Here is a 257,770-nt window from a genome sequence, read left to right as displayed (position 1 = left end):
GACCAGTGACCACCAGTATTATACGTTATCTGCCTGAAAAACGCTCCATATCTGTGCTCAGTGTGCTGCATATATCTGTGCTCACACTGCTTTATTGTGGGGACTGGGGACCAGCAGTATTATATAGGAGGAGTACAGTGCAGAGTTTTGCTGACCAGTGACCACCAGTATTATACGTTCTCTGCCTGAAAAACGCTCCATATCTGTGCTGCACTGTAGTATATAGTAGGAGTACAGTGCATAATTTTGCTGACCACCAGTATATAATATATAGGAGTACAGTACAGAAGGCCACTGCTCTACCTACCTCTGTGTCGTCAAGTATACTATCCATCCATACCTGTGGTGCATTTCAGTTTTGCACAGTTTGATGACCACCAGTATATAATATATAGCAGTACGGTACAGTAGGCTACTGCTCTACCTACCTCTGTGTCGTCAAGTATACTATCCATCCATACCTGTGGTGCATTTAAGTTTTGCACAGTTTGCTGACCACCAGTATATAATATATAGCATTACGGTACAGTAGGCCACTGCTCTACCTACCTCTGTGTCGTCAAGTATACTATCCATCCATACCTTTGGTGCATTTCAGTTTTGCACAGTTTGCTGACCACCAGTATATAATATATAGCAGTACGGTACAGTAGGCCACTGCTCTACCTACCTCTGTGTCGTCAAGTATACTATCCATCCATACCTGTGGGGCATTTCAGTTGTGCGCAGTATATATAGTAGTAGGCCATTGCTATTGATACTGGCATATAATTCCACACATTAAAAAATGGAGAACAAAAATGTGGAGGGTAAAATAGGGAACGATCAAGACCCACTTCCACCTCGTGCTGAAGCTGCTGCCACTAGTCATGGCCGAGACGATGAAATGCCATCAACGTCGTCTGCCAAGGCCGATGCCCAATGTCATAGTAGAGAGCATGTAAAATCCAAAACACAAAAGTTCAGTAAAATGACCCAAAAATCAAAATTAAAAGCATCTGAGGAGAAGCGTAAACTTGCCAATATGCCATTTACGACACGGAGTGGCAAGGAACGGCTGAGGCCCTGGCCTATGTTCATGGCTAGTGGTTCAGCTTCACATTAGGATGGAAGCACTCATCCTCCTGCTAGAAAAATGAAAAGACTTAAGCTGGCAAAAGCACAGCAAAGAACTTTGCGTTCTTCTAAATCACAAATCCCCAAGGAGAGTCCAATTGTGTCGGCTGCGATGCCTGACCATCCCAACACTGGACGGGAAGAGGTGGCACCTTCCACCATTTGCACGCCCCCTGCAAATGCTGGAAGGAGCACCCGCAGTCCAGTTCCTGATAGTCAAATTGAAGATGTCACTGTTGAAGTACACCAGGATGAGGATATGGGTGTTGCTGGCGCTGAGGAGGAAATTGACAAGGAGGATTCTGATGGTAAAGGTGGTTTGTTTAAGTCAGGCACCCGGGGCAGCCTGGGCGGTGAGAAACGTGTTTCCGTTATCCACCATTAATTCAGAGGCAACTACAGACTTGATTGAGATACTGTGTCCCCAGTACCAAATACCATCTATGTTCCATTTCTCTAGGCAGGCGATACCGAAAATGAACACAGACCTCAGAAAAAGAGTCACCAGTGTCCTAAAAAATGCAGTTGTACCCAATGTGCACTTAACCACGGACATGTGGACAAGTGGAGCAGGGCAGACTCAGGACTATATGACTGTGACAGCCCACTGGGTAGATGTATTGCCTCCCGCAGCAAGAACAGCAGCGGCGGCACCAGTAGCAGCATCACGCAAACGCCAACTCGTTCCTAGGCAGGCTACGCTTTGTATCACCGCTTTCCAGAAGAGGCACACAGCTGACAACCTCTAACGGAAACTGAGGAACATCATCGCAGAATGGCTTACCCCAAATGGACTCTCCTGGGGATTTGTGACATCGGACAACACCAGCAATATTGTGCGTGCATTACATCTGGGCAAATTCCAGCACGTCCCATGTTTTGCACATACATTGAATTTGGTGGTGCAGAATTATTTAAAAAACGACAGGGGCGTGCAAGAGATGCTGTCGGTGGCCCGAAGAATTGCGGGCCACTTTCGGCATTCAGCCACCGCGTGCCGAAGACTGGAGCACCAGCAAACAGTCCTGAACCTGCCCTGTCATCATCTGAAGCAAGAGGTGGTAACGAGGTGGAATTCAACCCTCTATATGCTTCAGAGGATGGAGGAGCACCAAAAGGCCATTCAAGCCTATACATCTGCCTACGATATATGCAAAGGAGGGGGAATGCACCTGACTCAAGCGCAGTTTGCACATTTTGGCCACCGTGCTCGATCCTAGATTTAAAACCTACGTTGTATCTCTCTTTCCGGCAGACACAAGTCTGCAGAGGTTCAAAGACCTGCTGGTAAGAAAATTGTCAAGCGGAAACGTGACCCGTCAACAGCTCCTCCTTCACATTCTCCCGCAACTGGGGGTGCGAGGAAAAGGCTAAGAATTCCAAGCCCACCCGCTGGCGGTGATGCAGGGCAGTCTGGAGCGAGTGCTGACATCTGGTCCGGACTGAAGGACCTGCCAACGATTACTGACATGTCGTCTACTGTCACTGCATATGATTCTCTCACCATTGAAAGAATGGTGGAGAATTATATGAGTGACCGCATCCAAGTAGGCACATCAGACAGTCCGTACGTATACTGGCAGGAAAAAGAGGCAATTTGGAGGCCCTTGCAGAAACTGGCTTTATTTTACCTAAGTTGCCCACCCTCCAGTGTGTACTCCGAAAGAGTGTTTAGTGCAGCCGCTCACCTTGTCAGCAATCGGCGTACGAGGTTACTTCCAGAAAATGTGGAGAAGATGATGTTCATCAAAATGAATTATAATCAATTCCTCCGTGGAGACATTCACCAGCAGCAATTGCCTCCAGAAAGTACACAGGGACCTGAGATGGTGGATTCCAGTGGGGACGAATTAATAATCTGTGAGGAGGGGGATGTACACAGTGAAAGGGGTGAGGAATCGGACAATGAGGAGGAGGTGGACATCTTGCCTCTGTAGAGCCAGTTTGTGCAAGGAGAGATTGATTGCTTCTTTTTTGGTGGGGGCCCAAACCAACCAGTCATTTCAGTCACAGTTGTGTGGCAGACCCTGTCGCTGAAATGATGGGTTCGTTAAAGTGTGCATGTCCTGTTTATACAACATAAGTGTGGGTGGGAGGGCCCAAGGACAATTCCATCTTGCACCTCTTTTTTCTTTCATTTTTCTTTGCATCATGTGCTGTTTGGGGACTATTTTTTTGAAGTGCCATCCTGCCTGACACTGCAGTGCCACTCCTAGATGGGCCAGGTGTTTGTGTCGGCCACTTGTGTCGCTTAGCTTAGCCATCCAGCGACCTTGGTGCACCTCTTTTTTTCTTTGCATTATGTGCTGTTTAGGGACTATTTTTTTGAAGTGCCATCCTGTCTGACACTGCAGTGCCACTCCTAGATGGGCCAGGTGTTTGTGTCGGCCACTTGTGTCGCTTAGCTTAGCCATCCAGCGACCTTGGTGCACCTCTTTTTTTTCTTTGCATCATGTGCTGTTTGGGGACTATTTTTTTGAAGTGCCATCCTGTCTGACACTGCAGTGCCACTCCTAGATGGGCCAGGTGTTTGTGTCGGCCACTTGGGTCGCTTAGCTTAGTCATCCAGCGACCTCGGTGCAAATTTTAGGACTAAAAATAATATTGTGAGGTGTGAGGTGTTCAGAATAGACTGAAAATGAGTGGAAATTATGGTTATTTAGGTTAATAATACTATGGGATCAAAATGACCCCCAAATTCTATGATTTAAGCTGTTTTTGAGGGGTTTTTGTAAAAAAACACCCGAATCCAAAACACACCCGAATCCGACAAAAAATTTTCAGGGACGTTTTGCCAAAACGCGTCCGAATCCAAAACACGGCCGCGGAACCGAATCCAAAACCAAAACCCGAAAAATTTCTGGTGCACATCACTAGTCCATTCACACGTCACGGCCCTGGCACGGCTGCCGGGTTTCAGCCGGAACTATCCACTGGAAGGTCCGGCTGCTGGCCCGGGGCCGTGCCGTCTTTGGAGGCAGCGAACCGTGTGTGTGAAGGGGAGCTCTCACACACAACGGGTTTTTTAGCCGCCGCCGCTGCTGCTGCGCATGCGCACAGCATTACACACGGCTCAAAGCCGTTGTGTGTGAAAGACCCTCCCGGAAGGCAAAAAGCCGGACAAAGTTTTTCTGGCTTTTTGCCATCCAGGGAAAACCGGAGCATGTGTTACAGCCCTTAGGGGACCTCAAGGACCTGGTTGCCCATTACTGGTATACTGTAGATAGCGTAAGAAGCCTTTGAATTATCTGATTCCTCTTGATTGATAACTGAAATGTGAACTCTTTGCATTAAACACTGGACCACTTGGGCTTCTGATATATACTCATAAACAGAGCCGGACGTCACATGCAGCAGCTCCAAGAGAAAAAAATAGTGCCGAACTGCCTGCCAGTGCAGGCGGGCTGAACAGGCAGGGGTGGACCTAAAATTGATGCGTTTGCAATTAAATCACAAACACATCGCACTGCAGCACCACACACATTCTGGGTGACCTTGCCATGTGCTGGGCAGCCCTCAGCATGTGAGTAGATGGACGCAGATCTTGCTGCTGATGCAAGATTTGCGTCCATCTCTGTATAACCCCCTCTATTCATCGAGTTACCTGCCCTTGCATAGAAAGCGAGAGAACTATTTGAAGCTTACCTTGTACTTTTTGAAAAAATGGTTCAGCATTGCAGCTGAGCAGATCTATGTAGAGTGTGTCTGTAAGGAATTGGATGTGTGGCTGCACACTACATAGATCTGCTCAATTGCAATGCTGACTATAGTTTTTACAAAGTACAAATCTCAAAGTATTTATGTAGGATCAAATAGCTAAATGAGTAGGGTGTTTGACTGGAATGCAACAGGTTATGGGGTTGAATCCTGGGTATGGCAGTATTTTGGAATGTGTTATTTAATAAAGGGTATTATAACTGAACAACAACAAGTTCTCAAGTTAAGAGGAGGTATTCATGTGATCGCCGGTCAGCTGACCGACAGTCACATGATCTCCTCCACCAGCCCGACGGGTCACTGTCCCGATGGTCGGCATGCCGACCAACAGGGACTATTTCCACTCGTGGGTGTCCACGACACCCATAGAGTGGGAATAGAACCCGTGGCGACCGCAGGTCACCACCGAGTCCAGAGCGTGGCGAGCGCAGCGAGCCCGCAAGGGGCTTGCTGCACTCGCCCCTCCCCGGCGGGATCCCGGCGTCGGTATGCTGCCGGGATCCCGGCGTCGGTAAGCTGACCGGCGGTCAGGAGACCGCCGGTCAGCCGTACTACACCCCAAGTTAAGTGCATGAATGTGGTATAAAGAGGATTTGTGTCCAAATCCATTTTCTCTACCATCCATTAGGGATACTGGGGACAGATTAGTATGATGGGGTATAGACGGGTCCAAAGGAGCCAGTGCACTTTACATTTCTTCATCTGGTTGTGCTGGCTCCTCCCCTCTATGCCTCCTCCTACAGGTTAGTTTAGAAAAAAGTGCCCTCAGGAGAGGATGCACACTCTGCAAGCTCCAGAGTGTTTTCTTCAATTTCTTTTAAACTTTTATTTCTTTCGGTATGCTGTTTGGGCAACAGCATACATGCACCATGGGAGTTAGTGTGGGGACGGTCACCGACATCTTGAGGTGCAGAGCCACTTCCCCGCTGCAGGACCACTGTCCTGAGGGGCTGATTATTCAGCGGGGCATGGCGACTTGGCTGTCACAGCATGCCGCACACCCCTAACGCTGCCTGAAGGTGATCATCGGTGGGGAGTACACACCAGGGACCCCACTAGGGGGGTCCCCCGGTTCACTGTAAAGCAGAAGCACGGCTGAGGCGTACGGGTCCCTCCTGGCTAAATATAAGGTGATGGTGGAAATGATGTTTTTAGCTCAGGGTCCAGGGGGTCAACGTAATTCCATACCTGGACGATCTCCTTATAAAAGCGAGTTCCAGGGAGCTTCTATTGTTCCATATAGATTGCACGATCCAACTTCTGTCTCACCACGGGTGGATCCTCAATTTGCAGAAGTCCCACCTGGAACCGTCTCAGCGGCTCCTGTTTCTGGGCATGCTCCTGGATACGGTAGCACAGAAAGTGTTCCTTCCAGAGGAAAAAGTGAGAACACTTCAAGAAATAGTTTGCATGGTGCTCCGACCTGCTCGAGTATCCATTCATCTTTGCATAAAATTGTTGGGAAAGATGGTGGCCTCATACGTGGTGATACAGTTCAGAAGGTTTCATGCCAGACCGTTCCAATTGGATATCCTGAACAAAGGGTCCGGCTCCCATCTTCAGATGCACCGCATGATTCAGCTGTCACCCCAGGCCAGGATTTCACTCCTGTGGTGGCTACAGTCTTTCAACCTGCAGGAAGGTCGAAGCTTTGGGATTCAGGATTGGATCCTCCTCACGACGGATGCGAGTCTGAGAGGATGGGGAGCTGTCATCCAGGGGACCAGTTCCAGGGCAGGTGGTCTGCCCAAGAGGCCCGCCTTCCGATCAACATCCTGGAACTTCAGGCCACCTACAATGCTCTGATTCAGGCCTCCCCTCTACTCAGGGATCAGGCGATCCAGATTCAGTCGGACAATGCCACGGCTGTGGCGTACATCAATCGACAAGGAGGGACAAAAAGCAGAACCTGCATGCAAGAAGTGTCAAGAATACTCTTCTGGGCCGAAAGAATGCAAGAGCACTGTCCGCAATCTTCAACACGGGGGTGGACAACTGGTAAGCGGACTTCCTCAGTCGCCACGATCTCCACCCAGGGGATTGGGGACTACATCCTCAGGTGTTTCAACAGATCATTGACAAGTGGGGCTGCCCACAGATCGACATGATGGCCTCTCGCCTCAACAAGAAGCTTCGTTGCTGTACCTCGTGAACCAGAGATCCTCTGGCGAGCGCAGTGGATGCGCTGACAATGCCTTGGCCTTACCAGCTGGTCAATAGAATCAGGCATCAAGGAGTGCAGACAATCTTGATTGGCCGGGATTGGCCCCGAGAAGCGTGGTTCACGGCTCTTCTGGACATGACCGTAGAATACCCTTGGCCTCTGCCGCTAAGAAGAGATCTTCTTCAGCAAGGACCGTTCATCTACCCGGACTTAAGCCGGCTTCGTTTGACGGCATGGAAGTTGAGCGGGACATCCTAGCTCACAAAGGGCTTTCTAAAAATGTCATTGCCACTATGGTGCAAACCAGAAAACCTGTAACGTCAAAACACTAGCATCATATCTGGCAGAGATATGTCTCTTGGTGTGAGGAATGCACATATCCGTCTGCGGAATTCCACTTGGGGAGATTCCTTCATTTCCTGCAGACAGGAGTGGATAAATATTTACGTCTTGGATCCATTAAGGTCAGCTCTTTCCATCTTCTTCCAGAAGACGTTGGCTCTTCTTTCAGAAGTTCAGACTTTCTTGCAAGGGGTGCTTCACATACAACCTCTGGTTGTGCCGCCTACGGCACCTTGGGATTTGGATGTGGTGTTACGCTTTCTACCGTCCTCCTGCTTTGAACCTGTGATGACGGTAGAAGACAAGTACCTCACATGGAGGACGGTGATGTTACTGGCCCTGGCTTCTGCTAGACGTGTCTCAGAATTAGGGGCCTTATCGTGTTAAAGTTCCTACTTGGTATTCTCCGCGTTTCACTTGAATCAACCTATTGTGATTCCGTCCAGTTCTGGCACTTCTGCCCCTCTGGAGGCATTTGATGCAGTGCGAGCCTTAAAAATCTATGTCAAGAGGATGGCTCGGATCAGAAAGACGAATTCCTTGTTCTTGCTGTATACCTATGTGTCGGCAGCCTTACCTGTTCCACAGTCTCTGAAGGCCCACTCTACAAGATCGTGGGGTCTTCCTGGGCAGCTGCCCGTGGAGTCTTGGCTCTTCAACTGTGCTGAGTGGCTACCTGGTCAGGGAAGACCACCTTTGTGGAGTTCTAAAAATTTGATACCCTGGCCAAAGAGTATACTCAGTTTGGACAGGCGGTACTGCAGACGTCTCCGCACATTCCCACCCATTCTGGAAGCTTTGGGACATCCCCATTGTACTAATCTGTCCCCCAGTACCCCTTATGGATGCTAGAGAAAATAGGATTTTAAATACCTACTGCTAAAATCCTTTCCTCATAGTCTATAAGGGATATTGGGCGCCCTCCTCTGTGCGGTGACTTTCTGCAGGTTCTCTGTTAGGTGTTACCTTTTCAGCTGTTGCTGTTGATGTTGCCAGCCATTGCTGGCCCAGTTATGTTTTGGTGTGCTGGTGTGTAAATCTCACCACACTTATTGCTGTTATGTTCCTTCTCTCAAGTATGTTATTGTCCTTCGGGCACTGTTTTACAAATAACTGACCTGTAGTAGGAGGCATAGAGGGGAGGAGCCAGCACACCCAGTTGAAGAAATTTAAAGTGCACTGGCTCTTTTGGACCCATCTATACCCCATCGTACTAATCTGTCCCCAATATCCCTTATGGACTACGAGAAAAGGATTTACCGGTAGGTATTTAAAATCTTATTTTCTTGCGATGTTCTATAATCATATATGTATTATATATATACTAGGTGATTCATCGCGCCCTACGGGCGCTCTTCACACCGTCGTTAGGGGCTACGCCCCGTTAACCTCTGCATGCCTTTGAACATACGCAGGGCGGTAGATAACAGAACCAGAAACGCAGGGCAGTATAGAGGGCATACAGAAATGGTGTCCAGTTGAGATAAGATAGAGATGCGTAAGGGGGGAGAAAGGGAATGTACAGAAACGCTGTGTGATGGGTAAAGGATAGGGAGAGTCAGGGTGGTAAGGAGAGGATAAAGAGAGGCAAGGTGTTAGAGAGAAAATACCGTTGCAAGAGGCTACGATCCATTATCCCCTGCAAGGGCTTCAGCTGTGCTATAATTGTTATTAGATGGAGTATTACCTGATTTTTTTTTTATGGCAGTGGGTAAATATTGTAAGGGGGCGTAGGCCTTTGTGAGGGCGTGCAGAGTGGCCGCAGGGCACAATGAATAACATAGTGTAGAGCGTAGTATATATTGCTAGTGTCTGCATTATGAAGTACCAGATGAGTAACAGCAATGCACTGTAGATAAGATACCAAGGTGCTGTGGCCACAGCTAGCAGAGCTGCTTATACACACAATGGCCACAGGTAGCAGAGCCGCTTATACACTCAATACCCACAGGTAGCAGAACCGCTTATACACACAATACCCACAGGTAGCAGCGCAGCTTATACACACAGCGCCCACAGGTAGCAGCGCAGCTTATACACACAGTGGCCACAGGTATCAGAGCCACGTATCCACACAGTGGCCAGAGGTAGCAGGGCAGCTTATACACACAATACCCAATGGTAGCAGAGCCGCTTATACACACAATACCCACAGGTAGCAGAGCCGCTTATACACACATTACCCACAGATAGCAGAGCCGCTTATACACACATTACCCACAGGTAGCAAAACCGCTTATACACACAATACCCACAGGGGGCAGAGGCGCTTATACACACAGTGCCCACATGTAGCAGAGGGGCTTATACACACAATGGGCACAGGTAGCAGAGCCACATGTACACACATTACCCACAGGTAGCAGAACCGCTTATACACACAATACCCACAGGGGGCAGAGACGCTTATACACACAGTGCCCACAGCTAGCAGAGCCGCTTATACACACAATACCCCCAGGTAGCAGAGGCGCTTATACACAGTGCCCACAGGTAGCAGAGGTGCTTATACACACAATGGGCACAGGTAGCAGAGCCACGTGTACACACAATACCCACAGGTAGCAGAGCGGCGTAAACACACAATACCCACAGGTAGCAAAGCCGCTTATACACACAGTGCCCACAGGTAGCAGAGCCGCTTATACACACAGTGTGCACAGATAGCAGCGCCACTTATACACAATGGGCACAGGTAGCAGTGTTGCTTATACACATAATGGCCACAGTATTAGTGTTTCTAATTAATCCAATGTCCATTGGTAGCAACTATACTCACAAAAGTTTGGGGGGTTTGGAAAGGGGGTGGGTTCAGTGAGGTTCCTATCCGTGCGGCTGATCAGCCCGATTCAGGGAATCACTTGTAGCGGCTGTGGATGGTGTCCGAGGTGCTACGTGTGGTGGAGGGGTGGGTGTGGGAGGGGGTCCAGAGGTGTTGTGGGTGGCGGAGGGGTGGGTGCAGGGGCACGGATGGCGTAAAGGGTGCAGAGGTGCTGTGGGTGGGGGAGGGGTAGGTGTAGAGGGGGCTCGGATGGGGAGTGTAGTTGCTGTTGGTGGGGGAGGGGTGGGTGCGGGGGACTGTGGATGAAGGAGGAGGTATGGAGGTGATGTGTGTGTGGGAGGGGCGATGTAGGGGTGTGCGTTTGGAGGTGCAGGGGGGGTGAGCTTAGGTGATGGGTTTCAGAAGTGCTGTGGGTGGGGGAGGTGTGGGATGGCACGGATGGGGGATGTAGATGTTGTGGATGGGGGAGGGGTGGATGCGGGGGAGCTGTGGATGGGGGAGGGAGTCCGGAGGTGGTTCGGGTGGTGGTCCAGAGGTGTTGCGGGTGGGGGAGGGGCAGGTGTGGGAGGTCCACAGATGTGGAGGGTGTCTGTAGATAATGCGGGCGGGTAGGTGCTGTGGTTGTGGGAGTGGCGGGGGTGTTGCGGGTGGGGTACGTGATCTGGATGGGGTAGGTGATGTGGATGTGCGGTAGCCAGGGGAGGGGCGGGTGCGGGGATGGCACGGATGGGGGAGGGGGTCCGTGGGCGCTGTGGATGAGTGAGGGGCGGGTGCGGGGTTACGGCGGTTGTGGTGGGCCAGGTGTGCTGCTGCGGTGGTTGGGGGAGGGTGCTGGTGCAGGGATACCGCAGTTGGGGTAGGGCGGTTGGTGCAGCTGCGGCGGGTAGGGGAGGGGCAGGGGCGGGGGTGCGGCGGTGGGGAAGGGGCGGGTGTGAGGATGCTGCGGGTGGGGGGGGGCATGAGGGGGTGTGGATGGGGTCTGTAGATGCTGCTGGTGGTGGAGGGGCAGGTGCAGGAGGCTGTGGATGAAGGAGGGGGTCTGGAGGTGCTGTGTGTGGGAAGGGGCGATGTAGGGGAAGGTGGGGTTGCAGAGGGGGAGGTTGGGTGATGGTTTGTAGAAGTGCTGGGGGTGGGGGAGGTGTCTGTAGATGATGGGGGTGGGGGAGGGGCCGGAGGTGCTGTGGGTGGGGGAGTGGTGGCTGTGGGGGTGTGGTGGTGGTCCGGATGTGCCGAGGGCAGGGGAGAGGCGGGGATGGGGGAGGGGATCAGAGGGCGCTGTGGGTGGGTGAGGGGCTGGTGCGGGGTTAACGCAGTTGGGGAGGGCCGGCTGTGGTGGTGGAGGGGGCCATTTGGCGGGGTGGTGCGGTTGGGTGGGAGGTGGGTGTGAGGGTGCCACGGTTGCGGGGGCGGGTGGTGCTGCAGGAAGGGGAGGGGTGGGTGTGCGGGAGCAGGGGTCCTGTGCTTAGGGGAGGGGCGGGGTGCCATGGGTGGAGGGTTGGGAGCAGGGGTGATATGGGTGTGGGAGGGGTTGTGGGAGAAGCTGGTGTGGGAGTGCTGTGGGTGGGAGTGTGGTGCCATGGGTGTGGGGACAGGTGCGGGGGGCAGGGACGGGTGCAGTAGTGCTGCGGTTGGGGTGTGGGAAGCGGCGCGGGTGGGGGAGGGGGTGCGGGAGCTGGGGTGTTGCGGATGGGGGAGGGGCGGGTGCAGGAGGGGCAGATGCGGTGGTGGTGTGGGTGGAGTGGAGGGGTGTAGCGGGGGAGAGGTGGGTATGGGGGTGGAGTGGGGGAGGGGCGGGGGTGGGGGAGGGGGTAGTTTGCCGGGCTGGTGCGGTTGGGGGTGGGTGGGTGTGAGGGTGCTGTGGTTGCAGGGGCGGGTGGGTGGTGCTGCAGGTAGGGGAGGGGTGGGGGTGCGGGAGCAGGGGTGCTGTGCGTAGTGGAGGGTCGGAGTGCCATGGGTGGGGAGTTGGGAGCAGGGATGATGTGGGTTTGGGAGGGTTGGGGGGACTGTGGGAGTAGCTGGTGTGGGAGTGCCGTGGGTAGGGGAGGGGGTGGGTTCTGGGCGTGGGGGCGTTGTGCCATGGGTTGGGGACAGGTGTGGGGGGGGCAGTGGCGGGTGCAGTGGTGGTGCGGATGGGGGGTGTAAGGCGGCTGCGGAGGTTCCGAGGGTTGGGGGTGTGGCGTGGGTGGGGGAGGGGGTGCAGGAGCAGGGGTGTTGCGGATGGGGGAGGGGTGGGTGCAGGAGGGGCAGATGCGGTGGTGGTGCGGGTGGAGTGGAGGATGCAGGGGTGTAGCGGGGGAGAGGTGGGTATGGTGGTGGAGTGGGGGGGTGCCACGGGCGGGGGAGGGGGCGGTTTGCCGGTGTGGTGCATTTGGGGGGGGGGGGGTTTGAGGGTGCCACGGTTGCAGGGGCGGGTGCTACAGGTAGGGGAGGGGTGGGGGTGCGGGAGCAGGGGTGCTGTGCGTAGGAGAGGGGCGGGGGTGCCATCGGTGGGGGGTTGGGAGCAGGGGTGATGTGGGTGTGGGAGGGCTGTGGGAGAAGCTGGTGTGGGAGTGCCGTGGATGGGGGAGGGGGTGTGCTGGGGGTGTGGTGCCATGGGTGGGGGGACAGGTGCGGAGGGGGGGCAGGGGCTGGAGCAGTGGTGGTGCAGTTGGGTGGTGGGAGGCAGCTGCTGGGGTTCCGAGGGTTGGGGCGGTGTTGCGGGTGGGGGAGGGGTGGGTGCAGGAGGGGCAGATGCGGTGGTGGTGCGGGTTGGGTGAAGAGTGCAGCGGGGGGAGAGGTGGGTATGGGGGAGGGTTGCAGTGGGTGGGGGTGGGGCGGGGGGTGCTGCAGGTGTGGGAGCTACGGGTGGGGGCTTGAGTGCCGCGGGTGGGAGCGGATGTGGGGGATGCGTTGGGTGCCGCATGGGGGGGGGCAGCGGGTGTTGGTGCTGTGGGTGGGGGAGGGGGCAGAGTGCCACGGGTGGTGCGGGTGTTGGTGCTGCGGGTGGGAGAGGGGGTGGAGTGCCACGGGTGGTGGGTGGATGCGGTGGGTACCGCAGGTAGGTGGCGCGGGTGTTGGTGCTGCGGGTGGGGGAGAGGGTGGGAGTGCCGCGGGTGGGGGGCGAATGCGGTTGGTTTCCGTGGGTGTTGGTGCTACGGGTGGGGGCGGGAGTTCCGCGGGTGGGTGGCGCGGGTGTTTGTGCTCTGGGTGGGGGAGGGGACGGGAGTGCCGCGGGTGGTGGGTGGATGCGGCGGGTGTTTGTGCTATGGGTGGGGGAGGGGGCGGGAGCAGTGGCGCCACAACGTGGGTGCGGGCCGCACCCGGGTGTTACCCTCTGAGGGGTGACACCAAAGTGCCGGCTGCTGTCACAGTGCAGAAGCCAGCACTGCAGATTCAGCAGTGTCCGGGTGAAGGCCGTATCCCCCGACCCACAATGTGCCGAAAACGGGGGGTCGGGACGCAAAGCCACGCCCCTTCCACGAAGTCACGCCCCCTTTTCACCCGCGACCGCAACGGGTCTTATAAAAGTAAGTGACGGGTGGATGCCGCGGATGTTGGTGCTGCGGGAGGGGGAGAGGGCGGGAGTGCCGCGGGTGGGGGGGGGGCAGATGCGGGTGGTTGCCGCGGGTGGGAGGGGGGGGCGAGCGCGGCTGTGAGTGCTCAGCATGTCCCCCTGACTCAGCGGCAGCCGCAAGACTGTGAGGCGGGTAGTGTGAGTTCCGCTGATCCGCTCACAGTCAGCGGCTGCGATGTCACCAGGGGCAGGGAGTGTACGGGGAGATGGGGAGGGGACTGGGCGGAGATGGGGAGGGGACTGGGCGGAGAGAGGGAGGGGACTGCTCCTGCCCAGATCTGTGCCTGTGACTCCGCCCAGCGTTACGGCCAGGTACAGAATCACAGACTTGGGCTAATATATAGGAGATATATATATATATATTTTTATTTTTTTTCTCCTTCATCCACTAGGGGACACTGGAGAGCAGTTACAGTGGGGATATAGTAGGCAGGTACTGGGAGCTGGCACTTTACATTTTAACAATGTGACTAGCTCCTCCCCTACTATGTCCCCCATCCAAGCGAGTCTTTAATTTGTGCCCAAGGGAGCTGGTCACTCTTGGGGTTTCTTCTGAAGATTTTTATTTTTTTTATATTCTTTACTAACGCAGACTGGCAGCTCTGCCTCTGCCAGTCTGCATTGCGGGTGCTGCCGGCAGGGTCTCCATCGCAGCTGCATGTGGCTTGGGCTGGATCCCCGGCTGAAGAGACACCTCTCTGGAGACTTGCCGGACACTGCTGCTTGCGCCGCGTGTCGGGGGCACTCCATCAGCACACACTGACTGGCAGCGCAGCAGCGGTAAGTATTACCCCCGACCGCTGCGAACATTGCAATCGGGGTACTCAGGGCTCCCTCCGCTAACGTACCGCTATGTTTTAAATTGGGTGCCATAACGGGGGGTGGGGGGTGGAGCTTACTCCCGGCTTGGGCTCACAGCTCACAGCAGCCCCGGTGTCTCAGCGCGCGCTGTCGCCCATTTTCCAACACTGCTCGGAGATTGAGCAACATCATCTCAGGCACTATGAGAAGTTTCAGTGGGGTGTTTTGTTAGACAGTTTGGGGATTGTGTGTGGCACCTGTAGTTTACAGTGAGAACGTGCCTGTCACTACACAATAGAGTGCAGGGCTTACAGGGCAGGTGTGGCTACACTCCTTTACTATCCCTCCTTCTGTCTGTTTTTTCTAACTGTTACTTGTTGCTAACACTGTGTGTGTGTGTGTGTGTGTGTGTGTGTGTGTGTGTGTGTGTGTGTGTGTGTGTGTGTGTGTGTGTGTGTGTGTGGGTCTGTGTGAAAGGTGCTGGCATGGCTGGAAAAGGTTCCAAAGCTGCACAAAAGGTTTTCACATGCCAGAAATGTTCTGCAAAGTTCACTCAGGGACAATCAGAGAATTCCCTGTTAAAGTGAGGATTTCGGGTCTGAGCCATCTGCTCAGCTCTCAATGCAGCTGCAGGACGCTCCTGTTTGGACAGCTCAGCTTACGGAGGTAATGTCGCTGTTAACTAGGGAACTGGAGGCTTCTCGTCAAGATAGAGAAGCTGCCCAGTTCCAACAGCTTGTCCCGATGCCTGAGTCAGCCTGGGCTCGGTCCGTGGCAAGATCAGTTGAGGGGCTCTCTAAGGCAATGATCCCTTCTCAAACCCCATCCGTAATTTCTCCTCCCCAGGTTTCAAAAAAGAGGTTGCTAGCCTCAGTGTTGCACGACTCTGACGATGATATGCCTCTATTGGAGGAGGCGGTAGATGTCCAGCTGAACCAGTAGCTCAGGGTATCAAGGCGCTTATTGCAGCCGTTCGTTTGGTGTTGAAGGTTGAAGAGCCGTAACAGGACACTTCACGTCCCTCAAGGTTCGGCACCAATCAAAAACTGACAGCGACCTTTCCAGTTTCTGACGAGCTGGATGCACTCCTGATGGCGGCCTGGAAACATCCGGATGCAAAATTTCAGGTATTGAAAAAAAATTGTCATCCTATCCTTTTCCCACAGACAGCAGAAAGTGATATGAGACCCCTCCAATTGTAGACCCTTCGGTGTCTCACATGTCCAAGAAGACGGTTCTGCCGGTTCCTGGAGCAACCTCGCTGAAGGAGCCGTCTGATAGAAAGTTGGAGACTACCTTATCATGATTTACTCGGCAGCGGGGGTTTTACTTCGCCCGGCACAGGAAGGTTGTTGGGTCAACAAGGCTATAGTAGCCTGGGCGGAACAATTGTCCTCAGGTCTGCAAGACGGTTTGCATCGGGATCAACTGATACCTTTGGCCGAACATATTCACAAATCTGATTTATATCTTTGTGAGGCCTCCAAGGATGTCTGTATCCTCTGAGCCAGAATTTCCAGTTTGGCTATCTCGGCCAGAAGAGCTCACTGGCTAAGACAGTGGCAAGCGGATACTGAATCCAAGATGGCAACAGAGGCGTTGACCTTTACGGGAGAGGTCCTGTTTGGGAAGGATCTTGATGCCTGGATTTCTCAAGCCACTGGGGGTAAGTCGACTTATCTTCCCACTGCTGCTCCAGCTCGACGGACCTATACGGGTCCTTCCTTTTGGTCCTTTCATGTTCCTTCCAGGTTTTGAGGCCATGCCAGGGAAGGAGCTTCCGTCTACACAATAATTATAATTATATTACACTGCGCTTACCATATAGCTATAAAAATAGCAAAATAGAAGATATGAAAATCAAAAAAGGAAACACTTGGCAGTATTAAAGTATTTATTTTATATAAAAAAGGGGGGGTTTGTATAAAAAGAATAGCCTAATACCGGTATACTGTACAAATAAACAATACACACATAAAACACTTAGAGATAATGTAGCGCGGGGTAGATACACAGATTTGCGTTTTACTCGTCCCCACAAAGATATATGTATATAAGTCCAGTATCATTAGCTGTGAAGCATAAATTGAATTTCTTGATGCCTGATATAGGCTCTCTGTAAGGCATACTGTGTCTGGCTGTATCTTCACTGTGGTATCCAAAGTGCAGAATCAGTGGTGCAAATAAGAGTCTTTTACTCACAGTTACAGCAAGTGTCCCATATCAGCAAAGAAAGTACACAAGTTCAGCAAATATCCGTAGTGAGCAGGAAAATTCTCCTTAGCAGATGCAAAAGGGGAAAAGTCCAAGAGTCTGCCAGCAGACTAAATCACCTGTGCTGTAATCGACCGGTTTCGCCTGAACCCAGGCTTCATCAGGATAACAGATCTCTGTGATGTTCCTGGATTTTATCCCTGCAACTCGTTACATCATATCCGCCCACACTATGGTGGCAGCGGAGCGTCACTTCTGCCCTACTCTCGTAACTTAGTGATGTGCACCGGACATTTTTCGGGTTTTGTGTTTTGGTTTTGGATTCGGTTCCGCGGCCGTGTTTTGGATTCGGACGCGTTTTGGCAAAACCTCCCTGAAAATTTTTTGTCAGATTCGGTTGTGTTTTGGATTCGGGTTTTTTTTTTACAAAAAACCCTCAAAAACAGCTTAAATCATAGAATTTGGGGGTCATTTTGATCCCATAGTATTATTAACCTCAGTAACCATAATTTCCACTCATTTCCAGTCTATTCTGAACACCTCATACCTCACAATATTATTTTTAGTCCTAAAATTTGCACCGAGGGTCGCTGGATGACTAAGCTAAGCGACCCAAGTGGCCGACACAAACACCTGGCCCATCTAGGAGTGGCACTGCAGTGTCAGAAAGGATGGCAGATTTAAAAAATAGTCCCCAAACAGCACATGATGCAAAGAAAAAAAGAGGTGCACCAAGGTCGCTGGATGGCTAAGCTAAGCGACCCAAGAGGCCGACACAAACACCTGGCCCATCTAGGAGTGGCACTGCAGTGTCAGGCAGGATGGCAATTCAAAAAAATAGTCCCCAAACAGCACATGATGCAAAGAAAAATGAAAGAAAAAAGAGGTGCAAGATGGAATTGTCCTTGGGCCCTCCCACCCACCCTTATGTTGTATAAACAGGACATGCACACTTTAACGAACCCATCATTTCAGCGACAGAGTCTGCCACACAACTGTGACTGAAATGACTGGTTGGTTTGGGCCCCCACCAAAAAAGAAGCAATCAATCTCTCCTTGCACAAACTGGCTCTACAGATGCAAGATGTCCACCTCCTCCTCATCGTCCGATTCCTCACCCCTTTCACTGTGTACATCCCCCTCCTCACAGATTATTAATTCGTCCCCACTGGAATCCACCATCTCAGGTCCCTGTGTACTTTCTGGAGGCAATTGCTGCTGGTGAATGTCTCCACGGAGGAATTGATTATAATTAATTTTGATGAACATCATCTTCTCCACATTTTCTGGAAGTAACCTCGTACGCCGATTGCTGACAAGGTGAGCAGCTGCACTAAACACTCTTTCGGAGTACACACTGGAGGGGGGGCAACTTAGGTAAAATAAAGCCAGTTTCTGCAAGGGCCTCCAAATTGCCTCTTTTTCCTGCCAGTATACGTACGGACTGTCTGACGTGCCTACTTGGATGCGGTCACTCATATAATCCTCCACCATTCTTTCAATGGTGAGAGAATCATATGCAGTGACAGTAGACGACATGTCAGTAATCGTTGGCAGGTCCTTCAGTCCGGACCAGATGTCAGCACTCGCTCCAGACTGCCCTGCATCACCGCCAGCGGGTGGGCTCGGAATTCTTAGCCTTTTCCTCGCAGCCCCAGTTGCGGGAGAATGTGAAGGAGGAGCTGTTGACGGGTCACGTTCCGCTTGACTTGACAATTTTCTCACCAGCAGGTCTTTGAACCTCTGCAGACTTGTGTCTGTCGGAAAGAGAGATACAACGTAGGTTTTAAATCTAGGATCGAGCACGGTGGTCAAAATGTAGTGCTCTGATTTCAACAGATTGACCACCCGTGAATCCTGGTTAAGCGAATTAAGGGCTCCATCCACAAGTCCCACATGCCTAGCGGAATCGCTCTGTTTTAGCTCCTCCTTCAATGTCTCCAGCTTCTTCTGCAAAAGCCTGATGAGGGGAATGACCTGACTCAAGCTGGGAGTGTCTGGACTGACTTCACGAGTGGCAAGTTCAAAGGGTTGCAGAACCTTGCACAACGTTGAAATAATTCTCCACTGCGCTTGAGTCAGGTGCATTCCCCCTCCTTTGCCTATATCGTAGGCAGATGTATAGGCTTGAATGGCCTTTTGCAGCTCCTCCATCCTCTGAAGCATATAGAGGGTTGAATTCCACCTCGTTACCACCTCTTGCTTCAGATGATGGCATGGCAGGTTCAGGACTGTTTGCTGGTGCTCCAGTCTTCGGCACGCGGTGGCTGAATGCCGAAAGTGGCCCGCAATTCTTCGGGCCACCGACAGCATCTCTTGCACGCCCCTGTCGTTTTTTAAATAATTCTGCACCACCAAATTCAATGTATGTGCAAAACATGGGACGTGCTGGAATTTGCCCAGATGTAATGCACGCACAATATTGGTGGCATTGTCCGATGTCACAAATCCCCAGGAGAGTCCAATTGGGGTAAGCCATTCTGCGATGATGTTCCTCAGTTTCCGTAAGAGGTTGTCAGCTGTGTGCCTCTTCTGGAAAGCGGTGATACAAAGCGTAGCCTGCCTAGGAACGAGTTGGCGTTTGCGAGATGCTGCTACTGGTGCCGCTGCTGCTGTTCTTGCTGCGGGAGGCAATACATCTACCCAGTGGGCTGTCACAGTCATATAATCCTGAGTCTGCCCTGCTCCACTTGTCCGTGGTTAAGTGGACATTGGGTACAACTGCATTTTTTAGGACACTGGTGACTCTTTTTCTGACGTCTGTGTACATTTTCGGTATCGCCTGCCTAGAGAAATGGAACCTAGATGGTATTTGGTACCGGGGACACAGTACCTCAATCAAGTCTGTAGTTGCCTGTGAATTAACGGTGGATACCGGACACACGTTTCTCACCGCCCAGGCTGCCAAGGCCTGAGTTATCCGCTTTGCAGCAGGATGACTGCTGTGATATTTCATCTTCCTCGCAAAGGACTGTTGGACAGTCAATTGCTTACTGGAAGTAGTACAAGTGGTCTTCCGACTTCCCCTCTGGGATGACGATCGACTCCCAGCAGCAACAACAGCAGCGCCAGCAGCAGTAGGCGTTACACTCAAGGATGCATCGGAGGAATCCCAGACAGGAGAGGACGCGTCAGACTTGACAGTGACATGGCCTGCAGGACTATTAGCTTTCCTGTGTAAGGAGGAAATTGACACTGAGGGATTTTGTGGTGTGGTTTGCAGGAGCTTGGTTACAAGAGGAAGGGATTTAGTGGTCAGTGGACTGCTTCCGTTGTCATCCAAAGTTTTTGAACTTGTCACTGACTTCTGATGAATGCGGTCCAGGTGACGAATAAGGGAGGATGTTCCTAGGTGGTTAACGTCCTTACCCCTACTTATTACAGCTTGACAAAGGCAACACACGGCTTGACACCAGTTGTCCGCATTTCTGTTGAAATAATTCCACACCGAAGAGGTGATTTTTTTTTGTATTTTGACCAGGCATGTCAATGACCATATTCGTCCCACGGACAACAGGTGTCTCCCCGGGTGCCTGACTTAAACAAACCACCTCACCATCAGAATCCTCCTTGTCAATTTCCTCCCCAGCGCCAGCAACACCCATATCCTCATCCTGGTGTACTTCAACAGTGACATCTTCAATTTGACTATCAGGAACTGGACTGCGGGTGCTCCTTCCAGCACTTGCAGGGGGTGTGCAAATGGTGGAAGGCGCAACCTCTACCCGTCCAGTGTTGGGAAGGTCAGGCATCGCAACCGACACAATTGGACTCTCCTTGGGGATTTGTGATTTAGAAGAACGCACAGTTCTTTGCTGTGCTTTTGCCATCTTAACTCTTTTAAGTTTTCTAGCAGGAGGATGAGTGCTTCCATCCTCAGGTGAAGCTGAACCACTAGCCTTGAACATAGGCCAGGGCCTCAGCCGTTCCTTGCCACTCCGTGTCGTAAATGGCACATTGGCAAGTTTACGCTTCTCCTCAGACGATTTTGTTTTAGATTTTTGGGTCATTTTACTGATCTTTATTTTTTTGGATTTTACATGCTCTCTACTATGACATTGTGCATCGGCCTTGGCAGACGACGTTGATGGCATTTCATCGTCTCGGCCATGACTAGTGGCAGCAGCTTCAGCACGTGGTGGAAGTGGATCTTGATCTTTCCCTATTTTACCCTCCACATCTTTGTTCTCCATTTTTTAATGTGTGGAATTATATGCCAGTAATAGATCAACGTATAATACTGGTGGTCACTGGTCAGCAAAACTCTGCACTGTACTCCTCCTTATCTGCTGGTCCCCAGTCCCCACAATAAAGCAGTGTGAGCACAGATTTATGCAGCACACTGAGCACAGATATGGAGCGTTTTTCAGGCAGACAACGTATAATACTGGTGGTCACTGGTCTTTAAAACTCTGCACTGTACTCCTCCTATATAATACTGCTGGTCCCCAGTCCCCACAATAAAGCAGTGTGAGCACAGATATATGCAGCACACTGAGCACAGATATGGAGCATTTTCCAGGCAGACAACGTATAATACTGGTGGTCACTGGTCAGCAAAACTCTGCACTGTACTCCTCCTATATAATACTGCTGGTCCCCAGTCCCCACAATAAAGCAGTGTGAGCACAGATATATGCAGCACACTGAGCACAGATATGGAGCGTTTTTCAGGCAGACAACGTATAATACTGGTGGTCACTGGTCAGAAAAACTCTGCACTGTACTCCTCCTTATCTGCTGGTCCCCAGTCCCCACAATAAAGCAGTGTGAGCACAGATATATGCAGCACACTGAGCACAGATATGGAGCGTTATTCAGGCAGACAACGTATAATACTGGTGGTCACTGGTCAGCAAAACTCTGCACTGTACTCCTATATAATACTGCTGGTCCCCAGTCCCCACAATAAAGCAGTGTGAGCACAGATATATGCAGCACACTGAGCACAGATATGAAGCGTTTTTCAGGCAGACAACGTATAATACTGGTGGTCACTGGTCAGCAAAACTCTGCACTGTACCTCTCCTATATAATACTGCTGGTCCCCAGTCCCCACAATAAAGCAGTGTGAGCACAGATATATGCAGCACACTGAGCACAGATATGGAGCGTTTTTCAGGCAGAGAACGTATAATACTGGTGGTCACTGGTCAGCAAAACTCTGCACTGTACTCCTCCTATATAATACTGCTGGTCCCCAGTCCCCACAATAAAGCAGTGTGAGCACAGATATATGCAGCACACTGAGCACAGATATGGAGCGTTTTTCAGGCAGACAACGTATAATACTGGTGGTCACTGGTCATCAAAACTCTGCACTGTACTCCTCCTATATAATACTGCTGGTCCCCAGTCCCCACAATAAAGCAGTGTGAGCACAGATATATGCAGCACACTGAGCACAGATATGGAGCGTTTTTCAGGCAGACAACGTATAATACTGGTGGTCACTGGTCAGCAAAACTCTGCACTGTACTCCTCCTATATAATACTGCTGGTCCCCAGTCCCCACAATAAAGCAGTGTGAGCACAGATATATGCAGCACACTGAGCACCGATATGGAGCGTTTTTCAGGCAGACAACGTATAATACTGGTGGTCACTGGTCATCAAAACTCTGCACTGTACTCCTCCTATAATACTGCTGGTCCCCAGTCCCCACAATAAAGCAGTGTGAGCACAGATATATGCAGCACACTGAGCACAGATATGGAGCGTTTTTCAGGCAGACAGCGTATAATACTGGTGGTCACTGGTCAGCAAAACTCTGCACTGTACTCCTCCTATATAATACTGCTGGTCCCCAGTCCCCACAATAAAGCAGTGTGAGCACAGATATATGCAGCACACTGAGCACAGATATGGAGCGTTTTTCAGGCAGACAACGTATACTGGTGGTCACTGGTCAGCAAAACTCTGCACTGTACTCCTCCTATATAATACTGCTGGTCCCCAGTCCCCACAATAAAGCAGTGTGAGCACAGATATATGCAGCACACTGAGCACAGATATGGAGCGTTTTTCAGGCAGACAACGTATAATACTGGTGGTCACTGGTCAGCAAAACTCTGCACTGTACTCCTCCTATAATACTGCTGGTCCCCAGAATAAAGATATTTGCACTGCAGCCCCCTGAAACAAAGTGAGAGGACGCCAGCCACGTCCTCTCACTATCATTTCCAATGCACGAGTGAAAAATGGCGGCGACGCGCGGCTTTATATAGAATCCGAATCTTGCGAGAATCCAACAGCGGGATGATGACGTTCGGGCGCGCTCGGGTTATCCGAGCAAGGCGGGAAGATTCGAATCTGCCTCGGACCCGTGTAAAAAGGGTGAAGTTCGGGGGGGTTCGGATTCCGATCATCACTACTCTCGTTATTGTGGGACGTCACTTCCGCCCAGAACTATGAAAGCAGTCACGTCCGCCCAGACTTGGGCGTCATCCTCGCTCCATCAGTGGGCGTGTCCGTCTTTGTTGTAATTAGTTTCAGTGTGAAGGCGGCGATGAGTCACTTCCGCCCCATTGATGCTGGTAGAGACGGGGGAGGTCACATCTGCCCTTACATTTGTAGCACCTATCATACTGGATCCATATACCCTTCTTAAAAAGGACTTCCCGTTTAATCCATGTATAAATGTATGGAGAAAAGGTACCAGACACAGATATTGAATGCCATGTTTTTTTATTTTTTTTATTGAAGCATATGCATCAGTACAAGTTACATAAGCATTGAGTAAATTGCGTATATGGCTGAGAAGAAATATAATAATCAGTTATACAACGTATGACCCAAGTTATTACACAAATTATAAAAGAAACCGTGTGCAAATTATAGTATCAAATACTTATGCAGGGAACACGAGAATGGAATTATTCAGCACAAATTAGTATACAGATACAATGCTTCTACCACTCCTAATTTTCTAGTTTTCCAAAACCATAACTGTAAGAACGGGAGCTGCAGCCACAGCCAGCGTTCGGAAAATAACTATGTACTACAAAGATAACAGAAAACAAATGTAAAAAATTACATAAGAGACAAGAACTTGCAATCACCCCTTAAAAGACCTAAAAATCAGAATTTTATAGTGGTATACATACCAGTAACTATAATCCCTAATTGTACTGTGCAAAGACTAATAATATACTGTAGGATAAGAGATGAGAGGTCTAAAATAAAAATTAGAAAAGGGCATTAGGAAATAAAACATCAGCTAAGTAACATTATCCGATGTGTCAAAACTCTAAAGGAGATCCAGTATAAATTGCAATAATCAGAATTATGAGGGTTGGTCCAGCAAAAAAGACCATGAGAGTAAAAGCAAGTAGCCACATAATTAAGTAACAGAACCTATGGTATCCCTAAATGGAGATACTATATACTCAATACGAGGGAATAATACATTCCTCCCATTGAATGAATGCAACATCCCATTAGGTGGGTGGAAAATTGGAACATATGGGCTGATACAGCCATGTTTGCATTCACTTTGTACAGTCCACTGAGGAGAATCATAGGCAGTAAACTGTGGGATTGATCCCAATTCACAATGCAAATTCTGATCATCTGAGTAGAAAAAAACAGAGTTCCCTCCAAAACTGAGCAATGCAGAACAGAGATAGGGCGTTGGGGCAGAATTAGTGGTGGCAGCTTCAACCAAAGTCACTGACCTAGACACAACAAACTCTGGTTGGAAATCAGGAGAGGTTAGGGTACTAAGCTCAACGTTATGCAGCAACTGAGTTGGGGCATCCAGACAAGGGTGCTGATCATTCAGAGGGACCTGTTCAGTGCCCAAACGAGACAATATATGATTAAACTTGCTATCTATGTAAGGTAACAAGATATTCAATAATTCCATTGCCAACTGGTTAACCAATGTTTCAACGTTAGACACTGCACACTGTACCTCCACTTGTGAAGCAGAAAGGAGTGTAGGAAAACACTCAGCCACTTGGGAAGACTCATATGGTAGCATATTGGAAAGTTAAAGAAACCACAGTGAATATTTTATAAAATGATACTGGACTTTAACACTAGAAATGAGGTGGTTTGAAACAGTGATCACCAAATGGCAGTCTGAACCAAAGGAGTGAGAAATACCCACAAAGAAAGATCTGTATCAGTACAAATAATAAACCATGTAATGTAAGTTACAGTACAACAATCCTAATTGTAAACACAATGCTGCTCTTATGTGAAATTAAACCAGATGGAAGGCATATCAATATTAAACTGTAAATGTGGTAATGTGGAATATTGACCACAAGGTGGCAGTATGACTTAAACAAAAGCATACACGATGTAAAGCCCGTGTAATGGCTAATCAAAGGCAAATGGAAATGGAAACGGATACAGATACAATAAAACCAGTGGCGTAACTACTGCCCCCGCAGTCCTCGCGGTGGCTTGGGGGCGAGGGGCGCCACTGATTACAGCAGACTGACATGCGGACGAACGTCCGCATGTCAGTCTGCTTTATTGGAGGGACACGGCGGGCGCAGCGTGTGCCTATCCTGTGTCCCTCCTGAGCCCTGCATCATCTCCGGCGGCCCGCGGGTCTAATAGGGGGAAGTGCCGTCCGTGAGCCAATTAGAGCTCACGGACGGCACTTCCCCCTATCAGACCCGCGGCCGCCGGAGATGATGCAGGACTCAGGAGGGACACAGGAGAGGCACACGCTGCGCCCGCCGTGTCCCTCCAAGTTCTCCAACAAGCGGCGGCTGCACTGCGGCATATCTGTCACGGGGGGGGAGAGAGGAGAGGGTGTCTGGCACCGGGGAATATATGGCCATTGGGGGGGGGATGTCAGGCACTAGGGGGGATATCCGGCACTGGGGCATATATGACACTGTGGGGGGGGGGGCGGGGGATATCTGGCACTAGGGCATATCTGGCACTGGGGAAGGGGGGGGGGGGGGGATATCTGGCACTGGGGCATATATGGCACTGGGGGGCACTGGGGGGGGGGGGGGATATCTGGCACTAGGGCATATCGCACTGGGGGGGGGGGGATGTCTGGCACTGGGGGGGATATCTGGCACTGGGGCATATATGGCACTGGGGGGGGGATATCTGGCACGGGGTGGATATGTGGCACTGGGGGGGGGGGGGATATCTGGCACTGGGAGGGAATATCTGGCCCTGGGGCTTATATGGCACTGGGGGAGAATATCTGGCACTGGGGGGGAATATCTGTCACTGGGGATATATGGCACTCGGGGGGAATATATGGCACTGGCGGCATATCTGGCACTGGGGGAATATCTGGCACTGGGGGCATATGTGGCACTGGGGGGGAATATATGGCACTGGCGGCATATCTGGCATGGGGGGAATATCTGGCACTGGGGGCATATGTGGCACTGGGGGGGAATATCTGGCACTGGGGGCATATCTGGCACTGGGGGGGTATATGTGTACCTGGCACATGGGGGGGGGGGGGCTATATTTGGCACCGGGGGCATGTGAGTACCTGGCACCGTGGGGAAATATCTGGCACTGGGGACATATGTGGCACTGGGAGCACAGCCCTAGCAACAAGGACTACCTCCTAGCAACGAGCATGACACCCAGTGCATGAAACACCTGACAACGAGCATGACACCCAGTGCATGAAACACCTGGCAACGAGCATGACACCCAGTGCATGAAACCCCTGACAACGAGAAGGTAATTGAAAAGTAATTAGAAGCCTTACTGTAGGACTTAATGTGTAATGGGCATTACGGTGTGTGGCATAATGTATCACGGACATTGTGGTGTGTGTCATAATGTGTCACAGGCATTACGGTGTATGGTATACTATATCGCGGGCATTGTGATATGTGGTATAATGTCTCAGGGTCATTGCAGTGTGTGGCATAATGTATCACGGACATTGCGGTGTGTGTCATAATGTGTCAGGCATTACGGTGTGTGGTATACTATATCACGGGCATTGTGGTATGTGGTATAATGTCTCAGGGTCATTGCAGTGTGGCATAATACATAACGGGCATTGCGGTGTGTGGCATAGGGTATAACGGGCAGGGCATTGCGGTATGTGTCACAGGCATTACGGTGTATGGTATACTATATCACGGGCATTGTGGTATAATGTCTCAAGGTCATTGCGGTGTGTGTCATAATGTGTCACAGGCATTGTATGTGCTATAATGTATCAGGGGCATTGCAGTGTGTAGCATAATGTATAACGGGCATTGCGATTCCTGTCATAATGTGTCGGGGGCATTACGGTGTGTGGCATAATGTGTCGGGGGCATTACAGTGTGTGCATATTGTGTCATGTGCATTGTTGTGTGCGGCATAATGTCTAAGGGCCATTGCAGTATGTGGCATAATGTATACTGGGCATTACTATAAGGAGGAAAAATGACAAATAATGTAAGGGGCATGAATCAGGATTATTTTTCTTTCCTGTGGTGGCTAACGTCTGGGCGTGCAGGTTGCAAAACTGGGGTATAAGGTAGTCTTTTCCTGCAATACCACGCCCCTTTACGAGAAACCACGCCCATTCCAACAAAACCACGCCCCTTTTTTTGCAGCGCGCGCCTTCGGCGCGCGCATATTTGTCCCTTTCTTGCTCCCAGTTATGCAGCGGGGGGGGGGGGGGGGGGGGCGCCAAAAATTTTTTGGCTTGGGGGAGAAAAATTTCTAGTTACGCCACTGAATAAAACAAAAAATGAAAGAAAATAAATGTGAATTCGACCAGAAGAACAAGCAAACAAAAACCTGTTATAGTCAGTAGGTAGACTCTAGTGTAGCAACTGTCTGTCCAGAAGTAGGGAGAATGGGCTGAACAAGACTAGAGTCCAAAAGATGTGTTGTACTGTATACGAAGTACCAAGCACAGAGAGGCAGGGGTCCTGAATGCGCAGGTCACTGCAGCCCGTGGTATATGGTCCTCAGTCAGACGCCACTGGAGGATCTCAGGTGTCACAGCAGACTCCAAAATCACAACAACCACTCAGCAGATCCGTAGCTCGAGCCAGGCTAGGCAGAGTTGCGGATTCAACAATCCTCTGCAGACATCGGTGGCCAAGGTGGTATCAGGCATGCCACAGGTGGAGATCTTGTAGACCGGAGTCCCTTCAGCTCAGGGAGCACAGCTACAGCAACCAACTCCCTCTTTAGCAGGAATCCTTTCTCAATATGCAGCCAGAACCCGCAGTCACAGGTTTAAAGAGATATGAAACATAAGTCTGCAGGCTTTGTAACTGCAGCAAGCACGGCAGGAGAGATTCCCAAATGCAACAGGCAGAAGTGAGCTGGCCAGGGCAGGGAAGATCAGCAGTGCAGATACTGTATGATAAATTGCTTTAGGAGAGCAGCAAATCAAGCACACTCTCTCAGCTTTCGCGCCCTAATATGGTTGAGGGCAGTCATAGACGCCTGAAGGGATACAGGCTCGACTCCGGTGACTAGAAAGTGACTCCAGACCTATCTGTATTCTCGTAAAAAAATTATATATCAAGTATATAATAAACAGGCGCTGAAATGAGTAGTTCCTCCTAGCTGCTGTAGGAAGGAGAAAGTCAATCTCCTTAATAAAAGTCACAAAAAGATGTAAAAATTACAGCGCTTAAACAACTGATGCTAATAATGTGTGAATTTATGCATTGGAACACTTGATGGGTAATAAACCACATTGGTTTTGGTTGAAATTAGACTTTGTGTCCGAATATTAACATATGGACCTTTGCCTTAATAAGGTTATTTCTGAGGAGCTTAGTATCTGTCCAGGAATTGGTCTATGAGCAATTTTATATTTTATCATCAATTTTATTTATATGCTTGATAAATCAGTATCTTGTAATTAATAAATTCACACATTATTAGCATCAGTTGTTTAAGCGCTGTAATTTTTATATCTTTTTGTGACTATCTGTATTCTCTCCAGAGTATGGATGCTACTCCAACAGCCTGGTAGGTGAAATTCTGAATAGAAAAACTTAGTTGCAGGATGATTTCAGAAGTCAAGGTCTGGAGCCCATGTAAAATGCAGCCACACTAGGTGTCCCGCCCACCGGAAGTCTCCTTGAATGCCATGTTTAAAAAACAAAGTTTTTAAATAGGAAAGTGTACGAGACAGACAACATAGAATGCAAGAGACAAACGACAAACATCACAAAATGCCATTGTAAACATCCTGAATTTTTTGGAATAAAAGTGATAATAAAAAAAGGGGTGTGTGTGTAAGGGTTATATACATAAAAATAACGAATTTCGATGGTATACTGTGTCTAAACAGCCTACGCAGCATATAACTAATTGTCAAAGTCGAAAAATATTGTAATGCATATACCCTGTACTAACCCCATGCACATGCCCGCTGCGCGTGCACTCAGTCTGCCGTGCGTGCACATATCCGCAATTTACGTAAAGTAGCTTCCCACGGCCATGCGCCTTAGCGCGTGGTATGCGCATTTACGGTGGAGTTTGTGAGCGCGTAGAGGGTTATTAGAACATTACATATTTAACCAAAATAGTGCATTTTGTACCCATAGCTCCCCTGCACCACATCAGCGAGTATTAATAGTTTAAACAGTTCCAGGACTAAGGGATTCGCCTTTGCATGATAGGAAGGGTCAGATAAAGGTTGGAAGGTGATGTCTAGTATCCAGCTGTAGGGTATTTTAAGAGTAACATTCCGGTGTTGGTTAGAGAAAGATCGCATGTTCCTGCGTATAGTTATGTGCAAAAGTAGAATATAGATATTAACTGTATTTACTGTATATTATGTATGCGGCGGGAATCCAGTGGATACCACCCACCAGAGCAGTTGGGGAAAGACATCGCCCACCTTTTCAAATCAACCTATGACCTCTCCTGTAATGAAAAGACACATCTCTGTGTCCAATGGACAATGCGATTACAGTGACCATTGTATTGTGTATGTAGGTTGTGTATAAAAAGCCCATTGTTGCCTGGCTGGTCAGAAGACTCTGAACGCTATCTATGTGACGAGCGGAGGACCGGCCGGGATGCGCTTGCGAACATTCTCACGTATGTACATTCTCTGTAGCCATTATTCTGTTTAGATTTATCTTGTTAGCCTGTAGTGTATGATTTGTACTGTTTTACCTTTTGGAATCATCCACGGTGGCCTTAGAACCCTGTGGTTTCAACTACAAATCGGTGTTGTGTCTTCACTTTCCTGCAAGGTGTTTAAAGTATATTTATCTGTATAAGGTGTATAAGTATTGATAAGGTGTACGCACTGCGGGTATTTTATACGGTCAGCGCTACTTAAGGTTTAAGGTATAACATCGTTGCAGTACTTTGCTGCTAAGGGTTTAAAGTGTAATCATATCATTGCATTGTATCACTATCAAGGTTTAAAGGTTATCAATTGTGTGTGCGCACGCTGTGTGTACTCTGTACACTCAGCGCGGCGTGGGTACGCCAAGTACGTACCACGTGCGGGACTCTACGCAAATAGCGTACAAAGTGCGTAGCACGTGTATTCAGTCTAGCGGCCATAGCAGCTCCACGGTAAAAGTGTATCTAGAGGTATAGCTTTAAGGTCTAAGATAATATCGACATTATCATAATATATGCATATCATGTACCTCAAAACAAAAATAAATAAAAAATAAAAATAGTATAGATTACTTATTTCCATTAGAGATATAGGACACATTGGGGTGTATTTACTAAGATTCGTAATTGTCGGGATTTGGAGGGAGATTAAATACGAATGACATCGAATGTGTGAATTTGCAACTTTTTGATTTTTTTACGCCTCATTTACTTTTACTATGCTGTCGTATTCTGCATTTTCGTGTTTTCCGATGTCGATGTCATTCGTCATTTCGGGCACTGTTTTCTGGGAATGATTAGTAAAGTGCTGCCAAACTTAACCCAATGAATCCCGTCCGGATCTGTGAGATCCATGCAGGGCTTCATTGTGTAGCTTAAAAGAAGTGTATAAAGTATTAAAAATCCTGAAAAAAATTGCGTGGGGTTCCCCCTCCTAATCATAACCAGCCTCGGGCTCTTTGAGCCGGTCCTGGTTGTAAGAATACAGGGAAAAAAATGACTGGGGTTCCCCTATATTTAAACAAGCAGCACCGGGCTCTGCGCCTGGTCCTGGTGCAAAAAATATGGGGGACAAAAGACGTAGGGGTCCCCCGTATTTTTACCACCAGCACCGGGCTCCACTAGTGAGAGAGGTAATGCCACAGCCAGGGGACACTTTTATATTGGTCCCGGCGGCCCTGACATTAAATCACCAACTAGTCACCCCTGGTCAGGGTACCCTGGAGGAGTAGAGACCCCTTAAATCAAGGTGTCCCCCCCTCCAGCCACCCAAGAGCCAGGAGTGAAGCCCGAGGCTGTCCCCCCCCATCCAAGGGCGGTGGATGGGAGGCTGATAGCCTTTTGTGTAAAAAAAAGAATATTGTTTTTTGTAGCAGAACTACAAGTCCCAGCAAGCCTCCCCCTCAAGCTGGTACTTGAAAAACCACAAGTACCAGCATGCGGGGGGGAAACGGGCCCACTGGTACCTGTAGTTCTACTACAAAAGAAATACCCAAATAAAAACAAAACACACACACCGTGATAGTACAATTTTATTAAACATACATGCACACTTACATACATTGCGGTAGATCGCAAGGTTAAGTGGGGTCACTCTTGTGGTTGGTATATAGTATATATTTATATATATTAGTTAGTATATATTTATATATATTAGTATATATTTACTGAAAACCCATTTTGTGACCAAATTGTCATGTTTAAATGCTACATCAACGATATTTTAGTAATATAGCAGGGTACTGAAACACAATTTCAGAGCTTGATACAATACTTAAATATTAATGATTTTTTTTTTTTTCATCATATGATTTTTATTTTATGTTAGAAAGATACAAATCAACCGTCGATATGCAAACGGTGAACAAGAGATTGCAACCACAGAGTGATCATTATAAAAACAAAACGTGTATATAAACTTCTGTAAGAGAACGGTAGAAAAGTGTGGTATGGTTGATAGAGAGAAGAACTGGAAGCCGAAGATTCCAGAGCTATGAGGGGAGGGAGGAGGCGAGGGAATAGAACAGCGTCTTTAATGGGGCGTGAGTTCAGAGGATAGGAGGGAGAAGAGAAAAAAGAAAGAAAAAAAAATGGGAGAGGAGAGGGAAGAGAAAGAAGCAAAGTAAAAAAAAAAACAAAAAAAACAACATTTATAGCGGGGGAGAGGATATAGGAGGAGGGGTTGTGGTTACTAGGCGGGGTCTTTCATTAGTTAAGTCCTGGGAGGGGGCGGTCGTGAAGCCTGTACCATAGGAGCCAGGTGGAGTGGAACTTTTTAACTGTGTTATGTCGAAGGCTAGTAATGTATTCCATGTTTGCCACAAACCAGATTCTGTTCGTGAGAGCTTGGTAGCTGGGGGTTTCGGGATTCTTCCAATTACTTGCAATTTGGTATTTTGCTGCGCAAGATATGAAGAGAACTAGGTTTTTAGATTCTTTGGAGATGTGATCGGGCGGAGAGCAGAGGAGGAGGTTCGCAGGCGATAAGGGCTCTGGCAAGTCGATTAGTCGTGATATAAGCTTGCGGACCTTTGTCCAGTATTGAACAATCACCGGGCAGGTCCACCAGATGTGATAGAATGTGCCTACTTGGCCGCAGCTTCTCCAGCAAAGGTTGGAGGTATCGGGGAATATTTTGTGTAGTCGGTCCGGTACTAAGTACCATCTAGTATATATTTTATAAGAGTTTTCCCGTATGGCTACGCTGATGGAGCACTGTGAAATTGCGGCGCGGATTGTATCCCAACCCTCGTCCTCTATGTGGCACCCCATGTCAGCCTCCCATGCTAGCTCATGTGGTTCGAGAGGTGGGGGTGTAGGGCTGAGGATAGTTTTGTAGAGGAGGGAGATGGTGCCTCTACTGGTGGGGTTGTAAATACAGAGTCTCTCAAGAGGTGTGGGGGTCGATAGAGGAAACTTTAACTGTAGTGAGGAAAGAAAGTGGCGAATTTGTAAGTATTGATAGAACAGTGAGTTCGGTAGGCTGTGCGCAGTTTGTAGGTCAGAAAATGATTTAATAGAGTGCGTCCCTGTGAAGTGGTGTATCCTGGTAACTCCCGCTGAGATCCAGGGGCGGGCCATTTCCCGAGAGAGTCCCGGGGGAAATGCTGGGTTGCTCCAGATGGGAGTCAGGGGGGAGGGGTGGTTTGTTAGTTTTAATTTTTTGTTCAAGTTTCGCCAGTGTGTAAGTGTCAATTCTATTGTGGGGGAGGTGCGGTGGGATGGGGTGCGTATTTTACTAGAGAGCCAGGGCGAGTAAGAAATGGATGGGAGTCCCGATAAATCGCTCTCTAGATCAACCCATCTTTTAGTGTGTTCTGGGACATGCCAGGCCACCATTTGGCTTAGTCTGGTCGAGTCATAATAGCGTTGGAGGATGGGAAGGCCCAGACCCCCGTTTTGAGAGTGTTTGGCTAAGATATCCCGCCGGATTCTAGGCTTTTTGTGATTCCAGATAAATTTGCAGAGGGAGGACTGGAGTTTGTTAAGAGTCTGGGAGGGCACGGAGATCGGGAGTGTTTGAAATAGATAGAGAAGTTTGGGAAGGACATTCATTTTTATAGCATTGATTCGTCCCACCCAGGAGAGAAAGTAAGACTCCCATTGTTGGATATCAGTGAGGATTGACGTGATGAGAGGGGGGTAGTTAGCTTTGTAGAGAGAATTGTAAGATTTGGTGATGGAGATTCCAAGATATTTGAGGGAGCGTCTTCGCCAGGAAAAGTTGAAGTTCTGTTGCAGTTGTATCTTAGTTAGTTTGGGGATGTGCAAGGAAAGGGCTTCGGATTTGGTCTGATTAATTTTATAACCCGAGAGATTGCCATATGTGGCTAGTTCCTGAAAAAGGTTTGGGAGAGAAATAGTTGGGTTTGTCAGGGTCAGGAGGATGTCGTCAGCAAAAAGGGAGATGGTGTACTGAGTATGGTTGACTTGGACTCCCGTGATATCAGGGTTAGTCCGGATATGGCTTGCAAGGGGTTCAATGATGAGTGCGAATATAAGGGGAGATAATGGGCATCCCTGTCGTGTTCCATTTGAAATTTTAAGGGGGTCCGAAAGTAGGCCATTGGAAAGAACCGAGGCCGAGGGGTTCTGGTATAGGGCGTGTATGGCTTGGAGAAAATTACCTTGAAGGCCAAAACGTTGTAAAGTCTGTTGCATGAAGGGCCAGGAAACTCTGTCGAAGGCCTTCTCTGCGTCTAGGGCAAGGGTCAGGGATGGAATCTTGTGGAGGTTTATGTGGTCGATGATATCCACGACTCGTCTAGTGTTGTCGAGTGCCTGTCTAGATTGAACAAAGCCCACTTGGTCGGGGTGTATGAGCGAGGGGAGAATAGGATTAAGTCTATTGGCTAGTACTTTGGCAAAGATTTTCAGGTCCGAGTTTAAAAGTGATATGGGTCTATAGTTAGAAATGAATTGGGGATCTTTATTGGGTTTTGGAATCACGGTAATGACGGCATTGGTGGTGTGGGGGTGAAAGGAGGATCCTTCTAAGATAAGGTTGAATAGTGACGTGAGGTGGGGGAGTAGTGCGGGTTGAAAAGTTTTATAATATGACATTGGGTAGCCATCCGGGCCCGGGGCCTTAGACGGTTTCTGACTACCGATGGCAAGGGTTAATTCCTCTGGGGTGATGGGTTTGTTCAGGGCTGCGGAGGTGGAGGCGTCGATACGAGGCAAATCTGTGGAGGCTAGGTAGTCTGCAACCGAGGGGTGGGTCGGGTCAATTGAGGAGGAAGTGTCTGGTAAGTTGTAGAGCTGCTCATAATACGTCCGAAAGAGAGAATTGATAGTCTTTGGGTTGTATTGGAGGGTGTTTTGTTCGTCTTTGATAGCCGGAATAGCAGTGTGCGCTTTCCGAGCCCTCAATCTGCCGGCCAATAGCGAATCTGCTTTATTACTTTTTTCGTAGAATTTTTGTTTCAGCCAGCGGAGTGAGTGCTCGGTTTTTTCGGCTAGCAGCGCGTTCAGAGTGGCCCTGGTGGAAGTGAGTTTTGAGTAGAGAGATTGCGAGGGTCGTTGCTTATGTAGTGCTTCTAAGTTGTGGACTTCTATTGTGAGGGATGATATTTTTTGTTTGCGATCTTTGTTCCTATGTGATGCGTAGTTAATGATGTGTCCCCTGATCACTGCTTTGTGGGCTTCCCAGATTAGTGGGGTGCAAATAGAGTCAGTCATGTTTAAGGAAAAATAGTCGGCTAAAGCTAGCTTGATCTTTTCCTGAAATTGAGGGATTTTTAAAAGCGTTTCGTTTAGTCTCCAATTGGGGCGAGTTGTCGGGGTGTCAAGGAAGTCGAAGGAGGCGGTGATAATGGAGTGGTCTGACCAAGGGTTAGTGAGGATAGATGAGTCTAGTACGTGTTGGGAGAGCAGTGTGCCGCAGTAAAATAGATCAATGCGTGAGTATGAGTGGTGCGGGGTTGAGAAGAAGGTATAGTCTCTGGCTGTTGGGTTGAGAGCTCGCCAAATGTCGAAGAGACCAGATTCGAGGATATGTTTATTTAAGGAGCGCGAGGGAGAGTCTCGATGGGGGCGGGACTGGCCAGGAGATTTATCCAGATCGGTGTCTGGGACAGTGTTGAAGTCTCCGCCTAGTATTAAGTAACCTTTTCTAAATTTGTTCAGGTCTGAGAAAAAGGTGTTAAAAAAAGAGGATTGCCCAGAGTTGGGGGCATAGACAGTGGCGATCGTGCATTCTAGATGTCCGAGCGTGCCCGTCAGAATGATGTACCGTCCATCCGAGTCTGTGTGGGTCGAATGGAGTGTGAATGGGATTTTGGAGTGGATCAAGACGGCCACCCCATTGTGTTTCGATTGACTTGAGGAGTAGAAGGCCGTTGGGTAGCGTTTTGTGGTTAGGGAAGGGTGCGAATGAGATTTGAAGTGGGTTTCTTGAATGAGCACAATTCCCGCTTTTAGGGTTTGAAGAGAGCGGAATAGGGATGAGCGTTTCTGGGGGGTATTGAGACCCTTGGTGTTCAAAGACGCCAGGAGCAGGGGCATTTTTTATTGCGTTGGGAGGGTGCGCAGAGGAGAAATGGGGGAGAAGGAGGGAGGCGTAGAAGGAGAGGAGGATGAGAAAGTGAAACAGCAGTGAGAAAGTAAGGGGAGATATAGGGAGAAAGAGGAAGAGAAAGAAAGAAAGAAGAGAAGAAGAGAAAAAAAAAAAAAAAAAAGGAGGGGGGGGGGGGGAGAGGTAGTGTGAGCCTGTGTAGGAGTTCCTTACGACCAGCGAGAAGGAACGGGCACAGAGAGTGGGATCGAAGGATCCAAAGTGGAGGAGCGTCGGGTAGCGATCGTGCTCCCTCCACGGAGGGGAAGAGGTGGGGAGGGGAGGGGCTAGATGCTTGAAAGCAACAGTGTGGGCCTGTGTGGGCTCGTGTGGTAAGTGCAGGGATTGAAGGAGCACGTCCCTCCAGTGGTGGTCTGTGTGATAGAGGCAATAGTAGTTGAGAGGCGTAGGAGCCTTTGTGTGGGTGATGTGTGGTTGAAAGACGACATGCAGTGTCAAACAACAAGTACAATAATAGTAATGCTACATCAATACCAACAAAACTGAAAAGTAGTTAGAATTTCGAACTGTACATCTTGGTTCCAATATGGGGATAGAAAGAGTATGGTAGTTATTAGTATGCTGTGTGAAGCATATATATGGGCGGGCCCAGGGGGGTAGCTTAAACCGCAGAGCTTCAAATAGCGAGGTTAGCAAGGTGGGCTGGAGAAAGGTAAGGGCAGACAATATATAGTCTGTTTAGGGAACAATCAAGATGTGGAACTAAAACAGGTAAGGTAGTCTATAGGGGTATTATAACAGTATGATGAACGAAGCGTCCTTATAGATATAGGTGCTGAGGTAATCAGGGTGGGTGAAGGTCAGGGCTGTGGTCTGCAGGTGGGTCAGAGTCCTCCAGGTGTGAAAGGAAGTCGTTTCCGTCTCTCGGGTCTTTACTGACGACTGTTTTTCCGTTATACTCGACCAGGAGTTTGAAGGGGAAACCCCAACGGTAGCGGATACCGCGTGTGCGGAGAGCTGATGTCAGATCTCTGAGTTCTCTCCTTTTGAGTATGGTGGAGAGGGCTAAGTCCTGAAAAAATTGCAATTTGACATCCTCAAACATTATATGTGGCTTGCCCCGGGTCGGGAGGAGGACCATCTCTTTGTCCTTGAAGTTGAGGAAGCGCATGATGACGTCTCTCGGGGGCTCGCCATCTCGGGGTCTAGGGCGGAGGGCTCTGTGAGCTCTTTCCAGAGGCAGCTCCCGAGAAGCTGTACTTGGCAAAAGAGTGGAGAACAGCCTTTGGAGGTATGTTTCGAGGGCTGTCGGGGGAATGGACTCTGGAATGTTGCGGATCCTGAGGTTGTTTCTCCTTTCGCGATTTTCCAGGTCCTCGTTCTTGGATCGGAGCTCTGTTATATCTCGGATGAGATGGTCTATATCCCTGACCGTTTCTATGTGGTCTTTTTGTAGGACGTCTTGTCTGGCTTCCAGTTTGGAGGTTCTGGAGAATAAGGATGAGATGTCTGACCTGATAGAGGTAACTGCTCTGTCGAGCTTGGTTTCTAGAGATTCTTTGAAGTCCATTATGAGTGACTTCAGAGCCATGATATCCTCTTTGGTCGATGGGGCAGGCGAGGGTAGTGGGTCGTCTCCACTTGGAAAAGATAGGCTGGGAGAGGGGGGGCCAGAGGGTAGGGAGGGTTTGTCGCCCTTGTCGGGTTTGGTGAAATGTTGGGAAATGTCTGTACCCGCACGTCTTCTTGTGTTCGGGTTGGGTTTGGACATATTTGCACCTTGGTGAATGAGTGTGGAGTAAAAAAAAAAAAAAAAAAAAGGGGGGGGGGGGACCACACAGAGCGTTAAGGTAGGAGGGTAGAGTAGGATTATTTAGTCGCCAGAGAGGGAACCACTGGAGGGCTGAGTTATGATGTGATCAGTGGAACATGAGGCTTGGTGGGCGTCTTAGAGAGTTGAGGTATACTCAGGCGGTGCCGTTTGTGAGTATGCTGATCACCGCGGTGGGAGAGGTCCGAGGGCTGCGGTTAGGACGTCACATTCGCGGCGGCGGGTGATCGTTGGTAGATCATAGGAAACGCTCCGATGTCGCGTTGTGCGGTTGCGTAGTGTAGATAAGTAGGTGCGGCAATGATGGAATTAGGTATAGTGCAGGAGAGCGCGGCGATTCCGGTCAAGTGGGGTGATACGCCTAGTGTCCGGATGCCACCTAGGGGTGGGGGACTGGATGCAGGGGCGTAGTGGCAGCCCGGTGCAGTGGACAACGGTCAGCGAGTCACCGTCAGTCTCTTCTATAAGCCTCTGGATTGATGGTGGGGAAGGGAGATTTGTGATCGTCGCGGGTGACGCTCCGTGTCACTGGTGGTGAATGCGGGGGAGAGACAGTTCGGAGGTCACCAGGTCGCAGGCAGGTCAGGTTGGACCATCGGGCCTCGACACCTAATCTTTGGGGTAGTGTAGGGAGGCCCTGTAGATTTCACGACTCTGCTGAAGTGGAAGCTGGGGAACTGGGCTTGAGGTGGCGCCAATCCCAATATGGCCGCCGGAGGTGTCGCGTCCTGCGGGTCTTTGCTGTGTCCGCGGCCACCGGAGCACAGGGTCAGCACAGGGAGGGGGGCCTTGGGGGTGTAGTGTCAGGCCCGGGGACCCCTGGAAATCGACCCAGCAACCGCAGCAGTGAGGGAGTATGCGGCGGCGCCAACCGCAAGATGGCCGCCGCCGCTCGCAGCAGCCCTCACCTCAGGTGGATTCGGCTCTCCACAGCTCCCGGGAGTGTCCGCAGGCAGCGCAGCGGTGGCCCCCTCAGCGGAGGGTATCAGGAGAGCAGGTGATCTGCGGCAGGAGGTGGGACGATTCGGGCCCAACGGACGGGTCGCTTCGGCGGTTCGCCACAGAAATCGAGGCCCGGCTCCGCCACCCGAGGTAGGCCGCAGTCTGCAGGGGACAAAGCAGGGCCCCCCCGACTCCGCAGCACTCGGCTCCTGGTGCCGGACGAGTCAGCAACTCTAGGTGTACAGGCAGGGGCTGTCCAGGCGTGTTTAGGTTGGGCCAGGATGCAGTAAATAGATGGTTTAGCCTGGAGCTCCACTGGGACACAGCTTTCCCTGTTGCCTGTTAGGCCACGCCCCTAAATATTAATGATTTTAATTTAAAGTTTACGTCTAATTATAGAAAACATGAAATTGAATTTCTGGATCTGGTTTTGAATGCTAGTGAACACACCAACACCTCCAATGGATCTATAGAATCTTTCACTTTCTTTAAAGTAGTAGATAGTAACAATTATTTAGACTTCAAAAGTTGTCATCACACGAAGTGGAAGACTAATTTGCCTTTTTCACAGCTAATAAGATTGAGACGTAACTGTACATCTATAGAAACATTTGAAGATCAGGTGGGAGTATATAGGAAGAAGTTCCTAGAGAAAGGTTATCCTGTGTCTCTAGTCGACACGGCTGTGGAAAAGGCAAGGAAGTTAGATAGAAAGAACCTGTTGCAATATAAAATTAAAGAGAAAGAAGAGAGAGATAAAGTCGTGTTTTGTCCATTTGCGACACAGTTTAATGCTTTTAGTAATGACATTCAAAATAGTTTGTCGTGTTATTGGTATATTATTAAGATGGATCCAGTTTTGTCAGAATATGTAGCAGAAAAACCTGATATTGTGTATAAAAGGGCAAGAACTTTAAAATCAAGTCTGGCACCCAGTTTACTCCCTGTGAGGCCGAGGATGGATACCATGCCTTTAAAAAGACCTGACGGGTTTTTTACTTGCAGCAAATGTAAGATGTGTGCTCATGGTATTAAGGGGACGAAAGTCATTGACGGCGCTAATAATACTGAACAGAAGTTTAAAATCAAAAGCTGTATTACTTGTAATACTACACATGTAGTTTACTTATTAATCTGTAGTTGTGGCAAAAGATACGTGGGTAAAATGAAGAGAGTGCTGAAATTGGGAATTTTAGAGCATTTTAGGAACATAAAAAAGAAAGTTGAACATCACAGTGTCCCGCAACATTTCAGTCAGTGTCAAGGAGGTGACCCCTCAAATATGAAATTCATTGGATTAGAGCATATAACTATTGACAAATGGGGTGGTGATAGGTTAAATAAATTAAATAGAAGAGAAGCCTATTGGATTTTTACATTAAATACACTATATCTGAAACGGTTAAATGAGGGATATGAACTCACCCCCTATTTAACTTAAGTTTAGGTAGTTCTTTCCTTGTTTTAGAGGAGCATGTGGGGTTCTGTTTAGGTGTTAGTTAATATTGTGCACCTGTAAAAAAGTTTCTGCTTTCCGTTTTTTAACATATGTTTGTAACAGTATTTTAAATATGTATCATTGTTTAACAATCACAGAGTGTATATGTTTAATTGTTGCAAAATGTTAATTGCACTTTGTTAATGGATTTTGGGGGTAATTCCAAGTTGATCGCAGCAGGAATTTTGTTAGCAATTGGGCAAAACCATGTGCACTGCAGGGGAGGCAGATATAACATTTGCAGAGAGAGTTAGATTTGGGTGTGGTGAGTTCAATCTGCAATCTAAATCGCAGTGTGAAAATAAAGCAGCCAGTATTTACCCTGCACAGAAACAAAATAACCCACCCAAATCTAACTCTCTCTGCAAATGTTATAACTGCCCCCCCTGCAGTGCACATGGTTTTGCCCAACTGCTAAAAAATTTCCTGCTGCGATCAACTTGGAATTACCCCCTTTAGTCATTGTGAAATCAATTGAGAGAATACAGGTGTGATTCTTTGTATAAAGGGTAGGTCTGGAAGTCATCAAGCCAGCCCTCTGACAAAGTCCTCGTGATGAAATGCATAGGGGCGTGGCTTGACTTGGATGGTTAGCCTGGTCTGAAGACTTGATGGCGAGTGTGCCCGCTTAGGATTCTTGTTATTTATGCTAGCGGTGGTTTCAACCGCCTCCTTTGGTATGCCTTTTTATCAATGTGCTCTGTGAATTAAGTCCTTTGTTAAAGTGTTACTCTTTTAATGCACTATTGGTGCCTCCACTCATCCTTGTAATAAATTTATATATATATATATATATATATATATACACACATACATACATACATACATACATACATACATATACAGTATATTTATATATACAGTATATATAAATATAATTATTGTTAGTGTATGTAAATATATACAGGTATAGGGGTAAATAAATTCAGGTATAGGTACAGTATATAAATTGTGTACTTTGTATACAAATGTATATATATATATATATATATATAGATAGATAGATAGATAGATTCATAAATAGTAAAATTCCTGTGCCTTCGGTGCTCATAAAGTGATCTGTGTATCATAAATCCTCATAGTGATTAGCATATGCATACCAGATACATGTGAATAGCAAGCTCTTATCAGGTTCTTTCAAAAGGGATGGTCCTTCCTCAGTCCTCAGTCCCGGTCTGGTATACTCATTCACAGATGATTTTTTTTTTTCACCCGGATGCCAGTATTCAAAATGTAGACTTCAGACTGGATTCGTGGCTGTACCTATGGTGACACTGTTGCAGAAATGGCTGGACTGCTTGCAAAAATATACGAGCCTGTTAGCTCCAGCCGCTGTCAGTGTGTAGCCGCCATATGAAAGAAGCTGTGAGGTGCAGGGAGCCGCTGGAGACCTAGACGCCGGATCGGGTGTATGTCCCACCCATCCGAGGAAAGTGTACATCCAGATTGATGACGTACGTTTCACTGTAGCTTGGTCACATCAGTCACAGCTACAGTACTGTGTGCTACAGCAAAACGTACGTCATCAACCTGGATGTACTGTGCAGTGTAATGTGAATTGGTACTATTCTGTAGCCATGTACCCCTTCCCCATGAGCCCATGCCCCTATTTTTGCTGCGCACTGACCCTTGTTTTTTCAATATACTTTTGCCATTCACATCAGTCCCTATCCCAGTGAAGTTTACAATCTATAGTCCCTACCACATGTACATGTACACATTCACACTAGGGTTAATTGTTGTTACGATCCAACTAACCTATCAGTATATTTTTTGATTGTGGGAGAAAACTGGAGTCCCCGGAGGAAACCCACGCAAGAATGGGGAGAATATACAAACTCCACAGTTAGGGCCATGGTGGGAATCGAACCCATGACCTCAATGCTGTGAGGCAGTAATGCTAACCATTACACCATCCGTACTGGCCAACATGTTTTAATATATTTATTGTGATAAAACTAACACAAACTAATGCGCATGCTGAAAGCAGTTTGTGGATTAAAATAATAATGTATCATTCCAACGGCACTCAACTTATAACAAAGTAACAAACCTCTAATTGATTTTAAACACACAGTACAAGCAGAGTGCTAGCAACATTGGAATGATACATTAGTATCCTAATCCACAAGCTGCTTAAAATACTAGCAGAGTGTTCAAACTGCACATCGCAGAGCAATGGAAGTGCGGGCAGACAAATCTTAGTGAATACTGGCGATGAGGAAGCCGGTAAGTTAGAACATTGCAGCGTTAATAATGCGAAAATATCGCAAGCAGCATGCGAAAATTAGTACATCCCGCCCTATGTATGAAAGTTTTAAGAGTGTTAAAAAATAGTTTGTTCATGGGGAGGCACTTTCTCCTGTGCTCACCAGACTTGTCTGCAGGAGAAATTAAGAACATTGCAGGAAACCTTTCAAAGCTGAAAACACCTGATATTAGAGAATTAGTTGAATCAAAGATCAATGTAAATAGTAAGTCTCATCTAACTTCTGTAATGATACGAGAACTTTTACACACACAGATATATATTAAAGTGTTACATTATGTATTTGTAATAGGTCTAATCCTTACAGAAGATTATATCTTTGGACACATTTAATTTAGAGTATTGTACATGACTTTTTGCATCTTTTATTAGATATGTTGCTGCATCTTTTTGACTTCTTTGTTTTTCACCAACGCTTTTTGTGTTTCAGGAATAGTTTATCCTGCCTTTGGATGTGACATTGGGCCTAATTCAGACCTGATCACTCGCTAGAGGCTTTTTGCACTGCTGCGAACAGATAGTCGCAGCCCATAGGGGAGTGTATGTTCGCTTTGCAAGTGTGCGAACGCATGTGTAGCAGAGCTGTACAAAAAGATCCTGTGCAGTCTCTGCACAGCCCAGGACTTACTCAGCAGCTGCAAACACCTCAGCCTGCCCAGAGACGTAATTGATGTCAGGAACCCTCCCTGCAAATGCATGGACACGCCTGCATTTTTCCAACCACTCCCTGAAAACGGTCAGTTGCCACTCACAAATGGCATCTTCTTGTCAATCTCCTTGCGATGGCCCGTGCGAATGGATTCTTCGCACAAACCTATTACTGAGCGACGATCTGCTTTGTACCTGTGCGATGCGCCTGAGCATTGCGGTGCATACGCAGTTCTGACGTAATCGCAGCGCTGCAAAAAGCGCTAGCAAGCGATCAGGTCTGAATTACCCCCATAGATCAGCTGTGCTGTATGCATTGGGTACATTTTTTATACATAAAGAAGATTTGTTTGTTCAAGTTTAATACAAAAACAAACAATTAAAGTGTCTTCATACCAAGGCATTAATCAAAAATGCAGATGTACAAACTTATCAATTAAGGTTGTGTGAAGGTGCAAAAGTCTCTTTACAGACCCCGATAGCTTGAGTACATGTAACCAGCGGCACTTTTGGGGGATAGAAATTCTCTGTTTGTGTAACATGGGAAGTAGGGCGTAGCACACTCTGCGGGGCCTTGTCCTGGTTGATTATTATCAGGATACATTGCCATTGTTGCGTTATATCTCTGCATCCACACTTGAAATAATCTGCAAAAGAAACATATATGGAAGATATATAATAATCTGTATATAGTAATTCTGATAATACTAAATGATCATCACTCTGTAATGTCCTTTTATTCTCTTTTATTCTCACAAGGCAATCCCCAACAACCAATTATATTATCTTTCATCAAGTATCATCACCCTGTTTCTGCATTTGGATGCAGAATTTTGCTTGTTTCAGCTTAACAGCCTGATTCAGAATTTGTCGCCATTTTATACTAATGCCGCGCTTGATAATCTCAATACTGACATGCCCACTTACTGTGTATTTCCATTTCAGAGTGTCCTTAGGTGCACCGTCTTTCACACCATCGCATACCAGCACCAACTCAATGTTAGGTGCAATTTCTCCATATGGGTATGGCCTCCTGTGTGGGCAACTGTGGGGCAGATTTATTAAGCCTGGTGAAGTGATTAATTGCACGGTGATAAAGTACCAGCCAATCAGCTCCTAACTTCCATGTCACAGGCTGGGTTTGAAAAATGACAGGAGCTGACTGGCTGGGGCGTTATCACCTTCCACTTTATCACTTCACCAGGCTTAATAAATCTGCCCTGTGTGTCTTTCTGCAACATGCACGTGACACCTCAAAGGTGCGCCCACTAAAACCCTCTTGTTGTTTTATTGCATTTCTTGACCAAAATTATGCTAAAAACCTCTTATCTACTGGATGTCTAATTACAAAATGTATTACAAATCTTATTAGTAATGTTTGGAAAGTGCACCTGCATTCTCCCTTTCTGTGTGTGGCACTAAAAGTCTCAGCAAGATAGCACCTCTCATTACATGTAGTTATGGTGCAGTCTAAGGCCCCCTCCTATATTGCCCACTAAAATCCACTGACTCTGCATCCCACTCTATACTGCGTGTCTGGACAGAAGTAATCAGTACGCGTGTGCTGTGTGGCTCAGATGCATGAGCTGACTTACAACACTACCTTCCGCTGCGATGTTACATGTAATAGGGTAATGATTTAAGTCGATTTTTCAATAGTAATATTCATTGCAAAATGTGTATTTTTTGGAAATTGAATTGAAGAAGAAGCATCAGTCGCTCATAATCTCATTTACATGACTCAATGGGGTATATTTACTGAGCTCCCGATTTTGACCGATTTGGTGTTTTTTGATCAAAGTGTCATCTCGGGAATTTACTAAACTAAAATCTCGGCAGTGATGAGGCCAGTCGTATTTTTTTGGTAGTCAAAGAAAAAAAATACGAATGAATATACATCATCGGTCAAACGCGGCTGTTTAGGTATAGAACTCAGTAATTTACTAAAAATTGTATTTCACAAACACTGCCGGCAATAGCCAAACACTGCCGTGAAAAAATACAATTCGTAAAAAAAAGCAGTTTTAAAACAGACCTGCTTTTTTTTTTACCGTGTTCTGATAGTCATGCACAGATCCATGAGATCCGTGCATGTTTATCAGTGGGAAGGGGTGGGAAACTGTTAAAAATTTAAAAAAAAATTGTGTGGGGTCCCCCCTCCTAAGCAAAACCAGCCTCGGGCTCTTTGAGCCGGTCCTGGTTGAAAAAATATGGGGGGAAAAATGACTGGGGTTCCCCCATATTTAAACAACCAGCACCGGGCTCTGCGTCTGGTCCTGGTGCAAAAAATACGGGGGACAAACAGCGTAGGGGTCCCCCGTATTTTTTGAACCAGCACCGGGCTCCACTAGTCAGAGATAATGCCACAGCCGGGGGACACTTTTATATCGGTCCCTGCAGCCCTGGCATTAAATCACTAACTAGTCACCCCTGGCCGGGGTACCCTGGAGGAGTGGGGACCCCTTAAACCAAGGGGTCCCCCCCCTCCAGCCACCCAGGGGCCAGGGGTGAAGCCCGAGGCTGTCCCCCCCATCCAAGGGCTGCGGATGGGGGGCTGATAGCCATGTGTAAAAATAAGAATATTGTTTTTTGTTGCAGTACTACAAGTCCCAGCAAGCCTCCCCCGCAAGCTGGTACTTGGAGAACCACAAGTACCAGCATGCAGTTGAAAAACGGGCCCGCTGGTACCTGTAGTACTACTACTAAAAAAATACCACAAATAAAAACAGAACTCACACACCTTGAAAGTAAAACTTTATTACATACATGCACACCTACATTCACACATACTTACCTATGCTAACACGAGGGTCGGTCCACTTCTCCAAGTAGAATCCATGGGGTACCTGAAAATAAAATTATACTCACAAAAATCCAGTATAGATCTGTCCTCTTCTGAGCTTGTAATCCACGTACTTGGCAAAAAAACAAACCGAAAAACCCGAACCACGCACTGAAAGGGTACCCATGTTTACACATGGGACCCCTTTTCCCGACTGCCGAGACCCCCTGTGACTCCTGTCACAGAGGGTCCCTTCAGCCAATCAGGGAGCGCCACGTTGTGGCACTCTTCTGATTGCCTGTGTGCTTCTGAGCTGACAGGCAGGCTGCGCACTGAAGATACAATGTAGCGCATAGGCGCTACATTGTATCCAATGGTGGGAACTTTGCGGTCAGCGGTGAGGTTACTTGCGGTCAACTCTTTAAACACTTTTTTAAGGTACACAATGAAGCCCTGCACGGATCTCACAGATCCGGCCAAGATTCATTGTGTTAATGTCGGCAGTGTTTTACTAATCACTCACGTAAAACACTGCCCGACATTACGAATGACATCGACATCGGAAAAAACTAAAATGCAGAATACGACAGCATAGTAAATGAGGCGTAAAAAAACCAAAAAGTTGCAAATTCACACATTCGATGTCATTCGTGTTTGAACTTTAACCTCATTCTGAAAAATACGATTTTTAGTAAATATACCCCAATGGGGTAAATTTACTGAGGTGGGAGTTTTTTTTAGAACTGGTGATGTTGCTCACAGTAACCAATCAGATTGTACTTAACATTTTTCTAGCTGTCTCTAGAAGATAATAGATAGAATCTGATAGGTTGCTATGGGCAACATCACCAGTTCTTTTATATATACAGTATATATATATATATATATATATATATATATATACACATATACACATGTGTAAATCAGCGGCACTCAAGCAAACTTAGTGAAGTTTAAATTGCAGCTTTAATGGTCCATTACTGTAAATCTGCAATTTAGACTTCACTTGAGTGCCGCTGATTTACACATGTCTATACTGGCCCACGCAGTTGGAGCTATGGATGGCACTACTGCATTGATTACTTGTATCCACTATTGAGTGCCGGGCTACCGATTGCTATATATATATATATAACAGGTAAGTATGGTGGAGTGTTGATGTAAGTGCAGGTGCAGATATCGGTCGACGTACCTGGATCCCATGCAGTGTCGGACTGGAGCATGAAGGGCCCACTGGGGAAATGCAGTAGTAGGGGCCCATGTTTAGAGGCAAACCATTAATGTATGGTCTGGGTCCCTTGATACATATATATAGTAAATACTGCCAGTGCATGCATGATAATGTACCAGATTAATAACAGCAATGTACTGTAGTGAATACACCATAGTCCTGTGCAGTATAATGTAACATATGTATAGTGTATAACTCAAGTGCTCAGTCTGGAACCTGATCCCTAAAGGAGGAGGAGGGCCTCCAGGCAGTGGGGCCCACCGGTGGTTTCCCCTGTACCCCTGTGGGCCAGTCCGACACTGATCCCATGCCCGGAATCACCTCTGGAACTCACTACTGGAACCCCAGGCAGAGGAACGAGGAGAACCCCAAGCAACAACCCCCAGAAATCACTGCACGTTAGGACGGTGATTTGAGGTTTTAACAGGAAAATGATGACTCACCGCTGGAAACTCAATTTTATTAAGCTTTCAGTTAAATTTAGATTTGACTGGTACAGGTTGAGTATCCCATATCCAAATATTCCGAAATACGGAATATTCCGAAATACGGACTTTTTTGGGTGAGAGTGAGATAGTGAAACCTTTGTTTTCTGATGGCTCAATGTACACAAACTTTGTTCAATACACAAAGTTATTAAAAATATTGTATTAAATGACCTTTAGGCTGTGTGTATAAGGGGGGTAATTCCAAGTTGATCGCAGCAGGAAATTTTTTAGCAGTTGGGCAAAACCATGTGCACTGCAGGGGGGGAGCAGCTATACCATTTGCAGAGAGAGTTAGATTTGGGTGGGTTATATTGTTTCTGTGCAGGGTAAATACTGGCTGCTTTATTTTACACTGCAATTTAGATTGCAGATTGAACTCACCACACCCAAATCTATCTTTCTCTGCACATGTTATATCTGCCCCCCCTGCAGTGCACATGGTTTTGCCCAACTGCTAAAAAATTTCCTGCTGCGATCAACTTGGAATTACCCCCAAGGTGTATATGAAACATAAATGCATTGTGTGAATGTAGACACACTTTGTTTAATGCACAAAGTTATAAAAAATATTGTCTAAAACTACCTTCAGGCTGTGTGTATAAGGTGTATATGTAACATAAATGCATTCTGTGCTTAGATTTAGGTCCCATCACCATGATATCTCATTATGGTATCTAATTATTCCAAAATACGGAAAAATCCGATATCCAAAATACCTCTGGTCCCAAGCATTTTGGATAAGGGATACTCAACCTGTATTAACAATTTGCAAGCAGATACTTTCATATGCAATAACAGGTACAGTCTTATAATCTCCAAACATGTACAGCCTTAGACATATGACAGCAGGAAAATGCAATTTAAATAAATCAGCATCAAATAGTAATCTACAATTTTGCTGTGAAGCTGGGTGTTAAGAACCTAGTAAACACTTTGGGTATCCACCAGATGGCAGCAGGTTGTTATATCTATAACTCAGTCTACTGTCTGGGACCTGATGCTGCCACAGTTTTGGTCTCAACTAGTATAAGACTCACAGTACAATTCTGTAAATACAATTGTTCTATAGAACTGGAATCCTCTGTCTTATAAAGTTACCCTGATGAGGCATAGCCAGGCAAAGTAGATAATGAAAGCTGCAGTAGGTTTTGTTAAACTTCTCATGCAGCCAGTGAAGCTAGGCAGTTAATAAGCATTTAGTAGCCAAAGATCACACTTTGTCATGTAAGCAAAGGATAGCATGCAAATTACTCCTCCTGTAAGTCTTTGGGAGTACAAACCACAATGAATATAATAATCCCTCAATGTAACTTCAGCTGGAGAGGTGACCCGAGTAGCAGTGCCGTAACTAGACATTTTAGTGCTGTGTGCATGAAACAGCATTGGCACCCCCCCCCCCCCTTACAAATTTAATATAGGGCCAGTGCACACTGTAGGGGTGTGGCTTCATGGGGGAGGGGCATGACCACACAATAATACCATTTCAGTCTCCATTATTCACAGTAGCACCACTTACACACACTACACCAGGTAGAGGCCCGTTTACACATTACGCCAGGTAGAGCCCTGTCACACATTATGTCAGGTAGAGCCCCTAACATACATTAGGCCAGGTAGAGCCCCCTATCACACATTACGGCAGGTAGAGCCCCCTTTTACACATTGCGGCAGGTACAGCCCCTATCACACATTATGGCAGATAGAGTCCCCATTTTACCCATTATGACAGGTAGAATCCCCTTTTACACATTAAGGCAGGTAGAGTCCCGTTTTACCCAAATACCACAGGTAGAACCCCCTTTTACACATTATGGAAGGTAGAGCTCCTATCACACATTACAGCAGGTAAAGTCCAACATTGACACAAATATGACAGGTAGAACCCCCTTTTACACATATCTCTCAAAAGCGGAGATATGGGAGAGAGGAAGTAGGGAGAGAGTGCATGTAGCGTGTAGTAGGTTGTCTCACTACTTCCACGTCCCAGCCACTGTGTTCAGGAACCGCACTTGACAGGTCAGAAGGCATCCCCGCTGCTAGTAACCGGGTGCCAATGATGCGCGTGACAGTTCAGGAGGCGGCAATACGTCCCCACTGCTGTGTTCAGGAGCCAGGTACGCTTGATGGTTGAGGAGACGACAAGGCACAGCATCGCAGTAAGTGTGTGTCTGTCTTCCGGGACATCGCAGGTGGATGCGGATGGTGCGTGTGAGCCCATAGCATACCTCCCAACTGTCCCGATTTTCGTGGCACAGTCCCGTTTTTTTGGTACTGTCCCACCCGCAAGCCGCAGTGTCCCACGGTGTGTGTGTGTGTGTGGGGGGCAGTTGGGAGGCTCCTGCACTCGCTGTCCTGCTTAGCAGAGCGGCGGTGAATAGACGGTGCGCACGCGCACAGTGTCTTTTCAGTGGAGACAGGAGGAGAAGGGGCATGCCAGCAGCTCACGGAGCGCTGGGCATGCCCCCAAAGTGATGAAAACAGGGCGTGGCTTGCAATCGTGGGCCCTCTGTGAAGCCACGCCCCCTTTTCATAGGTCACACCCTTTTTGTACGGGCGCGCAGAGATGTCCCTCCTTCCACTGAACAAAAGTACAACAGCACATCTCCTATCTCCCTCCCTCTCCCCACCCCCCTTAGACTGTTAGTTCCTCAGACAAAAGTAATCTATGCTCCTCTCACAGCGACGGGGAGCGGCCAGCAGCTGCCATCTGTACACACACTCCTCTTCCTGTCCACCTCTACACCCGCCGCCGCAGCAGCATCACCTTCATGTACCTGCCGGCAGCTGTCAAGTTTTTAGTGAGCCCAGCACAATCACGCTACAGCGCTGTCTGCAGTGGTGGCACCAAGCTGCCTGGAGAGGAGGAGGAAAGACAGCAGAGCTCGATCTGCAGCCGGTGGTGGAAGAGTGAGCCGGGAAGAGGCGGAGAATGAGGGCAGCGCTGCCCGCTGCAATGTATGTAGTGGTGTGCTGAGCGCACAGCTACATACCTAACAGCGGGCAGCACATTTTTTGATTATCACAGTGTGGCCCTGCGGGTGTTGCCGGCCGGTCCTGCGCCCACAGCGCATATGCGCTGTGTGCAAGGCACCGCCGGCACACACATAGTTACGGCACTGCCGAGTAGTCAGCCAAGTGAGAAGTTAGTTAAGCAGTTTTAAGAGTAGCATAAAGGGAAAAGGCACAGTCTCCCTCTCTGAGGTGAATTAAGCAAACTAAACCTCTCTCTTCCTTGTGGGCTCAGTTCCTCACCCCCTGTGGCTGAACTGGGTTCAGCCACAGGGGGTGCCCTAGTGCCCAGAGTCACAGCGCTATCGGCTAGAGAGGAGGGGGCCCTGACAGAGCATGCACACGGCCTCCTCCTCTCTAGATACGCCTCTGTGGTGGGAGCTTTATGCCTCAGTCCAACACTTGAAATCTTGAATTTTACGTAAATGGGTGATGCATGTACAAAACAGGCCAATTGGCCTATTTTATATACGTTCCTATCCTACTTGTAATTGGATGTTCCTCCAAGATGAGAACGTTAGGGCAAAGGTAAGCACTAGATATACTCAGCTGGAGAGATTATCTAGCAAATGAGTTCATTTGGTATGACTGCGTGCAGGAAAGGGTTTATATTGGCAAAATGGACTCTATGGGAATTATTCTCAATTGCACACAAAGGGTCTGTAGTTGTGGGCAGCATGATTTAGGGGGTGATTTAGTCCTGATTGTACATGTGCTAAATTTAGCACATCTACGATCAGTTTCTCTGACATGCTGGGAGACGGCCAGCACAGGGCTAGTCCACCCCTCATGTCAGGCCCTGCACCCCCACGCACAGGTGCAAAAGCATCGCACGGCGGCAATGCTTTTGTACCCATCCAAGTAGCTCTCTGCCTGCGTAGCCTAGCTGCGCTGGCAGGTGGCTACGCAGCACGTTCTGGGTCACAGCAGCTGCGTTTGATGTCACACAGCTGCCGTGGCCCCCACAACTGTCCGGATACGCCCACGTTGTCCAGACTGCGCCATCCCCAATGGCATTTCTAACGCCATTGACATGCCTCCTCCCACCCCGCGACCGCCTCTGCCTGTCCATCAGGCAGAGGCGATTGCACCAGTGAGATGCTTTCACACCTCACTGGCTGCAAATGCGCAGTGTGCCCGCTGTGCTTGAGCACTGTGTAAAGGGCTTCAGAGTGCGATCGCTGTTGTACCAATGAGGTCCTTATATACTTTATGCTAAGGAGAGAATTCATAGGGCTAAAGCAGGAAGCTGTGGCGCCCAGTGATGGCTCGCCAGCCGCCACAAACACCAGAATTAGTATCAGCAATTACTCCAGCCCATGCTTGGCACAAGAGACCTGTCAGACACAGGCTTTCCTTTCCCGTATGCACACTCAGAGTTGCACAGAGCTACAGAATAGATACAAATCCATGACATTCCCATGACACTCGCACACTCGAAGGCAAGTTCTGTGTGTTTGCATTGTTGCCACCCATTCTTCACCCCCAGAGGCATTTTAACAGAGGAGGCCTGTGTGCAGACTCTGGGTGCAGGGCTGCCATCAGTAATTGTGGGGCCCGGGACTGACAAAATAGGCAGTGCCCCTCCCCTTTAAAAATATAAAATAAAAAAATAAATATTTAAAAAATAAATAAATCCTGTGCATATATGGAGCAACACTATATTAATTCCCCTTGCACCATATCAATGCCCCATATTAACACACATACCCATACACACACACACACACACACACACACACACACACACACACACACACACACACACACACACATACAGTACATATACACACACAGATACACACATACCCATACATACATACATACACACAGTCCACACACACACTTTCTCTCTTACTCACTCTCCTTGTCGTAGCAGCCAGCCTGGTCCCGTGTAGCCCCTCCTCCTCCTTTCTGGTAGCTCCGACCCCTTGTCATGCATGAGTTTTGAAATTGTCACAGGAGGGGGTAGAGGACGCTGCAAGCTTCAATTGAAAATGACCCTCCAAAAATGTCTGCCGCCTCAAAGGAGACAGTTATTAAAGATACTAGAGGAGCCTCCTCTAGTATCTTTAATAACTGTCTCCTATGAGGCGGTGGCCATTTTGGGAGGGACGCTCAGGGACGGATCTAGACTTTTCTTTAGGGGGGGCGGTTTACTGTTTAATCTTGACTCCTCCCTCTACAGTCCCAAACTTCTCCCATCTGCAATCCTAACTCCTCCTCTCTCAATTCTGACTGAACTTTTTGAGTGAGACTAAGATAGAGCTTCGTGATTGTTCTATGTACAAGTGACTGTGCTATGGGGTAATTGTATTTATTAGCCCTAGTACCCACACACCAGCAAGTGAGGAGCAAATGCTCTGTAACCCTTGCTCTCCTGGCTCCTCTGAGCTGCTGTGGTATAAGCTGCAGCACATCGTTCTGCCTAAGGCTCTCCCAGGAGAGCTCTCTTCTGCTCAAAAGTGGGCATGGCTATGACTGTGTTAGGGGGGCGGTCGCACCCTTCGCCCCCCCCCCCCCCTAGATCCGGCCCTGGGGACGCTTACAATTGATGCTTCCAGCGTCCTCTCCCCCTCCTGTGACAGTCAGATCTCGGGCACGAAAAAGGGGGCGGAGCAAAGTGGCGTGCGGGGTGCGGCATGAGCGGCACGGGCCCTCTCCTCTCTGTTAGAGAGGCTGGGCCCGGGACTATTGGGCCCGCAGCACCCCCCTGATGGCAAGCCTGTCTGGGTGTGTCCCAGCTTTTCATGGTGCAGTAGACTCTGGCATTGTGCCAGAGCCTACTGCGCATGTCTCCGGAGATGAAATCACTACTGCATATGCACAGTGGCCATTTTGCAGGTAAATTTTTACTGCGGCTGCAGCTCAGATGTGGCCTTCTGTAAAAGTAAGGGATACAGTGTGCGCAGTGTGTACCCAGGGGCATGTGAGCCCTATTTTACAGAAAGTTCTGTCTAACTAAGAATAAGACAAAGGCAATAATGTGTAAATTCACTGAATGTACAGCATGCAAAAACCTTTTGTGCCCGTGCACAGAGATCCTCTTGACCCTTTATGTGTAGGTTAACTAGAACTAGACTATACAAATACTGTACATTGCCACTATACTACGTATAACATCAATAAAAGTATATAAGCATAAGTATAACGGGCCTAATTCAGCATGGATCACTATACAGAAAATTAGCAAAGTGAGCGATTATCGAATCACTGCGCATGCAGAATAGAGTAAGAAATTGCATACCAATCGTAATCGCAATGTAGCTGCTGTTTGACTGACAGGAAGCTCTCTGGGTGGAAACATACTGTTTTCTGGGTGTGTAAAAGAAAATGAAGGCGTAGACCACTTTCTGCCCGTCTCATTCACAGATTAGTTGCATCTTCAGACCTACTTACATTTGCTCAGATGGTAAAAAATCTTTGATGTTCCGGAAATTGCGTATGCATCTGCAAATGGATACGAAACTTGCACAGGGCGTTTTTTTCATCCTGTCGGGGCGGCGCCTTTCTGCTTGCAGACAACTGCAGTTTCTCAGAATAACAACCCATGCTGAATTAGGCACAATGTATTTACTGCTAAAACTTACTTGTCGATAAAAGCGTGGTGTAATATGAACACTGGGTCATTGGCAGAAATTGCAACTTGAGACATTGTCCCTCCCATGTAGTCGTGAACCAAGTTATGCATATTTTCTTCTAACGTTCTCCCATCCGATGGCCTCAGGAAACCTGTAAAAACATTCCACATATGTCAGTACTTTACAAAGTGTTATGCATAATTCATAATGCATATTAGACAATAATATGCATAGAAATGCGTTAAAAATAACTGAAAAAATTGATCATTTTCAGTTTCGATCGCAAGAAGAGTGACGGGCGGAAGGCGTTCTGGGGCGTCAACTGACCGTTTTCTGGGAGTGGAGCAGCGAACGCAGGTGTGTCCAGGCGTTTGGAGGGCGGATGTCTGGTGTCAATTCCAGGACCTTCATCGCTGGATCCATCGCACAGGGTAAGTAACTGCGGGGCTAGTCTTGTTTTGCACAAAACTTTTTTAGCATAACAGGGCTGCACAAGCGATCGCAGCCCTGCTATGCTAAAATACACTCCCCCATAGGCGGCATCTAGTTGATCGCACGAGCAGCAAAAAGTAGCTACGTGCGATGACCCCCATTGGGCTAGAGCAGGGTGGGCAATTATTTCAGCTGGGGGGCCATTTAACACTTTTCAATGAATATTCAAGGGACGCATACAAAATATCTTGTATATACAATGCCTATCACAAAAAATGTGCAGAGTGACGTGGCTGTCGTGGGGGATGCTGGGAGCACAGCACAGTGCAGAAAGAAGCGCATAGGCTTCTATAGGGTAACGCCAGCTACTCTCCGCACCGAAGCCCTGGGATGCTGGGCTTAGTGCATATGGAAGTGCAGGGGGGGGGGGGGGGGGGGGGGAACAAATTTATTTTTTAATGCATTTTTCTTTTAATGCATCCCACTCATTACCATAATATAGTAAGTGGGCTTCTGGTATATAAACATACACTCTCCTCCCCCATATGCATTATATATGTAATTATTTACAGGCAAAATAAAAAGTCTAAAACCCACTATAAGCCAGTAATTAAAAAAAAATAAAAAATGTTCCGAAAAGAAATAAATAGCATCCAGTAGAATGATGTAATCAATATCAGCAGCTCCTCTCTCTCCCTGGTAAAAGTTACCAGCTCCCCCCTCTAGGCAAAGTTACCAGTTGTTCTCCCTCCCCCATTACCAGATTCTCCCCATTCTCCATTGGCAGAGTTACCAGCTCCCCACCCGGGCGCTACTGCCTGGCAGTTCCCGCTACCACCCGCCAGCCAAGCATGTACCTTAAGTGCTGTTTCGCTGCTGTGCAACTACAATACACATATTCAAGCTTCTTGCTGCCCGCATCAAAGCTCTGCTTTTGGCTCCACCTCCAACACCGCCCAGCACCTGACGTCACAAGGTAAACCCAGCCGACAATGCAGCCAGGTTTTCCTCAGCGACACCTGCGACGTGCACCTGGCCACCTGCTAGCTATAGCACAATGACAAGCCGTAATGTGTAAATGGGGACTCTGCTCCTGTAATGTGTAAAAGGGGGCTCTGCCTGCCATAATGTGTAAAAGGGAACTCTGCCTGGTGTAATGTGTAAAAGGGGGCTCTGCCTGCCGTAATGTGTAAAAGGGGACTCTGCTGCCATAATGTGTAAAAGGGGGCTCTGCTGCCATAATGTGTAAAAGGGAACTCTGCCTGGTGTAATGTGTAAAAGGGGACTCAGCTGCCATAATGTGTAAAAGGGGACTCTATCTGCCATAGCATGGGAGAGGAGGGAATGGGGGAAGGTGGGCAGGCAAAGGGGCAATCACCGGATAATTCAGGGGGGGGGTTATATAATGTGGAAAAATGTGAAAAAGTGGGCTCTGCATGCTGTAATGTGCAAATGGGGACCCTGCTGCTGTAATGTGTAAAAGGTGGCTCTGCCTGCCGTAATGTGTAAAAGGGGGCTCTGCATGCCATTTTGTGCAAAAGGGGACACTACCTGCCATAATGTGCAAAAGGGTACTCTACCTGGCGTTATATGTAAAAGGGGTCTCTACCTGGCATACTTTGTGACAGGGGACTCTGCTGCCATTATGTGTAAAAGGGGACTCTGCCTGCCGTAATGTGTAAATGGTGACTCTGCCTGCTGTACTGTCTAAATGGTGACTCTACTTGTCGTAATGTATAAAATGGAGCTCTGCTTGCCATAATGTGTAAAAGGGGACTCTACCTGGAGTACAGTATGACAAGGGACTTTACTTGGCGTAATGTGCAAAAGGGAGTTTTGCCTGCCGTAATGTGTAAAAGGGGACTCTACCTGCCGTAATGTGTAAAAGGGAGCTCTGCCTACTGTAACTTGGAAAAGGGAACTCTACCTGTCATAATGTGTAAAAGGGAGCTCTGCCTACCATAATGTGGAAAAGGGAACTCTACCTGCCTTAAGGTGTAAAAGGGAGCCCTGCCTGCCATAATGTGTAAAAGGAGACTCTACTGTACCTGGCATAATGTGTAAAAGAGGCTTTACCTGGTGTAATGTGTGTAAGTGGTACTACTGTTTGGCGTAATTTGAATAATGGAGACTACTGTGCAGCGTAATATGAATTGTTATTATTTTATGACCACGCCCCTTCCCCATGAAGCCACACCCCTATTTTTTTCTCATGCACTGGCCCTATTTTAAATTTGGGGTCACCGATGCTGTTTCTTGCACACAGCATTAAAATGTCTAGTTACGGCACTGATTATCTTGCAGTATTATATACCCTTAGTCTTTTCTTAAGTATTAGTGAAGTACTAGCTGTTAGTATTAGTTCTGTTCCTCCCAGCCCAGAGGTTATCCCCAGTTAGGGGTGTCATTTGTGTTTATTCTACTTAGTATTAACCTCTCTCCCTGGCTTGACCGTCACTTATCCTCTCAGTACTTTAGTTCTAGCTACATAGCCATTGTATGCCTTCCCTTCTCCCTGTTCATCTCAGCTGCCCACTTAGTTATCTTAGGGTTTAGTTCCTGCTGGCTTTGATTCAGGTCACCCAGGGGTTGAGCTCATGCTACCACCAGTGGCGTAAGTCCTCGTGGGCATCCCAGTACCGGTAGACACATAAAGGGGGTAATTCAGACCTGATCATAGCAGCAAATTTGTTAGAAGTTGAACAAAACCTAGGGCCTAATTCAGACCTGATCGCTCGCAAGGTTTTTTTTTGCACTGCTAACAGATAGTCGCCACCCATAGCAGAGTGTATTTTCGCTTTGCAAGTGTGTGATCGCATGTGTAGCAGAACTGTACGAAAAGTTCTTGTGCAGTCGTTGTGAAGCTCAGGACTTACTCAGCCGCTGCGATTACATCAGCCTGTTCGGGGCCGGAATTGACGTCAGGAACCTTTGCTGCAAACACATGGACACTCCTGCGTTTTTCCAACCATTCCCTGAAAACGATCAGTTACCACCCACAAATGCCTTCCTGTCAATCTCCTTGCGAATGGCCGTGCGAATGGATTCTTCGCACAAACCCATCGCTGAGCGGCGATCAGCTGTGTACCCACACGACACGCCTGTGCATTGCGGTGCATACACATGCGCAGTTCTGACCTGATCGCTGCGCTGCAAAAAACGCTAGCGAGCGATCATGTCTGAATTACCCCCATGTGCACTGCAGGGGGGGGGGGGCAGATATAAAATGTGCAGAGAGAGTTAGATTTGGGTGGGGTGTGTTCAAACTGAAATCTAAATTGCAGTGTAGAAATAAAGCAGCCAGTATTTACCCTGCACAGAAACAAATAACCCACCCAAATCTAACTCTCTCTGCAAATGTTATACAGTATCTGCCCCCACCTGCAGTGCACATGATTTTGCCCAACTGCTAACAAATTTGCTGCTACGATCAGGTCGGAATTACCCCCAAAGTCTTATAGGAAAAGCGGCTCTTATAGGCAAGAAGACCTGCTGCGTGCATTCTATGAGTCTCAACCATTACCTGAAGACCTGGAAGCAACTTTGAATCCTGAATGAAGAACACCATTCCATCGTAACAAAATGTTGCAATTTTTATACTTTTATATAATTAGGGAGATGTTGGTGTTGGCCACACCCACACATTACTGGTCACACCCACATGGCACTGGCCACACCTACGCAGCACTGGTCAAACCCACATAGCCTCACCCACACAGCACTGGTCACACCCACACAGCACTGGTCACAGCTCCTCTGCTTCTCCTTCGTCATTTCTAGCTCCAGGTCCTTGTGGCCATTAATCCTGCCCTGACACCCATGATACTCCCATTACACTCCCACAACGCAGCCTCTCTTTGGTTTTGGTTTTTGGTTACATCTTAGTTTTCACCTATATTCACAAGTGCTTAGCAGTGGTCTTGTCATGTTATTGTGATTTAGGGCCTGATTCATAACTGTAAGGATTTGCACAGCTGCAAGAAAGTTGCTGTGCAATTTAGTGTCATTAAAATGACCCTGGACCCATCCTGCTTTCAAAACTGGTGTGAAAGGTCCCTTTTTTAACCACTTGCCTGGCATGGTTGCATCAGATGCGACCACACCAGGCTGGGCTTTCCCTGACATGGTCGCATCTGATGTGACCAGTCAGAAAGCTCACTGTGCAGCAGGAGGAAGCAAAGCTTCCTGCAATTGTTGCTCTCAGAGGGACCTCCGGTCCCTCAGCTTCCTGGTTCCCACCCCTCCTGTGCCTGCTGTGCTGCCTATCACTGCTGATCAGTCAGCCCAGCAGCACTCCCCATCCAGTGGCTGCAGACACTATCAGCCGCTGGGGAATGTAAAAAAACCACAGCTCCTCACCTACTTGAAGGGCTACGGGGTCTGCTGAGGGCTTGATGCCTAAAACGAGAAGTCGCAATGTTCGCAATGTCCCGATCAACGATGGTCGTGATGTTTCGATCATCAATGTTTTTCCATTTTTGTTTTTTTCTTGTTTTTTAAATGTTGTTTTTTTTGTTTGGGTTTTTCTCACAGAAAATCATTTTGGATAATTTAACTTAACTATTCTTTACCTAAATCTATCATAAAAAAATAACCCGACATTTTTGAAAAAGTTTTTGGAGACACAAATTAATCAGTTATGTGGTTAAAGAACAGTGCCACATACCACTCCATTCTGCTACCTACAGTAAATGCTGTAGCATGCCAATCATGCTGTGACTAACAGGGGTCTGTGAGCGATATGCCAAGACCTGGTATGTAGAGGAATTTTAGGAGATTTAAGGTTCTTCACTTAATCCGGTGGCTGCCTCTTAACTTCACTATTGGACCTATCCCAACTTGGTACAGAAAATACAATGGTTCGATTTGGAAAGTTTGAAGAAGAATACGCTACCATGTCTAGATAAGAAATATTAGTGCTCCCCCTGAAATAGTAAATATATTTTTCTAGAGTGGTGTATTGTTTGGTACTCTTTGCTCCAGACGTGAGTTCTCTTTCGTAGGATTGAATCGGATGCTCATGGGTGCATGGAAAATAAAATGCAAAAAAGCATAATGTGTTCACAGTGTTATGTGTTTCTTTTAAAATTATGCCTTTAAAACATTGGCTGATGTTGCTTCATGGTGTTCTACATGTCTTGATTAATTCATATAGTATAAATGATATTTCAATTCTCTTTATGAGGCGGAGGTAGTGTACCTCACTTACACAGTAAAATGCATATTGAAGGCATATAAAGGGATTTTTATCAGATGACATGTTCCAGTTATTGATATTCAACACTTATATGAATCATATAGGTAAGTAAAGAGGTGTTAAAGTCAGCGCACCTCACACTATAAACAAAAGGATTTCCACACATAAAGGTATCTGTGAAATGATGTATGTCAAGTGTGCACCATGACGATACTATCGGCGTGAATCCTCATATAAGGGTATCTTTCATTCCACGAGTTCCTCTCAGTGTTATGTTAAAATCATAGGTTTTATTACATATACACAGCAAGGTAAAAGATCAATAAAACTAGATTGAAATTAAAATGTGGCAGGGTGGGCTTGTTATGAGGGAGGCTTTGACCCAATGAATTTATAGGAGCAGAGGTCTGGTAGCTAAGCTCCAAATAACCAATTCTCCAGAATTTAAGTGCTGATACCCCCTGTCCAGTACCTCCTGAATTTCAAAGAAGATGAAATGGAGATGGTGGACGATAGCCTAGAAACAGCCATGGGTCGGCTTGGCAAATAGTTTTTGAAAGAAAATTGACTGTGATGGGAAATCACAACCTTAGAAAAGAATACCAAATAACAGATTATACCTAAAGGATTGAGTATGGCTAAATTTCCGACATTCCAAGATGGCTCAGAAGATTTCCAGAGAAGCGGGAACAACATTTTGGACATGTGCTCCTTCTCTCTTATGACCCTTATATTGAAAGAAAGGAAAGATAAACTGAAAGAAGTAAATGAGAGGATCGATATCCTCAAAACACTTATACAACCCTATAATAGGCTCCCTACCTTTTCTTCTTTAGAGAAGGACATCACCGAAAAAATCACTAGAAATACTGAGTTTTTTATCAAGAAGAAACAAGAGAAACTACAGAGAGACTACGACAAAACATTCCAAAAAGAAACAGAGGATATAACAGACATTACCAACAAGGTCACTCATACTATTACAAACAGAGAAGACTACAAACTGACCGGAACAGATATGAGTATGAAAACTTTAATAAATATGATTACCATAAAAAATATTATCAGGAGGAACAATATCTAGAACTGCGTCAAGACGCTATGAGGGCACACTACAGATGGAACAGACACAGAGAGCACCAATTAAGGAGAAGAAGGCTTCCTTCAGACAAGTACACACATGAATACAAAAGACAGAAATCTGAAGATAGAGAACAGTGGCATAAACAAACTCAAAGAGATAATCAACAAGTTTTGAACAGGCAACCTTTAATAACCTCGACTCACATGACAGAAGAAGACAACAATCAACAACCAGGATACCGAGGGAGTGTAGATCTCAGTGTCGAACTATGACAGAATACTCTAGAACTTCAAAAGAAGGAATCAACTAGCAAAACACTCACCCTTCTCCAGTTCGGTCACCTGTTCGAGAAGAAAGGACAACAAGAATGAAACAACAATGAGAGGCACTGAAAATTTAGATTGCCATCTAGAGAGAGACAAAAGAAAACACCAGACAAACGACTGAAATTGAAAACACAGAAAAAAATTACATATAACAAAAGGGGATACAGAGGAGGCACTAAAAGAAGAGGAAAGAAGACAAAGAAGTCTAGAGAGGTCCCACTGGCACCAGAGACTGCCCAGAGTTCCACTCAGATATTAAACTTGAGCAAATGCAAACACACAACAGGAATTAAGAATACTCAATAAAGGTCTCAAATACGCCCCCACCACTTACATGGACGACTTTGAGAAGTTTGTTGATATTCAAAAATTTGTCAGAATAATCACTCATAAAAAAATATTTGAAATTAAAGAAAGGGAAAACACGAATCCATCTTCATCAAGGAACACCAATGATCCAAGCCCTATAGAAACACCAAACAGCAGCAAAAAAAAAGAAAAGAAAAAAAGAAAAACTACATTTTACTCCACACATGTGAAAGGAACATTTACCAAAGTAGTTATAGAAGAAATAAGTAATTTGAATAATTGAGAGTCTGACATCAAATCTGTCATCATTGATAGAGTCCATCCTCCAACCACTAGTAATAGTAAACCCGTCATATTTAAAAGACACAGGGGACGCCTTTAGAAAATTGGATAATATCAAGTGGGAAGAAGGGAGGTGTATGGCCTCCACTGACGTAATGTCACTTTATACATGCATCCAACACAACCAAGGTTTAGAACCCATAATGTGGTTTTTAGACAAACCAGACCATACGCCTGAAAGAAAAGAGTTTGTACTAGAAGCCATCAAATTTATTTTGGCGAATAATGATTTTTTTTCATTAATAGTGACTTTTTCCTACAAAAAATCGGGACAAGAAAAAGGCATTTTGTTTCCCCCAGCACACTGAATGCTACCAGTAGCCAGATTTAAATCCTACAAAAAAAATAGAATTCAGAGATCTTGCTTACATATATTTGCGCAAATGTATAAATAAGCTCCCAAGCCTCATTAAGGCTATTGGGGGTCCCTATTGCTATCTCTAGGTGCAGGGTGCGGCACCTCAAAAATCAGTATAAGCCAGAAAGCCCATGGCAGCACACCAGTGAAAAAACTATAGTGTTAATAAATTAGTGTTAGGAAGCTGAAGTTACATATATACAGAAAGTGATACAAAAATAAGATGTAATTAAAATATAGAAGAAATAGTGTTAAAGATATTAGTAAGTGCTAAGTGTTAATAGAATGTAATGGTATGCCACACTAGAACCATCCAGCCTGGCCAATCCAGGGGCACTACACCCCACACCTCCGTTACCCCAATCTGGATCTATGATTAACCAGCCAAGAGCCACATGATAGTGGCTTGTTACTTATATATACAGTATCTAAACTAAGAGATATCTACCTTGGAGCAACCCCATATTGCTCCATATGGCATATCAGGACCTGCACCTCCTCCTAATGCAGGATCCTTTCTGCCTCTCACAACAGACATATATAGTGGCAGATGCTCAATTAGCTTAGTGATATCACTCAGGTGCTTGCAAGTGAGGGGTATTTCTAAGCAAGAAAAGAAAAGCATTTTGTTTCCCCCAGCACACTGAATGCTACCAGTAACCAGATTTAAAGCCTACAAAATAATAGAATTCTTGGTTACAAATATTTGCGCAAATGTACTGTATGACTAAGCCCCCAAGCCTTGTCAAGACAAAAAATCAGGACAGCAATGGGAACAAAGTTTGCCACAATTTACGCTAACCTTTGCACAAGCTTCTGGTAAGAGAATGCGATATATAATAGCATATCTTGGGGTAATGATCTACTAAATTGGTATCGATATATTGATGATGTCCTTCTTATTTAGTCCTCCACAGAAGAAAACCCACACACATTCTTCCAACACCTCAATGACAATACTATGAATATAAGTTTTTACCTAACAAGCAGCCAAAGAGAAATCAACTTCCTGGATTTAACCAAATATTCAGAAAATCAAAAACTCAATATGAAGAGCTATCAGAAACCGACTGACGTTAACACATACCTGTCCATATTCAACATCACTCCCTCTGCCTTAAGGGTGTACTAAAAAGTCAGTTCCTCAGAATTAGGAGAAACTGCAGTAATGACATAATTTTCAGATAACAGATGGATCAAATGAAGAACATTTTTTTGGAGAAGTGTTATAAAGAAGAATATCTGAGCAAAGTTATCACCAATATAGAAGAAGTGAAGAGACCTACTCTTCTCCAATCTAAACCGAAATGGGAACCTGGTAAAAAAAGATAAAAAAAAGAAAACCAGAAATGGGCCCTCATAATAAGATGCACAACATAGACAAGTGAAAAAAAAATCAATAAACACTGGCACTTATTGACTAGAGACCCAGTTCTATGTGAAATCATCCCCACCAAACAAAGCTATATACACGAAAGCTAGAAATTAAAAAATTTTTTTAGTTAAAAGCACACTCCCAATGCCCAGCAAAAACCTTGTATGGACAAAAAGCTTTCATCGATGCGGGCTATGTATGGGATGTAACAAGATCAAAGATGAATTAAATAAATACAATGAAATAACAGTTAATGAGGTAAACCTCAAAATCTGCGACTTTATCACTTGTCACACTTAAATGTTGTTTATCTTATGTACTTATGGCTTGTGTTACATAGGGAGAACAACGAGATCCCTAAAAATCAGAATTGCTGAACACAGAAGGAATGTGAAAAAAGGACTTGAGACGCACAATCTCTCCAACCACTTTAGGATGAAACACCAGTGCTCCTCACAACATATTAGAAGGTTTATGGGCATCGAACATATTAAAACAACGTTAATAGATAAGAACATTGAAAACAACCTGGCCAGAACAGAAATTAAAACTATCTTTTCACTCAAAACTCTTAATCAAGATTTTTAACTAAAATGGTTCATATAAGCATGATAATCATTTAGCTACAAATGATGATGTCAACTTTCCACCAAAATGGACTCCTATAATTGGATTTTAGTGGTCTATTTCTTATTTACTTTCTACATACTAACTTTCAATCATGTTCTGTATGTGTCCCCTATGCTCGCTATTCCCATTGTATCTCCACTAGCCTTTTGTTTTCATCTGCAGATGTAAAATGCACAGTTCTGATAATTCTTTATTTTTCTTTAGCAGATCATAAAGAAAGTACCTGTTATAAAAATGACAAAGAACTCCAGAAAAAAAATTTTTTTAATCACAAACTAATTCTTTACAAAAAAAAAATCCCTCTATGATAATCCAAGTATCCCAATTGATCAGAATGTGAGGACTACAATTTCAGACACATGGACCACATTACCCAGTACACCTTGCTGTATTATAATGACTTCCGGTCAGCGCACCTACAAATTTACGGATTTACCATCAGTGAACATGACAGTACTACATCTCCCTATACCCTTTGCGATATGATGACAACTTCCGGCCAAACATGCCCATGGACTTCCGGTCCCAATACCACAGATGTACTGTGGACTACTTCCCCCAATACACCATGAGGTCAGATGATCACTTCCGGTCACAGCGACTGCAGACCTCCGGGAATAACAATTGGTATCATACAGATTTTGATCATCTATAAACTTTATTGTTATCATCGCCAGCACAGGAATCTTAATGTGTAAGAATTTAACTATCTCCATGACTCCGGCTTCGGTCAGATGACCGGACCTGGAAGTAACTCCCTTTTGCAACAGTCCTGGGACTATAAATACCAGACGAGGCACATCATTCCCTTATGCCTTGAAAAAGAGTCCTGATGGACTCAAAACGCGCTGGCCACAGGAGGTACTGGACATGGGGTATAAGTGCTGAAATTCTGAAGAAAGGTAGGACCCTGATTAATATAGATTTTTTTTTCTTGATTGGCTATTTGGAGCTTAGCTACCGGAACTTTGCTCCTACAAATTCATTGGATCAAAGCCTCACCAAGAACAAAGCCCTCCATGCTGTGTAAATGTAATAAATCATATGGTTTTAACCTAACACAAAGAGGAACTCATGGAATGAAAGATACCCTTATATGAGTATACGCGCCAATACTATCATAAGTAATGGAACGCACCTGACATAAATCATTTCAAAGATACATTTATGTGTGGAAATCCTTTGTTTATAGTGTGAGTGAGGTGCGCTGACTTTAACACCTCTTTGCTTATCTATATCATTCATATAAGTGTTGAACATCTATACAGTAGCTGGAACATATCATCTGATAAAGATACCTTTATATGCTTTCAATATGCATTTTACTGTCTAACTGAGGTACGCTACCTCCGACTCATAAAGAGAATTGAAATATCATTTATACTATATGAATAAATCAAGACATGCAGAATACCATGACGCAACATCAGCCAATATTTTAAAGGCATAATTTTAAAAGAAACCCATAACACTCTGAACACATTATGCTTTTTTGCATTTTATTTTCCATGCACCCATGAGCATCCGATTCAATCTTACTAAAGAGAACTCACGTCTGGAGCAGAGAGTACCAAAAGATATGCCACTCTAGATAAGTATATTCACACTTTCGGGGGGGGAGCACCAATTTTTCTTACCTAGACACGGCAGCACCATCTTCTTCACACTTTTCAAATTGAACCACGATTTCACAAGTCCTGATCTGCACATGCGCAGAATGGGTCTTACGCCTGCACAGACCCTATATATTGCATTTGTATGCAAACTATCGGGTTTGCATACAAATATGAACCAGGTCCTTAGTACGCAACTGCATGCACTATCGCAAACACAGCTCATGCGTGCGCAGGAAGGGTTTCAATATTTGTGCATGCACAGTAGCAAAACATTGGACCTCTGTAAAGAAATCAGCATTGCGTCCTACTCTAGATCAGGCTGGGGTGGGATGTAATGGAGTCCGAGATCACTGGAAGTGCAGGATGCTGGCCGATCTCAGATGTTTTTTAAAAGGGGCAATCACTTACAAGGTATGGTTCCCGCATCTCCGGCGCTCTCAGACTCCATTATATCCTGCTGTAAGTGTGTGAACCTGCATCTTGAATTGTGTATATACTGTATAGTGTGATAAAAGCACCGGTAAAGTGATAAATGGGATATATGTTTATCCCAGGTTTTTGAGCTATGTCATTTAAACCCACCAGGAATATATATGTTCCTGAAAAACAGACTTTATTAGAGTTTGGGCCATTAGTAAAAGCCAATTACGGGATTCTGGGGGATATGGATGGAGAGAGAGGGAGGGCTCCAATCATGAGGCCAATTTCAGGTTTTTAGGCCTTCAGCCTGAGAGCAGGCTAATTAGTACATGCACCTATAAGAGGCTGATATTAGCTGTGTTAGGGCTCTGCTCATTGTCTCACTGCCTGGGGAAACAGGCAGCAGGCTTGTTATGAGACATTGTGATTTACTGACTGTAAGTAGTGTACTGTGCATATACCTTACCCTTATTAGGTCCTACCACTCTGAGAGGTAAATTTACTAAGAATTTACTAAAACGGGAGTTCTATTTAAGGTGGGATGTTGCCCATAGCAACCAATCAGATTCTACTTCTCATTTATCTAGCACCTTCTAGAAGATACCTGGAATCTGACTGGTTGCTACGGGCAACATCCTATCTTAAATATAACTCCCATCTTAGTAAATTTACCACTGAGAGAGGGAATCTATTATGTTTAGTTGGGCTCAGATGGGCTAGCATTTTATTTTATGTGTTGTGTTTTGTCCTGCACAATAAAACTAGCCCTGGCTAGATAGCATGAAAACCCTGGACTGGTGTGCGGTTTTCCTGGCTGTTGTGTGTTTAAGGTGTCCATCTACCCCAGGAGAGGGCATCCTTACCCTGATCTCACAATTGGTGGACGCGAATGTGAGCAACATACCGAAAATTGCAGCAATAGGAAAAGTTTATGTTTAAAATTTAAAGTGACAGACACCAGTCTGTTATTTTGGACATCAATTTATATAGCGTAAAATCCATGGTTGTGGTGTAGGCAGATGCGTAGAGAAGCCAGATCCTGCTCATTCCTACTTCAAAAGATAACACGGAGGACTTTGTTAAGGTCTTGCTGCAGGCTACCTCAGTTCAGCAGGAAGTTACCGAGGTGCAGGTTGCCACTATTGAGGAACACCACAGACAAAACAATTGAAGCTTGAAAAAACCCTAAAGCAACAGGAAGTTCTTACTAATGAATTTCGCTAGCACCAGCACCAAGTCCGCAAGGCATAAGGGAGCTGGTACAACAGCTAGCAGCCCGGTCTGAAGATGCTTCCACTGATGTCCCAACTAACATTCATTTCATACGGGCCAGTCACTTTCTGCAAAAGAAGACCCTGAGTGATGATGTTGAAGCAGGATGCAATCAATTTGCCAGCTGTCAGGATCCCGGCGGTCAGGATACTGATGCCGGAATCCCAACAGCCAACAATGCTGACAGTTGGAATCCCGACACAACACCCATAGAGTAAGAATAGAACCTGTGGCGAGTGCAGTGAGCCACTGAGTCCGCAAAGGGACTCTTAGCGCTCGCCCCGCTGCCGGCATTCTGGCAGACAGGATGCCGATGTCAGGATCTTGACAGCAAGCATCCCGCCCGTTGGTAAATAGTATGTATCCCATTGAAGCTTATCTTACTACTTTTGAAAGAATGGCTGGGTGAGATTGATGGCCTAAAGATCAGTGTGCAAGCTATAGTTCAATGAAACCAATATATGTTCATCATATCATTCCTGTTGTGATCAGCATATTATAGGAAATCCAATATAATGAGTGCACTATTTGTTTTTAGTCTGACCAAACGATATGTGGTCTCGCCGCTCTCCACGCTCTGTCTGCTGCAAATGATCCTCCCCAGCAGCTGGCGCTTTAACCTTTTATTACAGTCATCTCTGGGGGATCGCTGGTAGAAAGAATTCCAGTACTTGTGTGCTGCAGGTTGTAATGTAGAGCTGCCGGTCGAGTGGTTTAGGCTCCAATAAGATAAACACTTGACATGTTTCCCCGCCTCCTTCCAGAATCAATGTCTTCCTCAGAAGTGAACTCATGTCCTCTGTGTCCTCTATTTAAACACCGCGGCTCATGCTGCCGCGCCTGTGTACTCTTTGCATTCCACACTTCTCTACCGGTGTGTAATGCTTGCGCATGTGTATTAGATCCGCCGCAGCCCGTCTAGCTGCACCTGTACATATCTGTCGCTCCAGGCCTTATTTTAAGTTTGTAATGCGGATATCAGCGCATCGGACCCTATTCATTCAAACTACAATTATTGAACTTTCATAATAATAAATGTTCAAACTGTGACACATATAACAGTATTATTGTCACGATCCGGGTAATTTCTCATCTGTATTTGCCTTCCAAATACCTCCTGAGACTGTCCCAGCGTTCCAAGCCTGGATTCCATCTGCACTGTCTGTGTGCAGCACGCTGCATCTCATTGTCTCAAGTCTCTTCATTGTGATTCTGGCAGCTTCATGGTTAAAACTCACATGCAAGTTACAAACAGTCTTTCCCTCCAAATTCAAACATGGGCGCAGCCATGTTTGTTTTCATTACATGTTACTTTTCAGCCTATCAGCTGCACTCAGGTCTCTGCCTAATTATCCAGCAGCTGCACTCTAGACTCTGCTTAATCAGCCAGCCAATGCCTGCTTCCCAGCAGGTATAAATATACTGTTCCTGGGCTGGAAAGATGTCAGTGCTTCAGTTGTCAAACCCAGTGATACAAGTCTCTCCTGCCTGTGGTTGTTCTGCTATTGTTCCAGGTATTCCAGCTCCTGAGTTCAGCTCCACGAGAGACCCGCACCTGCTACCATCTTGCGGTGTAGCCTGACTCCGCAGTGCCCCAGCATTGCATCCTGTGACCGGCAGTTACCCGACACCGGCTTCCAGCGTCCAGCTTCCAGCGGTGCTCTGCCCTGCCAGTAACCATCAGTGTTCCGTCGTCGATCCCAAGTCATCATCGGTGTTCCGTCATCGATCCCAAATCACTATCCGTGTTCCGTCATCGATCCCAAATCACCATCGGTGTTCCATCATCGATCCCAAGTAATCATCGGTGTTCCGTCATCGATCCCAAATCACCATCTGTGTTCCATCATCGATCCCAAGTCATCATCAGTGTTCCGTCATCGATCATAAATCACCATCGGTGTTCTATCATCGATCTCAAGTCACCATCGGTGTTCTATCATTGATCTCAAGTCACCATCGGTGTTCCATCATCGATCTCAAATCACCATCGGTGTTCTAACATCGATCTCCAGTCACCATCGGTGCTCTGTCATTGTTCTCTAGTATCACCAGTGTTTCTGCATCTGACCTTCCATTACACTGGTATCTGACACCATTTCCCAGCTCACCATCTGTGTCGGTTCTATCCGGCATTTCCTGGCAGTTCACAAGTGCTCACCTCATTTAGCACTTCATCAGCATATCCAGCTTCCAGCATGTGATTTGCTGAACATTTCCCACGCATACCATCTATACAGCAGTTAGCTGTTTATCTGGACTTATCTCCAGGTCTTCCAAGACCATATAGTGCTAATATCATGTTTCAATTCCATATTACTGAGTACCACTGTCTTTCGTGAACTGTCAATGTACATAGGGAACTGTGTTTAATAAACTTTTCAAACTTTTACGAAGTTGTATTGGTCACGCCTTCGGGCATCTATGCTAAAGATTCACGTACACCTCAGCCCCTACAACTGAGGCTTCCCCAGGTCAGCACCAGCCCTCAGTTGTGACAATTATTGTTGGAACAAATGTCACATGCCTTCACTGAAATGTGATGCATAGTTTATTTTCATCTAACTTCACATATATATTTAAGTTTATGTCTATGTGACTCATATAGAACAGTACAAATAAAAACATGATTCATCATAAAATATGTGGTCTGCTCAATTGTTGTTTTTAACTATTGTTCTTAACTATTGTTTTTAATTAACAGGATGAGATCGGGAAAGAGTGAAGGAAAGAGTTCGTTTTCCTATTAGTTAATATTCTAAAGGATGAAGTAGGACAAATTTCTCCATCCACTTACAGTTACCTGAATTATTGATAAAAATGTCACTGTCTTTATTCCAACTTGACAATACCTATTATACACATGGTCCTCCATCACATGGTATATAATCAATAATTCAATATAGTGGAGTATATTAAACAAAGGGAGAAGAAAGAAGAATACACAACCAAAGAGGAAATAATAAAGGGGGAAATATATAGATGGGTCCGATATGTGATGGACAGTGGCACTCAAGAGAGACCTCTGGTAGTGGTTCCTCCTTCACAAATCAGACACAACCATTATTATTCCTTTAGCTAAATTGGTATAGGGATCCCATACAAGTTTATATATTTCCAAGAGGGTTTCTTCTAGATGTTGTTTAGCTCTACAAGGTCATTCAATCCATTCGGAAATAATGAACCTAGTTTGTATATCCAGAATGCCTCCCGCCTACACATGAAGTAAATAGAGTTAATAAGGGGATCCATAATTTGTCACCAAAACAACTAACACCTGATGAAAGTAAGCTATTGGAGAGAGGGTTAAACTTTGCCCCAGTCACGAAACCAAACATGTTCAATTTATTTGTTGACTTAAATCGATATGTTAGAAACCGGAGCAGGAAAAGGTATTTTGCTCTTAAAACAATTAAATCTATTAAAGATAATGGGACCCCAATAATTTTAGATATAGAAGAGAGAGAATCTTCAAGAAACGAATACCGCTTTCAGATCGCAAATGCCGGATCCCACCCGGTAGGAGAAACGTGTCCTTACCGGGTGGGATCCGGCATTTGCTCTGCTTTGCTGGATTTCCGACCCGGCAATATACAGGGTCGGTTGCCATAGCAGCGGGGTGGCACAGCAGCAGCAGGGGCGGGGGTGGAGGCGGCACTGGGAGATAAGCTCATCTCCTGCGCCGCCTCTCCCTATGCTGTGAATGGGAGCCGTGTCGCATCGGAACGGCTCCCATTCACACTGCACCTGACCCGGTATTCAACCCGGTAATAACCCTTCTTTTTTACCAGGTTGAATTACCGGGTCAGGCGACCCGCTAATTCGGCCAAAGTGATATCACATCGCACACTGACCCGTTTCGACACGGCAATATGCCGTGTCAATACCGGGTTATTTGTGCAATTTGAAAGGGGTATTAAGGTGTGTATGCACACAGAGGTGTAGCTATGTGCCATGGTGCCCGGAGCAAGGGTATGTTTTGGGGCCACCCTCCCCTGTACTAAATTGGGGGCCTGGCTAACATGTGGTGACATATTACATTTGAAATGAAAAAATATTTTAAAATCCAAAATTGGTGACAGGGCCGGTTCTAGACTTTGTTGAGCTCTGGGCGAAAATTTCCTTTGGGTGCCCCCATGTTTAAAGTATGGATAGTGCGCACCAAAAGCATGCAACTAAAATATAGGGACATGGCTTCATGGGGGAGGGTCGTGGCCACAGAATAGTACCAATTCACATTACACCACACAGTATTGTCCGTTATTGACATTACACCACACAGTAGTACCCCTTATACATGTAACACCACACAGTGGAGCTGCTTATACATGTTACGCCATACAGTAAAGCCAGTGGCGGAACTAGCAAGCGGTGGGCCCAGGTGCGACAAAATGCTTTGGGCCCCCCCCATCCCATCCAAGTCCACCCCCTCACCCCTTGAGAGGATCTGGTGAGGGGGACCTGCTCAGGGCCAGAGAAATGGATACCTAGCAACAGTGCCGTAACTAGACATTTTAGCACTGTGTGCAAGAAACGGCATCGGAGCCACACCCCTGCATGCAAAACAGGGGCAGTGCACGCCGTAGGCGCGCGCAAAAATACATAGTGGCGTGGCTTTGTGGGGAAGGGGTGTGGCCACAAAATAATACCAATTCATAAAACGGTGCACAGTAGTCTCCATTCTTCAAATTACGCCGCACAGTAGCACCACTACACCAGGTAGAGACCCTTTTACACCTTACAGTGAACAGATTCCTGTTTTTACACATTACTGCAGACAGCGTCCCCTTTTTACACATTACGGCAGACAGCGTCCCCCTTTTTACACATTACGGCAGACAGCATCCCCCTTTTTACACATTACGGCAGACAGCGTGCACTTTTTACACATAACGGTAGACAGCGTCCCCTTTTTACACATAGCAGCAGACAGCGTGCCCTTGTTACACATAGCGGCAGACAGCGTGCACCTTTTACACATTAGGGCAGACAGCGTACACTTTTTACACATAACGGCAGACAGCGTGCCCTTGTTAAACATAGCGGCAGACAGCGTACACTTTATACACATAACGGCAGACAGCGTCCCCCTTTTTACACATTACGGCAGACAGCGTCCCCCTTTTTACACATTACGGCAGACAGCGTACACTTTTTACACATTACGGCAGACAGCGTGCCCTTGTTACACATTACGGCAGACAGCGTGCCCTTGTTACACATTACGGCAGGCAGATTCCCCCTTTTTACACATTACGGCAGGCAGATTCCCCCTTTTTACACATTACGGCAGGTAGATTCCCCCTTTTTACACATTACGGCAGGCAGATTCCCCGTCTTTACACATAGCGGCAGGCAGTCCCCCCTTTTTACACATTGCGACAGGCAGTCCCAACAAATAAAGAAAGAAAGAGACAGAAAGAAAGAAAGAAAGAAAGAAAGAAAGAAAGAAAGAAAGAAAGAAAGAAAGAAACAGACAGACAGACATAATTATACTTACCCTCTCCGCTGGCTCAGGCTCCTCGGTGCAGCTTCTGATGATTCCCGGGCAGGAGAGAAGGAGGAGGAGGGAGGAGGAGGAGGGAGCCGCAGCAGCGCTGTGTCATTGGTGGAGGCGCTGCTGCTGCTGCCCCTCTGCTTCACTATAGGCTGTTCTCGGAAGACAGCCTATAGTGAAGCAGAGGGGCCGCAGCAGCAGCGCCTCCACCAGTAACACAGCACTGCTGCGGCTCCCCCCTCCACCACCCTCCTCCTCCTTCTCCCGTACCGCTGCTCCTCTCCTCTCCTCTCTGGGCGGCTGTGCGCTGCGGGCAGCGGTTGCCCGCAGCGCACAGCGGCATGTAATGAGTCAGTTTGACTCATTACATGCTTGGGCCCCTGGACAGAGGCGGGCCCCAGTGCAACGCACTGCTTGCACTGGCGGTAGTTCCGCCTCTGAGTAAAGCTGCTTATACATGTTACGATACAGTAGAGCTGCTTATACAGATTATACCACAGTAGAGCTGTTTATACACGTTACACCACAGTAGAGCCCCTTGTACACATTACAACACAGTAGAGCCGCTTATACACATTACGCCACAGTAGAGACACTTATACACATTATGCCACAGTAGGCCCCTTAAATATGTTACGCCACACACTAGAGCTGCTTATACATGTTACGCCACAGTAGAACTGCTTATACACATTATACCACAGTAGAGCCGCTTATACACTTTACGCCACAGTAGAGCCACTTATACACATTACACCACAGTAGAGCTGCTTATACACGTTACACCACAGTAAAGCCACTTATACACATTACCCCACAGTAGAGCCGCTTATACACAGTAGAGCTCCTTACACATTGTACATCATGGTAGAGCCCCTTATACATGTTGTGCCATGGTAGAGCCCCTTATACAAGTTACACCATGGTAGAGCCGCAGTGAAAGTAGCTGTATTTAACTATTTACTTGTTTAATTAAAATAAATCAAAAACACTATGTATGCCCAGTCTGACCTGACAACCCCCCCCCCCCCCACATACCTGAACCCTCCCTCAAAACTCTCAATGAAAATAATGCATTAAAACTGCCCCACCATCTCGATATTCCCCCAATGCCTCAATTAAAATAATTCCTTAGGACTGCCATTCCAGACCTGATAATTCCACTATGCCTCAATGAAGATGATGTTCGAGAATAACAGGGCAGAGAGGCAGATAGAGGTGCTTCAGCTGCCTGAAAGGTAGAGTGAGCTGCTGCAGCAGCAGCTGGGGCAGAGAGAGGTGCTGCAGGACAGAAGTAACCCTGCTGCATAGATACAAGAATACAGTGAGCCATATAAAGAGGACGGGCTGAGCTCCAGCATGTGCCAGCTTTCAGTATCTCCTGCTGTTGTTTCTGACCTACCCTGCAGCCTGCCTAGTCTCAGAGTCCAAGTCAGTGTGTGCACCCTCTGCTCCTTCTCCTGCTCTGCATCTTCCTATACAGCGATCCGCAGTACAGCTAGAGGCGGCAGTGCGCCTTCTAACTTTTCCAGCGCCTGGAGCTCGTTCTCCACTGGAGCCACCCTCGCTACACCCCTGTACGCACAGTGAGATCCTTGCTATGTTCGATTTTGACTATGCGATTTCCCTTGAACTCCCCCAGAGCCCAGATAGCACAGATAGGACAGATTTTGACTATCTGTGCTTGAGATTTTGTCTGTGTACGATTTTTGACTATACTTTGTACTAGATTGTACACTATAGTCAAGATTGACTTGCCTGCACAGTCTATCTAGCCTTACGATATCAACCCCACAGGAGCGCGCATTGGGATCGAATCTGTACCGCAAGCTGCCTAACACCGTGAGATATGCACTAACTTTTTATGAGATTTTGACAATATAGTCAAAATCTTACAGATTTATCTCACCATGTGTACACACCTTCAGAAGAATTAGAAATCCAACTATGAAGGTTTACGATAGAGAATGTCAAGGTTTATTTAAAAACAAATCAGAGCAATATACAATTTACAATATAAAGGACCATTTATAGAGTGCTTTTATAAGAGCACACTACAACAATTTCATGTGATGTGTGAACGCGCATATAAAAATTCCATGAAAGATAATTTAAGCTCTGGTGTGCGGAAAGCTATTAAAAAAAATCTTAACTATCAAGCCTGCAGATAGGAAGGGGGGGGGGGGGGGGATTGTAATCCTCATTACCATAGATTATGTATCCGAATCCATGAGACAGCTGGGAAATAGAGAATTTTATAATAAATTGGAGAGAGCTCCCACTGTCGTGTATCAGAGGGACTTGAAAACCCTATTAGATTGGGCCTTTTCTGAGGGTGTGATATCCAAAGAGATATTTTCTTTTTTATTTAGTAAATACCCCGTCATGCCCACCTTTTATTATTTACCTAAAATTCACAAGATACTTTACCATCCACCAGGGCATCCCATAATTGCAGGTGTTGGGTCCCTCACTAATACTTTGTCTGCATTTGTTGATTTTTATTTACAAAGTCACGTAAAGAAACTCAAGTCTTATATTAAGGACACTAAACACTTTTTGAATCAAATTGCTAAAGTTATTTGGAAGGAAAATGATTATTTATTGACACTTAATGTTGAATCACTTTATTCTCACACATATCACACTTTGTTTTGTCAATTTATATGTTTTTGGTTTTAATATTTCACAGCTACAGGTCTTTTTAACAAATATATTCTAATAAAAGTTATATTTTATGTATCAATTTAATGTTTAAGTGCGCCACTTCAAGTCCAATTCTTCTCTGTTTCTTTTTGTGCATTCTAATATACCTCATGATTTGGGACTAAAAGCAATATGGGGGGTAATTCCAAGTTGATCGCAGCAGGATTTTTGTTAGCAATTGGGCAAAACCATGGCCCTCATTCCGAGTTGTTCGCTAAGTTTTTCGTTCGCACAACTTATTAGTAAAGTTGCGTTAATGTAGTAAATTTGCGAACATCCGCCCCCAACGTATTTTTGCTCATTCGCACACATTATTACACAAAGTGGGCGTACGCCAAATGACATCGCAGCAATGCGAAATCGTCGCAGCAATGCGAACCCATCGCATTAACACATACTTCTTCGTAAAAATACTAAGTTGTAGTAGATTTACACATTTTTCAGTTAAAGTGCTCACTTTTGCAGAGAAACGCAGCTGAATTTGTTTTTTTACTATTTCGTGGACTAACACCTTCCAATTAAAAGTCCACAAGCCCTCATCAATAACAAATCCAATTAGTGAATGATTTGAAATGTTCATGATCAATTAAGTATTTGTTTAAATACCTGAAGAACACTTTGTAGCCATAAAAGAGCCTCCTTTTATTAACATGTTTAATATAAATATAGATGTTTGCAATGTGCTTGTTCTAATGTGTTTTCTGAATTTATTAAAGTTGAGTTTTTGTATGTGAATGAAGGTGTTTGCATGTTTATTTAGCCAATAACATGTTTTAGTTGGTCTTTTAAAATAACTTACGTTAGTTGTTTGAAATGTTTAAGGTAAGAAATGTTTGTTATGCAATCTGGTGTTCCTTTATTGCATTAATAAATAATAAGGAGTCGCAAAAGTATTTAAATGTAATAGTTTATTTTTTTTCTAAAGTTGAATAATGTTAATTTTTTTTAAAAACAAACAATTAACATATTTTTTCCATGTCGTCAACAAGTGCCAACAAGGCCTGGAGATGGTGCCTCATATTTGTAAAAATATACTGTAACGATGTGGGATCTCCAACGGCAACATCTGAAATTAAGAGATAACATAAACATTACTAACTTACTCACATTGCTTATTATCCAAGCAAGGCACAAAGCACACTTTAATGCATGCAGGTCCAAACTGCATTCCTCCTGCTTGTGTGAAACTACATATACCAGCATGCGTTGACTCAGTTTTGGGGCCAGGGAATGCCAAACCTGTGTAAGGGCATGCTGGGATGTGTAGTTTTTCCACAGTTGCAGTTGCGCAGTTTGGACAGGCCTGCTTAATGGCAAAGTTGATACATCATGACTGTTTTATGGTACAATCATTAGCATAAAAAAACGCAAGCCTGCTCAGTCTTTTTTTGTTACTTATTCCAATTTTAAAGACCATGGGCTACATTTACTACTATGTGAGTTCATTTTAAGATGTAGCGTTGCCCATAGCAAACAAGCCAAAATAAAATTATTATCTTGTAGAAGTGGTTCCCCAATTGTAAAGATTAATTGTATTGGTTGTTATGGGCGACATCCCATGTTAAAGTTATGTTCCATCTTCGTCACTGTTACACCATGTTGGCATTCATTACCATCTTTTTGTTTTTGGTTTATTTTAAAGGGGTTTGGTCCTGCCTCCTCACACTGCATATCAACATCTTCCGAAGGCCAACATATCATAGCATTCCCACACTCCCTGAAAGCTGCCCTTACTAAATAAGTGCAAACAGGTTTGACTAGAACAATTAGTCATTTTGTGAATGTAACTTTCACACAACAAATCAGTGTGTCATTAGGCTGCATAACAAAGTGAAGCATGTGATTTGTAAGTGCAAATATTCAGACTACACAGGCCCAAGTGTAAAAGGCCAACAACATACTAAACTCCACTCAGGTCTAACTGTTTACCATAAAAACTAACACATATAAACCCTGTTGTCCTGGCAACCCTGGCTACCTAATGAGTGTCAACCTAGAGTGGACACACAAAACATTGCACACATACACACTGTACATATAATGACACTCACAAATATGTAAAGGCAACATGTACACCATGATGAAAATAACAAATATTTGTCCAGGGTCCAAGAATTCAAACAGTACAACACTGCATGTTTTGGCATTGTAAGTGTAAGTGGGTAATGATTTTTAAAAATCAAAAAATAAACTTACTTTCCACGGCAACATCAAGACTCCCTGAACGGTCTTCAGGGGCTTCCTCTGCCCATTCACTGGGTGGGGATGTTGGCTGGATGGGGGAAGGCGGCTGGATGGGGGAAGGAGGAGGGATTGGGGAAGGAGGAGGGATTGGGGAAGGAGGAGGGATTGGGGCAGGAGGCTGGATGGGGGAAGGAGGCTGGATTTGGGCGCAAATTTCAGAGGGGGGGTCTGATTGAGAGGGCGAGGGGGGCGGAGAGAAAGTTAAGGCAATAGAGGGTGAGGGTGGTTCAGATGGGGATGTAGAAGTTGAAGGAGAAGGGGTATGGGAAGGAGGAGAAGGGGTCCCAGAAAGAGATGGAGAGGTGTGGTGAGAAGGGGAATGGAAAGTGGAGTGGGCCAGGGAAGCTGAGGGGGACTGGGAAGATGAGGGGGACTGGGAAGATGAGGGGGACTGGGAAGGGGAGGGGGACTGGGAAGATGAGGGGGACTGGGAAGGGGAGGGGGAGTGAGAAGGGGAGGGGGAGTGAGAAGGGGAGGGGGAAGGGGAAGGGGGCGGAGAGGTCTGCCGTTGTTGTTGTCCTATAATGATATTTTTGACAACATTTAGTTTACATGTGAAATTACATAGTAAACAATTTCAATATTCAATGTTCTGTTCCATGTAAAATACAGTGTTTTTTAGAAATGAAAATCAAACATGTATAAATCCTATTCATGTTGGCCACAGCAAACAAAATGAGTCATAACTTTTACTTTGAAGCTCATTCCGTAATCTAGTCCATTGAGTCATATTGATTGGTCTAGGCAACATCACCAGATCACTATTCAAGGCACCTTATTATATAGGCAGCAATGATCAAGTATTTGGGACCAGTTTCCTGGCTGGTTATTAATTCTTGAAAACATGCACTTGTTTGGTGTCAGTTTGCTACAGTCAGTACTGTTTGCCCTAACCACACACACTGTCCTATTTTGTAAAAAAACACACTCAGCGTTGCAATTAGCCTACCACTTAGTGTAAATTTGCACAATGTTTGCTAATATTCTTATGTAATGTAACTTACGTCGTGTATGCATAGAACGAATTTGCTGGCGGATCTCCGCCAACAGCTCGGGAGTCCTCCTGCGGAGATCACTCCATCTCCTCTCAAGTTGAATGATTGACCGCCTGCTGCGGACGCGAGTCCGCAGCAGGCGGCGGACCTCCGCGTAGGCCTCGCGCTTCACCCGATTTGGGATGAAGCGCCCAACGCGGCCTACGCGGCGGTCCATCACCGCAACCAGGACGCGGAGCTCACGCCTGGTGAACGGTGCAGCACGCATCTTGGCAATGGCGTTTTCCTTATTTGGGCATATATTTATAGCGTCTGTTAGCATGTGATTGGTCATAAATCTGTTGTCATTTCTAATAACTTTATTGATCTTTGCAATGCTGTGAAGAGCAGTGTTATTTCGCACGAGCGGAAAAACGCATCCGCAGAAGTAAATTTTTGCATAAAAAATAAAATAAAATAAAAAAACCATAACACAAACAGACACAGAGACACACAGTTTTGAATAAAATTCTAAACATATCTGTGTACTCACCACAGTTTGTGTGATCATTCAGCAGGACAGTCACAAAGTGGGCAAGATTCAATTTCATTTGTTTTTGTGTTTGTTTAAATAATCAAGGTTTTAGGATATAAAACAAATAAGGACACTATTTAGCCACATCACATTATATTTTGTACTAATCTAAAATTGTAAGCTTAACGTGTTAACGGATTTTTACTTTTTTAAAAATGACAAATAAACAAAAAATCCTAAACCATTACACAATGACCTTACAATCTCAAACAAAATGTCAACATTACAAACAAAACATAAGCATACTGTGCTTTGTTTTTTCAACATACAAATAAGATAAAAACACTATACCTGAAATATTCGGCAACAATCCTTGCCCTCACTTGGCTCCCCCTCCGTGTAACACTCCCACCACCGAAGTGTCGAACAACCCCTGGCTCCTCATCAGGCAATTCCTCTGCCTGAGGAAGCTCTACACTACTCCTTACCGCGATATTATGTAGTATTGCGCACAGGACCACTATTTTACTTGCCATCTCCGGCGAATACATGATGTCGCCACCAGTGCGGTGGAGCACACGAAACCGCCCTTTAAGGACACCAATTGTGCGCTCCACCAGCTGCCTAGTGGCAGTAAGCGCGGAGTTAAATGCCATCTGTGGTCCTGGCCTGGGATTACGGTAAGGAGTCATGAGCCAGGGGGTGCAAGGATATCCACGGTCTCCTGTTTGAGGAAAAACCTTAAATTAAAAAGAGTATATTCAAAAATTTCATTTATTTTTAAGATAAAAAATATCTACAAACTCACCCAATAACCACATGTCTGCTCGTTGACTTGCTCTTAATCTCTGCCATATCCCTGATTGTCTAATGACATATGCATCATGTGAACTTCCAGTAAACTTGGCATTCAGGGAAAGGATCTGGAGGGATGGCCCACAAACAACCATTACATTCAGAGAATGAAACAGTTTCCTGTTTCTATAAATTTCTTCATTATGTCTTGGTGGCTGAATAGCAACATGTGTGCCATCCACAACCCCAATAACATGTGGGAAGCGACTACCACCTTCCTCAAATTGCCGCTTCACCACATCTAGGGCACCAACATCCAAAGGCATATCAATGAATTGCTTCACCCGCTTTAGGAAAGCCTGGCAGACACGCCGCAGGACCTTACTGAACTGGCCCTGCGACATGCCAACCAGGTCTCCCACAACATGTTGATATGAGGCTGTAGCCAAAAAATGTAACACAGCAAGGAATTGTGTCAATGGTGGTATTGCTGTAGGATACCGAATTTCAGACTCCAGATCACTCTCTATTATGGAGAGAGTGTCTAGGATTAGATGTGGTGGCAGCCTGTATCTACGCACCACCACATCATCTGGCATCCCAAAAAGTAGGACACGGGTTCTGAAAATTGGTGGCCTAGCACGCCTCCGTTGCCTTGGTTGATGAGGAGCCGGTTGTGGTTGTGGGGCTGGCGGTTGGGGTGGGAGTGCTGGCGTGGGTTGGGGAGGTAGGGCTTCTGCCGCGATAAATATCGACATCACACACTTTTTTGATATAAAAACAAAAAAATGTTTAATACTCCAAAATTATTTTTTTAAAAATATACAAACAATAAATGTATAAAAAAAGGTGGAGTCAACTTACTGCAGGAGCGTACGACATTATTTCTGGGTTCAATTCAGGAACAAAATTTAAAAAATAAAAAATAAACATATGTTAATGTGAGAAAAACCAAAAATGTTAGTTTCTAGATTTCTGAGCATCAAACACATCACAAACACCATAAAACAAATATAAATAAAAATAAAAAAAAGGAAAAAATTCAATCAAGTAACAAAAAAAAACCATTTAGTAGCTAGGCAAGGCAAGAAAAAAACTACTTTGCAGATCAATCCAGGTAAGAAAAAATACTTGTCTTTACAAAATGGCAAAGAAACATAATAACAACACTTTGAACAAACACAAACAGGCACCAACACAGGCAAAGGGCACTTACCTGATCCAAAATCAATAAAGTTTTTGTGTTTTCTTGCACACCAAAAACTCCAAATAAACAAGGGTTTCCTCACCCAAAAAACAACTCCTACAAGAGAACAAAAATGACAGTCAAAAACAACATACAGACCATTCAAACAAACAAACAACAACACAGGCAAAGTGCACTTACCTGATCCAAAATCAATAAAGTTTTTGTGTTTTCTTGCACACCAAAAACTCCAAATAAACAAGGGTTTCCTCACCCAAAAAACAACTCCTACAAGAGAACAAAAATGACAGTCAAAAACAACATACAGACCATTCAAACAAACAAACAACAACACAGGCAAAGGGCACTTACCTGATCCAAAATCAATAAAGTTTTTGTGTTTTCTTGCACACCAAAAACTCCAAATAAACAAGGGTTTCCTCACCCAAAAAACAACTCCTACAAGAGAACAAAAATGACAGTCAAATCAAAGAAGCACAGTTTTATTTACAAAAATGGACTTGCTAAATATATATGTGTTTTTAAATAAAAATTAAAAAAAAAACAAAATAAAAAAACTTTGAATTCAAAAAATTACAAAGAAGATTTCCAGAATACTCACAAACGAAAAAACGCAACAAAAAAATGTCTATACTCAAAACGCAAACGAAAGGACAAATGTATGCTTGACAATTACTCACTCTGCAAATTCCTATAGCACCTTCACGCACAAGCCAACAAACTCAAGTGAAACTCCAAACTACCTACACTCACAGCGTGCAAAGTAGGCCCTTAAATAAGCAGTGCAATCATTAATCAGATTAACAGTGTACACCTGTGTGAATTAACGATACGCACGTAGGTATATAAGCACACACCTCGGCGTACACACGTCATCACAAACATGGCTTCTCGTGAGCAAATCGCAGCAGAGATGGACCGCATTGCAGAGCAGGAGATGGCATTGCGGAAAAGACGCATAGATTGCCAACGGCGCATGCTGGAATACGCCTCTGCGGATGTTGAAGAGGCAGGACCTAGTACTCTGCAAATGTCTGCTTCTGAACCACAACAATTGACTGGGGATACTCTGCCACACACACAAAGTGACCAAACTGAGGGAGAATTGGCTTTAGCCACACAAACACAACAGACAGAAGCTGCTAGTGAGGAGGAAGATGGTGATGAACAACAAGAAACCTCACAGGCTACCTCCAGACGGAAGAAAAGACAGCCTGCATTCACTAAGAGGGAGTTGCGTGTCTTGGTCACGCAGGCCATGTCCAAAATCCATAGAGGGCCAAAAAACATGGGGGCTGCTTCAAAAGAACGAATCTGGAGAGACATCACAAAATCTGTGAATGAAGTTGGCTCTGTCGTCAGAACATCACAGGAAGTGAGACGACGGTAAGTGCATATTGACAGTCCTTTTTCTGTGCTAAGTTGACTAAAAAATGTAGTTACATGTGATGTTATGTCTAGCAAACACAAGCAGAACACGTGTCCTATATATTAGCTTAGACAAATAATAAGACTCTACTTTGTCCCTCTTTCACAATACATATGTAGGTGGGCCGACTTCAAATCCCGCCTGAAGGCAAAGAGGGCTGCGGAGTGGAATGCCTCAAGGGCTACAGGTGGAGGAGCACCTGTCGCTGTGGAGTATACTGACTTGGAGGAGATGGCGATGCCCTGTGTCAGTTATGAGGAGGGCCAAGGGGTGTCTCATATGGACACGGACCTGCCTGAGATCCTGACGGGACATGACTTGGAAGGTAAGTTTACACATTTAGTTGTCTGTAATTTTGACAGTATTTATAATAATAAACTAATTTTGTATCCTACTTTTTTCCCACACATTCTTCTATTTGCTTGCCACAAAACACAGCACAGGGGGGTGATCCGTTTGAGTCACAGGACGGTTATGTGGTTGAGGCTGAGGTGGAGGGACCTAGTGAGTCTGGCAGTGTGGGCCAACAAATCCCACCTCTGCAGGTTCCTACTGGCCCCCCCACCCAACCCTCTGCTATCCCGGAGATCCTGCTTGAAATCGCTAGGTATGGTGAGAGCCTAAATCGGTTTCAAGACGGGGTCATCCGGGAGGTAAGCCAGATAGCTGTCCGGCTCACTGAGCACCGAACCTGTGTTGAGCAAGGTGTTGCTCAACTCTGCCAAGGTCTGGCAGAGATCAGGCAGGGCCAAGAACAACTTGCCTCCTCATTCCAAACCCTTGCAAATAACATCTTGCAAGGGCTCCAGGCCATCGCTGTCTCCCTTGCCCACAGTGGCAGAGAGCCACCCACATCGGCTCCCTCCCCTGCCCCTGCCCAGGAAGAACAGCCCACTGGGCAGGCCCAACGAAGGTCGCTCCGCAGACCTTCCAAAGAAGAACAGCCTCAGGCGGGGAGAAAAAGAAGAAAATGATGTCTCTCCAGATGGGCAGCACCCATGTTTTTGATGTTGCCTCTCTGTATTTTTGGAGTTGGCTTGTGTGACCAGAATGGATAACTCCCTCTTAGTGAAATGTATTCTTTCTGTTTGGATGTATTGTAGCCTGTGAGTTTATGTGTATAAACACCAGAGCCATCTTCCTCTTACTAGTGTGCTATGTATTGTTGTGTTTGTGTGGTGGATCCTAATTCTTTCTCATTTGGTTTAAAATGTGTGTGTGGCAGGGTGTGTCATGTTTTATTTATGCTTTAAAAATATACTTTTGTCAGAAGCAGACTTTTGCAGAGTACTGAGTTCTGCTATCTAATGATTGTCAGTGCCATCTGCTTGCTGCTTGGTCCATCTCTGCCTGTGCGACTCATGTGGAGCCATGTTTAAATGTTGTCAAAAAATTATATAGTAATAAAAAATATATTTCAAAAATTTGAGCAGTTTCTTCCAGGTAATGCAGTTCCAGAAAGATTAGGTCAGCATATAGACACTTGTAGACCAATCTGCTAATTCTCCTTAAAAATTGAAAAAAAAAAAAAAAAAGGTATGCTTTGCACCACACTTTAATGTCCATATTAAGTAAACAGACACGACGCTTTTTATAAATATCTAGGGTCAACAGGACATCATTTCAAACATTGTCAGATATTATAATCAAATATTATTGTGACTTTTAAGCCTAAATTAAAGTGTATGCTGCATTATGTTGGTGTTGGTTTATTTTTAAACAATTATGCAGATTTCAAACACTTTCACAAAAATTTTCATTTGCTTGTATTTGGGAGTCTTACACACATTAAAACAAGTTTTAAAAAGGCTTACACAACAATTTCAAAAAAAAACAAAAACCCTTATTTGGCAGTGTGTGAGATTTCTATGTGAGTAGACTAAACATGTAATGTGTGTTCAGACAATTGCTGGTTGGTAACTTTCATCTGCTCATTAATTAACAAGTAATTGGACATCAGATGAATGTGATATCCAATTAACTGCTAATTACTGCATACACACTTGTACCAGTACTTCGCAAATGTAGAGTAACTGCAGACCTACTCTGCTGCTGCGTGAATGTTGCTACGGTTTCCTATGTTAGTTTTAACAGCGACAATGTTTATTTGCTAAAAACACGCCCATTGCGAGTTGCATACTCCCACACTGTACGCCCACTTTCACGCCCATGTCGGAGCATTGCGAAGTCGCGCCTCCGCAACGCCCACGCCACTCCTCGTTTTCGGTTGCCAGTTACGGCTTTTTTTTTTCTAAGTAATTTTGCACAGTTGTCGTACGTATGTACTCGCGCATGCGTAATCACGCATTTGCGCATGCGCAGATACTTACATTTCGTACATTTGCGATGCGATGACTCTTAGCGAACAACTCGGAATGAGGGCCCATGTGCACTGCAGGGGAGGCAGATTTAACATGTGCAGAGAGAGTTAGATTTGGGTGGGGTGTGTTCATTCTGCAATCTAATTTGCAGTGTAAACATAAAGCAGCCAGTATTTACCCTGCACAGAAATAAAATAGCCCACCCAAATCTAACTCTCTCTGCACATGTTAAATCTGCCTCCCCTGCAGTGCACATGGTTTTGCCCAATTGCTAACTAAATTCCTGTTGTGATACACATGGTGCTATTTTTTTCTTTCGATTTTGACTATATAGTCAAAATCGCAAGAAAAGTTTGTGCAAATCGCAAGGTGTTATGCCGCTTGCGATCCCGATTCGATCCCTATGCGCGGTCCTGCGGGGTCGGCATCGCAAGAAAAGATAGACTGTGCAGGCAAGTCAATCCTTGCTAGATCGGTGTACTATCTAGTTCATATCGCAAGTGTTTCCAGTAGCTTGCAATGCCGATCTGCATCATCCCAGCCACTAGCAAATTTCTGAACAGTCTTTGTCAAGGAACACAAGTAGGTGCAGGAATCAGAGCGGTCTGGAGCCGGGACTGATGAGGTCTATAAGCCGACGCTGTGGTACTATGACCAATTGAGTTCATTATGGAGCAAGAGCCGTGGGTAAGGTCATGGGACGCTCTGGATCCAGAGTCTATAGTTCTTGTAGAAGAGGAGGCCCAGGAGAGTCTGGATCTGGTAAGTACACACACATTTGTTTGGTATGCCACCCACAAATTTTTACATAGACCTATTTTTTGTTTTTCTTATATTGCAGGAACCTACCCCGGAGCTGGAAGAGGAGCCTACCACAGGCCAAGGGGCAGAAGTGGAGGAGCCAGTAGTGGAGCCGGTGGCATACCCACAGCCGCGTCCACCAAGATCAAGGCGCATGGCGAGGAGGATCACTTCTGCCCCCTATAGCCCCCCTCTGGCTCCCAGCAGTTTTTTTCTACGCACCAAGGAGGTTCTGCATAGGCCCCCCGGATGTGGATCAACAATTCTGCAATTATATTGTAGCGGAGATGCGATTGATGACGGAGGATCAGAACATGATCCATAAATGTTTAGTCTTTGGGGCTACCTCATGCGCCAGACGCCAAACACTGGTGCCGGCGTGTGAGATAGTGCCAGCTGACCATTGGCATCTCCCAAATTTGCCCCCTCCCACCTTCCCATACCACCCCCCCATGGAGCATGCGCCGGTAAACCCTCCTCCGCAAATGACTTTTTTTCCAGCGGGAGCCACACAGCCCAGCCCCTCCCCCCAATCTAGCACCTCATCCAGTGGCATGTACTCGGACATGCCGAGTACACAGTCCTCTGTGCTGGGTGATCTATGCTATTTTAATTTATAATTAGATTTTTTGTACCCGGTTTTTTAGTTTTGTTGGAAAAATCTGGTGACCTTATCCTATGTTCTTGCTCCAAGTGAACTTTATTGAGGTCATTAGTACTGCAGCATTGGTTTTGTGACCTCACTGTCCCGGACTACTGATCGTTGTGATCACTGCACTTCTTGGGTTCCTTCAAGACTGTTTGGAAATTTGCTGTTGTTCTTCACCCAAGGCACTTACTCAGAAGCATGCACAGATAAGTAAGATCCGTGCATGCTTCTGTGTGAAAATAAAAACGATGTACAGGTCCCCCCCAAATATGCATAACCAGCCCCGGGCTCTTTGAGCCAGTCCTGGTTGCAAAAATATGGGGGGGGCGGGCGGGATTGCCTGGAGTTCCCGAGTATTAAGCAACCAGCACCAGGCTCTTGGACTGGTCTTAGTTATGAAAATACGGGGGGAAAAAGGAGTAGGAGTCCCCCATATTTTTTTAAACCAGCATCGGGCTCCATTAGCCAGGGAGGTGATGCTGCAGCTGGAGGACACTTTTATACAGGTCCCTGCGGCCGCAACATCACACACCACAACTAGTCACCCCTGGGGGGGTGGAAACCCCTTAAATAAAGGGGTCCCCCACTCCAGGCACCCAAGGGCCAGGGGTAAAGCCCGAGGCTGTCCCCAGCACCCCTGGGCAGAAGGTGCCAGGCTGATAGCCAAAATTGTGTAAAAAATAAAAAGAATATTGTCTTTTGCTGTGGAACTACAAGTCCCAGCAAGCCTCCCCCGCTTTCTGTTACTTGGAGAACCACAACTACCAGCATGCAGAGAATTAAAGGGCCCGCTGGTACCTGTAGTTCCCCAACAAAAGAAATACCCCAAGAAAGACAAAACACACACACCGTGAAGGTAAAATTTTATTAACACACACTTACACACTCACACATACTTACCTAGTGTCCCACGCAGCCCATCGGTCCTTTTGTCTATGTAGAATCCATGGGGTACCTGTGAAATTTAAAAAATATGACCACACGGTGTACAGAATGGATGGCAGTATTTATATGACAGAGAAGCATGCACAGATCAGTCAGATCCGTGCATGCTTCTTTGTGAAACTGTTAACAAAGTGTACAAAAGATAAAAAATTATGTACAGGTCCCCTCAAAAGCATAACCAGCCTCGGGCTCTTTGAGCCAGTCCTGGTTGCAAAAATATGAGGAAAAAATAGAGTAGGGGTCCCCCATATCTAAGCAACCAGCTCCGGGCTCTTGGACCAGTCCTGGTTCTGAAAATATGGGGGAAAGGAGTAGGGGTCCCCCATATTTTTGAAACCAGCACCGGGCTCCGTTAGCCAGGGAGGTGATGCCGCAGCCGGGGGACACTTTTATACAGGTCCCTGCAGCCGCAACATCACACACCCCAACTAGTCACCCCTGGCTGGGGTTCTATGGGGGGGTGGGGACCCCTTAAATTAAGGAGTCCTCCCCTTAAGCCGGAGGGTGTCCCCAGCACGCCTGGGCAGTGGGTGCTGGGCTAATAGCCAAAATTGTGCAAAAAAAAGAATATTGTCTTTTGCTGTGGAACTACAAGTCCCAGCAAGCCTCCCCCGCATGCTGGTACTTGGAGAAACACAAGTACCAGCATGCAGAGAATTAAAGGGTCCACTGGTACCTGTAGTTCCACAACAAAAGAAATACCCCAAAAAAGACAAAACACTGTTAAGGTAAAAGTTTATTAACACACACTTACACACTCATACATACTTACCTAGTGTCCCATGCAGTCCCTCGATCCTCTTGTCCATGTAGAATCCTTGGAGTACATGTAAAAAACATTTTTTTTAAATCAACCACACAGTGCACAGCCACAGAGCAAAAATGCACTGTTTTAATAATGGCTGGCAATCGAAAAAAAGAAACTCCTCCCAACCCTGTAATGTCATCCCACTATTATAATAAGAAAGTCAAAATCTCACATAAGCCAAAATCTCACATAAGCCAAAATCGTAAGCACACATAGTCCAAATCTCAGGAAAAGTTAGTCAAAATTGGTGGTGCTGGGCTCCAGGGAGTTCAGGGGAAATCGCAAAGTGAAAATCGAACATTGGGGGTCATTCCGAGTTGTTCGCTCGGTAAATTTCATCGCATTGCAGCGATTTTCCGCTTAGTGCGCATGCGCAATGTTCGCACTGCGACTGCGCCAAGTAAATTTGCTATGAAGTTAGGTATTTTACTCACGGCTTTTTCTTCGTTCAGGCAAGCGTAATGTGATTGACAGGAAGTGGGTGTTTCTGGGCGGAAACAGGCCGTTTTATGGGCGTGTGAGAAAAAACGCTACCGTTTCTGGGAAAAATGCGGGAGTGGCTGGAGAAACGGAGGAGTGGCTGGGCGAACGCTGGGTGTGTTTGTGACGTCAAACCAGGAACGACAAGCTCTGAACTGATCGCAGATGCCGAGTAAGTCTGGAGCTACTCAGAAACTGCACAGAGATGTCTTTTCGCAATATTGCGAATCTTTCGTTCGCAATTTTACTATGCTAAGATTCACTCCCAGTAGGCGTAGGCTTAGCGTGTGCAAAGCTGCTAAAAACGGCTTGCGAGCAAACAACTCGGAATGACCCCCATAGACAGAATCTCACCGTGTTTATGCACCAATAGAGTGTTGTTTATCTTAGGACAAGAATATGACTGACTATGTGACTTTGTACTTCAATCAATTAAATATACCTAAGGGCTAACTAATTTAGATGAAACGTAATTGCTCCTTAGAAAGCACATACCAAGAACAAGTTAGTAAATTAATTAATGTGTTTTCAGAACAGGGCTACCCGAGGGAAGTTGTAAATAATGCCTATGATGAAGTGAATGTAATTGATATACAATCTCTACTATGTCCAGGAGATTCAAAACATAAAAATAAAAAAGCGATAAAGGACTAACTAGTTTTGTCACCCAATTTAACAGCTATGCTAAAGAGATTAAAAGAATCATTAAGAATAATACATCTACTGTATATTACTACAAGACAAATTTCTAAGAAATTAAATTCAACCACAGGGGAACGATGTCTTTAGGAAATCTGAAAACCTAAAATCTAAACTTGTTCAGAGTCATTTTAAAGGCTCACAGAACCCTGTAGAAAGTACGGACTTTAATTGGTTACTAAAAAAACCACCGCGGTGCCACAGATGTCGTAATATCAAGTGCCTAATGTTTAATTTTTCACCTAGGAAAACAATAGAATTTACTTCATTTACATCAGGAAAGAAAAGAAGAGTTATGGTAGACTTACCATTGTTAACTCTCTTTCTGCGAGGTACATCGGGTTCCACAGGGCAACATTGGGTGTAGAATGGATCTTGATCCAGAGGCACCAACAGGCTAAAGCACGGGGTCTCAAACTCAGTCCTCAGGACCCCACACAGTGCATGTTTTGCAGGTCTCTTCAAAGAATTGCAAGTGAAATAATTAGCTCCACCTGTGGACCTTTTAAAATGTGTCAGTGAGTAATTAATACACCTGTGCACCTGCTGGGTTACCTACAAAACATGCACTGTGTGGCTGTCACAGGATGCATTTGGGGCCTCTTCTATAACCCTGCCACCAGGCATGTGAGCTCAGTTTCAATACAGGAGCAGGTAAGAGAGAAGGCAGATGTTAGTCACATAGAATCACACATTCTCACGACAGGAGAAGGGACCAGCGGCTAATGCCATACAAACCCATAGAAACTAGATGTGTCAGGGTGTGCACCCTGTGGAACCCAATGTACCTCGCAGAAAGAGAGTTACAATGGTAAGTCTACCATAACTCTCCTTTTCTGCAGCAGGTTACATTGGTTTCCACAGGTAAATATTGTGTGATGTCCTAAAGCAGTTCCTCAAGGGAGGGGACGCGCCTTAGCGGGTATGAGAACCCGGCGTCCCACGGAAGCATCCTGGGAGGTGGAATTACAAAAGGCATAGAACCTAATGAACGTGTGCCCAGAGGACCATGTAGCTGCCTTGCACAATTGTTCTGCGGATGCGCCATGGCGGGCCACCCAAGAAGGTCCAACAGACCAAGTACAATTGGCTTTAACAGTAGCAGGAGCTGGGAGTCCAGCCTGAGCATAAGCTTGTGCAATCACCATTCTAATCCATCTGGCCAAGGTTTGCTTATTCACAGGCCAGCCACAATTGTGAAAACCAAACAAGACAAAAAGGGAGTCTGACCTCCTGATAGAGGCAGTCCTCTCCACATATATACAGAGAGCCCATACTACATCCAAAGACCGCTCTTTGGAAGACAAATCAGAAGAGATAATGGCCAGAACCACAATATCTTGGTTAAGGTGAAAAGATGACACCACCTTAGGTAAATGACCTGGGCGAGTTCTAAGAATTGCCCGGTCACAATGAAATATCAGAAAGGGTGGACGACAGGACAATGTACCTAAGTCCAACACCATTTTAGCAGAGGCAATAGCCAGTAAAAACAAGACCTTGGCCATGAGCCATTTAAGGTTCACTGACTCAAGAGGTTCAAATGGAGACTCTTGCAGGGCATTCAGGACAACAGCCAGATCCCATGGAGCCACACAAGGGATATAGGGAGGCTGAATCCGTAACACACCCTGAGTGAATGTATGAACGTCAGGTACAGACACAATTTTTTCTGAAACCATACTAACAAGGCAGATATGTAAACCTTGAGGGAGGCCAGATGAAGTCCTAATTCCAGGCCTCTTTGCAGAAAAGCCAGAATTCTGAAAGTTCTGAATCTGTATGCATCATAATTCTTATCAGCACACCAGGTGAAGTATGAATTCAGTACCCTGTAATAAATCAGAGCTGAAGCCGGTTTACAGACTTTTTTAACATAGTTTGGATGACCGCTTCAGAGAATCCTTTGGCTCTCAGGAGTGATGCTTCAAGAGCCACGCCGTGAAAGCCAGCCTGGCCAGGTCAGGATAAAGACAAAGGCCCTGTACGAGGAGATTTTTGTGCTGAGAAAGTAGAAGAGGACGCTCTGTCGATAGACCCTGCGGGTCTGAGAACCAATGCCGTCTGTGCCACTCTGGAGTGACTAGAAGTAGAAATCCTCCTTCTTATTTCAACTTTTGCAGGACCCTGGGCAGGAGTGACACTGGAGGGAACACATAGGGTAGCCAAAAGTTCCATGGAACCACCAGTGCATCCACGAACGCTGCTTGAGGGTCCTTGATCCGAAGACGGGAGCCTTGTGATTGTGTCAAGACGCCATCAGGTCTACATCTGGTAGTCCCTACTTGTCTACTAAGAGCTAGAAGACTTCTGGATGAAGACTGCACTCTCCGGCGTGCATGTCCTAGCGAATGAGGAAATCCGCTTCCCATTTTAGGACACCCGGAATGAACACTGCCGATATTGCTGGCAGATGGCGCTCCGCCCAACGAAGGTTTTTTAACACTTCCATCAGAGCCATGCGGCTTCGAGTGCCGCCTTGATGGTTTATGTATGCTACCTTAGTGGCATTATCTGACCGTACTTGAACCGGCTTGTTCTGTACCAAAGGCAGGGCGAGAGTCAATGCATTGAACACTGATCTCAACTCAAGAATGTTTATTGGGAGGAGTGACTCCTCCTTGGTCCATTGACCCTGAAAAGAGTGTTGCTCCAACACCGCACCCCATCCCCTTAGACTGGCCTCTGTTGTCAGCAGGACCCAGTCGGGGATCCATTGCTTGTCCTGTAGCCACCAGGTCAGCAACAGACGAACCTCCAAAGTCCAAGTGATCATGTGAGATCTGATCGGATGAGGTAGGCCATCCCACTTGGAAAAGATTAACCTCTGCAGAGGGCAATAATGAAATTGAGCGTACTCTACCATGTTGAATGCTGACACCATCAGGCCAAGTACTTGCATCGCCGAGTTTATCGACACTCTGGGGAAACAAAGAAAGCATCTTATCCTGTCTTGAAGTCTCAGGACTTTTTCTGGAGACAGAAACAGTCGTTGACTGTGTGTGTCCAGGAGTGCCTCCAGGTGCACCATGCTCTGAGCTGGGACCAGCGATGATTTCTTCCAATTGATGAGCAACCCGTGGGCTTGTAGGAAGCTTACCGTCAGTTGCAGATGACTGAGTAGGACATCGTGGGAGTTTGCCAGAATCAGCAAGTCATTCAGATACAGCAGGATCCTGACTCCCTGGCAATGGAGATGGGCTTTCATTACGGCCACAACCTTGGTGAAGATCCGAGGAGCTACAGCCAGTCCAAAGGGTAGAGCCTGGAACTGATAGTGGAGATTGCCAATAGCAAACCGCAGATACTGCTGATGTGACATGGCAATAGGTATATGCAGGTACGTATCCTGTATATCCAGGGATACCATATACAGTAGTCTCCGGGTTCCATAGCCAGTACAATTGAGTGCAGTGTTTACATATGGAACTTGGACACTTTCACAAACTTGTTCAGTGATTTGAGTTTGAGTATAGGCCGGAAAGACCCATTGGGTTTCCGAACTAGAAACAGGATCGAGTAGTAACTTCTGCCTCTCTGAGCCAGAGGAACTGGCACTACCACTCCTGTATTCAGGAGGAAACACACAACCTTTTGTAGAGCTTGCGCTTTTAACGGATGCGAAGGGATAACCATGGTGCAAAACTGGCAAGGGGGACGTCTCTTGAAAGAGACTGCGTACCCGTGAGAGACAAAATGCATCTGAAGTGGTCTTTAACCAGACCTGGGTGAACTGCAGAAGTCGGCCTCTCACCCTGGGGTCCCCCAGGGGGAGGCCCGCCCCGTCATGTGGCAGGCTTGTCTTGTTTAGAAGCAGGCTGACGAGCTGCCCAGGACTGCTTTGCCTTGGGCTTAGTGGTTTTGGGAGCACGAGATTGTTTTGGTTATGCCTGACCTTTTGCTTTCACTTGAGGCTGAAAGGAACAAAAAGTGATACCTTTAGCCTTCTGTGCAGAAGGATTAGTATTTGAGAGAAAGGCAGTCTTAGCAGCCGCCAATTCAGAGACAATTTTATTTAGGTCTTCCCCAAACAAAATTTCCCCCTTAAAGGAGTATAGGTCCACCTTCCATGACCTCAACCACAGAATTAGGATGAGCAATAAAACTGCACTGGACTAGTATATGTACAGATAAATATATAACACAGCATGGTCCTAGACCGGAGGTATATATCAGTATACTCATACAATATATCCGGTAATAGGTACACTATTTTAACTAATGCTGTCTATATAAAGACATGTAGAATACTTAAGTGTTTTTAAAGTCACAGTGCTGTATGCAGGCAGCTTTACAAGGGAGACCTTGCCCTGCAGTTCCAGAGACCAGCCGCAACTATGCTTAGAAAATGGCACCCAGCGTCTCAGTCAGGTAGTGACTGAGAGTGTGAGGCAGCTGTAGGGCGGGAAAATCTGCAGTAGATGTCACCATGGGCTGGGGAGAGGCTACAGGTCAAGCGCCAGCTCCCCTATGCTTGACTTCCACCCCAGGTACTAATGAGCCTTATTAAATGGGGAGTTAGTACACCCGACATGTGCTTTATTACCCTGGTGGTCTAGTGGGGTCCCTGCCCGATGACAGTGTCCATGCCAGCACCACGACCCATCTCCCTAGGTCACGAACAGAACGCGATTTAATAGCAGGTCCCACCTGGGGGACCCTCTTACCTCCTCCCCGTAGCAGCCACGCAAACCAGGAGAGCAACTGCGACCATGTGCCTAAAGCCAGAGCATCTCCGCCGCAAGTATGCGAGTATGCGATGCCTGTTGGGAGGTGATGGAGCTGCAGCGTTGAAGTGTCACCATGACAGCGCTGACAGCCCAGTTTTGAAGAAATTTTCTGTCAGAAAAAGCTTTTTCAGGGCTGCCCAGTGCAGCCTTCCTGTTAGGTGACCTGCTGCTGCAGACACCAACTGAAACTGAGCTCACAGTTCCTGGAGATGGGGTTATAGAGGAGGTCCCAATGCATCCTGGGACAGCCTAAAGCTTTAGCCTGCTGGTGCCTCTGGATCAAGATCCACTCTACACCTTATGTTGCCCTGTGGAAACTAATGTAACCTGCGGCAGAAATTAGGTAGAGCAGAATGGGTGCTCAAAAAAGATAAATTTACAAGAGCTGCTGGTTTTGTAAATATACAATTTTAATCATAAGATTTCTGAACAAATATAATATCATTTAAATTTTCAACAACACCGCCCCCCTCAAAGGCGGAGAAATGAGTCAGGTGATCGCATCACGACTGTGGAACGCAGGTGGAACGCAGCCGGAAGCCCCGTAGCCGGAAGTCGCGGAACGCAGCTGAAACTCAGTATTCCCTGCAGCTCCGGACTTGATGCCCAGCAGCACTCATCCCCGTGGCCGTACGTGGTGCAAACCAGCCTATGGTACCGCCAACGAGCCTAAGGAATCGGCATCTGAGGAAGCCGTCGCAGAGCGGCAACTTCAAATTGGCAAGTGAGTGAGGACCATTCCTCTCCCCACACGGCAAACACACTTAATGTGGATACCATTCGTTGGTAGGACTCACATTGCTCACCATACAGCTGGACAGTCCACACTAGTAGCTTTCAATTGGTGAAATATACAAGTTACCTTCTAACAAGAACTGCTTGTACTAATATCCTATTGAGCTTAATTTGCTTCAGTTATTTGTGGCCATTAACAGTCGGCTTATGCATGCATACTAATTTATACCCAACCAGTATTGCAAACTAATACCAGCAAGTCCCGAGTTTACAGGACACGTGTCCATTACGATTATTTTAAAATGTTTTATGTCATGTTGTTAAAAATGTAAATGATACTGTATTATATTTATACAGAAATTTTATGATTAAAATTGTATATTTAAAAAACCAGCAGCTCTTGTAAATGTATCTTTTTTTGAGCGCCCATACTGCTCTAACTAGTTTGCTTGTTTCCATAAAGTTCGGGAAATATCCAGATCCTCCTTGTGTGGGCTGCCATAAGATCTAAGCAAAGCAATTAATTAATTAATTATCAATTAGCGCCCACTATTTGTAGTTTCTGCTGCAGAAATTCCAGGTAAAGATTTCCTAAATTGCCAATCTTCCTTTGTGATTTATATATTAAGTTGTAAATGTGGGAAACAATACATAGGCTGTACCATGCGTATGTTCCACATAAGGTATATGGAACATTGAAGAAATATACTAAGCGGAAACAAATCCCATACTTTATCTAGTCACATTGCATATGTCAAAATTGGAACATGAATAGAATATCCACTATGGCCATTGAACAAGATAAAGCCACTAGCTGAGGAGCTGGTCGTTTTGGTAGGCTGTGTAGGCGGGAGGCATTCTGGATATACAAACTAGGTTCATTATTTCTAAATAAACTAAATGATGTTGTAGAGCTAAACAACATTTAGAAGAAACCCTCTAGGAAATATATAAACTTTTATGGAATCCCTCTCCCAATTTAGGTAAAGGAATAATAATGGTTGCGATTGATTTGTAATGGAGGAACCACTTCCAGAGTTCCCTCTGGAGTGCCATTGCCCATCACATATTGGACCCATCTATATATTTCCCCCTTTATTTCTTTTTGTTTGTGTATTTCTCTTCTCTCTTTGTTGAATATACTCCACTATATTGTGTTGAATTATTGATTATAAACCGTGTGATGGAGGACTGTGTATATAATAGGTATTGTCATGTTGGAATAAAGACAGAAATTTTTATCAATAATTCGGGTAACTGTAAGTGGATGGAGAAATTTGTCCTACTCCATCGTTTAGAATATTAGCTAATAGGAAAACTAACTCTCTCCTTCACTATTTCCCAATCTCATCCTGCTAGTTAAAAACAATAGTTAAGAACAATAGTTAAAAACAATAATTGACTAGACCACATATTTGATGATGAATTATGTTTTTTATTTGTACTGTTCTATATGAGTCACATAGACATAAAACTTGAATATCTGTGTGAAATTAGATGGAAATAAACTATGCATCACATTTCAGTGAAATTTGTCCCAACAATAATACTGTTATATGTGTCACAGTTTGAAAATGTAATTTTTATGAAAGTTCAATAATTGTAGTTTGAATGAATAGTGTTCGATGCGCTGATATCCGCATTACAAACTTAAAATGAGGCCTGGAGTGCTGGAATTGTATAGGCGCGGCAAGACCGCGGTGGATCTAATACGCATGTGCATGCGTTACACACGGGGACCAAGGTGTGGAATGCAAAGAGAGTGCAGGCGCAGTAGTATGATCGGTGGTGTTTAAATAGAGGACACAGAGGGACATTAGTTCGCTTCTAAGGAAGCCGCTGATTCCGGAAGGAGGTGGGGAAACGTGTCAAGTGTTTATCTTATTGGAGTCTAAACCATTCGACCGCCAGCTCTACATTACAACCTGCAGCACACCAGTACTGGAATTCTTTTTACCAGTGATCCCCCAGAGATGACTGCAATAAAAGGTTAAAGCACCAGCAGCCGGAGAGAATCATTTGCAGCAGACAGAGCATGGAGAGCGGCGAGACCACATATTGTCTGGCCAGACTAAAAACAAATAGTGCACTTATTATATTGGATTTCCTATCATATGCTGATCACAACAGGAATGATATGATGAACATATATTGGTTTCATTTGAACTATAGCATCACACATTTTTTAGTCTTCTAAATAAATTGAGATTAATTGGACATTCCGCCCCTGTGAAGACAGTGCTGCTACAAACACCGGACCTGATGAATGTGAATTGTTTATATGATTGCATTATTAGCAAAGTTTTTTAAATAACCTGTATTAAAGGAGAGATATTAATTAAAGTGGTTTTCAAATGTATGATCTAGCTACAAAAGTAGATAACTGAAAGGAAAGTGGTGCTATAAAAGTTACATTTGTTGCCAGACATATAAGAATATTGTGTATGAGAGAGAAAACTGTCCGGTGGTTATTTATAATTGATTTTTTTATGCATATTTCAAATAAATGGAATAATTATCTCAATTCCTGTGCGCTGTAATACTGTTCTCTTTGTTCACCTTTTTAATATACATTTTTCAGGGTTGAGTAACCCCTGCATTACTAGCAGAACAGGACTTGATTTGGTCAAGAACTTGGAAAAGTGTTGTATTTTGACTTGTGCCCTACTGATGCCAAAGACTATGATAAATTAAAACAAGAAATCTTAACTCAATTGGGAGTCACAGTATTTGTTCAAGTTCACCACTGGGAATAACAAACGGAAAAGCCTCACAGTTCTCAAATGCATAACTTTTCATCCTGGGGAGGCTTTTCCATTTGGATACAGCCAGAGTCTCTAACAGGACCATAGATTGTGGAATGGGTCATTATGGATTGATATCCCTCCCTACAGTCCTACACAAGTGGATGAGCCCTGCAGACCATAAAATAGTAGACCAATTGGTTGAATTAGTGTTGAGGTATATGGCGGCTGAGGAACTATTAAGTGTATTCCACAAGGCCCTAGTCCCACAGTATGCCAGGAATTTTTGTATCAAGTGACTAAGAAAGGGGAAAATATTGTGGAACAATTGATAGTCCCCAAGATATATAGAAGAGACCTAGCTCATTGTCACATAACTGCAGGTCACCTAGAAGTACACAAAACCACTGAGAGAATTTTACAGAAGTTTTTATGTCTTGGTATCCTTAATGAGGTATCTGAATATTGTGCATCATGTCCTCAATGTCAGTATCATGCTCCAAGGCCACATTTTAAAAGTTTTCTTGTCCCATTACCCATTACTGAGGTTCCGGTTGAAAAAATAGCTATGGATTTGGTTGGATCTCTAATAAAATCTGAGCAATCAATATATTTTGGTGATAATGGATTGCGCTACTAGATACCCAGAAGTGATACTATTGCACAGTAAGTCAACAAAGACCATTGCTAGAGAACTAGTATATGTTTGTGGCAGGTTGGGAAAACTTAAGGAAACATGACTGACCAGGGTACCCCATTTATGCCAAAAATCATGAAAGAATTATGCCACCTGTTTAAAATTACTCAGTTAAGAACTTCTGTGTATCACCCCCAGACTGATGGGTTAGTGGAGAGGTTTAACAAACAGTGGATAAAGATGGAAGAGCTTGAGATTATTTACTACCTTATTTATTGCTGGCCATAAGAGAGGTTCCCCAGTCCTCCACAGGGTTTTCACCTTTTGATTTGTTGTACAGGAGACACTCAAGGGGATTACTTGACATTGCCAAAGAGACGCTGAAGGGGTACTCAACTCCATATTAAGCTGTTATTGAGCATGTTTCTCAGATGAAGAAAAGAATTGCTGCAGTGGTGTCAATACTGAGAGAGCATTTGGAACAGCAGCAGGTGCATAATCACAATGCCCAGTTTACTCCTGGGGACAGAGAGCTTTTTCTGGTTCCCACAGTAGAATAAACTTTTGGCTAAATGGCAAGCACCCTTTGAAATCACAGAAGTGGGGGAGGTTAATTATAAGTGTACCAGACTGGGAAAAGAAAGCCAGAACAGATCTAGCATGTAAATCTTATAAAACCTTGGAAGGATAGAGCAGCTATGTCAGTCATCTCAGTCCCTCCAGTAAACCCAGTGCCTTTCGTTCCCAAATTAACAATAGCTAAAACCCTCTCAACTGTTCAACAGCAGGAGGCTAAAGAGTTTCTCATATGAAATAGAGTTTTGTTTTCAGACCTCAGGCTAAACAGCAGTCATTAAACATGACATAATCACTGACCCATGGGTTAAGGTTAACTTAAAGCCCTATAGAATACAAGAAGCCCAATGGGAATCAGAGTCTAAAGAAATGTAAAAAATGTTTGAGTTGGGTGTAATTGAAGAGTCACATAATAAATGGTCAAGTCCCATTGTGCTTATTCTGAAGCCGGACAGGAGTTTATGCTTCTGCTATAACTTTTGTAAATGTAATATTGTGTCAAAGTTCAATGCCTACTCAATGCCTCAGGTGGATGAACTTATTGAAAGATTAGGAACAGCAAGGTACTTGATCACTCTAGACTTAACCAAAGGGTATTGGTAAGTGCCATTAATCAAGAATGCAAAAGAAAAGCCAGCTTTTCTGCACCAAAAGGGTTGTTCCAAAGCAAGATGTTGTCATTTGGGTGTAATGGGGCACCTTCCTTTCAAAGGATGATGGATAGAATTCAAAGGCCCCATAGACAGTGTGTTGCTGCTTATCTGGAAGATGTAATCACCTATAGTCCTGATTGGCACTCTCACTTACCCAGGGTACAAGCAGTGTTGGACTCCATCGGAAAAGCAGGATGAACAGCCAACTCCAAAAAATGTTGTCTAGGGATGGAGGAAGTATCTTGGATACTGCATAGGCAGAGGTTTGATAAAGCCGTAAGCTAATAAAATTGAGGCAACATAAAATTGATAACGACCTTTACAATGGAAAAAAGAAAGTTACTGTATGGTTAAATGAAGTCCTGAAGCAGAAAGAGCTTTTTATGAGTTGAAGGTAGCATTGTCTATCCATCCAGTTCTGATGACACCTGACTTTCAAAGTGAATTTGTGGTGCAAACTGATGCATCGGATGTAGGGATAGGTGTGGTCCTGTACCAGAACAAAGAGGGTGAAGAACATCTTTCTTATTTACTTAAGCAGAAAGTTCAATATACATGAGAGAAACTATGTCACTGTCTAGAAAGAAGCATTGGCAATAAAGTTGCCATTAGAAACTCTCAGGTACTACTTGCTGGGAAGAAAATTCATGCTGATCACTGCAGACACTTTGTTTCATGTGTTTTGTTTGGGGGTTACCAGTGGTAGATTACCATATAGGCAGAGTAGGCAACAGCCAGTGCCAGTGCCAGATTACCAAATAGGCAGAGTAGGCAACAGCCAGTGCCAGATTACCAAGTAGGCATAGTAGACAACACCCTTTCAGGGGCACCACGACAATGGATGAAAATAATTTTTATTTGATCTTGAAAGAAAATTACAATCAAGCTTTCTTAAATTGTTTCCAAAATTGTTTCCATAGAAACAATGAATCAACTGAAAGAAACAATAACTTTACATTAAAGACTCTATAGAGAAAATACTGTATTAGTGTAATATACCCATTAACAACTTAAAGTACATACTGTACCACATCAGATACACATTACAGTTTTCAGATCGTAAACTGTTGGTTAGTAAAATGACAAATGTATTAGGAGATAATTTGCGATGGGGACCCCGAGATTTTGACTGCCTTGGGGCCTCCACAAGGTATAATCTAGCACTGATGGCTGCAGTTGTTCCATGCAACAGGTCAAAACAAACGGGGTGGGGGATATGTAATTAATAGCACTGGTAAAGTGATAAATTGGAGATATGTTTGTCCCACGTGTTTGACCTGTGTGATTTAAACCCACCAGGAATATGTCTGTTTATAAAAAAATAGACTTTATTAGAGTTTGGGCGGTTAGTAAAAGCTGGTTAAGAGCTCTTGAGGGGTATGGGTGGAGAGAGATGGTGGGCTTCTTCTATGTGGTCCATTTCAGGTTTTACGCCTTCAGCCTGAGGTTAGTTAGTACCTGCACCTTTAAGAGGCTGATATTAGCTGGGTCAGGGCTTTGCTCAGTGTCTCAATACCTAAGTAGTGTACTGTGCATATGTCTATGTTTGTGGTAGGGGCATTAGGTCCTAATACTCTGAGAGAGGGAATTTATTATGTTTAGTTAGTGCCCAGATGGGCTAGGATTTTATTTTATGCTTTGTACTGCACAATAAAACTAGCCCCCGGTTAGATTGCATGAAAACGCTGGAGTGGTGTGCTGTTTTCCTGGCTGCTGTGTGTTTGGTGGTGGAGATATTTTATCAGTGCTTTACCAATAAACATAATTGTGTCCTTAGTTAAATATGTCCATTGTACATATTTTATTGATTACAGTCTAAAGAGCAGCATTTACAATACCAGTGCACATGTTTGGTTGCATGTATTATATGTAACATAGTATCTGAGGTTGAAAAAAGACAATTGTCCATCGAGTTCAACCTATTTGTGGTCTCCTATGCATGATGATTTGACTAAAATTTCTGACTGATGCTGCTGTCAGCCGTTGCATTTTATCCCTATTTATAGTAACTATAATGCATGACTATGCACCATACCCCTGGATATCCTTATCCATTAGGAATTTATCTAACCCATTCTTAAAGGTGTTGACAGATTCCGCCATTACAACTCCCTCGGGTAGGGCATTCCAAACACGTATTGTCCTTACCGTGAAAAAGCCTTTACGCCGTATTGTGCGGAATCTCCTCTCCTTTAACCTGAGCGAGTGTCCACGAGTCCTCTGTGTTGATCTAACCAAAAACAGGTCCCGCGCAAGCTCTGTGTATATTGTCCCCTTATATATTTGTAGATGTTGATCATATCCCCTCTTAGTCTCCGCTTTTCCAATGTAAACATGCCTAGTCTTTCAAGCCTTTCCTTGTATTCCATCGTCTCCATGCCCTTATTAGTTTGGTTGCCCTCCTCTGTACCTTTTCAAGCTCCAGGATATCCTTTTTGTAGTACGGTGCCCAGAATTGTACACAGTATTCAAGGTGTGGCCTCACTAGTGATTTATATAACGGGAGTATAATACTCTCGTCCCTAGCATCAATACCCCGTTTTATGCACGCTAATATCTTATTAGCCTTCTTTGCTGCAGTCCTACTTTGGGTACTACTGCTTAGCTTGCTATCTATGAGGACAAAGTAACGCAGACACTTTCCTGTAGATGATGCAACTACTTCCAGCTGTGGAAAAATGAGAATAAAGCACATTACGGGCTCAGTAAACCACGCTACACGCCCGGGATATTTAGAGGATTACCACCCTGTAAAACAGCCTCATGATGGGCAGGCAGTGACGAAGTACCTGTAGATTAATCAAACACTCAACATATATTGTGCCAAACTACAGCACACAGTTTGGTGGACACTGACATATAGGTAAGGTGTGTTTTTATTTAGTACTCACCAAAAAAAGTATAGATTTTTATTTAAAAGTAGAGGCCAAAGGAACTTTTTACCCTGAGCAATTTCATACATGCTATGGTACGCAAACTGAGATAGTCCTTACACTGCATCAGCCCTACTTTAAGGCCCTACTGTAAGGGGCTATATTAAACAATTGAGTGTGGATAATATCAATACAGAGGAAACACTTTGGGGGAGATCAGTTGCATGTGAGGGGCTTCCGGCATCACATATCGGTAGTGTAGTGCCAACACTGAAAGTTTTGATATCCCAGTGGACGTGATGTGCTATTCTGAAACAACACTTCATGTCAATGCAGACAAATTTCTCCCTCTCAGTGTTTTTTTTCAGTTAGAGTTATTATAGTAACAGCATATAAGAATAGCATGCCCACCTTCCAAGCAGTTCCGGAAGCTTCTCTGTGACATTCTGTTGTATGGAGGAGTATCAAAGTCTTTCCATTTGAGTGTGTTCTCCACATCTTTGAAGGAGGGAAGACGTGTGGCTTTAGGGTCTGCGCCTGGCTTTCTGTGCAATTTTTCCATCTGACAATAATCGCCAGCTGCGGGGCAATAGGCATCAATATAATTGTACCCACTGCAAATAGCCTGAGGAAGTAAACATACAGTATATTTAATACCATTTCCCAGTGGTACAGATAACAGGGTATTAGCAGCGTCACAGATATTCTCAGTCACTCTTCCAGATACTGCTTCACAGATGGATGGAAACACCAGCAGATACCAATCAGCAAGAGGGGAAAAAGTTGTGGGGTGTCCTGGATTGTATGTGATTGTCTCACATCCTACTTTGTACTACCTTCAGGCCAGGTCATGGAGGGCTGCATCTACACGGTCCAGTAACATGGTCGACATTTACCATGTCAATATTCATAATGTCGACACTGCCCTGTCAACATTAGTATGTCAACATGTTTTGACCAGGCACCATGTGAAATGTCAATATCTCCAGAGTACCGCCAGGAGCAATAGTAGCCACTGTGAGGGCTGGGGTTAGGCTGCAGGGCATTAGGGTAGGATAGAGATAAGTGCCCAATGGAAGATTCGGGGCAAGGATGTAGCCAGAACTTTGTGGTACATTATAATGCCTTCGTTCATATTATGTAACATTATTATGCCCTCCTTTTACATCACATTACAATGAGCAGGTCCAAGGTTTACCAAAACATATTGTAGAACCCTAGGCAAAAGTTTGTAAGGGCACTCATGTACCACCAAATGGTGTAAAATGTATATGACACAAGTAACTTTGGCAGGGAATGTAGCCCCCTCTCAGCTCTGGGCCCCGTAGCAGCTGCAGTCCCTGCACTTATGATAGCTACACTCTTGGTTAGGAGTAGAGATTAGGGATAAAAAATGTACTAACTACAAGGGTGTAACACCCTGTAGAAAATCAGGAGCGCTGTCTGCACTGATAAAGGAGACTACTTAGTACCATACAATTAGACTAGTGACAATGTCAAAATCATTAGCAGATTTTTATTAAAAAATGAATAAAATGTATTATTATACAGTAATACAACCTGAATGGCCTTCAATCAACCTAAATATTACGTAATTGATATCATCATACAACCAATATATAAACAACCATTATTATGGCTAAGCGATACTATGTTTATGAGGCTTGGAATTTAATGTGGCTACAGTTACTAATGTCCACTTGTTGGAAAATGAACAGGCTATGATTAGCATTCCAAACACTGAATGTGTTTGGGGATCCTCAGTTCTTTAAACGTTCCAATTCGAACATGTGTGCACACATATAGCGATGAATTAAATATTTACCATCCAGTAATGGCATAGGTTTACCTCCAGGCTAATGAATAAAGCTGTGACAGTCCCGAAAAGACTCCCTCTGCTGGTGCTTTACCGTCAGTTGCAGAATATCCGGAGAAGATGTAAATGGGTACTCGTCCACAGTATTCAGGCTCCCTCTGCTGGCAGTCAGCCGAAATTGCAGGTGCACTGATAAGTTATCAACCACACGACGGTGTTTCAGTCGGTGAAGGGAGGTAAATGTCCTGGATGGCGGTCACTCAAAAACGCGTTTCTCCGCCTTCTCGGTCCTCTCAGCGGCTTCCTCAGTTTGAAATGACCGAACTCGCCAGGCTATGTTTATATAGCCACCCTAATTTGTAATTCCCGCGGCCGTCCGCGCATGCGCACTCCGGCGTGCGTTCCAAGCCTCATTTTCGTTCTACTTCTTAAATAGACTCCGGTAGCCATATTGGATTTGCCTGTCAGGTCTCACTTTCGTATGTAATTAAAGGTCTCTACCATGTAATCCAAGCCTCGTTTTTGCGTTAAGAAGCTACATCAAGCCTCTCTTTCATGGACTGTTTAATCTTAATCATATTGTGTCTGAGCCTCGTTTCTAGCCAAATTAGGTTGACCTGCATCACATGATCAGTGCAGTTTATTATCAATCTCAATTCAATACATTTACATAATACTTTAAATAATAAAAAATATATAAATAAATAATAAAAAATAAAAAAAGTCATAACAGAACACGCTCATAAAAAGTGCATAAAATTTAATATGTACCCATATCACAGGTACAGGTACTATTTTCAAAAACCCTTTCCATTTGTAAAGTGCATCTACATAAATGCATAAAATACGAAGTCTCCATCTCCATCTTTCTGTATCACAAGGAACCGTGCAATCTCTGTATATATTTACACCACTTTTTTCTTGAATTTAATTAAAACCATTAAATGGCAGTCAAATTATTGTTTCATCACGTGTGATGTAGAATCACTTTATTCAAATATCGAACACCACTTGGGGATTGAAGCAGTAGAATTTTATTTGGCAAGAGATCCCAATATAGGGGAGGAATTGAGAGGGTTAATTTTGGAGAGTATTAGGTTCATATTACAACACAATTATTTCATTTTTGATAAACGGTATTATTTACAGTTGAGGGGGACGGCCATGGGGACCAGATTTGCTCCGAGTTTCGCCAACCTGTTCATGGGGCGGTTCGAGGAACAACATGTGTGGGGTGGCGGTCTCGGGGCGAGTCTGGTCCTCTATGGCCGTTTCATAGATGATTTGTTTTTTGTTTGGGAGGGGAGCACTGAATCAGCGGAGTCATTTATTATTAGTCTTAATCAAAATAAATTTGGTATAAAATTTACGGGGCACTGTCACCGTACACATGTGACTTTTCTGGATATAGCGCTAAAAATTGAAAATGAAAGTATAGTAACCAGCACGTTTGTTAAGGAAGTAGACCAGAATCGGTATTTGCACTATAAAAGTAGTCATTTACAGCGATGGAAAGACAATATACCCAAGGGCCAGTTCCTTCGGGTAAAAAGGAATTGCTCCTCGAATGAAGGGGCGAAAGAACAAATGGAATCTTTATATGGGGCATTCTTGAGTCAGGGCTATCCAAAGGATGTGCTGGATAAAGCCTTGAAGGAAGTGGAAGGGCTAAAGAGGGACACCTTATTGGATATTACTGGATCCGAAGTCAGGAAAAACCTGAATAAAAAGAAGATAGATAGGACAACAAGTTTTGTAACAAAATATAATACGAGCGCATATGAGATAAAAAAGATTATAAAAAAGAATTCTTCATTTCTTAAACTGGATGAAGTACTGAATGCCAACTTAGAGCTCAGCGAACAAGTCATCTTTCGAAAATCTGATAGCTTAAAATCTGTACTAGCACCCAGTTTTTTTGACAGACCTGGCGAGAAACCTGCATCATTAGGAGCACAAGGGGGACAAGTTGATACTTGGTTACCCAAACCTCCGAGTGGATTCCACAAGTGTGGGAGAACAAATTGTGTAACATGCAAACACACAGCTAAGAAAGTGACACAATTCTCCTCAAATATATCAGGTGAGAAATTTAATGTAAAAAGTTTTTTGAACTGTAGGTCAACATACGTTATTTATGTATTGCAGTGCGGCTGTGGAGCACAATACGTGGGGCGTACCACTCGGACGCTCCACGTCAGATTTATGGAGCACAAACGACAGATAAATAAAAAATTAGGGAATACTCACCTTTATCGTCACATATTGGATTGTAGTGAGGGGTCAAGTGAGAAATTAAATATCATGGCCATTGAACAGGTAGCAGTAACCAATAGAGGGGGGGATAGGTTTAGGAGGTTGTGTAAAAAGGAGGCATTTTGGATTTTTAATCTCAAAACTCTGATCCCCCAGGGTCTGAATGATTCGGTTGAGCTCAATAAAATTTAACCCTCCTCACCCAAACACCCCTCCCCGCCCTAAGACCATCCTCTCTTCCCCCCCCCACCCTCACTCCCTTCTCCCCCCTCTTCCCTCCCTCCCCTTCCCCTCCCCCCCATCCCCCTTCCCTACCCTCAACCCCTTTCTCCCCCTCCCACCCCCCCCACCCTTTTCCCCCCCCCCCCTTTTTTTTTCCTTTTTTTCTTTTCTTTCTTCTTTTTTTTTTTTTTTCTTTTCTTCCCCTTGTTTTTGTGGAAAAACGTACACCATGAGATCAGAAGATTATAAGTTATATTAATATATAAATTTGTAAATATATACAGAGATTGCACGGTTCCTTGTGATACAGAAAGATGGAGATGGAGACTTCGTATTTTATGCATTTATGTAGATGCACTTTACAAATGGAAAGGGTTTTTGAAAATAGTACCTGTACCTGTGATATGGGTACATATTAAATTTTATGCACTTTTTATGAGCGTGTTCTGTTATGACTTTTTTTATTTTTTATTATTTATTTATATATTTTTTATTATTTAAAGTATTATGTAAATGTATTGAATTGAGATTGATAATAAACTGCACTGATCATGTGATGCAGGTCAACCTAATTTGGCTAGAAACGAGGCTCAGACACAATATGATTAAGATTAAACAGTCCATGAAAGAGAGGCTTGATGTAGCTTCTTAACGCAAAAACGAGGCTTGGATTACATGGTAGAGACCTTTAATTACATACGAAAGTGAGACCTGACAGGCAAATCCAATATGGCTACCGGAGTCTATTTAAGAAGTAGAACGAAAATGAGGCTTGGAACGCACGCCGGAGTGCGCATGCGCGGACGGCCGCGGGAATTACAAATTAGGGTGGCTATATAAACATAGCCTGGCGAGTTCGGTCATTTCAAACTGAGGAAGCCGCTGAGAGGACCGAGAAGGCGGAGAAACGCGTTTTTGAGTGACCGCCATCCAGGACATTTACCTCCCTTCACCGACTGAAACACCGTCGTGTGGTTGATAACTTATCAGTGCACCTGCAATTTCGGCTGACTGCCAGCAGAGGGAGCCTGAATACTGTGGACGAGTACCCATTTACATCTTCTCCGGATATTCTGCAACTGACGGTAAAGCACCAGCAGAGGGAGTCTTTTCGGGACTGTCACAGCTTTATTCATTAGCCTGGAGGTAAACCTATGCCATTACTGGATGGTAAATATTTAATTCATCGCTATATGTGTGCACACATGTTCGAATTGGAACGTTTAAAGAACTGAGGATCCCCAAACACATTCAGTGTTTGGAATGCTAATCATAGCCTGTTCATTTTCCAACAAGTGGACATTAGTAACTGTAGCCACATTAAATTCCAAGCCTCATAAACATAGTATCGCTTAGCCATAATAATGGTTGTTTATATATTGGTTGTATGATGATATCAATTACGTAATATTTAGGTTGATTGAAGGCCATTCAGGTTGTATTACTGTATAATAATAAATTTTATTCATTTTTTAATAAAAATCTGCTAATGATTTTGACATTGTCACTAGTCTAATTGTATGGTACTAAGTAGTCTCCTTTATCAGTGCAGACAGCGCTCCTGATTTTCTACAGGGTGTTACACCCTTGTAGTTAGTACATTTTTTTGGTCTCTTTGAGGATTACAATTATCCTTTATTAGGAGCAGCAGTGAGCACTGATATTCGATCTCCATTTTTCTGTTAGGAACCAGCGCCCCAGAGTATACACACCAGTCCACACACGTTGGTGTGGGAGTGGTTGTGTATACAAAAAGGACGTAGATTAGGGATAAGGTTAAAATAGTAACTTAGGCCACTACTCTATCACAGGCTTGCATGAGATGTAACAGTCACATGGCCGCTAGGACCCGGATCCCGCGTTGGAGCAGCTGCAGCCATTAGGACCAGGTAAGTAGCTGCTGGGCCACAAGGGACATTAGGGTTACAATTTATGATGTGTACATGTCATCTGCTGTTATGCCTACATGTCCAAATTTCAACAATGTTAACATGATGTTGATCTCATACATGTCAAAAAGATAACTGTCAGCTTAACATACCACAGCCCTACCGATGGTGTCACTAGATATCACTCTGAAGGTAGAAAACAGCATAACACACCCATAAATAATGAAAATGAAATTTAAATTATGTTTATCTGCATATATAATTATATTTTTTAAATGTAGGCGCACCCATTCTGCTTTTGGCCCCAAATATCAAATTACTGTATGAGAAACATTTGTATCTTATTTGCATGGATTTGCATTTGAACTAATGACATAACACTGAAATTGCATTTCCTTTTGTAGGATTTTGAGAGGAGGGGGCCCACCTGTAATCGGCACACGTGCCCCCTCTTCTCTTACAACACCCCTGATACCCCCTAAATATGCAATGCACAGGGCAGAGCTGACTTGTGTAATACCCTGAAGTTATTTAAAATGGGGACCCCTTATTTTTTTTTTTAGAATAAGTCCCTTATCAGGTAAAAAGCACAGGGCTCATAGAATAACATGGGCTGTGCACTAGAAACTCTGGCAGCTTTGCTTAAGGAGAAGTTTGGCGCCACTGCATTCTATTTTTAGCCCCTCCGCTCAGTAACTGAATTCCCCAGGAAGACTGGCCCCACACTGATTGGCCCCCTGGGGTTGCAGGGTAGAAGATCCCCAGGACGGGCTGTTGCTGGGGTCCAAGGGCCAGTCAACCTGAAGGACGGGGGTGGCGCTGGGACCTGAAGTCCTTATCTAGAGCCCCTCAGGGCGGGAGAGTGGGCTGTCGCCGGGAGAGGGGAAAGAGAGTCCTGCCGGAGCTGGGAGCGCTGCCCTGCGGGGTGAAGGAGAGGCTGCCCTGGGAAGGAGAAGAGCGCGGCTTGCCTGAACGCTGGACCGGGAACTGGAGCCGCCAGGAAAGGAACGCGATGAGAGAGACCTCCGGTGCCTGCCCAGGACCCCTATTGGACGAAGTCGGCCGTGTCACCGCCTGACGAGGAGAGTGAGGAGCCGGGAGCCGTGCGGAGGGACATCCACGAGGACGGAGGCTGTTCGTCGCCGCCAGCCAGCCGGGACCCAGGAGGCCGTACCGCGGAGCATCGAGGACAGAGGAACGGGCAGTGCGCAGGACGACCCCAAGAAGAGGACCCCATCGAGGACCTTGGGGAGAGGACCTGAGTCTGCGGCTGAAGATCGGAGCGGAAGAGGGGTCCTGTGTCAGCGGCTGCTTCAAGGGTGCATCCCCGGCGCGGTGCTCTGCATCCCGGGTGGCGCCGAAGACCGAGGCGATCGGAGGTGGCAGAAGCGCCGCAGCTGGTGGTGAGACCCTGGTGCCCAAGTAACCCTTCCGCTGCCAGAAACTCTGCCTTTAGTTAACCCTTTCGCTGCAAAACTTTGCAGGTGCCAAACACTAAGTTAAATACAGGGGGTAGGCTCCCCTTAACTCCCCTGTGCCCCTGTTTAAACTTCTTCCGCTGCATGAACTCTGCATTTGGGGCATTATAGATTTGTTAAGGGGTAGGTTCCCCTGTCACCCGCAAGACTGAGTCATCAAGGGGTAGGCTCCCCTCAAGTTATTAGTTCCCCAGGTTATAAAAAAAGGGGAAGGGAGGTGTATTCCCTTATCAATGTGAATGTACTTTTCTGCTATTGAGATATGCTGGTACTTATAGTTCTCTCATGCAAGCTCCGCCCAGCAGTGTTAAAGTTAATGTGAATGTACTTCTCTGCTATTGAGATATGCTGGTACTTATAGTTCTCTTATGCAAGCTCCGCCCAGCAGTGTTAAAGTCAATGTGAATGTACTTTTCTGCTATTGAGATATGCTGGTACTTATAGTTCTCTCATGCAAGCTCCGCCCAGCAGTGTTAAAGTTAATGTGAATGTACTTCTCTGCTATTGAGATATGCTGGTACTTATAGTTCTCTTATGCAAGCTCCGCCCAGCAGTGTTAAAGTTAATGTGAATGCAGGGCCGAAACTAGGGTTGCTCTCACCCGGGGCAAGATAGTAAATTTGCGCCCCCCCCCGCAAAGTAAAAAAAAAAAAGTATCATTAAAATACAATTTTATATATATATATATATATATATATATATATATATAAAATCCCACACGTTACACCACAGAGGAGTCTCTGCCACACTACAGCCGCTTATGCACGTTACACCACAGAGGAGCTGCGTATACACATTAGATAGATTATATAGGGGGCACACTATCACACATATGGTGCAGGTCCCAGGGGAACTCTGACACCCACACACAGACCAGGGGCACCCTGACACAAAAACAGATTGTATATGACCACATTGACACACACACGGTATAGGGACCAGATGTACACTGACACACACACAAAATATATAGGGACCAGATGTACACACACACACACACACACACACACACACACACACACACACACTGTATAGGGACCAGATGCACACTGACACACTGTATAGGGACAAGATGCACACTGACACACACACACACACACACACACACTGTATAGGGACCAGACGCACACTGACACACACTGTATAGGGACAAGATGTACACTGACACACACAAAATGTGTAGGGACCAGATACACACTGACACAACACACACACACACACTGTATGGGGACCACAGGAACACTGACACACGCACACACACACACACACACACACACACACACACACACTGTATAGGGATCAGACGCACACTAACACACACACACTGTATAGGGACCACAGGAACACTGACACACACACACACACACACACACACACACACACACACACACACACTGTATAGGGACCAGAGGAACAATGACACACACACAAACACATACACATTGTAGAGGGGGAGCTGTCTGCCAGGTAGAGAAACATACCTCATAATAAATCTCTCTCTGTCACAGCTGCCCCTCGTTCACAGTCCACGCTGCTGCGTTGTGTGCCTCCCCCTGTTCCCAGTCATGGGGGAGGGCTGTGGGCTCAGGGCTGCTGGAGACATGCTGTCTCCGTGAAAGCTCCCCTGTCAGAGGAGCCTGCATAGTCCAGTGCGGAATGCTGCAGCGTCAGTGACAGTGACTCATTCACTGTCACTGACTGACTGCAGCCGCCAGCCAGTGTGCTCTCATCAGTCCCAGGCTCGGCTCTGCTCAACCGCGCCGGCCAGACTACTGTCTCCGTCCTCTCTCCCTCACCTCCGCGGCAACCAGAGATTTTGGCTGCAGAAACAGCCTCCCTAGCGCCCCCACATTCCAGCGCCCGGGGCGCGTGACCCCCTAGCCCCCCCTTAGTTACGGCCCTGGTGAATGTACTTTTCTGCTATTGAGATATGCTGGTACTTATAGTTCTCTCATGCAAGCTCCGCCCAGCAGTGTTAAAGTCAATGTGAATGTACTTATCTGCTATTGAGCTATGCTGGCAGTTATAGTTCTCTTATGCAAGCTCCGCCCAGCAGTGTTAAAGCTAATGTGAATGTACTTATCTGCTATTGAGATATGCTGGCAGTTATAGTTCTCTTATGCAAGCTACCGCTGGTTACCTGTGACTACAGTAAAGAAGCCATAGCCAGCCTGTTTAAGCGTGCACCTGTTTCCTGCTTACCTGCCATGCATTAAAGCTACCGCTGGTTACCTGTGACTATAGTAAAGAAGCCATAGCCAGCCTGTTTAACTGTGCACCTGTTTCCTGCTTACCTGCCACGCATTAAAGCTACCGCTGGTTACCTGTGACTATAGTAAAGAAGCCATAGCCAGCCTGTTTAACCGTGCACCTGTTTCCTGCTTACCTGCCACGCATTAAAGCTACCGCTGGTTACCTGTGACTATAGTAAAGAAGCCATAGCCAGCCTGTTTAACCGTGCACCTGTTTCCTGCTTACCTGCCACGCATTAAAGCTACCGCTGGTTACCTGTGACTATAGTAAAGAAGCCATAGCCAGCCTGTTTAACTGTGCACCTGTTTCCTGCTTACCTGCCACACATTAAAGCTACCGCTGGTTACCTGTGACTATAGTAAAGAAGCCATAGCCAGCCTGTTTAACTGTGCACCTGTTTCCTGCTTACCTGCCACGCATTAAAGCTACCGCTGGTTACCTGTGACTATAGTAAAGAAGCCATAGCCAGCCTGTTTAACTGTGCACCTGTTTCCTGCTTACCTGCCACGCATTAAAGCTACCGCTGGTTACCTGTGACTATAGTTAAGAAGCCATAGCCAGCCTGTTTAATCGTGCACCTGTTTCCTGCTTACCTGCCACGCATTAAAGCTACCGCTGGTTACCTGTGACTATAGTAAAGAAGCCATAGCCAGCCTGTTTAACCGTGCACCTGTTTCCTGCTTACCTGCCACGCATTAAAGCTACCGCTGGTTACCTGTGACTATAGTTAAGAAGCCATAGCCAGCCTGTTTAACCGTGCACCTGTTTCCTGCTTACCTGCCACGCATTAAAGCTACCGCTGGTTACCTGTGACTACAGTAAAGAAGCCATAGCCAGCCTGTTTAACCGTGCACCTGTTTCCTGCTTACCTGCCCCGCATTAAAGCTACCGCTGGTTAACTGTGACTATAGTAAAGAAGCCATAGCCAGCCTGTTTAACCGTGCACCTGTTTCCTGCTTACCTGCCACGCATTAAAGCTACCGCTGGTTACCTGTGACTATAGTAAAGAAGCCATAGCCAGCCTGTTTAACCGTGCACCTGTTTCCTGCTTACCTGCCACGCATTAAAGCTACTGCTGGTTACCTGTGACTATAGTAAAGAAGCCATAGCCAGCCTGTTTAACCGTGCACCTGTTTCCTGCTTACCTGCCACGCATTAAAGCTACCGCTGGTTACCTGTGACTATAGTAAAGAAGCCATAGCCAGCCTGTTTAACCGTGCACCTGTTTCCTGCTTACCTGTCTCTGTATCATACTCTGCAGAAGTGTTCACGCTGAGTGTACAGAACTGTTTATTTAAAATCTTGATAATTTTGCCATAGAAATAAAAATGGTGTTGTACATGTGACATGTCAGTCTGTGTCTGCATAATCAGGGAACTGTTTAATGCTTGCCTCTCTGTCACGGGGTGCTGGTAACAACGAGGTAACAGAGTACTGTCAGCTGGGAATCAAGATCATCTAGCACACCCGCGGACAAGGGGGTTACACATTTTTCTGGCGTCACGAACAGGATCAGAGACTTCTGGCAAGCAAGTTCCAACAGACACAATGGATAAAGAATCACCGGCTTCAAGCAGTAGCAGCGCCCAGGAAGGGGCGAACGTTTTGACCCCAATAACAATGCCTTATTATTTCGGTGCACCATGGCTTCCTAGTTACTCTGGGGAAGTGGAAAATAGAGGAACTGAAAATTTCAAAGACTTTAAAGCAAAATTGAGTTCGATGTTTAAACTATTCTCCCTCACCGAAAGCCAAAAGGTCGAAGTAATAAAAGGACAATTAAAGGGGTCCGCTTTAAGAGAAGTCATCTCATGGCCTGACCGGGTGAAAAAAACGGTGGAACAAGTATTTGAGAGATTGGCACGAATATTCGAGATTAAAACCCTCCCTGAATTAAAGACACGGTTTTACGCTAGGTCGCAACAACATGGGGAGTCGGTACGTGTTTTTGCACTTAGCCTGCAAGAAGCTTTGAAAGCTATCCAACAAATGGATTCCGAGGAAGTCCGAGATGTAGACAAAACTCTGATCGACCAGTTTATTGAGGGAATAAGAGAGGAGAGTGCTAAGTCCCAGCTTAAATTGTTACAGAATCAAGCACCAGACAAAACTTTTTTGGACTTTAAAGAGACCGCCATAAAGATCTTAGGAACCAGTGCTGGTAAACGTGAATGCTCACCCTGCCCACACGTGACTTCTACAGTACAACATGAACATCCAGCCACAAGTAGTACCGTTGACACACTAAGTAAACAAGTTGCGGAACTAGCTCGAGAAGTTAAGGCATGGAAAGATAAATCACAAGAAAACTCGGGAAATTGGAGAATAGAACAACAAAGAAATTGGAGACCTGCGCAAAGGCCCTTCGGAGATAATTGGAGATCTCCAACTAAGTTTGGGAGACGCTCAACAGACCAATTCGATCAACAGGGGCGACCCATTTGTCGCAGGTGTCAACAAAGCGGACACATAGAACGACAGTGCCGATCGGAGGCTTTAAACTCGGAAATCCCGCGGCAGCGGACCGACCCTCGGGAGACTTCCAACAATTAGGTCCACGAAGAAAAATGAACCGAATGAAGTATGTAGGACAATGCCCCAGTCTAGGGATATGTATTAACGGAATAGAGATTTCGGCTTTATTGGATACCGGGTCACAAGTAACAACAATTCAATGGAATAAGTTTTGTGAACATTGGCAAGGTGAGGATCTCATCCCACCACCTCCGAATTGGTTAAATCTATTGGCCAGTGATGGTCAGCTAATTCCCTGCCGTGGTTACTGGGAGTGTGACATTCAAATAGGTGACACATGTCTATGTCAACAAGGATGTATCATCACCGACGTAGATGAGAAGGGGGTACCCGCAGTGATATTAGGAATGAACGTATTGCAACACTGCCCCGATGAATTAGTAAATGCCCTACGAAGAGAGGCGGAGGTATGCTCAGCGCAGGACAGGAGGAGTTTCGAAAGAGTGATGAAAACATTACGAGCACAACAGAACTTCACCAGTGCTAGTGGACATGTAGGGAAAGTAAGAGTTGCCGAACACCATGCTGTCACATTGGAACCCAATACTGAGACCATATTATGGTGTAAAAGCAAAATCGGCCCTCGCGGACGAGATTATGAAGCCTTAGTCGAACCAGATTTCAGGAAAACATCCTCACAAGCTTTGGTCGCTAAGAGCATAGTGCATGTTAAACAAGGGAAGTTGTCCGTTCGGTTCCTCAACCCGTTTGACCACCCGATCTATCTTTACCGAAACCAGGTAGTTGCTACATTAACTAATGTGACTTTTCAGAACATCTATCCCGTACCCAGCTCAGGTATGCAGTTGAGCTCTCAGACAGCGGGGAATAAACGAGATATGAATGACTCGCCATGGTGGAAGAATATAGAGATAGGCACCCCGGACACTCCTGAAGAACACAGGAACAGAATATTGGAGGTAGTTAAAGAGAATCAGGCAACTTTCAGTCAAACCCCCGAGGACTTTGGCTGTGTAAAGACCATCCAGCATCGAATTCCTACCGGAAATAATCTGCCAATTAGGGAACGACACCGGCCATTAGCCCCAGCAATGTATCAGCCCGTCAAGAAAATGCTGGAAGATATGAAAAAGTCAGGAGTCATTAGAGAGAGTTATAGTCCATAGGCAGCCCCAATGATACTAGTACAAAAAAAGATGGTTCCCTACGGTTTTGCGTGGATTATCGCAAGTTGAATAACATTACTCATAAAGATGCATATCCTCTCCCCAGAATTGAAGAAACATTAACCGCACTTAATTCGGCAAAATATTTCTCCACCTTGGATCTTACTAGCGGATACTGGCAGATACTGGTGGCCCCTGAGGATCGGGAGAAAACCGCCTTCATTACACCCATGGGCCTGTATGAATTTGTAAGGATGCCATTTGGACTGTGTAACGCACCAGGAACTTTTCAACGGGTTATGGAACACTGCTTAGGATATAAGAATTTTTACATGGTCCTACTCTACTTAGACAACATCATCATCTTTTCTCGCTCATACGAGGAACATCTAAGACATCTTAATGACGTTTTCCAACAACTGGCGAAATACGGATTAAAAATGAAACCATCAAAATGTCATCTTTTAAAGACATCCGTACAGTACCTTGGGTATATTGTTAGTCCCGAGGGTATTTCCCCTGATCCGGAAAAGATTCGAGCAGTACAAGAATGGCCAATTCCCAAGACCCTGAAAGACGTTCGAGCATTCCTAGGTTTCGCGGGATATTATCGCAGGTTCATTCGAGACTTCTCCAAGATCGGCTCCCCTCTTTTTGGCCTACTTCGTGGGGTCTCAAAAACACGTTCAGCCCCGAGAGGACCAATTCCTTGGACAGAAACACAGCAACAATCCTTCGAAGCATTGAAATCGGCCCTGACAAGTGCTCCACTGCTGGCCTACCCAAATTATGAGCAGCCCTTCCACTTATATACCGATGCCAGCTATCAGGGGTTGGGGGCAGTCCTTTCTCAAGTTCAAGGATGTCAGGAAAGGGTGATTGCATATGCCAGTCGGGGACTAACCAAAACTGAATGTAACGATAGTAATTACAGTGCTTTCAAGTTGGAACTTCTCGCCGTTGTATGGGCTGTCACTGTAAAATTTAAAAATTATTTGGCAGCCTCTAAATTTACAGTTTTTTCGGATAACAACCCTCTCGCTCATTTGCAGACAGCACGGTTGGGAGCATTAGAACAGAGGTGGTGTTCCAGATTAGCGAATTTTAACTTTTCCATTAAATATCGCAAAGGGAGGCAGCATGACAATGCTGACGCTCTGTCTCGGCTACCGTTGCAGCTGGAACATAAAGAAGAAGATATCTGGGAGGAAGTCGAACTACCCCCTATCCCCGGGAAGGATAGCCAACAACAACTAATTGTGATGCCTAGGGACTCTACAAATAAACTAAAAAGAGGAAGATCGGAACGGCACCTGGAAGGCCGACATTGGCAAGTTGTTCAAGAAAAGAGTCCGATCATTCAAGAACTAATACAGTTACTTAATTCAGAGGAAGGACTCAGCAGAGACCGGCGACTGCAGGCTGACCCGGAGTTGGTGAAACTTTGGAGACAGAGAGAAAGGTTGCAAATTCAGGGGGGGCTCCTTCAGCGCCAATCCATCCACCCGAAGAGTCATATCTCTACCTTGCAAATTGTGATCCCACAAAACTATGCGCCTTGTATCCTAAAAAAATATCATGATGAATCAGGACATTTTGGTATCCAGAAAACGGAAAACACTATAAGGGCCCGCTTTTACTGGGTAGGTCTACGTGAGGATCTGTAAAAATGGTGTCGTTCATGTCAATACTGCAACTTGAAGAGGATTCCCAACAAAAAACAGAGAGCCGCTCTTCATCCCATTGTGAGTTCCCAACCTTTGGAGCTGGTGGCATTGGATCATGTCAAATTGGAAGCTAGTCGCAGTGGATATCAGTATGCCTTGACGATCATAGACCATTACACAAAATTTGTTGTCGCAGTCCCGGTAAGGGATTTGTCAGCAAAAACTACCGCCATCACCTTCTGGAAACATTTTGTTCAACCGTATGGCTACCCGTAGCAGATTTTAACTGATCAAGGGACAGCATTCGAATCTCAACTATTTGTAGAATTGTGCGAGCTCTATCAGTGTCATAAAATGAGGACAACGGCATACCACCCCCATTGCAATGGTCTATGTGAGAAGATAAACCAGACTCTGATAAACATGCTTCGGGCTATTCCGTTGCCGCGAAGGCTGGATTGGCCTAGTCTGTTACCAGAATTGACATTTCTGTACAATAATACCGAACACTGCTCCACTGGATACACTCCTTATTACTTAATGTTTGGGTGACAAGGAAGGCTTCCTGCTGATTTACAGTTGGATGTTCCCACCATGATCGATGACGCCTACCCATCCAGGGGAGATTGGGTAAAAAAACATCAGGAGCGAATCAAAGAAGCCAAAATGTTGGTTAAACAGCAGATGGAAGAAGTTCGCTATAAACAAGAAAGATGTTACAACAAGCAAGCATTTGCGGAACCTCTACAAATAGGAGATAGGGTGTGGCTTAGAAAGAATGCCCGACGCAGCAAATTGGACTCATGGTGGGAAGAGGTCCCCTACCTGGTGTCCGCCACCCCAAACCCGGAATTCCCAACATACGTGATTACAGACGGAGTTCAGCAGAAAACTGTTCATCGGAATCGCCTGCGGCTCTGCACCACCCCCATGGAGGATGCTCTGGACTCTGGTGCTCCCGTGACAGAGAGGTTAAGTTTCCCTGCAGACCATCAATATTGCAATCCATTGGATATGCTGTGGTTTATTGGGTTCCCTATGTCAGTTGAGTGTTCCCCACTTGAGAACGAGTCTGAGGAGATTGTAACAACCTCTGTACCAAGAATTGAGGATGGAGAACTTAGACGTTCTTCAAGAATCACTAGAGGAATTCCCCCTCTACGGTAAAGGGATTGAGATTGGCTGAATTAAGAAATGGAAAGAACAGAGTTATATTAACCAATAGTCATGTTAATCCAATGTATAAATGTATTGGTTATCTGGAATTCGGAGTTTGTATAAGTATACGTGAGGACACGTATATTTCTAGGGGGGAAGAATGTAATACCCTGAAGATATTTAAAATGGAGACCCCCTTATTTTTTTTTTAGAATAAGTCCCTTATCAGGTAAAAAGCACAGGGCTCATAGAATAACATGGGCTGTGCACTAGAAACTCTGGCAGCTTTGCTTAAGGAGAAGTTTGGCGCCACTGCATTCCATTTTTAGCCCCTCCGCTCAGTAACTGAATTCCCCGGGAAGACTGACCCCACACTGATTGGCCCCCTGGGGTTGCAGGGTAGAAGATCCCCAGGGCGGGCTGTTTCTGGGGTCCAAGGGCCAGTCAACCTGAAGGACGGGGGTGGCGCTGGGACCTGAAGTCCTTATCTAGGGCCCCTCAGGGCGGGAGAGTGGGCTGTCGCCGGGAGAGGGGAAAGAGAGTCCTGCCGGAGCTGGGAGCGCTGCCCTGCGGGGTGAAGGAGAGGCTGCCCTGGGAAGAAGAAGAGCGCGGCTTGCCTGAACGCTGGACCGGGAACTGGAGCCGCAAGGAAAGGAACGCGATGAGAGAGACCTCCGGTGCCTGCCCAGGACCCCTATTGGACGAAGTCGGCCGTGTCACCGCCTGACGGGGAGAGTGAGGATCCGGGTGCCGTGCGGAGGGACATCCACGAGGACGGAGGCTGTTCGTCGCCGCCGGCCAGCCGGGACCCAGGAGGCCGTACCGCGGAGCATCGAGGACAGAGGAACGGGCAGTGCGCAGGACGACCCCAAGAAGAGGACCCCATCGAGGACCTTGGGGAGAGGACCAGAGTCTGCGGCTGAAGATCGGAGCGGAAGAGGGGTCCTGTGTCAGCGGCTGCTTCAAGGGTGCATCCCCGGCGCGGTGCTCTGCATCCCGGGTGGCGCCGAAGACCGAGGCGATCGGAGGTGGCAGAAGCGCCGCAGCTGGTGGTGAGACCCTGGTGCCCAAGTAACCCTTCCGCTGCCAGAAACTCTGCCTTCAGTTAACCCTTTCGCTGCAAAACTTTGCAGGTGCCAAACACTAAGTTAAATACAGGGGGTAGGCTCCCCTTAACTCCCCTGTGCCCCTGTTTAAACTTCTTCCGCTGCATGAACTCTGCATTTGGGGCATTATAGATTTGTTAAGGGGTAGGTTCCCCTGTCACCCGCAAGACTGAGTCATCAAGGGGTAGGCTCCCCTCAAGTTATTAGTTCCCCAGGTTATAAAAAAAGGGGAAGGGAGGTGTATTCCCTTATCAATGTGAATGTACTTTTCTGCTATTGAGATATGCTGGTACTTATAGTTCTCTCATGCAAGCTCCGCCCAGCAGTGTTAAAGTCAATGTGAATGTACTTTTCTGCTATTGAGATATGCTGGTACTTATAGTTCTCTCATGCAAGCTCCGCCCAGCAGTGTTAAAGTTAATGTGAATGTACTTCTCTGCTATTGAGATATGCTGGTACTTATAGTTCTCTTATGCAAGCTCCGCCCAGCAGTGTTAAAGTCAATGTGAATGTACTTTTCTGCTATTGAGATATGTTGGTACTTATCAGTGGTGCAAGTGGGCGGGTACGGGTGGGTACGGCGTACCCGTAAGAATTTAGCCGTGGGTACGCCGTACCCACACCGACGGGCCGCCGCTCCTCTTCCTTCCCTCCCTCCCCCACGCCGCACCGCCGCACACGCCTCTGATGTGAGGGCAGGAGAGTGCAGCCTGCGCCTCTCGTTCCCCTCAGTCTCCGGTGGGTGTTTCAGTTTACTTCAGCGCCGATCCGTGAGCCAATCAGAGCTCGCACCCGCGAGCTCTGATTGGCTCACGGATCGGCGCTGAATTAAACTGAGACACCCGCCGAAGACTGAGGGGAACGAGAGGCGCAGGCTGCACTCTCCTTCCCTCACATGACAGACAGGAGGACAGCGACGGCAGCGGTGAGTAGGGGAGGGGGGCATGTTATACCTGGCACTGGGGGGGCATGTATACCTGGCACTGGGGGCATATCTGGCACAGGGGGGCATATATACCTGGCACTGGGGGCATATCTGGCACAGGGGGGCATATATACCTGGCACTGGGGGATATCTGGCACAGGGGGGCATGTATACCTGGCACTGGGGGCATATCTGGCACAGGGGGGCATATATACCTGGCACTGGGGGCATATCTGGCACAGGGGGGCATATATACCTGGCACTGGGGGATATCTGGCACAGGGGGGCATGTATACCTGGCACTGGGGGCATATCTGGCACAGGGAGGCATATATACCTGGCACTGGGGGATATCTGGCACAGGGGGGCATGTATACCTGGCACTGGGGGATATCTGGCACTGGGGGGGCATGTTATACCTGGCACTGGGGGATATCTGGCACTGGGGGGGCATGTTATACCTGGCACTGGGGGATATCTGGCACTGGGGGGGCATGTATACCTGGCACTGGGGGATATCTGGCACTGGGGGGGCATGTATACCTGGCACTGGGGGATATCTGGCACTGGGGGGGCATGTATACCTGGCACTGGGGGATATCTGGCACTGGGGGGGCATGTATACCTGGCACTGGGGGATATCTGGCACTGGGGGCATATCTAGCACAGGGGGGCATATATACCTGGCACTGGGGGATATCTGGCACAGGGGGGCATGTATACCTGGCACTGGAGGATATCTGGCACTGGGGGCATATCTGGCACTGTAGGGGCATTTCTGTATCTGGCACGGGGGGCAATGTATATCTGACACAGTGGGGGCATTTGTGTATCTAGCACTGTGGGGCAATGTGTATCTGACACTGTGAGGCAATGTATGGCACTCTGGGGGCATTTCTGTATCTGGCACTGTGGGGCAATGTGTATCTGGCACTGTGGGGCAATGTGCATCTGGCACTGTGGGGCAATGTGCATCTGGCACTGTGGGGCAATGTGCATCTGGCACTCTGGGGACATTTGTGTATCTGGCACTGTGGGGCAATGTGTATCTGGCACTGTGGGGCAATGTGTATCTGGCACTCTGGGGACATTTGTGTATCTGGCACTGTGGGGCAATGTGCTTCTGGCACTGTGGGGCAATGTGTATCTGGCACTGTGAGGCAATGTGTATCTGGCACTCTGGGGACATTTGTGTATCTGGCACTCTGGGGACATTTGTGTATCTGGCACTGTGGGGCAATGTGTATCTGGCACTGTGGGGTTATATGTATCTGGCACTGTGGGGCAATGTATATCTAGCACTGTGGTGCAACGTGTATCTGACACTATTGGGGTCATACGTGTATCTGCCCCTCCCCCATATGTGTATCACGCCCCCATTTTCATTGGCCACGCCCCATGTGGCATTTGGCCACACCCATTTTTTTGCGCGCGCGCCTTCGGCGCGCGCACACAGTACCCGTAAGACATTTTTTCTACTTGCACCACTGGTACTTATAGTTCTCTCATGCAAGCTCCGCCCAGCAGTGTTAAAGCTAATGTGAATGTACTTATCTGCTATTGAGATATGCTGGCAGTTATAGTTCTCTTATGCAAGCTCCGCCCAGCAGTGTTAAAGCTAATGTGAATGTACTTATCTGCTATTGAGATATGCTGGCAGTTATAGTTCTCTTATGCAAGCTCCGCCCAGCAGTGTTAAAGCTAATGTGAATGTACTTTTCTCTAACGTCCTAAGTGGATGCTGGGGACTCCGTAAGGACCATGGGGATTAGCGGCTCCGCAGGAGACTGGGCACAACTATAAAGAAAGCTTTTAGACTACTGGTGTGCACTGGCTCCTCCCACTAAGACCCTCCTCCAGACCTCAGTTAGATTCTTGTGCCCGGCCGAGCTGGATGCACACTAGGGCTCTCCTGAGCACCTAGAAAGAAAGTATATTTAGGTTTTTTATTTTCAGTGAGATCTGCTGGCAACAGACTCACTGCAGCGAGGGACTAAGGGGAGAAGAAGCGAACCTACCTAACAGGTGGTAGTTTAGGCTTCTTAGGCTACTGGACACCATTAGCTACAGAGGGATCGACCGCAGGACCCGACCTTGGTGTTCGTTCCCGGAGCCACGCCGCCGTCCCCCTTACAGAGCCAGAAGCACGAAGAAGGTCCGGAAAATCGGCGGCAGAAGACTTCAGTCTTCACCAAGGTAGCGCACAGCACTGCAGCTGTGCGCCATTGCTCCTCATGTACACCTCATACTTCGGTCACTGATGGGTGCAGGGCGCTGGGGGGGGGCGCCCTGAGGGCAATAAATAACACCTTGGCTGGCAAAATATACATCATATATAGTCCCAGAGGCTATATAGATGTAAAATCACCCCTGCCAGTATCACAGAAAAAGCGGGAGAAAGTCAGCCGAAAAGGGGGCGGGGCTTCTCCCTCAGCACACTGGCGCCATTTTTCCCTCACAGTTCCGCTGGAAGGAAGCTCCCTGGCTCTCCCCTGCAGTCTGAGAATACTACAGAAGGGTAAAAAAGAGAGGGGGGGCACTAAATTTAGGCGCAGTATAGATATATATATATATATGTAATATATATAAAAAAGCAGCTATAGGGAAATCACTCATTGATAGTGGGATCCCAGTGTTATATAGCACTCTGGTGTGTGCTGGCATACTCTCTCTCTGTCTCCCCAAAGGGCTTTGTGGGGTCCTGTCCTCTGTCAGAGCATTCCCTGTGTGTTTGCGGTGTGTCGGTACGGCTGTGTCGACATGTTTGATGAGGAGGCTTATGTGGAGGCGGAGCAGATGCCTGTAAATGTGATGTCACCCCCTGCGGGGTCGACACCTGAGTGGATGGTGCTGTGGAAGGAATTACGTGATAGTGTCGACTCCTTGCATAAAAGGTTTGACGACATACCTAATGTGGGACAGCCGGCTTCTCAGCCTGTGCCTGCCCAGGCGTCTCAAAAACCATCAGGGGCTCTAAAACGCCCGCTACCTCAGATGGTTGACACAGATGTCGACACGGATACTGACTCCAGTGTCGACGACGAAGAGACTAATGTAACTTCCAGTAGGGCCACACGTTACATGATTGAGGCAATGAAAAATGTGTTGCACATTTCTGATGTTAACCCCGGTACCACAAAAAAGGGTATAATGTTTGGAGAGAAAAAACTACCAGTAGCTTTTCCTCCATCTGAAGAGTTAAACGAAGTGTGTGAAGAAGCATGGGCTTCCCCTGATAAAAAGATGGTAATTTCTAAGAGGTTACTAATGGCGTACCCTTTCCCGCCAGAGGATAGGTCACGCTGGGAAACATCCCCTAGGGTGGATAAAGCGCTCACACGCTTGTCGAAAAAGGTGGCACTACCGTCTCCGGATACGGCCGCCCTGAAGGAATCTGCTGATAGAAAGCAGGAGGCTATCCTGAAATCTATATATACACACACAGGTGTGATACTGAGACCGGCTATAGCTTCAGCCTGGATGTGCAGCGCTGCTGCTGCGTGGTCAGATTCCCTGTCAGAAAATATAGATACCCTAGACAGGGACACTATTTTGCTGAACGTAGAGCATATAAAAGACGCACTTTTATACATGAGGGATGCACAGAGGGATATTTGCCGGCTGGCATCCAAAATTAGTGCTATATCCATTTCTGCCAGGAGAGGGTTATGGACTCGGCAGTGGACAGGTGATGCAGATTCCAAACGACACATGGAAGTTCTGCCTTATAAGGGTGAGGAATTGTTCGGGGATGGTCTCTCGGACCTCGTTTCCACAGCAACAGCTGGGAAGTCTACATTTTTGCCCCATGTTCCCTCACAACCAAAGAAAGCACCGTATTATCAGGTACAGTCCTTTCGGCCCAATAGGGGCAAGCGGGTTAAAGGCGCGTCCTTTCTGCCCAGAGGCAGAGGTAGAGGGAAAAAGCTGCAGCATACAGCCAGTTCCCCGGAGCAAAAGTCCTCCCCCGCTTCCTCTAAGTCCACAGCATGACGCTGGGGCTCCACAGGCAGAGCCAGGTACGGTGGGGGCCCGTCTCAAGCATTTCAGCAATCAGTGGGCTCGTTCACGGGTGGATCCCTGGATCCTTCAAATAGTATCTCAGGGGTACAAACTGGAATTCGAGACGTCTCCCCCCAGCCGTTTCCTCAAATCTGCCTTGCCAACCACTCCCTCAGGCAGGGAGGCAGTGTTACAGGCAATTCAAAAGCTGTATTCACAACAAGTGATAGTAAAGGTGCCCCTACTTCAACAAGCAAGGGGTTACTATTCCACAATGTTTGTGGTACCGAAACCGGACGGTTCGGTGAGACCCATTTTAAATTTGAAATCCTTGAACACATATATCAAAAAATGCAAGTTCAAGATGGAATCACTCAGGGCGGTTATTGCAAGCCTGGACGAGGGAGATTACATGGTATCGCTGGACATCAAGGATGCTTACCTACATGTCCCCATTTACCATCCTCACCAGGAGTACCTCAGGTTTGTGGTACAAGATTGTCATTACCAATTCCAGACGTTGCCGTTCGGTCTCTCCACGGCTCCGAGGGTCTTTACCAAGGTAATGGCGGAAATGATGATACTCCTTCGAAGCCAAGGAGCTGTCATCTCTAGTCAGAGGCCTCCTAAAACCAAAACAGGTGTCGGTGCATCACTGCACGCGGATCCTGGGAAAAATGGTAGCTTCCTACGAAGCGATTCCATTCGGCAGGTTTCATGCAGGAACCTTTCAGTGGGACCTGTTGGACAAGTGGTCCGGATCGCATCTTCAGATGCATCGTCTGATAACCCTGTCTCCAAGGACAAGGGTGTCTCTGCTGTGGTGGCTGCAGAGTGCTCATCTTCAAGAGGGCCGCAGATTCGGCATACAGGACTGGGTCCTGGTGACCACGGATGCCAGCCTTCGAGGCTGGGGAGCAGTCACACAGGGAAGAAACTTCCAAGGACTATGGTCAAGTCAGGAGACTTCCCTGCATATAAATATTCTGGAACTAAGGGCCATTTACAATGCCTAAGTCAGGCAAAACCCCTGCTTCAAAACCAGCCGGTACTGATCCAGTCAGACAACATCACGGCAGTCTCCCATGTAAATCGACAGGGCGGCACGAGAAGCAGGACGGCGATGGCAGAAGCCACAAGGATTCTCCGATGGGCGGAAATTCACGTGTTAGCCCTGTCAGCAGTGTTCATTCCGGGAGTGGACAACTGGGAAGCAGACTTCCTCAGCAGGCACGACCTCCACCCGGGAGAGTGGGGACTTCATCCAGAAGTCTTTCAAATGATTGTAAACCAGTGGGAAAAACCACAGGTGGACATGATGGCATCCCGCCTAAACAAAAAGCTAGAAAAATATTGCGCCAGGTCAAGAGACCCGCAGGCGATAGCTGTGGACGCTCTGGTAACACCGTGGGTGTACCGATCGGTTTATGTGTTCCCTCCTCTTCCTCTCATACCAAAGGTACTGAGGATAATAAGGAGAAGAGGAGTAAGAACTATACTCATTGTTCCGGATTGGCCAAGAAGAGCGTGGTATCCGGAACTTCAAGAAATGATGTCAGGGGACCCATGGCCTCTACCGCTCAGACAGGACCTGCTGCAGTAGGGGCCCTGTCTGTTCCAAGACTTACCGCGGCTGCGTTTGACGGCATGGCGGTTGAACACCGGATCCTGAAGGAAAAGGGCATTCCGGAGGAAGTCATGATAAAAGCTAGGAAAGAAGTAACCGCAAACCATTATCACCGCATATGGCGAAAATATGTTGCGTGGTGTGAGGCCAGGAAGGCCCCAACGGAAGAATTTCAGCTGGGCCGGTTCCTGCACTTCCTACAGTCAGGGGTGACTATGGGCCTTAAATTGGGTTCCATTAAGGTCCAGATTTCGGCTCTATCGATTTTCTTCCAGAGAGAATTGGCTTCACTACCTGAAGTTCAGACTTTTGTTAAGGGAGTGCTGCATATTCAGCCCCCTTTTGTGCCTCCAATGGCACCTTGGGATCTCAACGTGGTGTTGGATTTCCTAAAGTCACATTGGTTTGAGCCACTGAAAACCGTGGATTTAAAATATCTCACGTGGAAAGTGGTCATGTTGTTGGCCTTGGCTTCGGCCAGGCGTGTTTCAGAATTGGCGGCTTTGTCATGTAAAAGCCCTTATCTGATTTTCCATATGGATAGGGCAGAATTGAGGACTCGTCCCCAGTTTCTCCCCAAAGTGGTATCAGCTTTTCATCTGAACCAACCTATCGTGGTGCTTGCGGCTACGAATGACTTGGAGGCTTCCAAGTTGTTGGATGTAGTCAGGGCCCTAAAAATTTATGTTTCCAGGACAGCTGGAGTCAGGAAGACTGACTCGCTTTTTATCCTGTATGCGCCCAACAAGTTGGGTGCACCTGCTTCTAAGCAGACTATTGCTCGCTGGATCTGTAGTACGATTCAGCTTGCACATTCTGCGGCTGGACTGCCGCATCCTAAATCAGTAAAAGCCCATTCCACGAGGAAAGTGGGCTCTTCTTGGGCGGCTGCCCGAGGGGTCTCGGCTCTTCAACTTTGCAGAGCTGCTACTTGGTCAGGGGCAAACACGTTTGCTAAATTCTACAAATTTGATACCCTGGCTGAGGAGGACCTTGAGTTCTCTCATTCGGTGCTGCAGAGTCATCCGCACTCTCCCGCCCGTTTGGGAGCTTTGGTATAATCCCCATGGTCCTTACGGAGTCCCCAGCATCCACTTAGGACGTTAGAGAAAATAAGAATTTACTCACCGGTAATTCTATTTCTCATAGTCCGTAGTGGATGCTGGGCGCCCATCCCAAGTGCGGATTGTCTGCAATACTTGTATATAGTTATTGCTTAACTAAAGGGTTATTGTTGAGCTATCTGTTGAGAGGCTCAGTTGTTTTCATGCTGTTAACTGGGTATTGTATCACGAGTTATACGGTGTGATTGGTGTGGCTGGTATGAGTCTTACCCGGGATTCAAAATCCTTCCTAATTGTGTCAGCTCTTCTGGGCACAGTATCCTAACTGAGGTCTGGAGGAGGGTCTTAGTGGGAGGAGCCAGTGCACACCAGTAGTCTAAAAGCTTTCTTTATAGTTGTGCCCAGTCTCGTGCGGAGCCGCTAATCCCCATGGTCCTTACGGAGTCCCCAGCATCCACTACGGACTATGAGAAGTAGAATTACCGGTGAGTAAATTCTTATTATCTGCTAATGAGATATGCTGGCAGTTATAGTTCTCTTATGCAAGCTACCGCTGGTTACCTGTGACTACAGTAAAGAAGCCATAGCCAGCCTGTTTAACCGTGCACCTGTTTCCTGCTTACCTGCCACGCATTAAAGCTACCGCTGGTTACCTGTGACTATAGTAAAGAAGCCATAGCCAGCCTGTTTAACCGTGCACCTGTTTCCTGCTTACCTGCCACGCATTAAAGCTACCGCTGGTTACCTGTGACTATAGTAAAGAAGCCATAGCCAGCCTGTTTAACCGTGCACCTGTTTCCTGCTTACCTGCCACGCATTAAAGCTACCGCTGGTTACCTGTGACTATAGTAACGAAGCCATAGCCAGCCTGTTTAACTGTGCACCTGTTTCCTGCTTACCTGCCACGCATTAAAGCTACCGCTGGTTACCTGTGACTATAGTAAAGAAGCCATAGCCAGCCTGTTTAACCGTGCACCTGTTTCCTGCTTACCTGCCACGCATTAAAGCTACCGCTGGTTACCTGTGACTACAGTAAAGAAGCCATAGCCAGCCTGTTTAACCGTGCACCTGTTTCCTGCTTACCTGCCACGCATTAAAGCTACCACTGGTTACCTGTGACTATAGTAAAGAAGCCATAGCCAGCCTGTCTCACTGTGCACCTGTTTCCTGCTTACCTGTCTCTGTATCATACTCTTCAGAAGTGTTCACGCTGAGTGTACAGAACTGTTTATTTAAAATCTTGATAATTTTGCCATATAAATAAAAATGGCGTTGTACACGTGACCAGAGCCGGTCATAGGCATAGGCAAACTAGGCAATTGCCTAGGGCATTTGATATGCCTAGGGGCATCAGCAGCTTCTGCTGATTAAAATGATATGCCGCATGCCTATATTCTGTGTGTAGCATTTCATATGCAGATACAGCCACAGTCTCACATAGTATATAGGCATGCTGCATATCAGTTTAATCAGCAGAAGCTGCTTGTGCATCCTAGCCACATAGCAATGCAAATAAGCTGCATTTTCATAAAAAAAGGTGTGCCCGACGTTATCATTGAGGCAATATTTATGAGGACACATCTGTATCCAAGCAGAGGCAGAGGTCACAGTGTTAGTGGCAGTGTGAGTGCTGTGTGCATGTGAGTGTGTTGGTTGTGCAGTAGTGTTTGGAATATGTGTAAGGAGCACTATGTGTGTCATGTAAAAATGCATTAATAATGTGCTACATATGTGTAACAGGGTACTACTGTATGTGTGTCATTATGTGTATAGGGGCACTAATAATGTGCAGCAAATGTGTAGGGGGCACTGTGTGTGTCATTATGTGCATATGGGCATTAATAATGTGCGGCATATGTGTAAGGGACATTACTGTATGTGTAAAAGGGCATTAATAAAGGTTATCATAATGTGTAAGGCGTATTATGTTTATAAGGACATTAATAAGGTGTCTCATATGTGTAAGGGGCATTACTGTGTGGAATGTGTATAAATGCATTACTAATGTGTAGCATTATGTGTATAAGGTGCTCTACTATGTGGCATTGCGTATAGAAAGGGCACTACTGTGTAGTCTAATGTGAATAAAGAGCAATAGAGTGTGGTGTAATGTGAATAAGGAGCAATTCAGTGTGATGTAATGTGAATAAGGGGCTCTACTGTGAGGAGTAACGTTTATAAGGTTAAGTGATACTATTGTGGGATGTAATATGAATTATGGACACTATCGCATGATCATATGTGAATAAAGTTGCAGTACTGTGTGGTGTAATTGGAATTGGGGTTAGTGTGTGGCCATGCCCCTTGCCAGCAAAAACACACCCCTTTTTAGGGCTGTGCGCCAAATGTGCGAACTGTTCCTATTTAAAATATAGGGGGTACAAGGTCAGAGGCGGAACCAGCGGTGGTGCTAGGGGGCACCAGCCAAAATCTTGCCTAGGGCATCATATTGGTTAGGACCGGCTCTGCACGTGACATGTCAGTCTGTGTCTGCATAATCAGGGAACTGTTTAACGCTTGCCTCTCTGTCACGGGGTGCTGGTAACAACGAGGTAACAGAGTACAGTCAGCTGGGAATCAAGATCATCTAGCACTCCCGCGGACAAGGGGGTTACACTTGTGTCCAATCCAAGGGTAATAATGCAAAACAATGCTACCACTGAAGGAAGATAAAAAAAAACATAACACAATGTATTTAGTAAAAATTAGAGCAGGGCATATGGAAGCTGAAAATAAAAAAATAAAAAAATAATTATATCTCCACACTACTGATATTGGTGAATTACATTCACCTGCTATACCACAATTTTATTTGTTCATTCATTGAGTGGAATTCAAATGTTTGAAAAGTCGTTTGGGTATCTGTTTTTTCCTCTCTATTAGATAGGAAAAAACAGACTCCCAACTGACTTTTCAAACATTTGAATCTCCCCCACTGAGTTTAAATTGTAGAGGTGCAGCCCAAATCCAGCCAGGTTAACTTGAAACAACAGAGGAAAGAGTAAGGAATTGTTCCTGACAGGCCACATACTGTATAAGAGAGAGTATTTCTTTGAATTTTAAATTTCATTAAAGTTTAGCCTTTATTGAGCAAAATATAAAATAAGTCCCAAACTGTGGGTAGGATACAGTGAAATACAGAGGTTAAAATTAGACTAAGTGACAAACATATATAAAGTGTGTGAGAAAGTTAGAAAAGTGTAAGGATATAAGTATATAAAAAAAGTAGGCAGTCTTCAGTTTGCCGGCAGCCGGGCTCCCGACGACCAGCATACCGGTGCCGGAATCCCGACCGCCGGCATACCTACAGCTTTTTACCCTCTTGGGGGTCCTTGGAGGGAGAATAGATAGCATGGTGTGCATAGCACTCCACCGTGCCTGCAGCATGGCAAGCGAAGGGAGAACGCAAGGGGCTCATTTGCGCTCGCCCAGCTGTCGGTATGGCAGCGGTCGGGATTCCAGCGCCAGTATGCTGGCCGCTGGGAGCCCGACCGGCGGCATAACATACTACACCCAAAAAAAGTTAAGTCCACTATTGAAACCCTTGAATTATTTGTTGCTCTGTAAGCAGATGAAGTAAGGCTGAAAATTACAAAATAAGGTTAATATAATAATCGGTGCCAAAGTAATAACAGCTTCAATTCACGTTACAGTCTGCTCCCATATTAGGTTCTCAAATATCATTCACCTGATATTGGTCTGGAATTATTGTCTGTATGATATGTGGATCACCTTTTACTGATATTTAAATTGTCACTGTACAATAGTTAATAAAATGCAAATGTTACAAATAATTGTGTGTTCCCGTTTTCATTAATACCACCAATCCTGAATAATAAATGGGTTAATAATGTTATTTAATATGCCTGAATCTTTATGACAATGAAATTGTGGTTTTATACTTATGTCGTAGCTGTAACAAATGTAACAATATTCTTACTATGTGGCAATATGGAGTAACTGTTATAACTTGTTAGCAACAATTGTTGCCTCTAGTATTTCTACTGATGTAGATAATACTACTGATGTATAAACCTCCTATTGTAATCTAAGTATCCTCCCCTTTTCAATTCATAGAGCATATTTTATATGCAGGTATAAATTCCACGTATAGATCCAGATATTGACAGACACATATATTTTTTGATAATGTCACCCAATGTCAGGGGGTATTCAGTAAGTTTGAACTGGTTCAGCCTTGGTGAAGCTGTCTATACAGTGAAACGTGCATGTAGGCATTTCTACCAAGTCCACTATGTGCTCTAATTAATAATGTGCTCACAAGTGTCTGTATCAATATAGCATTTAGATTGAGGTTGTTTGCGGTGATTAAAGACGCTAACAATTTAATAAACTAAGAAATAACTATATTATATGGTTCAACTACCTCCAAACAGTATTTATTTAAGCAGTGTGAACTACCTGTCACATAAAAGGTTCAGTGTTTTATTGAGCCTGCCATGTGTTTTAGATAGTTACTACCTGCTCTTCACAGGGGGGGGGGTTCTGATTTTCACAGTTGCACACATAAATGAGTGTTAAAAATTTGGTAAATCTATAGAGACCTAAATTTGAGATGTCTTAATGTCCGTAATTATTAATCCATGGTTCTTGGCGTTACCCGAGGAGCACCCATTGCAGATACAGTAAAGAGTGATAAACCATTTTTGTAGTTTTTTTAAATTCTACACACTGGAGGTGCAATCCAAATTTTTATACGATTGTCTGTTTGGACGTTATCGTTCACGCAATGCAAGCTACGCATCGGTAATGACATCATTATATCAACCCCCTTTTCATCCCCTTAGGGGAGGTTTATTAAAATTCTAATTATGTAGTTTTCCTATTTCCTAATGAAGAATATCTATGGTAAATTTCAGCTTCCTAACATGCAACCCCCTTTAAACCTCTAATGGGACTTATCCCTTACTTTACTTAGGGTTACTAGCTTTCAGAAATGTCTTGGATATACCCACCCTTAACTGAGGGTACTGTACATCTAATGTCAGTGCCTCCACCCAAGTATGTTTGTGTACTTCCCCTTTACACCAATAGCGCCTACTTGGGGAAAACCAAATAAATTAATGTCTTTAATAACACTCCTGATACTACTCACACCTCACTCCTGGATGAATCAGCAGAAGGTAAGATTGTTTCTATCATCCATTCTTTAAAACTGATGTCACATTTGCATAAATTACAGCCAATGCAACACAAAATGTATTTAACAACTATTAGCAATTTGAATCTACCTCCGTCACTATGGCTAATCCAAGGACTCAGTGGCACCCTACATATAAGCTAGATGTACAGTGAATGAATGATAATTTGGAAAAAGTCCAGTAGTAACTTTAGATACCTATGAATCCAAGGGAGGGTCAATAGTTTCCAAACTTGTTAATACCCCCCAACACGAATGAGAAACCCTTTCCCTGTAAATATGTATATGGTATCACATTTACTGTATGAGCTCATATCTGTCTTCCAAAGAATAAAGTGGTCCTTTCCATAAGCACGGTTATATTAGTCCTCAATGACAGTAATATGTGTATATATATATATATATATATATATATATATATATAGATCCAGCTGTCTTGTATTATTTACAATACTATTACTCCAGTCAGTTGAAGCAAATAAACATCCACAGGTGCTATCATTAGAGGGAAGATATATGTAGCTAGTTCCATATAATTGTTAACCATGAATGAAATGTATAACCAGTAGGTAGCATTAATTTATCCTTAGTAGATACTGACTAACAATCTTGGATTAAACATAAAGCGTCTGCTTTCCAACTCTTTGGTAGCCTTCCTATGTACTGTACAGCTGTATGTATTGTTACAGTTTTCACAGGGAACGCACTGGGTCCCTTACTCTCTCTGATTTCCTTAACAGTTAGAGAACTATATTGGAGAACTTGTAGCTTAGATAGGCAACCACTATCAAACAATGGCCAATAAATGGCCAATAAATGGGGTTGGCTTGCTAAGAGTTAAGTCTGTTGTCAGCAGCTATAGAATGAATTTCTTCCACTCATGGAGGTTTATATGTGTATGCAGAATGGCTGACCTAGCTTGTGGTGTTAAGTACTGCCAGCCTTATGCCTAGACTCTGGTTACAAGTGAGGGGTGAGGTGTGCTTGCTTTGATCTCAACCTTACGCTTCCTTGCTCCCTCTCTGGCTTTCCTCCTCTGTGCCTGGCTGCATGTTTCCAGCTCAGATGTTTACAGCTACAGCAGCCAGGTCACAGGGAAGGTAAGTACTAGAGGAAGGGATCACCAGACTGGCTGTCAGCTGTAACTGACATATCTTTTACACCCTGCAGTGAAGTAAGGCCCATTGGCAATCACCCCATTTCAGTTTGGATGATAGACCCCACCCACTTGCACACACATGATCTCACTGTAACCCACTGGGTGATTGACAGTTAAGATTGACATGAGTTACAAGACTGTTTACTCAGTCACTGGCCACCAAGATGTATATACATACATTTCAATGAGTTGGGTATGGACTACAAGTGTCCAGGATCCCAGTGGTCAGAATAGGAATGCTGCTGTCCTGTGCTTTACAGGGGTACTGTCCTATGGTGTCCTGTGCTGTTAGGGGTGCTGCTGTCCTGTGCTGTATAGGGGTGCTGTTATGGTGTGCTGTCCTGTGGTGTGATGTGCTGTTAGGGGTGCTGCTGTCCTGTGCTGTACAGGGGTGCTGTCCTGTGGTGTCATGTGCTGTTAGGGGTGCTGCTGTCCTGTGCTGTACAGGGGAGATGGGCAGGGGTGCTGCAGTCCTGTACTGGACAGGGGTGCTGTCCCGTGTGCTGTAAAAATAAAGGGGCACTGTTCTGTGTGCTGAAAAAATAAAGGAATGCTGTAAAAATAAAGGGGTACTATAAAAAAGGGGCACTGTTCTGTGTGCTGTAAAAATAAAGGGGTGCTGTGGCCTTATTCTGTGTGCTGCAAAAATAAAGGGCTATTGTAAAAATAAAGGAGCCCTGTCCTGTGTGCTTTAAAAATAAAGGGGCACTGTTCTGTGTGCTGTAAAAATAAAGGGGTGCTGTGGCTATGTCCTGTATGCTGTAAAAATAAAGGAGTGCTGTGGCCTTGTCCTGTGTGCTGTAAAAATAAAGGGGCACTGTTCTGTGTGCTGTAAAAAATAAAGGGGAACTCTGGCCTTGTCCTGTATGCTGTAAAAAAAAGAGGGGGTACTGTTCTGCGTGCTGTAAAAATAAAGCAGCACTGTTCTGTGTGCTGTAAAAATAAAGGGGCACTGTTCTGTGTGCTGTAAAAATAAAGGGGTGCTGTAAAAATAAAGGGGCCCTGTCCTGTGTGCTGTAAAAATAAAGGGGTGCTGTAAAAATAAAGGGGCCCTGTCCTGTGTGCTGTAAAAATAAGGGGGCACTGTTCTGTGTGCTTTAAAAATAAAGGGGCACTGTTCTGTGTGCTGTAAAAATAAAGCGGCCCTGCCCTGTATGCTGTAAAAATAAAGGGGCCCTGTCCTGTGTGCTGTAAAAATAAAGGGGCACTGTTCTGTGTGCTGTAAAAATAAAGGGGCACTGTTCTGTGTGTTGTAAAAATAAAGGGGCACTGTGGTCTTGTCCTGTATGCTGTAAAAATAATGGGGTGCTGTAAAAATGAAGGGCCCCTCTCCTGTGTGCTATAAAAATAAAGAGGTAACCGTTCAATGTGCTGTAATACTAAAGGGGCACTGTGTCCTTGTCCTGTGTGCTTTAAAAATAAAGGGGAGTTCTCCTGTGAAATGGAGAACAAAAATTTAGAGGAAAAATTAGTAAAAGAAGGAACCACTTCCTAGTACTAGTGCTGAAGCTGCAACCACCAGTCATGACATTGACAATGCAATTCCATCAACATTGTCTGCTAAGGTCGATGCCCAATGTTGTAGAGGGCATGTAAAATTGAAGAAGCAAAAATTAAAAACTAAAAATAAAGAAATTATCTGATGAGAAACATAAAATTGGCAATATGCCATTCACGACACGAAGTGGCAAGGAAAAGCTAAGGCCTTGGCCTATGTTCATGACTGGTGGTTCAGCTTCTCATGAAGATGGAAGCCCTCCTCCCTCTCCAAAAAATCAAAAATTAAGCTTGTTAAAGCACAGGGGAAAAAAAAGTGCATTCAGAGATATCACAAATCCCCAAGGAGAGTCCAAGTGTGTCCGTGGTTGTGATGTCTAGGCCTGACCTTCCCAAGACTGTATGGGAAGAGGAGGATCCTTCCACCATTTGCACACCCTCTGCAAGTGCTGGGAGGAACACCGTTAGTCCTGTTGCTGATATTGAGATTGAGGATGTCACTGTAAAAGTACACCAGGATGAGGAGGAAATTGGTGTAGCTGGCACTGAGGAGAAAGTTGACGATGAGGATTCTGATGGTGATGTGGTTTGTTTGAATAAGGCACCAGTGGAGACAGTTGTTGTTGATGGGATGAAAAAGCCCTTTGTCATGCCTGGGAAAGATACAAAAAAAGACAACTCTTCGGTGTGGAATTATTTCTCTGCTAGGATGAGGATGTATCACTGAATGGGGGGAGGAATTGGAAAATGAGGATGAGGACAACATTTTTCCTCTGTAGAGCCAGTTTGTGCAAGGAGAGGTTAATTGCTTCTTTTTTTGTGGTACCCAAACAAACCAATCATTTCAGCCACAGTCATGTGGCAGACACTGTTGCTGAAATGATTGGTTTGATAAAGTGTGCATGTCCTATTAATACAACATAGGGGTGGGTAGGTCCAAGGACAATTCCATCTTGCACGTATTTTCTTTGTCTGCCATATCATTCCAGGGGTGCTGCCCTATATGGGGTGCTGTCCCTTTGCCCTATCAGTCCAGGGGTGCTGCCCCACTGACGTTTAAGTCCAGGGGTGCTGCTGCCTGTCTGATGTGCTGTGTAATTCTCCAGGGGTGCTGCCTATGCTGTATACATCCAGGGGTGTTGCCTATCTGCTGTATAAGTCAAGGGGAGCTGCCTATCTACTGTATAAGTCCAAAGGCGCTGCCGTATAATTCCAGGGGTGCTGCTGTACTTGATCCTAGATTTAAACTAAAGCCTACAGCAGAATATGAAACAAACTTCAACATCATAACCAGATTTGGGAAAACATATAGCTGGAAAAGTGGAAATGGAAATTCAAAGTTTGGCAAAGTGTTTTCCAATAAAGTGGGGAGAGACCCCATTTGTGGCCAAAGTCAGTCAGACTCAGAAGAGACAGAATCATAATCCATCGGAATGTGATATGGCAACATCTCCTACTTCATTTTCTCTGGCAACTGCTGGAGAAAACTAGATTATCCAAACACATCTATGTCTATATATCTGCCATATAATTCCAGGGGTGCCCTGTCTGAACCTTCTCATCTCTAGTAGATATATCTTCTAGTGTGCACTGTGTACCCAGCATTAGAGAGCGGTCCTTCTCAATTATTTTATGTTAGGGACTCAAATGAATGGCTCCAATTAGTCAACCTTAATTTTGATTTATTAATGTTCCACATTTTGGGATTATTTACAAGATGTGCATTTGTTGTACAGGATTCTTTTCCATTATTTTGTAAATATTTTCTTCTTAATAATTATACTATGTAAGGGCTGCGTAGGGTTATCGCAAGACCTTGCAGTGTTAGAAGAACAGAGATTCAGTAATCTTGCATTGCAAAATAAAATCTCAGCTTTCCATTGCACTGCAGCACTAGATGGGCCAGGTGCTCCTGTGAGGCACAAATAGTTACTGAATAAGGGCCCAGTATGGAGTCTAATGGTGGCTTACAGCCAGAAAACTGTCTGGCTTGCCAGGCTAAGGCATGCTGGTGGCACATAGGTTGCTTCCTCCCACAGTCCTTCTTGTAGTATGAAATGAGTTTGGGCTGTAGAGTGGTAAGCTCCACTAGAGCAGGGGCTCAATAACAAAAAAATGTATTGCACAGTCATGCTTAGTACTGTACCAAACTTACCCGAACTGGTGTGGGGGCTCACGAGGGGCTGCTAAAACATCTAAGGGGCTGTTTTATTTAAAAAGAAAATATGAATAAAATAAACAAGACACACAGGTATGCTCACATGCGTGTAACTGGGACACACAGGTATGCTCACATGCTGTTATGAGCCACCGCTGTAATCGTTTGTGTTCTGATTGTCTCCTAGCAACCTGGAAGCCAGCTGCTATGTGTGTAGCAGACCTGTTTGAAATGCTTTTGTTACCTGACTCCTCCTGTAATTGGTCTCTTTCCCTTTTATTAGGGATTCTGCCCTGTTCCTGGAGCTGGTGATATTACTAAGTTTCTGCACTTAGTGAGCCTGCCACACGGTTGCTGCATACTGTGCAGTTCAAGTCCTTGTAACCTTGGTTTGTCTGTGTGAATCCCACTTCTCTTCCTGAGGACATGTTCCTTGCCAGTCCTAGGACCCGTGCCTTATTTGATCCTGCCCAGTACCTGCCATCCTGTGTCTGTTTCTGCATCAACATCCAGCTATAGCACTCCAGTTATTCTCATGCATGGTCTTGATACTTGTCTAACTCCTGCCAAGTCTTGGTGAGTTTATCCTGTCATCAAGCCTGTGTGTCCTTGGTTGTTGGTATCAAACTTTTTTCACTTCAGCCATGCCTGTGTTCACAGACATATAATATAAGAAAGCCCTATGCTGGATGTGTGTTTCAGTTATTCGCACCCAATAAAAATATTCCACCTCTTGATCAAATAGGAATAATGACAATATATGATCATAATTAGGAACAAATGAATGAATTAGCAGATGTTTTGTGTGTGTCAGTTATTGGAATACCGGCCCCATTTTTTAAATATGTTTTTTAAATATGTGTTTTAGAAATATGTTTAATATTGATGCAAGCAGCTAAGAAAATATATATTATCTATTGATTCTATATTGTCATAATACCAAAAAGAGTGTATACTATATAGAGTAAAAAGAACTCCCAAAGATGTAAGGGTTAAAAGGAGATGATAAGCGATTGGTACACCTTTGGGATAAAAGAAGCAATCTATAGGGGGTGAGAACACTTCTGAGGAAACAGCCTTGGGTAACTGGCTGAAAAATGCGTCAAGAGCTATCCCCATACACGTGGACGGAAGCACTGGGAGGCAGTCTGTCAGTTCCTGAATGCCAGGTAAATACCATTGAGAGACCGCAGGACAGGAACGACTACACAGCCACTGTACACAGCCTCCTACTGCAGTCACTGGGTAGTCTGCCGAGTAAAGCTGTTGAGTACAGCTACAAACTACAGCCTGACTTGGAGCAAAAAGGTGCACGCCAGCTACAAGCATACAACGGGGACGCCCGTTAAAGCTACTATTCATAGCCGGACCTGGAACTCCAGAATAGGAGAAAAATTGGTCGGCCATTATAATCAGAGCGTGCATATAAAAACTTTCATTAATGCAAGCTATGCATCATTGTTCCAGCGGGAGGACACAAGTATAATTGGACTTGATTACCAGATAATAACAAAGATTATGGTAATCTAATACTAAGATATTTTTTATAAACTTGGAACCATTATAAATTACTAAGGGGAAATTTCTATAATTATCCCCAGTAGTCTGCATAAATGACCAAAGAGGCAGAAAATGCTTTATAAGTAATGTGAGCTGTGGAAACATATATCTTTCATACCTCCCTACATGACCCTCCCCAGGAGGGACACAATGCTCTGCTTCTGGCTTTCCTCTTAATCTATGATTGCCAGCACCTGTCTTGAACAGCCGCAAGGGGCTCATTTGCGCTCGCCAAGCTGTCGGTAAGCCGGCGGTCGGGCTCCCGGCGCCGGGATGCTGGTCGCCGGGAGCCCGACCGCCGGCCACCCGTAGTGAACCCGGTTAATGGATAAGAAAGGTTTTTTAGCACAGGTGCTGGCAATCATAAATTAAGAGGGAAGTCCAGGAGCAAAGCATTTTGTCCTTCCTGGAGTGGGTCATGTTGGGAGGTATGTATCTTTCAACACTGTGGATACTTTCAGTTCACTTGACACATAGTGTATTCATTTATTAGAAATTGAAATTGTATCCACTATTTGCAGCTGTGTCAAAAACGATTATTATCAAAGGAATGATTCTGTTTTATAAGGTGCTATTATGTCCATGTGTTTTTATATTTGATCTCTAAAAGAGAAATTTATAAGAATTGGTATTATTGAGCATTCATGGTTTCATATTGTTGTTCTTTTTTGTGCTTGACCTGTATGCAGCAATTTCTGGATATCTGTATCAGTACTCAAAGCTACAACTCTGCCTCTGTGTGTTATTACAGCTTAGTCACTATTCATCAAGCAAGTCTCTCTGCTCAAGCTGACAGAACTTTGCTTTTAATCAACTCACACACTCGCACCTGGTTACTCCCAGCAGTTATCTCCTCATTCATACAGTTCCATACCTCCTAACATGACCCTCTCCAGGAGGGACAGAATGCTCTCTACCTGGACTTTTCTCTTAATGTATGATTGCCAGCACCTGTGCTGAAACACCTTTCTTATCCATTAACCTGTTCAGCACAGGTGCCGGCAATCATCAATTAAGAGGGAAGTCCAGGAGCAGAGCATTGTGTCCCTCCTGGAGAGGGTCATGTTGGGAGGTATGCAGTTCCCATTGTTCAGTTACCAGTGCTTATTCAATCCTGTGGTTTCCAGTTATCATACCTTGTCAAGCCTGTCTGCAGTAACCATTCCAGTATCCTGTTAATCTGACCTGCAATAAACCTATGCTTTGCTGTCTAGTTTAATCAAATCTTGCTGTCTTCACTTGCATCAGCCTTGCCAGTATCACCTAGCCAAAGTTTACAATTAACCCCAGCCTTGCCAAGTCAACTTGCATCCAGTCTGTCTGCAATCAACCCTTGCCTTGCCTTGCCAGTTGCTATACTCCAAGTAAATTAACCTAGTGGATCTCTGCCAATCCCAAACTTGGCTCAGGCATATTCTAACACATGCGTGTAACTGGGAGCTGTGAAAACAAAGGCATCTGCCACAAAATATGTAAATAAAAATGCAATAAATAAAATAGGAATTTAATACCTACTGGTAATTCCTTTTCTCGTAGTCTGTAGTGGATACTAGGATGACATTAGTACCATGGGGTATAGATTGGATCCATTGGAGCCTAGCACTTTAAGATATCCTTAGTGTGTGCTGGCTCCTCCCCTCTCTGCCCCTCCACCAGACTCAGTCTAGGAAAACTGTGCCCAAGGAGACGGACACACCATGAGAGCAGGAAATACAAGGAAAGTGGTGAGGTAACGAGCCAACACACAACAGTAATAAAAGATAGCGGCGCTAACCAGAACAGAGGATAGCCACACTAACTATAACAAGGATAGCAATGCTACCCAAACATGGAACAGGGACAGCCACAGAAGACCCAACCAAGAACACTTACAAACAGGTAAGCAGGAACACGTAGCACTGAGGCAGATGCCCAGTATCCACTATGGATTACGAGAAAAGGAATTACCGGGTAGGTATTAAATTCCTATTTTCTCTAACATCCTAATGGATACTGGGATGACATTAGTATCGTGGGGAAGTCCCAAAGCTCCCAGAATGGGTGGGAGAGTGCTGAGACCCCTGCAAAATCACCTGACCAAACTGAAGGTCATCTCTGGCCAAGGTGTTGTACCTATAGAACTTTACGAATGTGTTCGAACCAGACCAAGTAGCTGCACGGCACAACTTTAAGGCTGAGACACCCTAGGCAGCTGGCTAGGAAGAATCCACCAACCTTGTGGAGTGGGCCTGGATAGAACTCAGCAGCGGCAAAGCTTCCAAAGAATAGGCTTGTTGAATGGTAAACCTGAGCCAACGAGTAATTGACTGCTTAGAATGACCAATTTTGGTAGCATCATAAAGGACAAAAAGTGAGTCAGATTTCCTGTGATGAGCTGTCCTCTTGATGTAAATTTTCAAAGCCCTAACAACGTCCAGGGACTTTGGAGCAACTGATGTGTCAGCCAACACTGGAACCACGCTTGGCTGATTTACGTGAAAGGCCGACACCACTTTCGGCAAAAACTGCGGGCGAGTCCTGAGCTCCACCCTATCCTCGTGAAATATCAAATACAGGCTCTCACAGGATAAGGCCCCCAATTCTGACACACGTCTTGCAGAGGCCAAAGCCAGCAACATGACAGTCTTCCAAGTTAGACATCTCAAGTCCACGCTTTGCAAGGGTTCAAACCAGTCTGACTGGAGAAAGGTCTAGACAATTGAGATCCCACAGAGCCATGGGAGGGACAAAAAGTGGCTGAATGTGAAGAACACCCTTCAGGAATGTCTGTACATTCGGCTGTACCACTAGTTGTTTCTTGAAGAAGATAGAGACGAAATCTGAACTTTGATGGAGCCCAACCGTAGGCCCTTATCTACACCTCCTTGTAGGAAGAGCAGAAAATGGCCCACAGGAGAATATTTTCTACCCTCACACCAGGAAACATATCTCTTCCAGATGCGGTGGTAATGTTTTAACGTGAATTGGAAGTGGTGGTCCAGTATAGTGAACTGGAAGTAAGTCTTATGAGGAGGCCATATGGGGATATGTAGGTAAGCATCCTTGACATCCAGGGACACTAGGAACTCCCACTCCTCCAGACAGGAGACCACTGCCCTCAGGGACACACGTAGATAAGGGTTCAAGGATTTTAGGTTCAAGATGGGCCGTACCAAACCGTTTAATTTCGGTACAACAAGAAGGCTAGAGTAAAAACCCCTGTTGTGTAATGGAGGAGATACTGGGACAACAGCCCCCATTTGTAGTAGTTTTTGAATGGCATCTTGCAAGGTAACCCTTGCTATGGGTGAAGCTGGTAAGCCCGACTTGAAGAATCTGGGAGGAGGTAGTGCTTGAAATTCCAACCAGTACCCCTGGGATATGAGGTCTCTCACCCAAGGATCCCGGCAGGACTGTGCCCACACATGAGCAAAGTGTTGAAGGTGAGCACCTACCTGAAAGTCGCCCTGCTGCTGGGGCCAACTGTCACGCAGAGGGCTTAGTGGACGAGGATGCGGAGGCCTGGTCCAGAGATCCAGCAACCGCTGGTTTACGGGACTTATTGCAAGTTACTCTAGCAGCATTTGAGGAGCTTCTGGCCCTGCCTCTGAATCTGACCACACAAAAGGACTGCAGAGAGGGCCCAGGGTAAGGACGTCTAGCAGGAAGTGCAGCAGACGGCAGATATGTAGACTTACCCGCCGTAGCCTGAGAGATCCACTTGTTCAGTGCTTCCCCAAATAAGGCATCCTCTGTATAAGGAAGTTTCTCCACACCTTTCTTGGAATCAGCATCCACTGACCAGTTTTGCAGCCACAGAGCCCTGTGAGCCGAGACCGCCATAGCTGTGGTACGGCAATTGATGAGACATAATTCTTTAACATCCTCACTCATAAAATTTGCAGCATCCTGGATATGATGCAGTAGTGAAAAAATCTCCTCCTGAGGCAGGGAGTCAAACCCCCTTATTATATTATCCGACCATTTTACCATGGCCCTGGAAATCCAGCCGCAAGCTACACCTACCTCAGTATAAATAGATTTGAGAGTAGTCTCAATTTTGCTGTCAGCTGCAGGGCCGTCTTAACAGCAGCGTAGGCCCCTGGGCACAGCAATGCACTGGGGCCCCTACCCATCCTCCAGCAGTAGGGGTGGGGGGTGCTATCAGCGGCAGCTTTAAAGTCCCACGGGCGGTAGGAGGTGTTCTATCTTTCCCTCAGCATGTAATTTCTGCTAATTATTCATTTACTGCTCAGATGGGGCACCAGGGAGAACACTAAACTGTAGAAGGGGGCATTGGGCTAAATGAAGGGGCTCCGATTCATGACTTCCAGGGTGGTAGGGGGTGTTTAATACGTAAGGGAGGGGTGGATAGTGGAGTGTGCAACATGCGGATGGCAACATGCTTGACTGCAAATATCTCCAGTTCCTGGAAATAGATTTCTTAGCTTTCAATGGGATAAGCAACTATAGAGTCACACCTTGCAGGAGGTACTGGGGACTTGGGGATCAAAGTTCAGGAGCCAGAGCAATCCACAGACGAATATATAAAACTTTATACCAGGTGTGTGGAGCTGGAGCAGGGAGCAGCTGCTGGAAGGCTGATATCTCTGGATCTGGGCATAGTAGAGACAAGCTGCCAGTGTCCACCGAAAGGGGAGAGTCCCAGCTTTTGGAATATACCCTCAGAAAAATGCTAAGTCAGACAGAACTCAAGCTATCTGGCTGGGAAGAGCAAGTAACAGGCTTGGATGGGGACCACTGATTTGACACTGGATATCTCCAGTTCCCCAAGGCCGATTTTCAAAAATCTGGTATCCCTGGAAAGAGGGGACCCTCAGCTATCAGCCTAGGGCAATTATACTCCTGGGGCCCTTGGGCAAGTGCCCATTGAGCCCATACGAAAAGATGGCCCTGGTCAGCTGGGTCCTTGAGAGAGATAGCCCCAGGTACAGGAGGTACAATTTTTTTACGTGACAGCTTGGACACTAAAGTATCCACAGATGGTGGCTTTTCTCATACTTTCCTATACTTGGGAGGAAAAGGAAAGGCATTTAGTAACCGTTTAGGAGTTTATAATTTCTTGTCAGGATTGACCCACGCTTCTTTAGAAAGGGAGTTTAATTTCCTTTGATATGGGGAAGGTTGCAGAGGATTTTGGATTTACATTAAAAAACAATTCCTCTTCTGGTTCTGACTCTTTATCCGGTATGTTGAGGACTTCTCTAATAGCATAAATCAGGGCCTCAACCCCCGGGGTCAGAGAATTGTCATCTTACACGTCTAACTCTCCCCCATCCAGCTCTGGCATGTCAGTATCAGAGTCAGACTGGAACACCTGTGGGAGTGTAAGTTTATGAGATACCACCAGAGGGGGCTGAGGAGCCTTTCTGTGGTCAGCAGCTTTAACCAAGAAATCATCTACAGATTGTTTTAGCCAACTCTGTATTAATGTTAGTAATCATGGTTTTGAATGAATCTAACCACTCAGGTTCCTGCATACTACTACCCTGAGAAGAGAGAGAACACTGGGCACACAGAAGAGAACCCCCTGGGGAAGGTGTAAACTTAGTGTTACATGAGGGACACACAGTTTTTTCCCCCAGGCATTCTTATTGCAGAAAACACACAGAGTTAGGTGACAACACAGATAGTGAAACAGCACAACAACCCCAGACAGGCTGAACGGATTGACACAGAGAGGATTGGGACCAGCACACAATACCTCAGACAGAACAGTGCTCCACTGGGTATATACTGTACATATGTGTGTGTGTGTGTGTGTGTGTGTGTGTGTGTGTGTGTGTGTGTGTGTGTATATATATATATATATATATATATATATATATATATAGATATATATAGGCCACTGGATCATTCAGAGGAATACACTCCTGCTGTTGTTGACATGTGATGCTGTGCCTCCTGATGAAGGCCCCATTGTGGGCTGAAAACGTTTGAGAGAAGCTGAGTATACTACATTATATTCTATTCGGTTTTGTATTAAAGAAATCTTTGTGAAGAGAAGTCTGGAGAGTGCCTCCTTTGGAACTATCTTTATATAATGATACCTCTGTATTTTGAGGATGCCCCAGTTGTTGGATAACCCTTAGATGATGTACGTGCAACCTTACTGTATGTATGTGTGTGTGTGTGTGTATATATATATATATATATATATATATATATATATATCCAGTCAGCAGCACTCCTTTTTCATAACAACAGGATATTTAGTCAAATTATTATTTTTTTGACAGCACTGTCACTGCCGTTTATATGCTCCCCCTCTCTATAAAACCTCCGGTGCCAGTACAAATGGTGATTCAGTTGGTTCTGTGGAGAAGCAGCTCCAGGATGCAGCCTGGCAGTCAGCAGCAGCAGGAAATGGCGCCATTCAGCCTCTGTTCCGCTCTCTGGGAAGCCCCGTCCCCTCAATGGTGCACGGCCCCTCACATATTATACTGGTTGTAAAATACAGAATCTGTGTAACAAAAGGAGCTTGATAACCCCCTTGTGTTAGTGCCAGTCTGCGGTCCACAGCGGGCACCGCAGCTCGCAGCCCAGTGATCACTGCGCCCTAATGCCACCATTTGTCGCCGGAGACCCACTAACCAAGGCCCCGGTGTAATCACTCAATGCACCGTGTTTTCTTACTTTAGCATTTGTTAGGGGTGGCGGCATGCTGCCGGCGTGTGCGCACACCCTGAAGGTATGTGAAACAGCGCCTCAGGAGCTTAGTTTCCTGTCAGCGGGGATACAAACCACTAACTCTATGGGAAGTTAGTTCAGTCCCCCCCTACACCCCCAAGTCCCATGACGCAGGCAGACTGGTTGCCAACCAGTGTTGCCTGAAAAAAAAAAAACTAAATACAATTTTAAAGAAAACTCTCTGGAGCTCCAGAGGAATGCGCCCGGCTCCTTGGGCACATTTTTCTAAACTGAGTCTGGTGGAGGGGCATAGAGGGGAGGAGCCAGCACACACTAATGATTTCTTAAAGTGTCAGGCTTCAATGGACCCGATCTATACCCCATGGTACCAGTGGCATGCGGTGAGGTCAGTGGTTGGTGAGGCACTACAACCATAATGTCCGCCGAATCCTGCCGATGACCCCTACCGCCGCAGAACAAATGCCCGCTACTGCCCATGAGCCGATGCCCGCTGCCACCACCAATGGCTTACAAACTAGCCAACCATCAACTGACCCAGCCCTCTGCCACTAATTTGCATCTCAGTCCAATGCCGCCAATGCCCGCTGCCTACCTGCTCATCATACTTGTGATATACTGTACATTTTTATAGAAGTAAAAAAAAATTAGTGTTTGGGAGTGGGAAGGGAGTGTGAGGAGGACATGAATGCAATTTTAATGTCCAGGGTTTCCATTAACTTAATGGAAAAGGGTCTAAATGGGTAAAAAAAAAAAAAAAAATGTGTGAGGTCCCCCCTCCAAAGTGTAACCAGCCTCAGGCTCTTTGAGCCGGTCCTGGTTGTTTAAATACTGGGGGGGAAATTGGACAGGGGTTCCCCGTATTTAGACAACCAGCATCGGGCTTTTAGTCCAGTCCCGGTTCAAAAAATATGGACCTCACTAACCAGGGACATAATGCCACAGCTTGGGGACACATTTATGTAGGTCCCTGAGGCCATGGCATTACCCCCCCCCCCCCCCGGCCAGGGTTCCCTGGAGGAGTGAGGACCCCTTAAATCGAGGGGACACCCGTCCAGGCACCCAAGGGCCAGGAGTGAAGCCTGAGGCTGTCCCCAGCACCCCCTGTTGTGGAACTACAAGGCCCAGCAAGCCTCCCCCACTTGCTGGTACTTGGAGAACCTCAAGTACCAGCATGTGGGGAAATAATGGGCCCTCTGGTACCTGTAGTTCTACAACATCAAAAATACCCCAAATACCTAAAAACACAACACACACACACACACCTTGAAAGTAAACATTTATTAAAACACACTTACACACTCACTTACCTACATCCCAAGCCGATCACGTCCATTTGCCCAGTAGAATCCAATAGGGGTACCTGTAAAAATGAAAATACTTACAAACTTCGTTCTTGAAGCATTAACACAGGAGGGGGTGAAAAGGAGAGAGAGAGAGAGAGAGAGAGAGAGAGAGAGAGAGAGAACCGACCTGGTTATTATGCTGCTGGATGACGGAGCCGGCGGAGGAGGAACGAGAGGGGAGAGCCACCGCACTCACTCGTGCTTCAGGGACATCGCTGCTATAGCTCCAACAACAGTCACAGCTGCCGGGTCCCATCATCACTTCCGTCTCCAGTGCCGCATGTGGGTGATTGGACAGTGAATTCAGCACTGCATCCACTGTCCAATCAAAGGTGCTTCGCTGACATGGGGGTGGTGTCCCTGTCAGCGAGGCACTTGAATATGTGCCGCTTTCCCTATCGTTTTTCATGGGCTTTTACAGCCAGGTGCTTGGCCCCGCCCCCCACTCTGTCCCCGTTCCCATTATCTATGGGAGGCACTGCTATCAGTGCCTCCCAAAGTGATTTAACCCCATAAAATTATTACAATTACATAAAGTAGAGACTTATGACACAGACTACGGGGGTAATTCCAAGATGATCGCAGCAGGAATTTTGTTAGCAGTTGGGCAAAACCATGTGCACTGCAGGGGAGGCAGATTTAACATGTGCAGAGAGAGTTAGATTTGGGTGTGTTGTGTTTAATCTACAATCTAATTGGCAGTGTAAAAATAAAGCAGCCAGTATTATTTACCCTGCACAGAAATAAAATAACCCACCCAAATCTAACTCTTTCTGCACATGTTATATCTGCCTCCCCTGCAGTGCACATGGAGGGTAATTCCAAGTTGATCGCAGCAGGATTTTTGATAGCAATTCGGCAAAACCATGTGCACTGCAGGGGAGGGGGGGGCACATGGTGCGGCACTGTGAGGGGCGCCCTGAGCCAGCGCTTACACCCACACTGGTCCACAAGTCTGTCGGGGTCCGCGGATCTCAGCCAGCAAGTTTTACCTCAGGCCAGTATAATCTATAAAGAGCGGGAAGACAGCACCATTAAGGGGGCAGAGCTTCTACTCAGAGCGGACCCAGCAGCGTTCCAGCGCCATTTTCCTGCCTGCACAGCGCTGGATGGAAGAACAGGTCCCTCCACAGCAGCTCCAACTGTCAGTACACGGCAGGGCCGGATTAACAATGGGGCGGATGGAGCTGCAGCTCCAGGCCCCCCATCAAAATAGGCCCAATGCATCTGCTGTGTGGCTGCTGCAGAGAGGAAAACATTATTCCTTGCTACAGCAGCCTGCTACAAGCCGTCCATGCCCCCTTTCAGCCTCCCCCGCACCCTTCACCCGCTCCCGCAGCGCCGCAGGCAGAGACTGCATATTCATGTCGGCGCAATGGAAAGCCCTTGCCTGGCCTTCCCCCTGCGCCGCACACATGATGATGTCAGGACAAGCGACACCAGTGAGGCATTGCTCCGCCGCCACCAGCGCGCCCGGCCTGAAGGAAGCAGCAGCAGTAGTAGTACAGTCAGTGACTGCAAGCAGAGTCTGTAGCTATATGAAGCTGGACTGATCCTGAGGTGAGGTGTCAGTCCTGGTGACTTCTGTGCTGCTAATATGATAAGTTTGACTTAAACTTAATTTTGCACTGATTTTTAATGTATAGCATATATATATATATATATATATATATATAGTAGCAGTTATCCGGCACTAGTATCTAAGTGTAAATATGTTACTGCTCCGGTGCCTTCCAATATATATATATAAAATCTGTTTTTTTAATATACTGAAATATATCTGTATATGTGAGTAGGGTGTGTGTGTGTGTGAGATATATCTATATATATTTGTTTCTTTTATATACTTAAATATATCTGTGCGTGTGTGTGAGATATATATATATGTGTGTGTGTGTGATATATATATATATATATATATATATATATATGTGTGAGATATATGGTTTATATTGTTAATATGAGATTTATATATATACACACACACACACACACACACACACACACACACATATATATATTAAAAGTCAGTGGGGGATATTCAATTTGGCCCGGGGTGCCGGGTGATAAGTATCGGCCGGTGGGGGCTATTTAATTGGCCCCGATAAGCCGGCGCGTGCCGTGGCTTATCGGGGGTTTTGCTTCACCTGCCTACGGGGCTGTTTCACCCGAAAACACACAGGTTTCACTGAACCTTTGTGTTTTCGGGTGTAAGAGGACTTGTTACCGGCCGAGCAAATTAAATAGCCCGACCGCAGCACCCGAAGAAACATCGGGGTTTTTTACTCCCGATGTCTCTTCGGACCAAATTGAATATCCCCCAGTGTCTTTTGGGGGGTGGGGGGTATAGACATATACATATATTTATACATAGACGTGTGTGTCTGTATATAAATACACAGAGTTCTTCGTCCATGTGGGTTGCCGGCCGAACTCGGACATATTTTTTAAAGGGGCACTCACAAGGCAAAACCATGCCATGTAAGCGATTGCCCCTTTAAAAAAAAGTCCAAGTTCAGCCGGCATCCCACACAGCCGCAGAACTCCGGCGTCATTACATCCGGCTCCTGTTTGGGTATTTAAAATTGAATGAATTATCCCTGTAATTTAGCTGGTGATTCAAAACTTCGTATTAGTGCTGTGATATGTCCCTACTGGTATGCACATGTGCACTGATGTTGCTTGGTAGCTGCATTAGAGTTGTTTGCATTCCACAGGAAGAACAACTGTAGCTGTGGACATCTGGTTTTGTTGGCCAGCATGAGCAGGGCCGGTTCTAGAACTTGTGGTGCCAAGGGCGAAAGCCCCCTCCCCGTTCAAAACTGTGTTAGAGTGCACCAAAATAGGGTGTGGCTTCATGGGAAGGGGCATGGTCACAGAATACGACCTCTAGCGTTTGTCTCGTTTCTTGGTGTCCCCGTGTGGAGTGCAGGTGGGCGGCGGGCGTGAGTGGGGTGACTGCGGCCACACCTTCTGGCAGCAGCCCCCCTGGGTTGCCGCCCTGCTAGCCTATAACCGCTCCTAAACATGAGATGCATGCTTCTGGTGCACCAGTACCACATGTTGTTCACATGGTGCCCTGACATTACCGCCAGATCAGTACATGATTGATTATATGACTTAAGTGTTCAATGTTGTAAACGGTAGTGGGTTTTATTTTTTTGTTGCACTTGGACCTTTGGAACCTTATGTTAATTTTGTTTTATTGTGATATCACTTCTCGGCAGGCCATGCAGTCCAAGTTGGACCACATATAGTTTGTCCCCCGCTTGCACATGGTTCTTCTGGTATAAATAGAAAGGCCAGTGAGACAGTGCTGTAATCGCTGCCTGGTCTTATGTTCTTGTTCTGTGATATTGCCCGGTTTACAGATGTTCTGAGGAATCAAAATGTCAACTGATTGTTTTGGTATGAATTTTTGGGAATAAACATTTGACATTTTAAAAAAAATGGAATAAGATGGTAATCCGTAAAAAACTGGTAACTGTGTTACACTGTGCACGCAGAAAGGCGCTGTCGTGATTGAGATGCATGGCATCAGAGATGTCTTAGAAAAGTGATGGGTGTTAGTGAGCAGTAATTGGGAGGTGGCTATTAATGCGCACAACAATGGTCTGTCTCATCGGCGTGTTCTGGAAGTGTCGCAGTTGTGTTGCTAAAGTATTTTCCTACGCAAATGCTTCATCAGTCACATTGGAGGCCATACTCGGATAGGAAATCTGCAACTGCTATAGGGATGGTGCATGTTTCAATGGGATGCAGTTAGTATACTGGCTGTCGGGATCCCGGCTTTCAGGAAATGATGCCGGAATCCCGACAGCCAGTGAAATGCTGCCGGCCGTATTCCCTACAAACGCTGGGTATTCTCACTCGGTTGGTGGCTCCACACCACCAACCAAGTGGGAATATAACCTGTGGCGTGTGAAGCGTGCCACCGTGCCCGAAGCGTGGCAAGTGCAGCGAGCCCATGAGGGGACTCACTGCCTCCCTGCCGGGATTCTGACACACAAGATGCCGCTGTATAGTGGCAGCCGGCATCCCGTCTGCCGGTAAATCATATGTATTCCATTTCGATAGCATGACCGATGGTGGTGTCTAAGGACTGTGTATACAAATGCTGAAAGTTAGCATCTCAGTCCTTGCACATCTGGACGCATACTTGTACACATGGGAAGGGCTTTGTAGCAGTATTCGCATAAAACTGCACATGTGCGACTGCCAAAAGACACAGCCCCGGCTATTGCTGAATCAGCTCCTGTGTGTGCTCTTTTGTTCTTTTTATTGAACTGTGGATAACAAAAAAAGGACTGGTACAGAATTATAATCACGCTCATCGTGGCTACATCTTGCCGGGATGAGCACGAGTGCACCTTGCCACTTCTTTTACTGCCCCATTCAAAGTGAATGGTGCGCATGCGCATCTAAGATGCACACGCATCTTGGAAAGTGCACACGATTGCAGCAAATGAAGCATATTCACACCTAGATATAGCCACAATGATATTGGCTGCATCTGTATGCAAGGATTTAAGCACATTTTCAGTTACATACTGCACTTTTTGGCATATTTTCCTCATTAGTTTCTAGATTTAGATCTGGACTACTGAGGATGATGGTCACCGTTTTTGAAGAAGGAAGTGTGTTCACATACTGTATGTTTTATCTGATTTTCATTTTTGGAATTTTTCTATTTTCTATGTATGTATTTGGGCATTTAAATTCTGAGATTTTTCTATTTTTCAAACACACGTGTACACACACACGTGTACACACACACACATAGAAATATATATAAAGCACTGGTCAACCCCCCCATATCAGTAGCCACACCCCTGCCATGGAGGCGCGCAATAGGCCCTTCAGAAATTTCAGCTCCAGGCCCATGGGGACCTTAATCTGGCACTGGTACACGGTACCAGTGGGCTGGGGAGGCCGTAAACCGACTGTGTCTCCTATTAAGGGACACAGTCTGCGCTGACAAGGAGTCTCCCTTTGCTGAAAGCACTGTGTGTGGGATGGCTCCAATCTCTGTCTCTCTTGCCATTCTTGGGGGAAACCCTGCCCCCACCTGTGTGTGTATGGAGTGTTTGATGGTCTCCTTTAGGTATGTCCAGGGACACTGTGTCATATGCTGCAGAGGATTTATCCTCCCAGGATGATCCCATTCCATGTAATCAGGATAGCACTGGTTTAGCACAGATACCAGCAAGGGAACCAGAGTGGTTTTCCTCTATCAAATCTTGGATTTCTCAAATTTCTGACAGGGTTGCAAGTAATGAATCTGCAACCCAGGTATTACAGAGCTCTATGGCAGTATGGCCTGGTTCTGGTACCTCAGGACGCCCCGTTATATACCCCCACAAACGTGCACTTGTGCATGTCACACAAGACGACACGGATACCGATTCTGACACTACAGATGGTGATGGGGATGCTATATTTGAAAAAGCATGGGTAAACCCTGAGAAAAAATTCCAGATCCCTAAAAGGGTCCAAGTGGCATTTCCTTTCCCTGGGGAGGATAGGAAAAAATGGGAAAACACGCCTATGGTTGACGCATTTGTGTCCAGACTCTCAAAGAACGTGGTTTTACCTGTTCCAGGATCTACCGCCTTAAAGGAGACGGCTGATAGGAAAATTGATAACACACTTAAATCAATGTATACTGCTTCAGGGGCATATTACATCCCACTATTGCTACTGCATGGATTGCAAAGGCAATAGTAAAGTGGTCAGCTACCTTACTTGAGGATTTGGATGCGATGGATAGGGATGACATTGCATTGTATTTACGCAACATACATGATTCTGCAGGTTTTATGGTAGAGTACATGAAAGGCCTGGGATCCATGGCTGCGGGAATATCTTCCATGTCTGTTTCAGCTCGTCGTGGACTGTGGCTGCTCCAGTGGTCGGGCGACGTGGAATCCAGAAGAAGTGTGGAGTCCCTACCCTATACAGGTCAGGCTCTCTTTGGGGAAGCTCTAGATGCGTGGATATCCACCACTACAGCGGTTAAGTCTCCGTTACTTCCCTCAGCAGCACCTGCTCCAAAGAAATCCTTCTCTTCATCTGCAACACAGTCCTTTCGGCCTAACAAGCCTAGAAAGGCCAGAACTTCCAAAACCTTCTTTAGGGGAGGTCGGGTTAAGTCCAAGAAACCTGGCGCTACAGGTTCCCAGGAACAAAAGCCTGCTTTGGGTACGCCAAAGTCCTCCGCATGACGGTGGACTGCACACCCTGGTGGTGGGGCCAGTGGGAGCGAGACTCAGACACTTCAGTCATGTCTAGGTATCATCCGGCCTGGATCCCTGGGTGGTAGATGTTGTGTCTCAGGGATACGGGCTGGAATTTCAAAGTCTCCCTCCTCATCGCTTTTTCAAGTCAGGCTTGCCAACTCTGTAGGAGGACAGCACTGTACTACAAGACGCTGTCCAAAAGCTGGTAGAGGCACAGGTCATTGTGCCAGTACCACCTCACATGCTGAACAATGGTTACTATTCAAACCTTTTCGTGGTACCAAAACCGCATGGTTCGGTCAGCACCATTCTGAACCTAAAATCATTGAACCCCTTTCTAAAGGAGTTCAAGTTCAAGATGGAGTCTCTCAGGGCGGTGATATAAGGTCTGGAAGAAAGGGAATTCCTGGTATCCCTGGATATCAAGTATGCGTACCTCCACATTCTGATCTGGCTGCTGCATCAGGCTTATCTCCGCTTCGCATTGTCATTTCCAGTTCCAGGCACTGCCATTCGGCCTCTCCAAAGCACCGAGGGTGTTTACCAAGGTGATGGCGGAAATTATGATTCTCCTCCGCAAGCAGGGTGTGAACATCATTCCATATCTGGACGACCTTCTAATAAAGGCATCATCCAAGGAGAGGCTGCGGCAGTCCATTGTTCTCACAACGCGACTGCTCCAGAGTCACGGTTGGATTCTGAACCTTCCAAAAGTCACATTTGGAACCAACCCAGAGGTTGTCATTTCTGGGAATGATCCTGGATACAGAAGTGCAGAGGGTGTTTCTTCCACAGGAAAAGGCGTTGGTGATACAAGCCATGGTCCGGGATGTCCTGAAGCCACCCCGAGTGTTGGTTCATCAATGCATTTGCCTATTGGGAAAGATGGTGGCCTCTTATGAGGCTCTCCAGTACGGGAGGTTCCACGCTCGGACCTTCTAACTGGATCTCCTGGACAAGTGGTCGGATCTCACCTCCACATGCACCAGAAAATTTGTCTGTCGCCAAAGGCCAGAATTTCACTCCTCTGGTAGCTCCAATTAGCTCACCTTCTGGAGGAACGCAGGTTCGGGATTCAGGGCTGGGTCCTTCTAACCACGGATGCGAGCCTTCGGGGCTGGGGAGCAGTCACTCAAGCAGTAACCTTCCAAGGACGGTGGTCAAGCCTGGAAGCCGGCCTGCCCATCAACATCCTGGAACTAAGAGCCGTCTACAACGGTCTTCTTCTGAGAAATCGGACCATTCAAGTGCAGTCGGACAACGTAACAACAGTGACTTACATAAACCGACAAGGCGGAACGAAGAGCAGAGCGGCAATGTCAGATGTGACAAGAATACTCCTCTGGACAGAAAAGCACGCGTTATCGCTGTCAGCCATCTTCATTCCGGGAGTAGACAACTGGGAAGCAGACTTCCTTAGCAGATATGATCTCTATCCAGGAGAGTGGGGACTCCATCCGGAGGTGTTCAAGGAAATAACAGATCTTTGGGGCTTACCCCAAATAGACATGATGGCCTCTCATCTCAACAAGAAGCTTCAACGTTATTGTTCCAGGTCGAGGGACCCATAGGCAGTGGCAGTGGATGCCCTGGTGTCTCCGTGGGTGTTCCAGTCAGTGTACGTGTTTCCACCACTCCCACTCATCCCAAGAATCCTAAAGCTCATAAGGAGAACAAGGGTTCAAGCGATCCTCATTGCCCCAGACTGGCCAAGAAGGGCTTGGTACGTGGACCTTCTGAATCTACTGCAAGAAGAGCCAAGGCCTATTCCTCTTCGGGAGGACCTGCTGCAGCAGGAGCCGTTCGCCTATCAAGACTTACCATGGCTACATTTGACGGCATGGAAGTTGAGCGCCTGATTCTTGCTCGGAAGGGCATTCCGAAGAAGGTTATTCCTACCCTCATACAGGCTAGGAAAGGGGTAACGTCTAAACATTACCATCGTATTTGGAAGAAATATGTCTCTTGGGGGTCATTCTGAGTTGTTCGCTCGCTAGCTGCTTTTAGTAGCAGTGAAAACGCTAAGCCGCCGCCCTCTGGGAGTGTATCTTAGCTTAGCAGAAGTGCGAACGAAAGGATTGCAGAACGGCGGCAAAACATTTTCAAGCAGTTTCAGAGTAGCTGCAGACCTACTCCTACCTTGTGATCACTTCAGTCAATTTAGTTCCTGTTTTGACATCACAAACACGCCCTGCGTTCGGCCAGCCACTCCCCCGCTTCCCCAGGCACGCCTGCATTTGTATCTGGCACGCCTGCATTTTTTCATACACTCCCCGAAAATGGTCAGTTACCACCCAGAAACACCCACTTCCTGTCAATCACTCAACGATCAGCAGTGCGACTGAAAAGCGTCGCTAGACCTTGTGTGAAACAGCATCGGCTTTTGTGACAGTACATCACGCATGCGCAGTGCACACCATACGCATGCGCAGAAGTGCCAATTTTTTTGCCTGATCGCTGCGCTGCGAACAACGGCAGCTAGCGATCAACTTGCCCCTTGGTGGGAGTCCAAGAAGTTTCCTACGGTGTAGTTTCAACTGGGACGTTTCCTCCTGTTCCTGCAAGCAGGAGTGGATATGGGCCTCAGTTTGGGTTCTGTGAAGGTCCAGATTTCAGCCCTATCCATTTTCTTTCAGAAACAATTGGCTGCCCTCCCTGAGGTTCAGACCTTTTTGAAGGGAGTTCTGCATATCCAACCTCCCTTTGTACCGACTACGGCGCCTTGGGACCTTAACGTGGTGTTGCAGTTCCTCCAGTCAGATTGGTTTGAACCTCTGCAGGAGGTAGAGGTCAAATTTCTTACATGGAAGGCGGTCACTTTGTTGGCCTTAGCTTCTGCTAGACGTGTGTCCGAGCTGGGGGCTTTATCCTGTAAAAGCCCTTACTTGATCTTCCACGAAGATAGAGCTGAGCTCCGGACTCTTCCGAAGGTTGTGTTGGCATTTCATATCAACCAACCTATTGTGGTGCCAGTGGCTACTGACTCCTCAATTACATAAAAATCCTTGGATGTCGTAAGGGCTCTGAAGGTATATGTGAAGAGAACTTCTTGTCACAGAAAGTCAGACTCTCTGTTTGTCCTCTATGATCCCAAGAAAATTGGGTGTCCTGCTTCTAAGCAGACTATTTCTCGCTGGATTAGGTTCACTATAGAGCGCGCTTATTCTACGGTAGGGCTGCCGTGTCCAAAATCTGTTAAGGCCCACTCTACTCATAAGGTAGGGTCTTCCTGGGCGGCTGCCCGTAGTGTCTTGGCAGTGCAACTTTGCCGAGCTGCAACTTTATCTGGGTCGAATACATTAGCAAAGTTTTACAAGTTCGATACTTTGGCCTCTGATGATCTGAAGTTCAGTCAATCAGTTCTGCAGGAGCCTCAGCGTTCTCCCTCCCATTCTGGGAGCTTTGGTACATCCCCATGGTACTAATGTGGACCCCAGCATCCTCTAGGGCATAAGAGAAAATAGGATTTTGGTTACCTGCCGGTAAATCCTTTTCTTGTAGTCCATATAGGATGCTGGGTGCCCGCCCAGCGCTTCGTTCTCCTGCACATGTTATTTGGTTCAGTACAACTTTGTTTTAGTTGAGTACTGCATTGTTACTTGGTAAGTAATGTTTCAGCTGTTGCTGAGTAGTTCAAGCTAGTTGACTTGACGTGCCTTGTATGTGTGAGCTGGTATGAATCTCAACACTATCTGTGTATAATCCTTCTCTCGAAGTATGTCGTCTCCTCTGGCAAAGTTTCTAGACTGAGTCTGGTGGGAGGGGCATAGAGGAAGGAGCCAGCCCACACTCTCAAACTCTTAAAGTGCCAATGGCTCCTGGTGGACCCGTCTATAACCAATGGTACTAATGTGGACCCCAGCATCCTCTACAGACTATGAAAAAAGGATTTACCGGTAGGTAACCAAAATCCTATTTTTTGGCCTAGTTTTTAAAACTGCCATTCTATCTACTACTGCAGTGCCACTCCTAGATGGGTAACGTGTTTGTGCCGCCCACTTGTGTCACTTAGCTTAGTCATCCAGCTACCTCGGTGCAACCTTTTGGCCTAAAAACAATATTGTGAGGTGTGAGGTGTTCAGAATAGACTGGAAATGAGAGTAAATGAATGTCATTGAGGTTAATACTACTAAAGGAACCAAAAAAAAAACTAATTCTGTGATTTTAGCTGTTTTTGCTTTTTTTTTTTAAAAATCAGATCCAAAACCAAAACCAGAAAGGGTGGTTTTGGCAAAACCAATCCAGATCCAAAACACGAAAGGAACTCCAGGTCCAAAACCCAAACCCAAACCCCAAAAAGTAAATGGCATATTGGCAAGTTTAAGCTTTTCATCAGACGCTTTTAATTTTGATTTTTGGGTAATTTTACTGGACTTTTGTAGTATACTTGACGACACAGAGGTAGAGCAATGGACTACTGTACCGTACTGCTATATATATATACTGGTGGTCACAGCAACATTCTGCAATGTCCCCTCCTACTATATACTGCGCACAACTGAAATGCAGCACAGGTATGGATGCATAGTATACTAGACGACACAGAGGTAGAGCAGTGGACTACTGTACCGTACTGCTATATATATACTGGTGGTCATAGCAACAGTCTGCACTGTAAGAATGCCAAATTGATTTCTCACAAATATTTAAAATGCCCGCTCTAATATATATTGCAGACGCCAGGCGCATCTTATTGCCATATACGATAAAAGTGTGCTGTAGATCGCAAAACACAGCATCCCATAAGAGAAAACAATACACCCACACATTATCTGAGTTCCAAAGCTCATTGATGTATATATTTGTTATTAAAAAGGATATGGATTCAATATATATTACAAAGTACAGTATACCTATAGTTACATGATTACAACTCACACAATAAGCAGTTAATACATAAAGTTACATACAGTTACATGCCAGCAATACAATTACCATTCCCTCCAATGCATCTTATGTCTCCCTCGCTCTGTAAATAAATACAGGAACTGAACTGGCAGCAAGTCCATCATCCTCTGAGACCAAAAAACCACTGAGCTTCTGTGTGATCAATGTGTTATCTAGTTTCTGGGGGAGGGGTTCACGATGAGTCACCAGTCCCTTTGTATATGCTGAACAGGTTCAGCCTTGGGGATGTCCAAAGGGGCTGGCCTGAGTTTCCTGTTCATTACCTTTTTGGAATATCTATTGTTCTAATAAAAGTGATTTTAGCTTTTATACATTTAATCATAACTCCGTGTTGCAATGTCCTACAACTTAATAACAAGTATCAAATGAATCCACACATTAATCTGGTAGTTTCAATAGTAAACATGACCGGTCTATCTTGTTTCGTTCAAATAATACACATACATGACACCACTCCATCATATACAATTCTAAACCATCATGATGTCTGGCGCTTGCTATTATTATAATTATGTACTGTATGAGATAAGTGTCGAATCCATCACTGTGGCATGTCCGTGTAAATGCGTGTGTTACCATATATTGCTGTGTTTGCTGCGCGTATTTGCAAATATAGCGACTTATATGTGTGTAGTTTGTATGTTCTCGTTATGTAATTTTTTTTTTACTTCGACAGTCCACCCTTTGGCAGTGAACAATAACTGCCATCAATTATTAACATAAGAAAAAAAAATTCATACAATAATCGGTGACCCAGACACAAGTATGTATTCATTTCGCAAATCAGACACTTGACTATATTTGGGGAAGACAGGGAGGAGGACGAGACATCCTCTATATGCACTCGGCGGACACGGAACCACTGGTTGGGTGTGGGGCAACATTCAACCTATAGAGTATGCTGGGACAGTGCTTTGGCCTATAATGTCTGATTTGCGATGAACATTTCACACATACATGTACCTACGTCCTTGTACACTGATGTTTGGATTCGATTGTGGTTCTGCTGGGTAGATGAAGAAGACACAAACAAATCGTAAAAGTGCCATATAAAATTTTCATGATCTACATATTCCTATCATTCTCTGAACATTGTTTCCATTTTTGTAACGTATGCTAGGTCTGTTTAATCATTGAACAAGGGTTATAAGTAGTGTCCTTCCTAAATAACGTAAACCTTCAGAGTTCGGGGAAAGCCACTCATAAACCTTTCTTCCACATATATTAATGAGCTCTTTATCTGCAATGTGTGAATAGCCATTGTCTGATTGTTCCTGATTACCTCTGAACTCCATAACTACTAGACCTTTGATTTTTCTCTGACTTTAACAAACTGATCGGCTAATCCTGGGATCCTATAAGGAGATCACTCCTTCCTACAGAACCAGTTCCAGTCCCACACTCGACTCCTCATAAAAAAAAAACCTTGCAAAAATAGAATATCCTGAAAGAAAATGTTTGTCAGTGGGAAAGAGAGAAAAGAGAAATAGAACAAAACAACTCTTGTTCATAACAAATCAATTACAATGACTGGTCTTTCTGCAGTCCTTTAGTACGCTCAGGTAGTGTTCAACAGTGCCGCCTCTCAGTCTTCATGGAACAGAGTCTCTGGTGATACGAGGTTCTCTTTGCCTTGCTCTTTGGACACACAGTTCACTTGGAACACACAGTTCACTTTGCTCTCCACCTTGCTCTTTGAACACACAGTTCACTTTGAACACACAAACTCGAATGTGAGCAATAAACTACTTTGTCACAAGTTCTCTCTGGGTCAGCAACCTTCTTGCAGTGGGACGAGTGGACCGAAATCTCTCTTTCGGCGACCTTTAGTGCTGTCAACAAATCTTGGTATGGTCCTTCCCACCTGTCTATTAGGCAACCTGAGCGTAAGAACAATCACACAGTCTCTTGGTTCGCAATCAAGACAATTAGCATTTGGCATACCAGCAATCAACAGTTTCAAGTTCTTTTGTCAAGTTCTCAAATGCTGGCTCATCTCAAAGTACTGTACTGTCACCTCATTGGTGTATTTCTGATCATTGTGCGGATCAATCATGACATGAGGTTGTCTTCCAAAAACAACCCAAAAAGACACAAATACCAAAACAAAAACAAATTTCGAAGAGGGTGATTCGTCGAGTGAAGATCTGGGAGTGGTTCCGAAGCTACATAATACTAGTGGCAGTATCTATGATCACATTAGTACAATTTCAAGCTTTGCTCCTACTTCTAGGGGTACCATTATCTACACACAAATTTCTGCACAATTTTTCTTTGCGGTAAACACAGCAGCATCCGTGGCGGCAGGAAATGACTCTACCCAGTTTGAGAAAACATCAGTGCACACCAATACATAACAATAATTCCTAAAGAGTGTTAGCTGTACGAAGTCGATTTGTATTTCCTGAAAAGATCCGTCTGCAGGAGGGATATGGGATGGCTCTGTTGGTATTGCTTTACCAATATTCTTCCTCAAGCAAGTAAGACAGGTCATTGCTCTCTTACCTGCATGAGAATAGAATCCTGGTGCACACCAGTAGGCTCTCATCAGCCTGCACCTACCCTCTTTGCCTAGATGAGTCAGACCGTGTGCCACCTCAGCTAGACTTGGAAGGTATGCTCTGGGGGCTACTGGCTTACCATGTCCACCTGCCCACAGTCCTGAGGACTCCTGGTCATACCCCTTTGTCCTCCAGTCTGCCTTTTCCTGTAAGGGAACACAATTTTTTTAATCTTAATTTAACTATTGTGTGTTTGTAATGTAGAGTACCATGAGCATAACTCAAAGAAAAAAAAAAACATCTCTAGAGAAGAGAAAGAAGAAGAAAATGAAAAAGAAAACGTCAGGTTTGCCATTCACCAACAGGCATATCAGTGTCTATACAAAATTTCCCTTCACCAGTATTCCCATTCTCCACCCTTTGTGCATGACAAGGCACTCTGCAGTAATACTGGTGTCATCGTGCTGTTGAGATATACTGGGTTTGGGCAGAACTCTGAAGGACCTAGGCATGTGGAGTTTGAACTGTACTTGGGTCCATGTATTGTACCACCCTGTGTGAACGCAAAAGATGAAGAGGAAAACTGTAGAGAAACAGAATAGAGGTTGGTGACAGATGAGTTTGTAGAGGTGAAGAAGATTTTATGAAAATTTTGACAACTGGATTGGGCACTACGGGGAAGTGATTCTTTACTTGGTCTACTCCTTAAAGACATTTCTTTGTGTCTTATCTCTACTGGGACTATCCCAGCCATCAATCCAGTGTCCTGTCCATCCTATGTTCATAGGGAACCCGGTATCTGTGAGTTAATTTTCTCTACCTGTGATGGACATGCATCTAGAACAGTGAAATGTAATATTAGTAAGTTGCATTTATTCTGTTCTTCCCATTAACCGAATCTGTGTTTTCTATATGGCTTATGATTCCTTACTATATATCCCTTGGTCCCGTCTATGTGTTTAATAATGTGGCTTGTGTTTTCTGTCTAGGGGATCTATATTGACTATGTGTCCTACTACTCCTCCAATCTCTGGCAAAATGCCCTTCCTTCTTACAAGTGTAACATATTATTGTACCCCATCTGTGTCACCCCTGTCTGTCTACCCCTCCCCTTTAGAATGTAAGCTCTCTCGAGCAGGGCCCTCTTCCCCCATGTGCTTATCCTTTCTTACTTTAATAATCTTCAACTGCACCAAATCCATCAGTCTTCTGCCACCTGATACTTATTCCAGTGTCATCTGCTGATGTAACTATGTTTATTTACCCTGTACTTGTCCTATACTGTCATCAACTGTAAGTTGCTGTTTTCCTGTTTGATTATTTGTTTATGTACTCTGTAATTGGGCGCTACGGAACCCTCGTGGCGCCATATAAATAAAGGATAATACTACTACTAATAATAATAATAATAATAATAGAACATTAGGGATCTGGGGTTTGGACTGATGGGTCTTTCCTGTATGTGCCAGTATACTTACCATCCTCAACCTCTCCACCTGTTGTTCTTTGCGCCTAGCACTATTCTGGTGATGTTCAATAGCACACTATCTAAGATTAGCTACTGTGACCTTTCCAATTTTGCAAAGAAGTCTGCACCCTGACACTCAATACCTTATTGAGCCCGTCCATTTGCACAGAGACAGTCACCTCCCATTTGCTGAATTAGTGTTTACCAGTGGTCTTATCCAGATGGAGAGTTTTCTATTACTGCAAGAGACAAAAAAAAAAAAAAAAGTTTAACAAGCTTCTAGGTCATGCAAAGTATTTAATTCAATCCTTCTCATCCCGTATTAAGGGTCTGTACGTGGTCCAACAAACATTTCCAAGCTCATCTTTACTAGGGGCATTACTAGGAATGAATACTTCTTATATGGTAACTGAAAGAAATACCCTGGGGTTACCTGGTCTCTGTCCGCTTTCCTACTGGCAAATACTAATGTGCGGACAGGTTTTTTTCTCCATTTCTGACGTTACTTTCTTGATTTTTTTTTTTTTTTTAATATATATGTACACGAATGATACCATACTTACCTGTTCCACTGGTCTCAGCCACTTCCCCCACAGGCTACTGCTCTTCTTTTACCGGTTGGATACTCCTCTGGGTGCATGAGAAATGGCTGAAAACGATCAGGTCACCTTCTCCTCCTAAATAAAACTTCAACATTCATTAGTACATATATAGGTTACAGTCATATTTTTCATATTTGTATTATTTTCTATAGTTTGTATGCTGGCCGTAACTGCTTTCACATCTAATATGGCGGTGTACTTGCATTCTCTTTTTTCTTTTTTTTTTTCTTCCTACTTATTTATTGTTGCTACAAGTTCAAACAGTTCTTATATTTCCATTCTTGTCTTATATGACTTTGGTTAAACATACCACCTGTAATACCTTAGGATCAAACTCACCAACCCCTCTTGCTGTCACAGGTTTAAACAATTTGTATGTCTGACCCTTTTGTTTTTGGGATTTTATCAGACATATTCTTATCCTTAAGTTCTGCAATACCTCTGGTTCAAAGCTGCCCACTTTAGGGAATGGTACCCTATCTTTGTCAGTCATACGTACCCATTCAGACAAAAAGTCTTCCGTGTGTGAACCATATTTTCCACACATAACAAACCTCGCTGACCCCTTGGGCCGCGGCTCTTCAACCTGAACCCTGGTTACAAAACGTCCACCACTTGTGCAATTGGATCCCATCATCACGGACTTTTTCCTTTCACGCAATCCCCAATGCACAATACGAATAGACGGTGAAAGTTCTCAGAGCGCTTTCACCCACTCACGCCCACGTTGGCCAGTACTACCATACACTGTCGATAGCGAAGGCAATGTACCCAACCTAGGGCCCTATCTGACCTATATTTACTGGAAGTTTTTAGGAATAACTTACCCTTTCCAGTAAAGTATCGGTCGTTGGAGATTTTCCTGAGAGAGACCAGCGAAAACTCCCTATGCACTTTATTATACACAAATCACACTTGCCTATGCTCTATATAGCGCTAATGATACCGCGATTTTACGCAAAAGTTCATAAAATGATATCACGTTGCGCTACGTATCGCACCCACAAATGCGTGGTCCAATCGCACAGTGTATAGGTACTTGTTACTTATCTGCCGTACGACCACGGGTCGTTGTACAAACTGGGACCCTCAGTCCGGAGCGTAATACCAAAAAAACCTTTTTACTTCAATACTTCGCAATACAATGCACTATCACGCTCCTCTACAAATCACTTCATGATTTGCGTATTAAACCTTATACTAACGTGAGTCAGCCTTCTCACACCACCAAGCCTCCACTCACTTGATCCCGAATTCCGGTGTTCGAATTTCACTCACTCCTACGTTCGCTCACTCAAGTACACTTTGTCTTTTCTGTACAGAAAATTTGGATTCATTCAGATAGGCAGCTTTACCCCAGAGGCAATACAGTTTTTAAACTAAATTTAGAGTAACCTGCTTTTGAAATCTGATAGTTATGTGCTATTGTATTAAATGTCTACTATCCCACCTTTGAACTAAACAACACTATTGTATAATTTGTACTCAGTGCCCGCATTCTTAAGCACTTTGCACAAACATGCGACCGTGCGTGTCTCTTATGCTGCGTGCGCAGTCCTTTACTTTGTCTGAGACACGTGTACAAAACCCTGCGTCCGCAATAAAACAAATCACACAGCTCTAAGTATAAATGTGAACAATACTAATTACTATTGCCCACTAGACACATCTTGTTCTGTATAAACTTTTATGCAGACCTGCATTTGTGTCTTTACGCTTACTTCCTTAAAATACTGTTATTTCAGTTTTAACTATATAGCAACAAATGTATCCTATTTCACACAGATCTATAATGAATCTAGCAATAATCAATAATTTAAATGATATGATTCAGATTGGATAGCTATCTTGCAGAACATACACTGATATAAATATACACATAATTATTATAATAATATTATATATAATATATATTTATAATATATATGTCACTTGACTCTCATAGAACCCCCACACAGTACACACCCACTGAATGAATGCATTTCCTTCAAAGTCTCTAATTTGCATATCAACAGAGGTTCATATGCCTGTTCAAGAGGGTAGTGGGACAGGTTAATTAACATTTCAATGGCTATCCTAAACTAGCAAGCAGAGTTACCTAAATCCTAGAGGTAAAAGAAAAAAAATTTTTTTTATATCTGTGTGTAATTCTTAGATCAAGTATTCATCTCTTAACTCTCACTAGGCCCAGCTAAAACTATTTGTAATTGACTATAGAATGTGTTAAATAAATGCATTGGTAACTCATAAATGGTGTTTGATGTGACCAAGGAAAGCTGATTATTCTGAGCAGTGAAAATCAGCCATTTGGAAAATGACCTTCCCAAAATGGCCGCTGCTCCTCCCCCTTCCACATCCATGAGGGTTACACAAAATGGTGGACAGGCCATGTGGTTAGTCCAAAATGGAGGACAGACCATGCGGCTTCCTTTGTTACAAAGAAATCACACATCATACAAGCACCAGAAGTTATTTTAGGCCTGAGTTAAAAATAAAAACTATATCAAGGCTATGCCGCAACTTTTAAATGCACTTTTAACCCTACTTAACAGATAAGCAATCCAATCTGAATCAATCACAATATGACTAATTTGAACCTTGTTTTGCAACAATAAAAATACATTTTAGCATCTTAAATATTATTAGAAACCCATTGTCCCTTGAAATTTCATATAATTGGCTTACTGATACCACAACAATACATTAACGTGGATGTTATTTTCATTAGCTTTGCAATGCGTCCATCGGAGCCGGTCAATTACAGCTGCATTTGTAATGTACAGTGCATCATTAAGACCCTGATATCCCGGATGAGCCCCCATCTAAGAATGCCAAATAATTTTCTCACAAATATTAAAATGCCCGCTCTAATATATATTGCAGACGCCAGGCGCATCTTATTACCATATATGATAAAAGTGCGCTGTACATCGCAAAACACTGCATCCCATAAGAGAAAACAATACACCCACACATTATCTGAGTTCCAAAGCTCATTGATGTATATATTTGTTATTAAAAAGGATATGGATTCAATATATATTACAAAGTACAGTATACCTACTCACACAATAAGCAGTTAATACATAAAGTTACATACAGTTACATACAGTTACATACGGTTACATGCCAGCGATACAATTACCATTCCCTCCAATGCATCTTATGACTCCCTCTATCTGTAAATAAATACAGGAACTGAACTGGCAGCAAGTCCATCATCCTCTGAGACCAAAAAACCACTGAGCTTCTGTGTGATCAATGTGTTATCTAGTTTCTGGGGGAGGGGTTCACGATGAGTCACCAGTCCCTTTGTATATGCTGAACAGGTTCAGCCTTAGGGATGTCCAAAGGGGCTGGCCTGAGTTTCCTGTTCATTACCTGTTTGGAATATCTATTGTTCTACTAAAAGTGATTTTAGCTTTTATACATTTAATCATAACTCCGTGTTGCAATGTCCTACAACTTAATAACAAGTATCAAATGAATCCATACATTAATCTGGTCATTTCAATAGGAAACATGACCGGTCTATCTTGTTTCGTTCAAATAATACACATACATGACACCACTCCATCATATACAATTCTAAACCATCATGATGTCTGGCGCTTGATATTATTATAATTATGTACTGTATGAGATAAGTGTCGAATCCATCTCTGTGGCATGTCCGTGTAAATGCGTGTGTTACTATATATTGCTGTGCTCGCTGCGCGTATTTGCAAATATAGCGACTTATATGTGTGTAGTTTGTATGTTCTCTTTATGTAATTTTTTTTACTTCGACAACTGTCCCCTCCTACTATATACTGCGCACAACTAAAATGCAGCACAGGTATGGATGCATAGTATACTTGATGACACAGAGGTAGAGCAGTGGACTACTGTACCGTACTGCTATATATATATACTGGTGGTCACAGCAACATTCTGTACTGTCCCCTCCTACTATATACTGCGCACAACTAAAATGCAGCACAGGTATGGATGCATAGTATTCTTGACGACACAGAGGTAGAGCAGTGGACTACTGTACCGTACTGATATATATATATACTGGTGGTCACAGCAACATACTGCACTGTCCTCCTACTATATACTACAATGCAGCACAGATATGGAGCGGTTTTCAGGCAGAGAACGTAGATATTTTCAGCACACTGAGCACAGGTATTTGCAAGCACACTGAGCACAGATATTTGCAGCACACTGAACACAGAAACTGAGAGAACGCAGCCACGTCCTCTCGCTATCATCTCCAAAGCACAAGTGAAAATGGCGGCAACGCGCGGCTCCTTATATAGAATACGAATCTCGCGAGAATCCGACAGAGGGATGATGACGTTCGGGCGCGCTCGGGTTAACCGAGCAAGGCAGGAAGTTTCGAGTCTGCCTCGGAACCGTGTGAAGTTCGGTGGGTTCGGATCCCGAGGTACCGAACCCGCTCATCACTACTTCAGGTCCACACCCCAAAATAGGCCCACTGCATCTGCAGCAACATACCTCCAACAATTTACACATAAAAATCACTACAACTTCGAAAAGGGGCGTGGCCACGGGTAGAGTGACGTGGCCACGCCCCTGTTCCTATACTTTCAATGGAAGTTTGGAGAGACAAAAATTGGTACAGACCATAAAAATAGGTACTGTACCTGCCACTGCATCTGCAGCAAGTCTCTGCACTGTAGATAGGGGGGAGACCTTTTACTATAGCATCCTATGTCCTGCAGCCAGTCCACCTGCCCCATCCAGCATCAACAAACCCCACTCCCTAGCAACGGTGCAGGTGGAACAAAAGCTGCTGCGGTGACCAGCGCAGATGTGTATGATAGCAGCGCAGCGGAAGGCTTTCATAGCCTTCCCTGCACTGCATACTCTATGAGCCCTGAAGCCTCCTGCGCGTGATGTCACAGGAGTGTCTCCCCACCACAGCCACGCCCAGAACTCCAGAGGCCCTGACTCCGCAACACGGCACCTGGCCTGCTGGCCTGGAAGCCCCGAGATGGCTAATTTAATGGATAGAGTGGCTGATATCGCTGAGGGTAATGTCTGGACACTGAATCTTTTCACCTTTTACACTGATTCAGCCAGTAAGTCAGTTCTGCCAGCCAGTCACTATTGTTAGTGCCGGTGTCCCAATGCGCCGCATTACAGGGAAGTAGACGCATTAAATAAACTACAGCTCCCAGCATCCCTTAACGCTGAAGCATTCCAGCCCTTAGGGGTGCTGGGAGCTGTAGTTTATTGAGTGCCTCTCCTTCCCTGTAATGCGGTGTGTTGGGATACCGGCGCTAACAATAGTGACTGGCTGCTTGGCTGCTGTATGAGTCTCCGGGAGAGCCACTGCCAAAGGGAGGACAGCAGCTTAGCTGCTTCCAGGAGGAGAAACAGGAGAAGCATTACCCGCCCCTCCACCACTTGCAGTACCTCCAGGCCCCATCCATGGCACCTCAACTCCAGCACCTGCGGTAGCTAAGGACCCCCTCCCCCACCCACAGCTCCCTCGCACTCGCCACACCCGCGACACCCCCAGCAACCGCTCCTCCCCCAACCGCGGTGGCTCCGGACCCCCACCTGCAGCACCCTTGCACCCACCCCCAGCACCACAGATTTTGTAATATTGATTATTGATTGATTATTAATACTGATTAACACTCCTATTAATGCTTTGTTATGGGCATTAGCATTTACTGTTTTAACAAACTTACCGAATACCCCTTGACATCGGGTGACATTATCAAAAAATATATGTGTTTGTTAATATCTGGATAGATATGTGGAAATTACACCTTCATATTAAATCTGCTCTATGAATTTAATAGGGAAGGATACTTAGAATGAAATAAGATGATTATACTATTGCACCATAGTAAAAATACTAGAGGCAACAACTGTTGCTAACGAGTTGTAACAGTTACTCCATATTGCCACAGAGTAAGAATATTGTTACATTTGTTACTGCTACGACATAAGTATAAAACAACCATTTCATTGCCATAAAGATTCAGGCATAGTAAATAACATTATTAACCCATTAATAATTCAGGATTGGTGGTATTAATGAAAACGGGAAAACACAGTTATTTGTAACATTTGCACTTTATTAACTATTGTACAGTCACAATTTAAATATCAGTAAAAGGTGATCCACATACAGTATCATACAGACAGTAATTCCAGACCAATATCAGGTGAATAATATTTGAGACCTAATTTATGAGCAGACTGTCCAGTGAATTGAAGCTGTTATTACTTTGGCATCGATTATTATATCGGCCCTTATTTTGTAATTTTCAGATTTACCTCATCTGATTACAGAATAACTACAAATAAGTTAAGGGTTTTAATAGTGGACTTTGCTTTTTATGAACTTATATCCTTACACTTTTCTAACTTTCTCACACACTTTATATATGTTTGTCATTCTAATTTTAACCTCTATGTTTTATTGTATCCTACCCACAGTTTGGGACTTTTCTTATATTTTCATTAATAAAGGCTAAATTTGAATGAAATTTAAAGAAATACTCTCTTATATGGGGCCCATCAGGAACATCCCCTTGCTCTTTCCTCTTTTGTTGCAAATAAAAAAAAAAACAGAACAAAAATACTCACTTTCCATGAAGCGAAGCAAGAGAATTCATCCAGAATCCCCTGGATATCACTTTCTCCAAGAAAATCCTCATTACAGATAGAACAGTCTGTGTCTCCTCGCCAGTCGTAATAAGGGAGAGCAAAGTCTTCATCACTTGTCAGGAGCTGGATTTGTCTCTCGATGAACAGGAGTCCCAACCGGTGCCAACCAGGAAAGGCCGGACCTTGATGAGCATAGGTTCTACTGTTATCAAAGTTTCCATTTCTCAGAATTGGCTTCATAGAGTAGTAATGGATCCAAGCAAAAATATCATAGATTGTGGCATCCACGAAGCGGTATGTGTCTCGGTGGTGTCTGTCTCCGGTGGACAGTACAACAAAGTCTTTGCTTTTTGTGGCTTTGGCCAAAGCTAAATAGCTAAAGAACCTTTTCCTTTCAATAAGTGAGAGTTCCCGAATTTCTTTCCGAACATTAATCTTTTGTCGCTCACATTTTTCTCCAAAGAAACCATACCTGCAATCACCGCAGTTAAAGCCGCCATAGTTTCCAAAGCACTCACAGGTGTGGTTATAATAGCTCCGGGGCCAGCCCAAGCGATCATCATCATATTGGCGAATGTAAGCTTGCTCTTTCCTTAGAGGAAATAGAAAAACTACTACCCAGTCACGACACTGGCCACGCCCAGAGCGCGAGCCGCAGCGGCTGCCATCTTTCCAGTATGGGCAGCAGTAATTATTCTTTAATGCTTCCTGTGTGGTGCATTCCCTGGGAAATTGGCTATGAACCACACCCAGATAAAGAGCCATGAAGACACACAGTAACCGCATGACTTGCTGCTGCAAGAGGCTAGAAAACATTGAGAAATAACATTTAAAAGACTTCAAAAGTAAAGTTCTAGCTGTAACATAATAGCAAGTGCTTAAATAATATTTACCAGTATACTTTCACGCTGAGAATCTGAGGAGATGCATCTGACAACATTACACACTATGGGGGCACTGTAATTTCCCCAAATAGCATACCATCTTTTTAACAGAGACTAGTCAATTTTTAAACTAAATAGGGACCAATTAACCCAACCGGATTTCCCATTTCACTTTTTGTTTATGTTATAATAGTCACCAGCCCTTCAAAATGACATATTTGTACGTTTCCGAATGGATCATCCCTTCAATTTCTCTGTCGGGTTCCATCTAGTGGCTGCCGACACCATAGAGGGGAGGAGTAGCGTCAGCCTTTTACTATATAGGATTATTTTACTTATTTCGCTTCTCTACAATGGTTAGTGTTATGTAGTGTTCGGCAACATTGTTGCAGCAAAGTGATATATGTAGTACCCTTAACTTATCTATTAGAGCAGGCATGTCAAACTCAAAATCACACCTGGGCCGAATTATCAAGGTCTAAGTCTTGTGTGGGCAGCACGTAAAAGATATATATATATATATATATATATACACACACACACACACACACACACACACACACACACACACACACACACACACACAAGTCCAGTATCCTTTAGCCAAAATGATTGGGACCAGAAGCATTTTAGATAATGGATTATTCTGTATTTAGGAATATTTTTACTTTTATGCCCCCAGTACAGTGCCAGTTACACACAATGTCTCCCAGTATACTGCCAGTTACACATAATGTCTCCCACTATACTGCCTGTTACACATAATGTTTCCAAGTATGGTGTCTGATACACATAATGTCTCCCAGTATACTGCCAGTTACAAATAATGTCTCCCACTATACTGCCTGTTACACATAATGTTTCCAAGTATGGTGTCTGATACACATAATGTCTCCCAGTATACTGCCAGTTACAAATAATGTCTCCCACTATACTGCCTGTTACACATAATGTTTCCAAGTATGGTGTCTGATACACATAATGCCTCCCAGTATACTGCCAGTTACAAATAATGTCTCCCACTATACTGCCTGTTACACATAATGTTTCCAAGTATGGTGTCTGATACACATAATGTCGCCCAGTATACTGCCAGTTACAAATAATGTCTCCCACTATACTGCCTGTTACACATAATGTTTCCAAGTATGGTGTCTGATACACATAATGTCTCCCAGTATACTGCCAGTTACAAATAATGTCTCCCACTATACTGCCAGTTACACATAATGTCTCCCAGTATAGTGCCTGATACATAATTCCCCAATTATAGTGCCAGTTACACATAATGTCTCCTAGTATATTGCCAGTTACACATACAGTAATATCCCCCAGTATAAGGCCTGATACACATAATTCCCCCATTATAGTGCCAGTTACACATAATGTCTCCCACTATACTGCCAGTTAAACATAATGTCCCCCAGCGTAGTGCCCATTACACATAATGTTCCCCAGTATAGTGCCCAGAGGCGTCGGAACTGGGGGGGCAAGGGGGCAGCTCGCCCCCCCAAAATAGGAGAGGCGCCACCACCAATATAAAGGAGGAGCGATGTGCGGTCAGCTGAAAGACCGCACATCACAACCTCCATGCAGGGACTGAGCAGCAGCGGCAGGATGCGGCTGTGTGCAGACTCTCCTCCTCCCAGACCCAGTTCAATGGGGCCGCCCGCCGCCCTCTTACCCCCTCCCCTTACCAAGGCTGGCTCACGGCACGGAGAAGTGCCGCGATTCGCGGGTGTTAAAGGGGGCGTGGCCTAATGCCGAGAAGTGCCTGCCTTCCCTTCATTACAGACCTGCTGTGGCTGGGACTGGGTTGAGTCAGGTAAGAGACTCTCCCGCCCGCTCCCACTCCCTCTCTCTGTCTCTCCAATGGCTAATGTAGGATTTGTAAGGGGTGGGGGGGGATCCTTATATGTACGTCATTAAAAAAAAAAAAAAACGTGACCTGATTCCATCATAGATTAAACATTTTTGCACTTTATTCACTTTAAATGAGTCTCTTGAGTGCCGCTGTCTGTTTCCTCCTGGCTATATATATATATATATATTTATATATAGCTCAAAATGGGCCGGCACTTCGAGCACTGACTGAAGAAGATCCCCACCACCGCATCTGCATGTCACAGACCTCTCTCGAACTGGCAGCCAATCAGGAGCAGCCACGCAGCCGCTCCTGATTGGCTGGCGGTCCGTGGCAGATTTGAAATAGTAGTGATTTGAAATAGTGAAATAGTAGTGATTTGAAATAGTAGTGGTGGTCATAGGAACCGCTCCAACCGCTCCAACCGACCACAGCCGCCTCCTCTGTTGCACCGCCACCGCCCTCTGCCTCCTCCACTGCATCACTGCCGCCCTCTGCCTCCTCCGCTGCATCACCGCTGCACTCTCAGGAATCAAAACGGATCCCTTCAGCTCCATCTCAGTTGCCCGGCACCGACCGTGCTCTCCTTCACTCATTCCCAACTGCTCCAAATTCCCCGGGCATAATGTGCAACACTTCAGACACACAGTAAATGCCATTGTGATTGGGACAGCACTGCAGAGCACACAGGTTCCCCATCCCTTCTCTGCTATACAGATTCTGTCACTGTCCTCCTTACCATTCCTGCCTCTGCCCCTTCACCATATCTGTACCTCTGCCCCCTCTCACTTCTGTTCATTTGGCCAATCCCTGTCTGTGTGCCCCTGCCCCATATCTGTGCCTATGCCCTCTCTATATGTGCTTTTGCTCTTTCCCATCTTTCCTTTGCCCCCTCCCCATATCCATGATTCTGCCCCCCCTCATATCTGTGCCTCTGCCCCACCCTCATATGTGTGCCTCTGCCCCTCCTCATCTGTGCCCCTGCTCTCTCCCTATATGCCTGTCACCTGTGTGCCTTTGCCCCTTTATCCATGTGTGCCTCTGCTGCCTCACAAAATGGCTTTGCTGGCTGCCGATCAGAAGATGCATGACGGAATGTATGACCAACCACGTTCAACACCACTTAAGAATGCCAGGTCAGCATTGTTTTAATTTATGAATATATATAGATATGGGATGTAATTGACATGGAAGGAAGGGTGGTAGGGTTAGGCTGCATGAAGGGAAGGTTAGGGTTAGGCACATGTGTCAGCTGGAGCCACTGGTGGGGACGGGGCACCATTGACTATTTTGCCTCCAGGCATAAACTTATGCACCCTGCTCCCGGTGACTGACTTAGACACATGGGCCATGCATTTGATCATGTTCTGACAGGAAGAAGGCAGCGGGGGGTGGGGCAGTTTGCTGCTGACCGAGAAGAAAATCATGTCCTACTACTCCGACTGGTTGTATGGAGGGCTGGACTCCAGGCCAGCAATGTGGGCCCAGAGTGCGCGTCCTTCCTGTCCACAGAAGAGCAGCTTAGTGAGAGCCTGGTCCTGCTGCTGGTGTCACGACTGGAGCTCTGGGTTTTTTCTGCATAGGACTGCCGGGGGAAGCCAGGGAACAGGGACCTTCCGGCAGACGCTGCCCGCCTGGATAGCATGGGCAAGAACCTGCTGCTGGTGCTGCTCTGCCTGATGTTTGGAGTGGAGGTTGGCTTTGAATTTGCCACCAAAACTGTCATATACCTGCTGAACCCGTCATGTGGTCACCATGCTGCAGGTAATGCTAATTATACATACATATGATTAGCATGTCACCACTGTTGCAGTGTGCTGGGAAGCTAGGGGCGCCAAACTGAAATTATATCTTGCCCCCCCAACCTAAAAACATTCTGACGCCCCTGATAGTGCCTGATACACATACTTCCCCCATTGCACCCCAATCCCCTGTGCAGCATGCCCCAGAGACTTACAATTGCAGGATGCTACTTTGTGGGCATGCTGCTTCAGGGGTAAGGGCTCCGGTTGTAAGGGCACTGGCTGGCTGTGAGGGCTCTGAGGCTCCCTGATGGCTGCTTCACACCACCGCTGGCCATGACTCGTGGGTGCCAGTGGGCGGTACAGACACTGGGGCAACGTCACCATGGGTGGATGATGGATGCGGAAGGCAGGGATACAGTTCCACCAAAAGTTATCCCCTGCCAATGTGGCTGCAAAAGGTACCCCTGTATTAGAGTGATCAGGGAAGGAGAGGTGTGAGATCTCACACTTTTTTGAGGTTACAAGCATATTTTGTACATTAGAACAATTGTTGCATATTCTCGTTATTTACCAAAAGAAAGCAAAAACAATAAATACATTATTTGCAAATCAATGAAGGGATATAAAGTTAAATAAAAAGAAAACAAAATTTGGACTTTTTATTAGTGAATGGTAAATATTTCAAAGAGGTCATTCAATGTTAAGTGATCCATTGCAAATGACCTTACCGTTTACTTTAATTCTCTGCACACATTTCATACTATAAGATAGTGTCTCAAATCTAAGTTGTTTTTTTTATGACGTTAATTATTTGAAACTGACAAAATTCCTCAAGTTTTACCTTTGTGAATCTATAAGAAATAGGCATTTTATCAGGCCAGGATTTAGATTAAAAATAATAAATAAATAAAAAATTGCGCAAAACATAACAGGAATTAGGGCCTTATTCCGGCTGATCTCCATGGCTACGATAGCTCGGAAGGCTGTGTTTTTCCCATCTGTGCACGAGCAGCGGCCGCAGTGCATGGGCTGTCATGATGCGATCGCACCCCAGAAGCATCGTATCATGATTGCCAGGCAACGGGTGAAAGGAGAGCAGGAAACACAGGCGTGTCATCAGGGCCGGTGCTAGGGTGTATATGTATAGCGTCCCCCTGCAAACTTTAAATTTGCGCCCTCCCTCCCATACTTCGCAACACAAAAAAGGGGGTGTGGTCTCACAAGGAATTGCCGTGGCCACACAATAGTACAACCAATTCAAATTATGCCACACAGTAGTGCCTAACACGGTAGTGGCTCTTATTCACATTATGTCATATGATAGTGCCCCTTATTCACGTTATGCCACACAGTAGTACCCCTTATACACATTATGCCAAAAGTAATTCCCCCTACACCTTATGTCACACACAGTAATGCCCGTCCCTTTAAACATTGTGGCACTGTTTTCGAGCCCCTGCAGCCACTCTTGATTGGCTGCCAGTGTGCAAGCTCCAATTGGCTCATGTCCTGCATCAGATTATGACACATTGACTGGGACAGAACACAGATGAGGGAGGCGGGGTGGCACAGTGACTGGGACAGAACACAGATGGGGGTGGCACAATGACCAGAACAGACTACTGAGGGGAGTGTGTCACACAGTGACTGGGACAGAACACAGAGGGGGGGGGGTATCATAGTGACTGGGACAGAACACAGAGGGTGGGTGACACAGTGACTGGGCAGAACACAGGGGAGCTGACACAATGGTTGGGTCAGAATAGAAGGAGGGGTGACACAGTAACAGAACATAGAGGGGGTGACATGGTGACTGGGGCAAAAAACCCAAAAGGGTTGACACAGTGGCTGGGACTGAAGACAGGCAGGGGGAGGGGTATTGGTTGACACAGTGAAAGAACATGTGGGGGGTGACACAATGGCTGGGACAAAACACATAGGGGTGTGACACAGTGACAGAACATGGGGGCAGGTGACGCAGTGACAGAACAGGGGGTTGGTGACACAGTGACAGAACACAGAGGGGGGGACATAGTGACAGAACACAGAGGGGGGACACACTGACAGAACACGGGGGGAAACAATGACAGAACACAGAGGGGGGGCACAGTAACAGAACACAGAGGGGATGACACATTGAGTTTGGCAGAACATTGGGGCGTGGGACAGAACACAGAATTACCAAAAAGTCCCTTGTGATCTCACCTCCCGAAACCTAAATGGATCCCTCTCCTGCGTCCCACTCTCCGCTGCTTCTGCCTCAGTGTGGTGCATGTTGAAGTACAGAATGGCGTGGTAACCTTGTGCGAGATCCCGGAGTCTCTGTGGTTATGCTAACCAGCCTGCTTGCACCCCCATGCCCTCCCCTGCCCAGTGACCTGAAGTGAAGTGAAGCGCGGCGCTCAAAGCCGCAACCGCCAGCTTGAGATGCCGTGATTGTGGCTCCGGCGCTGCCTGTCTTTGCCCACGGCAGCCACAGTGCTGCCTTGTATAGCTGGTCACTGAGTTGGAGAGTGCGGTTGTGATGACTCCAGGGGCTTGCTGGTGCTGTGGGGCGACAGGGGGGAACATTTTGCTGAAGTCTCGTTATGAGGCGGGGGGGGGGGGAGAAATAAACTGATGCCACCCCGTGTCCACGCAGCTGTCGGCGCCGCTGCCTGTTATACAGTGTGACAGGCGCAGCAGCAGCCAGCAGCAACGGTCTTGTACAGCACAGGGATGCAGAGCAGGGAGAGCGCCTCTGCATCCTGGTGCCTCCCTGCTTTGCATCCCCTTACTGAGCGGGTCATGCCGGCTCTGCGTGTCATGGCTGTGCTGCGTAGGCAGGGGTCAACCTCTATTCTATGCGATCAATTGCGAACAAATCGCGGGGCAGCGCCACACATGCTGGGCGGCCTTACCCTGTGCTGGTTGGCCACCAGCATGTGAGTAGTACGGTCGCAGATTTTGCCGCAATAGCAAAATCTGCAACCAATTCTGAATAGCCCCCTTAATTTGCTATACCACATGACTAGGTTTAAGAAGTTAACATTTCAGGGTCACAGACTAAAAAGAATAAAAAAGAATTTCCAACATAAAAATGACTTCAAATGTTCAAAAACTTTGTTTATTCCTTGATTACATTATTATTATTATTATTATTATTATTATTATCATCATCATCATTATTCCAGATAAAAAAAATGTTAAACTCATGATAAAATGTACCTTTAGATGTTGCTGTCTCCAAGATATAAGACATAATGAAACCAATTAAAGAAAATTAAAAAAATAAAATAATCACTGTGAAGATTGACAGCCCCCCAAAAACAACCTTTTTAAAAAAAAAAAATATTTGACTGCAAGATGAGTGCAAAATGAGACATTTTCACATAGTACAAGTACTAGATTCCATTGAGATACCAACTTAAAATTTGGTATGGACAATTTTAAAACATTAAGTAATAAAAGCACAAATTGTGAAAATGTAAATCCATAAGTTTATGTTTTAAAATCTGATCTTAACATTTAAAGGGCAATGAATGTTCCGAGCTAGAGCTACTTTTTCAGGTGTGATAACGTTCCTGTTGAATGACAAGCTGGACAGATTGGAGACTGATGGTCTTTCTGCTTTCCCAGCACCTGATATATATTGAGAACTGGGACTCGTTCGTTCCTCTTTATCTAGGCAGAGTTTGTGTCACACATGAAAAAGGGAAAACAGTTATATAGTATTTAAAAAAACAGCATCTTACACTTAACTGAGTGACTTCATGATAATCCATCACCGCACAGCAATTCATCACTAAAAATAAAATCTACAGTATGATAAAATTGTTAAGTATTTAATAATGCAAGAAGAACATTACATTCACAGAGCTGTAAAGAAAAAAAATGCAGATTTCCTGATACACCATTGTGGTGACTTGTAAAGTGTCCAAGAAAATCTGCTTAGTATCCTGGCCCTCATTTCGAGTTGTTCGCTCGCTAGCTGCTTTTAGCAGCCGTGCAAAAGCTAAGCGCCCTCTGGGAGTGTATTTTAGCTTAGCAGAAGTGCGAACGAAAGGATCGCAGAGCGGCTACAGAATAATTTTGTGCAGCTTCAGAGTAGCTCCAGACCTACTCAGCGCTTGCGATCACTTCAGACTATTCAGTTCCTGTTTTGACGTCACGAACACGTCCTGCATTCGGACAGCCACGCCTACGTTTCCCCAGCCACACCTGCATTTTTCCTGGCACGCCTGCGTTTTTCCGCTCACTCCCTGAAAACGGTCAGTTGACACCCAGAAACGCCCACTTCCTGTCAATCACTCTGCGTCCAGCAGTGCGGCTGAAAAGCTTCACTAGACCTTGTGTGAAACTACATCACTTGTTGTAATAGTACGACGCGCATGCGCATTGCGCCGCATATGCATGCGCAGAACTGCCGTTTTTTTGCCTGATCCCTGCGCTGCGATGAAAGCAGCTAGCGAACAACTCGGAATGACCACCCCTGTCTCCCTCCGGACTCATTTGCTAACATTGAATTTCACTCTGCAATTTGCACTTAACTCAACACCATGGTTCTTTTTCTTACAGTCTAACTGGCAGATCAGTTGGTGTCAGAGTCGGGTTCCGGATGACACGCCGACCGACACAATGCAGACAGTAAAAAGACTGACAACAGAAGATAGACACACACCAGTCAGACAGTTGTGAAATACCGAAAGATAAACCTTAGACAAAAATAATATATAGACATGTAAAACACCGAAAAGGTCAACAGACCAACATAACAAAGACCGACAGTGCACACGTCAGACAACAGTAACATCGACAGCAACAAAACAGACAGCGCATACAGTGGCGTAACTAGAAGTTTTTCTCCCCCAAGCCAAAAAATTCTTTGGCGCCCCCCCCATCCCCCATAATTGGCACTATTAAAGGGATAAACATGCGCGCACGAAGGCGCGCGTCACAAAAAGGGGGTGTGGCTTCGTTGGGATGAGCGTGGCTTTGCACAAAGGGGCGTGGCATTGCAGGAAAAGACTTCCTTAAACCCCAGTTTTGCAACCTGCACGCCCATACGTTGGCCACCACAGGAAAGAAAAATAATCCTGATTCATGCCCCTTACATTATTTGTCATTTTTCCTCCTTATAGTAATGCCCAGTATACATTATGCCACATACTGCAATGGCCCTAAGAGATTATGCCACACACAATAATGCACATGACACAATATGCACACACCATAATGCCCCCGACACATTATGCCACTCACCGTAATGCCTGTGACACATTATGCCACACACCGCAATGCCTGTGACACATGACGACAGGAATCACAATGCCCGTTATACATTATGCTACACACTGCAATGCCCCTGATACATTATAGCACATACAATGTCTTTGACACATTATGCCACACACCGTAATGCCTGTGACACATTATGCCACACACCGTAATGCCTGTGACACATGACGACAGGAATCGTAATGCCCGTTATACATTATGCTACACACTGCAATGCCCCTGATAGATTATAGCACATACCCTGCCTGTGACACATTATGACACACACTGCAATGACCCTGAGACATTATACCACATACCACAATGCCCGTGATATAGTATACAACACACAGTAATGCCTGACACATACCGCAATGCAGTGCCGTAACTAGGCATTTTAGCGCTGTGTGCAAGAAACGACAGTGGCGCCCCCCCATGTAAGATAGGGGCAGTGCGTGCCATAGGCGCGCGAAAAATATATAGGGGCGTGACTTCATGGGGAAGGGGCATGGCCACAAAATAATAGCAATTCATACTACGGTGCACAGTAGTCTACATTATTCAAATTACGCTGCACAGTAGCGCCACTACACCAGGTAGAGCCCCTTTTATCCATTACAGCAGACAGCGTCCCCCTTTTTACACATTACAGCAGACAATCTCCCTAACACATTGCGGCAGCCAGTCCCCCTTTTTACACATTGTGGCAGACAGCATCTCCCTTTTTACACATTGCGGCAGACAGCGTCCCCTTTTTTACACATTACAGCAGACAGCGTCCCCTTTTTTAACATTACGGCAGACAGCGTCCCCTTTTTACACATTACAGCAGACAGCGTCCCTGTTTTTACACATTACGGCAGACGGTGTTCCCCTTTATACACATTGCGGCAGCCAGTCCCCCTTTTTACACATTGTGGCAGCCAGTCCCCCTTTTTACACATTGCGGCAGCCAGTCCCCCTTTTTACACATTGCGGCAGCAAGTCCCCATTTTTACACATTGCAGCAGCCAGGCCCCATTTTTACACATTGCGGCAGCCAGTCCCCCTTTTTACACATAGCGGCAGCCAGGCCCCCTTTTTACACATTGCGGCAGCCAGTCCCCCTTTTTACACATTGCAGCAGCCAGTCCCCCTTTTTACACATTGCGGCAGCCAGTCCCCATTTTTACACATTGCGGCAGCCAGTCCCCATTTTTACACATTGCGGCAGCCAGTCACCCTTTTTACACATAGTGGCAGCCAGTCCCCCTTTTTACACATTGCGGCAGCCAGTCCCCCTTTTTACACATTACGGCAGCCAGTCCCCATTTTTACACATTGCGGCAGCCAGTCCCCATTTTTACACATTGCGGCAGCCAGTCCCCATTTTTACACATTGCGGCAGCCAGGCCCCCTTTTTACACATAGCGGCAGCCAGGCCCCCTTTTTACACATTGCGGCAGCCAGGCCCCCTTTTTACACATTGCGGCAGCCAGTCCCCCTTTTTACACATTGCGGCAGCCAGTTCCCCTTTTTACACATTACGGCAGCCAGTCCCCCTTTTTACACATTGCGGCAGCCAGTCCCCATTTTTACACATTGCGGCAGCCAGTCCCCCTTTTTACACATTGCGGCAGCCATCCCCCCTTTTTACACATTGCGGCAGCCAGTCCCCCTTTTTACACATTGCGGCAGCCAGGCCCCCTTTTTACACATTATGGCAGACGGTGTCCCCCTGAGAGAGAGAGAGAGAGAGAGAGAGAGAGAGAGAGAGATACATACTTACCATCTCCCCGCTGACAGGCTCCTCGTGCAGCTCCCTCGGTGCAAGCAGGTGAGAAGGAGGAGGAGGGAGGGGGACTGGAGCCGCAGCGGCGCTATTTCATTGGTAGTAAGCGCCGCTGCAGCATCCCCCTCTCCTTCCGTATTGGCTGCCCGGCGCTGCTGTGGATGCTAGGATGGAGGAACCGCATCCCAGCATCCACAGCAGCGCCGGGCAGCCAATACGGAAGGAGAGGGGGATGCTGCAGCGGCGCTTACTACCAATGAAATAGCGCTGCTGCGGCTCCAGTCCCCCTCCCTCCTCCTCCTTCTTCTCACCTGCCCGGCGCTGTAGCTCTCCTCCACAGCGCGGCGGCGCACGGCGCAGACTTCAGAGGCAGACTTTGACTCATTACATGCAGCTGGCCGTACGCCCTCAGGGCAACTGCGCTATGTGCCAAGCCCACTTGGCACACACGTAGTTACGGCCCTGCCGCAATGCCAGTTATACATTATGCCACACTGCAATGACCCTGAGACATTATACCACATACCACAATGCCCGTGATATAGTATACAACACACCGTAATGCCTGACACATTATGACACACACCGCAATGTCCGTGATACATTATGCCACACACTGCAATGACCCTGAGACATTATACCACATATCACAATGCCCGTGATATAGTATACCATACACCGTAATGCCTGTGACACATGCCGCAATGCCCGTTTTACATTATGCCACACTGCAATGCCCCTGAGACATTATACCACATATCACAATGCCCGTGATATAGTATGCCACACACCGTAATGCCCTTAATGGCAGATACATGCCCTTAAAACGTCCATGACACACCTGCATTTTTGCAACCACTCCCTTTTAACACCTCCAAATGATCACTTCCTGTCAATCACTATTTGCAAGTGGCTGCACCTTGACATATGTGCAGTCTACTGATAATTGCTAACATGCGTGAACATTGGCAAAGCGTACAACTCTGAGCCAGGCCCAATGTGCAATGTAAGCGATATGTCGCACCAAAACGGCATTTTGGTGCAACATCGCTTCAGTGTGTACCCAGCTTTCCCTAGAGTCAGTAAAAAGTACGGCACATATTTGTCCATATGTAAATAATAATGGAAAGCAAGAAAAAAAAAAATAGTGGAGAAACCAGGTTCCCCAGGTGCCTCTCCTCACACGGGATCCGGACTGAAAGTCGACAGTAACTAGGTCGACAATGTCTAGGTCGACCACTGTTGGTTGACAGTAACTAGGTCGACAGGGTGTCTAGGTCGACAGGGTCTTTAGGTTGACATGTTCTAGGTCGACAGGTCAAAAAGTCGACATGAGTTTTTCACAATTTTTTTCTTTTTTTGAACCTTTTCATACTTAACGATCCACGTGGACTACGATTGGAACGGTAATCTGTGCCGAGCGAAGCGGTAGCAGTGTGAAGGCACCATGCCCGAAGCATGGCGAGCAAAGCGAGCCATGCGAGGGGACGTGGTGCACTAATTGGGGTACCCGGTCACTCTACGAAGAAAACGACACCAAAATAACATTCAAAACTCATGTCGACCTTTTGACCTGTCGACCTAGAACATGTCAACCTAAAGACCCTGTCGACCTAGACACCCTGTCGACCTAGTTACTGTCGACCAATAGTGGTCGACCTAGACATTGTCGACCTAGTTACTGTCGATTTTCAATACCACACCCCCATGAGTATACTCAGCCTGGAAGACACCATAGGAGCCATCAGATCCACTGTACCAGGTAAGTCACCCCTACACTCAGGGGTAGTTTAACATTACTGCGCTGTGTCGAGGAGGGGGCCCCTGTTCAGACTTCAGGTGGGCCCCCTCCTCGACACAGTGCAATAATCTCCAGCATCGAGCCGAAGTCTACTGCGTATGCACAGGTCTCCGGAAACATGGCGCCCGTCATGTTCCAGAGACCAAAATCACTACTACACTGTGGTCATTTCGGTTGTGATTTTTGCTGCGGCTGCAGCGCCCAATGCTGGACTTCGGAGAGGTAAGTATTAAAATATGAGTGCAATGTGTATGGTGAGGGGCCCCCCTGGACCATTATAGAAATGCTAATGCCTTCCTTGCCAGAGAAGTGCTGTCTACAGCCCATTCATGTCATTATTTCATGTGTCATCATGATAATTGTTGATATGTTGAAAGCCATTCATATCTACATTACGGGATACATACGATATCCCAGCATATGGGATGCTGGCTGTCAGTATCCTGAAAGTGGCATCCCATCTGTCGGAATACCGGCAGCAAGGCAAAATTTCCCTCATGGGCTCGCTGTGCTTGCCACGCTTCGGCCCATTGGTGAGTTTTACTTGCCACAGGTTCTATTCCCACTCGGCTTGTGGCGTGGACCCACCAACCAAGTGGGAAGAAAGGGAGGGTGTCGGCAGGGCCGAAACTAGGATTTTTGACAACCGGGGCAAGGCAGTAATTTGGTGCCCCCCATGCATACACACACACACACACTTTGGAACCATGTCAAAAACACAGGAATGAACAGTTGGCAAACTGACAACCAGCATTGTCAGGGTGCATCCAGTACACATTCTCTAGGAAAATGGATAGGAACACAAGAAAACTAACATGCACCTCAGATACAGTATTGTGGGGGACTCTGACTGTCCAACTGCTGTAGGACTACAAAGCCCAGTATGCCAGGAAGGACCTACAATCAATTAAAGAGGATAAGTACTAACCTTCTGGGGAGGGGGACACACACAATGTGTGTTATCCTGGCTGCAGAGAGGAGTCCCTATAACTGGCTAGTGTTATATACCTGATATAAGCCATGCAATCACTGTATCACACACCCTGGGGGGGGGGGGGGACTCCAACTGGCCAACTGCTGTAGGACTACAAAGCCCTGCATGCAAGTTGGGACCTAGGACAACACTTTGGGAGGCAGCAGCTGTCCTGGCATATAGAGACCCCACAACTCAGTGACCAGACTAATTATTGGCTGCTGCCGCTTCCTCTTGCCATGTCCCCCTCTGGTGGAGCTGCCGTGCAGTAAAGGGGGAGGCCCTGAGGAACAGGGCCGGGGGCAGACATAGTTTACAGAAGTACGGGAGTGTGTGAACGGCCACCCGCACCCCAATCATAATTGTTCTAGTTGCAGGGGGGGGGGGGTTGGTTTCCCAGGAGTCCACATTGGTGGTATTGGGGATCGGGGACCTGCAGCGAGGGTACTAGGACCCAGCAGTAGATAGCTTCTTAGGACCCTGTCCTCCTCTGCTGGAAGGGGGAGGCACTGGGGAAGAGGCCTGGGGGCAAACATCGCTTACACAGGCACATGAGTGTGTGAGCGGCCATCGACCAGCGCTTGGGAAATTAGAGGGGATTGGAGAGTCCTTGGTCACCACCCCTGCCTCATTCATTAGCATTCTACTTACCGGGGAGGGGGGAATTTCATTGGTGGTGCTGGGGAGCGGAAAACTACAGTGAGGGTTCTTGGACCAGGCAGAAGGTAGCCCCTTAGGGCTGAGAGGAAGGAGTGGAGGCAGAGTACCCATCTCTGCACCCTCTCAGATTCTGCACCTGGGGCGCATGCCCCCTTAGCCACCCCTAGTTGCGGCCATGGGTGTCGGGATGCCAGCTGTCGGTTTATCAGCGGGCGTCGTGATTCCGGCATTGGTCTCCTGTACACAAGGATTCCGACTGCATCCCACATTTACGCCACTGTCCACATTCCTATGTCAGCATGATGAATGACAACAAAATATACCACACTGAACAGTTTTAATATTGAGCGGCTCATTGACTTTGTTAATTAGCTTCTACCATCCAGCCGTGCACAACCTGCCCTAATCTGCAACTTCACACATATAAATATCATTTAGTAATTACAATGTAAGTTCAAACAGGCAGCATGTTGGCACAGAGGTTAGTATTGCTGCCTCACAGAACTGACATTATGGGTTCAATTATAACCAAGACACTGTGTGGAATTAGCAAGGGAAATTCTGATGAATAATTATATAGTTGTATGATTGATATTCAATAAATTAGTATTACAGATTGAAAAAAAAAAATACAAAGTACTTATAAATATTACCCAGTATACAGTATCTCATGTTAAAAAAACATTTCCATATTATATTCCAGTCATAAATTACACAAATTGCCAATAATCCAATAGAACACAAATTTACATGTCTGTCATTACTCACCTGTCCTTCACTGACTTTCCTCCTCTTTCTAATTTCACTTATTTTGACTTCTGTCCCTTATGTATCCATCTACCCGAGTGTGACCTCATCAATCACTGTATGGGACAGTTCCCATGGCAGCTAAAACGGTGGTTCTGCTCCAGCTATTTCTCTGGTAATTTGATTGACCAACCCAAAGCCATAGGATATGTCATCAGTTTTTACAATTGTTTTTATTTATTTATTTATTTATTTATTTATTTAATTCATTCTTTGGAGTTTATTGAGGGCTCATTTCATTATATCTGATTTCCCATGTAACCAGATTCCTTCAGTGATTTCCTCAAATGTGACCTTCTAATCACCCAAAATAAACAGTATATCTACGAAAACTGGCTCTTTATAAACACATTCCTCTATTTCTTTATGAACCTTCTTTATAATAGAGATACAGGTTATAATGTTTTACACAAAAGTTTTGCACACTGTATTTATTAGAATATATACATACTGTAGTACACTAATACACCCTAACACTCCTTACCTTCTGTCATGTCATGCCTTGTATCATCCAGCTCTCCTCAATTGCTTTAACCTACATGAAGCAGCAAGCTGTGAGGCTTTATCAAACCTCCTCATACAAATAGCCCTTGATGAGGGATTGGTATGCGATCCTGGAGGATGGGATGCCGGCGGTAACAATACCGACGCCAGCATCCCAATGAACATGATCCCGACAGGGTTGAGGTGAGATTTTACACTTCTTACCCTCCCTTACTGATGCCTAACCCTAACCACCCCCCTTAGTGCCTAAACCTAACAACCCCCCTTTCTGCAGCCTAACCCAAACCCTCCCCCCTTAGTGCCTAAACCTAAATACTTGACTCAATGTTAGGGAAAGGCTTTATGGGAACACAAAGTACCATAATAGATATGAAATTAGTCAGGATCAGTACCACTCCATATTAGAGACCAGGGGGTAAATTTACTAAGGTGGGAGATTTTTAGAACTGGTGATGTTGCCCATAGCAACCAATCAGATTGTATCTATTATCTTCTAGAAGCAGCTAGACAAATGTTAAGTAGAATCTGATTGGTTGCTATGGTCAACATCACCAGTTCTAAAAAAAACTCCCACCTTAGTAAATTTACCCCCAGGGGGTACATTTACTAAGAATAGTATTTGTGTTGATTTGGTGGGAGATGAATCACGACTGACATCGAATGTGTGAATTTGCGACATTTTGAATTTGTTACGCCTCATTTACTATGGTGTCGTATTTTTTTTTTTTTTCATATTTTTCGATGTCGATGTCATTTGTATTTTTTTCAAGATAGAATGCGGCCGACTTGTATATTGCGGCCGTGTTTTTTGTGGTTTTTTTACAAATTTGTATTTTTAAGATGTCGGCAGTGTTTTTCCGCTCCCGGCCGCTTTTTTTTCTCCTAACTTTCGTTTTTGTCACTCGTCCGTGATTGATTGGTTGGTTTTGTTATGGAGGAGTGTCTGTACTTATTACTATAAAACCACCCCAAACCGAACGAACCTCGCGGGTTTAGCTAGTGGAGAGGTGAGAGGAAGTGGTGTTTGGTGTAGGAGAGTTGTTTGGAGTTTTTGGTGGATTTGTGGTGTATTTTTGCGATTGCTGAGTGCTGTACTGTGTGTGTAAGTAGTCTTGTCATACTTGTTGTGTAGTTTATTTAAAGTTTGTTAAATTTTTTGTGTTTGTCTTTTTTTTTAGTCTATTGTCATTGTGTGCGTGTGTGTGTGTGTGTGTGTGTGTGTGTGTGTGTGTGTGTGTGTGTGTGTGTGTGTGTGTGTGTGTGTGTGGTGTGTGGTGTGTAGTGGTAGTAGAGGAGTGTGTTTTGTGTTTTATTATTTCTCAGTGTTCTTTGTTGTTTGTCAGTAATATGTCCCAGTCAGAGGTGAGTGAGAGGGAGGAGGTGAGTGAGAGGGTGGAGGTGAGTGAGAGGGTGGAGGTGAGTGAGAGGGAGGAGGTGAGTGAGAGGGAGGAGGTGAGTGAGAGGGAGGAGGTGAGTGAGGTGGAGGAGGAGGGTGAGGTTGCTGCTGCGGCCTCGAGTGAGAGTGACAGCGATGGTGCTGTGGCTCCGCAGCCACGCACCACTACAAAGAGGGGGCGCAATGTGAAGTTCAGCTATGCAGAGAATGTTGCATTGGTGAGGGAGCTGATGCGCCATCATCGTCAGCTGTTTGGCCATGATGCAGCCAAGGTTCCTTCACGCAGGAAAAATGTTCTGTGGGGGAAGGTAGTAGCAGCAGTTAACAATGAGAGTGTGGTGAGGAGGACCGAGGACACGTGTCGCAAGAGATTCTACAACATCAAGCGCTGTTTCAAGGCTAAGATGGCCAAGGAGGCAAAGTCAGCCAGACAAACAGGGGGTGGCCAGCCCTTTAGAGCGTTGTATCGTGAGTAGGAGGAGCCTGTGTGGTCCCTTATTCCGCCAGAAGTGGTTGGTGCGACTAATGTCCGGGATTCGGATTGTCCGAGGCAGGATGGTGAGTTACGTTTTGTATATTTATTGTGAGTTTACATATGTGCTTTGGCCTTAGTTGTGTGAAATGTATTGTAGATAATTGTGTATTTAATTAATGAAAGTGTGTAAATTATTGTGTGATGTTTTTTTTTTTTAAATGAGTTATGTTTTTACCTTTGTACTGTGAATTTTGGAGTTTACCTGGCCCTTTTGCATCCTCAATTTATCCTGTTCTGGTTTTGTATATTTGTGGATGTGTCCTATATGGTGATTTTTTTTTATGGGTCTTTTAATTCAGTGTGAGTCACGTGTTTTCATAAATGTTTAGTCCATTTTGGGTTTTTTTAAATGGATAATGGATGTTGGTGTTGATAGGCCTTTGTATGCCAACTGTTTTTATTGGAGCTGCAACATTATTGTTAATGTAATGTGTGTTCATTTGTTGGTATTGTTAGTTAGTTTTCACATTACTAATGTATTCAGTTAGAGAAGAATATTCTTATTGTTAAATCATCCATGGTTGGATATTTATTTATTATTGTAAAATAAACACCTTGGTGTATGGATTTGTTGGTTTTATTGGTTCCTCATTATACTATACACACACAATGAAGTCACCCAGAAAAGTATTCCAAAAGTGTGTTACTTTTATCATAATGTTCTTCATATGTCCACATCACAAAATGTTATTGTTTCCAAATATGTACTGAGAGTATAATGTACATAAACACAATCTTCATATTTTAACAGTACGAAAGAAAGCCAGCACAGCCAGGACACAAACCACACTGCCAAGAGCTGTGGATGCTGGCGATGCAGGTAAAAAATAATTGGTGACACATATTCTGCGAACACAAAGAAAACAGAATAATTGTTTTAATGAATTGTTTTAATAAGAAGCAACATATTTTGTAATAACATTTAGGTAAATGATTATTGGTGCCCATACTCTTTTTTTTTTAATGTTCAACATGCATATTAATAAGTCAAGCATGTTTATATAAATCTGTAACCAACCAGAAGACCAACACTTACTCAATTGTTGTTGTCTTCAACCCCATACAGATGCAGACATCATGCCCCAGGATCCCCAGCAGGAAACAGACTTGCAGCAAACATTCACACTCCACCTGCAAGCAATTAATAATAACCAACCAACCACGCCGGCTGACATAACTCCACCACCCCAAACATCCCCCACCCCCAATTGAGCCCAACACCACCCCAGCCACAAATTGACCAAACGTTTTGGGACAGTTGGGCCACACAACAGGCACAAAACCATGCATGTCTGCGTACACACAGCCAATATCTGTCCAGTCTGCCCCATCATCTACCTAGACTCAGTAGAAACACAGGCAGACTGAATGTGCAACTTGGCAGAGTGGCCAATACTATGGAGCAGATGAGAGCAGACAACAGCCGACTTATAGATAGCTTTCAGCTCATAATGGATGAGCAACACCGCCATCAACAAGCCCTCTTTCAAATCATACAAAACAATCAGCTAATCACCGAAAGCCTGTCCCAAATAATCAAGCAAGCCTGAACAACCTGAGCCAAAACATTAATTTGTTGGCATCACAGCAACAAGGATCAAGCTCAGGGACAACCACACCTAGCCAGACCCCAGTTACCTCCCCAGTTCGAACATCCAGCAGAACACGGTCCAATGTTCCATCCCAAACCTCTGTAGCCAGCAAACAACCCCCTAAGAAATTAGCAACCCTGCAGCTGTATATACACTATTCCCCACCATATGACAACATTATTGAATTGTGGGACACACCCAAAAAGTGTTTAAGGTAATACATTTCTAAAATGCTATATGTGCAATGTTTAATTTGTTATTGACTGTCAGTGTAACACGAAAATGGTACTGATTAACTTTAAACAACATGCCTAACATGAAGCATTACAGCATCACATACATAATTCAGTACTACATATTGTTTAGGATTGCTGTTAGCCAAAGTGGGCTAAGCAAAATGGCAGTCATTACTCAATGTCCATTATGTAAGGGTCAGTAGCATACACAAATTGAAACACAGCTTACAAAGAAACACAACACAAACACAACCAAAAAACAAACAAGTGATAATTTGTTATGGCATACTTAACCCAAAATTATCATTGTGGGAAACATTCACATCACAAGATACAAATGTTTTTGTTTTATAAAAAAAATATAAAATAAAAAAATATGCATTTGTAAAGGTAACTGCTACACAACAGATAGACAAAAACACATATAGAGTACATACACTACAATCAGATAACTATATTTGTAGTGAGCAAGAGCTACATTTATATTGTAATGACATTTGATACCGTAATTGTTTATATAGAAAATATACACAAAAAAACACTTACCGCAAAAATTATGCAGGATCAGTTCTTGCCTTACCTGACTCCCTACATCTGTACTCACACTGTTGCCAGATGTTTCTAACACCTCTACTTGCTGACTGTTTTCTTCATCACCAACATCATCCTCCTCCTCCTCAACATGTGCCAGATGTTGCTGCAAACACATGTTATGAAGAAAACAGCAGCAGAACACAATCCTAGTCATCTTTGAGGGACTATACAACAAAAGCCCAGCAGACTTATCCAGACACCGAAACCTAGATTTCAGTACACCAAAACATCTTTCTATCACGCGTGGACTTATGTGCATTATTGTAATTGTGTTCAGCAGGGGAATCAGGTTGGGACAATGGAGTAAGAATCCAAGAAGAAGTAGCCATATCCCCCATCACCTGAAAGACAGATATAGCCAACTTTAGGAAATCAGGTTTAGGCAACAAACTGTAAACATAATGACCCTGTTGAGGTTAACACACAAAAAACATGGTACTTACCCAGCAGCCATCCATCGGGCATTTGTCCGGCCTCAAATTTATCAAAGAGGGATGACTGACTGAGGATGAAGGAGTCATGGCAGCCGCCAGGGTAACCCGCAACAACACTCATAATTTTAAGATTTGCATCACAAACCACCTGGACATTAGTGGAGTGGTCCAGATGTCTATTGGTATAAATATATTGCCTGCCCCTAGGTGGTCTCAGCTCAACGTGTGTGCAATCTATGGCACCCAGCACATTGGTCATGGCAGCAAGCTCATAGAAAGCTACCATGACTGCATGCCACTGCGACTCCTGGATAGGGAAGCAGATAGAGGCATCTATATGTGTGGATCCAAAGCATCCAAAACCTGAGTGTACATTCAAAAATATAAGGTGAGTGTCATTACCAGTAAGAAATACAAGACTGTGTAATATTACATTACAGATCTAAACTTAGACATAGAGGAGTATGTATGGTTTACCTCACCTGATTTAAATATTTAGAAAAGGTGTGCTGTGAGATTCCAATTACATTACCAGTCACAGCCTGAAAGCTGTCAGTAGCCATAAAGTGCAACACAGCCAGGAGTTTGTGCAGGCCTGAGAGAGAGCGAGAGCGTGCTGTCTCAGGGTCTATGTCCAGTTTGACAAGGTCATACAGACGGAAAATGTTGTTTCTATTTAGCCGGAACATCTGTATGACCTGGTCATCGGCCAATGCGTTTAAGTTTAAACGCCCCCTAAAAAGATGAGGCCTGTGCAGCCACCGCGGCACCTGTACAACCTGCTGATCATGTTCAGTTTCCTGGCCCTGGTTTCTTCTAGCCTGATGGAGCAGTCTCAGGTATCCCACAGCAAACAAAAAATCAGTACTACACACGGCAGCAGCCATTTCAGAGTGAGAGATTTGTAAAATGTGCTTGGGTCCCTTTTAAAGGGCCAAAAATGCAGGTGTGATTAATGTAGAATTTGAAACACATGTAAACACACTTCTCAAAAGCAGGTCTATTTTTTTCCCGTGTTTTTTTACGGTTCGCTTTTTTTCACGGCCGCAAATACACTTTCACGGTAGAGATTACAAATACGACTGAATAGTAAATTACCGAGTTCTATACCTAAACAGCCGTGTTTGACCGATGGTGTATTCATTCGTATTTGTGAAGTTGTGTCGCAAAAAAAATACGAATGCCCTCATCACTGCCGAGACTTGTGTTTAGTAAATTCCCGAGATGACACTTTGAAGAAAAAACACCAAATCGGTTAAAATCGGGAGCTTAGTAAATATAAACGATTTATTAACATCATTTATGGGAGGAATATGAGGAATAACATCAAACTTACCTCAAAAATGGCTGCTGCCTATAGAGATATCTCTCCAATGGAGGGACCTTAGAGAATTTAACCCCAGAGTCAGATTAAGAAGGGGCTCCAGGGGTAAGTACCCCAGGCCCCCCTGACTGAAAGTGCCCCCTGCCACCTGCCAGATCGGATCTCTAAATTGATCCGCGGCGCTGTACTCCCCTCCCCAATGACAGGGCAGCCGTCCGCTCACAGAAGCCGGTGCTGCAGAGCTGGCTGGGCTGCTTGCTGAGTGACGGCTCAGCCGCCCAATAGGATGGTAAGCTGCAGCCTGTAGCTCAGTGACTGGCTGAGCACAAAGGCTGCAGGGAAGAAGGAAGTTTCCTTCCTGGAAGTGTGGACTGGAGTCTGTGGATTTGTGCTGGACAGGTGGAGACTGGAGAGACAGAGAGGAACCTCCAGGCCAGCAACAGACTGGGGCCTCGAATCAGCCCTGGCATTTGTGTAATTTATTTTTTGTATGTATGTATGTATGTATATATATATATATATATATATATGGGATCAGTTCAGGATTCCGGCGGTCGGGATCCCGGCAGTCAAAATACAGACACCGATACACTTCTCAGAACCCCGACCGTCGGAATCCCAGATGAGTGTTTGTAGGGCCACCGGCGAGGTAAGCCGCGAGGGGGGAGGTTAGGTTTAAGCTGCGGGGAGAGAGTTAGGGTTAGACTGCAGGGAGAGGAACTAAGGTTTAGGCTGCGGGAAGTGAGGGTTAGGGGGAAATTAGGGAAAGGTAAGTATAAGTACCTTGCTCATGACGGGATTCTCACCATCGGGATGCCGCGGTCGGTATTCTGACCACCGGCATATCAAACCCAATCCATATGTATGTATGTGTATATATATATATATATATATATCTATGTGTATGTATTTATACATATACACTGCTCAAAAAAATAATGGGAACACTTAAACAACACAATGTAACTCCAAGTCAATCACACTTCTGTGAAATCAAACTGTCCACTTAGGAAGCAACACTGATTGACAATCAATTTCACATGCTGTTGTGCAAATGGAATAGACAACAGGTAGGAATTACAGGCAATTAGCAAGACACCCCCAATAAAAGGAGTTGTTCTGCAGGTGGTGACCACAGACCACTTCTCAGCTCCTATGCTTCTGGCTGATGTTTTGGTCACTTTTGAAAGCTGGCGGTGCTTTCACTCTAGTGGTAGCATGAGACGGAGTCTACAACCCACACAAGTGGCTCAGGTAGTGCAGCTCATCCAGGATGGCACATCAATGCGAGCTGTGGCAAGAAGGTTTGCTGTGTCTGTCAGCGTAGTGTCCAGAGCATGGAGGCGCTGCCAGGAGACAGGCCAGTACATCAGGAAACGTGGAGGAGTTCGTAGGAGGGAAATCCAGCAGCAGGACTGCTACCTCCGCCTTTGTGCAAGGAGAAACAGGAGGAGCACTGCCAGAGCCCTGCAAAATGACCTCCAGCAAGCCACAAATGTGCATGTGTCTACTCAAACGATCAGAAACAGACTCCATGAGGGTGGTATGAGGGCCCGACGTCCACAGGTGGGGGTTGTGCTTACAGCCCAACACCGTGCAGGACGTTTGGCATTTGCCAGAGAACACCAAGATTGGAAAATTCGCCACTGGCGCCCTGTACTCTTCACAGATGAAAGCAGGTTCTCACTGAGCACATGTGACAGACGTGACAGAGTCTGGAGACGCCAAGGAGAACGTTCTGCTGCCTGCAACATCCTCCAGCATGACCAGTTTGGCAGTGGGTCAGTAATGGTGTGGGGTTGCTTTTCTTTGGGGGCAGCACAGCCCTCCATGTGCTCGCCAGAGGTAGCCTGATTGCTATTAGGTACCGAGATGAGATCCTCAGACCCCTTGTGAGACCATATGCTGGTGCGGTTGGCCCTGGGTTCCTCCTAATGCAAGACAATGCTAGACCTCATGTGGCTGGAGTGTGTCAGCAGTTCCTGCAAGATGAAGGCATTGATGCTATTGACTGGCCCGCCCTTTCCCCAGACCTGAATCCAATTGAGCACATCTGGGACATCATGTCTCGCTCCATCCACCAACGCCACGTTGCACCACAGACTGTCCAGGAGTTGGCGGATGCTTTAGTCCAGGTCTGGGAGGAGATCCCTCAGGAGACCATCCACCACCTCATCAGGAGCATGCCCAGATGTTGTAGGGAGGTCATACAGGCACGTGGAGGCCACACACACTACTGAGCCTCATTTTGACTTGTTTTAAGGACATTACATCAAAGTTGGATCAGCCTGTAGTGTGTTTTTCCACTTTAATTTTAGTGTGACTCCAAATCCAGACCTCCATGGGTTAATAAATTTGATTTCCATTGATAATTTTTGTGTGATTTTGTTGTCAGCACATTCAACTATGTAAAGAACTAAGTATTTAATAAGAATATTTCATTCATTCAGATCTAGGATGTGTTATTTTAGTGTTCCCTTTATTTTTTTGAGCAGTGTGTGTGTGTGTGTGTGTGTGTATGTATATATATATATATATACAGGTTGAGTATCCCTTATCCAAAATGCTCGGGACCGGAGGTATTTTGGATATCGGATTTTTCCGTATTTTGGAATAATTGCAAACCATAATGAGATATCATGGTGATGGGACCTAAATCTAAGCACAGAATGCATTTATGTTACATATACACCTTATACACACAGCCTGAAGGTCATTTTAGCCAATATTTTTTGTAACTTTGTGCATTAAACAAAGTGTGTCTATATTCACACAATTCATTTATGTTTCATATACACCTTATACACACAGCCTGAAGGTCATTTAATACAATATTTTTAATAACTTTGTGTATTAAACAAAGTTTGTGTACATTGAGCCATCAAAAACAATGGTTTCACTATCTCACTCTCACTCAAAAAAAGTCCGTATTTCGGAATATTCCGTATTTCGGAATATTTGGATATGGGATACTCAACCTGTATATATATATATCAACAGTGAAAAACGAGGCGGCACTCAGAGGCTTCAAAAAGCAGCAAAACTTTGTATTAGTGCAGATCTGCACTAATACAAAGTTTTGCTGCTTTTTGAAGCCTCTGAGTGCCGCCTCGTTTTTCACTGTTGATATGTAAGGTGGACGCTGTCCACGGAGGAGGGCACCTGAGCAAGACAGTCCCGTGCAAGGGACATATCCAAGTGCCGGAGTCCATTTTGTTGCATATATATATATATATACATACATATACAGGGTTGGACTGGGCCACCGGGGAGCCAGTGAAACCAGCGGTAGGCCCCACTGATTGTTGGCCACACCCTCTTTTATGTGAGTGCGGGCCTACTGTAATAATGTGGAGCAGCGGCACGGTGCATGTAACACTTTTACCAAGCAGGTCACAATCTTTCATCCCTTAGATATACCATAATCGATAACATTCCCCTGGACCCCAGGGGGTGGGGGGGATTGATCAGCGAAATTGCTTAGATGTGAAAGCAAATGGATTTTTGATCTGGGTACACTCTCTCCGAGAGGACTCAATGAAAAATTTGGGATTACATTGTTTCCTCTAGTTGTTGCTTTAAAGTTTGATTATATCCTATTTTTTGTTCTCTATTGTTGTAGCATTTGAAATAGAGTGTTTCCTTTTGTATGCATATTATTGTTGCTATTTGATTATCAACAATGGCCTTATTGAATGCTGTGCCACTATAACATAATATATTGGTTACATTGCTGTAAGATTAATTAAGTACATGATTATTGTCGTTATTGAATACATTTGCATCAACAGTCACTTTAGTCCGTTCCGTGTTTTTAACTTTCACCCGGCTTTGCTGTGACGGGCCGGGGATCATGACAGCAGTGTGCGCCGTGCTTCCCGTCCCGGGACGCCGCCGGTTCACGTGGTGTGGTGTAGGGGATAAAAGTGGTAAGTTTGTATTATATTGTTTATTCCTGATGACGATGGATTAAATACCATCGAAACGTTGAATCTATACCTGTGTTTCCTTCGTTTATTTCTGAGTGCCGCCGTATCTACAGGCTATATATATATATATATATATATATATGTGTGTGTGTATGTTTGCGTATATGTATATATAGTATGTATTCAAACTACCCGATACTCCCCTAGTTCAAATGATACAGCGTGTATCATATCTATTTCTCTCTCTCTCTATCTATCTATCTATCTATATATATATATATATATATATATATATACATATAAACACATATTGTGGCAGAGACAGCATTTTTCCATGTGAAAGTAATGTGGAGGATCCAGACCAGGTTTTGGAAGCAGTAGCAGAATCCCAGGTGTGTGATCAGCAGCACCTGGGATTTCCTGATATAAGGGTTTCCAGGGCAGTCACCTTGCTCTTGACGGTGGAATAGCTACCCAAGTGATAGGCCGGGTTGTGTGGGTTAGACTAGGGACCACTGGAGCCTATCAAGAGTCTGCTATGCTGAGAGTGCCTGTATGCTACTGCCTATAATACCGACTGCATCTGTATTTAACTTGCTATGTGGTGACCTGCTGTTCAAAATAAACACCAAAAGTGTTCATCTGAGTCCCCATGTTTGTGAGGGTGTAGTATGGTATTCCGGCGGTCGGGCTCCCGGCGACCAGCATACAGGCGCCGGGAGCCCGACCGCCGGCTTACTGACAGTGTGGTGAGCGCAAATGAGCCCCTTGCGGGCTCGCTGCACTCGCCATGCTACGCGTGCAACGCTATTTTATTCTCCCTCCAGGGGGATCATGGACCGCCACGAGGGATAATAAATGTCGTTATGCCTGCTGTCGGGATTCCGGCGCCGGTATACTGTGCGCCGGGATCCCGACAGCCGGCATACTGAAGACCACCCGTTTGTGATCCTTGTCACAATATATATATATATATATACTGTGTGTGTGTGTGTGTGTATATATATATATATATATATATATACACACTGCTCAAAAAAATAAAGGGTACACTTAAACAACACAATGTAACTCCAGGTCAATCACACTTCCGTGAAATCAAACTGTCCACTTAGGAAGCAACACTGATTGACAATCAATTTCACATGCTGTTGTACAAATGGAATAGACAACAGGTGGGAAGTATAGGCAATTAGCAAGACACCCCCCTATAAAGGAGTTGTTCTGCAGGTGGTGACCACAGACCACTTCTCAGCTCCTATGCTTTCTGGCTGATGTTTTGGTCACTTTTGAAAGCTGGCGGTGCTTTCACTCTAGTGGTAGCATGAGACGGAGTCTACAACCCACACAAGTGGCTCAGGTAGTGCAGCTCATCCAGGATGGCACATCAATGCGAGCTGTGGCAAGGTTTGCTGTGTCTGTCAGCGTAGTGTCCAAAGCATGGAGGCTTTACCAGGAGACAGGCCAGTACATCAGGAGACGTGGAGGAGTCCGTAGGAGGGCAACAACCCAGCAGCATGACCGCTACCTCCACTTTTGTGCAAGGAGGAACAGGAGGAGCACTGCCAGAGCCCTGCAAAATGACCTCCAGCAAGCCACAAAAGTGCATGTGTCTACTCAAACGATCAGAAACAGACTCCATGAGGGTGGTATGAGGGCCCGACGTCCACAGGTGGGGGTTGTGCTTACAGCCCAACACCGTGCAGGACGTTTGGCATTTGCCAGAGAACACCAAGATTGGCAAATTCGCCACTGGCGCCCTGTGCTCTTCACAGATGAAAGCAGGTTCTCACTGAGCACATGTGACAGACGAGACAGAGTCTGGAGACGCCAAGGAGAACGTTCTGCTGCCTGCAACATCCTCCCGCATGACCGGTTTGGCAGTGGGTCAGTAATGGTGTGGGGTGGCTTTTCTTTGGGTTTGGGTAGTATAGAGTGTGCTTCTTAGTAAGTACCTGTTGTTTTGTGATTGGGCTTGAATTATTCTGATCTGTTTGAGCTGTTTATGCTGTTTAATTACTTTGGTACGAGGCAATGTTTTTATTAGTCATCAGGTGATCAGTAGGGGATATAACCTGTTTAGGAATAGGTTTTATTCGCTACATTGTTTTTAAATTGCATTTGTTATTGAGTTATATGTTATATGTAATAAAATTATATGTAGGGGGGCGTGGCCTGGCCGTTGTGGAGAGTGGTCGTGCTTCACCACAGCTCCTGCAGGAATAGCCCTTTTATTATCTGTTCCCCTCATGCCCTTTGCCTGACCGCCCCAGCCAGCCCTCTGAGACCTCTCCTGAGTGGAGACTGCTGCCGTAGGGGACCCGCGGAGTCGGGGAGTGCTTTTAAGCACTCCTGCGGATTGTGGCCTCCCCCCTGCAAGAAGCCGGGACCTAGAGTTTGGAGCCAGCTCGGGCCGGATGTGAGGTGAGGCTCCGTCGCGACTTAACCCCTGGTGGACCCCATCAGCCTTCTGCCACTCCGCCTGGATCCCCTGCATCCTTCCAGAGAGACTGTGTGCTGATCGCGGGCGTGAGGGTGAGTTTGCTCCAGGACCGGAGCTCCAGCAACACGCCCGCTGCTTCCCGGGTCCTCCAGGCTGCCTGCCGCGACCCGCCCTTCCTACCTTCTCCTACCCGCCTGCCGTCTGAGTCCCGCGGTGCTGTGCGGCCGGCCGCCCGGGCTCCACGGACCTCGGCGCTGGTGCCCGCGATCATTCCGCTCCCCTGTGCTACTGGCCCCGGAGCTCTACTGGCGGGTCACGCGGCTGGGTCTTGAACCCCCCGGGGTGCGGGTGCTGATCCCTGCGACGCAGGACTGGGGAGGTGCACTAGATTTGAGTGCCCCTCCGGCAGCTGCACTGGCTTTAATCCTCTGGGACACAGATCCCCATCTGAGGTCGCAGCTCCCACCCCTTCCTGCCGGCTGCCCTGCCCTGCGGTGCTCCTCCTGCCGGATACCTCTTTGGATCAGAGGACCCACTAAGCCCTCTGGATAACCCCTCAACGGCAACGCTGCCCCCACCCCTGCTACCTGGCTGGCCGCTCCGCCTGACACCTGCTTTTGGGGGGCTGGTGGGGGCTCGGCTGCTCGTGCCTCTCAATACCGGGACGCTCTCGCGGGATACTATGCAAGGGCTACTGCCCCATTAAGCCACTCCCCCTCTGGTAGCGATACACTGTGTTGCTGGACTGTTCCTCATTTGCATGTTCCCGGGCACCCGCCCCGTGATCACTGACGGGATGTGAGTGCGGCTTCTCTCCACCGGCTATGCTGTCTAACTAGTTGGGGAATGTACCCCCCGCCATCCTTATAAGAACAAGGTGACAACCTTTTGAAATGGTCCTTACTCCCCCCTTCTTCTGATGGCCAGAGGCAAGAAAAATCAACAGGGAAAATCCGCTCGGTCTACACGTAGTACCCCGTCCCAATCAAATCTCCGATCCTACTTATCCATACCGTCGGTCGCTGACCCCCCCTCCTACTACGCCTGATACGGATATTTCTCCGCCCACGATGGCCTCCTCTCTGGCGACTGGAGATCTACGAGCTCAAATGACCCAACTGCGAGGTAAAATTGGGGAAATTTTGACCCACGTCCGCTCCCTCCCTTCCAAACAAGACATGCAAGCTCTTGAATGCCGACTTCAGGACTCTATTCAAACCCAGATCTCGTCGGTACAATCTGATATTAAACATCTGGGAACCAGAGTTGTCTCGTTGGAGGAGGAAAGGGACACGGTAGAGGACCAACTACTCCAGCTATGGGATACAGTCGCTCAACAGGGGTCGGACATGGAACTGATGCAGAATAAATTAGACGACCTGGACAACAGAGGTCGTCAAAATAATATTAGAGTCCGGGGCCTCCCTGAAGAAGTCCCTACGTCCAGCCTTGTTGACGCCCTAACCAAAATATTCGGAGAAATTCTAGGCCTGGACCCCTCTGACTCGATTGAATTCGACCGGGCTCATAGAGCCCTCAGACCAAAGGGCCAGCATCTGACCGCCCGAGGGACGTCATCTGCAGACTCCATTATTTCTCAAAGAAAGAGGAAATTCTTCGCAAGGTACGGAAGTTGGATGGAGTTGATTTCAATGGTGCCCGAATCCAAATTTTTCAAGACCTCTCCTGGCGAACGCTCCAACAGCGGAGGTTGCTGAAGCCTGTGATGGAAATGTTACGCAAACACGACCTGAAGTACAGATGGGGTTTTCCGTTCTCCCTGCAAGTCTCCCATGCTGGCAGAGTCCTCTCTCTCCAGTCCCCGGCGGACTTACCTGGATTTTGCTCCGCTTTGGGACTGGGGGATATTTCCCTCCCTGATTGGCGAGCTTTCACTCTTCCCACCCTGGCCTCTGCCAACCCATCCAGAAGAGAGAGATGGCACAAGGTCCAGAATCCAAAGAGGAAATCCAAAGGCGAGGACCCCCTCCAATCAGTAGACGCCACCTGATAGGAATCCAGCTGACGGGCCTTGCTGGTCCTCTTCGTGCTTTGATTCTGACAGTCTCTTGTGTCGGGTTGGTAGTTAGACACCCTGTGAGACTCATTTGTTTAGTTTCCCTGTTGATTCAGCCTCATGACCTTTGATTTATTGTGTCTTTCCTCCCCCCCCCTTTTTTTTGTTTGTTTGTTTGTTTGTCTTCCCCTCTCCCCCTTTACCCTAGACGACTTGACAACTCTTGCACCCTGTTTCTCATGATTTATATCATGTCATAGCTGTAGAATACTACCCTACGCCTAGACCCCGAATCTTATTTTTGTGTGTATACTTAACGCAGCTGTGGTCCTTATTAATGAACCCCCCCTTTTTTTTCTTTTTTTTCTCTTTCTCCCTTCCCCTCCCCTCCCCTGAAAGGACCCTTCCCATTATTGCCGATGTTAATATTAGTACTGCTATTATTACTGTTCTTCATGTAACTGTTTCTGCATTGCTCACCTAACACCGGTTATCTTCATTGCTTATGTTTACTTGAAATGATTGTTTTTAGGATGGCGGGGCTGCGGCCCCCTACTGTACCCCCTACCGCCATGGTTTTCCCGAGACAGGGGCACCCTTACGGTCCCTTTCCTGTCCGGCTGCGGTATCTCACTGTTCGACCTACTCTGGTATGTCGTTCTTTTTCTTTCTTGTTCTTGGACGCGCTTTCTTCTCTTTTCTTTCCTTCATCCTATCTTTCCTCGTCTTCCTCTTTTCACCTGGTCCACGGCCTGAGCTCTTTGAGGCCCTCTACCATCCTGACATATGGCTCCCATACTTAGGATACTCTCCATAAATGCCAGGGGTTTGAACGTCCCTGAGAAGAGGGCTGGCGCTCTTCGTTCGTTTCACGCGGAGAGGGCTGATATTGTCCTTGTCCAGGAGACCCATTTCCGACACTCCCCCTCTACACCTCATATTAGGAATAGGTTCTTCCCCACCTCGTATTATTGTAACTACTCCCACTCTAAGTTGAAGGGCGTGGCCATTCTTTTTGCTAAACATTTACCCGTCACCAATGTGGTAGCCCACAGGTTGGAGGAGGGTAGATGCCTCTTTCTTATATGCTCTATTTTTAATACAACTTTTACAATAGTTAACATATATGCTCCCAACCAGGGTCAACTTGCCTTCCTCGAGGCTGTTCTGGACAGGGTCGACGCGTTGAAACAGGGGATCCTGATTGTGGGGGGAGACTTCAACTTGACCCTTGACCACACCCTAGATACCTCCTTCAAGCCCACATTACCTCATCGCCGCTCGTTCGGGGGGGTGAGGCGCCTCCTCCACCTCCATCAGCTGTCCGACGTCTGGCGCATATTCCACCCGTCTGACCGGGATTACACATATTATTCAGTTCCTCATCGCTCGTACTCTAGACTAGATTATATTTTTCTTGACCATAGACACCTGCCCCTGGCATGCGATGCCTCCATAGGCCAGTCAACATGGTCCGACCATGCTCCGGTCAGACTAGACAAGGTCATCGGGCCCTCTCCTGCCCAGCGACGCTCGTGGCGCTTTAACGAATCTCTACTGCATGACCCGTATTGTAAAGCCCAACTTGAGGATGCCATTGATATGTACATCGAGTGCAATGCCACTCCTGATGTCTCTAGCTTAACGATTTGGGAGGCTCATAAATGTGTAATCCGGGGAAAGTGCATTCAATTGGGCTCCTACCTAAAGAAACAACGTTTGGGCCAAATTGAGGCACTTTTACGGCAAATCGAATCCCTAGAAACCACCCATAAGGCTACTCTCTCCCCTGACACTTATGTTGATCTGGTCACTGCCCGTTCGTCCCTGAATAAATTATTGTTGGACAAGGTGAAATTTTCCTTTCGGAAGTGTCGTAATCGGTATTACCGATGGGGCAACAAGCCGGGCAAAATGCTGGCCCGAGCTCTACGTACCCAGAGGGCGCTCTCGTTTATCCCCTCCATAAAAGATGCACAAGGGCATTCTCTCCACGAGACGGATAAAATTGCGGAGACATTCTGTTCATACTACACCTCCCTGTACAATCTCCCCTCTTCTGCTTCGTCGGGCGACAGGTCACGCGACGTAGACGCCTACCTTACGAAGATCGGCTTCCCTAAACTCTCCAAGGATGCCGGGGAGGAGTTAGAAAGGCCCTTCACTTCCCAGGAACTCGATGACGCTATCAAATCCGCTCCTTCTGGGAAGAGCCCGGGTCCGGACGGTTTCACCATCAATTACTATAAAGCCTTTTGGGATAAATTATTCCCTCTCCTCTTAGATGCGTGCAACGAAGTCTCCGATACCAATCCTTTCTCTAGGCAGTCTCTTGAGGCCCACATTGCAGTCATCCCTAAGGAAGGCAAAGGACCCCTCCCTGTGCCCCAGCTATCGGCCTATATCCCTTCTCAATGTTGACGTTAAACTCTTCGCCAAACTCCTAGCCAATAGGCTCAAGTCCCTCCTACCCTCCCTTATACACAGTGACCAAGTGGGGTTTGTCCCTGGTCGAGAGGCGAAGGACAACACATCTAAGATCATTGCCCTTATACACTACGTCTCCCTACAAGATTCCCCGGCAATCCTACTATCCACCGACGCTGAAAAAGCGTTCGACAGAATTGACTGGGGTTTCATGGCTGGGGTTTTGAGGCACATGGGACTGGGTCCGACCTGCTTACAGCGCGTCCTGGCCCTTTACACCTCTCCTTCGGCTAGAATCGTGATTAACGGCTCCCTATCCGGATCGTTCGATATTAGTAACGGGACTAGGCAGGGCTGTCCTCTGTCCCCCATGATTTTTGTTCTCTGTATGGAGGCCCTAGCTAGGGCAATTAGGCTGAATCCAAATATTTATGGGATCCGGCTTCAGGACAGGGACTATAAGCTTGCCCTCTTCGCTGATGATTTACTGGCCACAGTCACGAACCCTATAGTTTCCTTACTCAATCTAATGGCCGAGTTCCGGCTATTTGGCGAGCTCTCTAACTTCAAAATAAATTATTCGAAATCAGTTGCCCTGAATCTTACTGCCCCGCCCACCATGATATCTGGACTTAAAGCGGCACTTCCCTTCACCTGGCACACCTCCCAATTGAAATATCTAGGGACTACCATTACCAGAGATCTTTCACGTCTTTTCGACTCCAACTTTACTCCTCTCCTCACTAAGCTCCGTGCAGACCTCCAGTCCTGGACTTCCAAGTCCTTCTCTTGGCTGGGTAGACTGGGTGTTCTCAAGATGAATTCTCTCCCTAAAATCTTATATCTATTGCAGACCCTGCAGATCAAAATCCCTCCCGCCTGGTTCAAGGAGGTCCAACAGCTATTAAGAGAGTTCATCTGGGGAGGCAGGAGATCCCGCTTGAAATTTTCCACGATGGTTAGGCAGAGAGACAAGGGTGGCCTTCGCCTGCCAGACATACAAGGCTTCTACCGAGCCTGCCACCTCCAACGGATTCTTTGGTGGTCTAGAAATGCTCCATCGAAACAGTGGGTGCAGATTGAGAGCCAGACCCTCCCCTCGCCCATTGCTGTAGTCCCGTGGTTGCACACCCTCCCTGTCATTTCCCACCCCACTGTGGGCCCCACCCTGGCGTGTTGGAAGGTGATTAGAAAATTCCCCTCTGTTTCCTCGCCGACTTCCTCCTACATGTCCTTCCTATTCAACGAACGATTTCTCCCTGGCACGGACGCGCGGGCGTTCCAGCAATGGTTTGATTTAGGACTCTGTAGGGTTGGGCAGCTGGTGGACGGGGATGGGGTTGTCTCCTTTTCAGATTTGCAGGTGAAATGGCACTTACCAACCAGAGATTTTTGGCGCTATCTGCAAGTTCGCCACTTCTTGGTTTCCCAAGGTTACCCTGGAGGGAGGCCCTCGCCCCCTACACCGTTCGAACGCCTCTGCGACGGCCCGTCACCCCCACTTCACTCTATCTCCTTGATATGCAACCTGCTGCTGACTGACTCCAGCCCAGACCTCCCATCCTTTACTGAGGCATGGGACAAAAACCTTGGTCGAGAGCTCGGGGGAGACGTTTGGGAGAAAATATTCAAACTGACCCACGCTTGCTCCCCCAGCAGGTGGTAGAGACCCAGTACAAATTGATTTCTCGGTGGTATAGATGCCCTGACATTCTTTCTAAAATGGGTCTTGGGCTACCCAACACCTGTTGGCGCTGCTCTTCTGGACCAGGGAACCCGCTCCATATCTGGTGGTCGTGCCCCTTAGTCCAACCCTACTGGAAGGAGATACTTTCACTTGCTGCTGAAATTACGGGGGAAGCGGTACCGACGGATCCTCTGTTTTGGCTGTTCCACTACTCGTCCAGACCCGTCTCGAGCTATAAACACTCCCTGTTATGCCATCTTAACAATGCTGCCAAAGCGGTGATACCTGTCCGTTGGCGATCCTCCTCCCCTCCAACTGTTAGAGATTGGTTGACTAGAGTTGACCTATACATGGACTTAGATGATATAATGACATCCGCTGAGGGGGGCTACTTACCCTTCAGGGATACGTGGGCCCGATGGCTACTTTTTAAGGATTCCCCAACCTATAGGTCCATCCTCGCTTCCAGTCCTTCCCCGTCCTCTTAGATGCTTCTCCGCCTCAATGTACTGCCTTCCATTCTGTGGCAAGCGTAGGGCTCGCGCTTTGGACCGGGTGATTCTGATTCTGATGCTTCCTCTTAACTATCCCCCTTTTTCTTTTTCTTCTCTGCCTCTCTCTCTATTCTTTCTTTCCTCTTCTTCTTTATTTAGGTTTTTAGTTTTTTGTTTTATACTAATACGGTTCATATGAGGTGTCTGTTATCGAACTATATTTATCCGAGTGCTGGGGTGTTGTATACCATTGATATATGATTTTCTGTTAATGGCCTCGGGAACCAAACAGGCCTCCAGTTGTACTACGACACTACTCCCTATTACAACTGTCTGTATGTTAACCATTTGTAACTGCTTTTGTTTTTTCAATAACCACATTTTGCACTAAAATTATATGTAATGTTATAATATTGGGTGCTCTAGTCCCACCCTCTGGTGATGCTGATGCTGACGCCGGACTCCTGGCGATGACGTCAGTTTTTACGGAGCGGGAGACGGCGGGCGGCAGCGCGCACTCTGGAGGAGGAGTACAGAGGTATATAGGTGAGTGGAATGTATTGTTGTTTGTTGTCCTGACGAAAATGTTCAAATGAACGTTGAAACGTTGACATAAAAGACGCTGTTTGGTCTATTTCTTTGAAGTGCTGAGAGTGCCGCCGGAGGGGTAATGGTATCAATTAACATTTATTTTCACAATTGTTGCTGGAAGGCACCGGCCATTGTCTGAAATAGACTATATTAATGAGAAAGGAGTGCTGCAAACTGGTGAAGTGTGTGTATATATATATATATATATATAGGTTGAGTATCCCATATTTAAATATTCTGAAAAAAGGAATATTCCGAAATACGGAATTTTTTGACTGAGAGTGAGATAGTGAAACCTTTGTTTTTTGAAGGCTCAATGTACAAAAACTTTGTTTAATACACAAAGTTATTAAAAATATTGTATTGTATTGTGTATAAGGTGTATATGAAACATAAATGAATTGTGTGAATGTACACACACTTTGTTTAATGTACAAAGTTATAAAAAATATTGGCTAAAATGACTTTCAGGCTGTGTGTATAAGGTGTATATGTAACATAAATGCATTCTGTGCTGAGATTTAGCTCCCATCACCATGATATCTCATTATGGTATGCAATTATTCCAAAACACGGAAAAATCCAATATCCAAAATACCTCTGGTCCCAAGCATTTTGGATAAGGGATACTCAACCTGTGTATATATATATATATATATATATATATATGTTTGTATTATAACTTTAATTTTAGACCTTGCGGCACCCCTGTCTTAAGTAACGGGGCCCCCAATGCCTTAATCCGGTTATGTTTAAACCCCTCACAATGAGAGCATGCTATCCATTCTTAAATGGTCTTCGAACCAAAATGCATTGGTTGGACTTCATCCACTGTGGACCCCGTGTTTGTGATCCTTGTCACAGGTGGAGGAGAATGCGAGCAAGGACACGGTGTACAGCAGAAACTGTTGGTAAGCATACCGGTGTTTAAACTGCAAGTTTTCCCTTTTCTTTTCTTCCTCTCTGGTTATGCAGTGCAAGTGGAAGCCTTAAAGGGCCATAGCATTATAGGCAGACTGTTTGCTGTTATGTGTTAAACAGCCAGCAAAACAGGCGGGTGTCGGCTTGGACTGTGATAAGACTGGCACATTATATTAAACCTCCTAGATTTGTCCTTAAAGGTGCCACGCAGGGCAATATGGAGGAGTTACTAAAACAATTTGCTGAACGTGCAGCCAAACCCAGATTCAAATGTTACATGAGGGGCAACAAACCCAGATTCAGATGTTACATGAGGGGCAACGAGCCCAGGCTAAAAAACAGCAAACTCAAATTAAAATGTTGTGCAATGAGTTAAAAGCGCTTAAAAAATCTGAGCCAGAGCGGGAAAGGCTACTAAAGCTCACCCCAGCGGATGATATAGAGGCATTCCTTTGCACGCTTGAGCGCACGGCCACGCAGTTGGGATGGTCTGCGGAGGAATGGTCTGACAGGCTGGCTCCCTGTTTAACAGGGGAGGCACAGCGGGCATATGTGGACATGAGTGTGGCTGAGGCACGCTCCTATCCTGGCCTAAAAATGGCTAGGAGTGACGGGGCCCGGCAAAGCCCAAGAATTCCATGACTGGCGGCTGGAGGGCTCTGAGCCTCCCAGGATTCAGCTGGCCAAACTAGCCTGACTGGCAAAGGCCTGGTTGCAGCCAGATAAAAACTATGCAGTACAGATTGTGGAAGTAGTCACACTGGACCAGGCTATGCGGGTGTTAGACCACTCGGTGCAGCAGTGGGCCCTTCAAGCTGACCCCCAGACATTTGAGGAGTTGGCAGTGGTGATTGAGTGGCACCTGATGCTGGGAAAGCCGAATAAAGCCAGGTCAGGATACGGGCCACCACCTAAACCCAGAACTCAGGTCCCAGTAGTTAAACCAAAGGCTCTGTCTCCCTTGGTGTGCTTTGAGTGCGCCGAGCCTGGTAATTTGTGGCAGGACTGCCCGAAACAGGGCGAGCTGATGGATTGCAGTGCGGGGAAAATGACTTGGCCGTTGGTCAGCATGGCGGCAGCGGGGGTATCCCAAGCAGAGTCCTCCCTGTTCTGGGTGCAGGTACAAGTAAAAAAATGGGAGATTTGGGCCCTGGTGGATGTGGAGTAGTGCCCACATGTCTACTTACCCCTGACCGTTCAAGATCGGTCATTAAAGGTAGTAGCGGCGGTGACCTCCAGACCCCCGTATCCGCTGATCCTGGGCCGGGACTTTCCATTGCTGCACGAGCTGGTTACCTGGCATGCTACCAACAAACCGTTAACCACCGAAACAACTCAAAAGCCAGAGAACAGAGACTACCAAAGTTTAGCATCCAGGAGAGAGGCTGCTGGTCCCAACCACCCCAAGAGACTGAGTCCGAGGCCCATTGGAACCCAGTTGGTGAGAAGATATCACTGCAGGATTTTGGGAGAGATCAATGCGATGACAGCAATTTGGTACATGCCTTTGAGACTGTTAAAGTAGTTAACGGCAGGGTAGTTGATGTTTTACCATCAGAGGGTGTAGCATATTTTGTTTTGGAAAATGATTTGCTATATTGTGTCGCTACTTTCCAAGGGAAAAAGGTAGATCAGCTCTTAGTTCCCCGAAAACTGGAGCAGTTGGTGTTAGAAGCTACCCATACGCATTTGTGGGGTGGCCATCTAGGGGAGGAGAAAACACTCCAACGCATCCAGTTAAGGTTCTTTTGGCCCGGCATCTATGCTTCCATTAAGAGGTATTGTCGAGAATGCCCAGTCTGCCAGAGGACAGCCCCTCGGCCAAAGTTTAGAGCTCCACTGGTACCCCTCCCTATCATTTCCGTACCTTGTGAGCGGATTGGTATGGATCTGATAGGGCCAGTGGAAAAATCTGCTCGAGGGCACCAATACATATTGGTGGTAGTTGATTATGCCACCAGGTACCCAGAGGCTATACCCCTGCGCAATATGAAATCTGGCACTATTGCCAGAGAATTACTAACCATGTATACACGCTTAGGAATACCGAAAGAGGTCTTAACGGACCAAGTTACACCTTTTGTGTCTAAACTCATGAAATATTTATGTCGGTTGCGAAACGTAAACAAGATTGCCACCTCAGTGTACCACCAATAGACAGATGGCCTGGTAGAAAGATTTAATAAAACCCTTAAGCAAATGATAAAGAGGGCAGTGTCGCAAGAAAAATGAGATTGGGATCTGCTCCTACCTTTCTTGATGTTTGCGGTCAGAGAGGTACCCCAATCCTCTACAGGGTTTAGTCCCTTTGAGATCCTCTATGGGAGACAGCCCAGAGGAATTCTAGATCTCTTAAAAGAAGGGTGGTAAGAACAACCATGCCAGGACCCTAATGTCATTCAGTTTGTGGGCCAGTTATACGGCCGTCTAAGGCAGATTGCGCCACTACTGAATGAACACATGGAAAGGGCCCAACAACGTCAGAAACAGAGGTATGATATCACCTCAGTCAACTGGTCCTTTAATCCGGGAGACAAAATGTTAGTGCTGGTGCCCACCACAGAAAGCAAGATGTATGCACAATGGTGGGGACCTTATAAAATCATCGAGGCAGTGGAACCGGTCAATCACAGGGTCTGACAGGAGGGTAGAAGGTGGGAGGTACAAATCTACCTTGTAAACCTGTTAAAACCCTGGAAGGAAATTGCCAGTCGCCCACTTTGGTAGCTAAAAAGATTTCAGAATGCCAGGTACCCATTGAAGTCACGCTTACTCCTGAACAGAAACGTGAAGTGGTGAACTTGGCGAAACGCTACCAAGATGTGTTTTCTGCCATTCTGGGAAAGACACAGATCATCCAACATGATGTTATGACTCCACCCGGGGTGGTCATTAAACAGAGGCCATATCGCATACCCGAAGCAAAGCGGGCAGCGGTAAAGCAGGAGGTGGAAGAGATATTACGCCTAGGGGTTATAGAGGAATCCACCAGTGAGTGGAATAATCCAATTGTACTAGTACCAAAGCCTTGAGGTGCCTTACGGTTCTGCAATGACTTCCGTAAATTAAATCAAGTGTCCCAGTTTGATTCTTACCCTATGCCCCGGGTTGATGAGTTGGTCGAAAATTTAGCCAATAGTCAATATCTCACTACACTTGATTTGACAAAAGGTTATTGGCAGATTCCGTTAACAGAAGCTGCTACGGCAAAAACAGCCTTCTCTACCCCAGAAGGCTTATTACAATATAAAATGCTCCCATTTGGTTTACATGGTGCCCCAGCAACCTTCCAGAGAGCTATGAATAAGTTGCTGCGGCAACACAGGGAATATGCAACTGCATATTTAGATGACATTGTTATTTTCAGCTCTGACTGGCACTCACACGTACCAAAGGTAGAAGCCGTTTTACAGTCTCTACAGGCACACGGGTTTACCGCCAACCCTGACAAATGTGCCATTGGTATGATTGAGGCCAAGTATTTGGGGTACATTGTGGATAGAGGACAGGTTAAACCTCAGCCTAGTAAGGTAGAAGCAGTCCTGACCTGGTCTAGACCTAAATGTAAATCACAACTTAGGACATTTCTCGGTTTGGTTGAATATTATTGCAGGTTCATTTGAGCCAGAGCTGCTCCACTAACCGAATGTCTTAAAAAACAATTCCCAGACAAGCTAACGTGGTCTGGACCAGTGGGAATTACTTGGCAGGATTTAAGACAAGCTTTGTGTACTGAGCCGGTCTTGCAAGTTCCTGACTTTAAAAAGCAATTTGTGTTACAAACGGATGCCTCTGGGACAGGATTAGGAGCAGTCCTATACCAAGAGGTAGATGGAGAGGAGAAACCCATCCTCTACCTTAGCCGTAAATTATTGCCCAGAGAGCGCAGGTACTCAGCTGTAGAGCAGGAGTGCTTGGCCATTAAATGGGCAGTTGAGTCATTAAAGTATTATTTATTGGGACGAGAGTTTTTTTTGGTCACAGACCATGCACCCTTATAGTGGATGCATACAAACAAAGAGGTGAATGCTCATGCGACCCATTGGTTTTTGGCTTTACAGTCATTTAAGTTTGAGTTGAGGCATCGTTCGGGGAAACAGCACCTCACTGCCGATGCCCTTTCAAGGAGGATTTTAGGTCCTGTTCCTCCAAGCAACCCTATGGTAAAGCTAGAGGAGGAGGAAGAAGGCAAGGTGGGGGACCTCTGGAAGGTAGTGGAAGGCTGTGTACCTGGGCTGAGGACACAGGTAGTTGTGGGCGAGGCAGAGAGCTCATCTGAAAATAGTGTAGCTACACTAGGGTGGTTGAAGCTAAGGGGGGAGGAGTGTGGCAGAGAGGATTTTTCCATGTGAAAGTAATGTGGAGGATCCAGACCAGGTTTTGAAAGCAGTAACAGAATCCCAGGTGTGTGATCAGCAGCACCTGGGATTTCCTGATATAAGGATTTCCAGGGCAGAGTCACCTTGCTCTTGACGGTGGAATAGCTACCCAAGTGATAGGCCGGGTTGTGTGGGTTAGACTAGGGACCACTGGAGCCTATCAAGAGTCTGCTATACTGAGAGTGCCTGTATGCTACTATGTAATACCGAAGATAGAAAGAGTTTACAAGTGCGCTGTCAGCAGCAGCTGGTATGGGGATGGTCGATACCCCAAAATATAGTGACAAACAAAATAAGGAATTACCAGCTCTGGCTGTATAAATATTATAAAAGGTTATATTTATAAATATAAAATGGCTTGTTATAGTAAACACATTTATTAAAAGAACATATTTTTAAAAAGTAAACAAGGTATAATATCACATATTGGTAGTATAAATAAATGAATTAAAAGAATATATGCCACTCAGGAGACCCCTGGATTTGAACTGGCTGAGGTTTGCAGATTTTGGAACGTTGCACTCAGTAAGGATAATAATAACCAATTGATGGTAAGTTCTGTATAAGTCCCATTAGTAAAGAGCTGTTGATTAAAGATCAACGTTCCCCATAAAAGGTCATTTAGCTGTGAGTCCTTTCAATGCAAAGGGGGTGGTTCAATCACAGATTGGTAGCCGGTTTTTCATATTGCAACTATCTCCATAGGGTAGTTGAAAATGTCCTTACAATATAAGTGCAGTTTGGAGCAAACTAGATGGTGATGTCCAAAGAAGATTACTCCCAAAGTTGCCAGAAATAATTACCAGGGTCCTGGTAGTGTAAAAAGAAGCTCAACGCGTTTCGCTGGTGGTACCCAGCTTCCTAAGGAGCATATGTGGGGTGTCCATAGGAATCTCTTTTTATACCCCAGAAAGTGATTGAATCTGTTACACCTATTCACAATTCATCAAACAAGCCGTTTTGTGTATTAAATAAAACATATTGACACATACCTTTTTGGAGTCATTAAGTCACACATAGATATTATAAAAATAAAGTAAAAAAAACAAGGGTTATATACCCAAATGTAATCATTAAATTCATATTGTATGCATATACACTTCCGATCATGTGACTTGTCTTGGTCACATGATCTTAAGTAGCCAATGGCTACTGTGGTTACACCTAATACGATTGGTTAGTCTAGATCAGCTGGAGAATCAGATATGTCAGAAGAGGGAGTGTGGTCATATGATCGTGGCCAACAAGGAAGCCAGTTACATTCATGGAAAGAGTGCGGTCACGTGACCTTGGCCGGGTCCGGCCATGTGTCTCACGTGACCACACAATCCCCACCCCTCATCCAGATTTGTAACTCGTTGTTCCATGGTATCCATAGTTACATTAAGCGGCTGGTGGAAGCATCACTTCACGCCGCACGATCACGTCCGTTACGTGCATCGCCTGCGTCACCCCACTCGATCCAGTCACATGATCGTACGATCCAGTACGATGCCTGTAATACCGACTGCATATGGATTTAACTTGCTATGTGGTGACCTACTGTTCAAATTAAACACCGAAAGTGTTCATCTGAGTCTCCGTGTTTGTGATCCTTGTCACAATATATATAAATATATATATATATAGAGAGAGAGATAGAGAGAGAGAGACAGAGAGATGTGCACCGGACATTTTTCGGTTTTTGTGTTTTGGTTTTGGATTCGGTTCCGCGGCCGTGTTTTGGATTCGGACGCGTTTTGGCAAAACCTCCCTGAATTTTTTTTGTCGGATTCGGGTGTGTTTTGGATTCGGGTGTTTTTTTTCAAAAACCCCTCAAAACCAGCTTAAATCATAGAATTTGAGGGATCCCATAGTATTATTAACCTCAATAACCACAATTTCCACTCATTTCCAGTCTATTCTGAACACCTCACACCTCACAATACTATTTTTAGTCCTAAAATTTGCACCAAGGTCGCTGGATGACTAAGCAAAGCGACCCAAGAGGGCGACACAAACACCTGGCCCATCTAGGAGTGGCACTGCAGTGTCAGACAGGATGGCACTTAAAAAAATTGGCCCCAAACAGCACATGATGCAAAGAAAAGAGAAAAAGAGGTGCACTGTGGTCGCTGGATGGCTAAGCTAAGCGACACAAACACCTCAATATCACAGGAATTATTCGTTCTAATCAATGGTATTATTGGTCCAAATCACTGGAAGAAAATGACAAAATCACTGGAATTATTTGTTCTAATCAATGGTATTATTGGTCTAAATCACTGGAAGAAAATGACAAAATCACTGGAATTATTCGATCTAATCAATGGTATTATTGGTAGAGATGAGCGGATTCGGTTTTACTCGGTTTTACTCGGTTCTCAAAACCGATCCTTATTGGCTATCCAAAACACGTGACATCCGTGAGCCAATTAGATGCCGTTTTGAGAACCGAGTAAAACCGAGTAAAACCGAACCCGCTCATCTCTAATTATTGGTCCAAATCACTGGAAGAAAATGACAAAATCACTGGAATTATTTGTTCTAATCAATGGTATTATTGGTCTAAATCACTGGAAGAAAATGACAAAATCACTGGAATTATTCGATCTAATCAATGGTATTATTGGTCTAAATCACTGGAAGAAAATGACAAAATCACTGGAATTATTCGATCTAATCAATGGTATTATTGGTCCAAATCACTGGAAGAAAATGAAATGGATGGATACTTGCAGTGACACAGAGCTGCAAGATACAGCAATCGCCTACTGTACAACTATATACTGTTAGTCACCAAAATGCTGCACTGTAATACTAGAAGCTTAAAAAAGTATATAAATTATTGTATATATCAGTACAGACAGAGCGTGTAACTGTGACCCATGTGTCCTGACAAGCAGTATAGAAACTATAGAAAAGTATATATAATATTACTGTATATCAGTACAGAGCGGTGTAACTGTGACCCATTGTCCTGACAAGCAGTATAGAAGCTATAGAAAAGTATATATATTACTGTATATCAGTAGTAGTAAAGAGCGGTGTAACTGTGACACATGTGTCTCCTGACAAGCAGTATAGAAGCTATAGAAAATGATTTAAAATTATTGTATATATCAGTACAGAGCAGTGTAACTGTGACACATGTGTGTCCTGACAAGAAGTATAGAAAATGATTTAAAATTATTGTATATATCAGTACAGAGCGGTGTAACTGTGACACATGTGTGTCCTGACAAGCAGTATAGAAGCTTTAGAAAATGATTTAAAATTATTGTATATATCAGTACAGAGCGGTATAACTGTGACACATGTGTGTCCTGACAAGCAGTATAGAAGCTATAGAAAATGATTTAAAATTATTGTATATAATTCAGTACAGAGCGGTGTAACTGTGACACATGTGTGTCCTGACAAGCAGTATAGAAGCTATAGAAAATGATTTAAAATTATTGTATATAATTCAGTACAGAGCGGTGTAACTGTGACACATGTGTGTCCTGACAAGCAGTATAGAAGCTATAGAAAAGTATATATAATATTACTGTATATATCAGTACAGAGCGGTGTAACTGTGACACGTGTGTCCTGACAAGCAGTATAGAAGCTATAGAAAATGATTTAAAATTATTGTATATAATTCAGTACAGAGCGGTGTAACTGTGACACATGTGTGTCCTGACAAGCAGTATAGAAGCTATAGAAAAGTATATATTATATACTGGTGGTCCCCAGTCCCCACAATGCAGCACACTGATCAGATATTTGCAGCACACTGAGCACAGATATGGAGCGTTTTCAGGCAGAGAACGTAGATATTTTCAGCACACTGAGCACAGATTAATTGCAGCACACTGAGCACAGATATTTTCAGCACACTGAGCACAGATTACGGAGCTTTTCAGGGAGAGAACGCTGCCACATCCTCTCCGTTCAATCTCCAAAGCACGAGTGAAAATGGCGACGACACGCTGCTCCTTATATAGAATATGAATCTCGCAAGAATCCGACAGCGGGATGATGACGTTCGGGCGCGTTCTGGTTAACCGAGCAAGGCGGGAAGATCCGAGGCTGACTCGGAACCGTGTAAAATGGGTGAAGTTCGGGGTGGTTCGGATCCCGAGGAACCGAACCCGCTCATCTCTAATATATATATATATATATATATATATATATGTGTATTATAACTTTAATTTTAGACCTTAGGGCACCCCTGTCTTAAGAAACGGGGCCCCCAATGCCTTAATCCGGTTATGTTAAACCCCTCACAATGAGAGCATGCTATCCATTCTTAAATGGTCTTTGAACCAAAATGCATTGGTTGGACTTCATGCACTGTGAACACAGGAGGAAATAGCATCTGGAAAGTCTGAATAAGCTCTCTGCATTAGTGCCAAGCTTTTCAGCCCAGGACCTACCTTGCCTTCCAGCCAGCCCACTGCAGCACCATTATTTTTAGTGAGAGACTGATGCACATCTTCTGTTGATGAACCCTATGCACTGTGTCACTTTATATGGTATTTGCACTTTATAACTGCATGGTGTCACTCTATGAGACACTTTGGTAATTGTATCCAGCTTGGTTTTTTGATTGTGCTGTTTCATTTTTATGTTTTCATGCATGGTATGTAAAATAAAAGAAATGTATTTTTATCCATATCCCCATGTATGCGAATTCTCGTAATTGAGGCACCCAGGAGGTATTAAGCTCTATCATATATGCCAAAATTTATTTTATTGTACTAATTTGGGGAATGAGGTATATATGAGGCAGCTGTATATCCCCTTACTGAGCAGAAGTAGGTGTATATTTTCTTTTTTACACAGTATCCATTGGAGCATTAACTTTACACTGATCTGCTGCAGGACTGTTCTAATATAAACATATATATTGGTAGATGCTCAATTAGCTTAGTGATATCATTCAGGTGCTGAAAAGGGAGGGGTATTTCTAAGCAAGAAAAAAAGCCATTTGTTTCCCCCAGCACCCTGAATGATAACCGTAACCAGATTTAAATTCCACATAATAATAGAATTCAGAGATCTTCGTTACACATATTTGCGCAAATGTTTGAATAAGCCCCAAAGCCGCATTAAGGTGTCTCTGTATATTTGGGGTCCCTAGCGCTATATCTAGGTGCAGGGTGTGGCACCCCAAAACACCAGCATAAGCCAGAAAGCACAGCGTTGCATACCAGTGAAAAAACTATAGTGTTAATAAATTAGTATTTAGGAAGCCGAAGCTATAGAGAAAGTGATACAAAAATCAAATGCAATTAAAATAGAGAAATAGTGTTAAAAAATTAATAAGTGAAAAGTGTAAATAGAATGTAAGGGTATGCCACACTAAGGCCATCCAGCTCAGCCAGTCCAGAGGCACCACATCTCACACCTCCATTACCCCAATCTGGGTCTAAGATTAACCAGCAAGGAGCCACATGATAATGGCTCCTTACTACAATATGTCTAAGCTAAGAGCTACCTACCTTGGAGCAACCCCATAATGCTCCATGTGGCATGTCAGGGCCTGCACCTCCTCCTAATGCAGGAACCTCTCTGCCTCTCACAACAAACATATATATTGGTCGATGCTCAATTAGCTTAGTGATATCATTCAGGTGCTCGAAAGGGAGGGGTATTTCTAAGCAAGAAAAAAAGCCATTTGTTTCCCCCAGCACCCTGAATGATAACCGTAACCAGATTTAAATTCCACATAATAATAGAATTCAGAGATCTTCGTTACACATATTTGCGCAAATGTGTGAATAAGCCCCAAAGCCGCATCAAGGCGTCTCTGTATATTTGGGGTCCCTAGCGCTATATCTAGGTGCAGGGTGTGGCACCCCAAAACACCAGCATAAGCCAGAAAGCCCAGCGTAGCATACCAGTGAAAAAACTATAGTGTTAATAAATTAGTGTTTAGGAAGCCGAAGCTATAGAGAAAGTGATACAAAAATCAAATGCAATTAAAATAGAGAAATATTGTTAAAAAATTAATAAGTGAAAAGTGTTAATAGAATGTAATGGTATGCCACACTAAGGCCATCCAGCTCAGCCAGTCTAGAGGCACCACACCTCACACCTCCATTACCCCAATCTGGGTCTAAGATTAACCAGCAAGGAGCCACATGATAATGGCTCCTTACTACAATATGTCTAAGCTAAGAGCTACCTACCTTGGAGCAACCCCATAATGCTCCATGTGGCATGTCAGGGCATGCACATCCTCCTCATCATGCAGGAACCTCTCTGCCTCTCACAACAAACATATATATATTGGTAGATGCTCAATTAGCTTAGTGATATCATTCAGGTGCTCGAAAGGGAGGGGTATTTCTAAGCAAGAAAAAAAGCCATTTGTTTCCCCCAGCACCCTGAATGATAACCGTAACCAGATTTAAATTCCACATAACAATAGAATTCAGAGATCTTCGTTACACATATTTGCGCAAATGTGTGAATAAGCCCCAAAGCCGCATCAAGGCATCTCTGTATATTTGGGGTCCCTAGCGCTATATCTAGGTGCAGGGTGTGGCACCCCAAAATACCAGCATAAGCCAGAAAGCCCAGCGTAGCATACCAGTGAAAAAACTATAGTGTTAATAAATTAGTATTTAGGAAGCCAAAGCTATAGAGAAAGTGATACAAAAATGAAATGCAATTAAAATAGAGAAATACTGTAGTGTTAAAAAATTAATAAGTGAAAAGTGTTAATAGAATGTAAGGGTATGCCACACTAAGGCCATCCAGCTCAGCCAGTCCAGAGGCACCACACCTCACACCTCCATTACCCCAATCTGGGGGGTATATTTACTAAGGTCCCGATTTTGACCGAGATGCCGTTTTTTCATCAAAGTGTCATCTCGGTAATTTACTAAGGAATAATCACGGCAGTGATGAGGGCATTCGTAATTTTTTGGAAGTCCAAGAAAAAAATTACGAATGAATACACCATCGGTCAAAACGCGGCTGTTTAAGTATGAATCTCGGTCATTTACTAAGAAGTGCAAAGCAAAAAAAAATAAAACACTGCCGTGAAAAATTACAACTCGTAAAAAAGTGCTAAAAAAAAACAGACCTGCTTTTTTAATCCGTGATTGTATAGGCATGCAGGGATCCATGAGATCCGTACATGTATATCAGTGGGAAGGGGTGGGAAAGTGGTTATTTTCTTTAAAAAAATTGCGTGGGGTCCCCCCTCCTAAGCATAACCAGCCTCGGGCTTTTTGAGCCGATCCTGGTTGCAGAAATATGGGGAAAAAATTGACAGGGGTTCCCCCATATTTAAGCAACCAGCATCGGGCTCTGCGCCTGGTCCTGGTTCCAAAAATACGGGGGACAAAAAGAGTAGGGGTCCCCCGTATTTTTAAAACCAGCACCGGGCTCCACTAGCTGGACAGATAATGCCACAGCCGGGGGTCACTTTTATATAGTGCCCTGCGGCCGTGGCATCAAAAATCCAACTAGTCACCTCTGGCCGGGGTACCCTGGGGGAGTGGGGACCCTTCAATCAAGGGGTCCCCCCCCCAGCCACCCAAGGGCCAGGGGTGAAGCCCGAGGCTGTCCCCCCATCCAATTGGCTGCGGATGGGGGGCTGATAGCCTTTTGTGAAAATGAAAAGATATTGTTTTTAGTAGCAGTACTACAAGGCCCAGCAAGCCTCCCCCGCATGCTGGTACTTGGAGAACCACAAGTACCAGCATGCGGTGGAAAAACGGGCCCGCTGGTACCTGTAGTACTACTACTAAAAAAATACCCAAAAAAAGACAATACACACACACCTTGAAAGTAAAGTTTTATTACATGCATCCACACAAACATACATACATACTTACCTTATGTTCACACGAGGGTCGGTCCTCTTCTCCAGTAGAATCCATGGGGTACCTGTTGAATAAATTCTACTCACCAGATCCAGGGTACCAGGCTCCTCGGATAATCCTTTTGTAATCCACGTACTTGATTAAAATAAAAAAACGGAGAGCCGAGCCACGCACTGAAAGGGGACCCATGTTTTCACATGGGTCCCCTTTCCCCGAATGCCAGAAACCCACTCTGACTGATGTCTAAGTGGGTTTCTTCAGCCAATCAGGGAGCGCCACGTTGTAGCACCCTCCTGATCGGCTGTGTGCTCCTGTACTGTCTGACAGGCGGCACACGGCAGTGTTACAATGTAGCGCCTATGCGCTCCATTGTAACCAATGGTGGGAACTTTGTGGTCAGCGGTGAGGTCACTTTCGGTCAACCGCTGACTACAAAGTTCCCACCATTGGTTACAATGGAGCGCATAGGCGCTACATTGTAACACTGCCGTGTGCCGCCTGTCAGACAGTACAGGAGCACACAGCCGATCAGGAGGGTGCTACAACGTGGCGCTCCCTGATTGGCTGAAGAAACCCACTTAGACATCAGTCAGAGTGGGTTTCTGACATTCGGGGAAAGGGGACCCATGTGAAAACATGGGTCCACTTTCAGTGCGTGGCTCGGCTCTCCGTTTTTTATTTTAATCAAGTACGTGGATTACAAAAGGATTATCCGAGGAGCCTGGTACCCTGGATCTGGTGAGTAGAATTTATTCAACAGGTACCCCATGGATTCTACTGGAGAAGAGGACCGACCCTCGTGTGAACATAAGGTAAGTATGTATGTATGTTTGTGTGGATGCATGTAATAAAACTTTACTTTCAAGGTGTGTGTGTATTGTCTTTTTTTGGGTATTTTTTTAGTAGGAGTACTACAGGTACCAGCGGGCCCGTTTTTCCACCGCATGCTGGTACTTGTGGTTCTCCAAGTACCAGCATGCGGGGGAGGCTTGCTGGGCCTTGTAGTACTGCTACTAAAAACAATATCTTTTCATTTTCACAAAAGGCTATCAGCCCCCCATCCGCAGCCAATTGGATGGGGGGGACAGCCTCGGGCTTCACCCCTGGCCCTTGGGTGGCTGGGGGGGGGGGACCCCTTGATTGAAGGGGTCCCCACTCCCCCAGGGTACCCCGGCCAGGGGTGACTAGTTGGATTTTTGATGCCACGGCCGCATGGCACTATATAAAAGTGACCCCCGGCTGTGGCATTATCTGTCCAGCTAGTGGAGCCCGGTGCTGGTTTTAGAAATACGGGGGACCCCTACTCTTTTTGTCCCTCGTATTTTTGGAACCAGGACCAGGCGCAGAGCCCGATGCTGGTTGCTTAAATATGGGGGGACCCCTGTCATTTTCCCCCCCATATTTCTGCAACCAGGGTCGGCTCAAAAAGCCCAAGGCTGGTTATGCTTAGGAGGGGGGACCCCACGCATTTTTTTTTCTCCGTTTTACAGTGTTTATGTAAAAAAAAAAAATGAACCCCAGCACGGATCACACAGATCCGGCCGAGATTCATTGTGATAAAGTCGGCAGTGTTTTGCTAATCACTGCCGTAAAAAACGGGGAAAAAACACGAATGACATCGACATCGGAACAAATGAAAAATCCGAATACGACAGCTTAGTATATTAGGCGTAATAAATTCAAAAAGTTGCAGTTTTACACTTTCGATGTCATTCGTGATTGGACTTTGACCTTTTTCCGAAAATTACGAATGTTAGTAAATATACCCCTGGGTCTAAGATTAGCCAGCAAGGAGCCACATGATAATGGCTCCTTACTACAATATGTCTAAGCTAAGAGCTACTTATCTTGGAGCAACCCCATAATGCTCCATGTGGCATGTCAGGGCCTGCACCTCCTCCTAATGCAGGAACCTCTCTGCCTCTCACAACAAACATATATATTGGTAGATGCTCAATTAGCTTAGTGATATCATTCTGGTGCTCAAAAGGGAGGGGTATTTTTAAGCAAGAAAAAAAGCCATTTGTTTCCCCCAGCACCCTGAATGATAACCGTAACCAGATTTAAATTCCACATAATAATAGAATTCAGAGATCTTCGTTACACATATTTGCGCAAATGTGTGAATAAGCCCCAAAGCCGCATCAAGGCGTCTCTGTATATTTGGGGTCCCTAGCGCTATATCTAGGTGCAGGGTGTGGCACCCCAAAACACCAGCATAAGCCAGAAAGCCCAGCGTAGCATACCAGTGAAAAAACTATAGTGTTAATAAATTAGTATTTAGGAAGCCGAAGCTATAAAGAAAGTGATACAAAAATGAAATGCAATTAAAATAGAGAAATAGTGTTGAAAAATTAATAAGTGAAAAGTGTTAAAAGATTGTAAGGGTATGCCACACTAAGGCCATCCAACTCAGCCAGTCCAGAGGCACCACACCTCACACCTCCATTACCCCAATCTGGGTCTAAGATTAACCAGCAAGGAGCCACATGATAATGGCTCCTTACTACAATATGTCTAAGCTAAGAGCTACCTACCTTGGAGCAACCCCATAATGCTCCATGTGGCATGTCAGGGCCTGCACATCCTCCTCATCATGCAGGAACCTCTCTGCCTCTCACAACAAACATATATATTGGTAGATGCTCAATTAGCTTAGTGATATCATTCAGGTGCTCGAAAGGGAGGGGTATTTCTAAGCAAGAAAAAAAGCCATTTGTTTCCCCCAGCACCCTGAATGATAACCGTAACCAGATTTAAATTCCACATAATAATAGAATTCAGAGATCTTCGTTACACACATTTGCGCAAATGTGTGAATAAGCCCCAAAGCCGCATCAAGGCGTCTCTGTATATTTGGGGTCCCTAGCACTATATCTAGGTGCTGGGTGTGGCACCCCAAAACACCAGCATAAGCCTGAAAGCCCAGCGTAGCATACCAGTGAAAAAACCATAGTGTTAATAAATTAGTATTTAGGAAGCCGAAGCTATAGAGAAAGTAATACAAAAATGAAATGCAATTAAAATAGAGAAATACTGTTAAAAAATTAATAAGTGAAAAGTGTTAATAGAATGTAAGTGTATGCCACACTAAGGCCATCCAGCTCAGCCAGTCCAGAGGCACCACACCTCACACCTCCATTACCCCAATCTGGGTCTAAGATTAACCAGCAAGGAGCCACATGATAATGGCTCCTTACTACAATATGTCTAAGCTAAGAGCTACCTACCTTGGAGCAACCCCATAATGCTCCATGTGGCATGTCAGGGCCTGCACCTCCTCCTAATGCAGGAACCTCTCTGCCTCTTACAACAAACATATATATTGGTAGATGCTCAATTAGCTTAGTGATATCATTCAGGTGCTCGAAAGGGAGGCGTATTTCTAAGCAAGAAAAAAAGCCATTTGTTTCCCCCAGCACCCTGAATGATAACCGTAACCAGATTTAAATTTTACATAATAATAGAATTCAGAGATCTTCGTTACACATATTTGCGCAAATGTGTGAATAAGCCCCAAAGCCGCATCAAGGCGTCTCTGTATATTTGGGGTCCCTAGCGCTTTATCTAGGTGCAGGGTGTGGCACCCCAAAACACTAGCATAAGCCAGAAAGCCCAGCATAGCAAACCAGTGAAAAAACCATAGTGTTAATAAATCAGTATTTAGGAAGCCGAAGCTATAGAGAAAGTGATACAAAAATGAAATGCAATTAAAATAGAGAAATAGTGTTAAAAAATTAATAAGCGAAAAGTGTAAATAGAATGTAAGGGTGTGCCACACTAAGGCCATCCAGCTCAGCCAGTCCAGAGGCAGCACACCTCACACCTCCATTACCCCAATCTGGGTCTAAGATTAACCAGCAAGGAGCCACATGATAATGGCTCCTTACTACAATATGTCTAAACTAAGAGCTACCTACCTTGGAGCAACCCCATAATGCTCCATGTGGCATGTCAGGGCCTGCACCTCCTCCTAATGCAGGAACCTCTCTGCCTCTCACAACAAACATATATATTGGTAGATGCTCAAATAGCTTAGTGATATCATTCAGGTGCTCAAAAGGGAGGGGTATTTTTAAGCAAGAAAAAAAGCCATTTGTTTCCCCCAGCACCCTGAATGATAACCGTAACCAGATTTAAATTCCACATAATAATAGAATTCAGAGATCTTCGTTACACATATTTGCGCAAATGTGTGAATAAGCCCCAAAGCCGCATCAAGGCGTCTCTATATTTGGGGTCCCTAGCGCTATATCTAGGTGCAGGGTGTGGCACCCCAAAACACCAGCATAAGCCAGAAAGCCCAGCGTAGCATACCAGTGAAAAAACTATAGTGTTAATAAATTAGTATTTAGGAAGCCGAAGCTATAGAGAAAGTGATACAAAAATGAAATGCAATCAAAATAGAGAAATACTGTTAAAAAATTAATAAGTGAAAAGTGTTAATAGAATGTAAGGGTATGCCACACTAAGGCCATCCAGCTCAGCCAGTCCAGAGGCACCACACCTCACACCTCCATTACCCCAATCTGGGTCTAAGATTAACCAGCAAGGAGCCACATGATAATGGCTCCTTACTACAATATGTCTAAGCTAAGAGCTACCTACCTTGGAGCAACCCCATAATGCTCCATGTGGCATGTCAGGGCCTGCACATCCTCCTCATCATGCAGGAACCTCTCTGCCTCTCACAACAAACATATATATTGGTAGATGCTCAATTAGCTTAGTGATATCATTCAGGTGCTCGAAAGGGAGGGGTATTTCTAAGCAAGAAAAAAAGCCATTTGTTTCCCCCAGCACCCTGAATGATAACCGTAAAAAGATTTAAATTCCACATAATAATAGAATTCAGAGATCTTCGTTACACATATTTGCGCAAATGTGTGAATAAGCCCCAAAGCCGCATCAAGGCGTCTCTGTATATTTGGGGTCCCTAGCGCTATATCTAGGTGCAGGGCGTGGCACCCCAAAACACCAGCATAAGCCTGAAAGCCCAGCGTAGCATACCAGTGAAAAAACTATAGTGTTAATAAATTAGTATTTAGGAAGCCGAAGCTATAGAGAAAGTGATACAAAAATGAAATGCAATTAAAATAGAGAAATAGTGTTGAAAAATTAATAAGTGAAAAGTGTTAATAGAATGTAAGGGTATGCCACACTAAGGCCATCCAGCTCAGCCAGTCCAGAGGCACCACACCTCACACCTCCATTACCCCAATCTGGGTCTAAGATTAACCAGCAAGGAGCCACATGATAATGGCTCCTTACTACAATATGTCTGAACTAAGAGCTACCTACCTTGGAGCAACCCCATAATGCTCCATGTGGCATGTCAGGGCCTGCACCTCCTCCTAATGCAGGAACCTCTCTGCCTCTCACAACAAACATATATATTGGTAGATGCTCAATTAGCTTAGTGATATCATTCAGGTGCTCGAAAGGGAGGGGTATTTCTAAGCAAGAAAAAAAGCCATTTGTTTCCCCCAGCACCCTGAATGATAACCGTAACCAGATTTAAATTCCACATAATAATAGAATTCAGAGATCTTCGTTACACATATTTGCGCAAATGTGTGAATAAGCCCCAAAGCCGCATCAAGGCGTCTCTGTATATTTGGGGTCCCTAGCGCTATATCTAGGTGCTGGGTGTGGCACCCCAAAACACCAGCATAAGCCTGAAATCCCAGCGTAGCATACCAGTGAAAAAACTATAGTGTTAATAAATTAGTATTTAGGAAGCCGAAGCTATAGAGAAAGTGATACAAAAATGAAATGCAATTAAAATAGAGAAATACTGTTAAAAAATTAATAAGTGAAAAGTGTTAATAGAATGTAAGGGTATGCCACACTAAGGCCATCCATCTCAGCCAGTCCAGAGGCACCACACCTCACACCTCCATTACCCCAATCTGGGTCTAAGATTAACCAGCAAGGAGCCACATGATAATGGCTCCTTGCTACAATATGTCTAAGCTAAGAGCTACCTACCTTGGAGCAACCCGATAATGCTCCATGTGGCATGTCAGGGCCTGCACCTCCTCCTAATGCAGGAACCTCTCTGCCTCTCACAACAAACATATATATTGGTAGATGCTCAATTAGCTTAGTGATATCATTCAGGTGCTCGAAAGGGAGGGGTATTTCTAAGCAAGAAAAAAAAGCCATTTGTTTCCCCCAGCACCCTGAATGATAACCGTAACCAGATTTAAATTCCACATAATAATAGAATTCAGAGATCTTCGTTACACATATTTGCGCAAATGTGTGAATAAGCCCCAAAGCCGCATCAAGGCGTCTCTGTATATTTGGGGTCCCTAGCGCTATATCTAGGTGCAGGGTGTGGCACCCCAAAACACCAGCATAAGCCAGAAAGCCCAGCGTAGCATACCAGTGAAAAAACTATAGTGTTAATAAATTAGTATTTAGGAAGCCGAAGCTATAGAGAAAGTGATACAAAAATGAAATGCAATTAAAATAGAGAAATAGTGTTAAAAAATTAATAAGTGAAAAGTGTAAATAGAATGTAAGGGTGTGCCACACTAAGGCCATCCAGCTCAGCCAGTCCAGAGGCACCACACCTCACACCTCCATTACCCCAATCTGGGTCTAAGATTAACCAGCAAGGAGCCACATGATAATGGCTCCTTACTACAATATGTCTAAACTAAGAGCTACCTACCTTGGAGCAACCCCATAATGCTCCATGTGGCATGTCAGGGCCTGCACCTCCTCCTAATGCAGGAACCTCTCTGCCTCTCACAACAAACATATATATTGGTAGATGCTCAATTAGCTTAGTGATATCATTCAGGTGCTCGAAAGGGAGGGGTATTTCTAAGCAAGAAAAAAAGCCATTTGTTTCCCCCAGCACCCTGAATGATAACCGTAACCAGATTTAAATTCCACATAATAATAGAATTCAGAGATCTTCGTTACACATATTTGCGCAAATGTGTGAATAAGCCCCAAAGCCGCATCAAGGCGTCTCTGTATATTTGGGGTCCCTAGCGCTATATCTAGGTGCTGGGTGTGGCACCCCAAAACACCAGCATAAGCCTGAAATCCCAGCGTAGCATACCAGTGAAAAAACTATAGTGTTAATAAATTAGTATTTAGGAAGCCGAAGCTATAGAGAAAGTGATACAAAAATGAAATGCAATTAAAATAGAGAAATACTGTTAAAAAATTAATAAGTGAAAAGTGTTAATAGAATGTAAGGGTATGCCACACTAAGGCCATCCAACTCAGCCAGTCCAGAGGCACCACACCTCACACCTCCATTACCCCAATCTGGGTCTAAGATTAACCAGCAAGGAGCCACATGATAATGGCTCCTTACTACAATATGTCTAAGCTAAGAGCTACCTACCTTGGAGCAACCCCATAATGCTCCATGTGGCATGTCAGGGCCTGCACATCCTCCTCATCATGCAGGAACCTCTCTGCCTCTCACAACAAACATATATATTGGTAGATGCTCAATTAGCTTAGTGATATTATTCAGGTGCTCGAAAGGGAGGGGTATTTCTAAGCAAGAGAAAAAGCCATTTGTTTCCCCCAGCACCCTGAATGATAACCGTAACCAGATTTAAATTCCACATAATAATAGAATTCAGAGATCTTCGTTACACACATTTGCGCAAATGTGTGAATAAGCCCCAAAGCCGCATCAAGGCGTCTCTGTATATTTGGGGTCCCTAGCGCTATATCTAGGTGCTGGGTGTGGCACCCCAAAACACCAGCATAAGCCTGAAAGCCCAGCGTAGCATACCAGTGAAAAAACTATAGTGTTAATAAATTAGTATTTAGGAAGCCGAAGCTATAGAGAAAGTGATACAAAAATGAAATGCAATTAAAATAGAGAAATACTGTTAAAAAATTAATAAGTGAAAAGTGTAAATAGAATGTAAGGGTATGCCACACTAAGGCCATCCAGCTCAGCCAGTCCAGAGGCACCACACCTCACACCTCCATTACCCCAATCTGGGTCTAAGATTAACCAGCAAGGAGCCACATGATAATGGCTCCTTACTACAATATGTCTAAACTAAGAGCTACCTACCTTGGAGCAACCCCATAATGCTCCATGTGGCATGTCAGGGCCTGCACCTCCTCCTAATGCAGGAACCTCTCTGCCTCTCACAACAAACATATATATTGGTAGATGCTCAATTAGCTTAGTGATATCATTCAGATGCTCGAAAGGGAGGGGTATTTCTAAGCAAGAAAAAAAGCCATTTGTTTCCCCCAGCACCCTGAATGATAACCGTAACCAGATTTAAATTCCACATAATAATAGAATTCAGAGATCTTCGTTACACATATTTGCGCAAATGTGTGAATAAGCCCCAAAGCCGCATCAAGGCGTCTCTGTATATTTGGGGTCCCTAGCGCTATATCTAGGTGCTGGGTGTGGCACCCCAAAACACCAGCATAAGCCTGAAATCCCAGCGTAGCATACCAGTGAAAAAACTATAGTGTTAATAAATTAGTATTTAGGAAGCCGAAGCTATAGAGAAAGTGATACAAAAATGAAATGCAATTAAAATAGAGAAATACTGTTAAAAAATTAATAAGTGAAAAGTGTTAATAGAATGTAAGGGTATGCCACACTAAGGCCATCCATCTCAGCCAGTCCAGAGGCACCACACCTCACACCTCCATTACCCCAATCTGGGTCTAAGATTAACCAGCAAGGAGCCACATGATAATGGCTCCTTACTACAATATGTCTAAGCTAAGAGATACCTACCTTGAAGCAACCCGATAATGCTCCATGTGGCATGTCAGGGCCTGCACCTCCTCCTAATGCAGGAACCTCTCTGCCTCTCACAACAAACATGTATATTGGTAGATGCTCAATTAGCTTAGTGATATCATTCAGGTGCTCGAAAGGGAGGGGTATTTCTAAGCAAGAAAAAAAGCCATTTGTTTCCCCCAGCACCCTGAATGATAACCGTAACCAGATTTAAATTCCACATAATAATAGAATTCAGAGATCTTCGTTACACATATTTGCGCAAATGTGTGAATAAGCCCCAAAGCCACATCAAGGCGTCTCTGTATATTTGGGGTCCCTAGCGCTATATCTAGGTGCAGAGTGTGGCACCCCAAAACACCAGCATAAGCCAGAAAGCCCAGCGTAGCATACCAGTGAAAAAACTATAGTGTTAATAAATTAGTATTTAGGAAGCCGAAGCTATAGAGAAAGTGATACAAAAATGAAATGCAATTAAAATAGAGAAATAGTGTTAAAAAATTAATAAGTGAAAAGTTTAAATAGAATGTAAGGGTGTGCCACACTAAGGCCATCCAGCTCAGCCAGTCCAGAGGCACCACACCTCACACCTCCATTACCCCAATCTGGGTCTAAGATTAACCAGCAAGGAGCCACATGATAATGGCTCCTTACTACAATATGTCTAAACTAAGAGCTACCTACCTTGGAGCAACCCCATAATGCTCCATGTGGCATGTCAGGGCCTGCACCTCCTCCTAATGCAGGAACCTCTCTGCCTCTCAGACATATTGTAGTAAGGAGCCATTATCATGTGGCTCCTTGCTGGTTAATCTTAGACCCAGATTGGGTAATGGAGGTGTGAGGTGTGGTGCCTCTGGACTGGCTGTGCTGGATGGCCTTAGTGTGGCATACCCTTACATTCTATTAACACTTTTCACTTATTAATTTTTTAACACTATTTCTCTATTTTAATTGCATGTGATTTTTGTAACACTTTCTCTATTGCTTCGGCTTCCTAAATACTAATCTATTAACATTATAGTTTTTTCACTGGTATGCTACGCTGGGCTTTCTGGCTTATGCTGGTGTTTTGGGGTGCCACACCCTGCACCTAGATATAGTGATAGGGACCCCAAATATACAGAGACACCTTGATGCGGCTTTGGGGATTATTCACACATTTGCGCAATTATGTGTAACAAAGATCTCTGAATTCTATTATTATGTGGAATTTAAATCTGGTTACGGTTATCATTCAGGGTGCTGGGGGAAACAAATGGCTTATTTTCTTGCTTAGAAATACCCCTCCCTTTTGAGCACCTGAATGATATTACTAAGCTAATTGAGCATCTACCAACATATATGTTTGTTGTGAGAGGCAGAGAGGTTCCTGCATTAGGAGGAGGTGCAGGCCCTGAAATGCCACATGGAGCATTATGGGGTTGCTCCAAGGTAGGTAGCTCTTAGCTTAGACATATTGTAGTAAGGAGCCATTATCATGTGGCTCCTTGCTGGTTAATCTTAGACCCAGATTGGGGTAATGGAGGTGTGAGGTGTGGTGCCTCTGGACTGGCTGAGCTGGATGGCCTTAGTGTGGCATACCCTTACATTCTATTAACACTTTTCACTTATTAATTTTTTAACACTATTTCTCTATATTAATTGCATTTCATTTTTGTATCACTTTCTCTATAGCTTCGGCTTCCTAAATACTAATTTATTAACACTATAGTTTTTTCACTGGTATGCTACACTGGGCTTTCTGGCTTATGCTGGTGTTTTGGGGTGCCACACCCTGAACCTAGATATAGCGCTAGGGACCCCAAATATACAGAGACGCCTTGATGCGGCTTTGGGGCTTATTCACACATTTGCGCAAAATATGTGTAACGAAGATCTCTGAATTATATTATTTTGTGGAATTTAAATCTGGTTACGGTTATCATTCAGGGTGCTGGGGGAAACAAATGGCTTTTTTTCTTGCTTAGAAATACCCCTCCCTTTCGAGCACCTGAATGATATCACTAAGCTAATTGAGCATCTACCAATATATATGTTTGTTGTGAGAGGCAGAGAGGTTCCTGCATTAGGAGGAAGTGCAGGCCCTGAAATGCCACATGGAGCATTATGGGGTTGCTCCAAGGTAGGTAGCTCTTAGCTTTGACATATTATAGTAAGGAGCCATTATCATATGGCTCCTTGCTGGTTAATCTTAGACCCAGATTGTGGTAATGGAGGTGGGAGGTGTGGTGCCTCTGGACTGGCTGAGCCGGATGGCCTTAGTGTGGCATACCCTTACATTCTATTAACACTTTTCACTTATTAATTTTTTAACACTATTTCTCTATTTTAATTGCATTTCATTTTTGTATCACTTTCTCTCTAGCTTCGGCTTCCTAAATACTAATTTATTAACACTATAGTTTTTTCACTGGTATGCTACGCTGGGCTTTCTGGCTTATGCTGGTGTTTTGGGGTGCCACGCCCTGCACCTAGATATAGCGCTAGTGACCCCAAATATACAGAGATGCCTTGATGCGGCTTTGGGGCTTATTCACACATTTGCGCAAATATGTGTAACGTAGATCTCTGAATTCTATTATTATGTGGAATTTAAATCTGGTTACGGTTATCATTCAGGGTGCTGGGGGAAACAAATGGCTTTTTTTCTTGCTTAGAAATACCCCTCCCTTTCGAGCACCTGAATGATATCACTAAGCTAATTGAGCATCTACCAATATATATGTTTGTTGTGAGAGGCAGAGAGGTTCCTGCATTAGGAGGAGGTGCAGGCCCTGACATGCCACATGGAGCATTATGGGGTTGCTCCAAGGTAGGTAGCTCTTAGCTTAGACATATTGTAGTAAGGAGCCATTATCATGTGGCTCCTTGCTGGTTAATCTTAGACCCAGATTGGGGTAATGGAGGTGTGAGGTGTGGTTCCTCTGGACTGGCTGAGCTGGATGGCCTTAGTGTGGCATGCCCTTACATTCTATTAACACTTTTCACTTATTAATTTTTTAACACTATTTCTCTATTTTAATTGCATTTCATTTTTGTATCACTTTCTCTATAGCTTCGGCTTCCTAAATACTAATTTATTAACACTATAGTTTTTTCACTGGAATGCTACGCAGGGCCTTCTGGCTTATGCTGGTGTTTTGGGGTGCCACACCCTGCACCTAGATATAGCGCTAGGGACCCCAAATATACAGAGACGCCTTGATGCGGCTTTGGGGCTTATTCACACATTTGTGCAAATATGTGCAACGAAGATCTCTGAATTCTATTATTATGTGGAATTTAAATCTGGTTACGGTTATCATTCAGGGTGCTGGGGGAAACAAATGGCTTTTTTTCCTGTTCTAATATAAAGAATCCAGATGTAATCTTGCGAAAGATATATTTTTGAATAATGATTTAAGTGATATGAATGTGGAGGATGAAGAGATCATGTCCAGATTAAACAAATTAGAATGATTCATGTTGCGTGAGAACCACTTATGGTGGGAAATTATTTCATTGGAACATTATGCCAGTAGTCATCTAATGCCTAGAGGTTTACAAATACAGAAGAAACCATCGTTTGCAAACCAAAATGACGATTTTGAAAAGGAGTGGAATGACATACTGAAAAAGTGTAGTCTTTCTTTTATTGAATTAATCTTACAAAGACAATGTTGCAGGTGCACAATACAAACACTCTTTGCATAGTTATGGCCATAAATAACGGCTTGCCCACCGCGTCCAGGTGACCTCATTAATCGGTCAAGTTCCTAACATATTGGGGGCTACAAATCTAGGCCGAGGGACACCCAAAAAACAAGCAGCTGAGTAACCTCAGGACAACAGTGAAAAAATGTATAGTGAAAAAAGTGAAGATAGGTTAGTGAGAGAGGCTTCTGAAAACAGCAGGGGTAAATTAGTGAGAAATAAAGTAGTGAGAGGTAAAGTAGTGAGAAGAGAAGGTGGGAAATTAGTTACATTGAAACAACACATGCAATAGGGATGAAAGGAAATATGAAAATTAGTGTTAACCTGTGTTGCTCCTGAGGCCAAACAGTCACAGCAGTTCAGGGGGACCCACGACCCAGAAATCCACCCCCCCATCTGACAATCTAATATAAATTTGTACAGGACTCACCTTGCTCTGCGTGCAGTCTAAGAAATGAAGTGTTCTTCCACTGGGTGTGCTGGCTCCTCTCCTCTATGCCCCCTCCCACAGGCAGTTTAGAAAAAAAGTGCACACTCTGCTAGCTCCAGAGTTTTTCTTCATTTTATTTTAAACTTTTGTTTATTTCGGTATACTGCTTGGACAACAACATACCCGCATCGTGGGAGTTAGGGGTTGTTTGTTCAGCGGGGCACTGCGCCTTGGCTGTCACAACCGCAGCACGCCGCACACCCCTAACACTGTCTGAAGGTGATCGTCGGTGGTGAGTACACACCGGGGAGCCCGCTAGGGGGATCCGGCGGTTGTTGGTGCGGCAGAAGTGTGGGTGTGGCATATGGGTCCGTCCTGGGGGTGACCCGCTATAGGCCCTCATTCCGAGTTGATCGCTCGCTGCCGATTTTCGTAGCGCAGCAATCAGGTAAAAAAACTGCTAAACTGCGCATGCGTATGGCCCACAGTTCGCACGCGCTAAGTACTTTCACACAAAACGTTGCAGTTTTACACAAGGCTGAGTGACTGTTTTCTATCGCTCAAGTGATCGGTGAGTGATTGACAGGCAAAGGGCGTTTCTAGGTGGTAACTGAGCGTTTTCCGGGAGTGTGCTAAAAAAAACGCAGGCATGTCAGCAGAAAACGCAGGCGTGCCTGGAGAAACGGGGGAGTGGCTGGCTGAACGCAGGGCGTGTTTGTGACGTCAAAACAGGAACTGACCTGTCTGCAGTGATCGCAAGGTAGGAGTAAGTTTCGAGCTACTGTGAAACTGCATGTAAATATTTACTAGCAGAACTGCTAACCTTTCGTTCGCACTTCTGCTAAGCTAAGATACACTCCCAGAGGGTGGCGGCCTAGCGTTTGCACTGCTGCTAAAAGCAGCTAGCGAGCGATCAACTCGGAATGAGGGCCATAGCCCCTGTGTGAGACTGGTTAGCGATGGCTGTACTAAACATTCATGTGAGGCTACAGCATGGTTAGGAGACAGGGCCAGTACAAATATATATAGGTAGCTCTGGCGCCATTACAGGGGGTGGAACTACAGCAGAGCAGGCTCAGCTGCATTTTGGTGCCTTCATCTGCATAAGCAGCAGCAGCCTCACACAGCTCCTGTTGATTAGGGGATGAGCCACTAATTGTGCACAGATATTATTCCTCTGAGGGAATTACATTGTATAAGCAGTTCTCACTGTTATGTAAAAACGCTGACAGCCTCACTGGGGCTCTGCAGCATTGGGTGTACTGGTGTCCTCTCTTCCTCTGCGTCTCCTCTCACATGCAATATGGCAGGCTTGCATTGTAATCAGTCTGTGCTGTATATGTATTGTGTGTTTTCATTATGGTAAAACAACATTTATGCATTGTATGTAATGCCGGATTCTCCCCTCTTTCATCTGGCTCCATATCATGTGAGCAGTGTAGTCAGTCCTCACAAAATGATGAGGACAATGTGGGGGAGAGTCACGAGCCCACCTGGCTGGGGGCTATCAAAACTATGATGTCTGATATGCCATCTCAGCTCACTGCAAATGCCAACAAAACACAAGAACTGCAAAAAGCAGTAACAGATCTAGCTGCCAGAGCTGATGTTCCCCATCCCCCCGTCTAATACATGTGCGCAAAAATGTGCTTTACCTGCACTTCTATCAGATTCTGATGATGATATACAGGATGATGGGGATGGTGTGGATCCCTTAGGTGGGAATTCCACTCCTATACAGGGTACTAAACCCCTCATTTTAGCTATAAAGGATGTGCTAAAGCTCCCCCTAGAGGACGTTGCATATCAGTAGTTTTTCCTCCCTCAAGACAAACTGACTGTCACATTTCATGATTCTAAAGAATTAGATGATTTATTTAAGCTAGCCTGGAAGAATCCACATTAGAAATATCAGGTGTCAAAACATTATTATTATTTTTTTTTTGCAGAAATTCCCCTATCCCCCTGATGGTAGAAAGTTCTGGGAAGAATCTCCAGCTGTAGATGTCTCAGTCTCTCGCCTCTCTAAAAAGGCGGTACTCCCAGCTCCAGGCTCCTTTACGGTAAAGGGCCCAGGTGATAGGAAAATTGAGGCCACACTGAAATTTATCTACATTGCTGCAGGTGTATCTCAAAGACTGGTCATTGCAGGTTGCTGGATGACACATGCAATTCACTCCTGGGCTACTCAAATTCAGGAGGGTCTCTCGGGTGACATGACCCTAGTTACTATGGTGACTTTCCTAAAACACATTCAGGACACGGCAAGAGTCCTCTGTGACTCCCTAAAAGAGATTGGCAATATTAATGCTAGAACCACTGCTATGGCTGTGTCAGCACGCAGAGCCATTTGGTTGCGTCAGTGGATTGCAGACACAATGTGGAATCTCTTCCCTTTACAGGTGAATCGCTCTTTGGAAGGCGAATTGGACGCATGGATCTCCAAAGCTACTGCTGGGAAATCTGCATTTCTTCCCTCTGGGGCTCCACCTACTAGACGTACCTACCCGGGACCGTCTACTCAGTCCTTTTGGTCCACCAGATTTCGATCTAGGGCCAGAGGTGCATCAAATGCAGCTAGAGGCACCAGGGGTAAACCTAAGAAGCCAGCCATTGCCGGCTCTCAAGAACAGAGCACCAGTTTAGCTTCCGCAAAGACCTCAGCATGACGGTGCCTACAAACCCCGGGAGGATCTCAAGGTGGGAGCCCAGTTATGTCACTTCAGCCACATCTGGGAAATTTCCTGCCAGGACACCTGGGTAAGGGACCTTATTTCTTAGGGTTACAAGCTGGAGTTCGACGGTGCTCCTCCCTAAGGATTTTTTAAATCAAGCTTACCAGCTTTGAAAATTATGCGTGTTACACTACTACTACTAGTAGTTACACTACTACAGGCCATCACCTAGTTGGTCCAGTCCCAAGTCATTGTTCCTCTGGGGCTCCACCTACTAGACGTACCTACCCGGGACCGTCTACTCAGTCCTTTCGGTCCACCAGATTTCGATCTAGGGCCAGAGGTGCATCAAATGCAGCTAGAGGCACCAGGGGTAAACCTAAGAAGCCAGCCATTGCCGGCTCTCAAGAACAGAGCACCAGTTTAGCTTCCGCAAAGACCTCAGCATGACGGTGCCTACAAACCCCGGGAGGATCTCAAGGTGGGAGCCCAGTTATGTCACTTCAGCCACATCTGGGAAATTTCCTGCCAGGACACCTGGGTAAGGGACCTTATTTCTTAGGGTTACAAGCTGGAGTTCGACGGTGCTCCTCCCTAAGGATTTTTTAAATCAAGCTTACCAGCTTTGAAAATTATGCGTGTTACACTACTACTACTAGTAGTTACACTACTACAGGCCATCACCTAGTTGGTCCAGTCCCAAGTCATTGTTCCAGTACCCCTGCAACAGCAAGGACAAGGTTACTACTCCAGTCTGTTCTTTATGCCAAAACCAGATGGGTCTCTGAGGCCAATTTTGAATCTGAAGTCCTTGAATCCTTACCTAAAGGTTTTCAAATTCAAGAGGGAATCTTTGAGAGCAGTGATCGCAGGCCTGGAACATCAGGAATTTCTAGTGTCCCTGGATATCAAGGACGCCTACCTCCATATCCCAATTTGGCCTCCTCATCAGGCCTATCTGAGGTTCGCCCTGCTGAACGATCACTACCAGTACCAGGCATTACCCTTTGGCCTGTCTACAGCCCGAGAGCGTTCACAAAGGTTATGGCGGAAATGATGTTCCAGGTCAATGTGGTCCCTTACCTGGACGATCTCCTAATAAAAGCAAGTTCCAGGGAGCTCCTACTGCTCCATGTAGATCACACTATACACCTTCTGCCACACCACGGGTGGATCCTCAATTTACAGAAGTCCTACCTGGAGCCATCCCAGCCGCTTCTGTTTCTGGGAATGCTACTGGATACTGTAGCACAGAATGTGTTCCTCCCAGAGGACAAAGTGAGAACTCTCCAGGAATGGTTCGCATGGTTCTCCGACCGACTGGAGTCTCCATTCATCTTTGCATACGATTGTTTGGAAAGATGGTAGCCTTGTTCGAGGCCATCCAGTATGGATGGTTCAATGCCAGACCCTTTCAACTGGACATCCTGAACAAGTGGTCCTGTTCCCATCTTCAGATGCACTGGAAGATTCAACTGTCACCCTGGGCCAGGATTTCACTCCTGTGGTGGCTGCAGTCTTCCAATCTCCAGGAAGGCTGACGCTTTCAGAATTCAGGATTAGATTCTCCTCACGACAGATGGGAGTCTGAGAGGATGGGGGGCTGTCACCCAAGGGGTGCAGTTCCAGGGTAGGTGGTCTGCCCAAGAGGCCTTACTTCCGATCAACATCCTGGAATTTCGGGCTATCTACAATGCCTTGATTCAGGCCTCACTTCTGCTCCAGGATCAAGCAATCCAGGTACAGTCAGACAACGCCGCGGCTGTGGCGTACATCAGTCGACAAGGATGGACAAAAAGCAGGGCCTGCATGTGAGAAGTACCAAGAATACTCCTCTGGGCAGAAAGTAATGCACTAGCACTGTCTGCAATCTTCATTCCGGGAGTGGACAATTGGGAAGCGGACTTCCTGAGTTGCCACAATCTCCACCCAGGGGAGTGGGGCCTACATCCTCAAGTGTTTCAACAGATCATCGATTGGTGTGGTTGCCCACAGATCAACATGATGGCGTCTCGCCTCAACAAGAAACTTTGCTCCTATTGCTCGCGAACCAGAGACCCTCAGGCATGTGCAGTGGATGCACTGACGTCACCTTGGCCTTACCAGCTGGTCTGCATATTTCCTCAGATTCCGTTGATCCCAAAGGTGCTCTAGAGGATCCGGCATCAAGGAGTACAAGCAATTCTGCTTGCCCCGGATTAGCCCCAGAGAGCGGATCTTCTGGATATGTCCGTCGAAGACCCTTGGCCTCTACCACTCAAAAGAGATCTTCTTCAACAAGGACCGTTCGTCTACCCAAACTTACCCAAACTTACGGTGGCTTTGTTTGACGGCACGGAAGTTGAGCGGAACATCCTAGCTCACAAGGGACTTTCCAAAAAGGTCATTGCCACTATGGCAAGTCAGAAAACCTATGATGTCAAAACACTATCATAATCTCTGGCGGAGATACAACTTCTGGTGCGAGGAATGCACATATCCATCTGCCGATTTTCACTTCGGACGATTTCTTAATTTCCTGCAGGCTTGAGTGGATCAAGGCTTATTTCTGGGATCCATTAAGGTTCAAATTTCGGCTATTTCAATCTTCTTCCAAAAAAAGTTGGCTATACTGCCTGAAGTTCAGACCTTCTTGCAAGGGGTGCTTCACATCCAACCTCCATTTGTGCCACCTACGGCTCCTTGGGATTTGGATGTGGTATTACGATTTCAACAGCCCTCCTGGTTTGAACCTCTGATGACGGTAGAAGACAAGTACCTCACGTGGAAGACGGTGATGTTACTGGCCCTGGCTTCTGCTAGAAGTGTCTCAGAATTGGGGGTCTTATCGTATAAAAGTCCGTATTTGGTCATTTACGAGGACAGAGCGGAGCTCCGGACTAAACAGCAATTCCTGCCGAAGGTTGTTTCCGTATTTCATTTGAATCAACCTATTGTGGTTCCATCCTGTTCTGACGCTTCTGCTCCTCCGGAGGCATTGGATGCTGTGCGTGCCTTGAAGATCTATGCCAAGCGTACAGCTCGGATCAGAAAGACTGATTCCTTGTTGTGCTCTATGATGCGCAGAAGAAGGGCTGCCCTGCTTCAAAGCAGTCCATTGCTCATTGGATTCGACTTACTATCCAATAGGCCTATGTGTCAGCAGCCTTACCTGTTCCTAAGTCTCAAAAGGTCCACTCTACTAGATCGGTGGACTCTTCCTGGATGGCTGCCCATGGAGTCTCGGCCTTGCAACTATGCCGAGCCGCTACCTGGTTGGGAAAGAAGACCTTTGTGAAGTTCTAAAAGTTTGATGCCCTGGTCAAAGAGGATACCCAGTTTGGGCAGGCGGTGCTGCAGATATCTCCGCATGTTCCCGCCAATTCTGGACATTTTGGGACATCCCCATAATGCTAATGTGTCCCCAATATCCCTTATGGATGCTAGAGAAAATAGTATTTTAAATACCTACCGGTAAATCCTTTTCTTGTAGTCCATAAGGGATATTGGGCGCCTGTCTCTGTGCGGTGGATTTCTGCAGGTTCTCTGTTAGGTGTTACCTTTTCATCCATTGCTGTTTATGTTGCCAGATGTTGCTGGTGTATAAATCTCACCACACTCGTTATGTTCCTTCTCTCAAGTATGTCATTTTTCCTTTGGGCACTGTTGTACCTATAACTGCCTGTGGGAGGGGGCATAGAGGGGAGGAGCCAGCACACCCAGTGGAAGAAATTTTAAGTGCACTGGCTCCTTTGGACCTCATCTATACCCATCGTACTAATGTATCCCCAATATCCCTTATGAACTACAAGAAAAAGATTTACAGATAGGTATTTTAAATCCTATTTTTCACTCTAGTGTTGCCCTGGGATTACTCAGCTGCTTGGTTTTGGGGTGTCCCATGCTCTAGATTTGTACCCCCAATATGTTAGAGACATGCCCGATTAACGAGGTCACCTGGACGTGGTGGGCAAGCCGTTATTTATGGCAATAACTATGCAAAGAATCTCACTCAAAATGCAAAATTTTATTACAATGATTATAATTAATTAATAAATTGGTAGTGTTTGTCTTTGTATACAGTACTGAAAGGTCTCCACATGGTCGCACCTGTCATTACTGGTGTGCACCCCAGGACCCCTCCCCTGAGAGAGAAAGAAAGAAAGAAAGAAAGAAAGAAAGAAAGAAAGAAAGAAAGAAAGAAAGAAAGAAAGAAAGAAAAGAGGAATTTGATAGAAGTTAATAGTGTAATAGAACTATTGTGCTCGCTATTGGAACCCTTTCTAGATCTTGAAGATGTCAAAGAAAGAGAAAAGAATATCATTAAACAATTGGAAAAGACACTTAAGAATTAAGAATAAAAAAAAGAAAAAATACTTTAGGGATGTAGAGAAGGACAAAAGCAATAGAGATAAGAGAGAAAATAAAGAACCTCCAAAAAAATGAACTAGTTAAACATACTCCCTTATGGAGAATGAGACCCCACCAGAATTATAGAGCTCATAAAAAAACAAATCAGTAAGATAAACCTCCAAGTAGAAACATACAGAGAGACAGATTCAAGCTGTCTAGGGACACATTACATCAACAAAGGAAAAAACATAATGAGTGGAACCAAAATCAGCCAAAATAAATAGAGATTGGAATAATGGCATCATGATAGGAACCCTCAAAGAACAACTAGACCTTTTCCAACAGAAGAAATTAGAGTACATAAGTTCGGTCGAGCAACTAGAAATTACCATTTTGATATTCCCATTAGAACCAGATTTGAGGAATTGAAGAACAAATTTCTGAAGAAGAATGAAATTCCCCTGTTTTAAGATGGGACACCTGGACTCACAGAAGGGAGTAATTCCCCCTAATATACACCAAAAGAAGGATACAAGGGGTAAAAGAGGAGGAACAAAGAAACTTAAGAATAAAATAAAAACCCTTCTAGAGAGCTTGTAAGGAAAGATCTGAGTACCATCACAAGTAAAATATTCAATCTCAGTAACTATCCACTCACGAAGGAAGAAAGTTATACTTTTGAACGGCTTAAAGTTCGATCCATCAAATGACCTTAACTCCTTTGATATTTTTGTAGATCTTCTAAAGTTCATTAGAAAAATTAGTGTAAAAAAATTCTTCCTATCAAACTAATCAAAAGAAGGAGTAACTAAAGTGGAATTATAGAGCTCTAAGTTTAAACCATGATCCACCAACTACCCTAAACATGTAAAGGGGAGCAATATAGACAGTTTCAGTTCCATTGTAAGTAAGCAATAGTGTAATATCCCAAAACAAAAAAAGAGAAATATAACTAAAAAGGAGTTTGCAGCAATTAGGTACCTACAAGAAAATAAGGACATTGTCATTAAACCTGCAGACAAAGGGGGTGGTTATTATGAATAGGGAGGAATACATAAAAGAGAAAGATAGACAATTGGGGGACCATGAGACATACAAGAAATTGTGTAGTGGTCCTATAACTATACTACTAAAAATCTATTAACCATGTGCAATAATGCCCTAGAAAGGGGTACATTAAAAATGGAAGACGTACAGTTTATAAATATTAAGGATCCATCCACTCCAACAATCTATTTGCTACCTAAAATTCATAAACACCCTACACAACCACCGGGTTTCCAGATAATCACTGGTACAAATTGTATCACTTCTAATTTATCTGCAATGGTGGATTCTTTCCTCCAACTCCTCATGACAAGGACTCCATCTTTCATAAAGGATACTGGATATGTCTTAAGAAAATTGGAGGACATAAAATTTGAGGAAAATTGCTGTTTAGTCAGTGCTGATGTGAGCACTCTTTATACAATTATTGATTGGGGAAAAGAAAAAGAAGCAACTGAATATTTTTTTTAGGAACCAGTGAATGTCCAGAGGATTTTAAAAGTTGTATCCTATATGCCATCTCATCATTTTAAGCAATAATTATATTTATTTTAATAGTTCATATTTTATACAGCAAAAAGGTACAGCCATGGGCACCAGGTTTGCCCCCAGTTATGCTAAATTATTTATGGCGTATCGAGAGAAACAAACTATAGATAATGTAAGGAAACAGGGGGCAAACCTGGTGTGCTGGTGGCATTTTATAGATTACATCTATTTTATTTGGGAAGGAGATTCTACATATTTAATATTCAATACCAGCCAAAAAGAACTAACTTTTTTAGATTTGGGCATATATATAGAAGAGGGTGAAATATGTACCAAAACACATAGAAAACCCACCAACTCCAATGCATATATTAATATGAACAGCGAACAACACAAAAGGTGGCTGGAAAATATACCCCTAAGGCAATACAAACGCCTTAAAAGAAAATGTACAAACAATGAGACACTTCAGATCCAGCTTGAAGAAATGTCAGCAAGGTTCGTAGAAAAGGGGTATTCCCAGACCACACTACAAGAAGCAAAAAGAAAAGTTGAGGGTATAGATAGAAAGGGCCTTCTTAACACAATATGGGGCTCATTTTAGGAAAGTGGAACAAATTTTTAAGAGAAATCAGAAATTGTTTTTAGATGATCCAATTTTAGGAAATCACTTACTGGAAAAAACAATTTTTATTCATAAGAAAGCCAAATCACTCAAAAATAGTTTGGTAAAAAGCAGTCTCCTTTAAGCCCACCTTAGGAAAGATCGCAATAAGGGATACCATTGATGTGGAGACTGCTTGATGTGTAGAACTACTACTAAAACTAATATCGAAAGAAAGACAGTAGAATTTGAGGCAAGTGGCAAAAAGTACAAAATTAAAGGACTTTATTAACTGTCATTCACAAAACGGTATATATTTATCGGAGTACAAATGCGGACTCATTTACATAGGCAAAACTTCAAGACTCTTTAAAAATAGATCAGCAGAACATATCTACAATAAAAGAAAAGGGCTAGCCAAATACCCCCTCTCTGCACATTTTTTTGTAAGCAAATAAATGTGAAAGACAGATCAAATGATTTCTATGGATACAGCAAGTCCAAGCTAATTGGAAAAATAAGAACATTGAAAAATCGCTAATGAAAAATGAATTGAGGTGGATATACAAACTAAATACATTAAAACCCAAAGGTCATAATGTTGACTTTGAACTTAAGTGGTTTTTAGAATTAATGTTAATATTATAAAAAAGTTTTAACCTCTTTTGCATTTTTAATTGTTGTATATTGTACTGGTTCTGTGAATATGTGATTCTAACGTGATTTTTATTTTTATTACATAATCCTTCTATGGAGGTGGAAAACTATGAAGTGGGAAAATACCTGACTCACTGTTATGGAAAGACTTTATGGGAATACAAAGTACATTAATAGATATGAAATGAGTCAGTATTAGTACCACTCCATATTAGAGACCATGCCGATTTATTAACATCATTTACAGGAGGAATATGAGGAATAACAACAATCTTACATGTACAAAAATGGCCACCGCCTATAGATATATATCTCTAATGGAGGGACCTTGCCCTGTTTAAAGATGGCTGCCATTGTTATTTTAAATGCAAAATCAATGTTCACCGGGATATCAAAAATAGTTCAATACTTGTCAACAAGAAGGAGCTATTTAATATCTGAAAATGAGATAGGGAGAGAAAGCAAAGCCCTGGAATACCACAGAGCTGCATGTGCGCAATAGTGCTGTGGAACACAACGGGAAGTGACAAGTAGAATGCACAGCTTCACTTCCAGTTCCGGGGAAACAGGACCAAACTCAACAATACACTGTGGAATGCAAAAACACCACTTCCTGAAACCAGGAAAGTAGAAATTGGGCAAATAGGGATCAATTTGAAATCTGCACCTGAGGGTATTTAAACCTCTCACAATGAGATCATGCTATCCATTCTTGAAAACAGTCTTTGAACCAAAATGCATTGTTTGGACTTTATGCACAGTGGACACATGAGAGAACAGTCTGAATAAGCGCTCTGCAGTGGTGCTGAGCTTTTCAGCCCGGTACCTGCTTTGCCTTCCAGCTAGCCCACTACAGCACCAATATTATGGTGAGAGACTGATGCACATCTTTTATTGATGAACCCTATGCACTGAGGGGCTAATTCAGACCTGATCGGTGCTGTGCGTGTTCGCCAGGATCCCGGCATCGGTATGCTGCCGGGATCCCGGCATCGGTATGCTGACCGGCGGTCTCCTGACTGCCGGTCAGCCATACTACACCCAACAGCACATCATGCAAAGAAGTAAAAGAGGTGCAATGAGGTAGCTGTATGGCTAAGCTAAGCGACACAAGTGTGCGGCACAAACACCTGGCCCATCTAGGAATGACACTGCAGTGTCAGACAGGATGGCACTTTAAAAAACTAGGCCCCAAACAGCACATCATGCAAAGAAGTAAAAGAGGTGCAATGAGGTAGCTGTATGACTAAGCTAAGTGACACATGAGTGCGGCACAAACAACATGGGACGTGCTGGAATTTGCCCAGATGTAATACACGCACAATATTGGTGGCACAGGATAGCATACCCCTAAAACAAGCACACACACGGCAAAGCCTGTAAAATTAATTTGGATAATAATAACCCTTTTATTTGAAGCTATTATAATAATATGCAATATAGGTGAGCATACTCCTACACCACACAGGGCAAACCCTGTAAAAATTATTTGGATAATAATATAAGTAATGTATATAACCCTTTTATTTGGAGTAAATAATATACAGCACAGGACACCACCACTGGACTTATGGCAGCACAAGACACCACCACTGGACTGATGCAGCACAAGACAGCACCACTGGACTGGACTTGTACGGCAAGATCACTGGAATTATACGGCAGGATCACTGGATTTAGACGGCAGTACCGCTGGACATATACGGCAGTACCGCTGGATATATATATACGGTAGATCATTGGACATATACGGCAGTACCACTGGATATATACAGCACTACCACTGGACATATACGGCAGCACAGGGACATCACCACTAGAGATGAGCGGGTTCGGTTCCTCGGAATCCGAACCCGCCCGAACTTCAGTTTTTTTTACACGGGGCCGAGCGACTCGGATCTTCCCGCCTTGCTCGGTTAACCCGAGCGCGCCCGAACGTCATCATCCCGCTGTCGGATTCTCGCGAGGCTCGGATTCTATCGCGAGACTCGGATTCTATATAAGGAGCCGCGCGTCGCCGCCATTTTCACACGTGCATTGAGATTCATAGGGAGAGGACGTGGCTGGCGTCCTCTCCGTTTATAGAGAAGAGAGTGAGACTAGAGTAGAGAGAGACACAGTAGTAATTTTGGGGAGCATTAGGAGGAGTACTTTAGGAGGAGTACTACTACTTGCTGAAGTGATAGATAGATAGTGTGACTGTATAATGTATATCTGACTTGTGGGGGAGACACTGACAGTGGGGAGCAGTTAGAGTCTGAGAGCAGGACTTGCTGCCAGAGTGCCACACTGCCATTGTGACCACACTGACCACCAGTATAATATATATTGTGATTGTCTGCTTAGGAGTACTACTTGCAAGTTGCTGATAGTGTGACCAGTGACCTGACCACCTGTTTAATAATCACCACCAGTTTAATATATATAATATATATATATAATTGTATATAATATATATATATAATATTGTATACCACCTACCCGTTTTTTGTTTTTTCTTTCTTCTTCTTTATACATACTACTATAGTAGCTTACTGTAGCAGTCTGCGGTGCTGCTGAGCTGACAGTGTCCAGCAGGTCCGTCATCAGTCATTACATAATTAATATATATTATATACCTGTCCGGCTGCAGTACTAGTGATATTATATATATATATATATATATATTGATTTCATCTCATTATCATCCAGTCTATATTAGCAGCAGACACAGTACGGTAGTCCACGGCTGTAGCTACCTCTGTGTCGGCAGTCGCTGGTCCATCCATAATTGTATACCACCTACCCGTGGTTTTTTTTTTTTCTTTCTTCTTTATACATACTACTATAGTAGCTTACTGTAGCAGTCTGCGGTGCTGCTGAGCTGACAGTGTCCAGCAGGTCCGTCATCAGTCATTACATAATAAATATATCTACCTGTCCGGCTGCAGTACTAGTGTGATATTATATATATATATATATATATATTGATTTCATCTCATTATCATCCAGTCTATATTAGCAGCAGACACAGTACGGTAGTCCACGGCTGTAGCTACCTCTGTGTCGGCAGTCGCTGGTCCATCCATAATTGTATACCACCTACCCGTGTTTTTTTTTTTCTTTCTTCTTTATACATACTACTATAGTAGCTTACTGTAGCAGTCTGCGGTGCTGCTGAGCTGACAGTGTCCAGCAGGTCCGTCATCAGTCATTACATAATAAATATATATTATATACCTGTCCGGCTGCAGTACTAGTGATATTATATATATATATATATTGATTTCATCTCATTATCATCCAGTCTATATTAGCAGCAGACACAGTACGGTAGTCCACGGCTGTAGCTACCTCTGTGTCGGCAGTCGCTGGTCCATCCATAATTGTATACCACCTACCCGTGGTTTTTTTTTTCTTTCTTCTTTATACATACTACTATAGTAGCTTACTGTAGCAGTCTGCGGTGCTGCTGACCTGACAGTGTCCAGCAGGTCCGTCATCAGTCATTACATAATAAATATATATTATATACCTGTCCGGCTGCAGTACTAGTGATATTATATATATATATATATATATATTGATTTCATCTCATTATCATCCAGTCTATATTAGCAGCAGACACAGTACGGTAGTCCACGGCTGTAGCTACCTCTGTGTCGGCAGTCGCTGGTCCATCCATAATTGTATACCACCTACCTGTGGTTTTTTTTTTTCTTCTTTATACATACTACTATAGTAGCTTACTGTAGCAGTCTGCGGTGCTGCTGAGCTGACAGTGTCCAGCAGGTCCGTCATCAGTCATTACATAATAAATATATATTATATACCTGTCCGGCTGCAGTACTAGTGATATTATATATATATTGATTTCATCTCATTATCATCCAGTCTATATTAGCAGCAGACACAGTACGGTAGTCCACGGCTGTAGCTACCTCTGTGTCGGCAGTCGCTCGTCCATCCATAAGTATACTAGTATCCATCCATCTCCATTGTTTACCTGAGGTGCCTTTTAGTTGTGCCTATTAAAATATGGAGAACAAAAATGTTGAGGTTCCAAAATTAGGGAAAGATCAAGATCCACTTCCACCTCGTGCTGAAGCTGCTGCCACTAGTCATGGCCGAGACGATGAAATGCCAGCAACGTCGTCTGCCAAGGCCGATGCCCAATGTCATAGTACAGAGCATGTAAAATCCAAAACACCAAATATCAGTAAAAAAAGAACTCCAAAATCTAAAATAAAATTGTCGGAGGAGAAGCGTAAACTTGCCAATATGCCATTTACCACACGGAGTGGCAAGGAACGGCTGAGGCCCTGGCCTATGTTCATGGCTAGTGGTTCAGCTTCACATGAGGATGGAAGCACTCAGCCTCTTGCTAGAAAAATGAAAAGACTAAAGCTGGCAAAAGCACCGCAAAGAACTGTGCGTTCTTCGAAATCCCAAATCCACAAGGAGAGTCCAATTGTGTCGGTTGCGATGCCTGACCTTCCCAACACTGGACGTGAAGAGCATGCACCTTCCACCATTTGCACGCCCCCTGCAAGTGCTGGAAGGAGCACCCGCAGTCCAGTTCCTGATAGTCAGATTGAAGATGTCAGTGTTGAAGTACACCAGGATGAGGAGGATATGGGTGTTGCTGGCGCTGGGGAGGAAATTGACAAGGAGGATTCTGATGGTGAGGTGGTTTGTTTAAGTCAGGCACCCGGGGAGACACCTGTTGTCCGTGGGAGGAATATGGCCGTTGACATGCCTGGTGAAAATACCAAAAAAATCAGCTCTTCGGTGTGGAAGTATTTCAACAGAAATGCGGACAACATTTGTCAAGCCGTGTGTTGCCTTTGTCAAGCTGTAATAAGTAGGGGTAAGGACGTTAACCACCTCGGAACATCCTCCCTTATACATCACCTGCAGCGCATTCATAATAAGTCAGTGACAAGTTCAAAAACTTTGGGCGACAGCGGAAGCAGTCCACTGACCAGTAAATCCCTTCCTCTTGTAACCAAGCTCACGCAAACCACCCCACCAACTCCCTCAGTGTCAATTTCCTCCTTCCCCAGGAATGCCAATAGTCCTGCAGGCCATGTCACTGGCAATTCTGACGAGTCCTCTCCTGCCTGGGATTCCTCCGATGCATCCTTGCGTGTAACGCCTACTGCTGCTGGCGCTGCTGTTGTTGCTGCTGGGAGTCGATGGTCATCCCAGAGGGGAAATCGTAAAACCACTTTTACTACTTCCACCAAGCAATTGACTGTCCAACAGTCCTTTGCGAGGAAGATGAAATATCACAGCAGTCATCCTGCTGCAAAGCGGATTACTGAGGCCTTAGCATCCTGGGTGGTGAGAAACGTGGTTCCGGTATCCATCATTACTGCAGAGCCAACTAGAGACTTGTTGGAGGTACTGTGTCCCCGGTACCAAATACCATCTAGGTTCCATTTCTCTAGGCAGGCGATACCGAAAATGTACACAGACCTCAGAAAAAGACTCACCAGTGTCCTAAAAAATGCAGCTGTACCCAATGTCCACTTAACCACGGACATGTGGACAAGTGGAGCAGGGCAGGGTCAGGACTATATGACTGTGACAGCCCACTGGGTAGATGTATGGACTCCCGCCGCAAGAACAGCAGCGGCGGCACCAGTAGCAGCATCTCGCAAACGCCAACTCTTTCCTAGGCAGGCTACGCTTTGTATCACTGGTTTCCAGAATACGCACACAGCTGAAAACCTCTTACGGCAACTGAGGAAGATCATCGCGGAATGGCTTACCCCAATTGGACTCTCCTGTGGATTTGTGGCATCGGACAACGCCAGCAATATTGTGTGCGCATTAAATCTGGGCAAATTCCAGCACGTCCCATGTTTTGCACATACCTTGAATTTGGTGGTGCAGAATTTTTTTAAAAACGACAGGGGCGTGCAAGAGATGCTGTCGGTGGCCAGAAGAATTGTGGGACACTTTCTGCATACAGGCACCACGTACAGAAGACTGGAGCAACACCAAAAACGCCTGAACCTGCCCTGCCATCATCTGAAGCAAGAAGTGGTAACTAGAGATGAGCGCCGGAAATTTTTCGGGTTTTGTGTTTTGGTTTTGGGTTCGGTTCCGCGGCCGTGTTTTGGGTTCGACCGCATTTTGGCAAAACCTCACCGAATTTTTTTTGTCGGATTCGGGTGTGTTTTGGATTCGGGTGTTTTTTTCCAAAAAACCTAAAAAACAGCTTAAATCATAGAATTTGGCGGTCATTTTGATCCCAAAGTATTATTAACCTCAAAAACCATAATTTCCACTCATTTTCAGTCTATTCTGAATACCTCACACCTCACAATATTATTTTTAGTCCTAAAATTTGCACCGAGGTCGCTGTGTGAGTAAGATAAGCGACCCTAGTGGCCGACACAAACACCGGGCCCATCTAGGAGTGGCACTGCAGTGTCACGCAGGATGGCCCTTCCAAAAAACCCTCCCCAAACAGCACATGATGCAAAGAAAAAAAGAGGCGCAATGAGGTAGCTGTGTGAGTAAGATTAGCGACCCTAGTGGCCGACACAAACACCGGGCCCATCTAGGAGTGGCACTGCAGTGTCACGCAGGATGTCCCTTCCAAAAAACCCTCCCCAAACAGCACATGATGCAAAGAAAAAAAGAGGCGCAATGAGGTAGCTGTGTGAGTAAGATAAGCGACCCTAGTGGCCGACACAAACACCGGGCCCATCTAGGAGTGTCACTGCAGTGTCACGCAGGATGTCCCTTCCAAAAAACCCTCCCCAAACAGCACATGACGCAAAGAAAAAAAGAGGCGCAATGAGGTAGCTGTGTGAGTAAGATAAGCGACCCTAGTGGCCGACACAAACACCGGGCCCATCTAGGAGTGGCACTGCAGTGTCACGCAGGATGTCCCTTCCAAAAAAACCTCCCCAAACAGCACATGACGCAAAGAAAAAGAAAAGAAAAAAGAGGTGCAAGATGGAATTGTCCTTGGGCCCTCCCACCCACCCTTATGTTGTATAAACAGGACATGCACACTTTAACCAACCCATCATTTCAGTGACAGGGTCTGCCACACGACTGTGACTGATATGACGGGTTGGTTTGGACCCCCACCAAAAAAGAAGCAATTAATCTCTCCTTGCACAAACTGGCTCTACAGAGGCAAGATGTCCACCTCATCATCATCCTCCGATATATCACCGTGTACATCCCCCTCCTCACAGATTATCAATTCGTCCCCACTGGAATCCACCATCTCAGCTCCCTGTGTACTTTGTGGAGGCAATTGCTGCTGGTCAATGTCTCCACGGAGGAATTGATTATAATTCATTTTAATGAACATCATCTTCTCCACATTTTCTGGATGTAACCTCGTACGCCGATTGCTGACAAGGTGAGCGGCGGCACTAAACACTCTTTCGGAGTACACACTTGTGGGAGGGCAACTTAGGTAGAATAAAGCCAGTTTGTGCAAGGGCCTCCAAATTGCCTCTTTTTCCTGCCAGTATAAGTACGGACTGTGTGACGTGCCTACTTGGATGCGGTCACTCATATAATCCTCCACCATTCTTTCAATGGGGAGAGAATCATATGCAGTGACAGTAGACGACATGTCCGTAATCGTTGTCAGGTCCTTCAGTCCGGACCAGATGTCAGCATCAGCAGTCGCTCCAGACTGCCCTGCATCACCGCCAGCGGGTGGGCTCGGAATTCTGAGCCTTTTCCTCGCACCCCCAGTTGCGGGAGAATGTGAAGGAGGAGATGTTGTTGACAGGTCGCGTTCCGCTTGACTTGACAATTTACTCACCAGCAGGTGTTTGAACCCCAGCAGACTTGTGTCTGCCGGAAAGAGAGATCCAAGGTAGGCTTTAAATCTAGGATCGAGCACGGTGGCCAAAATGTAGTGCTCTGATTTCAACAGATTGACCACCCGTGAATCCTTGCTAAGCGAATTAAGGGCTCCATCCACAAGTCCCACATGCCTAGCGGAATCGCTCCGTGTTAGCTCCTCCTTCAATGTCTCCAGCTTCTTCTGCAAAAGCCTGATGAGGGGAATGACCTGACTCAGGCTGGCAGTGTCTGAACTGACTTCACGTGTGGCAAGTTCAAAGGGCATCAGAACCTTGCACAACGTTGAAATCATTCTCCACTGCGCTTGAGACAGGTGCATCCCACCTCCTATATCGTGCTCAATTGTATAGGCTTGAATGGCCTTTTGCTGCTCCTCCAACCTCTGAAGCATATACAGGGTTGAATTCCACCTCGTTACCACTTCTTGCTTCAGATGATGGCAGGGCAGGTTCAGTAGTTTTTGGTGGTGCTCCAGTTTTCTGTACGTGGTGCCTGTACGCCGAAAGTGTCCCGCAATTCTTCTGGCCACCGACAGCATCTCTTGCACGCCCCTGTCGTTTTTTAAAAAATTCTGCACCACCAAATTCAAGGTATGTGCAAAACATGGGACGTGCTGGAATTGGCCCAGATTTAATGCACACACAATATTGCTGGCGTTGTCCGATGCCACAAATCCACAGGAGAGTCCAATTGGGGTAAGCCATTCCGCGATGATCTTCCTCAGTTGCCGTAAGAGGTTTTCAGCTGTGTGCGTATTCTGGAAACCGGTGATACAAAGCGTAGCCTGCCTAGGAAAGAGTTGGCGTTTGCGAGATGCTGCTACTGGTGCCGCCGCTGCTGTTCTTGCGGCGGGAGTCCATACATCTACCCAGTGGGCTGTCACAGTCATATAGTCCTGATCCTGCCCTGCTCCACTTGTCCACATGTCCGTGGTTAAGTGGACATTGGGTACAGCTGCATTTTTTAGGACACTGGTGACTCTTTTTCTGAGGTCTGTGTACATTTTCGGTATCGCCTGCCTAGAGAAATGGAACCTAGATGGTATTTGGTACCGGGGACACAGTACCTCCAACAAGTCTCTAGTTGGCTCTGCAGTAATGATGGATACCGGAACCACGTTTCTCACCACCAAGGATGTCAAGGCCTCAGTTATCCGCTTTGCAGTAGGATGACTGCTGTGATATTTCATCTTCCTCGCAAAGGACTGTTGGACAGTCAATTGCTTGGTGGAAGTAGTAAAAGTGGTCTTACGACTTCCCCTCTGGGATGACCATCGACTCCCAGCAGCAACAACAGCAGCGCCAGCAGCAGTAGGCGTTACACGCAAGGATGCATCGGAGGAATCCCAGGCAGGAGAGGAATCGTCAGAATTGCCAGTGACATGGCCTGCAGGACTATTGGCATTCCTGGGGAAGGAGGAAATTGACACTGAGGGAGTTGGTGGGGTGGTTTGCGTGAGCTTGGTTACAAGAGGAAGGGATTTACTGGTCAGTGGACTGCTTCCGCTGTCGGCCCAAGTTTTTGAACTTGTCACTGACTTATTATGAATGCGCTGCAGGTGACGTATAAGGGAGGATGTTCCGAGGTGGTTAACGTCCTTACCCCTACTTATTACAGCTTGACAAAGGGAACACACGGCTTGACACCTGTTGTCCGCATTTCTGGTGAAATACTTCCACACCGAAGAGCTGATTTTTTTGGTATTTTCACCAGGCATGTCAACGGCCATATTCCTACCACGGACAACAGGTGTCTCCCCGGGTGCCTGACTTAAACAAACCACCTCACCATCAGAATCCTCCTGGTCAATTTCCTCCCCAGCGCCAGCAACACCCATATCCTCCTCATCCTGGTGTACTTCAACACTGACATCTTCAATCTGACTATCAGGAACTGGACTGCGGGTGCTCCTTCCATCACTTGCAGGGGGCGTGCAAATGGTGGAAGGCGCATGCTCTTCACGTCCAGTGTTGGGAAGGTCAGGCATCGCAACCGACACAATTGGAGTCGGACTCTCCTTGTGGATTTGGGATTTCGAAGAACGCACAGTTCTTTGCGGTGCTACTGCTTTTGCCAGCTTTAGTCTTTTCATTTTTCTAGCGAGAGGCTGAGTGCTTCCATCCTCATGTGAAGCTGAACCACTAGCCATGAACATAGGCCAGGGCCTCAGCCGTTCCTTGCCACTCCGTGTGGTAAATGGCATATTGGCAAGTTTACGCTTCTCCTCCGACAATTTTATTTTAGGTTTTGGAGTCCTTTTTTTACTGATATTTGGTGTTTTGGATTTGACATGCTCTGTACTATGACATTGGGCATCGGCCTTGGCAGACGACGTTGCTGGCATTTCATCGTCTCGGCCATGACTAGTGGCAGCAGCTTCAGCACGAGGTGGAAGTGGATCTTGATCTTTCCCTAATTTTGGAACCTCAACATTTTTGTTCTCCATATTTTAATAGGCACAACTAAAAGGCACCTCAGGTAAACAATGGAGATGGATGGATTGGATACTAGTATACAATTATGGACGGGCTGCCGAGTGCCGACACAGAGGTAGCCACAGCCGTGAACTACCGCACTGTACTGTGTCTGCTGCTAATATATAGACTGGTTGATAAAGAGATAGTATACTCGTAACTAGTATGTATGTATAAAGAAAGAAAAAAAAAACACGGTTAGGTGGTATATACAATTATGGACGGGCTGCCGAGTGCCGACACAGAGGTAGCCACAGCCGTGTACTACCGCACTGTACTGTGTCTGCTGCTAATATAGACTGGTTGATAAAGAGATAGTATACTCGTAACTAGTATGTATGTATAAAGAAAGAAAAAAAAACCACGGTTAGGTGGTATATACAATTATGGACGGGCTGCCGAGTGCCGACACAGAGGTAGCCACAGCCGTGAACTACCGCACTGTACTGTGTCTGCTGCTAATATATAGACTGGTTGATAAAGAGATAGTATACTCGTAACTAGTATGTATGTATAAAGAAAGAAAAAAAAACCACGGTTAGGTGGTATATACAATTATGGACGGGCTGCCGAGTGCCGACACAGAGGTAGCCACAGCCGTGAACTACCGCACTGTACTGTGTCTGCTGCTAATATATAGACTGGTTGATAAAGAGATAGTATACTCGTAACTAGTATGTATGTATAAAGAAAGAAAAAAAAACCACGGTTAGGTGGTATATACAATTATGGACGGGCTGCCGAGTGCCGACACAGAGGTAGCCACAGCCGTGAACTACCGCACTGTACTGTGTCTGCTGCTAATATAGACTGGTTGATAAAGAGATAGTATACTCGTAACTAGTATGTATGTATAAAGAAAGAAAAAAAAACCACGGTTAGGTGGTATATACAATTATGGACGGGCTGCCGAGTGCCGACACAGAGGTAGCCACAGCCGTGAACTACCGCACTGTACTGTGTCTGCTGCTAATATAGACTGGTTGATAAAGAGATAGTATACTCGTAACTAGTATGACTATAAAGAAAGAAAAAAAAACCACGGTTAGGTGGTATATACAATTATGGACGGGCTGCCGAGTGCCGACACAGAGGTAGCCACAGCCGTGAACTACCGCACTGTACTGTGTCTGCTGCTAATATAGACTGGTTGATAAAGAGATAGTATACTACTAATATTATATATACTGGTGGTCAGGTCACTGGTCACTAGTCACACTGGCAGTGGCACTCCTGCAGCAAAAGTGTGCACTGTTTAATTTTAATATAATATTATGTACTCCTGGCTCCTGCTATAACCTATAACTGGCACTGCAGTGCTCCCCAGTCTCCCCCACAATTATAAGCTGTGTGAGCTGAGCACAGTCAGATATATATATACATTGATGCAGCACACTGGGCTGAGCAGTGCACACAGATATGGTATGTGACTGAGTCACTGTGTGTATCGTTTTTTTCAGGCAGAGAACGGATATATTAAATAAAACAAACAACTGCACTGTCTGGTGGTCACTGTGGTCGTCAGTCACTAAACTCTGCACTCTCTTCTACAGTATCACAGCCTCAGGTCAATCTCTCTCTCTCTCTCTCAACCCTAATCTAAATGGAGAGGACGCCAGCCACGTCCTCTCCCTATCAATCTCAATGCACGTGTGAAAATGGCGGCGACGCGCGGCTCCTTATATAGAATCCGAGTCTCGCGAGAATCCGACAGCGTCATGATGACGTTCGGGCGCGCTCGGGTTAACCGAGCAAGGCGGGAGGATCCGAGTCTGCTCGGACCCGTGAAAAAAACATGAAGTTCGTGCGGGTTCGGATTCAGAGAAACCGAACCCGCTCATCTCTAGTGGTAACGAGGTGGAATTCAACCCTATATATGCTTCAGAGGTTGGAGGAGCAGCAAAAGGCCATTCAAGCCTATACAATTCAGCACGATATAGGAGGTGGAATGCACCTGTCTCAAGCGCAGTGGAGAATGATTTCAACGTTGTGCATGGTTCTGCTGCCCTTTGAACTTGCCACACGTGAAGTCAGTTCAGACACTGCCAGCCTGAGTCAGGTCATTCCCCTCATCAGGCTTTTGCAGAAGAAGCTGGAGACATTGAAGGAGGAGCTAACACGGAGCGATTCCGCTAGGCATGTGGGACTTGTGGATGGAGCCCTTAATTCGCTTAACAAGGATTCACGGGTGGTCAATCTGTTGAAATCAGAGCACTACATTTTGGCCACCGTGCTCGATCCTAGATTTAAAACCTACCTTGGATCTCTCTTTCCGGCAGACACAAGTCTGCTGGGGTTCAAAGACCTGCTGGTGGGAAAATTGTCAAGTCAAGCGGAACGCGACCTGTCAACATCTCCTCCTTCACATTCTCCCGCAACTGGGGGTGCGAGGAAAAGGCTCAGAATTCCGAGCCCACCCGCTGGCGGTGATGCAGGGCAGTCTGGAGCGACTGCTGATGCTGACATCTGGTCCGGACTGAAGGACCTGTCAATGATTACGGACATGTCGTCTACTGTCACTGCATATGATTCTCTCCCCATTGAAAGAATGGTGGAGGATTATATGAGTGACCGCATCCAAGTAGGCACGTCACACAGTCCGTACTTATACTGGCAGGAAAAAGAGGCAATTTGGAGGCCCTTGCACAAACTGGCTTTATTCTACCTAAGTTGCCCTCCCACAAGTGTGTACTCCGAAAGAGTGTTTAGTGCCGCCGCTCACCTTGTCAGCAATCGGCGTACGAGGTTACTTCCAGAAAATGTGGAGAAGATGATGTTCATTAAAATGAATTATAATCAATTCCTCCGTGGAGACATTGACCAGCAGCAATTGCCTCCACAAAGTACACAGGGAGCTGAGATGGTGGATTCCAGTGGGGACGAATTGATAATCTGTGAGGAGGGGGATGTACACGGTGATATATCGGAGGAGGATGATGAGGTGGACATCTTGCCTCTGTAGAGCCAGTTTGTGCAAGGAGAGATTAATTGCTTCTTTTTTGGTGGGGGTCCAAACCAACCCGTCATTTCAGTCACAGTCATGTGGCAGACCCTGTCACTGAAATGATGGGTTGGTTAAAGTGTGCATGTCCTGTTTATACAACATAAGGGTGGGTGGGAGGGCCCAAGGACAATTCCATCTTGCACCTCTTTTTTCTTTAATTTTTCTTTGCGTCATGTGCTGTTTGGGGAGTGTTTTTTGGAAGGGCCATCCTGCGTGACACTGCAGTGCCACTCCTAGATGGGCCAGGTGTTTGTGTCGGCCACTAGGGTCGCTTATCTTACTCACACAGCTACCTCATTGCGCCTCTTTTTTTCTTTGCGTCATGTGCTGTTTGGGGAGTGTTTTTTGGAAGGGCCATCCTGCGTGACACTGCAGTGCCACTCCTAGATGGGCCAGGTGTTTGTGTCGGCCACTAGGGTCGCTTATCTTACTCACACAGCTACCTCATTGCGCCTCTTTTTTTCTTTGCGTCATGTGCTGTTTGGGGAGTGTTTTTTGGAAGGGCCATCCTGCGTGACACTGCAGTGCCACTCCTAGATGGGCCAGGTGTTTGTGTCGGCCACTAGGGTCGCTTATCTTACTCACACAGCTACCTCATTGCGCCTCTTTTTTTCTTTGCGTCATGTGCTGTTTGGGGAGTGTCTTTTGGAAGGGCCATCCTGCGTGACACTGCAGTGCCACTCCTAGATGGGCCCGGTGTTTGTGTCGGCCACTAGGGTCGCTTATCTTACTCACACAGCTACCTCATTGCGCCTCTTTTTTTCTTTGCGTCATGTGCTGTTTGGGGAGTGTTTTTTGGAAGGGCCATCCTGCGTGACACTGCAGTGCCACTCCTAGATGGGCCCGGTGTTTGTGTCGGCCACTAGGGTCGCTTATCTTACTCACACAGCTACCTCATTGCGCCTCTTTTTTTCTTTGCGTCATGTGCTGTTTGGGGAGTGTTTTTTGGAAGGGCCATCCTGCGTGACACTGCAGTGCCACTCCTAGATGGGCCCGGTGTTTGTGTCGGCCACTAGGGTCGCTTATCTTACTCACACAGCTACCTCATTGCGCCTCTTTTTTTCTTTGCGTCATGTGCTGTTTGGGGAGTGTTTTTTGGAAGGGCCATCCTGCGTGACACTGCAGTGCCACTCCTAGATGGGCCCGGTGTTTGTGTCGGCCACTAGGGTCGCTTATCTTACTCACACAGCTACCTCATTGCGCCTCTTTTTTTCTTTGCGTCATGTGCTGTTTGGGGAGTGTTTTTTGGAAGGGCCATCCTGCCTGACACTGCAGTGCCTCTCCTAGATGGGCCCGGTGTTTGTGTCGGCCACTAGGGTCGCTTAGCTTAGTCATCCAGCGACCTCGGTGCAAATTTTAGGACTAAAAATAATATTGTGAGGTGTGAGGTATTCAGAATAGACTGAAAATGAGTGGAAATTATGGTTTTTGAGGTTAATAATACTTTGGGATCAAAATGACCCCCAAATTCTATGATTTAAGCTGTTTTTTAGTGTTTTTTGACAAAAACACCCAAATCCAAAACACACCCGAATCCGACAAAAAAAATTCGGTGAGGTTTTGCCAAAACGCGGTCGAACCCAAAACACGGCCGCGGAACCGAACCCAAAACCAAAACACAAAACCCGAAAAATTTCAAGTGCACATCTCTAATCACCACTGGACTGATGCAGGACAACACAGCACCACTGCAATTGACTGGACTTATACAGCAGCACTGGACATATGGCAGTAGAGGACACCACTGTGACTGGTAACTGGACTGACTGATGCACAGGACACTATCACTGGTCTAATGCAGGACAACACAACAACACTGTAAGGGACTTGTTATTATTATACAGCAGCACTGGACATATGGCAGCAGAGGATACCACTGTGACTGGTCTCTGGAATGGCGGATGGCTGATGCACAGGACACTATCACTGGTCTGATGCAGGACAACACAGCAACTCTGTAAGGGACTTGTTATTGTTATTATTATTATTATTATTATTATTATAATACAGCAGCACTGGACATATGGCAGCAGAGGATACCACTGTGACTGGTCTGATGCCGCACAATACACCACCACTGATCTGATGCAGCACAACACAGCACCCAATACAGCAGCACTGGACATATGGCAGCAGAGGATACCACTGTGACTGGTCTCTGGAATGGCGGATGGCTGATGCACAGGACTATCACTGGTCTGATGCAGGACAACACAGCAACTCTGTAAGGGACTTGTTATTGTTATTATTATTATTATTATTATTATTATTATACAGCAGCACTGGACATATGGCAGCAGAGGATACCACTGTGACTGGACTGATGCAGCACAATACACCACCACTGATCTGATGCAGCACAACACAGCACCCAATACAGCAGCACTGGACATATGGCAGCAAGCGGACACAACCACTGTGACTGGACAGATGCAGCACAAGACACGGACACTGAGGACACAGAGAGAACGGAGACACATCCTTTCTGTACACTCTCCAATGCCGTAGTGAAAATGGCGGCGACGCGCGGCTTCTTATATGGAATCCAAACCCCGCGAGAATCCAACAGCGGGATGATGACGTTTTGCCTTGTTCTGGTTTCAGAGTCAGGCGAGAAAAACCTGAGCCTGACTCAGATCCGGACTCGGGTAGGGAGGTTCGGTAGGGTTCGGATCTCAGGGATCCAAACCCGCTCATCTCTAATTTTAACTGCATCCCGTATTAGTAGCCTTTTAAATCCTGTAGCCAGAAGCACTGACAAGCTAAAAAGCTGCTGCTTACTTCATATATTCCTGATGTCTGGTCTTTGTAAAGCACTCTGGCAATGAGATAACGAGCTTTGCTGTAAGAAACCATAAATAACAAGTTAAGCCCACATATATGTGGGCTGTGTACTGTATGCAGGGCTGGATTAAGCCTTGGGGGTGCCCGGGGCACTTAAGACAGGGGGGACCCAATGAAAGGTGGCAGATGTATATTAAATTGTGCGTACCTCCCAACATGTCCCATTCAAGGAGGGACAAAATGCTCACTACCCGGACTTCCCACTTAATATATGATTGTCGTCACCTGTGTTAAACTATTTAATTGATAGGAAAGGTACTTCACACAGGTGATTGCAATCATAAATTAAGAAGGAAGTCCAGGCAGAGAGCATTTTGTCCCTCCTGGAATGGGTCATAGTGGGAGGTATAGATTGTGTACATTTGAAACCAATGGTGTACATTAGTTTAAAACTAATAGTTTAGTAATGCC

At 45.4% G+C, this 257,770-nt stretch overlaps 2 protein-coding genes and 1 long non-coding RNA gene across 3 annotated transcripts; 1 reads left to right on the top strand and 2 right to left on the bottom strand.

The window, feature by feature from the left end:
* The first annotated feature begins 26,215 nt into the window (after positions 1–26,215).
* Positions 26,216–189,441, top strand: LOC134980132 (uncharacterized). The gene is made up of 3 exons (XR_010190333.1): positions 26,216–26,367; positions 188,392–188,460; positions 188,707–189,441. It is a non-coding gene; the product is annotated as an uncharacterized LOC134980132 (long non-coding RNA).
* LOC134980683 (tyrosinase-like) lies at positions 43,335–170,230 on the bottom strand. Its single transcript, XM_063947607.1, has 4 exons — positions 169,424–170,230; positions 102,845–103,058; positions 54,044–54,185; positions 43,335–43,590 (listed from the first exon to the last, which is right to left on the bottom strand). The coding sequence occupies exons 1-4, from the start codon at positions 170,228–170,230 to the stop codon at positions 43,410–43,412; spliced, it is 1,344 nt and encodes a 447-aa protein (XP_063803677.1). The 3' UTR covers positions 43,335–43,409.
* LOC134980684 (putative nuclease HARBI1) lies at positions 79,640–80,866 on the bottom strand. Its single transcript, XM_063947608.1, has 2 exons — positions 80,160–80,866; positions 79,640–80,075 (listed from the first exon to the last, which is right to left on the bottom strand). The coding sequence occupies exons 1-2, from the start codon at positions 80,743–80,745 to the stop codon at positions 79,672–79,674; spliced, it is 990 nt and encodes a 329-aa protein (XP_063803678.1). The 5' UTR covers positions 80,746–80,866; the 3' UTR covers positions 79,640–79,671.
* Positions 189,442–257,770: the final 68,329 nt, after the last annotated feature.

This window comes from Pseudophryne corroboree, chromosome 12 (genome assembly GCF_028390025.1).
Source record: "Pseudophryne corroboree isolate aPseCor3 chromosome 12, aPseCor3.hap2, whole genome shotgun sequence".
In the NCBI taxonomy this organism is placed as follows: domain Eukaryota; kingdom Metazoa; phylum Chordata; class Amphibia; order Anura; family Myobatrachidae; genus Pseudophryne; species Pseudophryne corroboree.
The sequence above is the reverse complement of the archived record's forward strand: the minus strand, read 5'-3'. Positions and strand labels throughout refer to the sequence as shown.

Coding starts and splice junctions, on each gene's coding strand:
- LOC134980684 (XM_063947608.1), bottom strand. CDS start 80,745: ATGCCAGATGATGTGGTGGTGCGTAGATACAGGCTGCCACCACATCTA. Junction 80,076..80,159: donor AGCAGACATGTGGTTATTGG/GTGAGTTTGTAG, acceptor TTCCTCAAACAG/GAGACCGTGGATATCCTTGC.
- LOC134980683 (XM_063947607.1), bottom strand. CDS start 170,230: ATGCGGTTACTGTGTGTCTTCATGGCTCTTTATCTGGGTGTGGTTCAT. Junction 103,059..169,423: donor CTTGCTTCGCTTCATGGAAA/GTGAGTATTTTT, acceptor TTACTTCCTCAG/GCTATTTGCAGTGGGTACAA. Junction 54,186..102,844: donor CTTCCGGAACTGCTTGGAAG/GTGGGCATGCTA, acceptor ATGTTTTTACAG/GTTTCCTGAGGCCATCGGAT.